Source organism: Pongo pygmaeus, chromosome 6, assembly GCF_028885625.2.
Source record: "Pongo pygmaeus isolate AG05252 chromosome 6, NHGRI_mPonPyg2-v2.0_pri, whole genome shotgun sequence".
Lineage (NCBI taxonomy): Eukaryota > Metazoa > Chordata > Mammalia > Primates > Hominidae > Pongo > Pongo pygmaeus.
Genome location: NC_072379.2, coordinates 8,585,415 through 8,805,873, shown reverse-complemented (window position 1 = coordinate 8,805,873; position 220,459 = coordinate 8,585,415). Strand labels below are relative to the sequence as shown.

At 48.9% G+C, this 220,459-nt stretch overlaps 11 protein-coding genes, 1 long non-coding RNA gene, 2 other non-coding genes and 1 pseudogene across 82 annotated transcripts; 7 read left to right on the top strand and 8 right to left on the bottom strand.

Annotated features, from left to right (window-relative positions):
• Nucleotides 1-17,787: 17,787 nt before the first annotated feature.
• ZNF655 (zinc finger protein 655) lies at nucleotides 17,788-36,191 on the bottom strand. 18 transcript variants are annotated; one of them, XM_054497125.1, is made up of 6 exons: nucleotides 35,892-36,027; nucleotides 33,987-34,149; nucleotides 32,712-32,797; nucleotides 32,193-32,343; nucleotides 22,491-22,595; nucleotides 17,788-22,037 (listed from the first exon to the last, which is right to left on the bottom strand). In XM_054497125.1, the coding sequence occupies exons 2-6, from the start codon at nucleotides 34,120-34,122 to the stop codon at nucleotides 20,698-20,700; spliced, it is 1,818 nt and encodes a 605-aa protein (XP_054353100.1). In that variant the 5' UTR covers nucleotides 34,123-34,149; nucleotides 35,892-36,027; the 3' UTR covers nucleotides 17,788-20,697. The 18 variants fall into 18 exon arrangements, with proteins under 18 accessions (XP_054353100.1, XP_054353103.1, XP_054353101.1 ...); XM_054497128.1 differs by having other exon boundaries at nucleotides 32,193-32,319; XM_054497126.2 differs by lacking the exon at nucleotides 35,892-36,027 and adding an exon at nucleotides 35,662-35,797.
• Nucleotides 36,105-48,719, top strand: FAM200A (family with sequence similarity 200 member A). 3 transcript variants are annotated; one of them, XM_054497151.2, is made up of 2 exons: nucleotides 36,105-36,193; nucleotides 46,489-48,719. In XM_054497151.2, exon 2 carries the CDS (start codon nucleotides 46,588-46,590, stop codon nucleotides 48,307-48,309), a length of 1,722 nt encoding a protein of 573 aa, XP_054353126.1. In that variant the 5' UTR covers nucleotides 36,105-36,193; nucleotides 46,489-46,587; the 3' UTR covers nucleotides 48,310-48,719. The 3 variants fall into 3 exon arrangements, with proteins under 3 accessions (XP_054353126.1, XP_063524212.1, XP_054353124.1); XM_063668142.1 differs by lacking the exon at nucleotides 36,105-36,193 and adding an exon at nucleotides 42,302-42,505; XM_054497149.2 differs by lacking the exon at nucleotides 36,105-36,193 and adding an exon at nucleotides 42,302-42,725.
• LOC129041696 (uncharacterized) lies at nucleotides 37,809-42,433 on the bottom strand. The gene is made up of 3 exons (XR_008503897.2): nucleotides 42,099-42,433; nucleotides 41,054-41,132; nucleotides 37,809-39,955 (listed from the first exon to the last, which is right to left on the bottom strand). It is a non-coding gene; the product is annotated as an uncharacterized LOC129041696 (long non-coding RNA).
• An 8,269-nt stretch (nucleotides 48,720-56,988) lies between the features above and the next one.
• ZKSCAN5 (zinc finger with KRAB and SCAN domains 5) lies at nucleotides 56,989-90,838 on the bottom strand. Of its 8 annotated transcripts, none has more exons than XM_054497115.2 (9): nucleotides 90,611-90,838; nucleotides 87,680-87,733; nucleotides 86,535-86,754; nucleotides 84,814-85,339; nucleotides 78,820-78,958; nucleotides 70,556-70,638; nucleotides 70,161-70,296; nucleotides 64,020-64,625; nucleotides 56,989-59,341 (listed from the first exon to the last, which is right to left on the bottom strand). In XM_054497115.2, the coding sequence occupies exons 4-9, from the start codon at nucleotides 85,225-85,227 to the stop codon at nucleotides 58,200-58,202; spliced, it is 2,520 nt and encodes an 839-aa protein (XP_054353090.1). In that variant the 5' UTR covers nucleotides 85,228-85,339; nucleotides 86,535-86,754; nucleotides 87,680-87,733; nucleotides 90,611-90,838; the 3' UTR covers nucleotides 56,989-58,199. The 8 variants fall into 8 exon arrangements, with proteins under 8 accessions (XP_054353090.1, XP_063524194.1, XP_054353091.1 ...); XM_063668124.1 differs by having other exon boundaries at nucleotides 70,161-70,293; XM_054497116.2 differs by having other exon boundaries at nucleotides 84,814-85,331.
• ZNF394 (zinc finger protein 394) lies at nucleotides 86,143-117,698 on the top strand. Of its 16 annotated transcripts, XM_054497141.2 has the most exons (8): nucleotides 86,336-86,420; nucleotides 87,699-87,800; nucleotides 89,496-89,725; nucleotides 91,108-91,595; nucleotides 92,390-92,516; nucleotides 96,505-97,065; nucleotides 100,395-100,486; nucleotides 104,589-104,814. In XM_054497141.2, the coding sequence occupies exons 3-8, from the start codon at nucleotides 89,665-89,667 to the stop codon at nucleotides 104,616-104,618; spliced, it is 1,359 nt and encodes a 452-aa protein (XP_054353116.2). In that variant the 5' UTR covers nucleotides 86,336-86,420; nucleotides 87,699-87,800; nucleotides 89,496-89,664; the 3' UTR covers nucleotides 104,619-104,814. The 16 variants fall into 16 exon arrangements, 13 of the variants coding, with proteins under 13 accessions (XP_063524199.1, XP_054353116.2, XP_063524201.1 ...); XM_063668129.1 differs by lacking the exons at nucleotides 100,395-100,486; nucleotides 104,589-104,814 and having other exon boundaries at nucleotides 86,143-86,420; nucleotides 96,505-97,892; XM_063668130.1 differs by lacking the exons at nucleotides 86,336-86,420; nucleotides 100,395-100,486; nucleotides 104,589-104,814 and adding an exon at nucleotides 86,743-87,263 and having other exon boundaries at nucleotides 96,505-97,892.
• On the bottom strand, nucleotides 103,954-118,297 carry ZNF789 (zinc finger protein 789). Of its 11 annotated transcripts, none has more exons than XM_054497152.2 (6): nucleotides 118,014-118,280; nucleotides 115,407-115,547; nucleotides 114,890-114,967; nucleotides 111,577-111,703; nucleotides 107,421-107,534; nucleotides 103,954-105,076 (listed from the first exon to the last, which is right to left on the bottom strand). In XM_054497152.2, exons 2-6 carry the CDS (start codon nucleotides 115,545-115,547, stop codon nucleotides 104,064-104,066), a joined length of 1,473 nt encoding a protein of 490 aa, XP_054353127.1. In that variant the 5' UTR covers nucleotides 118,014-118,280; the 3' UTR covers nucleotides 103,954-104,063. The 11 variants fall into 11 exon arrangements, 10 of the variants coding, with proteins under 10 accessions (XP_054353127.1, XP_063524213.1, XP_054353128.1 ...); XM_063668143.1 differs by having other exon boundaries at nucleotides 118,135-118,280; XR_010127032.1 differs by lacking the exon at nucleotides 103,954-105,076 and adding an exon at nucleotides 107,711-107,825 and having other exon boundaries at nucleotides 107,514-107,534; nucleotides 118,014-118,297.
• A 2,421-nt stretch (nucleotides 118,298-120,718) lies between these two features.
• ATP5MF (ATP synthase membrane subunit f) lies at nucleotides 120,719-131,857 on the top strand. 4 transcript variants are annotated; one of them, XM_054497189.1, is made up of 5 exons: nucleotides 120,719-120,837; nucleotides 124,737-124,908; nucleotides 129,885-129,992; nucleotides 130,818-130,934; nucleotides 131,694-131,857. In XM_054497189.1, exons 2-5 carry the CDS (start codon nucleotides 124,896-124,898, stop codon nucleotides 131,720-131,722), a joined length of 267 nt encoding a protein of 88 aa, XP_054353164.1. In that variant the 5' UTR covers nucleotides 120,719-120,837; nucleotides 124,737-124,895; the 3' UTR covers nucleotides 131,723-131,857. The 4 variants fall into 4 exon arrangements, with proteins under 4 accessions (XP_054353164.1, XP_054353162.1, XP_054353161.1 ...); XM_054497187.2 differs by lacking the exon at nucleotides 120,719-120,837 and having other exon boundaries at nucleotides 124,768-124,908; nucleotides 131,554-131,857; XM_054497186.2 differs by lacking the exons at nucleotides 120,719-120,837; nucleotides 131,694-131,857 and adding an exon at nucleotides 131,554-131,682 and having other exon boundaries at nucleotides 124,840-124,926.
• Nucleotides 121,254-121,325, bottom strand: TRNAW-CCA (transfer RNA tryptophan (anticodon CCA)). The gene has a single exon. It is a non-coding gene; the product is annotated as a tRNA-Trp (tRNA).
• An 826-nt stretch (nucleotides 131,858-132,683) lies between the features above and the next one.
• On the bottom strand, nucleotides 132,684-151,037 carry CPSF4 (cleavage and polyadenylation specific factor 4). Of its 4 annotated transcripts, none has more exons than XM_054497167.2 (8): nucleotides 150,903-151,037; nucleotides 145,118-145,168; nucleotides 141,755-141,907; nucleotides 139,670-139,765; nucleotides 139,244-139,337; nucleotides 137,601-137,673; nucleotides 135,905-136,075; nucleotides 132,684-133,621 (listed from the first exon to the last, which is right to left on the bottom strand). In XM_054497167.2, the coding sequence occupies exons 1-8, from the start codon at nucleotides 151,003-151,005 to the stop codon at nucleotides 133,553-133,555; spliced, it is 810 nt and encodes a 269-aa protein (XP_054353142.1). In that variant the 5' UTR covers nucleotides 151,006-151,037; the 3' UTR covers nucleotides 132,684-133,552. The 4 variants fall into 4 exon arrangements, with proteins under 4 accessions (XP_054353142.1, XP_054353143.1, XP_054353144.1 ...); XM_054497168.1 differs by having other exon boundaries at nucleotides 135,905-136,000; XM_054497169.1 differs by having other exon boundaries at nucleotides 135,905-135,997.
• On the top strand, nucleotides 145,667-147,295 carry LOC129041691 (SAP domain-containing ribonucleoprotein-like; annotated as a pseudogene).
• A 227-nt stretch (nucleotides 151,038-151,264) lies between the features above and the next one.
• Nucleotides 151,265-168,907, top strand: PTCD1 (pentatricopeptide repeat domain 1). Of its 5 annotated transcripts, none has more exons than XM_063668126.1 (9): nucleotides 151,323-151,479; nucleotides 152,032-152,084; nucleotides 154,791-155,263; nucleotides 156,621-156,761; nucleotides 160,236-160,454; nucleotides 160,838-160,939; nucleotides 162,410-163,231; nucleotides 164,077-164,259; nucleotides 167,882-168,907. In XM_063668126.1, the coding sequence occupies exons 3-9, from the start codon at nucleotides 154,817-154,819 to the stop codon at nucleotides 168,062-168,064; spliced, it is 2,097 nt and encodes a 698-aa protein (XP_063524196.1). In that variant the 5' UTR covers nucleotides 151,323-151,479; nucleotides 152,032-152,084; nucleotides 154,791-154,816; the 3' UTR covers nucleotides 168,065-168,907. The 5 variants fall into 5 exon arrangements, with proteins under 5 accessions (XP_054353098.1, XP_054353099.1, XP_054353097.1 ...); XM_063668127.1 differs by having other exon boundaries at nucleotides 151,323-151,525; XM_054497123.2 differs by lacking the exon at nucleotides 152,032-152,084 and having other exon boundaries at nucleotides 151,265-151,400.
• BUD31 (BUD31 homolog) lies at nucleotides 168,420-179,533 on the bottom strand. Of its 5 annotated transcripts, none has more exons than XM_054497180.2 (6): nucleotides 179,074-179,533; nucleotides 177,908-178,043; nucleotides 176,890-177,012; nucleotides 171,818-171,940; nucleotides 170,474-170,640; nucleotides 168,420-168,641 (listed from the first exon to the last, which is right to left on the bottom strand). In XM_054497180.2, the coding sequence occupies exons 3-6, from the start codon at nucleotides 176,981-176,983 to the stop codon at nucleotides 168,591-168,593; spliced, it is 435 nt and encodes a 144-aa protein (XP_054353155.1). In that variant the 5' UTR covers nucleotides 176,984-177,012; nucleotides 177,908-178,043; nucleotides 179,074-179,533; the 3' UTR covers nucleotides 168,420-168,590. The 5 variants fall into 5 exon arrangements, with proteins under 5 accessions (XP_054353155.1, XP_054353156.1, XP_054353158.1 ...); XM_054497181.2 differs by having other exon boundaries at nucleotides 178,833-179,115; XM_054497184.2 differs by lacking the exon at nucleotides 168,420-168,641 and adding an exon at nucleotides 168,754-168,867 and having other exon boundaries at nucleotides 179,074-179,208.
• LOC129041856 (small nucleolar RNA U13) lies at nucleotides 174,015-174,115 on the top strand. The gene has a single exon (XR_008503984.1). It is a non-coding gene; the product is annotated as a small nucleolar RNA U13 (small nucleolar RNA).
• Nucleotides 179,412-192,074, top strand: PDAP1 (PDGFA associated protein 1). 2 transcript variants are annotated; one of them, XM_054497179.2, is made up of 6 exons: nucleotides 179,412-179,541; nucleotides 183,127-183,218; nucleotides 184,570-184,677; nucleotides 187,656-187,777; nucleotides 190,055-190,206; nucleotides 191,330-192,074. In XM_054497179.2, exons 1-6 carry the CDS (start codon nucleotides 179,532-179,534, stop codon nucleotides 191,386-191,388), a joined length of 543 nt encoding a protein of 180 aa, XP_054353154.1. In that variant the 5' UTR covers nucleotides 179,412-179,531; the 3' UTR covers nucleotides 191,389-192,074. The 2 variants fall into 2 exon arrangements, with proteins under 2 accessions (XP_054353154.1, XP_063524216.1); XM_063668146.1 differs by having other exon boundaries at nucleotides 190,055-192,074.
• A 1,138-nt stretch (nucleotides 192,075-193,212) lies between these two features.
• Nucleotides 193,213-214,916, bottom strand: ARPC1B (actin related protein 2/3 complex subunit 1B). Of its 3 annotated transcripts, XM_054497164.2 has the most exons (11): nucleotides 212,842-213,372; nucleotides 205,218-205,310; nucleotides 202,204-202,280; nucleotides 201,203-201,307; nucleotides 199,747-199,969; nucleotides 197,989-198,096; nucleotides 196,885-197,091; nucleotides 196,732-196,807; nucleotides 195,091-195,296; nucleotides 193,862-193,952; nucleotides 193,213-193,558 (listed from the first exon to the last, which is right to left on the bottom strand). In XM_054497164.2, exons 3-11 carry the CDS (start codon nucleotides 202,265-202,267, stop codon nucleotides 193,520-193,522), a joined length of 1,119 nt encoding a protein of 372 aa, XP_054353139.1. In that variant the 5' UTR covers nucleotides 202,268-202,280; nucleotides 205,218-205,310; nucleotides 212,842-213,372; the 3' UTR covers nucleotides 193,213-193,519. The 3 variants fall into 3 exon arrangements, with proteins under 3 accessions (XP_054353139.1, XP_054353140.1, XP_063524215.1); XM_054497165.2 differs by lacking the exon at nucleotides 205,218-205,310 and having other exon boundaries at nucleotides 212,842-214,916; XM_063668145.1 differs by lacking the exon at nucleotides 205,218-205,310 and having other exon boundaries at nucleotides 193,213-193,952.
• Between the last annotated feature and the right edge of the window lie 5,543 nt (nucleotides 214,917-220,459).

Sequence of the window (220,459 nt, the reverse complement as noted above, 5' to 3'; positions counted from 1 at the left end):
TCTCCTTAAGCTGATAAGCAACTTCAGCAAAGTCTCAGGATACAAAATCAATGTGCAAAAATCACAAGCATTCTTATACATCAATAACAGACAAACAGAGAGCCAAATCATGAGTGAACTCCCATTCGCAATTGCTTCAAAGAGAATAAAATACCTAGGAATCCAACTTACAAGGGATGTGAAAGACCTCTTCAAGGAGAACTACAAACCACTGCTCAAGGAAATAAAAGAGGATACAAACAAATGGAAGAACATTCCATGCTCATGGGTAGGAAGAATCAATATCATGAAAATGGCCATCCTTCCCAAGGTAATTTACAGATTCAATGCCATCCCCATCAAGCTACCAATGACTTTCTTCACAGAATTGGAAAAAACTACTTTAAAGTTCATATGGAACCAAAAAAGAGCCCGCATCGCCAAGTCAATCCTAAGCCAAAAGAACAAAGGTGGAGGCATCACACTACCTGACTTCAAACTATACTACAAGGCTACAGTAATGAAATAACACTTCTAATATTTATCATATCAAAGTGTTTTTACAGTGTGATATTAATGAAATATCTCTTCTCATATTTATCAAATCACAGTGTTTACACACTGTGATATTAATGAAATATCGCTTCAGATATTTATCATATCACAATGTTCGCACACTGTGATATTAATGAAATATCACGTCTGATATTTATCAAATCACAGTGTTTACACACAGTAATATTGATGAAATATCGCTTCTGATAATTATCATATCACAGTGCTTACACAGAGGGTTCACACACTGTGATATTGATGAAATATCGCTTCTCATATTCATCATATCACAGTGTTGACAGAGGGGGTATACACACTGTGATATGGATGAAATATCACTTTTGATATTTATCATATCACAGTGATTACAGGGGGTTTACACACTATGATATTGATGAAATATCGCTTCTGATGTTTGTCCTATCATGGTGTTTACAGAGTGTTTACACATATGATATTGATGAAGTATCGCTTCTGATATTTGTCATATCACAGTGTTTACACAGAGTGTTTACACACTGTGATACTGATGAAATATCGTCTCTGATATATGTCATACCAAAGTGTTTACACAGGTTTACATACTGTCATATTGATGAAATGTCGCTTCTGATATTTATCATGTAACAGTGTTTACACAGACTGTTTACAGTGGGTGTATATCCTGTGATTATATTATTCATAATATCTAAAAGACATTACTCCTAATATCACAGTGAGTGTACACCATGTGATGACATTATTCACAATATCTAAAAGATATTACTCCTAATATCACCATGGGTGTACACCCTGTGATACTGTTGACAATATCCAAAAGATATTCCTCCTAATAAAACCGTGGATGTACATCCTGTGGCATTATTCACAATATCTAAAAGATATTACTCCTAATACTACCGGGGGTGTAGACATTGTGTGTACAAAATGTGATATTACTCATAATATCTAAAAGATATTGCTTCTAATATCACCGTGGGTGTACACTATGTGTGCACACCTTGTGACATTATAACATCTAAAATATATTACTCCTGATATTACCGTGGGTGTACACCCTGTGTTATTATTCATAATATCTAAAGATATTACTCCTAATATCACCGTGGGTGTACACCCTGTGGTATTATGCATAATATCTAAAATATATTACTCCTAATATCACCGTGAAAGTACATCCTGTGTGTACACCCTGTGATATTATTCGTAATATGTAAAAGATAATACTCCTAATATCATTGTGGGTGTATACCTTATGATTATATTATTCATAATATCTCAAAGACATTACCCCCAATATCACAGTGGGTGTACACCCTGTGATGACATTATTCATAATATCTGAAAGATATTCCTCCTAATAACACCGTGGATGTACACCCTGTGTGTACACCCTGTGATATTATTCATAATATCTAAAATATATTACTCTTAATATCACCGAGGGTGTACACCCTGTAATCTAATTCACAATATCTAAGAGATATTACTCATAATATCACCATGGATGTGCACCATGTGGGTACACCCTGTGATATTATTCATTATATCTAAAATATATTACTCTTAATATCACCGAGGGTGTACACCCTGTAATCTAATTCACAATATCTAAGAGATATTACTCATAATATCACCATGGATGTGCACCATGTGGGTACACCCTGTGATATTATTCATTATATCTAAAAGATATTCCTGCTAATATTACCCTTGGTGTACAACCTGTGATATTATTCATAATACCTAAAAGATATTACTCCTAATATAAGCGCTGGTGTACACCCTGTGATATTATTCATACTATCTGACAGATATTATTACTAATATGACTATGGGTGTTCACTCGGTGGTGTTGTTTATAATATCTAAAAGATATTACTCCTAAAATCATCGTGGGTGTCTACCCTGTGATGTTATTCACAATACGTAAAAGATATTACTCATAATATCACCGTAGGTGTAGGCACTGTGTGTACACCCTGCGATATTATTCATAATATCTAAAAGAAATTACTACTAATATCACCATGGGTGTCCACCCTGTGATATTATTTTTAATACGTAAAAGATATTACTCATAATATCACAGTGGGTGAAGATGCTATGTATACACCCTGTGATATTATTCATAAGACCTAAAAGATATTACTCCTAATATCACCGTGGGCATACACCCTGTGATGTTATTCATAATATATAAAAGATGGTGATATTATTCATAATACCTAAGAAAGATATTACTCGTAGTATCTAAAAAAGATATGACTCCATATATCAAAGTGGGTGTACATCCTGTGATATTATTTATAATATCTAAAGAAGATAGTACACCTAATATCTCAGTGGGTATATACCCTGTGTGTAAACCCAGTGATATTACTCGTAATATCTAAGAGAGCTATTACTCCTAATATCACAGTGGATGTACACCCTTTGTGTACAACCTGTGATATTATTTGTAATATCTAACAGAGATATTACTCATAATATCACAGTTATTATTTGTAATATCTAAGGAATCTATTACCTTTAATATCACAGTGGCTGTACATCCTGTGTGTAAACCCAGTGATATTATTCGTAATATCTAAGGGAGACCTTACTCGTAATATCACAGCGGGTGTACACCCTGTGTGTAAACCCTGTAATATTATTCGTAAAATCTAAGGAAGATATTACTCCTAATATCACAGTGGGTGTACATCCTGTTATATTATTCATAATATCTAAGAGAGACATTACCTTTAATATCACAGTGGGTGTACAGGCTGTGATATTACTCATAATACCTAAGGGAGATATTTCTCCTAATATCACAGTGGATGTACACCCTGTGATATTATTCGTAATATGTAAGGGAGATATTAAACCTCATATCACAGTGGGTGTACACCCTGTGATATTATTCATAAAATCTAAAGGAGATGTTACTCGTAGTATCACAGTGGTTGTACACCTTGTGATATTATTCATAATATCTAAAAGAGATATTACTTCTAATATCACGGTGGGTGTACACCTTGTGATATTATTGGTAATATCCTAGGTAACTAGTTCTATTAATATCACAGTGGGTGTACACTCTGTGATATTATTCAATTATTTGTAATATCTAAGGGAGATATTACTCTTAATATCGCAGTGGGGGTACACCCTCTGTGATATTATTCATAATATCCAAGGGAGGAGATAATATTACTTTTAATAATGCAGTGGGTGTACACCCTCTGTGATATTATTCATAATATAAAAGAAAAAAGATGATATTACTACTAATATCACAGTGGGTGAACATCCCCTGTGATATTATTTGTAATATCAGAGGGAGGAGATGATATTACTTCTAAAATCGCAGTGGATGTACATCTCTCTGATATTATTTGTAATATCCAAGGGATGAGATATTACTCCTAATGTAACAGTGGGTGTACACACTTTGTGATATTATTCATAGTATTAAAGGGAGGAGATATTGCCTGTAATATAGCAGTTGGTGTACACCTTCTGTGATATTATTCATAATATCCAAAAGAGGAGATGATATTACCTGTAATATCACAGTGGGTGTACACTCTGTATAATATTATTCATAATCTCCCAGGGAGAATATGATATTACTCCTAATATCACTGGAAGTGTAAACCCTCTGTGATATTATTAGTAATATTTAAGGGGAGAGATATTACTCCTAATATCATAAACATCCTGTGTGTACACCCTCTGTGATATTATTCGTAATACCCAAGGGGAGAGATGACATTACTTGTAATATTGTAAACACCCTGTGTATACATCCTCTGTGATAATATTTGTAATATCCAAGGGAGGAGGTGATATTACTCCTCATATCACAGGGGCTGTACACCCTCTGTGATTATATTTGTAATATCCAAGGGGAGAGATGACATTACTTGTAATATTGTAAACCGCCTGTGTGTACACCCTCTGTGATTATATTCGTAATATCCAAGGGGAAAGGTAATATTACTCCTCACATCACAGGGGCTGTACAGCTTCTGTGATCATATACGTAATATCCGACCGGGGATTACTCCCCACATCAAAGAGGCTATACACCCTCTGTGATAATATTCATAATATACAAGGGGGAAGGTGATATAACTGCTCACATCGCAGGGGCTGTACACACTCTGTTATAATATTAGTAATATCCAAAAGGGGAGGTGATATTACTCCTCACTACACAGGGACTGTACACCATCTGTAATAATATTTGTAATATCAAAGGGCAGAGGTCATATTACTGCTCACAATGCAGGCTCTGTACACCTTCTGTGATATTAGCAGTAATATCCAAGGGAGAGGTGATATTACTCCTTACATCACAGGGGGTGTACACCCTCTGTGATAGTATTTATAATATCAAAAAGGGGAGGTGACATTACTCCTTACATCGCAGGGGGTGTACAACCTATGTGATATTATTCGTAATATCCAAAGAAGGAGGTGATATTACTCCTCACATAGCAGAAGCTGTTCACCCTCTGTGATATTCATAATATCCAAGGGGGGAGGTGATATTACTTTTCACATTGCAGGGGGTGTACACCCCTGCTATATTATTCATAAAATCCAAGGAAGGATGTGATATTACTCCTCACATCGCAGGGCCCTCTCTGATAGTATTCATAATATCAAAAAGGGGAGGTAATATTCTTCCTAATATCCAGGGAGGGAGAAGATGATATTACTCCCAATATCGCAGGGTGTGTACAACCCCCCTGTGATATTGTTTTTAATATCAAGAGGGGACAGCATGATATTACTCACAATATCGCAGGGAGTATACAACCCCCATGTGATATTGTTCCTAATATCCACAGGAGGAGAGAATGACATTACTTCCAACAACTCACAGTGTGTACACCCCACTGTGATATTGTTCCTTATATTCAAATTCGGAGAGGATGATATTTTTCCTAGTATCTAGGGGGGCAGAGGATGATATTACTCCCAATATTGAAGGAGGTGTACACCCCCACTGTGATATTCTTCCTAATATCCATAGGGGGAGAGGATGATATTGCTTCCAATATCACAGGGGTTGTACACCGCCCTGTGATATTGTTCCTAATATCCAGTGAAATAGAGGCTGATATTAGGGGGGAAGAGTATGATATTACTGCCAATATTGCAGGGAATGTACACCCCGCCTGCGATATTGTTCCTAATAGCCAGTGGGAGAGAGGATGATATTACTCTCAATATCGCACCCCACTGTCATATTGTCACTAATACCCAGCGGAAGAGAGGATGATGTTACTCTTAATATTGCAGGGGATGTACACCCCTCTGTGATATTGTTCCTAATATCCAGGGGGGAGAGGATAATATTATTCCCAATATCGTAGGTGGTGTACACCCCCTCCCCATGATTTTGTTTCTAACATCGAGAGGGGCAGAAAATGATATTACTCCCAATATCGTAGGGGATGTACATCTCCCCTGTGATATTGTTCTTAATATCCAGGGGGGTGGAGGATATTACTACTCCCATTATTGCAGGGGGTGTATTCCCTCCTTGTGATATTGCTCCTAATATAATGGAGGGGAGACGACAATATTACTCCCAATATCGCATGGGGTATACACCCCTCGCTGTGATATTGTTCCTAATATCCAGGAAAGGAGAAGATGATATTACTCCAAATATGGCAAGGGGTGTACACCCCCCTGTGATATTGTTCTTCATATCCAGGGAGGAGAGAATAATATTACTCCTAATACCGCAGAAAATGTACAACACCCCCCCATGATGTTGCTCCTAATATCGAAGGTGGAGAGGAGGATATTACTCCCTACAAAGCAAGGGGTGTACATCCCCCTTGTGATATTGTTAACAATATTCAGGGGGAGACGATATAATGTCAATATCTCGGGGGGTGTATACCCCTCGTGTGATACTGTTCCTAATATCCAGTGGAACAGAGGATGATATGAATCCCAATATCGAAGGGGGTGTACATCCCCCCTGTGATATTGTTCCTTATATGTAGCGGGGGAGAGGATGATACTACTCCCAATATCGCAGGGGGTGTACACCCCCCGTGTGATATTGCTCCTAATATCCAAGAGAAGGAGTATGACATGATCCTCAATATTGCAAGGGGTGTACACCCCCTTTGTGATATTGTTCCTAATATATGCAGGGGGAGATAATAATATTACTCCGAATATCGTAAGGGATGTACACACCCCCTGTGATATTATTCCTAATATTCATGAGGGGAGGATATTACTACCAATATCGCAGGTGGGGGGAATAACCCTTTGTGATATTGTTTCTAATATCCACGGAGGAAGAGGATGATATTAATCCCAATACCACAGGGAGTGTACACCCCCCTGTGATGTTGTTCTTAATATCCAGAAGTGGAGAGGATGATATTACTTTCAATGTCGCAAGGGGTGTACACAACCCTGTAATATAGTTCCTAATATCCGGGAGGGGAGAGGATGATATTACTCCCAATATCACAGTCGGTGTACAACCCCCTGTGATGTTGTTTCTAATATCCAGGGTGGGGAGAGGATGATATTACACCCAATATCGAAGGGGGTGTAAACCTCCTCTGTGATATTGTTTCTAACATACAGGTGGAGAGAAAATAATATTACTCAAAATATCACAGGGGGTGTAGGTCCTCCCAGTGATATTGATCATAATATCCAGGTGGGAAGAGGATGACAGTACCCCCAATATCGCAGGGGGTGTACACCCCCTGTTTGATATTGTTCCTAATATCCAAGGGGGTAGAAGATGATATTACTGTCAATATCGCAGGGGGTGTACACCCCGCTGTGACATTGTTCTTAATATCCAGAAGGGGAGAGAATATTACACCAATAGCATAGGGGGTGTACACCCCCATGAGATATTGTTCCTAATATCAAGGGAGGGAGAGGATGATATTACTCCCAATATCAGAGAAGGTGTACACCCACCCTGTAATATAGTTCCTAATATCCATGGGGAAAGTGGATGGTGTTACTTCCAATGTTGCAGGGGTTGTACACCACCCCTGTGATATTGTTTCTAATATCCAGAGGGAGAGAGGATGATATTATTTTCAATATCGCAGGGGATGTATACCCTCCTTGTAATACTCTTCCTAATATCCAAAGTGGGTGATGACAATATTACTCCAAATAGGGCAGGGAGTGTACACCCCCCTGTGATATTTTTCCTAATATCCAGAAAAGAAGAGGAAGATATTATTTCCAATATCGCAGGGTGTGTACATCCCCCTGTGATATTGTTTCTAATATCCACAGTGGAGAGGATGATATCACTATACCGCGGGGGTGTACATTCCCCTTTTTATATTAGTATATCCAAAAGGGAGACGATTATATTACTGTCAATATCGTAGTAATTGTACACCACTTGCGTGATATTTTTCCTAATATCCAGTGGAAGAGAGAACATTAATACCAATATCGAAGGAGGTGTAAACCCCTTCTGTGATATTGTTCCTAATATTCAAAGGAAGAGAGGATAATATTACTTTCAATATCTCAGGGGGTGTACCCCCCCTCTGTGATATTGTTCCTAACATCCAGTTTGGGAGAGGTTGACATTACTGGGAGAGTACACACACACCCTGTGGTATTTTTCCTAATATCCAGGGGGAGGAGGATTATATTACTCCCAATATCACAGGGGGTGTATACCCCCTTTGTGATATTGTTCCTAATATTTGGTGGGGATAGGATGATATTACTCCCAATACGGCAAAGCGTGTACACACCCCCTTGTGATATTGCTTCTAATATCAAAGGAGAAGAGAATGGTATTATTCCCAATATCGCAGGAGGTGTACACACCCCTTGTGATGCTGTTCCTAATATCCAGTGGGGAAGACAATAATATTACTGTCAATAGTGCAGGTGGTGTACACCTTCCCTGTGATATTGTTCCTAATGTCCAGAGGGAAAGAGAATGATATTACTTCCAATATTGCAAAGACGGTACACTCCTCCATGATATTGTTCCTAATATCCAGTAGGGAAGAGGACGATATCACTCCCAATATCGCAGGGGGTGTGAACCCTCCTTGTGATATTGTTCCTAATATCCAGGGCGGGAGATGACAATATTAATCTCAATATAGCAAGGGTATACACCCCAGTGTGATTTTTTTTTAATATCCAGGAGAAAATAGGATGATATTACTCTTAATATCTCAGGGGTTGTACACCTCCCTGTGATACTGTTCTTAGCATCCAGTGGGAAATAAGATGATATTATTCCCAATACCGCAGGGAGTGTTCACCCCTCTGTGATATTGTTCGTAATATCTAGGAAAGAGAGGATGATATTACTCCCCATATCACAGAAGGTGTACACCCCACTTGTGATATTGTTAATAATTTCCAGGTGGGGAGACAATTATATTACTGTCAATATCACAGGAGTGTACATTCCCCATGTGATATTGCTTCTAATATCCAGTGGAAGAGAGAATGATATTAATCTCAATATCAAAGAAAGTGTACACACACCCTGTGATTTTGTTCATAATATCCAGAGAAGGAGAGGATGACATTACTCCCAATATCACAGGGAGTGTCCACCCCCTTTGTAGGTGTTCTTCCTTCCTAATACCCAGGTGTGAAGAGTATAACATTATTCTCAATATCGCAGGGGGTGTACACCCCCAGTGTGATATTCTTCCTAATATACAGGGGTGGAGAGGATGACACTACTCCCAATATCGTAGAAGTTGTACACCCCCACTGTGATATTGTTCCTAATACTCAGGTTAGGAAAGGATGATATTACCCCCAATATCTCAAGGAATGTACACCTTGCCTGTGATATTGTTCTTAATATCCACTGGGAAAGATGATGCTATTACTCCCAATGTCGCAGAAGGTGTACAACACCCCTGTGATATTGTTTCTAATATGTAGGGGGGGAGGAAATGATATTACTCCCAATAGCGCAAGGAGTGTACACCCCCCATGTGATATTGTTCCTAATATCCAGAGGGGGAGAGGATGATATTACTCCCAATATTGCAGGGGGTGTACAACCCCCAGTGAGATTGTTCCTAATATCCAGGAAGTAAAGGATATTACTACCAATATCGCAGTTGGTGTACACCCCCTCTGTAATATTGTTTCTAATTTCCAGTGAGGGAGAAAATATTACTCTTAATATCGAGGCGGTGTACACCCTCCCTGTGATATTGTTCCTAATATCCAGAGAGGGAGAGGATGATATTACTCCCAATATCGCAGAGCGTGTACAACCCCCCACCGTGATATTGTTCCTAATATCCGGGAGGGGGGGAAATGATGATATACTCCCAATATTGCAGGGGTGTACACCACCCCTGTGATATTGTTTATAATATCCAGGGGGGAGAGGATGATATTGCTCCCAATATTGCAGAGGGTGTACACACACCCCTGTGATAGTCTTCCTAATATCCAGAAGAGGACAGGATGATATTACTTTCAAAATCGCAGGGGTTGTACACATCCCTGTGATATTGTTTTTAATATCAAGAGAAGGAGAGAATGATATTACCCCAATATTGAAGGGGGTTTACGCCCTCCATTGATATTGTTCCTAATCTCCAGGGGAAAAGAGGATATTACTCCCAATATTGAAGGGGGTGTACACCCCCGTGATATTGTTCCTAATATCCAGGGAGGAGAGGAAAATATTACTCCCAATATCGCAGGGGGTGTATACCTCCCCTGTGATACGGTTCCTAATATCCAGGTTGGGAGAGGATGATATTTCTTCCGATATCGCAGAAGGTGTACACCTCCCTTGTGATATTTTTTCTAATATCCAGGGAGGGAAAAGATGATATTACTCCCAATATCGCAGGGCGTGTACACCCCCCTTTGATGTTATTCCTAATATCCTGGGTAGGAGAGGATGTTGTTATTCCCAATATCCCAGAGGGTGTACACTCCCACTGTGATATTGTTTGTAATATCCACAGGCGGAGAGAATGACATTATTCCCAATATCGCAGAGGGTGTACACCCTCACTATTATATTGCTTTTAATATCCAGAAGGGGAGAGGATATTACTCCCAATATCGGAGGGGGTGACCACCCACTCTCTGATATTATTTCTAATACCCAGAAAGGGAGAGGATGATATTACTCCCAATATCGCAGGGGGCGTATCACACCCTGTGATATTGTTCCTAATATCCAGGGGGGGAAAAGGATGATATTATTCCAAATATGGCAGAAGGTGTTCACCCCCTGTTATATTGTTACTAATAATAAGAGGCGGAGAGGTTGATATTATTCAGAATTTCGCATGAGGTGTACACTTCGAGATATTGTTCCTAATATTTAGGGAGGAGAGGATGATATTACTCTCAATATCGCAAGGGGTGTACACTTCCCCTGTGATATTGTTCCCAATATTTAAGAGGGGAGACGATGATGCTACTGTCAATATAGCAGGGGGCGTATAGCCCCCTGTGACATTGTTACTAATATCTAGGAGGGAGAGGATGATATTACTCCCAATATCCCAAGGAGGTTATATTTCCCTTGTGATATTGTTTTTAATATCCAAGCGGGGAGGTGATGATATTACTGTCAAAATCGCAGGGGGTGTACCCCCCACCCCGTGATATTGTTCAATATGCAGGGGGAAAGAGGATTATATTACTCGCAACATTGCAGGAGATGTACACCCCCCCCGTGATATTGTTTCTAATATGTAGGTGGGGAGAGGATTATATTACTCTCAATATCGCAAGGGGTATACACCCTCCCCTGTGATATTGTTCCAAATACCCAGGTGGGGAGAGGAGGATATTACTCCCAATATCGCAGAAGGTGTACACCACCCCTGTGATATTGCCCCTAATAATTATGGTGGGAGAGGATGATGTTACCCCCAATATCGGAGAGGGTGTACAACCCCCATGTGATTTTGTTCCTAATATCCAGGAGAAGAGAGGACAATATTACTTCCATTATCGCAGGGGTTGTACGCCCCCACTATGATATTGTTCTTAATATCCAGGAAAAAAGAGGATGATATTACTCCCAATATCGCAGGGGGTGTACACCCGCACTGTGATATTATAACTAATGTCCAGGGTAGGAGAGGATGATATTACTTCCAATATCGCAGGGGGTATACACCCCCCTGTGATACTGTTCCTTATATTAAGGATGGGAGAAGATGATATTACGCCCAATATCGCAGAGAATGTACACCTCGTCCCCCGTGATATTGTTTCTAATATCCAGGGGGAAGAGGATGATATTATTCCCAATATTGCAGGGGGTGTAAACCCCCCTTGAGACATTTCCTAATATCCAGGAGGAGAAAGGATGATATTACTCCCAATAGCGCAGGGGGTGTACACCCCTACTTTGACATTGTGGTTAATATCAGGGAAAGAGAGGATGATATTAACCCCAATATCGCAGGGAGTGTACACCCACCCTGTGATAGTTTTTAATATTGAGAGGGGGAGACAATATTACTCCCAATATTGCAAAAGGTGTACACACATCCAGGGCGGTAGAGGATGATATTACTTCCAATATTGCAGGGTGTGTATACCCTCCTTCTGATATTGTTCCTAATATCCAGAAAGGGAGACGACAATATTATTCAAAATATCGCAGAGGGAGTACACTCCCCTATCATATCGGTGTACTTTTTTTTTGTGGGGCAGGGAGGCGGGAGATGGAGTCTAACTGTGTCGCCCAGGCTGGAATGCTGTGGCACAATTTCAGCTCACTGCAACCTCCACCTCCCAGTTTCAAGCAACTGTCCTACCTCAGCCTCTCCGAGTACCTGGGACCACAGGCACACACCACCAGACCTGGCTAATTTTTTTTCATTTTTAGTAGAGACAGGGTTTCACCATATTGGCCAGGCTGGTCTCAAACTCCTGACCTCAAGTGATCTGCACGCCTCAACCTCCCAAAGTGCTGGGATCACAGCCGTGAGCCACCGTGACTGGCCCCAACTTCATTTTCTTTAAATGGCCATACACCTGATAATAGTGGGACAGCAGATTGAAATCAAAATGTCATGAATCATTTAACTTCCGTTTCTCTTAACAGGTGGCTGACCTGTCCATTGTATCCACTCTCGGAGTTTATGCCTTGGGTAGAAAAATGTGCCTTTCCTAACCATGAAGGAGAGTGTGAGTAGGACAAGAGTCCACTCTTCTTGTACTTGGCTCATGGAACATACTTGGCTGGGTTCATGCATTTATTCATTCACACATTTACCTAGCTTCTCCAAATGCCAAGCAAGTTAACAGGTGCTGGTATAACAGATCCTCACAATAGAGCTAGACAGCACTGCTGCAGATTTGCTCCACACAGTGAGAGAGTAAACATTAGCTGCAGGCTTTACTGACATGGGCTACAGCTTCAGGTTACAAAGAAGAAAAAAACAAAAAAGTCATGGCAGGGCACAGTGGCTCACACCTGTAATCCTAGCATCTTGGTAGGCCAAGGAGAGAGGATAGCTTCATATCAGGAGTTCGAGACCAGCCTGGGCAACAGAGTGAGACCCTGTCTCTAAAAAAAAAAAAAAAAAAAAAAAAAAATTAAATTAGCCGGGCGTGGTTGTGTGGGCCTGTAGTCCCAGCTACTTGGGAGGCTGAGGTGAGAGAATCACCTGAGCCCACGAGGTCGAGGCTGCAGTGAGTTATGATCATGCCATTGCACTCCAGTCTGAGCAACAGAGTGAGACCCTGTCTCCAAAAAAAAAAAAAAAAGAGAGAAGGGAGTGGAGAAAGGGAAGGAAGAGAGGGAAGGAGGGAGGGAGGGAGGACAGAAGGAAAGAAGGAAGGAAGGAAGGAAGGAAGGAAAAAAAAAGTCACTAGTCTTGCACCACAACGCTTCTAAGTGTAAAGCTAATCTTGTCCATCTGATCTGAGAGCATGGTCAGAGGGACAAATAAACTCTAAATTTTGTCTAAGCCACAAAGATCAGTCGGCTAGATCAGCTCCTCCCCCTTGCTCTTCCGAGGCCCCTGCCCTGGGGACGGACGAATGGAGTCGGGGGACCTCTCCGTGGGCTGGATCCAATCTCCGATGCTGCTGCAGCGCCAAAATCTCGACACATTCACAACACGATGCAACAGACCGGCAGTCACTTCAGGAAAGGGAGAGAAAGGGCAGGTACAAGGGCAATGCTAGGCGGAGCTTTCCCAAGAAGGGTGCCCAACCGAGAAGGCGTTAGAAGCTGCGTTCTTTCTCCAGGAGGGGATGGACGAAAGCAAAGACCCCTGATCGTGACTGCAGGAACTCTGCCAGGCCCTTAGAAACCGGCGGCGGGCCCCGCCCCTGCGACCAGGAGCCCCGCAAGCTGGGCCCCGCCGCCAACCGCGTTTCCGGCCGCTACGGCGCCTACCCCTCCTCCGTTCTCCGCACTGGGGCGCACAGCTAGCCCACCCACCCTAGGAGGCGCATGGAAACCGCGGGGTCCGCTGGGCGCACTTCGGACTCTATTCTGGGCGGCTCGGAGGCCTCATCTCGATCGCCGGCCCTCCAGGAGCCGCCCCGGTCCAAAGCAGGATAGGATGGAGGCTCCCCAAGGGAGGGCTGCAGGAAGATGGAACGGGATTTCTTCACCTGCCCTTCATCGCCTAAGTGGCCGTAGACTCTAACTGGCTGTCCCCATGTGCACCCCGTTTGTCCTCCCCTCTTCCTGCCCTATGTCGCCTCCCCCCACTCCACCTCCTTTCGTGACCGCTGGCCGGGTTGACCCTGCGGGGCCCGCGCTCTTCACCCTCAGGCCAGCCTGTCCTCCTCTCTCTGTGTGCACCCCAACACCTCCCAGCTTGGCCTGGAGCATGTATTAGGTTGGTGCAAAAGTAATTGCTGTTTTGCAATTTTTTAAACGGCAAAAACCGCAATTACTTTCGCACCACCTATAAATAGGCAGGGGGAATGTCCAAGAAAAGCCTTAGAGAAGGGGCCAAGAGCCAACCACCTAGCCGGCCAGGAGTATGGGTGTGCCAGAGGCATGAGATGTATTGAAGCAGAAAAGGAAGAAAAAGGATTAAGGAGACAAATTGTTCGTGATAAGGGGTTTCCTGATAAACTCAGAAACAGCAACTACCAGTTTTGGGGCACTTAAACTGACACTGTCTCATTAATCCTCACAACCATCCTGTGCAAGTGGTGATTTTGTTTTTTACCATCTTACATGCCAGAGCTGCAGCTGGTATGTAACAAAGGCAGCATCTGAACCATGGCCTGCTCATACCAGAGCGAGGGCATCTAACTGCACCCACAAAGGACAATGGAGGAAGACTGTCATTGTAATATGAGCAAATGGGGAAAAGACCAAACAAATGCTTTTATTATGCCCAGGTTGTAAATTTATAAACATGAATGAAATACACATACAAGAGGTTAACCGTTTTTGTTTTTTTTAAGACAGAGTCTCACTCTGTCACCCAGGCTGGAGTGCAGTGGCACAATCTCGACTCACTGCAACCTCTGCTTCCCAGGTTCTAAGTGATTCTCCTGCTTCAGCCTCCAGAGTAGCTGGGATTACAGGTGCGCACCACCATGCCTGGCTAATTTTGTATTTTTAGTAGAGACGGGGTTTCACCATGTTGGTCAGGCTGGTCTTGAACTCCTGACCTTGTGATCCACCCGCTTTGGGCTCCCAAAGTGCTGGGATTACAGGCATGAAACACCACACCCAGCCATAGCTAACAGTTTTCTAAAAACAAAGAGAGTAAATAGGAAGTGTCCACAAAATAAAGTTTTAAATGTATGTAGTTTCATTTGTAGAGTTTCATTTGTTTGAAATCATTCTTACATTCTTGGATTAAAACACTGGTTCCTTCACACACTTGTATTTTGAAGGGAATGTAAAATGTGATTCCCTCACACCTGTAATCCCAGCACTTTGGGAGGCTGACACGGGTGGATCACCTGAGGTCAGAAGTTTGAGACAAGCCTGGCCAACATGGTGAAACTCCATCTCTACAAAAAATACAAAAATAAGCCAGGTGTGATGGCAGGTGCCTGTAGTCCCAGCTACTCAGGAGGCTGAGGCAGAAAATACTTAAACCTCGGAGGCAGATGTTGCAATGGGCCAAGATCGCATCACTGCACTCCACCCTGGGTGAGAGAGCAAGATTCTGTTTCAAAAAAAAAAAAAAAAAAAAAGTGGTTCCATATGATACAAATGTTAGAAAAAGACAGAAGTCAGTTTTCTGACTCCAGCAGGGAGTTACCTTTTGGGTGGTAGTTCCTACCACAGCCCAGGATGCCAATGTTTTCTCTAGTTACATGTTAAGATCTCCAAATCCAGGGCATCCCTCCTCAAACAATGCCAGTCCTACACTGCTAAATGTTCACTGAATGAATGGATGAATGAAGGCAACATTTTTAGACGTGGGAATCCCATAGTGCTTGGTTCTCTAATCCCTAGGGGCCTCCTTTGAACTTGGTTCTTCAACCTCCTCAGTTGCCCACATACTACATACTACAGTGAGGCATTTTTCCATACCTTACTTATTACCTTGAAAGTGCCATACTCCCACATGTAGGCCTTGACATGCTAGCTCTTTTGCTAAAACTCTCCATGCTCCTCTCCCCGTGTTCCCCACCTGTCATCTACTTCTACCTACCCTTTTGCTCAGGCCAAAAACCTAGGAATTTTCCCATTACCACTTTGCTCCACTGCTATAACCAAAGGTGATAGTGACTCGTAGCAAGGATACATGCCCACCAGCAAGTTCTGGTTATTAGAAAAATATTTAGAGTAAATTTGGTCACTGTGTAATGGAAATGCAAATCTAGCGATGGCAGCAGTGGTATCTTGACAGGATATATGAAATTTGAGAGCTTTGACCTGCGACCTGCCATTGTCAAAACTGTCCAACCCTGTTTCAGAGCAGGGGTTTGACTAGTTCCCTAAAAAAATCTCAGGATATTCTCTCCTAGTATCCCAGAGAACTCTGGAAGCACTTCAGATCAGTTGCAAACTAATGACAATGAGTCACCAGCGATGTACTAGGGAATGAAGACCTATCAAACTTCTCTGGGTTTTGAGATCTGTGTAATACCAACATCACTTTGGGGTATATTGTTGTTTTTTGTTTTTTTTTTGAGACAGAGTCTCACTCTGTCAACCAGGCTGGAGTGCAGTAGCGGGATGTTGGCTCATTGCATCCTCTACCTCCCAGGCTCAAGCTATTGTTGTGCCTCAGCCTCCCAGGTAGCTGAAATTATAGGCGCGCAACACCATGCCTGGCTAATTTTTCTATTTTAAGTAGAGACCAGGTTTTGCTATGTTGGCCAGGCTGGTCTCAAACTCCTGACCTCAAGTGATCTGCCCGTCTCAGCCTCCCAAGTGTTGGGATTACAGGCGTGAGCCACTGCACCTGGCCTGGGGTATGTTTACTAAAATATTCCTTTGTAAAATGAAGCTAGCTGCTTTGCAGAATTGAGAATAAAGTTTAGATATGTACAAACATACGTGTGTGTAGGTAGGTGGAAAGACAGAAGATAAAGGTGCCCTCTACTATTGTATTTCTCTTCTCTCCCCTTTCAAGACCAAAATGACTCAGAACACAAACTCATGTATCAGGCCAATTAAATATCTGCTTAAAGGATTGCCCTGAAGGACTATTTTGAGTCCGCCTTTTTTTAAGTGTTTTACTTATTTAAAAAATATGGCTGGGCACAGCAGCTCATGCCTGTAATCCCAGCACTTTGGGAGGCTAAGCCAGGCAGATCACCTGAGGTCAGGAGTTTGAGACCAGCCTGGCCAACACAGTGAAACCCTGTCTCTACTAAAAATACAAAAATCAGCCAGGCAAGGTGGCAGGTGCCTGTAATCCCAACTACTTGGGAGGCTGACACAAGACAATCGTTTGAACCCAGGAGGCGGAGGTTGCAGTGAGCTGAGATCCCGCTACTGCACTCCAGCCTGGGTGACAGAACGAGACTGTCTCAAAAAACAAACAAACAAAAAGTTATTCCTAGTTCTACTGAAACGTCGAACTATTTAGTCTTATTTTATATACCAATAGCTTCCCAATCAAATCCCCTTTAAGTCCCAAACATTCAGCTTTTGTTCCAGAGGTCTGTGGAAAAGCAAGCTTTGTATCAATGCAAAGGAAAGTGATCCATTCTTGCTGTGAAGCAAGTTTCAGGGAGGAAAGGAGTTGCAGCCAGAGATGTTATTCCAACATTCCCAAATGCTTCTGGCTGAGACCTTCAGATTTTGTTTGAAACAAATTCTCAGAATACCAAACACATCTTTATTCAAGTGGAAGTACAAAAGCACATTCCTAAACCAAACGCATACATGTGATTTTTACATATTCTGCTTTTTAGGGATTACATAATCCTGTTTCAGTCACCACACGTGACTACTGGTCTCTATACATAAGGGTATACATGTTTGATAGGAAAAAACACATGCATTTTTCATTTGCTTTTACATTTAGATCAATTCATTTATATATCAATTTCATTTAGATTCCTACCTTGCCTTGATGAGATCCTACTCTTGCTGATGGCAAAGAAGTAAAATATAGTGGCAGAACTATCCTAGAGGTTAGCCATAAGAGGATTATAGAGTGAGCAATATATTTTTATATATTTGTTGAGGGTCCCTACTGAATATTATAACACTGAACTATGAAAGCCTCAATTGCTGGACTGACAAGAATTTTAAATAACATTTGTCTTACTCACAAAATGTTATAAAGCTTAAGATGGAAAAATACAAAATGTTTTGACATTACCTAAAGAATCATGAACTCTTGTTAGGTATATGATGGTGGCCCTGAACTTGAGCCACCATCTGTAATCACTTTTATCAGTCAAAAAGCCATGTTCTTTTATATAGCCTGTAGACTATTAAAATACAAAAATGTGGTAATGGATAAACAACTATACACAAAGCCCTCACACTTCAAATACTGTCCTGGATTGATGAGGGAGGAGCAGATTCCAAACATTTATCTGCAATCCTAATGGTTAAAATTTTACCAGGAACAGACCTGCCACTCTCTTGAAATACTGTCTCTGAGATTAACATAAGAACAGCATCATCTCTCTTGGAAGGCTGCATTCCCTTATGATGCTGGTGTGTGTGTGTGTGTGTGTGTGTGTGTGTGTGTGTCTGCATTCCCTTATGATGCTGGTGTGTGTGTGTGTGTGTGTGTGGTTTTTTTTGTTTTTTTTTTTTTGAGAGAGACTCCCGCTCTGTCACCCTGGAGTGCAGTGGTGCGATCTCGGCTCACTGCAACCTCCGCCTCCCAGGTTCAAGCAGTAGTTCTCCTGCCTCAGCCTCCTGAGTAGCTGGGATTACAGGCGCGCGCCACCACGCCCGGCTAATTTTTGTATTTTTAGTAGAGACGGGGTTTCACCATGTTGGCCAGGATGGTCTTGATTGCCTGACCTCGTGATCCACCTGCCTCGGCCTCCCAAAGTGCTGGGATTACAGGTGTGAGCCACCGCGCCCGGCCTGTGTATCTTCTTTATGTTTACCCTACCAAAAGCAGACCTGAGCATTTTGCTGGCCTTAGAGGTATATAAAAGAACTCTAAGCTTAGGCATGCAGAATAGGCACTGGATGAATGTAGTGAGGCTATCAGGAGTCCTGTTGGCTCCCTGATGTCCTTATCATCTGTCTTCTTTGCAGACTGTGGATGCACACAAGACAGCTAAAACCTTGGGCATCATTTGAAAATGTTTGGCTGCCTGCTACAATCTCAGGAGAGAGAATCCTTCATACTTATATTGGACTATATATTTTCAATCAAATTTTTTTAAAAAAAGATGCTTCACTTTAGGAAATAAGACACCAGACCAGCAACATCAAGTAGGTATGGAATACTTGCTGGTAAAACGCTTAAAACTAGGAAACTTCTAAATCTTCTAAAGGTGCTTAAGAGAATGGAGAAGTTAATCAACAGGAATCCAAGTGTTGTGGCTATAAAGCAATACGACATAGGATCCCTAGTAAAGAGCAGGCCTAAGAGTTGGTTTTGGAAAGAACTTGGGCCAAGAACAGCAGAAAAAGCTAAATGAGCTACTTACGTCGATGTGTTTTAATACTGGTGCATTAGCAGTATCTTATGGAAGTTGTGAACACTAAGAACCAATTTCAAAAAATATAAAAATGTTTATAGGACATATTAAAATAAAAACAGCTTAAATGAGTTCTATAAATAAAATAGGCCCAGCACAATGACTCACGCCTGTAACCCCAGCATTTTGGGAGGACAGGTGGGAGGATCGCTTGAGGCCAGGAGTTCAAGACCAGCCTGGGCAACAAAGCAAGACCTCATCTCTGTTCTTTTTAATATCAAAATTATAATTAAAAAGTAAAAATAAATGTACCTACTTAGAATATATATTAAATAAAGGAAGTCCATGAGAAAATGTCACTGCATTTACCAAGTCAACCCTAGATTTTTGTGCAATGAAAAAGATTGGGACTATGTATTAACAATTTCATAAAGAAATAATCAACAATTTTCTCTCCATTATTTCGATGTTGGGTAAAGCCTGAAATGTGGTGTCAAGTTTTTCCATTTGCGTTACATCAAATTCTTGTCTACTATGGATATTCTGATATGACAAAGACTAGTTAAACTCCTGTTGAAAGATTTGCCATTTACTACACCCAAATAAGTTCTCTTAGGTATAAATTCTTTGATGTTGAATGAGCGTTGGGTTATGATTGAATCTCCTCACACAGATACATGCTTATTACATTTATAATCTTTTTGCATGGCATGAATTTGATACTAAACAAGGTAGTTTCTTTGACTGATGGCTTTTTCACATTCATTGCAGCAATGGAATTTTATTCCCATGTGAATTCTCCAAATGTGACTAAGGTATGAAAATACTAATAGCATGAAAAATTTGCCACATTCAATACATTTATAAGATTTCTCACTGGTATAGATTTGCAGGAGTCGATTAAGAGTTTAACACTAATACCTTTTCTTCATTCGTCACATTTAGAGGGTTTCTCTCTGGTGTGAATTATCTGATGCTGAGCAATGGCTGAACTATGACTGAAGGCTTTACCACATGCAGTACATAAATGATTTCTCCCTGGTGTGAACTCTCAGATGCTGAATGAAGCCTGAATTTGATAAATATCTTCCCATCTTCATTATACATTCATGAGTTCTCTTTGGTATGAATGCTCTGATGTTGAACTAGATGTGCTCTCTGACTGGAGTTCTTTTCCCATACATCACAATCAAAGGCTTTCTGTCTGGTGAGGACTTCTTGTTGCAGGATAAGATCTGAGCTATGACTGAAACTGCCCTCATACTCATTACATTCATATGATTTCTCTTTCCTATGCATTTTGTGATGCTGAATAAGGCATGAGGTTTGACTGAAAGCTTTTCCACATTCATTACATTCATGTGCTTTCTCTCCTGTGTGAATTCTTTGATGCTGAATAAGATGTGAATTCAATCTGAAGTCTTTTCCACATTCATTACACGTATAGGGCTTTTCTCTGAAATGAATTCCTTGTTGTTTAATATAGGCCAACCCATATGCATCATACTCATAGGCTTTCTCTTCATGATGGACCCTCTGATGTTCAAGTAGGTATGAAGTATGGCAGAAGTCACTGCCACATATAGTACACTTACAGGGCATCTCCTTGTGAATTTTCTGATGTTGAGTAAGGTGGACACTACGACTGAAGACTCTTTCACAACTGCTACATTTGTAAGATTTGGCTCTGGTGTGAATTTTCTTGTGCTGAATTATGCCTGAGCTTGGACTACAGGATTTATCAGACGCTTCACAGGATTTATCAGATGCTTCACATTTGTAAGGTTTTTCTCTAGTGTGTATTCTTTTATGTCGACTAAGACTTGAGCTCTGACTGAAAGACTTTTCACATTCTTTACATTTGTAGGGCTTCTCTCTAGTATGGATTCTCTGATGTCTAGTAAGGGCTGAGCTCTGATGGAAAATTTTCCCACATACATCACATTTATAGGATTTCTCAGTGTTAGGGATGCTCTCCCATTTATTAAGGTGGGAGAGATCCATTAAGCTTCCCTTACATTCACTACTCTGAAAATCCTCTGTTAGATTTAAGTGTTCATGTTTACCAGAGGCTGAATTCTGGTTGAAGCTCATGTCATACTTATCATTGTCATCGGTATTCTGTATTCTAAGAACTCTCTGATCTGCATCAATAGTAGAGTCCAGACTGAAGCTTTTTTCGGGTTCATTACATTCATTGTTCTTCTCACTGGTGAAGGTTTCCTTGCTGATTGTTATTTGCCTAAACTCTCTCTCCAGGTACAAAAATTTCCTTAGAATTTCCTGAAGCCTTTCTAATCTGTCCTCAGACTTATACACTTCTCTACTGTCAGGAACTTGGGTAATATCGTGTTTGAGTCTTCCTACTCTCACTTTGCATGAATGTACTTCTTCCGAAATTTTCTGCTTAGGAATCAACAGCTTGTTCTCTTCTCTGGTCTCTCCATCTGATACAATATATAAATAGAAAATGCAAATGTAATCTGTACCCTGTGCTTAGGAAAAGAAAACTCAGATGAGAAAACTAAACAATGTAATATCTACAAGGACAAGAAAAGTTTATTTACTCTGAAAAACAGGCACAAAATCTCAACAGCAGAAGTTAAGGGCATAAACAGGAGCAGTGAGGTAAAACAGCGGACATGTTCAGCAGAGTAAGGAAATAATAGGGAAACACTTGAAAGAATTTTAGATAAGCAACTTGATTGGGGTCTAGTACGACATGTGCATGGATACTAAACAAATGGAAAGGGTCAACCTAACTGAAGGGAAAAGGAAGGAACTCTCCATGCTAGGACACACAGAGTTCTTCATTCTGAGTGCCAAAGCAGCTACAACTTGGCTCAACAATTGAACTTTACTTCCCTACTAATTCTATCTGATGATTCTGCCTTACTCACCTGAGCGGTCATCTCTTAAGACTTCTCTAGTCTTAGTTTCCAGATCAAAGACCTGTAGATCCTGTTCCAGCTGGGAGATCCCATCAGGCTTGGAAATTGGAAATCCTGCTCATAGAGAAGGAAATGGGATGTGGCAATGTATCCCCAGGTCCTACACCAGCCACTTTTTCTTTTAACTAATGATTAAGAGAGACAGAAGATCAATTCTGAGAAGACATTAATTAGGAAGGCCTGGAGAGTGAAGAGGGCAAAGATCTACAAGGAGCTCAGATTTGTGCTCTAGAGGGATGTGTGTTAAGGGGCAAGTTGATGACTTGGGAGCAGAAGGATTCATTTGAATATTATTCAGACAACAGAATGTGTGCATGGGTTTGTCTTCACAGAAGTTATCATTATCACTCTCCATCTGTTACCTAAAGATTAATCTTCGGATTAGATCTGGTCTACAAGTATCAAAATGGAGGTCATCAAAATATAATTCTGCTGGACTGGAGAAAGGTGAAACTCAAGCACCTGCTGCATGGTTAGCTAACCTGCAGCAAGAGAATCAGTGAAAACTGAATAAATATTCTAAGGGCCAATCTCAAGAAACAATTTGTTTCAGTACACATAAGAAAACAAAGAGTAATATGACACATTCTTACCCATTAGGAATGTAGCATTTATTCAATAAACATTTATGAAGTGCCTCTCTATGCAAAGTACGCAGGGGATAAGAGACCAAGAAGGTCCCTTCCCTCGAGGACCTCACACTCTACACAGAGACAGCTCTAAACAACTAGCTACAATAAAATATAGACAGCAGGGAAGTGTAGTCAGTGCATCTTCACATAAAACAGTCTTTCTATGGCTTGCATAATGCGATGCTTGGATATAAATCTCTTTTAAAGCTAAAGCAACAGGCAGTCTGCTTCCAAGGAGACAGAATTTTAATACTATTAGTATCAAAGGGCAGTTTTTAAATGTATCCAGCCCAGAAAGCTTCTAATAGCACACATACAAGGTCTGGCTCAAGCCCCTCATCTCCAAAAACCTTTCTCTCCATTTACTGAATGTGTACAAAATATATTAGTTGTTCCTCTTATCCTGAAATGTCACATATAATGTTTACATAGATTTTTTTAAGTGGTTTCAGGTATTGTCATTCATACTTGATTTATAAACTCTTTGATAGAAGTGACCAGGTATCTTGTATCTTGCAATTCTTTTGATTAATTTACTCAACAGCTACTTATTGAGTGCCAACTCTGTGCGCCCAAGTATCAATGTATTAACAGCTACCCAATTTTATAAAAAGGGCATTGGGGCTGGAAAATATGAAGAACTGACAGCTGCCCCAAAGATTCTATGTGAGACCCTATGAGCAAGGAGATCAGAATAGATAGAAGAAAGGTATTTACTGTGTTTCTGAAATCCTGCTGGACATTTAGAGTCAATTCTCCTTGTGGACATATATTTAATTAAGGTCTGCCCTGTCAAATGAAATCGTTTCAGAAGTTTAAAAAGTAAAGTTAGTGTAACATGAAGCAGCGATCAATACTGTTCTCAGAATTCCAATAACATAATTTGCAACTTTTAACTCTGAGATATTTCAAGTGTCTGTCGATATTTGGTAACTGAAAGAAATTCTGGCTGCTTACTCCATATCTACACTTAAAACACATATGCACAACAAAAAAGGTGGTCTTCATGTGGGATGAGGGGTTTGATTTTAGACGTGTGTTTAACGTAATGTAGGAAGGTATAAGAGCAAATGCCCAGCAGATGAGTACGCAAAGGCATACAGAGTGATAAAATGGACTTCAGAGACTAAGAAGGGAAAGGGTGGGAGAAGGGACAAGGGATAAAAAACTACATATTAGGTACAATGTACACTATTCCAGTGACAGCTGCACTAAAATCTCAGAATTCACCACTATGTATTATAATTCATCCATGTAACAAAAAACCACTTGTACCCCCAAAACTACTGAAATAATTTTTTTTAAAAAAAGAGAAAATGCCTAGCAGGTAAAGATACAATATCACAGTTTAGAAGAGAGAACAGGGTATCATCAGTACCATCAAAATATTATTACGTTTTACTAAGTACTTGGTAGGTGCAAAGTACCATGCCAAGAGCTCTCTAGGTTTTCACTCATTTAATACCATAAATTTAAAACATAGAAACTATTATTATAGCCATTTTACAGATGGGAATACTAAGATTCAGAGTGGTTAAGTAGTTTGCCCAAGGTTACAATAACTGGTAATGCTTAGTTTTCAAACCTGCAGTCTTATTTCAGAACCTAGCCTTTAAACAATCTGCCAGTAAAAAAAAAAATTATGATTTTGCCTCCTAACAAACCCTGAAAAAAAAAAATAATGACTGTGAACAAAATCCATCCCTTCCTCCAAATTACACACAGAAAAAACGTGTAAGTTTTCTTGCCACTAGCCTAAATGCCTGTTTCCTAAATTTAACTCAAAACTTTGCTTTCAAAATATGCACTTGCTTTATTTACATTTTTCCTGTTTCAAATTAATGTATTAAAACCTTTTGATTTTATTTAAATCTTGAGTTTTCTGATATGATCTATAAAATACTGACAGTGAAGTAAAACGTAAATACAAACAACAGAGAAAAAGTGATTAGAGTAACATATGGTGAGCCAGGATCCTAAATAATTGGAGTAGCAGAAGTGTTAATTAAAAGGGATCTATGGCTGGGCGCAGAAGCTCACACCTGTAATCCCAGCACTTTGGGAGGCCATGACGGACAGATCACTTCAGCCCAAGAGTCTGAGACCAGCCTGGGCAACATAGTGAGATCCCATCTCTACAAAAAATACAAAAATTAGCCAGGCATGGTGGCACATGCCTGTAGTCCCAGCTACTTGGGAGGCAGAGGCAGAATGATCGCTTGAGCTCAGAAGGCCAAGGCTGCAGTGAGCGGAGATCACATCACTGTACTCCAGCCTGGGTGAGAGTGAGATCCTGTCAGTCAGTCAGTCAATCAACCAACAAACGAATCAATAGGATCTATGGACCAGGCATGGTGGCTCACACGTGTAATCCCAGCACTTTGAGAGGCCAAGGCAGGAGGATCTCATGAGCTCAGGAATTTGAGACCTGCTTGGGGAACATAGTGAGACTCCATCTAAACAAAAAATTAAACTTAAAAATTAAAAGGGATCTAAAAGATGATTTATCATCAAGGAAATGCAAATCCTTTACAATAAAATTCCAAACCCCAGCCAGGCACGGTGGCTCGAGCCTGTAATCCTAGCACTTTGGGAGGCCAAGGCGGGCGGATCACAAGGTCAGGAGATCGAGACCATCCTGGCTAACACGGTGAAACCCTGTCTCTACTAAAAATACAAAAAATTAGCCAGGCATGGTGGCAGATGCCTGTAGTCCCAGCCACTTGGGAGGCTGAGGAAGGAGAATCACTTGAACCCGGGAAGCAGAGGTTGCAGTGAGCCGAGATCATGCCACTACACTCCAGCCTGGGCGACAGAGCGAGACTCCGTCTCAAAAAAAAAAAAAAATCCAAATCCCTAGGCAATAGTCCAAACAATAATCAATTTGAGGAAACTCCACTATAAATAAATAATTTGAACACACTCCTGAAATTTTTATTTGTATTAAAAAATCTGGGCTATAGCTCCTATTACTTGCTGTTCTTTCCAAAATATTAAAGTAACTAGCACAAGGCAGGTACTTAATTTTTTTTTTTTGGCCGGGGGGTATGGAGTCTCGCTCTGTCGCCCAGGCTGGAGTGCAATGGCACGATCTTGGCTCACTGCAACCTCCGCCTCCTGGGTTCAAGCGATTCTCCAGCCTCAGCCTCCTGGGTAGCTGCAATCACGGGCATGTACCACCATGCCCAGCTAATTTTTGTATTTTTAGTAGAGACGGGGTTTCACCATGTTGGTCAGGCTGGTCTCGAACTCCTGACCTTGTGATCAGCCCACCTCATCCTCCCAAAGTGCTGGATTACAGGCGTGAGCCACCGCACCCAACACAAGCCAGGTACTTCTATGTATAATCTAATTCAATCCTGTACCCAGAAGGTAGACATTATTTTTCAAGTTTTATAAATGAAGAAAATGAGTGTCAGATTAAATAATTTGCTCAACATACTACAGCTGGTAAGTGGAACCCAAGTTTGATCCCACAGTTTATATTCTTTCCAACCTATCATACTGCCTATCAAAGAAAGCATTAGCAGCAGGTTCTCTTGACACTGACGTGAATGCTTTTTTTTTTTTTTTGAGATGGAGTTGCACTCTGTCACCCAGGCTGGAGTGCAATGGCATGATCTCGGCTCACCTCAACTCCACCTCCTGGGTTCGTGATTCTCCTGCCTCAGCCTCCAGAGTAGCTGAGATTACTGGCATGCGCCACCATGCCCGGCTAATTTTGTGTTTTTAGTAGAGATGGGGTTTCTCCATGTTGGTCAGGCTGGTCTCGAACTCCCAACCTCATGTGATCTGCCTGCCTTGGCCTCCCAAAGTGCTGGGATTACAGGCATGAGCCACTGCGCCTTGCCGACTCTATGCTTTCAAAATATGCACTTGCTTTACATTTTTCCCGTTTAAAATTAATTTATTAAAACCTTTTGATTTTAAGGCTGGATGTGGATCACGTGAGGCCAAGAGTTCAAGACCAGCCTGGCCAACATGGCAAAACCCCATCTCTACTAAAAATACAAAAATTAGCTGGGTATGGTGGTACATGCCTGTAGTCCCAGCTACTCTGGAGGCTGAGGCACAAGAATGGCTTGGGCCTGGAAGGCAGAGGTTGCAGTGAGCTGACATTGTGCCACCACACTCCAGCCTGAGCGACAGAGCAAGACTCTGTCTCCAAAAAAAAAATTATTTTATTTAAATCTTGAGAGTTTTTTCATCTGGTCTTCAAAAATAACAGTTAAAGCCGAGCATGGTGTTGGCTCACACGTGTAATCCCAGGACTTTGGGGAGCTGAGGCAGGCAGATCACTTGAGCTCAGGAGTTCAACAGCCTGGGTAACATAGCGAAATACCTTCTTTACTAAAAATAGAAAAAAATTAGCATGGTGTTACAGGCCTATAGTCCCAGCTACCCAGAAGGCTGAGGTAGGAGGATCACCTGAGCCTGGAGGGAAGTCCAGGCTGCAGTGAGCTGTTATCATGCCACTGTATTCCAGCCTGGGCAACAAGAGGAGACCCTGTCTCAAAAATAATAATAATAATATTTAAAATTTGCCTTATCATATGGTTTGCTGCTTTTACTACAGCTATGCTTCTAGCCATCTGAAAGCTTCACGCTTTTCTTCCTGGTCCTTAATACACAAATAATATCTCTCCTTAGCAATATCATTCTTTTGTAGATACCTCTTGGACTGGAATGTGTCCCTAGAGAGTTTTACTTTTTGAATGCATGTCCTTTCTGGTCCCAAACTATAAACTGGCCTGTCTGTCCAATTTGTCATGGCATTTTGAATTTTTCTTGTCATCAGAGTACACACAACTCACTAAAAATATTAAGAACTCCATGTGTAGTTGAACTTATTGTCCTAAGGGCACAAAGTAGTGAAAAAGTGCAGGGGCTTCAGAGGCAGATCTGGGTCCCAAGCCTCTCACTGATCCTGCAAAGATAACTTCTCTGAGCCTCAGTTTCCTCAGATATAAAATAGGAGCAGTAGCATCTGCTCACAGGGTTATGGTAAGGATTAAATGAGAGAGAGATATATATATATCATTTATATGTATACATATATATATATATATACACACACACATATAAATGTCCTGTGTCTGTGTGTGTGTATATACATATGTGTGTGTGTGTGTGTATACACACACATATATATAGTACCCCATAACATATTGGCTGCTCAATAAATACTAAATAGCTGTGACAATGGAACACATTCTGTGCAAAATAACTGTAGTCCTTCATGACATCAAGTTAAAAAAGCAGAGAGTATGTGCCAAACACTCCCGATCTATTGACCCAGTTAATATCAACTAGAATTTCAACAAGCATGTTTCTGAGGCCATCATCTAATAGGGCACCTGCCACACGGAACCATGTGAAAAGCAACCCGGTCCCCTTTCTGGGTCTTAATCTACCACACTAAGTGACAGGTAACTTCCCTATGGATAGTGACCCAGAAGCAAATTGTTCATTAATCATCAATGGAGTATGTTCCTTTTTCAATTATATGGTAACGAAAATTACTTATTACTGACTTCTTTACTCAGCTATTTTTACTCTTGTATATTTACTGCTACATAGTGGAAGCACTTAAGCAAAGGACCAACGTTCTGATGTCTATGACAAATACAATCTGGAGGCTGGGCGCAGTGGCTCACACCTGTAATCCCAGCACTTTGGGAGGCCGAGACAGGCGGATCATGAGGTCAGGAGATCGAGACCATCCTGACTAAGATGGTGAAACCCCATCTCTACTGAAAATACAAAAAAAATTAGCCGGGCATGGTGGTGGCCGCCTCTAGTCCCAGCCACTCAGGAGGCTGAGGCAGGAGAACGGCATGAACCCAGGAGGCGGAGCTTGCAGTGAGCTGAGATCGTGCCACTGCACTCCAGCCTGGGCAACAAAGCGAGACTCCGTCTCAAAAACAAAACAAAACAAAACAAAATACAATCTGGAGCTCCTGCCATGGGAAAATGATGTGAACTGGAAAGTAGGACCGAATTATAAAGTCTTGGCCAGGCATGGTAGCTCACACCTGTAATCCCAGCACTTTGGGAGGTTGACGAGGGCAGATCACGAGGTCAGGAGACTGAGACCATCCTGGCTAACACAGTGAAACCCCGTCTCTACTAAAAATACAAAAAGATTAGCCAGGCATGGGGGAGAGCGTCTGTAGTCCCAGCTACTTGGGAGGCTGAGGCAGGAGAATGGCATGAACCCGGGAGGCAGAGCTTGCAGTGAGCAGAGATGGTGCCACTGCATTCCAGCCTGGGCAACAGAGCAAGACTCTGTCTCAAAAAACAAAAAAAAAAAGTCTTACAACCTCAAAAAATTAAATTAATAAATGTATAAACTTAACCCAGTTATGCCGGAGGTTGCAATTTTTGTTAAAAATAAGACCTTGGCGATGACCTTGAGCAGCAGGACATAAATAATTCCCGCAAGCCTAGTGTTCCAATAATGGAACACTAGGCATAAATGGGTTAAATTTCAGATGAAGTTTGCTGAACCCAAAAATATGAAAATGATTTCCCAAGGATTGTAAAAATAACTGCTAAGGAGATGCTGCTAACTTGATCACAAAAGCAAGATGAGTAGAAGGGTTTCTTGCACCGTGCTTGTCTCTTGTATGTGTAAGTGTACATGCATGTAGACTGCATGTCGAGTGTGCAGTGCAGAGATAATACAGGAAATGGGATAAAGTTCAGTCTATAGCATATTATGCTATTAGACTGCATTAAACTGCTACAAAGTTTCTTTACTCCAAAAAGTAGACAGGTTAACTGTTGGAAACTCTGTAATTATTAGATAAAATTAACAGTACTTTACAATTATATGTATGTCACTTTACAGTTTACAAAGTTATTAAGTAGATATTCAATCTGATGCCCTGAAATAAATTTAACTTCTTTGCCCTCCCTTCTCCCCTCCATCAAGGACAGAGTAAGGAACACTTAATCAGGAAAGGCAATATAAATGCATCAATCTGTACAGAACCACAAAGAATAAAGGGTAGAAAGGTAGGACCTTGAAGAGGGCCACAGGGACTTCAAGGAAGGAGGAAACCAGAATGTTAAACATGAGGAAAGCCCAGGGTTCACAGGTTAGGCACCATACGGGGCAGGTTGTGTTCGCCACATAAAAGGGCGAACATAAAAGGGGCCCTTTATGTGCCACATAAAAGGGGCACACAGCATAAGTTTCACATTCTAAAATAATATGAAAAGACCATAACTGAAGAGCTGAAGTTGGAATTTCTGGTTTTTCACAATACAAGTAGATGATGACCACCAACCATGGTTTCTGAATGAACTGGGTTCAAAACACATCTGGTTGCAACAGAGGGCTTCCTTGGACCCTAACATTTGAAATTAAACAGAGGTAATTTGAGGAGCTGCAATTTTACACAGTGGTGGCATCCTGGGGAGCTTCTATTCCATCAGTCAAGTTTAATATCTCACAATCGTGGAAAAGGAGTTTCCGAGCAGGGACGAGCAATATCGATGGGAAGCCGATACTTGGGCCATCTCTTGGAGATTCCTGCTGTAAGGACGGCAAGTGTTTCTCCAGAGAAAGCACTTGCCTGGGTATGACTCAGGGCCGGGCAGGAATTCACACTATGAATCCGGGTGGTGGGAAGGCGGAGAAGTATGCCTACAAAGATTAAAGAGCCAGGAATGGAAAACACACTAAAAACCGTCCCAGTGGGCAGGCTGCCTCCCCACAGATAAGAAGACCTTGAATCCTGAGCATAATCAGGGAGACAAAGCAATGCCCTGGATGCCACCAGCATAGACAAAGCCAACGGAAAAATAAATAAATAAATAAAACGCGTGATTCAGTATTTACACACATAAAAAGAAGAGTGCAGAAGCAAGCAAGAAACTAAAGAAAAAGGAGGCTGGGTGCGGTGGCTTATGCCTGTAATTTCAGCACTTTGGGAGGCCGAGGAGGGTGGATCACTTGAGGTCATTAGTTCGAGATCAGCCTGACCAGCATGGTGAAACCCCGTCTCTACTAAAAATACAAAATTAGCCAGGCGTGGTGGCCCATGCCTGTAATCCCAGCTACTTGGGAGGCTGAGGCAGGAGAATCGCTTGAACCTGGGAGGCAGAGGTTGTAGTGAGCTGAGATTGCACCATTGCACTCCAGCCTGGGCAACAAGAGAGAAACTCCATCTAAAAATAAAATAAAATAAAAAATATAATATAATATAAAAAATAAACTAAAGAGAAAGGAACAATGCTCACACCAAGGGAGCTGCCAACAAACCCCACTGATGCTTCCCGGCAGCACTACAGCTTGCCTAATCCCAGCTTCCTACTGTACCTTTCAAAATGACAAGGGAGAGACATGAGTTAAGCATTGACCCCACCTCAGCATGGGGTAAACGTCTGAGATTTCTGCTGCCCTGGGTGTGGTTACGTGGGATTACCATTCTGGGTGACTCACTGAAATGTACTCACAGTGAGTCATGCCTTCAAATGACATCTCAAGTTCTGCCTGCTTGGAGATACATCTGGGGATCTTAAGGGGTGAGAGACTACTCAACAAGAAGGAATTTAGCCTGTCTTTTTAAACGGCATTTCTTTTTCCTAGAAAAAATGGGAAATTCTTCAATTCTCCAATACAGGGACACTGAGATAACAAAGAGGAAAGTGTCTGGTTGGAGGCTGGGAGGCCACCCTGGGGTCTCTCCTACAAAAATGGAAAAGAAAAGAAGAGTGAGAAATCAAGCAAAGCACAAGAAAGTTTCCCTTTGCTAAAAGGGAACAGATGCCCCACAATGGCCATAAACATGAACTGGGGATAAGGAGGAGAATGTCTCCTCTTGGCACCCCCAAACAAACCTTAATGACCCCTCCCGGAGAAGATGACGTGAAAGACAAGGATTCAGAGGTTCTAAGACCTGGAATCTAAGCCACACTCTACAGACCTTCTCAGAGACCTTATACTTAGGAAGAAACAAGAAAGTAAAGAAATTCAAATAGATAAACTGAATAACAAGGAAGTCCTTACCCAGTGAGACCACGTTCCCATAATTCTCTAACATCACTTCTCTGTAGAGGTCCCTCTGAACAGGGTCCAGGTATCCCCATTCCTCTCGAGTAAGGTGCACAGCTACATCCTCGAATGTCACAAACTCCTGAAATAACACATCCTGGCTGCTCTGAGGAATGAGAACACTGTAGCACCATGGCCAGAGAATGAAGGTCACAGAGAGGGTATCCAGAGTGTACTTACGTTGAGGAGGAGGGAGAACAGATTAGAACCTATGGAATAAAGCCCATAACCCTTAAACATCTAATAAGCACCCATCACACAATCACGGACAAAGAGAAAACAGAGTTTGCTCATGGCACTGGGGAGATGGGAAGTTGGTTTATGTGAAGTCCAGGTCTCTGAAGAGGATCAATTCCCAAACTGGAGTCTGCTATTGAAAAAAATTCCAGGCAAGGTCTACAGATGGGATGAGAGAGAGGCCACACTCCATCAGTAGCAAGTCCCTGAGGAAAAGCAGAGGGTTCCTCAGCTCACCTGGTACCTGGCTGTCAAGAGCGCAGCTGCCTGGTCTCCTGGGCTTCCCTCACGGGGAAGAGCAGGCACCTGAGGAACAGGTGGAGCTGAGGGAGGAGAAAGGAGTGAAGAGTGAGAGCAGCCCTTTCCCAGGGCTCCCTTTCAGAGGAGGCCTCTCCAGCCCAAGGGGTGTCAACAGAACCCTCCTCAATACTCTAGTAAAACCAATGAACATTTTTCAGGTATTGGGTGTGTCTACTCTGCTTCGTCTCAGTACTTGCATGCCTTATGCATGTTTAGACCTGTGATACAGGATTTTCTTAGGAAAGCTTGTATTTCACTTTATCTTCACATGACAGTCCTCTTACAGAAGAGTAAGACTATACCTGTTTTGCAGATGGGCAAAGCAAAGCATAAAGACTTGTGGGGACTTGTCCTGGGCTAGGGTTATTTAGCAGACTTCTGACCCTTTCCAGGCACTGTTCTAGACACTTGATCAGCCTTTCTCTTGTGAATGGGTGCTGTCTCAACCAGCGTGTAAGGTCCCCAAGAACAAGAAAGGGTCATCTGTTTCCTCGAAATCTTTTCCACAGTCCCACAATCCCCCACAGCACTCTACACATTGTGGCACTTGATCTGTGTGGGTGACACACAAGTTATTTCAGGCACTAGAGTTAACCACAGGCAATCTAAGACACAGCTCTTACGAAACAAAGGAAGAAAAAGACCAATCTACCTATACAAAACAGCAAAGTGTGACTGTGTAGTCAAAATACAGTATATATACATTCATACAGGCATTGTGTTCAACCAAGGAATTAAATGGTTGCTTCCTTGACCACATTTAGTCTAGTCACAAAACACTGCAGTTGCAACAGAATGGATGGCAGGTGACAAAGCAAAGAAAAACTAAGTGAAGGGAACAGGGGAAAGAAAGGTCCTGAACCTAAGAGGAAGTGAGAGCCAGGAAAGGACTGTGAGACGTGGCAAAAGCAGCATATCTTAGAAATTATTCTGGATGTGAGAACTGGGATGAAGTGAAGGTTGCCTGAAGGAAAAACAACCACAGCGAGTAAGTAGCCATCACTCTGCTTATTTGAGAAAGATGAGCTATCCTTAATAAAGGGGCTCAGACTACGACTGAACTGAGTCACATCTGCCCCCTCTTTCATTCCTCCCTCTAGGGACCATGTTCTTATTCCAGTTCTTGGCCTCTCTCAAACCAGGCCCAGGAGCCCCCTAGGGAGCCCCTCCACACTCCCACTCTCCGGGACAGAAGTGCTGTCTCTGCCTTACCCCCAGCAAGTCCCTGTTCCATGTCGGTGTCCTGCACAAACTGAGGCTCTGGGGACAGACACTCAGACTGGGTCTCCAAAGACTGAAACTGGACCCTCGGTGACCCTGCTGCTTCCTGGGCTGGTATTTCCTCCATCACTGCTCTGGAGGACAATGACCATCACTGCAAGGTGAGATTAAGAGAAATTACTGTAATAAGTTAAAACATTTCATCATTTTATATCGTCAGGACTTTGCAAAGGATCTTACACACTGTGGATATTCAATAAAAATTAGTTGATAATGATTAACCACCCTAAATAAGTAACAGAAAAATGGGGCCAGGAGCAGTGGCCTGTAATCCCAGCACTTTGGGAGGCTGAGGTGGGAAAATCACTTGAGGTCAGGAGTTCGAGACCAGCCTGACCAACATGGTGCAACTTCATCTCTACTAAAAATACAAAAATTAGCCAACATGGTGGTGCGGGTCTGTAATCCCAGCTATTCGGGAGGCTGAGGCAGGAGAATTGCTTGAATCCAGAAGGCATACGTGGCAGTGAGCCAAGATCGCGCCACTGCACTCCAACCTGGGCAACACAGCGAGACTCTGTCCCAACAAAAAAAAAAAAAAAGAAAAAAAGAGAAAGAAATATGGATATGCTTCAGCTTTAAATACTTAAGAACCAAATCATAGAAGAGTCTCTAGTTTGGAATTTGTGGCATTAAAAAAATCAACACAGTATAATTTAATAGTGTAAAGCTTTCTGTGGAAACTTTAAAATATTTAAAATTGGCCACGTGCGGTGGCTCAAGCCTGTAATCCCAACAGTTTGGGAGGCACAGATGGGTGGATCCCTTAAGCTCAGGAGTTCCAGACCGTCCTGGACAACACGGCGAAACCCCGTCTCTACAAATAAAAAAAAAAAAATTTGGTGGCCCAGGCCTGTAGTTCCAGCTACTCCAAAGGCCAAGGCAGGAGAATCGCTTGAGCTTGGGAGGTAGAGGCTGCAGCGAGCTATGACTGCGCCACTGCACTCCAGCCTGTATGACGGCGTGACAGCCCACCTCAAATAAACCAAACAAAATATTTAAAATTCACAATCGTCTTGGGAGGCTCAAGTTGGTAACCAGAGAAAAATGCCAGTTATGACTGCTCATTTTATTTTAATTTTGTTTTAGCAGAGACAGGAGTCTCACTATGTTGCCCAGGCTGGACTCGAACTCCTGGCTTCAAGCGATCCTCCCACTTCGGCCTCCCAAAGTGCGGGGATTACCGGCGTGAACCACCGTGACAGGCCCGCGTTTACGTAAATAAATTCATTTAAATAAATAAAATAGCAGGCCCCCTAGGAATGTCTTGGTAACACCGTCAGCCCACTCCGATTTACTCAACAGGCTTGGCGAATAAAACTCCACTTTTGGGGTCAGGCCCTTCGCTAACTCAGACCAGCTAGACCGGCCTTTTCCCGCAATCCTGAGAGCAACGCAGGTAAGAGCTGCGGTTCGAACAGGTTTGAGCGGCGTCCTTCAGGCCCAAGGACGCTTGAGGGTGCCGTCCCCCTCCCACCACCCTCGCCCTGGGCCCTTGCCCGGCTCCCAGCTCGGTCCTCAGAAGGCCTTGCCCGGCGCTGCCCTCCTCCCACTTCCCTTTCAGGCCAAGGCAAAGTCCCAAAAGGACCAGTGGGGACATACAGACCAGCTCGCACCAGGGCACGGTCGCCGGCTCCTGACGGCGGGGCCCTCGGTCCGCGAGGTGAATGCACCAGAGCTGAAGAGAAAGAGGCCCTCCTCGCACCCGGGCCTCCGCGCACTCTCGGGGAAGCAAACTACCGTCGGCCGCGGCCGAACGCCGCCTCCTTCTACTCCCGTGAAGGCGAAACAAGCTGCCACCCCGCTGCGACCCCAGAACGGCTTCCGGGTACTCACCGAGGAGAGGGGCGGGCCTGGCCGCTGTCCTGTCACCTACACACTCGCGCTCGGGGCCACCACAGCCTCTCCCGGGCCGCTCTAGACAGCCCCGAGGCCGGCGCTTCTCGGTAGCACTTCCGGCGACGGAGTGCAGGGCCCCGAATGAGGGCCCCCCTCCTCCGCCCCGGCATGAGGGTCCCGGATGTGGGTGAGAGCCCCGGATGAGGGTCCCGGATGTGAGTGAGGGCCCCGGGTGTGAGTGACGGCCCCGGATGAAGAACTCGGAGGAGGAGCTGGGTCCGCGCGTCCGGGATTCGAAGGTTCGTTTTCGCAGGTTTTCTACGTCTTTTTCCGGTCCCACCGCCCTCTGTGCTAACTCACTGGGCGTCTCTAGCCGTTATGCCAGCAATGACTGCGACCAATGTTGGGAAAGCGCCCCCGGGGCCCCTCCCTGACGCCAGCCCATCCTTGAGACTCCCTGCAAGGAGGCGGCCCGACCCAGTGGGTGCGTGTCGTGGGGTGAGGAAGAATGGCCGACCTAATGGTCCCGCTTCCGTGAGTAGCACAGGGTTGCCTGCTCAGAATGTAGTACAACGCTGACTCGTAGAAGGCCAGGATTGCGGGGCCTGGGTGAGATGGGACCCACTAAGTTGCGGGATCGAAATCTCAGTAGGTCCTTGGGGAAAGCGGGGACGGGAGGGGAGATGAGCAGACTGGAAGGGAACCGAGAGAGACGGAGGAAACTGACAGTTGCGTCCCTGGTGGGAAGACTAAAATCTATGCAGAAACAGGGATAGGCAAAAGCACGGTGCACGAGCGAGACAGGCAGAGCGCCCGGACAGAAACCCTTAGGACATTGTGACCCCTTGCTGATCCTGGATCCTTACAGAATATGTCTTGTGGGTGAAGCTAGATCTGCAAGGCATAGGCAAGCCTCTTAGAGAATCAAAAAAGTGATTTGGAAGGAACTTCAGCTATTACTACTTGGTTTAAGCAAATCAAATGCTATTGTTTAATGTTACTTGACGTTTCAAATTAAATACAAGAAAACCTGAAGTGTGGCATTTTATATATTTTTTCAAAATGTATCAGCTTCTTGGAGATTCTGATATTCCTTTCCTCTCTTTCTCCCTAAGTATCATTGATCCAACCTAAATTCATACTAGGACACAATCTCTCTAGTCAGCAGTACCCGTCACAGTGGAGTCAGGATTCGAGAAAGAAAATGCACTGCTTAGTCCACTTCATGCTGGACAGCTCCAATTAGAAACTTTTCCTTGTGTTGAACAGAAATACACCCCCTGGTGATGTCTATCTATTGTTCCTATTGACAGGTCCAGGACAATAGATGACACAGTACTTCCTCCTCTTCATAACGGCTATTTTAATATCCTAGGAGAGCTAAAGATTTGGAGTTCTTTCCTGAGTTGCCATTTCCGCACCTCAGAACCCTTCACAGGTTGTACCTATTAGCAAAGTGATGGGAAACCATTTCAGCAGCAGAGGTGAGTGAGCTATGGCAGTGAGGCACATTGTGTCCAAGTTTTAGCTGACTCAGGCAATTGGCTCCAGTGAGAGGCACAAAAGGCACCCACTTAAAGAGGCCACTTCCCACCAATACTCATCGAAACATAACAAAGTGTTAAGAAACAGCAGCTGCTATTTTGCTTTTGAGCAAAATTTTCTTTTAACAGTTTGCCAGATGACAGAGGTGGAAACAACTCAAAAAGTTGTTACCTTTTTTCTTTTTTGTCTTTTTGTTGTTGTTGACAGAGTCTTGCTCTGTCGCCCAGGCTGGAGTGCAGTGGCGTGATCTCAGCTCACTGCAACCTCCAGTTCCCAGGTTCAAGCGATTTCCCTGCCTCAGCCTCCAGAGTAGCTGGGGTTACAGGTGGGCACCACCACACCTAGCTAATTTTTGTATTTTTAGTAGAGATGGGGTTTCACCATGTTGGCCAGGCTGGTCTCAAACTCCTGACCTCAGGTGATCCGCCTGTCTTGGCCTCCCAAAGTGCTGGGATTACAGGCGTGAGCCACCGCACCTAGCCTATTTTGTTTTTTTTTAGTGCAAATTAACAAACTGATTCTAAACTTTATATAGAAATGCTAAGGATTTAGGATTGCCAAAACAATTTTGAAAAAGAATAAAATTAGAATACTTGTATTCTCTTAAGATTTTTTCCTAAAGCTATAGTAATCAGGATGGTATGGTATCAGCATAAAGAGAGACAAATAGATCAATAGAGCAGAACAGAAAGTCCAGAAATATGAGGGTGAATTTCTTAAAGAAAAAAAAGTCCAGAAATAGATCTAGATACATACAATAGCTGATTTTTAATAAATTACTAAGGTAATTCTGCATCTAGCTAAGCTGAAAATTTAGGCCGAGGATCTGTTTGTAATAGTAACAGTAATGCAAAGGAGACCAATTGTGCAGACTCGGCAGGTCCCCTGAGTCAGTCGTGGCTCATACAGGGAGAAGGTGGGATCCTGAGACCTGTTCTGTGTCACAGTGTAGTCCGCAGGAACTTTACCCAACCATCATGATGGTCCACATATTGATGACAAATGCTAATAGTACCCAGTGAGCAGCAAGTGACAAGGGTCATAGACATCCTAGTAAGACTTCTTACTAAGGCAGTATAGAAACCTGAAGATATGGGCACTTATCAAATGGATGAAGTTTTGGTGGGGTCCAGTGGTTTGGGGACATCACCCAAAGGTAAAAGAAAGTTGTTTCACCTTGCACCCTCTAATCCCAAAAAAATTGGTACAGGTCCTGGTGGGCCCCTTTGGATTTGGGAGGTAGCATATTCTGCACCTGAGAAAACTGTTCCAACACATGTATTAGGTGACCTAAAAGGCTTCCACTTTTTATTTATATATTTATTTATTATTATTTTTTTTCTTGACACGGAGTCTTGCTCTGTAGCCCAGGCTGGAGTACAGTGCCATGATCTCGGCTCACTGCAACCTCTGCTTTCTGGATTCAAGCAATTCTCCTGCCTCAGCCTCCCTAGTAGCTGGGATTACAGGTGCCCACCACCACGCCCAGCATTTTTGTATTTTAGTAGAGGAGGGGTTTCACCATGTTAGCCAGGCTGATCTTGAACTCCTGACCTCAAGCAATCCACCCACCTCGGCCTCCCAAAGTGCTGGGATTACAGACGTGAGCCACCATGCCCGGCCAGTTTCCACTTTTTATTGGGGCAAGAGAGAGCTCTATGGTAAATCCAAGCAACAGTGCAAGCTTACTTGCAAATTCAGTGGTTCCAGAAATATCCTTGATGGATACAGGTGCTGTATGGAGTTGCTGGCAAACCCCAATAAGAGTGTGCATTCATGTGTTAGGGCTCCTATAACAAAGTACCACAAACTGGGTGGCTTAAACAACAGAAATCTGTTGGTTCACAGTCTGGAGGCTAGAAGTCAGAAATTAAGGTGTGGTTCCTATTGAGGCTGTGAGAAGGAATCTGTCCATGCCTCTCTCCTAGTTTCTGGGGATTTGCTGGATATATTTTGCACTCCTTGGCGTCGTAAGAAGCATTTTCCCAGTCTTTACCCTCATCTTCATTTGGCATTCTCCGTGTGTACTATCTCCAAACTTCCCTTTTTTATAAGGATACCAGTCATTAGATGAGGGACCCACCCTAATCTACTATGACCGCATCTTAAGTAATTACATCTACAACGCTCCTATTGCCAAATAAGATCACATTCGGAGGTATTAGGGGCTAGAACTTCAACCTGTTAATTGGGGATGAGGTGGAAGTACAATTCAACCCATAATAAAGAGTCACAGCACAAATACCTAAGATTCTGGAGCAAGGTCATGCCTTCTAAGGCAAAAAAAAACAAAACCCACGTTTCCAAACTCCCAGGTCACTTACCTCTGCTCTACTGCCACCTCTCCCATAAACTTACACCTATGGCCTTATAGAAGTTCCCTACAACTAACTGATGGGAGACAGAAGAGCCTTGGCCTCTGCACAGATTGGGGATTGGGTCAGTTCAGCATGTTGGCATCTTCCAGAAACAGACTGTTCTTCATTACAGCCCCATTCGCGTTGCCCTGAAGCATACTGGCAAAGAAAAATTATCTCAGTGAGCAGTGGTACATTTGGTCACCCATGCCATATTTTGGAGGAGGTAGCCTAAGGTACGGATATGTATTGACTCCTGGGCAGTGATGAATGGCTTGGCTTGTTGGTTAGGGACCATCTTATTGTTTATGCAATAGGCTTATGAACAGAGACCCATGGTAGCAGGGATAGAGGCTGTGCATGGTCCCAACAATATGGGCTACCTCTTCTTTTTCTTTTTTTTTTTTTTGAGACGGAGTCTCGCCCTGTTGCCCAGGCTGGAGTGCAGTGTTGTGATCTCGGTTCACTGCAGCCTCCACCTCCCAGGTTCAAGCATTTCTCCGGCCTCAGCCTCCCGAGTAGCTGGGACTACAGGCGCACACCACCGTACCCGGGTAATTTTTGTATTTTTAGTTGAGACGGTGTTTCACCATGTTGTTCAGGCTGGTCTCCAACTCCTGAACTTGTGATCCACCCACCTCAGCCTCCCAAAGTGCTGGGATTACAGGTGTGAGCCACTGCGCCCAGCCAATATGGGCTACCTCTTACCAAGGCTGATGTAACCCTCACCATGGTGGAGTGTCCAGCATGCCAGCATTAGAGACCAACACTGAGTCTTGGAGATACCAGCTACCACCAGGTTGAGTGCATCAGATCCCTTTTACCTTGGAATGGGCATCAATTTGTTCTTACCAGGATTGATATATGCTCTAAATGAGCTTGTCTTCCCCAACTACTTTGTCTCCAGCAGCACCACCATCTGAGAGCTTACAGGGTGCCTTATCCATTGACATACCTGAAACTAAGGAACCCATTGATAACCAAGGAGGTGTGACAGTGAACTTGAAGCTACAAAATTCATGGTGCATACTCATCATCCAGAAGCAGCTAGCCAGATAGGATTTTGGAATGGCTTGTTGAAGACTGGGCTAAATTGCAGATTAAGATGTAATGCCTTGCAAAGTTGGGAGCAGTTCTTCAGGATATGGTATATGCACTGAAATGCATTGGGCCAAAATGGGTATATAGTATTGTGTCTCCAGTAGGACTACGTGCCTACAGGAGTAGCCTCTATTACTATCACACCCAGCCACTCACCTGTAGAATTTGTGTCTCCCTGCTCCGAAATCTGGAACCAGCTGGGTTATGATCCTCATTTCCAGGAAGAACATTTCCTCTAGGAAACATTAAATTGTTCCACTGAACTGAAAACAGAATACCACCAGGCCACTTGGAGTTTTTTGTGCCAGTAGGTCCATAGGCAAAGAAAGGAGTCGTTATAGAGATGCCCACAATTCCTGCCACACACATAAATACAAAATCATGTACCCAGTCAGCTGCATTCAGTAATGTGCCTTCCTGGACCCTTTAGGCACTTCAGTGTAGGAATGGGGACAGGGGTGGGGAGGACAGACTTTAGACAAAGAAGAAAATACAGTGCGTAGCAATGTAATGGCTCTTAGTGATGACTTGGAACACTGGAAGGAAATATGAGGATGTATCTGGAGGAATAAGTTCTGAGACTATGATGTCATCAAGGAGGACTGTAGGTTAGAGAGTCAGCCAGTGATAAAGGAGCAAAGATTGGACTTGATGGTGCCGTAGGAGGAAAAAAAAAAAAAAAAAAAAAAAAATATATATATATATATATATATATGGAGCAAAGATGCACTCAAGTGGATTATTGAGAAGACTCGTGGGTAGGTAGAAAATGGCAACCACAGCAAGATCAAAACCCCTAAGGAATGGAGCATTAGTGAGGATCTAGAAGGTAATTCGGGATACCATGTAATCATAGGCTCTGTATCAGGTAGCAGTTCCTTTTGTAGGCTTTTCTCATTGGGCTGTACCACAGACTTGCCCAGAACTTTTAGAGTCATGCCACAGCCATTCAAGGTCTCAGTTACTGTTTTATAAAAGGTGAACTCATTCTTGATCTAATCATAGAAGCCCTAATTATTACAATAACACTTGGACAGCAAAAACGCCTCAAATTCAACTTATTTCACCGTTGCTAATCTGAAAACTCCCTGGAAACATAAGGCAAACTCAGAATTTTATAACTATCTAGTGTTGGAAAGAACATCTGTTGCCTATAGATCAAGTATTTGAAAATCCTGCCCATTCAACTGGCAATACTTACATAATCAGCGTCTCAAGAGACAATCTCTTCGTTTTGTGAAACCATTTATTCTTGATCTTCCTGTCTCCACCCTTGTTTCAGCTCCTCTGCCACAGACAATCACTATTTTTATTGTAACTATTACAATTATTGTCATCAAGAAAAATAGAAGGAACATATAAGTATCTGAGCAGCGCGGTATAAAGGGAAATTCATCCCTTTTTCCCCGCCCTGTGCACCTCCTCGGAGCGGACAAGCTGAGGAACAAGATCCCCAAACCGGAGATTAGAGCCCTACACAGGGATGCAAAGTCCTCCCGCGATCCTAGAGAGGACCCCGAAGCGGAGCGCAGCTCCGGAAGGCGGGTGTGACGTACTTCCGGCTTTTGTGACGCTTTCCCGAGGCTCTGACGGCCAGGGGGCCTGCATGTGAGTCCAGTGCTCCTGGTCCCCAAAGTGACAACCCCTTCTATCCCAGCACCCCAGACTTCTCCGGGCGGGGACAGAGTTGGACGTGCACGGCTGTGTCCTGCAATCCCCTCGCCACGACCGCCCGGGACGGAGTGGAAGCGGGTCCCTGCCCCCGTTCCTAGCGCCAGCCTCGGCGGTGGCAAGCGCTGTCCCCCAGCAGAGGTGTCCCTGGATACAGGTGGGAAGGGAACGAATTTTTGGTTTCCGGATTGGAGACACTCCTGGGACTGGAGAGAGGCGGTCTGCGTGTCCCTTCTGGACCCCCAGTCCTGGTGTTTTACCCCAAAGACGCGCGGACAAAATGACCCCAGTCAGATATCTGTGCTCCGCAGTTGTCCCCACTGGTTTTTCCTGTGATGGGGGCTTTTCTGGTTTCCTGGGTACCCCGAGTTGTAAAATTCTGGCGATCTTACACGATACGAAGTGCCATTGGCCTTATAATTTGTTTTATTCTGTTGGGCTTGTTCAGCCAGTGTGCGCGGATGATATGTTCACTCTCAAACCCAGCACCGTTATGGTGGTGATTAGAGTGAAGGCCGAGCGTAATGGCTCACGCCTGTAATCCCAGCACTTTGGGAAGCCTAGGCAGGCGAATCGCTTGAGGCCAGGAGTTCTGAGATCAGCCTTGCCAACCTAGAGAAACCCTGTCTCTACTAGAAATGCAGAAAATTAGACGTTGCGGCACACTCCTGTAATCCCAGCTACTTGGGAGGCTGAGGCAGGGGAATCGCTTGAACCTGGGAGGCGGAGGTTGCAGTGAGCCGAGATCGCGTCACTGCACTCCAGCCTGGGAGACAAAGTGAGAGAGTGAGACTCTTGTCCCAAAAACAAAAAAAAAAAAAAAGAGAATGTTTGAAGGCTACTGAATAAAGAAGTGATTTGGATGTAATAGGAAAAGCTCATTTACACTTCACCCTTTCCTTTCAAGACTTTAGGAAGGGGTTTTTTTTGTTTGTTTGGTTGGTTTTTTTGTTTTTGAGACAGTCTTGCTCTGTCACGCAGGCTGGAGTGCAGTGGCGCGATCTCAGCTCACTGCAACCTCCAGCGCCCGGGTTCAAGCTTCTTCTGCCTCAGCTTCCTGAGTAGCTGGAATTACAGGCGCCTGCCACCATGCCTGGCTAATTTTTGTACTTTTGGTAGAGACGGGGTTTCGCCATGTTGGCCAGGCTGGGAAAATGAACTCCTGACCCTAGGTGATCCGCCCGCCTCGGCCTCCCAAAGTGCTGGGATTACAGGGGTGAGCCACCACGCCCTGCCAGGAAGGGTTTTAAATGAGCAATTTCGGACATGGGGGGTTTTCATTTGTGGGAGGTATCTATGCTTGACATCGAGGGATAAAGGAGAGAAGGGAATTTGTGGACGGTGCAGTGGACCATTGGGGACTGGCACCAGTTCTGCCATTGATGTTCTTGGATGAAACACATAGACCCACTAAGTCTCAAATGTGTCCTAAGTAAAGTAAAATAGATTATCTCAAGGTCTCTTCCAATTTTGGAATCTGCCGATAGACTGAATTTAACATTCAGCTAAGCAAAACCTACTGCCCCACATTCATTTCCAGTTGTGCCACCAACATACAGAAAGTTACTTGCATTATTGATAGAGGCTAAGTGACACAGTACCAAAGAAAAAGTGGGGTTCGTTGGCCAGGCGCGGTGGCTCACGCTTGTAATCCCAGCACTTTGGGAGGCCAAGGTGGGTGGATCACGAGGTCAGGAGTTTGAGACCAGCTTGGCCAGCACAGTGAAACCCCGTCTCTACTAAAAATACAAAAATTAGCTGGGCATAGTGTTGGGCGCCTGTAATCCCAGCTACTCGGGAGGCTGAGGCGGAAGAATCACTTGAACCCTGGAGGCGGAGGTTGCAGTGAGCCGAGATCGCGCCACTGCAGTCCAGCCTCGGCGACAGAGCTAGACTCCGTCTCAAAAAAAAAAAAAAAAAGGACGGGGTTCATTTAGTAAAGTCAGGTAATAACTTTTTTTAAGTTGTTTTTTTTTTTATTTTTTATTTTTTATTAAGTTCTAGGGTACATGTGCACAATGTGCAGGTTAGTTACATATGTATACATGTGCCATGTTGGTGTGCTGCACCCGTTAACTCGTCATTTACATTAGGTATATCTCCTAATGCTATTCCTCCCCGCTTCCCCTACCCCACGACAGGCCCCACTGTGTGATGTTCCCCACCCTGTGTCCAAGTGTTCTCATTGTTCAGTTCCCACCTGTGAGTGAGAACATGCAGTGTTTGGTTTTCTTTCCTTGCGATAGTTTGCTCAGAATGATGGTTTCCAACTTCATCCATGTCCCTACAAAGGACATAAACTCATCCTTTTTTATGGCTGCATAGTATTCCATGGTGTATATGTGCCACATTTTCTTAATCCAGTCTATCATTGATGGACATTTGGGTTGGTTCCAAGTCTTTGCTATTGTGAATAGTGCCGCAATAAACATACGTGTGCATGTGTCTTTATAGCAGCATGATTTATAATCCTTTGGGTATATACCCAGAAATAGGATGGCTGGGTCAAATGGTATTTCTAGTTCTAGATCTTTGAGGAATCGCCACACTGTCTTCCACAGTGGTTGAACTAGTTTACAGTCCCACCAACAATGTAAAAGTATTCCTATTTCTCCACATCCTCTCCAGCACCTGTTGTTTCCTAAGTCAGGTAATATCTTTAAATCCACTAAGCTCACATGAATGGTGAAATATTGCAGTGTACTAAAAGCAAACAAACAAATGAGGGTGTTTTGTCAATCCCGTGTGTTGTAGAAATCTCATTCTTCCTCCAGAATAATTCATGGATCTATGTAACATGAACATGTTTCAGTATTCATAATACTGAATAATTATACAGCTTAATTTCTTATTTTTAAGAAATACAAGTTCTAATTTTTTTCCCTATGCCCCAGTGGATCATCTTGTTTACCCTACTTGATGATCTTTTTTTTTTTTTTTTTTGAGACAGAGTCTTGCTCAGTCGTCCAGGCTGGAGTGCAGTGGCCCAATCTTGGCTCACTGCAAAGTCTGCTTCCCGGGTTCACGCCATTCTCCTGCCTCAGCCTCCCGAGTAGCTGGGACTACAGGTGCCTGCCACCATGCCCAGCTAATTTTTTTGTATTTTTAATAGAGACAGGGTTTCACTATGTTAGCCAGGATGGTCTCGATCTCCTGACCTCGTGATCTGCCTGCCTCGGCCTCCCAAAGTGCTGGGATTACAGGTGTGAGCCACCGTGCCTGGCCTTGATCATTTTTAAGAGTGACTAGATCGACCACGCACGGTAGCTCGTGCCTGTAATCCCAGCACTTTGGGAGGCTGAGGTGGGCGGATCATCTGAGGTTGAGAGTTCGAGACCAGCCCTGACCAACATGGAGAAACCCCATCTCTACTAAAAATACAAAATTAGCCAGGCGTGGTGGCACATGGCCTGTAATTCCAGCTACTTGGGAGGCAGAGGCAGGAGAATCACTTGAACCTGGGAAGTGGAGGTTGCAGTGAACCGAGATCGCGCCCTTGCACTCCAGCCTGGGCAACAAGAGCGAAACTCCATCTCAAAAAAAAAAAAAAGAATGACCAGATCACTTTTTAGAGTTGGCAGTGTAGCAGCATATTTAGGACACGTGCTTCAGACTTGGATTTGAGTGCTGGTTCTATATGTACTGTGGGTTGTTAGACACATTTAATCTTTCTGAATTTTTATTTTTCGTCTGTAATATAAGAATAGTAGTTATGTGAACCTCATTAGGATTCACTGGGTATTAAATGAGTGGTGTATATAGTACACCAAATCTCCCTGACACACAGCCAACATGAATGACAGTTGTTCATCATTTACCATGTCACACCACTAGATTTAGGGAATTGTTTTGTATGAGTTGTTAGCCCAGCAATACCACGTTGCTTTTTAATACTGCTGTTACGTTTCTCTACCCTGCAGAATAGCAAAACCTGATCTCATAAAACCTAGGTCACAAAGGACAGCCCTGCAAAACAGACCCTATTTGGATCAAGTGAGCCAGTTCCTGGAACCTGAATAATGACTCCTGAATCAAGGGATACTACAGATTTGTCTCCAGGGGGTACCCAGGAGACGGAAGGCACCGTGATAGTGAAGGTGGAGGAGGAAGATGAAGAAGACCATTTTCAAAAGCAAAGAAACAAAGTAGAGTCATTGCCACAAGTTCTCAGTCGCTCTACAACTATGAATGAGAGAGCCTTATTATCATCGTATTTAGTTGCATATAGAGTGGCAAAAGAGAAAATGGCTCATACAGCGGCTGAAAAAATTATCCTTCCAGCATGTATGGACATGGTACGGACAATTTTTGATGACAAATCAGCTGATAAACTAAGAACTATACCTCTTAGTGATAATACAATATCTCGTCGAATCTGTACGATTGCAAAACATTTGGAAGCAATGCTTATTACACGGCTGCAGTCCGGTATAGACTTTGCAATCCAACTTGATGAGAGCACTGATATTGCAAGTTGTCCCACACTCTTGGTTTATGTCAGATATGTGTGGCAAGATGATTTTGTAGAGGATCTCTTATGTTGTTTAAACTTAAATTCACATATAACTGGATTAGATTTATTTACTGAATTAGAAAACTGCCTTGTTGGTAAGTATAAATTAAACTGGAAACATTGTAAAGGAATTTCAAGTGATGGAACAGCAAATATGACCGGAAAACACAGCAGACTTACTGAAAAATTGTTAGAAGCAACCCACAACAATGCTCTTTGGAATCACTGTTTTATTCATCGAGAAGCTTTGGTATCCAAAGAAATTTCACCAAGTCTAATGGATGTATTGAAAAATGCAGTGAAAATTGTTAATTTTATTAAAGGAAGCTCACTGAATAGCCGACTTCTCGAAATATTTTGTTCAGAGATTGGAGTGAACCACACCCACTTATTGTTTCATACAGAAGTTCGTTGGCTTTCTCAAGGAAAAGTATTAAGCAGAGTATATGAACTCAGGAACGAGATTTACATTTTTCTCATTGAAAAGCAATCTCATTTGGCAAATATTTTTGAAGACGACATTTGGGTAACAAAATTGGCATATTTAAGTGATATTTTTGGCATTCTTAATGAATTAAGCCTGAAAATGCAGGGGAAAAACAATGATATATTTCAGTATCTTGAACATATTCTAGGATTCCAAAAGACATTATTATTGTGGCAAGCAAGACTTAAAAGTAACCGCCCTAGCTACTATATGTTTCCAACATTATTGCAACACATCGAAGAGAACATTATTAATGAAGACTGCTTAAAAGAAATAAAATTAGAGATATTGTTGCATCTCACTTCTTTGTCTCAAACTTTTAATTATTACTTTCCAGAAGAGAGATTTGAATCATTAAAGGAAAATATTTGGATGAAAGATCCATTTGCTTTTCAAAACCCAGAATCAATAATTGAGTTAAACTTGGAGCCTGAAGAAGAGAATGAATTATTGCAGCTCAGTTCATCATTCACACTAAAGAATTATTATAAGACATTAAGTTTATCAGCATTTTGGATTAAGATTAAAGATGACTTTCCACTGCTAAGTAGGAAGAGTATATTGCTGTTACTACCATTCACAACTACTTATTTGTGTGAACTAGGATTTTCAATCTTGACACGATTAAAAACAAAGAAGAGAAATAGGCTCAATAGTGCACCAGATATGCGGGTAGCATTATCTTCATGTGTTCCTGACTGGAAGGAACTTATGAACAGACAAGCACACCCATCACATTAAATAAAATATTTACAAAATTCTGTGTTTAGCCAGATGTGGTGGCTTACGCCTGTAATCCCAGCAGTGGGAGACCGAGGTGGGCAGATCACTTGAGATCAGGAGTTCGAGACCAGCCTGGCCAACATGGTGAAACCCCATCTCTACTAAAAATAGAAAACTTAGCCAGGCGTGGTGGCACGTGCCTGCAGTCCCAGTTACTTGGGTGCCTGAGGCAGGAGAATCTCTTAAACCAGGCAGGCAGAGATTGCAGTGAGCTGAGATAATCCCACTGCATTCCAGCCTGGGCAAGAGTGAGACTTCATCTCAAAAAAAAAAAAAAAAAAAAAAAAATTGTATCTGTACTTTTCAAAGGGATTTTGCAGTATGTTGTATTTAAATGTTAATAAAATTACATTTGCAATTAACTAGGATTTTATTTTTCTACATAGTATGTTTCATGAAACTCATTTCAGTTACATGAATGTGTGTATGTGTACAAGGTTATTATATAAAATATATGTCCTTTTGTGAATTACTGTCAAGAATTTTGAAAACTAAGAGGCCAGCACAGTGGCTCACACCTGTAATCCCAGCACTTTAGGAGGCCAAGGTGGGTGGATTGCTTGTGCCCAGGAGTTTTGAGACCAGCCTGGGCAACACATTGAAATCCTGTCTCTACAAAAAATACAAAAATTTGGCCAGGCTTGGTGGTGTGCACCTGTAGTACCAGCTACTTGGGAGGCTGAGGTGGGAGGATCACTTGAGCCCAGTAAGTCAAGGCTTCAGTGAGCTGTGATCGTGCCACTGCACTCTAGTCTGAGCAACAGAGCGAGAACCTGTCTTGAAAAAAAATTTTTTTTTTAAATACTGCTTTTTTTTTTTTTTTTTTTTTTTTTTTTTCAGACAGAGTTTCACTCTTACTGCCCAAGCTGGAGTGCAGCGGCACAATCTCAGCTCACTGCAACCTCCGCCTCTGGGGTTCAAACAATTCTTCTGCCTCAGCCTCCCAAGTAGCTGGGATTACAGGCACGTGCCACCATGCCCAGCTAATTTTTTTTGTATTTTTAGTAGAAACGGGGTTTCACTGTGTTAGCCAGGCTAGTCTCAAACTCCTGACCTCAGATGATCCACCCACCTCAGCCTCCCAAAGTGCTGGGATTACAGGCATGAGCCATCGGGCCCGGCCTAAATAGCGCTTTTAACACTTTTATACTCAAATCTGTTCCCCTGTCCACCACCATCGCCTTGCTTCCTCTTTTCCATCAGAGCTTTGTTGATGTTCTGTTACTCCCTGTCTATATGCTTTTCCTTTTTTGTTCTAATTCCAGGAAATGAGTCATTTTTTTTTCTTTTTTTGACATGGAATTTCACTCTTTTTGCCCAGGCTGCAGTGCAATGGTGCAACCTCGGCTCACTACAACGTCCGCCTCCCAGATTCAAGGGATTCTCCTGCCTCAGCCTCCCGAGTAGCTGGGATTACAGGCGCATCCGCCTGGGGAGAGACCCTCCGCCTGGGGAGAAACCCTACAGTGCCATGGGTGTGAAAAGGCTTCCAGCCTCAGCATGACATTTGTGGTAGACAGAAGAGAAGCCCTGTAAATCCTGGAGGTCGGAACGTTTAGGCCACAGTGTTAGCTTAATTTTACATTATAGAATCTACCTGAGAGATAAACCTTACGAGTGTCATGCATGGGAGAAGAGATTTGGTGGAGCCCTCATCTTTTAAGATGCCAGAAAACCCACATCTCAGGAATGACATGACAAGAGAAAAGCTCTAAAAGACTAGGTTTCTGGCCGGGCACCGTGGCTCACGCCTGTAATCCCAGCACTTTGGGAGGCTGAGGCAGGGGGATCATGAGGTCAGGAGATCGAGACCGTCCTGGCTAACACAGTGAAACCCCATCTCTACTAAAGGTACAAAAAATTAGCTGGGCGTGGTGGCAGGTGCCTGTAGTCCCAGCTACTCGGGAGGCTGAGGCAGGAGAATGGCGTGAACCCAGGAGGTGGAGCTTGCAGTGAGCCAAGATCATGCCACTGCACTCCAGCCTGGGCGACAGTGCAAGATTCCGTCTCAAAAAAAAAAAAAAAAAAAAAAAAAAGGACTCGGTTTCTGCTGGGGTCAGTGGCTATCACATGTAATTCCAGCACTTTCAGAGGTCAAAATGGGAGGATCACTTGAGGCCAGGAGTTCAAGACCAGCCTGAGCAACATAGCAAGACCTCAACTCTACAAAAAATTTTAAAAATTAGGAAGGCTAAGTGGTGCACCCATAGTCCTAGCTATTCAGGAGGCTGAGGCAAGAGGATCACTTGAGCCCAGGAGTTCAAGGATGCAGTGAGCTGTGATTATGCCACTGCACTCCAGCCTGGGCAACAGGGAAAGACCTTGTCTCGGGGGGGGGAAAAAAAAAAAAGACTAGATTTCCTTGGTCATAAGCAACAATACCCAGCAAAGGAGAGAAACCACTATTCCAAAGGTGTGTGTCTTGTGAATAAAATACCACATGAGCAAAGACATCTGGTGTTTTCCTTCGCCCCAGGATTAATTACATGGTGTTGAATAGATAGCCCAGGCACGGGAGAGAGTGTGTGTTTTCACTTCCCATGTCCTATCTTCACATGTCAGCCAGTGGAAAAAATACTGAGCAAGGGTCAGGGATGTCGAGACCAAGGGAAGATTCCCTGATAGGAAGGGACATAATCCTTGAATATAACAGGGTTATCTAAGCCACAAATGCTGATTTTAGGGTGACCTCTGAGAGTTTTCTCTTGACCTCCACTCATCACTCTTTGGCTTTATTTGCTGGCCCTGGCTAAGCACATGGGCTCCCTCAGGGAAATATCATCAAGGTTAACAATCATGCTTAGGTTTTTAAGAAATAGAAGTGTTTTCTGAACTAGTACCGAATGATTATTATGTAGAGAATGTATATCATCAAAGCAAAGAGGAAAAAAAGTGAGGCCAGGCACAGTGACTCATGCCTGTAATCCCAGCATTTTGGGCGGCTGAGGTGGGTGGATCACCTGAGGTCAGGAGTTCAAGACCAGCCTGGCAAACACGGTGAAACCCCATCTCTACCAAAAAATACAAAAATTAGCTGGGCATGGTGATGGGTGCCTATAGTCCCAGTTACTTGGGAGGCTGAGGCAGGATAATCGCTTGAAACCAGGAAGTGGAGGCTGCAGTGAGCTGAGATCATACCACTGCACTCCAGCCTGGTGGACAGAGTAAGACCGTGTCTCAAAAAAAAAAAAAAAAAGGAAAAAAGGGGTAATTTTCTCCCCTCTTTTTTATTATTACTTTGAGCTGCCAAAGTACTTTTTTTATTTTTGGCTACTTTCTTATTTGTAGTGCAGACTCTGTAAACCTGCCTTTTCTCCACTCTAACATACCATCCATGCCTGGTAATGCTTTGGTGTTCTCTTACTTTAGGTATGATTGTGTCACTACCCCCAGTGCTCCTAATGCAATTCCCCTCAGCCAGTTTTTCCTCTATGTCCCTTCTTTTGGAATTTTCAGATAGCCCTAGTGGATCCACAGACATTCTGACATTGTGCATCAAACTATAAATATGGACTTTTCTGGGGGAAAGGCCAGTGGATTTCAACAGATTCTAAGAAGGCTACCTTATCCCCAAAATGTTAAGACCAATTGCTTTAGGAAGTCTTTAATGTTCTTATGGGTATTTCTTCCTAAAGAGACAGCAGGGCCAGGTGTAGTGGCTCATGCCTGCAGTCCCAACATTTTGGGAGGCCGAAGTGGGCTGAAGTCGGAGGATCGCTTGATCGTCTGCCCAGGAGTTCGAGATGAGCCTAGGCAACATGGCAAAACCCCATCTCTACGAAAATGCAAAAATTAGCCAGGCACGATGGTGTGTGCCTACGGACCCAGCTACTCAGGAGGCTGAGGTGAAAGGATTGCTTGAGGTCAGGAGTTAAGAGACCAGCCAGGGCAACATGTGAGAGTCCATCTCCTCACAGAAAAAAATGAAAAATTAGCCAAGAATGATGGCGAGCACCTGTAGTCCCTGCTGCTCAGGGGGTGGAGGTGGGAGGATCACTTGAGCCCAGGAAGTCGAGGGTAGAGTGAACCATAGTCACACCATTGCACTCCAGCCTGGGTGACAGAGTGAGACTCCGTCTCAACAACAACAACAAAGAAAAGCAGATTCTAATAATTTCCCCCTTTTTCACTTTTAACAAATGGAAATAACTCAATGTAAAAATTAACTGCTTCATATTCCAATTGATCGCCTTAGAGCTATACTGTTCCATCGGTGTCAGGTTCACGACTACGCCAACGGTCATGCCCAGGGTCAGGTTCCAACTCATGCTGAGGTCCAAAGGCAGTGGGTGGATGAGCAGATAGCTGAAAACACTCGGGGGGCCATACGCAGGTGAAATGTAGTTTTATTTAGCAGATCTCTTATCAGCAGCTCACTTACACTAGTTCTCTTATACTGTCTTCCTTGTCTCGGCTGCTTAGTCCGGTGGCTCCCACACACAGCTGCGAGGCTGGCTCTTCAATACTAGCTACTTAGGAGGCTGAGGCAGGAGAATCACTTGAACTCGGGAGGCAGAGGTTGCAATGAGCCGAGATCACGCCACTGCACTCCAGCCTGGGCGAGAGAATGAGACTCCATCTCAAAAAAAAAAAAAAAAAAAATTCCTTAATATGCTAATATTCACAAAGGAGAATACACTTGTGCATTCATTTCCCAGGTCTGCTGTAACAAAGTACCACAAACTGGGTGGTTTAAAACAATAAAAATGTATTGTCTCTCAGTACTGGAGTTTAGAAGTCAGAAACTAAGGTGTCAGCAGGTGTATGCTCCCCCTGAAACTTGCAAGGAAAACCTTGGCTCTTCATAGCTTCTGGTGGTTTGCTGGCAATCTTTGGCATTACTTGGCTTGCAGCTGCATAACCCCAGTCTCTGCCCTTGCCATCACGTGGCCTTCTGTCTTGTGTGCCTGTGTCCACACAGTCTGCTTCTCATAAGGACATCAGTCACTTTGGATTAGGGGCTCATCCCATCCCAGTAAGATCTTGTTTTGTTTTGTTTTGTTTTTTGAGACAGAATCTCACTCTGTTGCCCAGGCTGGAGTGCAGTGGCGCGATCTCAGCTCATTGCAAACTCCGCCTCCCAGGTTCAAGCGATTCTCCCTGCCTCAGCCTCCTGAGTAGCTGGGATTACAGGCACCCACCACGCCCAGCTAAGTTTTGTATTATTAGTAGAGTCGCGGTTTCACCATATTGGCCAGGCTGGTCTCAAACTCCTGAACTCAAGTGATCTGCCTGCCTCAGTCTCCCAAAGTGCTGGGATTACAGGTATGAGCCACCATGCCCGGCCAAGACCCCGTCTTAACTAATTATATCTGCTATGGTTCTATCTCCAATAAGGTCACATTCTGAGGTACTAGAGGCTGGGACTTCAACAATTCCTTCTCGGGGGGAGAAGTGGAGAACACGGTTTATGACAACTTGTAATTTGCACCTATCTAATCACACCAAACAGATCTGAAGGAGTTGTCAAAAAGAGGCTAGTATCCTGATAAGGGATGGCCAATATGAATTTATACGAAACATGGTAAGAAGGGGCATAGTTTGGCTTCAAGCCAAATTTGAAGTAGAGTAGGACTTCATTTTTAAGGAGGCAAAAATTCCTGCTGAAAGTCTTTGCTTTCACCTTCACCCCAATATTTTTTTTTGATGGAGTCTTACTCTGTCACCCAGGCTGGAGTGCAGTGGCACAATCTCGACTCACTGCAACCTCCGCCTGCCAGGTTCAAGCGATTCTCCCACCTCACTCTACTGATTAGCTGGGATTACAGGTGCCTGCCACCACACCCAGCTAATTTTTAGTATTTTTAGTAGGGATGGAGTTTCACCATGTTGGCCACACAGTCAGCTTCTCATAAGGACATCAGTCGCTTTGGATTAGGGGCTAATCCCATCCCAGTAAGACCTCATCATCTTCTTTTCTTTTTTCATCAGTTCAAGACTGATGGTCCTCTCGACCTCAAGTGATCCACATGCCTCGGCCTCCCAAAGTGCTGCAATTACAGGCATGAGCCACTGTGCCTGGCCCACCCCGATGTTTTAAAGAGACTGGCACAATGCTGCAGAAGAATTCTGAAACACTATTCCATTATTTATTTATTTATTTTTTTGCAATAGGGTCTTGCTCTGTTGCCCAGGCTAGAGTGCAGTGGTGTGATCATAGCTCACTGCAGCCTTTAATTCCTGGGCTCAAGTGATCCTCCCACCTCAGCTTCCCAAGTAACTAGGACCAGATGGGTGCAGCATCACACCCAACTAATTTATTTTATTTTTTGTAGACGGTGGGGCACTGGCAGAGTAGGGAGGATCTCACTATGTTGCCCAGGCTGATCTTGAACTCCTGGGCTCAAGTGATCCTCCTGCCTTGGCCTCTCAAGATGTTGGGATTACAGGCATGAGCCACAGTGCCCGGCCTTATTCTGCCTATTAAAGACAGCACCTTTTAATGGCTGTTGGTTTAAAGAGTGTATGAACCAAGCATGATGGCTCATGCCTATAATCCCAGCATTTTTAGGAGGCAGAGACAGGAGTATTCCTTGATCCCAGGAGTTCAAGATCAGCCTGGGCAACATAGTGAGACCCCATCTCTACCAAAAATAGAAAATAAATAGCCTGGTGCGGTGGCCCATGTCTGTAATGCCAGCACTTTGGGAGGCTGAGACGGGTAGACTGCTTGAGCTCAGGAGTTTGAGACCAGTCCGGGCAACATGGCAAAACCCTGTCTCTACCAAAAATACAAAAATGAACCATGCATGGTGGCACATGCCTCTGGTCCCAGCTACTTGGGAGGCTGAGGTGGGAGAATCGCTGGCACCCAGGAAGTTGAGGCTGCAGTGAGCTGTAATCATGCCACTCCACTCCAGCCTGGGTGACAAAGCGAGACCCTGTCTCAAAAAAACAACAAACAAACAAACAATAGTCCCCATGGCCACATGCCCACTGCTGCACCTCTGACTGTAATGTGAATGGTCTGGGGTGATGTTATATAATAACCAGCCCCTGCAAACAAGGATAGCCACTACCAAACTTCTCAGTGATGCTGATGGCCCCCCAACCAGGGCATTCCTTGGAACCCTGGTAAACAGAATGCTCTCCAGACCCTCCTAAGGAACATAACTGAAGGTGGGTTGTTTGGTCTTATCTTCTAGTTCCATCCTAGTTTGTGTATGTATGAATCTTTGGATCCCTTTGTTAAGTCCACCATGGTTTTGTCATCTCTACTTCATTTAATGTGGGCCACTGACTTTTCTAAGCTTTCAAGAATCACTCCAAGGCCAGGCGCAGTAGCTCATGCCTGTAATCCCAACATTTGGGAGGCCGAGACTGGAGGATCACTTAAGCCCAGGAGTTCGAGACCACTCTGGGCAGCATAGGGAGATACCATCTCTCCAAAAATATGTTTTTTTTTGTTTTTTGTTTTTTTTTAGATGGTGTCGCTCTGTCAACCGGGCTAGAGTGCAATGGCGTGATCTCGGCTCACTGCAACCTCCGCCTCCCGGGTTCAAGCGATTCTCCTGCCTCAGCCTCCAGAGTAGCTGGGACTACAGGCATGCACCACTATACCCAGCTAATTTTTGCATTTTTAGTAGAGATGGGGTTTCACCCTGTTGGTTGGCCAGGATGGTCTCAATCTCTTTACCTTGTGATCTGCCTGCCTCAGCCTCCCAAAGTGCTGGGATTACAGGTGTGAGCCACTGCACCCAGCTAAAATACGTTTTTTAAAAATTAGCCACTCATGGTGGCATGTGCCTGTAGTCCCAGCTATTCAGGAGCCTGAGGTGGCTAGACCACTTGAGCCCGGGAGGTCAAGGCTGCAGTGAGCTGTGATTGCACCACTGCACTCTAGCCTGGGCAGCAGAGCAAGACCCTGTCTATAAAAAAATTAAAAAGCTACCAAGAAGGTCCTCTGACACACACTTGGCATTAAATTGGTGGTTATTTGCCCTGTCATTTTCTTCTCTTCAAGGAGTCAGTGACTTTCAGCAAGAGCCACCCAATTCCATAATCCTTATTTTCCTGTTTGTCCCAAACCTCTACAAGTCAATAGATCCCTTTCCACCTGTATCCCATCCCAGTTTCCCACAAGTGAATGACTTAGTGACTGGACAGGTACCACATGCCAGGACTATTAACAGTGATGAGGATCTTCACTCCCTCCTGGCGAGTGACCAACTCCACAATCCACTCTCACAGCAGCTTCCTAGGACCACTCATGGCACCAAATGTCTTAGATCAGGTTCTCTAAAGCAGAACCTGAGACAGGGATTCAGAACCATGTGATTGACAGTGTCATTTATTCGGGAAACGCCTTTAAGGGAGGGAATGAAACAGGATAGAGAAGGGAGAGAGCTTAGCATGGATGAAGGCTCAGAAAAAGTCTAGCTTGGCCTGATCCAAGGGAGCCAGAGCAGTCATAGCACCCTGGAGTTTTCCCCGCTTTAATCAACTGAACCAGATGTTGGGGTATAGAGAGGAAGTGACTCCTGGGTGAGGTGAGATGGCTCTCATCTCCTGAGGGCAGTTCTCCAGTTTCTGGAGAACAAGAGCTGTGAGCACTTGCGGCCCAAACTCAGAGTAGCTGGGGATGGGGGTCTCAGCTTGGTAGAGGGGACTGGACAGGGCACCACAGTGTACAACACATACGGTCAACAAATATTTATTGGGCATTTATTGTAAGCCAGGCAAGTCAGCAGAAACGGCCTGAGCAGTGCCCAAGAGCACTCACTCACTCTCCCTAGCAAACAGGGTCAGGGGAACTCTCTCGTGCATGTCATCTTCTTTCCCACTCAAAACTCCCACCCCGACCTTCCTGGAAGGCAGGGCTAACAGGACCTCCCTGCCTGCTCATGACTGATTACTTTCAATCCTAGCTGCAATGCAAACTGAAACTCATTCTGTATATCACCACTCTACGGGAGAGGTCTATTCCTGGGGCACCCAGGAGTCAGCACACATACTGCTGGGACCAGGACTCATAATTCGCCTTGGTCCAATTCCTTCTATGGGTTCAGCTGCCCTCATTCCTGTGGGTAATACAAGATCAAACAGTCCACAGCTTTGCCTGTCTTCTCTGTTCCCCTAAGGTCCCTCTCCCTTCGCCGTAAGATGTGACTGACGAGCACAGTTTCTCCTGAATTTACAAACTGAACTCCTCCTCCTACTGGCTAAACCTTGACATCAGTAGAATCAAACCAAAAACAAGGTAGAGTGTTTCACAGAGAAGTGGTGGATTGAATAAGGCAGCAGAAACACATACCATCCAGCCCCTGAACCTGAATTTTGCCAAAATAGAGATACTTTTAAGTCCATTTCTTTTCAAAGGGGTTAATGCTCAAAGTGGGAATAGTGACTAGGGTATTCTAGTGGTTGGAATAATAATTTCTAGAAAAGGTTCATTGCTGAGGTACCAAAACAGACATCATGCTGAAGAATTCTTTTACTGTGCGCTTCCCTGAATAGATACGCCGTCAAACAAGGCAGGAGCTACAAATAAAGCTTACTTCTACTGAACTCATGATGCTGTTCCTAGTGTCAGTTTTGAGTTTCAAGTGAAGACCGAATGTCATCTGCAGGCTTTCTGAATTCCTCGACCATGTCCATCCATGGATTCTCTTCTTGTCTAGATTCCCAGGCATGAAGATGCTAACTAAAGCATTTCTCAATGGGGAACACGAACAGATATCTATTGTTGTGGGTTCTCCGGTGTTCCTAAAGGCTGAGTTCTAACTAAAGGATTTCAACCTATTTGTGGGTTTGATGGTAACACTGGAAAAATGCTTGAAGTTGTTACTTTGCTCATTATAGGAGTATGGTTTCCCTCCAGGAAGGCTTCTCTAAAATTAAGAGCTATTCTACAACAGAGACCCCTCTACACTTAAGGTATTTATGGGATCTGTCCTCTCATGGCTTCTCAGGTGTCTAAAGAGGCTACAACTCCAGCTGAAATTCATTCCACATTCTTTACACTGAAAAGGTTTCTCACCAGTATGGATTCTCTGATGTTGATTAAGATGTGACTTCAGAGTGAAGCCTCTGCCACATTCATGACATTGATGGGATTTTGTGCTGGAGTATATTTTTTGATGTTGTTTGGTGTGGGAACACTGGCCAACATTTTCTCTACATATATCACATTGATAGGGCTTCTCTGCTGTATGAGTTCTGTAATGCTGAATGAGGTCTGAGCTATAACCAAAGGCTTTTCCACAGATATCACACTGATAAGGCTGCTCTTGTAACTCAATCTTCTTGTCTTCAATCACTGTCAAGTTCCAACTATACGCTTCCTCACAGATGCCATTTTTTTCATTTTTCTGACCCATGTGGAGCACCTGATGTTCAATTAGGCTAACGTACTGAAAAAAGATTTCCCCACATTCACGACACTGATGGGATTTCTCTCGGGAGTGGAGTCGCAGATGTCCAGCCAGGTGGGAACGCCTCCCAAAGCCTTTCCCACATTCATTACACTTGAAGGGTCTCTCCCCACTGTGCACACTCTGATGCTGAACAAGGTGGGACCTCACTCTGAAGGCTTTCCCACATAAAGGACAGGTGTAGGGCTTCTCACCTGTGTGGACGCGCTGATGCTGAGTTAGGTGCACGCGTTGGTTGTAGCTTTTCCCACATTCCTCACACCTGAATGGTTTCTCCCCAGTGTGTATTCTTTGATGTTGAATAAGATGTGCGCTCTGAATGAAGCTTTTCCCACACTCGTTACATTTATGTGGTCTCTCTCCAGTGGAGGATTTTTTGTGGACATACGGGACTTCACTGTAGTTCATCCTCTTTGAAGACGGTTGTCCTAGTATCTCTTTCATGGGAATTCCCTGCTTTCTATCCAGCTTGCCTTGAAACTCACAGCCTTCCCCAAAATCTTGAACTTGAGAAACATTTCTTTGGGTTTTTCCAGATAGTTCCATGTCTGCTTCTGAATATTCTGAAATTTTCTTCTTAACACTTAATTTTGTGTTCTTACTTCTTTTGTCACTGCCTAAAAAAAATAAAGAGCAGTGCAAATGTCATCAGTTCTTTTTTTTTTTGAGATGGGGTCTTGCTCTGTTGCCCAGGCTAGAGTGCAATGATGCAATCTCCACTCACTGCAACCTCTGCCTCCTGGGTTCAAGTGATTCTCCTGCCTCAGCCTCCCAAGTAGCTGAGACTACAGGCGTGCATGACCACACCCAGCTAATTTTTGTATGTTTAGTAGAGATGGGGTTTTGCCATGTTGGCCAGGCTAGTCTCAAACTCCTGACCTTGGGTGATCCACCCGCCTCAGCCTCCCAAAGTGCTGGGATTACAGGTTTAAGCCACCGTGCTTGGCTCATCAGTTCTTTTATAAAGGAAAAATAAACTGTCATAAAAAATGTTCATCAGATGAAACTATGATGTAACGGAAGTAACAGAGGTAGACGTGTGTGTGTACTTGATGCCAACAGGAATGTAAACAACAAACTTTTGGAATTTTCCAATGAAAAGAGCAAGACTCATCCACAGGATGGCAGAAAATATTTGCAAACTATGCATCAGACGAAGGACTAATATCCAGAATCTACAAGTAACTCAAACAAGTCAACAAGAAAAAAAAAATCCCATCAAAAAGTAGGCAAATGACATGGAGACAGTTCTCAAAATAATATATACAAATGACCAACAAACATGAAACAAATGCTCAACATCACTAATCATCAGGAAGGTGCAAATTAAAGCCACAATAAGATACTGCCTTACTCCTGCAAGAATGGCCATTACTAAGAAGTCAAAAGGCCGGGCGTGGTGGCTCACACCTGTAATCCCAGCACTATGGGAGGCCGAGGCAGGCAGATCACCTGAGGTCAGGAGTTCGAGATCAGCCTAGCCAACATGGTGAAACCCCCATCTCTACTAAAAATACAAAAATTAGCTGGGCATGGTGGCGAGCACCTGTAATCCCAGCTACTCGGGAGGCTGAGGCAGGAGAATCGCTTGAACCCAGGAGGCAGAGGTTGCAGTAAGCCGAGACTGAGCCATTGCACTCCAGCCTGGGCAACAGAGCGAGACTCCATCTCAAAAAAAAAAAAAAAGGCCGGGTGCAGGTGGCTCACGCCTGCAATCCCAGAACTTTGGGAAGCTGAGCTGGGTGGATCATGAGGTCAGGAGTTCAAGACCAGCCTGACCAAGATAGTGAAACCCCATCTCTACTAAAAATACAAAAATTAGCTGGGCATGGTGGTGGGTGCTCTGTAATCACAGCTACTCTGGAGGCTGAGGCAGAGAATTGCTGGAACCCAGGAGGCAGAGGTTGCAGTGAGCCAAGATTGCACCACCGCACTCCAGCCTGGGCAACACAGTGAGACTCCATCTCAAAAAAAACAAAGAAGTCAAAAAACAATAAATGTTGGCATGGATGTGGTGAAAAGGGAACGCTTATACATTGCTGGTGAAAGGTAAATTAATACAACTTCTATGGATAACAGTATGGAGACTTCTTAAAGAACCAGAATTAGATCTGCCATTTGATCTAGCAATTCCACAACTGGGTATATCTACACAAAGGAAAAGACAATATACCAAAAAGACTGTAAGCATATGTCTTCTGCAGCACAATTCACAACTGCAAAGATATGGAACCAATCTAAGTGCCCGTCGAGCAATGAGTTAATAAAATGTAGCAGGCTGGGTGTGGTGACTCGTGCCTATAATCCCAGCACTTTGAGAGGCTGAGGCAGGTGGATCACCTGAGGTCAGGAGTTCAAGACCAGCCGGACCAACGTGGTAAAACCTCGTCTCTACTAAACATACAAAAATTAGCAAGGGATGGTGGTAGGTGCCTGTAGTCCCAGCTACTCGGGAGGCTGAGGGAGAAGAATCGCCTGAACCCAGGAGGCAGAAGCTGCAGTGAGTCGAGATCACATCACTGTACTCCAGCCTGGGTGACAGAGTGAGACTCCATCTCAAAAAAGAAAAACAAAAAACAAATACACAACTGGGTGGTGAGAACTGACAAAAACTGGAAGAATGAGAGCGAAGGATAATGAAGAGGGTATGCAGTCAGGGAATATCTGACTAGGAGTCAGGAAATAAGGCAAAATGAGCCGACAAGAAGCACTGTCAGAGGGTGGGTGATACAGCAATCCCTGCCCCCTTCACCCTTAGCCAACATTCTAGCCTCAGTTTTCCTCCCCCGACATGTCATCCTTCTCCTTTGGGAACGCTCATCACCTTTACTATCTGCTACCCCCACCAGACCATCGGCTGCGTGAGAGCATGGACTGTATCTCTGTTCTGGTCACTGCAGATCCTGTGCAACTAGCAACACAGACTCTCAATAATACGGCTGGATGTGCAAAACATGTATTCCCCCTTTGATCCAGAAAAATGAGGGAGGACCGGGCATGGTGGCTCACACCTGTAAATCCTAGCACTTGTGGAGGCCAAGGCTGGAGGATCGCTTAAGCCTAGAAGTTCGAGACCAGCCTGGGCAACAGAGCCAGACCCCTTTTCTACAAAAAATACATAAATTAGCTGGGTGTGGTGGTGAACACTTGTAGTCCCAGCTATGCAGGAAGCTGAGGTGGGAGGATTAGTTCAGCCCAGGAAGTGGAGGCTGTAGTGAGCTGAGATCCTGCTACTTTACCCTAGCCTGTGTGACAGAGCAAGACCCTATCTCAAAAAAAAAAAAAAACGCCCCCCCACCAAAAAAAAAAGTGGAAGGTAAGTGAGTATTCACTGGGAAACTAGCCATAGAAACAATTGCAGGGAAGGTATAAAACAAAAGCTAACTATTTTAAAGCGATTGCTTTTTCAAGTCCAAAGCGCTATTGGTGGATTTCCCAAATGAGGGAATCATCGAGTAGAATGGGAAAACACTAGCTGAGAGGATAGCTCAGCTCAACCCCGAACTTTAAAGACACTTTACTGACTTCTATGCCATGGTGGAAGATGCAGCGTGGCCGTAAACATCAAAGGCAGAATTAAAAAAAAAAAAAAAGAAAAACATTTTGGCTGGTCTTAGAATTGTCTGAAGAATATTAGTAAGGGCCTTTAAGTTCATAGCACAGTTTATGACAGTCTCATTCACAGATAAATTTACTGTCATTTGAACAGATGTTTAAAAATACTGGCCCGGCGTGGTGGCTCACACCTGTAATCCCAGCACTTTGGGAGGCCAAAGCGGGTGGATCACTTGACGTCAGGAGTTCGAGACCATCCTGGCCAATATAGTGAAACCCTGTCTCTACTAAAAATACAAAAAAAAATTAGCCAGGTATGGTGGCAAATGCCTGTAATCTCAGCTACTCGGGAGGCTGAGGCACGAGAATCGCTTGAACCTGGGAGGCGGAGGTTGCAGTGAGCTGAGATCGTGCCATTGCACTCCAGCCTGGGCAACAAGAGTGAAACTCCATCTCAAAAAAAGAAAAGAAAAGCAAAAAAGAAAAAGTCACAGGCATAAACAGTTATCGGGACAAAAGAGAAAACATTGAAGTTCAACAACTGGGAACAGTTGAGTAAATTACAATGCCACCACACAATGGCAGACTGTCAGAAACAAACAGGAGGGCTGAACAGCACTGGAAAATATGTACGCTTAATATTTAATTCTGAGTACGACTACGTGAAACAGACTTATGAAAAAAAAGGAAACACACTAAGTAATAACAGTTCTATTAGTTAGGGTGATGTGATTATGGGTGATTTATTTTTTCTTTTTATTTTCTCCAAGCTTCCTATACTACTGTTATTTTATTGGGTTTGGGTTTGTTTGTTGTTTGAGAAGAAGTCTCACTCTGTTGGCCGGTCTGGAGTGCAGTGGCTATTCACAGGCACATTTATAGCTCACTGTAGTCTCAAACTTCTGGGCTAAGAGATCCTCGCACCTCAGCCTTCCGAGGAGCTGGAACTACAGGCACATGCCACTATGCCCAGGTAATTTTTAAATTTTTTTGTAGAGACAAGGTCTTGCTATGTTGCCCAGGGTGGTCTTGAACGCCTGGCCTCAAGTAATCCTCCTAGCTCAGCCGCCTCCCAAAGCACTGAGATTACAGGTGTGAGCCACTGTACCCAGGCTATTGTTTTAAAATAAGTAAAATAACTAAATTGGGAAAAGGGGAAAGAGAGAAAAGCATATAAGAGAGCCAAATCCTCATTTACTACCATAGAAAGTCAATAGGTAACATTTAAAATTGATGAGCCAACTAATAATAGCAGTATTATTTTAAAATACAGAATTACCAGAAAGAACCGCTAACAGCTGAGCGCACAGCCAGCACAGTGGCTCATGCCTGTAATCCCAGCACTTTGGGAGGCCAAGGCAGGCGGATCGCCTGAGGTCAGGAGTTCAAAACCAGCCTGGCCAACATGGGGAAACCGTCTCTACTAAAAACACAAAAATTACCCTGGCGTGCTGGTGCGCGCCTGTCATCCCAGCTACTTGGGAGGCTGAGGCAGGAGAATCCCTTGAACCGGGGAGGCGGAAGTTGCAGTGAGCTGAGATCTCGCCACTGCACTCCAGCCTGGGCGACAGAGTGAGACTGTCTCAAAAAATAAATACGTAAGAACCAAATAAACGATAACCTTTGCCTCTTCCTACCCCCCAAGTATCACCACCCATCTGTCCTGTTGTACCGTACTAATAAAACACCTTTTGCTTTTTGCCTCCACTTATCCCCCGGATATAAACTCCTCACACGTACATCTCTGCGATTTCTCCCTGAAGTGGCGTTTTAGGTGTTCGATCAGATGCGAATGGCGACCGAAGTTCTTCCCGCACTCATTGCAGCCGTAGGGCCTCTCTCCACTGTGGACACTGTGGTGCTGAACCAGGTGGGAACTCACCCGGAAAGCCTTTCCGCACACCTGACATTTGTAGGGTTTCTCCCCTGTGTGGACGCGCTGGTGCTGGGTGAGGTGCACCCGCTGATTGTAGCTCTTCCCACATTCTCCGCACTTAAACGGTTTTTCTCCAGTGTGGATGCGCCGATGCTGAATAAAGTTTGAGGCTTGGAGGAAGAATTTGCCACAATCGCTGCATCTGTGCCCTCTCTCGCCATGTGTGCTTTGCTTAGGGCTGATGTCTGTGATTGCGTCCAGATCCCTTTTCTGGGAAGGATTCTGCCTTGATTTCCCCACAGTGGGGTTGACCTGCCACCTTTGTACCATGCCTTTAAGGTCACTGACTTCTGCAAAGTCTGGATCCTGGGGAACGCTCCTTTCAGTGTGTTCTGGCGCCACCCAGTGTGATTCAGAGTCATCAGAAATCTGCTTCACTATGAGCTCCATATTGTCCCTGGACTCATAACCTGAAATAAAAGAGGGAGAATTTAAAAATGAGCCTTTCCTTGAATTTGAAGAAATAAAATGAGGTGATAATGAAGTGAAACTGACATGTGCTAGGGATCCATGATTCTGTAAAGGGACTTTTACAGTACAGGGATGGGATGAAAAATATTCAAGCAGAAAAGTGAGGGAGGTTAGGGAAGGAAGAGCTGGCAAAAAATGTTCAAAGGAAGGAGACTGAAAATCAGTCATTCCACTGAATGAAGAGGGTCTCCTTTCAGTGTGGCACTTACAAATACCTGTATCATGTTAAATGTTCTCGTGTGTGTGTGTGTGTGTGTGTGTGTGTGTGTGTGCGCGCGCGCACGCATGTATGTGTGTGTTTTGAGACAGGGTCTCACTCTGTCACCCAGGCTGGAGTGCAGTGGGGCAATCATGGCTCACTGCATCCTCAACCTCTTGGGCTCAAGCGATCCTCCCACCTCAGACTCCCAAGTAGCTAGGACTACAGGTGCACACCACCATGCTCAGCTAATTTTAATATTTTTGTAGAGATGAGGGTCTCATTATGTTGCCCATGCTGGTTTCAAACTCCTGAGCTCAAGTGATCCTCCCACCTCAGCCTCCCAAAGTGCTGGGATTACAGACGTAAGCCAACGCGACTGGTCAATATTCTTTTTTTTTTTTTTTTTTTGAGACGGACTCTCATTGTGCCACCCAGGCTGGAGTGCAGTGGTGCGATCTCAGCTGACTGCAACCTCTGCCTCCTGGGTTCAAGTGATTCTTCTGCCTCAGCCTCCCAAGTCACTGGGACTACAGGTGCGCACCACCACGCCCAGCTAATTTTTTTAATTTTAGCAGAGACGCTAAAGTGCTGGGATTTAATTGGCCAGGCTGCTCTTGAACTCCTGACCTAGTGATCCGCCCACCTCGGCCTCCCAAACTGCTGGGATTACAGACGTGAGCCACTGCGCCCGGTCACGACTGGGCAATATTCTTAATAAAACTGGATAGCAGGTTATGCAGCTAACCCCATCTTCACCTTCCTCTTCTTGTGAATTCATAGCCTAGAAAAGAAAGGTGATCTTTCTAGGTCTCTCAATGCCCAGAGGATTTCAGTTTGGTATGAATTAATCTAAAGGAAAAAAGACATTCTATATCCAGAGAAGAACCTACTGCTTCCAAGAGCCAGGTTAATGTTCAGCAGTCACTGATAAAACTGTGGATGTTACAATGGCTATAATTAGTCCCTTTGTGCAACTGTATCAGCAAGATACTTTACTCAAAACACTGATGTTTTAATATGGTTTGCAGAGACAAATCTTCAGTAGTTAACAAAAAATAGAGTATTGGCCAGGCACAGTGGCTCATGCCTGTAATCCCAGCACTTTGGGAAGCCAAGGCAGGCGGTTCACTTGAGGCCAGGAGTTTCAGACCAGCCTGACCAACAGGGCAAAACCCTGTCTCTACAAAAAATACAAAAATTATCAGCCGGGTGTGGTGGCTCACACCTGTAATCCCAGCACTGTGGGAGGCCAAGGTGGGCGGATCACTTGAGGTCAGGAGTTTGAAACCAGCCTGGCCAACATGATGAAAACCTGTCTCTACTAAAAATACGAAAAAAAGTAGCCAGGTGTCGTGGCACACGCCTGTAATCCCAGCTACTCAGGAGGCTGAGGCATGAGAATCGCTTGAACCCAGGAGGCAGAGGTTGCAGTGAGTTGAGATCACACCACTGCACTCCAGTCTGGGTGACAGAGTGAGACTCTGTCCCAAAAAACAAAACAAAACAAAACAAAACAAAAAAACAACCCAGGGAGTATCATGGCCTATTGAGAATGTCCCAAGATGTTTTCGTGAGGAGAGTGTTCAGTATTATATTAGTAATAAGAGCTAAACATTTGCTGAGTGCTATGAGTCCAGCACTACACTAAGTACTTTACAATTTTATGGTATAGTTAATCCTTACAATGACCCTTTAAGGGAGCTACCATAATCCTTTTTTGATATAGTCAGAAGTTATAATTCCTAAACTATGAAGACAATTTTAATTTTAATTTACCATATAGCTACTTTTACTTACCTTCCTAAAAAGACACTGAAACAGTAAAAACAGGGATATAAACAAAAAACCCTATCACAAAACCAGACTTTTTATGTTTTTTCCTCCCTCATTTAACTATGCAGCTAATCTCAGCTACCACGGTATTTTTTTTCTTTTATTCATATCTACTAGTCTCATTCATTCATTCATTCATTCATTCATTCTTCATTCATTCATTCATTCATTCATTCATTCATTCATTCGAGACCGGGTCTTGCTGTGTCACCCAGGCTGGAACACAGCAGCACAATCACAGCTTACTGTTACTTCTCACTCCCTGGTTGAAGCGATCCTCCCACCTCAGTCTCTATAGGCACCACCATGCCTGGCTAATTTTTGTATATTTTGTAAGGGTTTGTCTCACTATGTTGCCCAGGCTGGTCTCAAACTCCTGGCCTCAAGTGATCCTCCTTCCTTGGCCTCCCAAAATGCTGAGATTACAGGCATGAGTTCCTGTGCTCAGCAGGCAGCCTACTCACTTCCTCCTCCCCTTGTCTCTCAATGGAGACATGTCTCTCGAGCCGAGGTCAGTCCTTCCTCCTTCCTGTACCCCAGATCTCACCATACCTTCCTGCTTTCCAGGGATCCCCCAACATCAGCTAACTGGCCCTCCATTTTTTTTTTTTTTTTTTTTTTTTTGAGATAGGGTCTCACATTGTCACCTAGGCTGGAGTGCAATGGCATGATCTCAGCTCACTGCAACCTCCACCTCCCAGATTCAAGCAATTCTCCTGCCTCAGCTCCTAAGTAGCTGAGAGTACAGGTGCGTGCCACCATGCCCGGATAATTTTTGTATTTTTAGTAGAGACAGGTTTAGTAGAGACAGGCTGATCTCAAACTCCTGGCCTTGGCCTCAAGTGATCTGCCCACCTCAGCCTCCCAAAGTGCTGGGATTACAGGCATGGGACACCATGCCCAGCCTGTCTGCTCCTCCTTGCCTCCATATTCTACTCTACCAGTTCTTCTCCAGTAGCATTTAAATATGCTGAAAATTTCTCCCATTAAAAAAACATACAGGCCAGGCGTGGTGGCTCACACCTGTAATCCCAGCACTTTGGAAGGTCGAGGCGGTTGGATCACCTGAGGTCAGGAGTTTGAGACCAGCTTGGCCAACATGGTGAAACCTCATCTCTACTAAAAACACAAAAATTAGGCGGGTGTGGTGGAGGGTGCCTGTAATCCCAGCTACTTGGGAGGCTGAGGCAAGAGAATAGCTCGAACCCGGGAGGCAGAGGTTGCAGTGAGCTGAGATCGTACCACTGCACTCCTGCCTGGGCAACAGAGTGAGACCCTGTCTCAATCCACCCATCCAACCCATTACTCTTTCAGTGACCAGGCCTCTCTTCCCCTTTAGAGACAAAGTCCTTACGTTCATCTACGATAGCTTTTTCAAATTCCACTCCTTTGCAATCCTCAAAGAAACTGTCCCTTGTTCCCCAACACCCCTGCCACACCACGGAAACTGCTGCCTCCACGGCTCATTTATTTATGTTGTAAAAATCTCACTTCCAAATCTGATGGGTACTTTCTTTAATTTTGACCTTTGGTGATGCTGTTATTAATAGAAATCTGCAGATGTGAAAATAATCTAACATGGCCTTCCGAGAGAAGTAAAGAAGGCAGAAACCACTGGCCATGTAATTAATGTAGAATAGTGTATTGAAGTGATAAATACAGATTGTTATAATGAAGAGATAGAGAAAGAAAAACATCAGAAACTACACATTTAAAACTGCTTAGAGAATACCACAGAAAAGAACTATGCCAAGAACCTCAAACTCTGAAATCCATTAGGTACCTGTAAAGTAACTGAAAAAGATAAAGCAAGAGTAACAGGCTCAAATAAACAAGCAAGCTATTGGAAATTAATTTAAAAAGAAGAGAATTTTTAAAATTTGCATTAAATATAACACTTACACTATATGAGTAATTCACTGAGATAAAGGGCTCCATGAAAAATCAATAGTCATAAAATTATTGACTTAATAATTTTAAAGCATAAATTTGATTTTTTCCCACAAAAATTAAAACATCAAAATAAAAAAAGACTACCAAGATCCCAATAGATTAATGAACAGAGGCATGCACAAATAAATTTAAAAAAAGGAAATAAATACAAATAAATATCAATAGTAATTAAAAATTGAAAATTTAAAAGACCAGGAGTCAGCTCTATACCTGTTAAATAAAAGCCTGTGAGTGAACTAAAATGGTTAAACCATGTAAACTGACATAGTGCTTTTCAAAAGAAATTTTGCATTGTGGGCCAGGCGCAGTGGCTCACGCCTGTTAATCCCAGCACTTTGGGAGGCCAAGCTGGGCAGATCATAAGGTCAGGAGTTTGAGACCAGCCGGGCCAATATGGTGAAACCCTGTCTCTACTAAAAGTACAAAAATTAGCTGGGCATGGTGGCACACGCCTGTAACCCCAGCTATTCAGGAGGCTGAGGCAGGAGAATTGCTTGAAACCAGGAGGCGGAGGTTGCAGGGAGCAGAGATTGCGCCATTGTACTCCAGCCTGGGAGACAGAGTGAGACTCCATCTCAAAAAAATAAAAAAATAAAATAAATATATTTTGCAGTGTGTATGTTTGCATCTGAAGTTTTCCAGTATGCCTGATAGAGTTGTTCTTCTAAAAGAATTTACTAAAAAAAGGCTAAAAGCTATAATCTCCAAAATGTTTGCAGGAGTGCTGAGATTTTTATAACTGCTCCAGACAGTACAATTAAATATTAGCTTCCAGGATTATAACTTAGTTAGAAATAGGGCCACAAAATTCAAGAAGCGATATGACAGGTAAAATGTAGGTACCAAGGCGAACATCATAAAATAGGTATCAGTGACTTAAGAATGGTAATGAAGTCCTCCCGAGTAGCTGGGATTATAGGTGCCCGCCACCACGCCCGGCTGATTTTTGTATTTGTAGTAGTGATGGGGTTTCACCATGTTGGCCAGGCTGGTCTTGAACTCCTGACCTCAGGTGATCCACCCGCCTCGGCCTCCAGAAGTGCTGGGATTACAGGCATGAGCTACCACACCTGGCAAAATTATCCAATTTATTAAACAGTATAGTAACTACCAAAAATTTGTTAAAGTCCAAAGGACTCAAGTGATTCTCCCACCTCGGCCTCCCAAAGTGCTAGGATTACAGGCGTGAGCCACCACAGCCGGCCCACTCTTATTTTAAAGCAGTAAAAAGTTGCATCTGCTGGATTGCAAAAACAGTCCCCCCAAGTACTATCAGTGTTTAATCATACTCTTATTAAGATGGAAATGATCAGAATAAGCTGAATAAGAAAAAAAAAAGTGAAGGTTGATTTATTCTTTTACAAAAAAAAAAAAGCAAAGTCATAGCACATAAAACATAAATGCCATTATAAGATGTGCCAGAAATACTCTTTACAAGATAACAAAATAAAGATGTCCTAATCCATGCAGATGAAATAGTCCTTACCCATGGAAGTAATACTCCCATAGTTCTCCTTCCTGTCATCCCTATAAAGGGACTTCTGGGACTGGTCCAAATGCCCCCATTCCTCCAGGATGAAGGATACAGCCACATCAGCCACCTCTTCAATTTTCACCAACTTCTGAAACAGGAGATCTCCACTAAATTCTCATTCCCTATGTCCAAATTTGGAGTGAGGGGAAGAACTGGGCTCATTAAGAAAAGAAACAGGGGAAGGAACTATGCCTCAAAGAGGACGGGGAAGGACTAGGCAGAAAGGGAAAAGGCCAAAGGAATGAAGGTACCAACCCAAGATGGGCCTGGTCACTGGCTAAAGAAACAGAACTCCTGGTGAAGGTTCAGGATGGCTCCTCTCTGAGGGCTAAGGGGCACCAGCTCACCTGGGACCCAGTTGAGAGAAGTGAAGCTGTCAGCTCCTGGCTGTCCTTCAGGGGAAGGGAAGGAACTTGGAGAACAGGAAGGGCTAAGGGAGGAGAAAAAGAGGTTTAAGTGAGAACATCTTTGCCCGGTTCTCATTGCCATCACGTTCCTCTTATGCTCAGGAATCCATAATGGCCCCTACTGCACCGAGGCCAAATTCTTCTGCCTGGCTGTCAAGACCCTCTAATTTCTGGATCCTCTCACACTCTGTTATACCTCCTTTCCCCTAGACTTCCTACTTTGGTCAGGCTAATCCCTGCTTGCCTTTCCGCTATAAAGGATGCATTCTGTGACCAGGCACAGTGGCTCACGCCTGTAATCCCAGCACTTTGGGAGGCTGAGGCAGGCGGATCACAAGGTCAGCAGTTCGAGACCAGCCCCGCCTATATGGTGAAACCCCGCCTCTACTAAAAATACAAAAATTAGCTGGGTGTGGTGGCGGGTGCCTGTAGTCCCAGCTACTCAAGAGGCTGAGGCAGGAGAATTGCTTGAACCTGGGAGATGGAGGTTACAGTGAGCCAAGATCGTGCCACTGCACTCCAGCCTGGGCAACAGAGCAAGACTCCGTCTCAAAAAAAAAAAAAAAAAAAAGTGGGGGCCAGTCACGGTGGCTCACGCCTGTAATCCTAGCACTTTGGGAGGCCGAGGCAGGCAGATCACAAGGTCAGGAGTTAGAGACCAGCCTGGCCAATATGGTGAAACCTCATCTCTAATAAAAATGCAAAAATTAGCTGGGCATGGTGGCGGGCGCCTGTAGTCCCAGCTGCTCAGGAGACTGAGGCAGGAGAATCACTTGAACCCAGGAGGCAGAGGCTGCAATGAGCCGAGATCCCACCACTGCACTCCACCCTGGGTGCCCGGGTGACAGAGCAAGACTCCCTCTCAAAAAAAAGGATGCATTCTGCTTTGCCAAGATCAAATTTTATTATCTCAAAGAACCACCAAAGTCCCACATCTTCCATGAAACTGAAGCATTCCTAACAGTCCAGGGCTGCTCGAGCTTTAATGTACAAATAAATCACCTACATCCCCTGGGGGATCTTGGTACTTGCAGATTCTGACTCAAAAGGCCTGGGGTGAGGCCTGAGAGTTTGCATTTCTTTTTTATTTTTTAATTTAATTTAATTTTTTTTTTTTTTTTTTGAGACAGAGTCTTGCTCTGTGGCCCAGGCTAGAGTGCAGTGGTGTGATCTCACTGCAACCTCCGCCTCCTGGGTTCGAGCAATTCTCCTGCCTCAGCCTCCCAAGTAGCTGGGATTACAGGTGCGCACCACCAAGCCTGGCCAATTTTTGTAGTTTTAGTAAAGACAGGGTGTCACTACGTTGTCCAGGCTGGTCTCAAACTCCAGTGATCCACCTGCAATGGCCTTCCAAAGTGCTGGGATTACAGGTGTGAGCCACCGTGGCTGGCCCCTAGTTTGCACTTCTAATAAGCTCCCAGGTGATGCCAGTGCCACTGCTTCCTGGACCACTCTTGGATTACCACGGCCTCAGAAATCCCTTCCAGAATTTCCATGGTTAGTTTCTATTCAGTCAAGAAGTATGTATTAAATCTACTCTCTCTCTCTCTGCCTATCTCAGGAATAGACAGAACAATTCTTACTTTGGAAAACTACTGTCTAACGCAAGCTTGCCCAACCCACGGCCCGTGGCCCAGGATGGCTTTGAATGTGCCTCAACACAAATTTGTAAACTTTCTTTTTTTTTTTGAGAGAAGGTCTCACTCTGTCACCCAGGCTGGAGTGCAGTGGCGCAATCTCAGCTCACTGCAACCTCCGCCTCCCAGGTTCAAGTGATTCTCCTGCCTCAGCCTCCCAAGTAGCTGGGATTACAGGCGCCCACCACCACGCCTGGCTAATTTTGTTTTGTTTTTTTGAGATGGAGTTTCGCTCTGTTGCCCAGGCTGAAGTGTAGTGGTACAGTCTTGGCCAACTGCAACCTCCGCCTCCCAGGTTCAAGAGTCTCCTTGGCCAGGCTGGTCTTGAACTCCTGGTCTCAAGTGATCCACCTGGTTCGGCCTCCTAAAGTGCTGTGATTACAGGTGTGAGCCACCATGCCTGGCCCACAAATTTGTAAACTTTCTTAAAACATTATGAAGGACCAGGCACAGTGGCTCACCCCTGTAATCCCAGCACTTTGAGAGGCCGATGCGGGTGGATCACCTGAGGCCGGGAGTAAAAGACCAGCCTGACCAACATGGAGAAACCCCTTCTCTACTAAAAATACAAAATTAGCTCAGTGTGTGGCGCATGCCTGTAATCCCAGCTACTCGGGAGACTGAAGCAGGAGAATCGCTTGAACCTCGGAGGCGGAGGTTGCGGTGAACTGAGATCACGCCATTGCACTCCAGCCTGAGTAACAAGAGCGAAACTCCATCTCAAAAAAATAAATATGAGGGTTTTTTTGCAATTTTTATTGTGTTTAAGCTCATCAGCTATGGTTAGTGTTCGTGTATTTTATGTGTGGTGCAAGACAATTCTTCTTCCAGTGTGGCCCAGGAAAGCCAAAAGATTGGACACCCCTGGCCTAATGGGAAGGGCACACAGGTAAGCCTTACAGCACAGCATGAAGAGTACCATGACGAAAGGTGACCCAAGTTCCCGTGGGACCATAGAGGCAGGAGCACTTACAGAGTGGAGCAGGGGAGGCAGCGGCAGCAGCAGCAGCAAAGCCTTTCCCTAGAAAGTGACTCTGGGCAGTAGGAATGGAGATCGGGGAGACGGGGTGCTTTCCCCTCAGCAGGAACAGCATGCGCAACACCTGGACATCTCACCTCTGGAAGCTAGGGACCGCCTGACCCTCTGAGGTCACCTCTGCTTGCTCTCTGGCTAAGGTCCACGGCATGTCTGGATCTCACCATCCACGTGTGCCTTGACTTGCACAGACCTGCCTGGGATTAAGCTGTAACTGGACAGTTTAGACCCTGTTAGTATTTAGATCTGGAGTCCTGGAGATCTCAGGGCATCCGTGGCTTGCTGATTTCCAATGACTAGGAAATAAGGAGCAATGACACAAAAAGGACGGGACAATGGTTACAGATGAAAGCCAAAAGCAGAGAAGGGATCTGAAACTGGGAGTGGCTAAAGATTGAAAACAGAAGTTGATGAAAATGGTGAATAAGGTCTATGTCCGAATGAAGAGTAATTTTGCTAAAATAAACCAGCTAGGATCTGGTTAACAGGGCAGAGAGGATGAGAAACAGCTAGAAACAGAGGACAAGAGCCAGATGGAGAGAAACCCTGAAAGTGGACAGAACCCAAGTGACTTGAGGAGGGAGCAGTCTGTGCCTAGGAGAAGCTGGTGCTGAAGCAAAGACCAGATGTGGCCAGGTGTGGTGGTGCATGCCTGTAAACCCAGCTACTCGGAAGGCTGAGGCAGGAGAGTCGCTTGAACCTGGGAGGCAGAGGTTGCAGTCATGCCACTGCACTCCAGCCTGGGCAACAGGGTGAGACCCTGTCTCAAGACAAAAAAGCAAAGATGAGATGGCTCAGAAGAGGGGAGGAGGATGGATTCAGTCAGGCTGCTTGGGTTCAAATCTCAGCTCTGCTATTCCATAGCTTTGTGACCTTGGACAAATCAACTTAACCTCTTAGGACTCAGCTTAATTTCTTTTTTTTTTTTTTTTTTTTGAGACAGAGTCTTGCTTTGTCGCCCAGGCTGGAGTGCAGTGGCACAATCTCTGCTCACTGCAACCTCCATCTCTTGGACTCAAGTGATTCTCCTGCCTCAGACTCCCAAGGAGCTGGACTACAGGCGCCTGCCACCATGCCCAGCTAATTTTTTCGTATTTTTAATAGAGACAGGGTTTCACCATGTTGGCCAGGCTGGTCTCAAACTCCTGACCTCAGGTGATCCACCCGCCTTGGCTTCCCAAAGTGCTGGGATTACAGGCGTGAGCCACCAGGCCCAGCCCTGAGCTTAATTTCTAACAGAAGGATAACAGTAACAGCTATTCCACTGAGCTACTGTAAGGATTACCTGTTGGCATACCCAGGTGTCCTGCACACAATCCTAGTGGTTTCCATTTCTTTTCTGAGCAGTTTTTTTTTTTTTTTGAGACGGATTCTCACTCTGTCACCCAGGCTGGAGTGCAGTGGCACAATCTCGGTTCACAGCAACCTCCGCCTCCCGTGTTCAAGCGATTCTCCTGTCTCAGCCTCCCAAGTAGCTGGGATTACAGGCATGTACCACCACGCCTGGATAATTGTTGTATATTTTTAGTAGAGACAGGGTTTCACCACGTTGACCAGGCTGGTCTCAAACTCCTGACCTCAGGTGATCCACCCACCTCAGCCTCCCAAAGTGCTGGGATTACAAGCATGAGCCACCACCCCTGGCTTTCCTGAGCAGTTTTAAATTTTATTTTTAATTTTTTTTTTTTTATGGAGACAGAGTCTCACTCTGGCTCCCAGGCTGGACTGCAGTGGCACAATCACAGCTCACTGCAGCCTCGAACTCCTGGGCTCGAGCAATCTCCCACCTCAACCTCTGGTATAGCCGGGACCACAGGTGTGTGCCACCATGCCTAGCTAATACATTTTTTTTTTTTTTTGAGACAGAGTTTTGCTCTTATCACCCAGGCTGGAGTGCAGTGGTGCGATCTCAGCTCACTGCAACCTCCACCTCCTGGGTTCAAGCAATTCTCCTGACTCAGCCTCCCGAGTAGCAACTAGGATTACAGGCATCCGCCACCACGCCCGGCTAATTTTTTGTATTTTTAGTAGAGATGGGGTTTTGCCATGTTGGTCAGGCTGGTCTCAAATTCCTGACCTCAGGTGATCTGCCCGCCTTGGCCTCCCAAAGTGCTGGGATTACAGGCATGAGCCACCACACACGGCCAATTTTTGTATTTTTTGTAGAGGCGAGTTTTCGCCACGTTGCCCAGGCTGGTATCAAACTCCTGGGCTCAAGAGATCCACCTGCTTTGGCCTCCAAAAATGCTGGGATTACAGGCATGAAGCTACTTTCTTTTATACCAAAAAGATCGCTAACACCTTTGTTTAGCTTTCATTGAATTTTTCATTTGCTGCCCACATTGGCAAAGAGGAAAATTTGCAGAGGACGACTATTATCAGGCAATTCAGTAGATGACACAGAAAGACAGCTGTACTCTCTAATGAGAATGATGAAACTGAAAGTGTAACAGAGATTCTAGAATGAGTTTCAAATGATAACATCCTAGATAAATTTTCTTAAACTCAAGAATCAATGATGAACAATGTATTTCTAATTTCAAAAAGGAAAATGGCATTCTTATCTTGTGAGTCATTCAACAGCAAGGACTTCATCACACAGTATTTTGCAATAATAAGATAATAAGAGATTCTGGACCATCATATTTTGCTAGAAGGACTAAATTTGCTAAAAGCATTGTGTGACAGTATTCTTTTCTTTTTTTAGACGGAGTTTTGCTCTTGTTGCCCAGGCTGGAGTCCAGTGCCATGGCCTCAGCTCACTGCAACCTTTGCCTCCCAGGTTCAAACGATTCTCGTGCCTCAGCCTCCTGAGTAGCTGGGATTACAGGCACCCACCACCATGCCCAGATAATTTTTTGTATTTTTAGTAGAGACGGGGTTTCATCATGATGGGGTTTCATCATGTTGGCCAGGCTGTTCTTGAACTCCTGACCTCAGGTGATCCACCCACCTTGGCCTCCCAAAGTGCAGGGATTACAGGCGTGAGCCACCACGCCCAGCTGACAGTATTCTTTCTTTTTTTTTTTCCTGAGATGGAGTCTCACTCTGTTGCCAGGCTGGAGTACAGTGGCGTGATCTTGGCTCACTGCAACCTCCGCCTCCCTGGTTCAAGCAATTCTCCTGCCTCAGCCTCCTGGGTAGCTGGGATTACAGGCACGTGCCACCACACCCAGCCAATTTTTGTATTTTTAATAGAGACGGGGTTTCACCATGTTGGCCAGGATGGTCTCGATCTCCTGACCTTGTGATCCGCCCGCCTCGGCCTCCCAAAGTTCTGGGATTACAGGTGTGAGCCACCACTCCTGGCCTTTTTTTTTTTTTCTTGAGATGGAGTTTCACTCTGTCACCCATGTTGGAATGCAGTGGCACAATCTCAGCTCATTGCAACCTCCACTTCCTGGGTTCAAGCGATTCTCGTGCCTCAGCTCCCGAGTAAGTGGGATTACAGGCGCATGCCACCACACCCAGCTAATTTTTGTATTTTTAGTAGAGACAGCGTTTTGCCCTGTTGGCCAGGCTGGTCTCGAACTCCTGACCTCAAGTGATCCGCCCACTACGGCCTCCCAAATTGCTGAGATTACAGGCGTGAGCCACCGTGCCCAGCCTCTTTCATCTTTTATGATGTTCATACATAAAAATGTACTTGATATATTAAAGTTTCTAAAAAGTTGTTTTTCACTATCCTTTGATTCTTCTGTCAACTATTCATAAAATGACTCTTAAAATAGAAAAAAATTAGAAGGATCCACTGGCCCCACAGGGTCAATAGTGAGATCTATTTTTCCTGGCACACTGAGGGTTAAATGAGTTCATTTAGGGAAAATGCTTAGAACAGTTCCTGTACAGAGCATGTGCTATGGAAGCCATATTGCTGCTGCTGCTGTTCTTTCTATCACAGTGAAAGGAAAGCTGGAAATGATTAGGGCAGGGGCACATGTCAAGGGAAAGACCTGACCAACAAATGGAGCCTAGAAGTCTGGAATTAAACCGAGGAAGTACAATCCTTTATCCACAGTCTCTTATCCACAATGCTGAAATCTGAAAGCTTAAATACCAAAGATTTTTTTTTTCCTTTCATTAAACTTAGGCATTGAACTAATTTGACAGCAAAATTTGACCTGATGTGAAGGTATTTAAGTCTTTATTTAATCAACTTACTGTAAAAATGCACACATTTCACTGCAGAAATATTAATGTGTGTGATTACGGGTACCAACTCAAACCCTGTTGCTAGTTTGATGTGTGGTATATAAATCATATTATCCAAAAATAAATAAATAAATAAATCATATTACCTTACTAAATCTGCAAAATGCTGAATTCTAAAATATATCTGACACCAAGAGTTTCCTGATTAGGGACTGAACACACGTCATAATATGATACTTAGCTGTTCCTTTTTTCTAATTTGATGTGTATCTAAGGCTGGTTAATAAAACTGAAGAGGGGAGGAAGAAGGAGAGAATAGATGTTTTAAAGGTCATTGTGAAAAGCTACTTCAAATTAGATTTCAAGGTGAGTGAATGAGCAGTGAGAAATGAATGCAGTTAGGAACTGGGGAGCTTTTTTTTTTTGAGACGGAGTCTCACTCTGTCGCCGAGGCTGGAGTGCAGTGGCACAATCTCAGCTCACTGCAAGCTCTGCCTCCCGGGTTCACGCCATTCTCCTGCCTCAGCCTCCCGAGTAGCTGGGACTACAGGCACCCGCCACCACGCCCAGCTAATTTTTTGTATTTTTAGTAGAGACGGGGTTTCACCGTGTTAGCCAGGATGGTCTCCATCTCCTGACCTCGTGATCCGCCCACCTTGGCCTCCCAAAGTGCTGGGATTACAGGCGTGAGCCACTGCACCCGGCCTTGTTTTTTTGTTTTTTTAACATAAGCATTAAGACAAGAAAATCTATGAGGGAGGCTGAGCATAGTGGCTCACACCTCTAATGCCAGCACTTTGGCAGGACAAGGTAGGTGGATCACTTGAGGCCAGGAGTTCAAGACTAGCTTGGCTAACATGGTGAAACCCCATCTTTACTAAAAATCCAAAAATTAGCCAGGCATGGTGGCAGGCACCTGTAGTCCCAGCTACTCGGGAGGCTGAGGTGGAGGTATCACTTGAACCTGGGAGGCAGAGGCTGCAGTGAGACAAGATCGCACCACTGCCCTCCATCCTGAGCAACAGGGCGAGACTCTGTCTCAAAAATAAAAGAAAGACAATCTATGACGGAAAAGCAAAAATCTGTGATACTTTTGTAAAAGACTTGTAGATCTTTTAACAGTCCCTGTACCCAGAGCTGTCATCATTTGCATTGTAGCTTTTTAATGAAACTGGTGTAATTCCTAGCCATCCTAGGAATGGCTTTCATTGAACACCAGGGACTCAACTCCAGGTCCCTGGCCTCTCCCTGCTTCTAGACCCTGCAGGTTGTAGACAGGCTGCTCAGCCTAGAGTCTCTCTCCTGCAGATGGTGCCTGCCACATGGCCAAGGCACCCACTCTCGAGCTGTATCTGTTTCACTGAATCACTGAGCCTCACCATTTTCCTCCAGGAGACGAGGCTTCTGTGGCACTTGCTCAGGCTGGGTGTCCACGGTCAGGGGCTGGGGGCTGCAGGACTCCTGCACTGCTCCAGGTGGTGCCATCTTCTGAGGAAGCACGTCAGGGCAGGCAACAATCTAACAACCACAACCAAAACCGATCAGTACAGTTACAGAGAAGGCCACGAAAGAAATCAGTGGAATCATGGTGGACTTTCATTCATTCCTTTGCCAAATATTTAATGTACATCTACAATGAGCCAGGCACTGATTATGCAGTTACTTAATAAACATGGTTTACTTCTAGTTGGAGAAGACGTTCATCAAACACATCAAAACACAAATAAATACATAATTACAAACTGGGCTGTATGTTGGAAAGGAGAAGAAACTAATTCCATGAGACAGAACACAGGAGACCTATTTTAGACTGGGAGGCCAGAGAAGGCTTTCCGGAGGAAGTGTCCCGTAAGCAAACACTTAAAGGTTGAGAAGGGCTGGGCGCGCGAGGTGGCTCACGCCTGCAATCCCAGCACTTTGGGAGGCCAAGGCAGGTGGATCACAAGGTCAGAAGATCGAGACCATACTGGCTAACACGGCGAAACCCCGTCTCTACCAAAAAAATACAAAAAAATTAGCCAGGTGTGGTGGTGGGCACCTGTAGAGCCAGCTACTCAGGAGGCTGAGGCAGGAGAATGGCGTGAATCTGGGAGGCGGAGCTTGCAGTGAGCCGAGATTGCGCCACTGCACTCTAGCCTGGGTGACAGAGCTAGACTCCGTCTCAAAAAAAAAAATGGATGAGAAGAAGCCAGCCGGGAAAAACGTAGAAGTGACCCAGGCAAAGAGAACACTCAAAAACTCTCTCAGGGACAGGCGGGGGTAGCTCATGCCTGTAATCTCAACACTTTGGGAGGCTGAAGTGGGAGGATCACTTGAGCCCAGGAGTTCAAGACAAGCCTGGGCAACACAGTGAGACCCTGTCTCTCCAAAAAATTAAAAAATTAGCCAGGCATGGTGGCATGTCCCTGTGGTCCCAGCTACTTAGGAGGCTGAGGTGCGGGGATCGCTTGAGCCCAGGAGGTCAAGGCTGCAGTGAGCTATGATCACACCACTGCACTCTAGCCTTGGTGACAGAGCAAGATCCTGTGTCAAAAAACAAAAGAAAGAAAGAAAACAAAATTCTCAGGCAGAAAGAGGATGTCTGGTACAGTCAGGAATCATGAGAAGACCAGTGTGTGAAGAGGAAAGAGAGGTGAGAAGGGAGATTGGAATGGTCATCATAGCACTCAGGAAGTCACACTGCACAGACCAACACCAAGACTGAGGCTACCTCACACCCCTTCTGTTTTTGGTTCTTGCTCAGCCCTAGGTATACACAATTACTCTGCCACAACCACTCTCTAGAACCTGCCAGTTCTGGAAGGTACTAGCTCACTACTAACATATTGGAATGTAGTAAGTGCCTTTCCCCTTTTCTCCCTCCCTTACGTTTCAAGGCACTTTTTTTTCGAACCCTCCTGCTACTGGCAAAATGTGGTGCAGGAGTTCCATTAAGAGACAGCTGCAGGCCGGGCATGATGGCTCATGCCTGTAATCCCAACACATTGGGAGGCAGAAGCGGGTGGATGACTTGAGCTCAGGAGTTTGAGACCAGCTTGGGCAACATGGCCAGACCACACCTCTACTAAAAATATAAAAATTAGCCAGGCCTGGTGGCATACATCTATATAGTCCCAGCTACTCGGGAGGCTGAGGTGGGAGGATCACTTGAGCCTGGGAGGCGGAGATTGCAGTGAGCTGAGATTGCACCAATGCTCCAGCCTAGGTGACAGAGCAAGATTCTGTCTCAAAAAAAATAAATAAATAGGCCAGGCGTAGTGGCTCATGCCTGTAATCCCAGCACTTTGGGAGGCCGAGGCAGGCAGATCACCTGAGGTCAGGAGTTCAAGACCAGCCTGACCAACATAGATAAACCCCACCTCTACCAAAAATACAAAGTTAGCCTGGTATGGTGGTGCATGCCAGTAATTCCAGCTACTTGGGAGGCTGAGGCAGGAGAATCGCTTGAACCCAAGAGGTGGAGGTTGCAGTGAGCCGAGATCATGCCATTGCACTCCAGCCTAGGCAACAAAAGTGAAACTCCATCTCAAAAAAAAAAAAAAAATTAAATTAAATAAATAAAAATAAAAAATAAACAAAATCCATTAACCATAAAATGAATACTTAACTAACTGTATAAAAATTTCAAAACCTTCAGGAGACTGAGGCAAGAGAATCAACCCAGAGGCGGAGGTTGCAATGAGCCAAGATCAGGCCACTGCACTCCAGGCTGGGTGGCAGAGCCAGACTGCATCTCAAAAAAAAAAAAAAAAAAAATGTAAAACCTGGCTGGGCACAGTGGCTCACACCTGTAACCCCAGCACCTTGGGAGGCCAACGCAGGAGGATCCCTTGAGCCCAGGAGTTCCAGACCAGCCTAGGTAACTTGGCAAGACCTCATCTACAAAAAAAATTTTTTAACTAGCTGTATGTGGTGGCAAGTGCCTGTAGTCCTAGCTACTCAAGAGGATCACTTGAGGCCAGGAGTTCGAGGCTGCAGTGAGCTATGATCGTGCCACTGCACTCCAGCCTGGACAACGGAGTAAGGCCCTATCTCTAAAAAAAGAAAACATGAAAAACAAAAACCTCCACAAGCAAACACAAACAACAAACTGGATAAATAACGCTTACAACTCATATGACAGACACAATGCTTATTGTTTCCAAAAGGTAAAAAAATATAGATAAGGAATATAAACAGACAATTCACCACCAAAAAAGGGTATACAAATAATCTTTAAAAATATATGCTGTGGCCGGGCGCAGTGGCTCACACCTGTAATCCCAGCACTTTGGGAGGCCGAGGTGGGCAGATCACGAGGTCAGGAGATCGAGACCATCCTGGCTAACACCCCGATTCTACTAGAAATACAGGAAATTAGCCGGGCATGGTGGCGGGTGCCTGTAGTCCCAGCTACTTGGGAGGCTGAGGCAGGAGAATGGCGTGAACCCAGGAGGCGGAGCTTGCAGTGAGCAGAGATCACGCCACTGCACTCCAGCCTGGGCAACACAGCGAGACTCTGTCTCAAAAAAAAAAAAAAAAATGCTATGGTCAAACAAAAAAAAAAATGCTGTGGTCAAACAAAAGAAATTTCACAGAAATGGTCAGGTGTGGTGGCTCACACCTGTAATCCCAGCACTTTGGGAGGCCAAGGCAGGTGGATCACCTGAGGTCGGGAGTTTGAGAACATCCTGGCCAACATGGTGAAACACCATCTCTAATAAAAATACAAAAATTAAGCCGGGCATGTGGCTCACGCCTGTAATCCCACCACTTTGGGAGGCAGAGGCAGGAGTATCACCTGAGGTCAGTAGTTCAAGACCAGCCTGGCCAACATGGCAAAACCCTGTCTCTACTAAAAATACAAAAATTAGCTGGGCATGGTGGTGCATGTCTGTAATCCCAGCTACTCAGGAGGCTGAGGCAGGAGAATCACTTGAACCCGGGAGGCTGAGGTTGCAGTGAGACAAGATTGCACCACTGCACTCCAGCCTGGGTGACAGAGTGAGACTCCACCTCAAAAAAATAAAAATAAAAAAACTAAAAAAATTAGCCAGGCAGTAGTGGCACATGCCTGTAATCCCAGCCACTTGGGAGGCCGAGGCAGGAGAATCACTTGAGCCTGGGAGGTGGAGGGTAAGCCAAAATTGCACCATTGCACTACAGTCTGGGTGACAGAGTAAGACCTTGTCTCCAAAAAAAAAAAAGAAAAATTTCACAGAAATAAAATATTGTATCTTTTTTTTTTTTTTTTTTTTGAGACAGAGTCTCGCTCCGTCGCCCAGGCTGGAGTGCAGTGGTGCAATCTCGGCTCACTGCAACCTCTGCCTCCCAGGTTCAAGTGATTCTACTGCCTCAGCCTTCCGAGTAGCTGAGACTACAGGTGCGTGCCACCATACCCAGCTAATTTTTGTATTTTTAGTAGAGATGGGGTTTCACCATGTTGGCCTGGATGGTCTCGATCTGACCCCATGATCCACCCGCCTCAGCCTCCCAAAGTGCTGGGATTACAGGCGTGAGCCACTGTGCCCGGCCAATATTGCATCTTATGTACTGGCAATCATCACAAATTTTGATAACATTGTTCTACCAGGCTATGGCCACAAAATTTCTCTCATACATTGTTGGTGGTCCTCTAAATTGTTATACCCTCTATGAGGGAACAAACCTGTCAACAGCTATCAAAATTACAAATGTACTTTTTTTTTTTGAGATGGAGTCTCGCTCTGTTGCCAGGCTGGAGTGCAGTGGCACAATCTTGGCTCACTGCAACCTCCGACTCCCAGGTTCAAGCGATTCTCCTGCCTCAGCCTCCCAAGTGGCTGGGATTACAGGTGCATGCCACCACGCCCGGCTAATTTTTGTATTTTTAGTAGAGATGGGGTTTCACCATGTTGGCCAGGATGGTCTCGATCTTCTGACCTCATGAACTGCCCACCTCGGCCTCCCCAAGTGCTGGGATTACAGGCATTAGCCACCATGCCCGGCCTACACGTGTATTTCTAAGCCAACAATTTTGAGTTTCAAGCATTCCTTCTACAGTTAATTTTATATACATATATTTTTTTCAATTTAAATTTTTTTAACTTTTTACTTTTTTTTTGAAATAGGGTATGCCTCTGTCACACAGGCTGGAATACAGTGGCAAAATCACAGCTCACTGTAGCCTCAAACTACCAGGTTCAAGGGATCCTGCTGCCTCAGCCTCTCGAGTAGCTGGAAGTATAAGTGCATGCCACCACACCCAGCTAATTTTTTGTTTGGTTTTTCTGGTAGAGATGGGGTCTCGCTATGTTACCCAGGCTGATGTGGAACTCCTGGTCTTAAGTGATCCTCCCACCTCAGGTTCCCAAAATGCTGGGATTACAGGTGTGAGCCACCGCGCACAGCCCACACACACACATATGTATATTACATACATACATACATATATATACATACACATATATGTGAGATAGTCATTGCATCAAAGTTTGTTATAATACAAATTTAGAAACAATCTCAAGGAACAATTTAAATGGAACAACTCAAACTCCTTCCACAAAAGTTAATACAATGCAATTTCAGAGAGTGAGATAGCTGTAATGGCAGTGGCATGGAAGAAACCAAGATATAAGAAAAAAGAGGCAGAAGTGCACAGTGACTTACAAGACATTTGCGTTTTTCCAAAGTATGAGACATATATATGCTTATACATACAGAATATGGTACAGCTCTGTAAGAATACACAGGTGAGAACTACGCAGTTGAGAGAAATTGGGGATAGGAGGAAAACTTACTTTTCATTACAACCTTATGTACCTCTTTGAATTTTGTATCATGTCACTCAAAAAATAAATACAGTAGCCGGGCATGGTGGCTCACGCCTGTAATCCCAGCACTTTGGGAAGCCGAGGCGGGAGGATCACGAGGTCAGGAGATCAAGACTATCCTGGATAACACGGTGAAACCCCGTCTCTACTAAAAATACAAAAAAAACCACAAAAAACCAAAAAAACAAAATTAGCCAGGCATGGTGGCGGACGCCTGCAGTCCCAGCTACTCCGGAGGCTGAGGCAGGAGAATGGCCTGAACCCGGGAGGCGGAGCTTGCAGTGAGCCGAGATCGCACCACCGCACTCCAGCCTAGGCGACAGAGCGAGACTCCGTCTCAAAAATAAATAATTAAATAAATACAGTAATTTAAAAAAATAAATAAGATCGCAGATTGTCTTCTACAGGTTAACACACTGGATATTGCTTCTCTTTGCTGGAGTGGCAGGAAGTCACAGGGTACCTAATCCCAGGAGAACAAAAGAATATGAATGAAGCACCAGAGGACTAAGATTCTCACCCCTGCTCAGCAGATCGTTCACTCCTCTCCTTCATTGCTCATATAGCTTCTCTTTGACTCACCTGCTGTCTGCGTTCCTCAAGTTCTCGCTGTATATTTTCTACCACGGCCACCGCCTCTTCTCCACTTTCAGGGTGATGTTCCCTCACCCAGGGCTGGAACTCCTCAGGCAGGATGGTCAGGAACTGCTCCAGCACCAGCAGCTCCAGGATCTGCTCCTTCGTGTGCAGCTCGGGCCTCAGCCACTCACAGCAGAGCACCCGGAGTTGGCTGAGAGCCTCCCGGGGTCCTGAAGCCTCATGGTACTGGAAGTGCCTGAAGCGCTGGTAAAAAGTCTCAAACGTTGGCGGGTTGTACTCCTGCATCCAGGTGCAGTCTTCTTCTTCCACCTTCACTATGAAAAGGTCTTCCTGCTCCTGGGAAGTCTCAGCTGGGGGATCTAAGTCTATAACTTCTCGGGATTCGGTCATTATCATTCAACTCAGAGGGAAGTCCTCGAGGCTGGCTGTGTTACACTGAACCAATTGGTTTTCTGCTCTTTAAGATCTTCTGAAGGACACTTCCAGTAGCATGCAACCTACTGATGTACTGGGAATCATTATTAGCAAAGGCAGATGGCAAAGACGTCATTTATACTAAAGATGACCACTCAACAAAGTAATTTACTTAAAAATAGGTACTACAAGGTAGCCATCACTTCACCCACAAAATGATAATAAGGAATATCCCCAACATTTTAAAAGTGTAAAAGAGAGCCATACAAATCTGACATCAGGCCCAACCTAAAACACAGTTTTAGAGCGAAGAACTTTACATTCCATATAAATAACGGGACGAGACTAACTAGTCCAGACGCAGCCGCTCTTTCTCTCTACCATAAGACAAACTTAAGTCGGAATAAAGGTGAAAATCATTATAATGGTCAAAACTGAGCCTGTCCTCTAAGCTACAAGAGCTTGACAGGCCAAGGGGAGACTCCATCGGTCCCAAAGAGAAGCAGCGTTTATAAAGTACAGATCTGGACCTGGATTCCTCAGAATGGCCCCTGACCCCGAGATACAGAGACTGTGGCTCGGTAAGGGTAGGGACAGGACCCCCGCCCAGTCACGAAGCCGCTGCCCCCTCCCCTCAAGGCCCCACTCTAGGGGAGCTCTTCTGGAACATCAAGCTCCCCGCAGCCGAGGCTGGGAAGATGCGGTTCTTCCCATGGAGAGAAACCGAAGCCGACACTTCCCAACACTTCCTCGCCGGAAGTAACCAAGTCCAGTCTTCCCCTGTCCAACGGGGTTAAACCGTTAGATCCCACCCCCCCGAAAGCACTTCCGCATCCTCTCTAGGAATCCCGGAGGACCTCGCCTCGCAGGGGGGCGGACCAATCGGCGGGGAGATGGGACGCGGGCCCCGAGTCCCAGCCCACCCTCAGTGACTGGGACGTCCCCAGGGCCTCCGAAGCCGCTGGCACAGCATCACCAAAGCGGGGAGGCAAACGGAGCCACTCTCTCCCCTGCTCTATCCCAAAGCCACTCAAACAGCCCAAGCTCCTCCCCTTTCCGTGGGGTGGGGAAGAGGGCGGGGCCTCCAGAGTTGGGCTGAGGTTGCTCGTGTCTGATTGGCCGGGGAGCTTGTGCCTTCCCCTACCCCCAACGCTCTGCGCCCGGATTCGAAGTAGGTCTGTACCTTGCTGATAGCCCGCAAAACCTTACTTATGTTGAATCTGGGGCCCTTAGGTTTTCTTCACCCGCATCCTCGCTACTCTCACTACCCACTTTCCAAACACACCCACCTCTGACCACCGCAGTCGGCTCAGAGGGCCGACATCTTCAACGTCACACCCGCGAGTCGCAGGGGCCAGCGGCTCCCGGGACTACATCTCCCAGGAGGTGGCGCGCGGGACTCGCCAGTTGGCCAATTGGGGTGCGGCTCTCTTTGCAGCCTCGGTCTCGCGAGCCTCTCGGAAGGTGGCAGGGCCGGGAGTCGTGTCCTCGGGAGCCAGGGCTGGAAGGCTGGGGGTGGGGGGAGGGAGTGGGGCATCCCTTTGAAGAGAGGGGCGTTGCTTACGCAAGGCTTCCCTGGCCAAGGGGGTCTCGTCCTTAATGATACCTCTTTTCAGCCAGGCGCGGGGTCCCACGCTTGTAAGCCTAGCGAGTGGACAGGCTGAGGAAGCAGAATAGCTTGAGCCCAAGAGTTCGAGACCAGCCTGGGCAACATAGCGAGACCCCCCGTCTATTAGTAATACCCTCCCTTGGCCGGGCTCGGTGACTCACACCTGTAATGCCACCACTTTGGGAGGCCGAGATGGGTGGATCACCTGAGGCCAGGAGTTCGAGACCAGCCTGGCCAACATGGTGAAACCCTGTCTCTACTAAAAATACCAAAACTTAGCTGGGCGTGGTGGCGCGAGCCTGTAATCCCAGCTACTTGGGAGGCTGAGGCAGGAGAATCACTTGAACCTGGGAGGCTGAGGTTGCAGTGAGCCGGGATCGCACCATTGCACTCCAGCCTGGGCAACATAGTGAGACCCCATCTCTTAGTAATAATCTCTCCTGTTTTGTTTGTTTGTTTGTTTGTTTTTGAGACGGAGTCTCATTGTCCCCCAGGCTGGAGTGCAGTGGCACGATCTCGGCTCACTGTAACCCCTGCTCCCAGGTTCGAGCAATTCTCCTGTCTCAGCCTCTCGAGTAGCTGAGATTACAGGCAGCTCACAAGGCCCGGCTTATTTTGTATTTTTAGTAGAGACGGGGTTTCCCCATGTTGGCCAGGCTGGTCTCGAACTCCTGACCTCAGGTGATGTGCCCGCATCGGCCTTCCAGAGTTCTCCTTTTCATATGGTGCTTTATAGTTTCCAAGCCCCAGCCCTCCGTCCCCCCCGACTCCCCCCCCCCCCACCCCGTGCAGTTTACAAAGTTGATGGGCAGGCAGAAGAGTTACCGTTGCCACTGTTTTACAGGCGCGAAGGAAGGAACTGCTGTGAAATTGCAGCATCTGCAAAAAGATGAGAAGATATTTAGAAGTTAAAGGTCTTTTTTCAGGGAGCCCAAAATCTTGCATTGTAAGTAGCTTCCTATCTAGGACCGAACCCCTGGTGAATGTTCGCAATGCCTGTATTTTGTGTGTTAGTGAGTTGGTGTAGAATTTCGCACCTATGGCTTAATTTTGTTGCTCATATAAAGTTGTTTAATATCTATGAAAGTTGTTCCAGATGGGCATGGTGGCTCACGCCTGTAATCCCAACATTTTGGGAGGCCGAGGTGAAAGGATCACTAGAATCCAGGAGTTGAAGACCAGCCTGGCCTTTTTACCCCGTCTCTACAAAAAATAAAATAAAATTAGCTAGGCATGGTGGTGCATGCCTGTAGTCTCAGCTACTCAGCAGGCTGAGACTGGAGGATCACTTGAATTCAAGAGGTTGAGGCTGCAGTGAGTTATGATTGTGCCATTGCACTTCAGCACCTCAGTGACAGAGACACCCTGTCTCAAAAAAAAAAAATGTTTGGTGGATACCCATTCTTTTCTAATATATTTACCTCCATTTAAATTATTTATTTTATTTATTTATTTGTTTTATTTATTTTTTTGAGACCAAATCTCACTCTGTCTCCCAGGCTAGAGTGCAGTGGCATGATCTCGGCTCACTGCAACCTCCGCCTCCCGGGTTCAAGCAATTCTCCTGCCTCAGCCTCCTGAGTAGCTGGGATTACAGGCGTGTGCCACCACACCTGGCTAACTTTTTGTATTTTTAATAGAGACGGGGTTTCACCGTGTTACCCAGGATGGTCTCGATCTCCTGACCTCGTGATCTGCCTGCTTCGGCCTCCCAAAGTGCTGGGATTACAGGCGTGAGCCACTGCAACCGGCTTGAATTATTTATAAACACCTTTTGCATTTCAATAATTTATTTCTTAAATAGATAACACATTTGCATAAGTCAAAATTCAATAGGGCACTTAAAGTCTTCCTCTCATTCTCTTTCTACATTCATTTTTCTGTCTAGAGATAGCCAAGATGACTAGTTTCTTTTTTTTTTTTTTGAGATGGAGTTTTGCTGGTTGCCTAGGCTGGAGTGAATGGTGCAATCTTGGCTTACTGAAACCTCTGCCTCCTGGGTTCAAGTGATTCTCCTGCCTCAGCCTCCCGAGTAGCTGCGATTACAGGCATGCGCCACCATGCCTGGCTAATTTTGTATTTTTTAGTAGAGACGGGGTTTCTCCATGTTGGTCAGGCTGGTCTTGAACTTCCGACCTCAGGTTGATCCGCCCGCCTCGGCCTCCCAAAGTGCTGGGATTACAGGCGTGAGCCACCGCACGTCGCTCCATAGGAGATATTTTTATGTCTAGTTATTAAACACACCTGGATTGATAAATAGTGTTTGGTTTGTTTGGGCGTGGGGTGGGGAGGGGGATTGCTTGAACCCAGGAGGCAGAGTTTGCAGTGAGCCCAGGTCAGGAGATCAAGACCATCCTGGCTAACATGGTGAAACCCCGTCTCTACTAAAAATACAAAAAATTAGCCGGGTGTGGTGGCACGCGCCTGTAATCCCAGCTACTTGGGAGGCTGAGGCAGGAGAATCACTTGAACCCGAGCGATACTCCCTCTCAAAAAAAAAAAAATTTTAATTTTATATGGAGACACATCCTCACTGTGTTGCTCAGGGTGGCCTGGAACTCCTGGTCTCAAGCGATCATCTCATTTTATGCAAGTTGCAAGTCACCAGGAGCTTGACATCAACCAAGACACTTTGTTTTAGAGACAGAGTCTTGCTCTGTCACCCAGGCTGGAGTGCACTGGTGCGATCATATCTCACTGCAGTCTTGACCTCCTGGGCTCAAAGGATCCTCCCACCTCAGCCTCCCAAGTAAGTGGTGTGTCCTGAGCTGGTTCCTTCCGGTGGGTTCATCCTCTCACTGACTTCAAGAATGCAGCCTTGGACCTTCGCTGTGAGTGTTACAGCTCTTAAAGATGGCACGGACCCAAAGAGTGAGTAGCAGCAAGATTTATTGTGAAGAGGGAAAGAACAAACCTTCCACAGCATGGAAGGGCACTGCAGCGGGTTGCCTCCGCTGACTGGGGTGGGAACTTTTAGTCTCTCATTTGTCCCCTCCCATGTCCTGTTTCTGTCCTATCAGAAATGCCGTTTTTTCCATACTCCCTGCGATTGGCTGCTTTTAGAATCCTGCTGATTGGTCCATTTTACAGAGCGCTGATTGGTGCATTTTTACAAACCTCTTGTAAGACATAAAAGTTGTCCAACTCCCCACTCGACCCAGGAAGTCCAACTAGCTTCACCTCTCACTGGGACTACAGGTGCGCACCACCACACACAGCTAATTTTTTATTTTTTGTAGAGATTGGGGTCTCCAATTCCTGGCTTCCAGCGATCTTCCCCCCTCAGCCTCCCAAAATGCTGGGATTACAGGCATACACCACTGAGCCAGGCCAGGACACATCTTTGAGCCTCAATTTCCTCATCTTTGTTAGGATCAAAGTCGTTAACATCTGATGTACATGGAAGCATTTAGTTTTAAAAAAAAACAAAACTTTTTCCAACTGGGCGCAGTGGCTCACGCCTGTAATCCCAGCACTTTGGGAGGCCGGGGCAGGCGGATCACGAGGTCAGGAGTTCCAGACCAGCCTGACCAACATGGTGAAACCCCGTCTCTACTAAAATACCAAAAGTAGCTGGGCATGGTGGCGCGCGTCTGTAGTCCAAGCTACTCAGGAGGCTAAGACAGCCTGGCGACAGAGCGAGAGTACGCCTCAAAAAAGAAAAAAAAAAAAAAAACAACTTTGTCCAACCTGGGCAATATAGTGAAACCCCGTCCCCACAGAAAAATTAATAAAGCCAGGCGTGGTCGCGCGCACCTGTAGTCCTAGATACTTGGGAGGCTGAAGCTGGAGAATTGCTTGAACCCGGGAGACAGAAGTTGCAGTGAGCCGAAATCGCGCCACTGCAGTCCAGCCTGGGCGACAGAGCCAGACCCTGTCTATTTAATCCTGAAGGTGCCCGCCCTTGCCGGAACTCGGCCACCGGCTCGGACGCCCGTATTTCCCCGGGATGCGGGAAACCGTCAAGACCCGCTGCGTCGGGCGGGGCTAGGACGATAAACCAGCGAGATGGACCTCACCCCATCAGGCGCCTAGAGAGGCCCCGGAAATGCAGGGAAGGGTGTCGCAAGGCGTCGATGACGCACTTCCGGCACGGGAAGTTTTCGGTTGCTTGACGGAGGGAGTTGTAGGTGCAAAGCTGAGGAAAGAAGGAAGTGTGAGAGAGGGGCTTGATGTGATAAGGGCCGGCGTTTGGGACCGGAGGGTGTTGAGGGCTGATGAGTTCCTTGGGTTTGCTCTTTTTTCACTTGAAGACTCCAGGAAGGGCATCACATGTCGGAGAAAGATGAATTCCAGCTTGACCGTCCAGAGGCGCGGCAGTGACGCCGAGTTGGGACCCTGGGTGATGGCTGCGAGGTCCAAGGACGCGGCGCTGTCCCAACGCGACGGACTTTTGCCCGTGAAAGTGGAGGAAGACTCACCCGGAAGTTGGGAGCCCAGCTATCCCGCGGCTTGGCCTGACCCCGAAACTTCTCGACTGCACTTTAGGCAGCTGCGTTACCAGGAGGTGGCTGGACCGGAAGAGGCGCTGAGCCGGCTCCGAGAACTCTGTCGTCGGTGGCTGAGGCCCGAGCTGCTCTCCAAGGAGCAGATCCTGGAGCTGCTGGTGCTGGAGCAGTTCCTCACCATCCTGCCCGAGGAGCTCCAAGCCTGGGTGCGAGAGCACTGCCCAGAGAGCGGGGAGGAGGCGGTGGCCGTGGTGCGGGCTCTGCAGCGAGCGCTCGATGGAACCTCACCCCAGGTGAGAAGCGAAAGGCCCGTTCTGGAGGTGGGAGTGTGGAAAACAGACGTGTATGGGGTGATCTGCGTTTCGGAACTTCTTTCCTTATTACATTTCGTGTGAACATTGGGGTGTGTATGGACTTCCTTTCTGTAGGCCACAGTGACAGATCCATCCAGGAGATGACTTGAGTTATAGACCTCAGCATAAAGCGAACACGTATTACTGGTTTTCTTTCTTTTTCTTTTTCTTTCTTTTTTTTTTTTTTCTTGTTGTTGTTTGAGATGGAGTTTCACTCTTGTTGCCCAAGCTGGAGTGCAATGGCGCGATCTCGGCTCACTATAACCTCTGACTCCCGGGTTCAAGCGATTCTCCTGCCTCAGTTTCCCGAGTAGCTGGGATTACAGACGCCCGCCACCACGCCCGGCTAATTTTTATATTTTTAGTAGAGACGGGGTTTCACCGTGTTGGCCAGGCTGGTCTCGAACTCCTGACCTCAGGTGATCCGCCCGCCTCGGCCTCCCAAAATGCTGGGATTACAGGCGTGAGCCACCGCGCTCGGCCTTGTTTACTTTTAATCTATATCATATTTCCTTTCTCATACATCACAGTGATATAAGTTAAAGAAATATTTTGCTCCTACCTACCCCCAAAATTAGTGTAAATAGTCCACAGAAAGGCTTTTCAGGATTACAAGAGAATGTCAGCCTCTATCTCTGATCTCTCCAAACTCCCTGGTCAGTACAAGACTCAAGAAGAGTGGTAGTGCTGTACAGGGACAGCAGGTACTGAATGGGGCTCTTGTGTCGTTCCAGGGGATGGTGACTTTCGAGGACATGGCTGTGTCTCTAACCTGGGAGGAGTGGGAGCGCCTGGACCCAGCACGGAGGGACTTCTGCAGAGAGAGTGCGCAGAAGGATTCCGGGAGCACAGTTCCGCCGAGTGAGTGCTGTTGCTCTGCTGGTTTATTGCGGTGTGTGGTTTGTGAAGGGCTGGTTCACTACCATCCCTGAGCCATTATGCTATTCCCAGACTTGGGCTGAGAGTCTTCAGGTGCCTTCTGTAACGCAAGCAGGAGCCTCTGTACTGCTAGGTGCTAGATTCAGCTTTTTACTTTGGTTCATTTTTAATGTTTTGTACATACAGAAAACTATAAAAAAAAAATGAGCATCCCCTGTGTTCACCACCCAAGTTTATCAGATCTTAATACTTGGCCATATTGTCAAGGAAATAGTATGTTACAGCTGTAGGTGAGGCCCCCACATAGCCTCCCTGAAACCTTTCCCCTCTATCCTTCTCCAGAGGTAGCCAGTAAGCTGACTGTTGTGTTTATGACTTCCATGCATGTCTTCTATTGTCTCTACATAGACACGTAGCTCCACGCTGTATATCATGACTGTATGGCTTTTTTTTACTTAACATTACATTTTTGAGATTTACTCATGTTGATGCATGGAGCTCTACCTATTTCACTGTCCAGATACTCCAGAATTCTATCCATTTCTGTTGATGGACATTTAGATGTCTTAAGTTTTTAACCATTATAGCATTGCACCGAACATTGTTGTATATTCTTGCATATTTTTGTATATTTGTTCCTGTGTTGGAGTTTTTGAAGAGAATATGCCTAGAGACAGGCAGTAGTCCCCACTTCCTGATTTTGCTTTCTGTGGTTTCACTTACCCACAGTACGCAGTACAATCAGATATATTAAGACAGGGAGAGACCACATTCACATGACTTTTATTACAGTATAGCATTTGTTTTTCGTTTTTTGTCTTTGATTTTGGGGGTTTTTTTGAGATGGAGTTTTACCCTTGTTGCCCAGGGGGAGTGCAGTGGTGTGATCTCAGCTCACTGCAACCTCTGCCTCCCAAGCCAAGCAATTCTCCTGTCTCTGTCTCCCGAGGAGCTGGAATTACAGTTATGCCCCACCATGCTCAGCTAATTTTGTATTTTTAGTAGAGACGGGGTTTCACTATGTTGGCCAGACTGGTCTTGAACTCCTTACCTCAGGTGATCCTCCTGCCTCAGCCTCCCAAAGTGCTGGGATTACAGGTGTGAGCCACCAAACCTAGCTAAGTATATTGTTATAATTAATAGTTACTGTTAATCTCTTAATGTCCCTAATTTATTAATTAAACTTGATTAAAGGGATGTACGTATAAGAAAAAACATTATAGGCCGGGCACAGTGGCTCACGCCTTTAATCCCAGCACTTTGGGAGGCCGAGGCAGGCGGATCACGAGGTCAGGAGATCGAGACCATCCTGGCTAACACGGTGAAACCCCGTCTCTACTAAAAAATACAAAAAAAAAAATTAGCCGGGCGTGGTGGCGGGCGCCTGTAGTCCCAGCTCCTTGGGAGGCTGAGGCGGGAGAATGGCGTGAACCCGGGAGGCGGAGGTTGCAGTGAGCCGAGATCGTGCCACTGCACTCCAGCACTCCAGCCTGGGTGACAGAGCAAGACTCCGTCTCAAAAAAAGAAACAAAAAAAAAAAAGGAAAAACATTTATATATATATATATATATATATACACACACACACACACACACACACACACATATATGCGTATATATACACATATATATATAGGCTTTGGTACTATACACAATTACAGGCATCACTGGGGGTCTTGGAATGTGTCCCCACAGAGAAGAGGGAACAACTGTATGTTCGTCTTGCTCTCCAAAGAGCCCATAACTAATGTATACACCACCAGCAATACTGATAATTTTTCTTTCTCCATATTCTTGTCAACATTTGCTGTTGGCTGGGTACAGTGGCTCACACCTGTAATCCTAGCACTTTGGGAGGCCCAGATGGGAGGATTGTTTTGAGGCCAGGAGCTCAAGACCAGCCTGGGCAACATAGCGAGACCCCATCTCCTTAAAAAAAAATAATAATAAAAAAGTAGTAATACATTTTGGCCAGGCGTGATAGCTCATGCCTGTAAATCTCAGCACTTTGGGAGGCTGAGGTGGGCAGATCACGAGGTCAGGAGTTCAAGACCAGCTTGGCCAACATAGTGAAACGCCATCTCTACTAGAAATACCAAAAATTAGCCAGACCTCTGATGCGTGATGTGCAGGGGCCCTGGCACCCTGCTCACCCACCCATCCCTTCCGCTGCCCTTTGCCCACTCTGGCCACGCTGCCTTGCTGCTCCAAAATATGCCACGCCCCGCTGCCTGCTGGTCTTTGTGCTATGTGACCGCTCTGCCTGGAATATTCTACTCTAGCTCTGTAGGAAGCAAAGCTTCAGGGCTTTGCTCAAATTGCTCCCTTGTGCCGGGTGTGGTGGCTCATACCTGTAATCCCAGCACTTTGGGAGGCCGAGGTGGCTCACACCTGTAACCCTAGCACTTTGGGAAGCCAAGGCAGGCGAATCACTTGAGGTCAGGAGTTCGAGACCAGCCTGGCCAACATGGTGAAACCCCGTCTCTACTAAAAATACAAAAATTAGCTAGGCCAGTTAATGGGCACCTGTAATTACAGCTACTCAGAAGGCTGAGGCAGGAGAATCACTTGAACCTGGGAGGTGGAGGTTGCAGTGAGCCGAGATCACGCCACTGCACTCCAACCTGGGTGATAGAGTGAGACTCTGTCTCAAAAAAATAAAATAAGAAATAGGCTGGGCGCAGTGGCTCACGCCAGTAATCCCAACACTTTGGGAGGCCAAGGCAGGTGGATCACCTGAGGTCAGGAGTTTGAGACCAGCCTGACCAACATGGTGAAACCCCATCTCTACTAAAAATACAAAAATTAGCCGGGTGTGGTGGCACATGCCTATAATCCCAGCTACTCTCAAAGCTGAGGCAGGGGAATTGCTTGAACCTGGGGGTGGAAGGTTGTAGTGAGTCGAGATCACTCCACTGCACTCCAGCCTTGGCAACAAGAGTGAAACTCCATCTCAAAAAAATAAAATAGCTGGGTATGGTGGCTCACGCCTGTAATCGCAACACTTTGCAAGGCCGACGGGGGTGGATCACCAGGTCAGAGGAGTTCGAGACCATCTTGGCCAAGATGGTGAAACCTCGTCTCCACTAAAAATACAAAAAAATTAGCCGGGCATGGTGGCGGGTGCCTGTAATCCCAGCTACTCTGGAGGCTGAGGCAGGAGAATCACTTGAACCTGGGAGGCAGAGGTTACAATAAGCTGAGATCGTGCCACTGCACTCCAGTCTAGGCAACAGAGCAAGACTCCATCTCAAAAATAAAATAAGATACGATAAGATAAAATAAAATTTAAGCTGGGTGCTGTGGCTCACGCCTGTAATCCCAGAAGTCTGGGAGGCCGAGGCAGGCGGATCACAAGGTCAGGAGTTCCAGACCAGCCTGGCCAATATGGTGAAACACCATCTCTACTAAAACTAGCAAAATTAGCACCTGTAATCCCCACTACTCGGGAGGCTGAGGCAGGAGAATCACTTGAACCCGGGTGGCAGAGTTTGCAGTGAGCCGAGATCACGCCACTGCACTCCAGCCTGGGCAACAGAGTGAGACTCCGTCTCAAAATAAATAAATAGCGACAGAGTAAGACTCCATCTCAAAATAAATAAATAGGGAGGCTGAGGCGAGCGGATCATGAGGTCAAGAGATAGAGACCATCCTGGCCAACATGGTGAAACCCCATCTCTAATAAAAATACAAAAATTAGCTGGGTGTGGTGATGCGTGCTTGTAATCCCAGCTACTTGGGAGGCTGAGGTAGGAGAATCACTTGAACTCGGGAGGCAGAGGTTGCAGTGAACTGAGATCAGACCACTGCACTCCCGCCTGGTGACAAAGCGAGACACCGTCTCAAAAAATTAATTAATTAATTAAAATAAAAAGTAAAAGGGGTTTGAGGGTTTAACATTCTGCCAGCACTTGCTTATTTCTGTGTTGCACAGGGATGCAATGGCAGGAATTTGTATTTTCATGTTTCAGGTTTGGAAAGCAGAGTGGAGAACAAAGAGTTGATTCCAATGCAACAAATTTTAGAAGAAGTGGAGCCACAGGGGCAACTACAAGAGGCGTTCCAGGGGAAGCACCCCCTGTTTTCTAAGTGTGGCAGTACCCATGAGGACAGGGTGGAAAAGCAGTCTGGAAACCCCTTGCCCCTGAAACTTGAAAATTCTGCTGAAGCAGAAGGACTCAACAGCATCTCAGATGTCAACAAGAATGGTTCCATAGAAGGGGAAGACTCTAAAAATAATGAATTGCAGAACAGTGCCAGATGTTCCAACCTTGTTCTATGTCAGCACATCCCAAAAGCAGAGAGGCCCACTGACGGTGAGGAACACGGGAACAAGTGCAAGCAGAGTTTCCACATGGTGGCGTGGCACGTGCTGAAACCTCACAAGTCTGACAGTGGAGACAGTTTCCATCATTCCAGCTTTTTTGAGACCCAGAGGCAGCTCCATGAAGAGAGACCTTATAAATGTGGTAACTGTGGGAAGAGTTTCAAACAACGCTCTGACCTCTTTAGACACCAGAGAATCCACACAGGTGAGAAACCCTATGGCTGCCAAGAATGTGGGAAAAGCTTCAGCCAGAGCGCTGCCCTGACCAAGCACCAGAGAACACACACAGGCGAGAAGCCGTACACCTGTCTGAAATGTGGGGAGCGCTTCAGGCAGAATTCACACCTAAATCGTCATCAAAGTACCCACAGTAGAGACAAACATTTTAAATGTGAGGAATGCGGGGAAACCTGTCATATTTCCAACCTTTTTAGACATCAGAGACTACATAAAGGGGAGAGACCCTATAAGTGTGAAGAATGTAAGAAGAGCTTCAAACAGCGCTCTGACCTCTTTAAACACCACAGAATCCACACTGGGGAGAAGCCCTATGGATGTTCCGTCTGTGGGAAACGCTTCAATCAGAGTGCAACCCTCATTAAACACCAGAGAATTCACACTGGGGAAAAGCCTTACAAATGTCTTGAATGTGGGGAAAGATTTAGACAAAGTACACACCTTATCCGACACCAAAGAATTCATCAAAATAAAATGCTATCGGTTGGGCGCGGTGGCTCACGCCTGTAATCCCAGCACTTTGGGAGGCCAAGGCAGGCAGATCATTTGAGATCAGGAGTTTGAAACCAGCCTGGCCAACATGGTAAAACCCCATCTCTACTACAAATACAAAAATGAGCCGGGCGTGGTGGTGCGTGCCTGTAAGCCCAGCTATTTGGGAGGCTGAGGCAGGAGAATCACTTGAACCCAGGAGGCACAGGTTGCAGTGACCCGAGATCACGCCACTGCACTCCAGCCTGGACAACAGAGCGAGACTCCATCTCGAAAAAGAAATAAAGTGCTATCATTTTGATATGTTTCTGTGTGACTTGGCCTTTTTCTTGTCCAGAACCACATTCCTTGCCATTTGGAGTATATCAGTCAATTACGGATCTTCCTTGAGTATCTCCTACAAGATAGGTTCAGTCTGTCCTGAGCCTCATTACAGACTGATAGTTTCAGTGAGTGAGGAATGAGGAAGTAGGGAGCCTTCTGAAATGTGAGCTGGTGCCAGGTAAGAGACTTACGATGTTAAGAGCCAGGCTGATATGTAACAGGGTTCTGTCCTTGTCATCTGCGCTCTACCTTTATTTATGTATTATTTTTGAGACTGGGTCTCATTGTAGCCTTCCGGCTGGAGTCCGGTGGTGCAGTCATGGCTCACTGTGGCCTCAACCTCCTGGGCTCAAGTGATCTCTTGCCTTAACCTCCTGAGTAGCTGGGACCACAGGCACACACCACCACACCCAGCTTTTTTTTTTTTTTTTTTTTTTTTTTTAAGAGATAGGGTCTTGCTATGTTGACCAGGCTGGTCTCAACCTCCTGGACTCAAGGAATCCTCCTGCCTCAGCCTCCCAAAGTGCTGGAATTACAGACATGAGCTACCACATCCAGCCTACCTTTATATACTTTTTTTTTTTTTTTTTTTTTTTTTTTTTTTTTGAGATGGAGTCTCGCTCTGTCACCCAGGCTGGAGTGCAGTGGCATGATCTTGGCTCACTGAAACCTCCACCTCCTGGGTTCAAGCAATTCTCCTGCCTCAGCCTTTCAAGTACTTGGGACTACAGGCGCACCGTGCCATGCCCGGCTAATTTTTTGTATTTTAGTAGAGATGGGGTTTCACCATGTTGCCTAGGCTGGTGGTGAACTAAGCTCAGGCAATCTGCCCACCTCAGCCTCCCAAAGTGCTGGGATTACACACGAGCCACCACGCCTGGCTTTTTAATTCACTTTTGAACCAAATCTTGCTCACTACAATTATTAATACTTCCCTAAGAATATATTTTAGTCATTTAAAATTTGCTTTTGGCCTTAGATTGTAGAGAGGGTTTCAACTACTTCATAATCCCCAAAAGACCTGGTAAAGCTCAGTACTCAAGAAGCACTCTATTTTTCACTTTCCAGGAAACCTAATTTTGCATAGTCCCTCTTTCCCATTCTAGGAGCCTAGGATTTCAGTTTTATGACTTGCTGATTTTTTTGTTTGTTTGTTTGTTTGTTTTTGAGACAGAGTCTCACTCTGTTGACCAGGCTGGAGTGCAGTGGTGTGATCTCGGCTCACTACAAGCTCCGCCTCCCAGGTTCACGCCATTCTCCTGCCTCAGCCTCCCGAGTAGCTGGGACTACAGGCACCCACCACCACGCCCAGCTAATTTTTTGAATTTTTAGTAGAGATGGGGTTTCACTGTGTTAGCCAGGCTGGTCTCGATCTCCTGACCTCAGGATCCACCCGCCTCGGCCTCCCAAAGTGCTGGGATTACAGGCGTGAGCCACCGCACCTGACCTTCTTTTTTTTTTTTTTTGAGATGGAGTCTCTTGCTCTGTCGCCCAGGCTGGAGTGCAGTGGCATGATATCAGCTCACTGCAACCTCCGCCTCCCGGGTTCAAGCGATTCTCCTGCCTCAGCCTTCCAAGTAGCTGGGATTACAGGCACCCGCCACCACGCCCAGTTAATTTTTGTATTTTTAGTAGAGACGAGGTTTCACCATGTTTGCTAGGCTGGTCTCGAACTCCTGACCTCAGGGGATCTGCTTACCTTGGCTCCCAAAGTGGATTTCTTTTTTTTTTTAAGACAGTCTCCCTTCGTTGCCCAGGCTGGAGTACAGTGGCACGATCTTCGCTCACTGCAACCTCCACCTCCTGGGTTCAAGTGATTCTCCTTGAACTGGAAGTTTCAAGTTTTTTTGGTTTTTTTTTCTGTTTGTTTTTTAAATGGAGTCTTGCTCTGTTACCAGGCTGGAGTGCCGTGGCACAATCTCGGCTCACTGCAACCTCCGCCTCCCCAGTTCAAGTGATTCCCCTGCCTCAGCCTCCCAAGTAGCTGGGACTACAGGCACTCGCCACCACCCCCGGCTGATTTTTTGTAGTGTAGTAGAGACAGGGTTTCACCATGTTGGCCAGGATGGTCTCTATCTCCTGACCTCGTGGTCCACCCGCCTCGGCTTCCAAGTTTCTAATCATGCCTTGGTCTTTCCAGTGACCAGCCCCCAAGCTGAACCCACCGGAAATCCAAGAGTTGCCTTATTAGAACAAAGACATGCATCACTAAGGAAATTCCAATGGATTTAGTAGCTCTATGTCAGGAACAAATGTCAAAGACCAAATATTATAACAAAAGATGCTCTTAGCACCCTTATCCCTCAGGAATTCTCCAAGGTTTGGGGAGCTCTCTGCTAGTCACTGAGGATGAAGACCAAATATATATTTATCATGATATCACAAGGCTTATTATACAAAATTTGAGTATTTCATGCAGAAGTGAATAAAATAGAACATAAGAATCATCTCCAGTAAAGCAAGTGTGCTTGTCCTTTCCAGGTCCTGTGAAAATGAAGGGAAGAGGGTGTCTGCTCAGTTCCACTAGGGGCTCCCACCATCACGGTCAGGCGACCACTGTCTCTCTGATGCAGGTGAGCTGGGCACGTGTAATAGAGGCCTCTGCTTGAAGGAATATCATCAGGAAACAGCAGTCAGGGCACTAGTGGCCCCTGAAAAACACAGGGCAGAGCCCTGGGTCTAGTCTGGGTGTAGGTGATAGTGGCTTCTTTTCCTCTAGGAACTGTCTGGAAACTGAAGAGTGTCTGGCGTGGACAGCACCTACACCTCCCCCTAAGTTGAAGCCATCTTAGGATGGCTGCGCTTTGGATGTGACTGTTCATTTTCTATAGCTGAGTCTCTCTAGATTTGGCAGTTCCCTGTGGCTCAGTGAATTAGAAACAATTCTCTCCTGTTTGTACCTTCTTTAAACATGAGGATTAATCTGACTGACAAGTTCCTGAATGTCTGAACTGGTCATCGGAGAGAATCGTAAATACAAACTATCTTTTTTTTTTTTTTAAAAAAAAAAAAAGGTCTCACTTTGTCGCCCAGTCTGGAGTGCAGTGGCGTGATCTCGGCTCACTTGCAGCCTCAACTTCCTGGGCTTAAGCGATCCTTCCACCTCAGCCTCCCAAGCGGCTGGGACTACAGGCACACAACCACCACACCCAGCTAATTTTTGTACTTTAAAAGTATGAGAGAGGCCAGGTGCAGTGGCTCACGCCTGTAAGCCCAGCACTGGGAGGCCGAGGCTGGCTGATCACAAGGTCAGGCATTCAAGACCAGCCTGGCCAACGTGGCGAACGAAACCCCATCTCTACTGAAAATACAAAAATTAGCTGGGCGTGGTGATGGGCACCCATAGTCCCAGCTACTCAGGAGGCTGAAGCAGGAGAATCACTTGAACCCAGGAGGCGGAGGTTGCAGTGAGCCGAGATCTCACCGCTGCACTCCAGCCTGGGTGACAGAGCGCGACTCCATCTCGAAAAAAAAAAAAAAAAAAAAAAGGTGAGGTTTCACCATGTTGGCCAGGCTGGTCCCAAACTCCCAGGTTGAAGTGATCCACCTGCCTCAGCATCCCAAAGTGTTGGGGATTACAGGTGTGACCCACTGCACTTGGCCTGAGAGCAGTGTTTGTTTTTTTTTCACAGGGGGTCTCACTCTGTCGTCCAGGCTGGAGTGCAGTGGTGCAATCTTGGCTCACTGCAATCTCCACCTCCCGGGTTCAAGCAATTTTCCTGTCTCAGCCTCCTGAGTAGCTAGAATTATAGGCGCCCACCACCGCGCCCGGCAAATTAGAGCAATTTTTAATACAGACATAGGATGATGTTTAGGATATCAAAATAATTTAAATGGCTCTCTTATATTGTTGAGCTCTAGGGAGAATACACTCAGCTCAACCTATTTAAACTAAATGTCAGAACGTGCTTAGAATAACTGTGGAAACAGAAGGGATATGGCTCCTTAGAGAACATAATTGACACTTTTTGAATACAAGTAGTTTATTTGTTGGGGAGAGGCTGCAACACTATTAGGGAAGGTGGAAGAGACAGAGAAGGGAAGTCACCCAATGAGGTATCTACCTGGGGTGAGTGCCTGTGTGCAATTCATGGAGAACCTCTGGAAACTGAAACACATGCTTCAGAGTTTTCCACACATAGGGAGATGGAGAATTTGGTGTTTATCAAATTCCCATCAATGATTGGCTGACAGCTGCTCCCAGAATGTGTTATTACCCCACAGGACACAAGGTGCAGACACAGTCAGATGAAGCCCACAGAAGGTGTAAGGCCAGAGGGACTTTGGCAGGGCCCACGGCACCTATTACAAATACTGACTTAGAACTCTTTTTTTTTTTTCTTTTTTGAGACGGAGTCTTACTCTGTCACCCAGGCTGGAGTGCAGTGGCACAATCTCGGCTCACTGCAACCTCCACCTCCCAGGTTCAAGCGATTCTCCTGCCTCAGCCTCCTGAGTAGCTGGGACTACAGGCGCGCACCACCACGCTCAGCTAATTTTTGTATTTTTTAGTAGAGATGGGGTTTCACTGTATTGACCAGGCTGGTCTCAAACTCCTGACCTTGTGATCCACTCACCTTGGCCTCCCAAAGTGCTGGGATTACAGGCGTGAGCCACTGCGCTGGGTTGACTTACAACTCTTACCAGAATCTAACACGTTCATTTTAGATTATGGGCAACTTTTTTTTTTTTTTTTTGAGATGGAGTCTTGGTCTGTCGCCCAGGCTAGAGTGCAGTGGCGCGATCTCAACTCACTGCAACCTCTGCCTCCCGGGTTCAAGTGATTCTCCTACCTCAGCCTCCCAAGTAGCTGGGATTATAGGTGCCCGCCACTGTGCCTGGCTAATTTTTGTATTTTTAGTAGAGACGGGGTTTCACCATTTTGGCTAGGCTTGTCTTGAACTCCTGACCTTGTGACCCACCCGCCTTGGCCTCCCAAAGTGCTGGGATTAGAGTGAGCCACCACGCCCGGCCTGATTATGGGCAACTTTTAGTTCTTCATACCTCACTAGTTACTAGTGAGTAGCCCTTAGTTTAGTTTTGTTTTGTTTTTTAAGTCTATACATTAGCAGGTGATAGCTGTATGTAATACAGGAAAGGCATTCTTCTTCAATCTTTTTTTTTTTTTTTTGAGATGGAGTCTGACTCTGTTGCCGAGGCTGGAGTGCACTGGTGTGTTCTCGGCTCACTGCAACCTCCACCTCCCAGGTCCAAGCGATTCTCCTGCCTCAGCCTCCCAAACAGCTAATTTTTGTATTTTCAGTAGAGACAGGGTTTCACCATGTTGGCCAGGCTGGTCTTGAACTGACCTCAAGTGATTCTCCAGCCTCAGCCTCCCAAAGTGCTGGGATTACAGACATGCGACACCATACCTGGCCATCTTCAAACCTTCAATCATTCACAACCCATGCAATGGCCCCCAGCCTGGCGACCACAGGGCAAAGCTTCTATGGCTCCCTTCTGCCTTAACTAGGCTGGAGGGAATGAGGGCATAGAGGGTGCAAGAGAGTGGACACAACAGCCTAATAACCTTTTCTCTGTTTTTTTTTTTTTTTTGAGACGGAGTCTCGCTCTGTTGCCCAGGCTGGAGTGCAGTGGCACGATCTCAGCTCACTGCAAGCTCCGCCTCCTGGGTTCACGCCATTCTCCTGCCTCAGCCTCCCGCATAGCTGGGACTACAGGCGCCCACCACCATGCCCGGCTAATTTTTTTATTTTTTAGTGGAGACGGGGTTTCACTGTGTTAGCCAGGACGGTCTCGATCTCCTGACCTCGTGATCTGCCCGCCTCAGCCTCCCAAAGTGCTGGGATTACAGGTGTGAGCCACCGCGCCCAGCCCTTTCTTTTTTTTTTTTTTTTTTTTTTTGAGACAGCCTCACTTTGTCACCCAGCCTTCTTAATAGCTGGGATTGGAGGTGTGAGCCACCACACCTGGCTTTGTTATTTTTTGTAGAGACGGGATCTCACTGTGTTGCCCAGGCTAACATTTCCTTTTAAGCGTTTCTTCACTACAGATTGGCTACACAAAGAGGGCTCCCATAGAAAAACCCTTTGTTACATTTATTGCTTTTCATGGAAACAATCATGTGATACACACTTGAAGTAGAGGTTTATAAGTTCTAGTCCTCCAATGACTGTTTTCCAGTTAATATCATGTGGATATCTGTCCTTTGTGAGTGCCCTGGTGCTTAATAAAGCTTGTGTGCCACTTGAAAGATTTTCCACAGATGACACATTGGTAGGGTTGGCTTCCAGTGTGAATGACCTGATGTCGAAAAAGATTCCTCTTAAAACTAAACGTTTTCCCACATTCTCCACATTGAAAGAATTCCTCCTTTGTATGGATTCTTTGATGCTGAATGAGATCCACATTCCGACCAAAGGACTGTCCACATTCACTGCATTTATGGGTGTTCGGTTTACTGTGAATCTGTTGATGACATAGAAGGGTTGAATGCCGGCCAAAGGCTTTTCCACACTCAAGGCATTTATGGCGTTTTTCTCCACTGTGGATCACCTGATGTCGAATAAGGGTTGAATTCTGACTAAACGTTTTTTCACATTTGCTACATTTATAGGGTTTTTCTTTGGTGTGAATCCTCTTATGTTCAACAAGATACGCGAGCTGCCGAAAACACTTTCCACAGTCATGACATCTGTATGGCTTGTTTTGCAGGTGACACTGTTTATGGACCGTAAGAGCTGATCGCTGTCTGAAGGCTTGCCCACAGACCTTACACTCAAAAGGATTCTCTAAAAAGTGAATTCTTTGATGTTGATCAAACCATGCCTTACGCCTAATGACTTTTCCACATTCACTGCATTCATAAGACTTTGCTCTTGTGAGAATTTGCTCGTGCCCCAAAAGCAAAGATCTTTGATTGAAGGGTTTGCCATCCTCATCATATCTGCCCTGCTTCCACCTTGTTTGTGCGTTCTGGTCTTGAATAAGGTTAAGGTTTTGAAGGAAGCCCCTGCTGTATTCATCACCACTAGTAGGGAAAGTAAGCCTGCAACTGTCCACAAATTCTTTACACTTATGTAACTTTTTTGAAAGTTTCTCAGCTGATTCCTGCATTACCACTGATATCTTATATGAGTCTAAATCTTCAGAAAATTTCTGTTTTGGAGTTAACTTTTTCATCTTGTGTCTGGCTTCAGAACCTAGCCAAATAACAAGAAAAGATGTAAATGACCTATCCACTGCAGAAGAAAAAAAGGAAGAGAAGGCAACTGTTAGGGGTCTAGGACAATCAAATGAAGCTAAGAAGTGATCTCTTGTTTACATCATCAGACTCAAGAGGCCAAAACTCTGAAATTTTTTTTTGAGACGGAGTCTCTTTCTGTCGCCCAGGCTAGAGTGCAGTGGCATGATAGCTTACTGCACCCTCCGCCTCCTGGGTTCAAGTGATTCCCCTGCCTCAGCCTCCCGAGTAGCTGGGATTACAGATGCCAGCCATCATGCTCAGCTAATTTTTGTATTTTTAGTAGAGACGGGGTTTTACCATGTTGGTCAGGCTGGTCTCGAACTCCTGACCTCAGGTGATCCACCTGCCTCAGCCTCCCAAAGTGCTGGGATTACAGGCATGAGCCACCGCACCAAGCCCAAAATTCTGAATTTCATTGGACTCTTCACTCTCCTAACAAAAAGAGCTCTCGGCACCAACAAACTCACTAAAAATGTACAGGAGTGTGTATGCCAGAGAATGTGAGAGCAGAGCCCATCACCATTATTAGAAAAACAACTTACTCTAGGTACTCAGTGGTGCCAAATAAATATCAAAGAGGTAGCATGTTATGCTTCAAGATACACACTTTTTGTTTGAGACATGCCCAGGCCAGAGTGCAGTGGCATGATCTCAACTCATTGCAACCTCCACTTCCTGGGTTCAAGAGATTCTCGTGCCTTAGCCTCCTGAGTAGCTGGGATTATAGGCATACACTACCATGCCCGGCTAGTTTTGGTATTTTTAGTAGAGATGATATTTCGCCACGTTGGCCAGGCTGGTCTCAAACTCCTGGCCTCAAGCGATCTGCCCGTCTCGGCCTCCAAAAGTGCTGGGATTACAGGTGTGAGCCACGGTACCCAGCCTAGATACACGTTTTTAATAACTCTAGGTGAAACATCTGCTTAAAAATGGACAAAGTATAGGATAGAATAGAAAAGGAACCAGAGGGAAGTAGGGACAAAAGCCAACTGAATAGAGCAATGGGTCTCAACTAGGGGTGAACAGGGTTTGGACAATGTCTGGAGACATTTCTCGTTGTCACACCTGGGGAGGTTCAACTGGCATCTAGTGGATGCAGGCCAGGGCTGCTACTCAACATCCTAAAATGCACAGGACATGCCCCCATCCTGCCCCCAAAGAATTCGTCAGCCCAAAACGTCAGTAGTGCCATGGAGGAGAAACCTTGGATGTGAAAAACAGGAGCAGCTGCATAGGGACACAGTAAGTAGAAAAATCCAGATATGTCAGGAAATATGGGAGTAATATGAAAACAAAACAAAGCAAGGGAACAAGAGGCAGCACACAGAGAGGACAAGTAATGAGGGTGGAATCAAGGGGCATCTAGGGTGCCCTAAGAGCTGTCACTTAGAAAACACTAGAGCATCTGCGTCAGAGCAGCACTTTTTCCTGCAGGAGAGACAGGATAAGCATTCTAGACTTGAAGTCAAACCCCAGTGTCCACCTCCCAACTGTGAGAGTCCTTTATTGAGACAGTCTTGCTCTGTCACCCAGGCTGGAGTACAGTCATGTAATCTCAGCTCACTGCAACCTCTGCCTCCCAGGCTCAAGCAGTCGTCGCACCTCAGACTCCTGAGTAGCTGGGACTACAGGCATGCGCCACCACACCCGGCTTAAATTTGTATTTTTTGTAGAGATGGGGTTTCACCATGTCACCCAGGGTGATCCTGAACGCCTGGGCTCAAGTGATCCTCCTGCCTCTGCCTCCCAAAGTGCTGGGATTACCAGTGTGAGCCCCCATACCAGGCCTGTGTGATATATATATATATATATATTTTTTTAATTGAGACAGAGTCTTGCTCTGTCACCCAGGCTGGAGTGCAGTGGCACAATCTCGGCTCACTGCAGCCTCTGCCTCCCAGGTTCCGGCGATTCTCCTGCCTCAGCCTCCCAGGTAGCTGGGATTACAGGCACACGCCACCACGCGTGGCTAATTTTTGTATTTTCAGTAGAGACGGGGTTTCACCATGTTGGCCAGGCTGGTCAACTCCTGGCCTCAGGTGATCCGCCCGACTTGGCCTCCCAAAGTAGGATTACAGGAATGCGCCACCGCGTCCAGCCAAGATTTCTTAATCTTAGTTTCTTCGTCTGGGAAATGGGGATGCCGATCTTCCTCCCACTTCACAGGGCAGTAGGGATGAAGAAGTGGGATAATATATGCCCAGCACCTGGCTCAGCGTCTGGCACACAAAAGGGGCTTCACTAACGTGCCTTCCCTTCCTCTTCCTGATTCCACTCGCCTGGGTCTCTTCCTCACCCACCTGGGCAAGCACTACCGGAAGCCTTCCTATTCCCAGCTCTCGGTAGATCCAGGATCCATTGCTCGTCCCAGTTCTCCAGCTGACAGATCACCTCAGGTTTGGGAAACTGAAATCCTACTCATGGGGAAGTAAATGGGATGTGGCCGTTAGTGAGTTACAGAGACATGGCCCGGGGCTCAGTGGCAAGCAGAGATAAGGACAATAATCAAAAGCGGTGGTGAGAATAGAGATTGGCACAATCTTTGTAAATATCTGGCAGTCTTTATTGAAAGCCTGAACAATGTTCATACCTTTGGCTGTGGTCATTTCACTCTTAGAAATATAGCCTAAAGTACAATTGCAACCAAGATGAATGTGCCAGAGACGTTCAGCACAGTGGTATTGCAGCATCAAACTGGAAATAAACTGAATATCAAAAGGGAACAATTAAATCAAGCGTAGCACATTAATGCGATGAAGGCACAAGTATTAGGCAGATACTAAAAATCCTTGTATTCAATTGTTTATTTTTTTTATTTTTGAGACAGAGTCTTGCTCTGTCACCCAGGCTGGAGTGACAATCTCGGCTCACTGCAACCTCTGCCTCCCAGGATCAAGTAATTCTTCTGCCTCAGCCTCCCAAGTAGCTGGAACTACAGGCACAGCGCCCCCACGCTTTGCTAAGTTTTGTATTTTCATTAGAGATGGGGTTTCACCATGTTAGCCAGGCTGGTCTCAAATTCCTGACCTCAGGTGATCCACCCGCCTCGGCCTCCCAAAGTGCTGGGATTACAGGCTTGAGCCACTGTACTTAGCCAACTATTTATTAATTTATAAATTTATTTATTTATTTATTTTGAGATGGAGTCTCTGCTCTGTCGCCCCCACCCGGCTAATTTTTGTATTTTTTTAATTTTATTATTTTTTTTTTTTGAGATGGAGTTTCACTCCTGTCATCCAGGATGGAGTGCACTGGCACCATCTCTGCTCACTGCAACCTCCGCCTCCCGGGTTCAAGTGATTCTCCTGCCTCGGCCTCCCAAGTAGCTGGAATTACAGGCATGTGGCCACCACGCCCAGCTAATTTTTGCATTTTTAGTAGAGACGAGGTTTCACCATGTTGGCCAAGCTGGTCTCGAACTCCTGACCTCAGGTGATCCACCTGTCTCGGCCTCCCAAAGTGTTGGGATTACAGGCGTGAGCCACCGTGCCTGGCCCAACTATTTATTAAAATAGAAAAACACTGCCTATATATTTTAAAGCAGAATACAAAACTCATGTATAGCATGATCCAAATTTTTGTTTTTTTTGAGACGGAGTTTTGCTCTTGTTGCCCAGGCTAGAGTGCAATGGCACAATCTCGGCTCACCACAACCTCAGCCTCCCGGGTTCAAGCGTTCTCTCCTGCCTCAGCCTCCGGAATAGCTGAGATTACAGGCATGTGCCACCACGCCCGACTAATTTTGTATTTTTAGTAGAGACAGGGTTTCTCCATGTTGCTCAGGCTGGTCTCGAACTCCCGACCTCAGGTGATCCGCCCGCCTTGACCTCCCTCCCTAAGTGCTGGGATTACAGGTGTGAGCCACTATGCCTGACCCCAAATTTTGTTTTAAAAAACTATGTAGTGTGTATGTTATGTGTGTGTGTGTAAGTAATTAATACAGTTTGAACATCCCTAATCCAAAATGCTCCCAAATCCGAAACTTTCTGAGCGCTAACCTGACCAAAGTGGAGAGTTCCACACCTGACCTCATGTGACCAGTGGCAGTCAAAACGCAGGTGCACAACACACAGTTAATTCAGCCTTCCCCAGGGAAAAATAAAGGGACCTTCAAGCTACATGTCTGAGGTGTATATGAAACATAAGTGAATTTCTTGTCAGATCCTCAAATTATCTTATTATATATTTATGAGTATTCCAAAATAAAAAAAAAAAAAATCCGAAATCCAAAACACTTTTGGTCCCCAGCATTTTGGATAAGGGATCCTTTCCCTGTAATAGACACATAGACAGACTGGGAAAAAGTAAACCAAAATGTTAATAACAAGAGTTACTTCTGGAAAGTAGGCCTGCAGGTGATTTTTATTATCTACTCTATTTACTGATGTATTTTCCAAAATTTCTGTAATGAAAATTATTTTTAGAACTAGTAAAATCCATAAAAGAAGGCAGTGATATAGTAAAGAAGCACTCTCAGCTGGGCGCGGTGGCTCACACCTGTAATCCCAGCACTTTGGGAGGCTGAGGTGGGCAGGTCACCTGAGATCGGGAGTTCGAGACCAGCCTGACCAACATGGCGAAACCCCGTCTCTACTAAAAATACAAAATTAGCTAGGTGTGGTGGCGCATGCCTGTAATCCCAGCTACTCAGGAGGCTGAGGCAGGAGAAATCACTTGAACCGGGAGGCAGAGGTTGTGGTGAGCTGAGATCACGCCATTGTACTCCAGCCTGGGCAACAAGAGCGAAACTTTGTCTCAAAAAAAAAAAAAAAAAAAAAGAAGCACTCTCAAATGTTACTATGTTACTATTGGATACGCAAAACAGTACAAAGTTTGTGGAAGAATCATTCAGTAATCAATAAAGATTAAAGTGCCATCTCATTTAACTTCAAAGTTCTGATTTTAGGAAAGTATCTTGGGAAATGATCAAAAATTCATACAAAGATTTATACTCAGAAATATCTATTCAAACATTATAAATACACAAGCAAACCAACGAACAAAAACAAAGCCAAGCTCAATGTCCCCACATGGGAAAACAATGAAATATTATTATGGACCACACAATGGAATTATATTATGCTCGTTTACTGATTCTGTGGGGAAATGCTGATACAATAATGTTAAATTTAAAACAGATTACAGGATTACACACAGAATATGCTCAGCTACTTTTGTAAAGGCATAGGAAAAAAAGACTGGCAGGAAACCTTCCAAAATATTAACAGTGTTACCCATGAACACTTTCCTCTTCTCCTCCTCCTTTTCTATGCCTTCCATGTACTTATGTATGCTCTTGTAATGCTTTTAAAGGGAAAATTAAAATTATAAAAATCCAGAGGTGGGTGGACAATCCCACAAGAGGTGGTCAAGACTCTGTGCTAAGAGTATCAGTGCAAGGGTTAAACATGTGGCCCCAGAAAGAAAACTAGCAAGGCAACTCCCACAGTGGGAGACTACAGTGGAATAGGACAGGGTAGGCTCCTGAAAAGAATGGAAGCAGTGAAGGTTCAGAAATGAAGTTGGTTGAAAATCATTTCCTGAGCACCCACTAACGTTACACACCAAGAAGTTACCCATTTCCAGAGAAAAGAAAGAAAAAGACTTTCAAGAGCATAAGAAGTGAGCCTTTGGAATGTAAATCTACCATAATTCTCAACTCCTGGAGGTCTTACAGATGAGGAACACGGGGTGAGAGTGAAGGATGCATGAAGTGTCTTGGTCTGAGCCCTAACACAACATGACTATTCACTGTCCCCAGTCCCTTATGTGAAACCCTTAGGACCAGATGTGTTTCAGGAATCAGAATTTTTCCAATTTCAGAAAGGTGACCTGCTGTAAATATTTTACATAACCTATCATCCCCAGTAGGGTTTGGAGTGGTGCCCTCAAATACACTGTTATTTTTGTTGTTTTGTTTTGAGACGGAGTCTCGCTCTGTCACCCAGGCTAGAATGCAGCGGCATGATCTCGGCTCAATGCAACCTCTGCCTCCCAGGTTCAAGCGATCCTCTGCCTCAGCCTCCCAAGTAACTGGGACTACAAGTGTGCACCACCACACCAGGCTAATTTTCGCATCTTAAGTAGAGATGGGTTTCACCATATTGGCCAGGCTGGTCTCGAACTACTGACCTCATGTCATCCACCTGCCTCGGATTCCCAAAGTGCTGGGATTACAGGTGTGAGCCACCGCACCTGACCTACGCTGTTATTTCTGAAGTTGGGTATACAGATATGCACACCAGTTGGAAAAATAAAGACAATAAATGGTTTCCTATAGGATGAAGTCAGGTTTCACTGTGGTGATGTCTGGTCAGGGCTTGTAGCCACACGAGTTATGAAAAAAACTTTCGGTTTTCACCGCTTTTTCTGATTCTGGAATTGCAGATAAGGGACTAAGGGCTTGCACAGACACTCAGAACACAGACAAAGCCCAATCTTCAAGCCGTGTCCTACCCAGCAAGACCATGTTCCTGTAGTTCTCCAACATCACATCTCGGTAGAGGTCCTTCTGACCCCAGCTGAGGTGGCCCCACTCCTCTCTGGTGAAGTACATCGCCACATCCTCAAACGAGAGCAGCTCCTGGAAAAGTAGCTGATAAAGGTAACTGCAATTCTTAAAATAACTTACGCGCAATGATTATTCCACGGCTGAGGAAACCGAGGTTTGGGAGGTAAAGAGTGTGGGCCAAGGGCACCCAGTTCATAAGGAATATATTCAGGGCTCCTTTCAGGCCTGATGGCCCTCAGGCCAGACATGTGCTGGCTTCCATGCCACGGGGTCGATACAATTAATCTCTAAAGGGCCAGATGGTAAATATTTTAGGCTTTTCAGGCCCTCTGGTCTCTGTTCCAGTTCCTCAAATCAACAATCTGAGGAACGGCCTTTGTGTTGGAGCACAAAAGCAGCCGTGGACAAGTAAGCGAATGGGCACAGCTGTGTTTCAGGGAAACTTTACCAAGCGGTTCAGGGCAGTTTGCTGACCGCTGCTCTATAAAAATAACCTATTGCTTCTGCCCCAGGTTCCTTAGGAAAGAGATGAGGTCACTGGGGGGTTGGTTAATGTGCAGACTATTTACAAAGGGATGAACAGTCTCAATGAACATGAACAAGAAATGTGGAAGCTCGCAGGTCCTGGCCACCCTGGGGAACCAGGGCCTGCTAGGTCTGAAGGGGTAAGGTGGGGACGGCTGCTGGAGCCCAGAAGGCTGCTGGAAGGGGAGCAAGACTGCAGCTACGACCGAACAGGATGCAGCCACACCCATCCCACAGCCCAGTGGGGAGGGAGCCGTGGGAAGAGAAACCCAACCTGTTTTCCCCAGGCCTCCGGCGCCCTGTCCCCCGTCCTCCAACCCTCTTCATCCCATTGCCACAAGCCAAGCAGATGCCGGAGACCAGGGGAGCCCGTTGCTGGAGAATATAAAAGGTACAGACCAAGGCGCAGACGCCTGGGGAGCATATCCAGAGTGGGCAACAGTGGACACAGCACAGTGAGCACAGGGACATTACATCTGCAAGTGACTGCCCCCTCCAGTGGGCTGAGCACTGAAGCTGCCACACTCTCCCTCCCACACCACTGCAGCCCTCGGGGCAAAGGGGCCCAGCGGCTGTCTACACACTCCCTGCTCTCACAAGACACTGCATGGGTTCAGAGGGGATGTGTGCAGGGAAAGGGCAAACGTTCGCTGTCCTATAAGTGGTCAGTAACAGGAAATGCCCACCCCCATCCTGACACCATCCTGAGAAGCTTCACATAGCTCCCCTCTGCAGGCAGACACCAGAACCTCCCAAATTATACGGACTTTCTTTCCTGCCTATCAAACCTGAATTCCACTGCTACGGTTGCAGGCCCTTTCTCACCATTATCCAGAGTGTCACTCTTTTACCAGAGCTGCGCTGCCATGTCCTCAATCTGACCTACTCAGCCATCTGCATTCCTGCACCTGCACAAGGTTAACAAGCATGGGAATAAAATGGCTTCATCTCCCAGAGTCATTGTGGTATGGTAACTCCTCTCCTAACATCCGCAATAGGTTCTTGGAAACTGATTTTTAGCAAAAGTATGTACAGCAGCAGGTCCTTGAATAACTTTGTTTCACTGTAACACTGATGGAAAAAAAAAGGTTTTGATATACATAGTTTCCCTTAAAGTTGCAGTTTCCAAGAACCCATCAACAGCTAGGACTTGTACATTGATAGTTGGGCACCAAATGTTGCTTAAAAGTTCCATTTTTTGTTTGTTTGGATTTTTTTTTTTTTTTTTTTTTTTTTTTTGAGACAGTTTCGCTCTTGTTGCCCAGGCTAGAGTACAATGGCACGATCTCGGCTCACTGCAACCTCCACCTCCTCGGTTCAAGTGATTCTCCTGCCTCAGCTTCCCAAGTAGATGGGATTATAGGCATGCACCACTACACCCAGCTAATTTTTGTATTTTTAGTAGAGATGGAGTTTCACTATAGGTTGGCCAGGCTGGTCTCAAACTCCTGACCTCAGGCAATCCACCAACCTCAGCCTCCCAAAGTGCTGGGATTCCAGGCATGAGCCACTGGGCCTCTCCTTTCTTTCAAACTCAGTCTCTTCTAGGCTGGGCGCGGTGGCTCACACCTGGATTCCCAGCACTTTGGGAGGCCAAGGCTGGTGGATGGCTCCAGCCAAGAGTTCAAGAACAACCTGGGCAACATGGTGAAACCCTGTCTCTACAAAAAATACAAAAAGTAACCAGGCGTGGTGGCATGTACCTGTGGTCCCAACTACTTGGGAGGCTGAGGTGGGAGGATCACCTGAGCCTGGGAAGGTCAAGGCTGCCATGAGCCACGATCATGCCACTGCATTCCAGCCTGGGTGACAGAGTGAGACTCCATCTCAAAAGACAAAACACAAGCTGGGCGCAGTGGCTCACGCCTGTAATCCCAGCACTGGCTCACGCCTGTAATCCCAGCACGCTGGGAGGCTGAGGTGGGTGGATTACGAGGTCAAGAGATCGAGACCATTCTGGCCAACATGGTGAAACCCCGTCTCTACTAAAAGTATAAAAATTAGCTGGGCGTGGTGGCACTCGCCTGTAGTCCCAGCTACTCGGGAGGCTGAGGCAGGATAATCACTTGAACCCGGGAGGCGGTGGATGCAGTGAGCTGAGATCGCGCCACTGCACTCCAGCCTGACAACAGAGTGAGACTCCGTCAAAAAAAAAAAAAAGACAAAACAACTCAGTCTCTTCTAATCACCCTCCATAATGCTACAAATTCAATAACTGACCTTCCATTATACCCTTTCATAAGAACAGTTCAGAATTTATTATGAGAAGTTCCTTACACGTCTATCTCTCTAATCAGGTTGTAATCTCCTACAGGTAAGAGTTGATCTCTCAGCACAGAAAACAGCACCTGGAGTGTACAGCAGTAGGTGCACAATAATGCTCACAGACAGAAACAATGGGCAACTACTACAGTAATAAGAGCAACAACTTAACACAGTGCTAAACGAGTAACCAGATACTGCACAAAGGACTTCACAGGGTGTTTTTCATTGAATCTTCACAACTCGCTGTGATAGGCACTCTCACTGACCCATTTTACAGAAAAGAAAACTGGACCCGGAGTGTTTATGTAACTTGCTGAGGGAGCCCATGTGACTCCAGAGGCTAAGCTCTCTACATCGCACTGTCTAAGAAGGAAAACTCCCCACATTGATCAAGAGGGCTCAGTCTGAGGAAGGAGCTGCTGGTGGCAGTGACTATGCTGACGAAGCAGAGGGGGAGGCACAGCTCACCTTCCCCCTGGCTGGTGGGAACATGGCTTCCACGGCCTGGTCTTTTGCAAGGGGTGGGATCCTGGGCGTCGGGCTGAGCTGGAGAAGAAAAAAAGTTAGTCAGTAAGGCCAGCCCTAATTTGAAGCTCTCTTGGTTGGCAGATCTGGGACCAGGAATTCCAACGGGGCCCACAGACAAAGCTTAATACAAAGTCCCTGTGTTTGGTGTTGGAACATGTGATGAAATGCATGAGCCGCTACAGTAAGTCTAGGAATTTCAATTTCCCAAGCTCTATCCAAGAGAACCTGCAGCCCTGCCCTCCCCTTCTCCCTAGAACATGTCATCCTCAGCACCTCATATACAAAGGGACAGCAGATAGACCACATATAAACATAGCACTCTGGCCAGGCACGGTGGCTCACGCCTATAATCCCAGCACTTTGGGAGGTTGAGGCGGGTGGATCACGAGGTCAGAAGATGGAGACCATGCTGGCCAACATGGTGAAAGTCCTTCTCTACTAAAATACAAAAAATTACCTGGGCGAGGTGGCATGCGCCTGTAGTCCCAGCTACTTGGGAGGCTGAGGCAGGAGAATCGCTTGAACCTGGGAGGTGGAGGTTGCAGTGAACTGAGATTGTACCACTGTACTCCAGCCTGGTGACAGAGCAAGACTCCATCTCAAAAAAAAAAAAAAAAAAAAAGAAAAATAGCACTCTGATCCACACCCTGCAGCAACCAGCTCTGGAAGCCAAACCATAGCCTCTGAGGCATGAGCCCCAAATCGGGACTTGATCAATAACAGCTTTATCCAAAATTTTGCTCCCCACTCCCTTTAATTTAGGACCAACAGGGGAAAGCCAAATACTCCCCTCCCCTATCACACAGGATGTCCGAGTCTAGTTATCCTAGGGATTCTAGTTCACCAGCTTTTCTTTCTCTAAATCTACTTACGTTATTTCCAACCCTGGTCCTACAGCCAGCTTCACCTGCTGACAAGCCCCCTCCGAAAGTGTTCTGAAGGGGTCACTCAACCCTCACCTCTAGCCTGGTGATTTGCTAGCAGGATTCAGCAACAGTAACAATTACAGACTTGCTTTTTTTTTTTTTTTTTAAACAGAGTTTCACTCTTGTGCAGGCTGGAGTACAATGGTGTGATTTCTGCTCACTGCAACCTCCGCCTCCCGGGTTCAAGCGATTCTCCTGCCTCAGCCTCTGGAAGTAGCTGGGATTACAGGCGCCCGCCGCCATGCCCAGCTACTTTTTTTGTATTTTTAGTTGAGATGGGGTTTCACCATGTTGGTCACGCTGGTCTTGAACTCCTGACCTCAGGTTATCCATCCACCTCAGCCTCCCAAAGTGCTGGGATTACAGGCGTGAGCCACTGCGCCCAGCCTACAGACTTGCTTTCTAACTCAGGATGAATTTTAATGAAATTCACTTTCATTTTAATGGATGCCCCTCAAACACAGTTCACCTTCCCTGAAAACAGTTTAGAAGACCCTTTGCCTTTTTTTTTTTTTTTTTTGAGGAGTCTCCCTCTATCACCCAGGCTGGAGTGCAGTGGTGTAATCATGGCTCACTGTAGCTTCCAACTCCTGGGCTTAAGCAATGCTCCTGCCTCAGTCTCCTAAGTAGATGGGACTGCAAGAGTGCACCACCATGCCCAGCTGTTTGTAGTTTTTTTGTAGGTGGGGCCTTGCTATGTTGCCCAGGGTGGACCCTCTGCCTTTTAAGCAAAGAGGTACACTCTAAAAACTATCCTGATCAATGGCTCCAAGGCTGGAGCAAAGGCTTCATCCCTTTCATTCTCTACACCAAACTTGTCCAAACCTCAGCCTGTGGGCCGCATATGGCCCAGGACAACTTTGAATCCAACCCAACACAAATTCGTAAACTTTCTTAAAACCTTATGAGATTGTTTTGCGATTTTTTTTTTAGCTCATCAGCTATTTTTAGTGTTTGTGTATTTTATGTGTAGTCCAAGACAATTCTTCTCCCAATGTGGCCCAGGGAAGCCAAGAGATTGGATACCCCTGCACTACGTTTACTGACTATGTTTGTGAAGGCTGTGCATCTGAATGTCAGACTTGCTAATGAAAAATTAAATGGAGACCATGTTTTGGGTACGGCCCTAGGCCAACCACCCACAGCCACGTAAGGCATTTAAAATACACTGATTGCTCCCTTGAGTTCAGGAGTTGGAGACTGCAGTGAGCTATGATGGCACCACTACACTCCACCCTGGGTAACAGAGCAAGACCCTGTCTCTCTTAAAAACAACAGGCCGGGCGCGGTGGCTTATGCCTGTAAATCCCAGCACTTTGGGAGGCCGAGGCGGGTGGATCACGAGGTCAGGAGTTCAAGACCAGCTTGGCCAACATAGTGAAATCCAGTCTCTACTAAAAATACAAAAATTAGCCAGGCATGGCGGCGCGTGCCTGTAGTCCCAGCTACTCGGGAGGCTGAGGCAGGAGAATCGCTTGAACCCGGGAGTTGGAGGTTGCAGTGAGTCGAGATTGGGCCATTGTACTCCAGACTGGGCAACAGTAACACTTCGTCTCAAACACAACAGCAACAACAATTCTTTATTTCCCTGCGAAGTGTGCGCTGACCAGGAAGGAAGCTTTTTTCTCGTCTGCATGATAAACTGAACCAATCAGCTACAGATGCAAGGCTGATCCAGCTCGACTTACCCTAGAAGGAATGCAAGTTGATAATGGCCAATTACAATCAAGATCACTGCACTTCCTCATTTAGCTTTCCAAGCTGCCATTGGAACAATTTGCCAGCTGTTCCTCTGCATGCACAATAAACTCTTAAAACTTTAACTGGAAGGGACTGTTAACTTTTGACAAAATCCAAAATGCCGCTTCACAATCACGTGAACACCTTCCACTGACAACCACGGCTCATCTCCCACTCTAACAAAACCAAGTCCAGGCGTTCACCAGCCATTCATTCTTCGGACTTTGCTCCTCTCGCTGCCGAAGACTTGACACGGCCAAAAATACTCAAAAGCCGGTGCCACGGGCCCCGAGAGCCGCCGCACAGGCCCGGACCGTCCCCTGCGAGCCGGGGGTCTCCGCAGTGGCCTCCCCCCCGCACCCACGCCCCCCACAACACTCGTTTCCTTCTCCCCAAACCTGCTGACGGCTCCGAATCTCCGCCAAGCCGCCTCCACCAGGGGCTGGGCTCTCCTCTCGGGGTTCCCGGGCCCGACCCGAGGTCGGTCTGGTCCGCGCCCCTCGGCGAATTACCCCTTACCCGAGCAACAGACACAAACACTCTGGCAGCCTCAGAGCCTCTCGCTGGCTCCACCTGCGCGCGCCGAGCAAAGCGTCCCTGCCAGCAGCCCCTCTAGGACCGCGGAGGCTTCGCGACTCTCTTGTCAGACAGAGAGTGGCGCCCGCGTGAGTGGGCCCGAACCAATCAACGGCCGCCCTCCCCGCCCAGACCAATCAACGGCCGGAGACAGCACCGGGAGAGTCACGTGATGGGCAGGGCCCCGCCCCCCCGTTTAATCATAATTTAGAATTATTCTATGATTGAAGAGCGACACAATTCGTTTCTTTGGCTGTGTGTTTGTGGAGGGGAGTAAGGTTATCAGACAAAAGAAGAAAAATGGGCCAGGCGCGGTGGCTTACGCCTTTGGAAGCACTTTGGAAGGCAGAGGCCGGCGGATCAGGTCAAGAGATTTAGATCATCCTGGCCAACATGGTGAAACCCCTTCTCTACTAAAAATACAAAAAAATTGCCGGGCGCGGTGGCTCACGCCTGTAATCCCAGCACTCTGGGAGGCCGAGGCAGGTGGATCAACTGAGGTCGGGAGTTCGAGACTAGCCTGACCAACATGGAGAAACCTGTCTCTACTAAAAATACAAATAAAATTAGCCGGGCATGGTGGTGCCTGCCTGTAATCCCGGCTACTCGGGAGGCTGAGGCAGGAGAAGTGCTTGAACCCGGGAGGCGGAGGTTGCAGTGAGCCGAGATTGCGCCACCGCACTCCAGCCTGGGTGACAGAGCGAGACTACGTCTCAAAAAAAAAAAAAAAAAAAAAAAAAATTAGCTGGGCATGGTGGCGGCGTGCCTGTAGTCCCAGCTACTCGGGAGGCTGAGGTAGGAGAATCACTTGAACTCGGGAGGCGGAGCTTGCAGTGAGCCGAGATCCCACCACTGCACTCCAGACTGGCGGCAGAGAATAAAATAAAATAAAATAACTAGATCTTAATTAAAAGGATAATTGTGTGGCTTATGTAAATTACCCCCAAAATACAGTTTTAATGTGAGTAAGGAGTTAATTTTTTTCTTTTTTTTTTTGAGACGGAGTCCTGCTCTCGCCCAGGCTGGAGTGCAGTGACGCGATCTTGGCTCACTGCAAGCTCCGCCTCCCGGGTTCACGCCATTCTCCTGCGTCAGCCTCCTGAGTAGCTGGGACTACAGGCGCCCGCCACCACGCCCAGCTAATTTTTTTTGTGTGTGTATTTTTAGTAGAGACGGGGTTTCACCATTTTGGCCAGGCTGGTCTCGAACTCCTGACCTCAAGTGATCCGCCTGCCTTGGCCTCCCAAGTTTTGTTTGTTTGTTTTTTCTTTATTTCTTCAAAACAAACAGGATACACGTGCAGAACGTGCAGCTTTGTTACATGTGCCATGGTGGTTTGCTGCACCTATTGACCCATCCTCTAAGTTCCCTCCCCTTACCCCCGACTCCCCAAAAGGCCCAGGTGTGTGTTGTCCGCCTCTCTGTGTCCATGCGTTCTCAATATTCAACTCCCACTTATGAATGAGAATATGCTGGGTTTGGTTTTCTGTTCCTGTGTTAGTTTGCTGAGGCTGATGGCATCCAACTTCATCCATGTCCCTGCAAAGGACAGGATCTCATTCCTTTTTATGGCTGCTTAATATTCCATGGTGTATATGTACCACATTTTCTTTATCCAGTCTACCATTGATGGGCATTTGGGTTGGTTCCATATTGTAAATAGTGTTGCAATAAACATACATGTGTTGGCTGAGTGCGGTGGCTCACGCCTGTAATTCCAGCACTTTGGGAGGTCAAGGCGGGCAGATTACCAGAGATCAGGAGTTCGAGACCAGCCTGGCCAACATGGTGAAACCCTGTCACAACTAAAAATACAAAAATTAGCCGGGCTTGGTGGTGGGAGTATGTAATCCCAGCTGCTCAGGAGGCTGAGGCAGGAGAATCGCTTGAACCCAGGAGGCGGAGGTGGCAGTGAGCCGAGATTGTGCCATTGTACTCCAGCCTGGGTGACAGTGTGAGACTCTGTCTCATAAATAAATAAATAAAATAAAATAAAAAATAAAAGAGATGGGGTCTTGCTATGTTGCCCAGGCTGGTCTCAAACTCCTGGGCTCAAGCGATCCTCCCATCTCAACCTCCCAAAGTTCTGGGATTACAGGCATGAGCTATCACACCTGGCTCCTGTTTGCTTTAACAGAAAACAGGAACACTCAGTACTCCAGGTTCAAGACATTTGAACATAGGGAAGGCAGTGAGGTCAGGCCTGGCCACCCCTAGGGAGAGGACAAGGAACTCAGTCCAGCAGGTCGTTCCAGGAATACGAATGTGGGGAGGGAGCCGGATGACAGGTCAGGCCAGCGCAGTCCCATAGGAGCCGCTTGGGGAAGACAACTGACTTCTTCCTCATTTGTTTTGAATAAAGCTTTGTCCTAGTGGCGCTGGAACTTCAAATGCTGGAGATCAGGCTGCACCACTAATGCTTCTCCAAGGATAGCAGCCCCCCAGGGTAGGTGGGTAGTTTTTGGATTGGGAAGGCAACTATTTCCCGAGCTCTGAACCGTTTTATTTATTTTTTCATTTAGAGACAGTGTCTCACTGTGTCACCCAGGTTGGAGTGTAGTGGCAAAATGATAGCTCACTGCAGCCTCGACCTGCGCTCAAGGAATCCTCCCGCCTCAGCCTCCTAAGCAGCAGCTGGGACTACAGGTATGCGCCACCACACCTGGCATTTTTGTTTTTGCTTTTATCGTTGTTTTGTTTTGTTTTGTTTTGGAGAGACAGTTTTGATACGTTGCCCAGGCTGGTCTTGAACTCCTGGGCTCAAGCAATCCGCCCGCCTCAGCCTCCCAAAGTGCTCCTGCACTGTTTTAAGGTCCTATCTGAAGTCCTGTGAATGTACTATCTGAGGCACAGTCCTGATAAATCCTGCTACAGATATGAACAGCACGACCTAAGTATTGGCTCCGAATTTTTCCTCACACTTTAGCTAAGGTGCCGGTCCACTGCTGAAGTCCTATGCAAATAAATCTTTAGGGCTAAAGAACAGAAAATACAGTGTCCAAGGTTGAGAGTTACCGGCAAGATATAACTCCTTTAGCTAAAGAAAGGAATGATCACATGTTTGACCCCGACGTGATTTGAACACGCAACCTTCTGATCTGGAGTCAGACGCGCTACCGTTGCGCCACGAGGTCTTGGAAGCCTAACTTTTTTGTGCTTTAGATGGACCCTATTTCAGCAGTTGTCAGGTGTAGCGACCAGTATAGTTTTTTTTTTAATTCTCCTTTTATTATGGTTTGGGATTGACTAAGAGTTCTTTTTCCCTTTTGTAATGCAGCTATTCAGAGGGAAGTGTAAAAGTAAACGAAACAGGATAGAAGCAGACGCCACCACGGGGTTCGGGAATAATCCTCTTGTCATTCGGGAAAATTCACCTGCCTTGGGCTGTGTAGTCTCCTAAGGAGAAACGTTTGGGAAGCCACAGTGGAAAATGTTTCGCGCAGCTTAGCAGAGAAGGCTGGGGCGGGGTTGTCAGGGATCCAGATTCTCCTCTCCCCAGCCCTCTGCATGAGGAGCACTAAGAATTTGCACGAAGGCCAGATCAATGAAAGAGTACTATGTTCAGGCTGGGCGCGGTGGCTCACGCCTGTAATCCCAGCACTTTGGGTGGCCGAGGCTAGGCGGATCACCTGAGGCCAGGAGTTCGATACCAGCCTGGCCAACATGGTGAATCCCCATCTCTACTAAAAATATAAAAATTTGCCGGGCGTGGTAGCGGGCGCCAGTAATCCCAGCTACTCGGGAGGCTGAGGCAGAATCGCTTCAACTCGGGAGGCGGAGGTACAGGGAGCCGAGATCGCGCCATTGCACTCCAGCCTGGGCGACAGAGCGAGACTCCGTCTCTTACAAAAAAAAAAAAAAAAAAATCTTTTGAATAATCTGCTCCCTCCAACCCACTCCCACCTTCCCCGAAACAACCCCAGTTCATTAACTAAAACGCTGGCATTTATACATATACAAATCACAGCTCCTGCGCCCTCAGTCCTTCCATCCACTCCAGGGGATCGGGCATCGGCGTAGCCTCCCTCCGGCCTCTTCCCGGGGCCTCCCAGGATTCCAGTGTGCGGATCCTGGGCTCCGGCGGCTCTGCGTCCCCGCGAGTGTCCGGCCTGGGGAAGGGGCGGGGGCGCGGGTGCCACCGGCCACTCCTGCCTTTTGCTGCTCTCCTGCACGTCCCACGGAACAGCGGCCCCCTCAGCTTCCCCTGCCCCAGCCCTCAAGTCCATCAGCTCCCGGAGGCTGCCTCTGCCCAGACACAGTGCAGTCGGGTCTCTTCGGTCCCTCGTAGTCTTCGAGGTCCCATACTCGCACCCCGCAGGATTCCCTGGGTGGACCAGGAAGGTCCCCAGGCCGGATTCCTGCCCCATGGAGGATCTGACACCTGGGGTCCGGCAGACCCCATCCCTGATCCTTCCTGCGGAGTCCTCTGCCCCAGCCCTGGGGAGTGGGAGTTACATAGGCCCTGGTGCAATGAGCAGGGTTTTTCCTGGGGGTTCAGTTGCTTAGGGACGCAGCCCAAGGCGGGTAATAATCTCCTAAGACTACATTATACCCGCATTATACCGTGGATGGTCAACACGCACCGCAAGGAGCAAGTGAAATAAATTTTGAAGACAGAGAGTTCAAGGGCGCAAGGAACCGTTGAGAATACTCCTACCGCAGTACACCACTATATTTGCTGGGGTTTGTTTGTTTGGAGACAAGTTCTCACTCCATCACCCAGGCTGCAGTGCAGTGGCCCCATCTCTGCTCACTGCAACCTCCGCCTCCCAGGTTCAAGCAATTCTCCCGCCTCAGCCTCTGGAGTAGCTGGAATGATAGGCGCATATCACCACGCTTGGCTACTTTTTGTATTTTTAGCAGAGCAGAGAGATGAGGTTTCGCCATGTTGACGAGGCTGGTCTCGAACTCCTGATCTCAGGTGATCCGCGCACCTTGGCCTCCCAAAGTGCTGGGATTACAAACGTGAACCACCGCGGCCAGCCTGTTTTTTTTTTTTTTTTTTTTTTGAGACAGAGTCTTGCTCTGCCACCCAGGCTGGAGTGCAGTGGCTCGACCTCCGCTCGCTGCAACCTCCACCTCCCAGGTTCAAGTGATTCTCCTGCCTCAGCCTCCCAAGTAGCTGGAATTACAGGCAGCTGCCACCGCGCTCAGCTAATTTTTTTCGTATTTTCACCATGTTGGCCAGGCTGGTTTTGAACTCCTGACCTCAAGTGATCCGCCCACCTCTGCCTCCCAAAGTGCTAGGATTACAGGCGTGAACCACCGCACCCAGCCTGTTTGTTTTGTTTTGTTTTTTAACCATTTTTAATTTCCACTGGCGATGCTGGCCATGCTTCCACACACCTATAATTGTATATGCGATTTTCACTGCCTGGGGAGAAGGGAAGCAGACATGGAGGAGCCCCACAATGCCACCTCTGAAACAAGAAATGTAGCAGAATGAACTGAACAAGGGTGGCATTTATTTGGCAAATTATGACTACAAGACCTGCTCTCGAGGTTGTTTTAAAAATCGGAGGCCCGGCGCGGTGGCTCATGCCTGTAATCCCAGCACTTTGGGAGGCCGAGGCGGGTGGATCACGAGGTCAGGACATCGAGACCATCCTGGCTAACACGGTGAAACCCCGTCTCTACTAAAAATACAAAAAATTAGCCAGGCGTGGTGGTGGACGCCTGTAGTCCCAGCTACTCGGGAGGCTGAGGCAGGAGAATGGCGTGAACCCTGGAGGTGGAGCTGGCAGTGAGCCGAGATCGCACCCCGCACTGTAGCCTGGGTGACAGGGCGAGACTCTCTCTCTAAATAAATAAATTAATTAATTAATTAAAATAATCAAAATTGAAGTAGCCCGGGCAGTGTGGTTCATGCCAGCAGTTCCAGTACTTTGGGAGGCCGAGGTAGGAGGAACACTCGAGGCCAGGAGTTTAAGACCAGTCTAAGCAACATAGGGAGACGCCTTCTCTGCAAAATATAATTAGCTGGGCATGGTGGCGTGCACCTGTAGTCCCAGCTACTTCAGAGGCGGAGGAAGAACGCTTGAGGCCAGGAGTTCAAGACCAGCCTGAGCAAAATAGAGAGCCTCTACCCCCACTCCTCACCACACTGTTTCCACCAAAAAAAAAAAAAAGCTGGAAGTGGTGATGTGAGCCTGTAGTCCTAGCTACTTGGGAGGCTGAGGTGGGTGGATCACTTGACTCCGGGACTTCAAGGCTGCAGTTAGCCGTGATCGAGCCACTGTCTGAAAAGTAAATGCTCTGTCTGAAAAGTAAAAAATAAAAATAAAAATAGACTGGGCGCGGTGGCTCACGCCTGTAACCCCAGAACTTTGGGAGGCCGAGGCGGGGGTTCAAGTGAGGAAAGGAGTTCAAGACCAGCCTGGCCAACATAGTGAAACCCTGTCTCTACTAAAAATACAAAAATTAGCTTGCGGTGCTGGTGCACGCTTGTAGTCTCAGCACGGCCTCTTCCCACCTTTTAAGGTAGGGAGCCCAGGCTGAAGCGCCCCTCTCTCTAACTGCAGGACCTTCGGATTTTTGCTCTCCAGGCACCTCTCCCTTCGCTTCATGGCCCTCTAGTAGTTCCAGGGTGTTCGCAGTTGTGACCTGCTTCCCGTGAGCCTCTGCTCTACCCTCCTGGATGGGGCGTGCGTTCCCTACCCAGCAGCCCTCGCGCGGTCCGGCACAGCGGACACCAGGACTCCAAGATGGCGTCAGTTGGTGAGTGTCCGGCTCCGGGTAAGGCTGTTTGGACGCCGTGGTGGAAACAGGAGCCAGGGTCCAGGGTCCAAAGCCACACTGGGAGAGAAGGAAGCTGCGGAGCTGCCTGCCCTTTGCTCAGGCACTTCGCCACGACCTCACTTGAGGCGCGCCAGACCCTACTTTAGGGTCTTGCGCTGCCCGACCCCGCTCCGCCCACCCAGGCGCGCCTTCCTGCTGCCCAGGGTCTGCGCCAACCGGGTTAGGCGTGGAGGGTGAAGGCATCTGGGGCACGCGCTTCTGGGCCTGGGAATGCGCCGCCTTGGGCCACTGTCCCTCTTTCCGCTAAGAAATAGCCGCTTCCCTCTCCCGATGCGACCCAGTTGCTTTGCACTTGAATGTTACGCGCAGCTTTTGCCCTTTTTTTCCAAAGCTTAAGCTCAGATGAAGCTCCAGGAGGAGCTGAGGACTAGGACTGTGCCTGATACCATGTAAGGTTCGATGCATATATGTTGAATAGGCTCAGAGAGGCGAGGTGACCTGTTCAAGGTCACAACTCGTGAGAGGGCTGAGCTGGTATTCAAACTTGAGGCTTCGTGGTAAATCAATTTTATTCTCTAGGACAGCCTTAGGACTAGCAGGCTTTTCCGAGACACCCATGTGTAAATCGCTACATTCATCCCGATGTGCACACTGATGATTTTTGTTTGTTTGTTTTTGAATAGGGCTAAACCGTGTTTTAGCCCTAGATGCTCCATAGTAGCCTTGTCAGAGAGTCCTTGTTGGGAAAGTCGATCCCATTTCACAGATGAGGAAAATAACTGTTCGAGATGTGGTGTGGCCTCTCTGAGGTCACACAGCCTGATAGTGGCAGAGTTTTGATTAACCCATGTGTGTCTTAGCTCAGTTTCTGTTTTTTTTTTGAGATGGCGTTTTGCTCTTGTCGCCCAGGGTGGAGTGCAATGGTGTGATCTCGGCTCACTGCAACCTTTGCCTCCTGGGTTCAAGCGATTCTCCAGCCTCAGCCTCCGAGTAGCTGGGATTACAGGCGCAGGCCACCATGCCCAGCTAATTTTTGTATTTTTAGTAGAGACGAGCTTTCACCATGTTGGCCAGGCTAGTCTTGAACTCCTGACCTCAGGTGATCCGCCTACCTCGGCCTCCCAAAGTGCTGGGATTACAGGTGTGAGCCACCGCGTTTCTGTATTCTTTTTTTTTTTTTTTTTTTTTGACATGGAGTCTCACGCTGTCACCCAGGCTAGAGTGCAGTAGCTGATCTCGGCACACTGCAACCTCTGCCTCCCAGGTTCAGATGATTCTGCTGCTTCAGCCTCCCAAGTATCTGGGATTACAGGCGTGCACCAATACCTACGCCCGGCTAATTTTTTTTTGTATTTTTAGTAGAGATGGAGTTTCGCCACGTTGACTAGGCTGGTCTCAAACTCTTGACCTCAAGTGAGTCACCTGCCTCGACCTCCCAAAGTGTTGAGATTACCAGCGTGAGCCACTGCGCCTGACCTCTGGTTTGTTTTTTTGAGGTGGAGTCTCGCTCTGTCACCCAGGCTGGAGTGCAGTGGCGCCATCTCAGCTCACTGCAAGCTCCGCCTCCCGGGTTCACGCCATTCTCCTGCCTCAGCCTCCCGAGTAGCTGGGACTACAGGCGCCGGCCACCAGGCCCAGCTAATTTTTTGTATTTTTAGTAGAGACAGGGTTTCACCGTGTTAGCCAGGATGGTCTCGATCTCCTGACCTTGTGATCTGCCTGCCTTGGCCTCCCAAAGTGCTGGGATTACAGGTGTGAGCCACCGCGCCCGGCCTCCGGCCTCTGTATTCTTAATCTCAGCCTGGAGAAATGAAGAGGGGCTCAGAAAAGATGAGAGGGAAGCTGTTTTCCCCTCAGTAAAATGGGCATAAGAATATTCGTCATACACGGTAGTTGTGTTAAGGAGACAACCTGTGAAAAGTGAACACTGGGGCATTTTGTCTAAGCATAGGGCTGTGGTCAAGAGCTCTGGACTAAGGATCAATCGATTTAGTACATGAAAGACACTTGGAACACTGCGTGGCCCACAGTGAGTACTCAGTCGGTGTGAGTTGGTCATCCCAGCCTTTACTTTGTGACCTTTAGGCAGGGTCATGTCACATGCCTGGCCTATTCAGCATCACCCCCGGTGAAGAAATTGGAGTCCATGTGTCTTAGGTATTGATGATCTTTTAGGTAGTGTCTGTCACCAGAGTACAAAGACAGTATTTCATGAGCACATAAAGTGAGGGAAATATGAATTAGCAGCAGTAAATAAGATCGGGGTTGGCAAACTATGGCCAGTGAGTTAGATTTTGTGTGGCCTGTTTTTGTCTGGCCATGAGCTCAGAATGGTTTTTTTGTTTTTATTTTTTATTTTTATTTATTTATTTATTTTTTGAGATGGAGTCTTGCTTTCATCACCCAGGCTGGAGTGCAATAGCACGATCTCAGCTCAGTGCAACCTCCACCTCCCAGGTTCAAGTGATTCTCCTGCCTCAGCCTCCCAAGTAGCTGGGATTGCAGGTGCCTGCCAGCACGCCCGGCTAATTTTTGTATTTTTAGTAGAGATGGGGTTTCACCATGTTGGCCAGGCTGGTCTTGAACTCCTGACCTCGTGATCTGCCTGCCTTGGCCTCCCACAGTGCTGGGATTACAGGTGTGAACCACCGTGCCCTGCCAAATGTGTTAGGTGTTTGTTTGTTTGTTTTTGACATGGATTCTTGCTCTGTCACCCAGGCTGGAGTGTAGTGGCACAATCTCAGCTCACTGCAAGCTCCGCCTCCCAGGTTCACGCCATTCTCCTGCCTCAGCCTCCCTAGTAGCTAGGAGTACAGGCGCCTGCCACCACACCTGGCTAATTTTTTTTTTTTTTTTTTTTTTAGTAGCGATGGGGTTTTACCATGTTAGCCAGGATGGTCTCGATTTCCTGACCTCATGATCTTCCCGCCTCAGCTTCCCAAAGTGCTGGGATTACAGGCATGAGCCACTGTGCCCGGCCCCTGATGTGTTAGTTTTAAGGAAACACCCTTGTCTTCATAATACAGAGATAGAACTAGGAAGAAAAACAAGTTGTAAATTGTTGCCTTTTTTCTCCTATGATGTGCCAGGCTCCATGCCAGCCCCTGAACATGGTAATGAGATGCAGAATATGTCTGCATAGTTTATGTGAATGTGAAAAAATGGCTTCACTGGATCAGGAAGTGATGAGTTTTCTGGCCTGGTGCGGTGGCTCATGCCTGTAATCCCAGCACTTTGGGAGGCCGAGGTGGGCGGATCGCCTGAGGTCAGAAGTTCGAGACCAGCCTGGCCAACATGGTGAAACCCCGTCTCTACTAAAAATACAAAAATTAGCTGGGTGTCGTGGCGCATGCCTGTAGTCCTAGCTACTCAGGAGGCTGAGGCAGGAGAATCGCTAGAACCAGGAGGCGGAGGTTGCAGTGAGCCGAGATCATGCCACTGCACTTCAGCCTGGGCAAGTGCAGTGGTGTGATCTCATGGTGCAGTTTCACCATGTTGGCCAGGCTGGTCTCAAACTCCTGACCTCAAGTGATCTGCCTGCCTCGGCCTCCCAAAGTGCTGGGATTACAGTATGAACCACTGTGCCCGGCCTCCCTCAGCAGACTCTTGAGGCTGGTCCTGACAGAGCCTTAGTCTTTCCTTTGATCTCAAAATGGAGAAGAAACCTTGTGATTATTTAATCTGGTTCCTCTTGTGGTTATCTTTGAGAAGGCACCGTGGTCCTAGACTCTTTGCCCTCAATAGGACACCTGCTAAAAGCTTTTTAAAACTGATCATTAGCTGGGTGTGGTGGCACACACCTGTAGTCCCAGCTGTTCAGGAGGTTGAGGCAGGAGGATCACTTGAGTCCAGGAGGCTCAGTGAGGCTGCAGTGAGCTGTGAACACACCTGTGAATAACCAGTGCACTGGGTAATGGAGTGAGACCCTGTCTCTCAGAAATAAATAAATAAATCTTTGTAGGGAGAACAGGGGAGACGATTCCTTTCTTAAATGCATCTCCTCGACGCCCACAGGCCTACCTACTCCCTGGTCCTCCATAGTCTCCTCCTGGGCCCAAATGTGAGGACAGTGCAGCCTCAGCCAGGAGCCCTTCTGATTCCTTGTTCTCAGACTCCCATTGGAATACGATCCGGGGCCGTTCAGTCATTTGGAGTGGTTTTTCCTCACTTGACTTCTTGGAATGTGTTCTCTCTTATTTTTATCTCTGGAAATTGTTGGTGTCTGTGGTCCCAGGATACTGGAGGTGGAAATTCCTTGGGTTTCTTTCATTATACTTGCTCGGGCTGGCCCATCTGGTGAGTCTGACAGCTGTGTGAACCCAGGTGCTGTTTGAAGCCCTTCCCCAGTAAACAAGTGCGTCAAGTCTGAGTGAGACACTTGAGGACACCGTCACACCGCTCTCCTTCCACATCCCTTCTTGTACATTCTCCAGCCACACATCCCCAGGGTTGGACAGGGCACCCTCATATTGGCTTCAGGGACATAGGAGGGCCAGTCCTGACCCCACGTTGTGTGTGTGACTTTGGTCACGTGGCCCAACCTCTCTGAGTCTATCCCTCCTCCCCTCCTGTAAGGTAAAGACATGAACTGCTTGTTGTGAAGATGAAATAAGCTAATAATGTCAAGTAAGTGTTAGCTTTGCAGTAATCTTTCCTGTTCTCCACGTTACTGCTTTCTTCGAGACCCTTTTCTGGAGTTACTCCCAGCAAGCTGTTACTCAGACGTCCTGTTGGTTAATAAAGCTGTCCCTGCAGCAGTTCTGCTATTGTATAGGCTCAGTCTTAAAATAGTGGGCTTGATGTGACGTATTTCTTCATAATATTGTGTATGTGCAGCCTCTGTGTAATTGCATTATGCACCTTTATTGCATAGTTGAAGCAGTGGCAGGAAAGGATGCCATGTGTGTTACTGGGAGATTATTCAGTGGGTATTTTTTCTCACTCTTCCGTTTCAGTACCAGTGAAGGACAAGAAACTTCTGGAGGTCAAACTGGGGGAGCTGCCAAGCTGGATCTTGATGCGGGACTTCAGCCCTAGTGGCATTTTCGGAGCGTTTCAAAGAGGTCAGAGCCTTGTGGATGTCTGTAAATGAAAGCAAATCTCTGGGTCTTCAGATCTCTTTTTTGCCATGAATTAATTTGGGCAATGAAGGCCTTGTTGTCCGAAAGCAGTAAGTTATGTAGAGGACGACAGGGAGGGATGCTAGGCCTTGGACTTCCATGGTTGATTGGCCCTTTCAAAGGCTGGCTCTGAGATATTGCAGCCAAAAACATGTTTCCTGTTGCTTGGAATCAGTATGTCTGTCTCTGTCTTAGAGAAATCCTAAGACTTCTTTAAGAGGAAAATGAATTGGAACCGTAGTGGGCATTAGTCTATAATATGATGCTCTCCTCCCTGCCAGAACTTCAGGACAAATATTTGAAATGGCCTGTCTTGGCCTGGTGCGGTGGCTCATGCCTGTAATCCCAGCACTTTGGGAGGCCGAGGCGGGAGGATTGCTTGAGCCGAGTTTTAGACCAGCCTAGGCAACATGGAGAGACCCCATCTCTATAAAAAAAAACCAACAAGAAAAATTAGCTGGGTGTGGTGGTGCGTGCCTGTATAGTCCCAGCTACTCAGGAGGCTACAAGCTCAAGGCCAAAGGGGAGAGGTGGAATCCAGGTGGGCCTAGTTCAGGAGCTGTCATGTGCTTATAGTTCAGGCTGTGGGGATTAGAGACCTTACTGGCATTTGTGCTTGTCATCTTTATCAGCCAGTGAATGCAGGGCGAGGGGCTTAAACAGCCAGAGCAGGACTAGGTCCCTGAATGTCAGCCACACTCAACTGTGTGCTCAACTTCACTCAAATGTGAAGCCCAGCAGGGCAGTGAGCGCCCCTTGCGTTTGCAGGTTACTACCGGTACTACAACAAGTACATCAATGTGAAGAAGGGGAGCATCTCGGGGATTACCATGGTGCTGGCATGCTACGTGCTCTTCAGCTACTCCTTTTCCTACAAGCATCTCAGTGAGTGCCTCTGCGGCGTCTTGCCTTCAGTTCCCATGAGAGGGTGGTGGTGACTGATTTCATTAGATACAGCAGCCAACCTTCTTCTGAGGCTGAGGGACCTTTAGTAAGTTCCTTATGTTTCTACCTAAAAGAATTGGAGGGACCTATCAGAGTACAGTATGTGGGATATGGTTTGAAATGAGAAAATTGTGACAAAGAGAATGCAGGAAAATCAAGATGAAGCCAGGGTAAAGAGAGTACTTAGAAGCATTCTTTAAAATACAGCACGCTCTGTGAAAATTTGGCTCGATTTTCCTAGTAACCAATGCAGAAAGAGAAATGAGTTGAGTGGGATAATCTGGTACCCTAGAAAAGCATGGCTGTTCCGGCTCTGAGGCTTGAGAGGAGCTAGTCTGGTGGGAGATTGGCGGGAGGTGTCGGTGGCGGCCTCTGACTAGGCTGTTTCTGACAGTGTAGTGTACACCCCCCACCCCCACCTCACTCCCATTCTGCGGCACCAGGGGCTGTTTGTCTGCGCGGGTGTTCCCTGTGTTCCTTCTGGAAAGAAAGTGGTTGGCCAGGTGGCAGGTTGGCTCCTGAGGTGTCTTTGTGCCCCCCGGGTCTGCTGATTCCGCAGACACACCGGCAGGCAGGTCGTGGGCCATCTCTGAAGGGAATTCTCAGGAAGGCGTTGTGTGATCTCAGCCTGCTTCCTGCCATGCTGTGCCTTCACTGTAACCTTTTAAGATGCTTACCATCTTGCCTTCCTGACTTCAGAGCACGAGCGGCTCCGCAAATACCACTGAAGAGGAGACGCTCTGCACCCCCCCACCCCACGACCTTGGCCCGAGCCCCTCTGTGAGGAACACAATCTCGATCGTTGCTGAATCCTTTCGTATCCTAATGGCAATTAACTTCCAAATAAAAGATGACTGGTACGAGTGCTGCTTGCCTGCCTGTCTGCCGTAGCCATTATCCCATGTTCCAGGGGCTCCTGTGGCACAAGGTGGGGGGAGGTTGTCTTTCCAGGCCGTTGACCGGTGAAGGCCTTTGTGGACTTCCCAGACCACCACTCTGGTCGTGTCCCAGCTCCCTGGGGGGCAGGGTGTCATCCAGACCTTCCCGAAGCAACAGTACCGAAGTCTGTCCCTTGCCATGAGTGCTGTGGGAAGGTGCATTCGCAGACACCCTGGCCTTTAGTTGGCTGGCCCTTTATGGTGTAACACAAAGGCTTGCATCCCTGAGAGTGCCAGACCCCACCCCGGCCGTCCTGTGGCTCCAGGCAGGGGATTTTTGGATGGCCTGCATCCCGTGTTTCTGCATCACCCTGGGGCATCAAGGGCTACAGGGTGAGGTGACCCGGCACTGTCTGGAGAGACCTCAGGCAGCACTCATGCCCAGGCTGCAGGGATTGCGGCCCTCTGGCTGAGGCGGCTTCTCTAGCAGGAGGCTTAGTGGGATGGGGGTGATGGGGAAAAGTAAGGGGCTATGGCGGGCCCTCCCTGCTTCCTCTTCATCAGAGCCTCATTGGGGGTGGGATACTGTGCCCAGAAATAGGTGCCACCAGACATCTGAGCTGAGGTGGAGGACCTGCCTGCTGGCTCCACAGGTCAGACTCCCAGACTTGACCAGCTGCTTGCAGGCCTTCTGGGCAGCTGCACTTCCCTTTGTGAGGCTGACATTTGTTGAAAGGGACAAGAAAGCTAGGCCGTGATTGCAGCCAGTGTAAAAGGGTTGGCACGAGACCCTTAAGTAATGAGACGTGGCTTAAAAAACAAGCTTTAATCCATTTCATAAAAATTGTTCTTGCAATTGAATGTGGCCAGGCCCACATGCCCAGCAGGTTGCAGGAGACAGTTTCACATTTTCCAGGCTCAGGACAGGGCAGTCTCCTCCACATGCCACAGGTGTCTGAGTGACAGCGTAGACGCCTGATGGGCAGGAGGTAGGCACAGATGATCTGAAGGGGTCATCTATTTAAGTCTGCAGCTCCAGCTCAAGGGACACCTTAAACACTGTCAGGCACGTACCCCAAGAGAAAATTAAGCCCAGAGAAGAGAACCTCAGGCTTAAGAGCCCTGTACCCCTCCTCAACCGCTGCCACCTGGGAGCAGGGCCAGCCTGAGGCAGTGGGGGCACCTGAATTTGCCCCAAAGGGCTCCCTCATTCAAATCACAGATATAGGCACAGCTTTAGGATTCAGCAGGGCAGGGAGAGAGGAAGCAGGCGTGAGCCGGCCACAGCTTTGAATGACCTACCAGCCCCTGGCGTCACCAAGAACTGGTGTTTAATGAGGGGAATGACCATCGCCACACACAACTACCTAGCCAAGCCCCTCTCCAGAAGCTGCCTCCCTCCCTGGATGAGGGGAGTTGTGCCGAGAGTCCCAGAAAGGAGGCATCAATGCCCAGCCAAACATGATGTCGACTGCAGGGACCCGCGGGACACATGTCCCTTTTTCAAAAAATACTACGGCAAAATTATAGGAAACTAACAGACGTGGCCCCTCAGTGATGAAACCCACGTGTCTGCGGGCCAGCTCGAGCCACAGTCGCGCCAACAAGCGCATGAAACAGTTAAATGCACACTCCCAACAGCGGGGCCCCTGGGCTGCTCGGAGCTGGCTCCAGCTGCTGTCACTGTCCACTGAGAAAGGCCAAATGCCCTTTGGTGCATCTGTTGGCGTAGTGTCCTTTCTCGCCACACTGGGAACGGCAGGAAGTGGAGGGAAGAGGAGAGACAGACAGTAACACTGTTCAAATGCAGTTTTCAACTAAGGGAATGCCCACCAAATCCCGAATCATCCACCAAGTCCCCAGTCGGGACACGACTGAAATTCAGTGGTACAGAGTTTCTTTCAAATTGCAGGGTGAGGGAGCTCAGGATGGAAAGTGCAGTGGTGCAGAAACTAGTCAGCAACTCCGCAGATGCAAGGGAGGACAAGGCTGCCAGAAGGCGACCTGCTAGCACCCTGCAGGGAGCTCTTCCAGGCCCACAACTCTCCCACATGGACACAGGGCCTGCCCAGGGAAGGACTCCCAAGTGGGTAGCAGGACAAAGAGAAGCCCGTGGCACCTGAGCTCCGCCACCCCATCTGGGGACCAAGCCCCTCTGCACCACAGGCCAGTCACTTACCTCTGAGCCAAGGTCTGGGGTTCCCTGGCAGGAGACGGGAGGGAACAGCATGAGAAGTGTCCCAGCCTCCCCTCCCTTGGGGAGCCAGTGCTGGGGACAGAGGGTGGGCTGTACCCAACGTTTTTCCTCGTGGCTGTGACACACCTAAGCTACCTTGGGGACAGGTTTTGATTACAGGATCAGAGAGATGGGACGATGCTTAGACTTGGGTAAGGGGAGCCTGCAGAGCCACATGACAAATCCAGCCCTGACCCTGCCTCATCCCAGTCCTGATTATCCAGGCCCTTCCGTAGCTTCTCTTTACTCTATGACTCCTAAAACGGCAGCCTCAAGCACTGAACAAAAGGGTCAGAAGGCAGCTGGGGGCACTGACTCTGTACTGACACCCACCCGAGTCCCTGCTGCCCCGAGGGGCTCTGCCCAGTTGGCACCCAGCACTCTTGCCAGCTCTATTCCCTGGCTCTGCAGTTCCTGTTTTCTTTCTTCCATGTTGGCCAGGCTGGTCTCGAACTCCTGACCTTGTGACCTGCTCCCCTCGGCCTCCCAAAGTGCTGGGATTACAGGCGTGAGCCACCGCACCCAGCTGTCCCTGTGTTTTCAACTTTGTCTGATCTGCAGGTGTGACTCTGTATGGAGAGGCTGCCGATGGGCTGTAGGGCTAACATGATGGCTGGGGGAGGGACCACACACCCTGCTCACGGCATCTGGCACGTGTCGGACCCCAGAGCTGACCCTGGGGAATTCAGGACTCACATGAAGTGTCTCTGACATTAACGGGGTGACAGGCTGTGGACAGGGGCGGTCAGCCCTACCTTTCTAAGGCTCCAGGACTTAAGGGCGCTTGCTGCACAGAAGTGGCCCTGCTTAACAGGCCTGGAGGGCGGCAAGATAACAGCTAAGTCTGCTCTACACACCGCCCCACTTCCATGCCCTTTTATTTTTTTGGAGACAAAGAGTCCGTCACCCAGGCTGGAGTGCAGTGGTGCAGTCATAGCTCACTGCAGGCTTGACTTCCTGGGCCCAAGCAATCCTCCCATCTCAGCCTCCCCCGTAGCTGGGACTACAGGCGTGCGCCACCACACCAGCCTGTTTTGTGATTTTTAATCTGGACTCATTCTTCAGAACTCCAGCCGTAGGAATTGTGTGTGCCTTGGGTTGAGAACATACTCTTCAAAGAGTACTGGGGGTTGCTCCTGCCAGGTGCCAGGGACACACCAATCCTTGGGCGATTTTAGATTAGAAAACTCAGTTTGTAACTTTCCAGCCTTAACCAAGGACATGAATAAAGGCCCAGACTCACGTAAGGGCCCATCAATAATGTCAAACTACCAAGAGATTTCCCTCCCCTTTCCCCGCTTCCCACAGAGCCAGGAGTGAACAGGACAGTTTTCGAGGTTTCTTGAAGCTCACCCTTCCCAAGTCCCATTTTATGTACTGGGGGAGGGGATGGGGACAGGGGTGCTGTAACCCAGTGTCCTGTTTTCTCGGGTGTGCCCTGCAGGATCCAAGGATGCCCCCAGGACAGCCAGCGGCTCCAAGGGCTCACCCTTCCCTGGATTAGTGTTTCTGTTTTGTTCCCAGCCTCTTGGGGGCTTCCCTCACCTGCCTGCAGGCCCCGTCCATTCACTCGGCAGGCGTTCTCACCATCCTTTACCGCACCTCAGTGCGGTGTGGTAGGAAATAGGACAGTCTCTAGCCCACCACAGTGGATGGTAACTAGACTGTAACTTTATGCTTACAATCAGCAAAAACGAATGTTTTCATTTTTCTCATTTCACCAAACATGGGGCATGAGGGAATGGCCACTGACAGTAAGGGAAGACCCTACCCTGTCCCCCAGCCCAGGGACTCACCTTGTAACAGGTGACCTGCTCCAGTGGCCGGGGTCCCCGGTTGCCCGCGCTGCTGTTTTGACTCTGCATGACCCCGATGACCTGCGGGGTTCTCTGCTGATTGGGAGAAGAGTTCTGACTCGTTAACTGGATCAAGGAGGACGACCTTTGTAATGGCGGATTGTTACTTTGCTGGAAAGAGTTACACAACACGGTTTTACTGTGGAAAACACGTGCACGCAGACTACCGATGGGGACAGGAAAAAAGAGGGCGGGACTCGTCCCGCAAATGGCAGGAAGAAGGGCTTCCACGACGGCCCAGCTCAGGACAGTGGGCAGCAGAGAAACATCTGGTGATGATGGCAGAAGCCACTGCCCGAAAAACACCATGCAGACACACAAAAACGAAAAATAAAATAGAAAACAAAACATCAAAGAGACAAGAGGAGGTCTCTGGGGGCAGTGGGGCAAGGGCATGATCAGGCCTTACTTTGGTTTCTGAGGTTCTGGCTTCAGGTCAGGATGAACGCTTGGTTCAGCCAGATGTTTAGCAGCCTACACGGCGAGCAAGTCACAGAAAAACAGTTGGAGCCTGACAGACTGAGCTGTGTTCTCGGGCTGAGAGGACCCTCCTCTAGGGAGCCCCGCCAGGAAGAGGGCCGGGGCTCCTGGGGTAGGGATTCCACAGCAGGGCCTCCTCCCCACCAGGTGGGCTCCTGGCTCTGGCCCGTAAGTGCAGAACCGGAGCTAGAAAACCCCCAGGTTGGCACGGCTGCACCTACACCTGGAATTCCCGGCTCTCCCCATCAAGAGTTCAATGTGACTGGTGCCTCCACACAGCTGCATCCTCTGCATCCTCTCCTGGCTGTTCAGCCTCTAGCACTGAGCGGGGCTGGTGGGGCTTTGGCAGCCAGTCCAGAGCCCAGCAGGGTAGGAGGTGAGGCATTGGGCTCAGGAGGTGGTTGGGCTTGGTGGGCCTGTTGGGAATCCTGCCTGATGCCCGCCCTGCCTTGACGCCAGCCCTTCCTCTTGGCTCAACTCCCGACTCCCATAACCAAACTCAGGGTGCCCTTGGCATTGAGAGGCTGCTGCAGATCCCCATGTGTCTATAGCATTTCCCCCTCTCCTTGTGCTTGAGGGGACGGACCAGCTGCTTGGCTGTGGGGCCCCTCATCTAGAAAACAGGAGCCAGCCGGGCCTGTTCTTGCCCCTCCTCCCAACCTCCACTCCACAGGAGCAGGGGCAGTGCTGGCCAGAGTGGTCAGTTCTGCTGCCACACCTGCTCCTGCCCAGTGGTGTCACCTCAGGCAAGTCCCTCCCTCTGGGAGTCTCAGTTTCCCTATTTGCAAAATAAAGGGTCTGACCCAGGAGCAAGAGCAGCAGACATGGTGCCCAGGCCGCCCTCCATGCCAGCCCCGGGGGCAGACGCTGCTGAACGAGGCAGCCCCATCTCACAACGGGTGGCCAGTTACACGGCGCCTGGACTGTGTCTGCTGCTGCGCTTGGCCTTGCTGAGGTTCTAGGGCGAGAGGCCCTCCGTCTCTCGAGGGAGATACACGTGGCTTTGCTCCTGACTTTTCTGCGGCAACTTGGGAGACTCCCCTTCTCTCCCAAGTTGTCCAGCGGGGTCTAAGGCAGACCGCACCCCTGGGGGACACTGAGGTTCTTGCTGTAGAAAAGGCACTTCCTTTCTACCGAGGAAGGCCAGGCACAGTACCTTTGCTGGAGGCTGTGTCTGCTGCGGCAGTGGGGGCTGCTCGGTGGTTCCCATGGGCAGTTCAAATCGAGGGCTGGTCACCAGCAGCCAGAGGGGATGAGAACAAGAGAAGGAGTGGGGGACAGGGGATGAGAAGAGAAGCCAGGCCATGCTCTTAAATTCCAGCCCTCGGAAAATCACACTCAGCCGCCCCAGCACAAAGTGACTGACACAAGCTGCATGGATGGGGTGGTGGCTGGCACTCAGCTCTGCTCCTGGGAGGCCACAGGAGTGGCGGGGAGAACAGAACTGACTTGCCTGGGCTCAGACCCAACCCTACCTACACCGAACTGGGAGACTCATGGCCAGTGCTTCTCGGAAATGACAAAGGCTGCGCTGGCGCGTGCCTGCTGCGTCACAGGAGCTGTACACAGGGAAGCCCCCCTCCCCGCAGGGTCTTACTCTGGCGTCAGCCCCTCCCATCACTTGGTGGCGGTCTGCCCCTGAGCCACCTGCAGGTGCCTGCACTCTCATTCAGGGAGTGAGACCCAGTGACAGCACCGGCCACTTCCCTGCAGTGAGAAGCAGGGACCAGGGTCCCCACAGACCTGGAGACGGTTATCCTGCTGTAGGTTCAGCAGTGTGGGCAAGGCAGCCGGGAGGAGAGGAGGCTTGTCTGCGGCCCCAGTGCCACCCCAGGCAGAAGCCCAGGTCCACAACCAAAGTGACAGATGGGCACTGGGCTCCAAGGACAAGAAAACAGAGCCACAAGAGGGGTGCTAACCCCACGGAGCAAGAATTAAAACCCGTCTTCGGAGGCTCACAGACTTGCTATTTATTTATTGTATTTATTTAGAGATGGAGTCTCGCTCTGTCACCCAGGCTGGAGTGCAGTGGCACGATGTTGGCTCACTGCAACCTCCACCTCCTGGGTTCAAGTGATTCTTCTGCCTCAGCCTCCCAAGTAGCTGGGAATACAGGCATGCACCACTACGCCTGGCTAATTTTTGTATTTTTAGTAGAGACGGGGTTTCACCATATTGGCCAGGCTGGTCTCGAACTCCTGACCTCGTGATCCGCCTTCCTCGGCCTCCCAAAGTGCTGGGATTACAGGCGTGAGCCACCACACCTGGCCCAGACTTGCCTCTGACCAGGTGCCACCACCTGCCACCATGTGCCCTTGGCCAGGGACTGAGCCCTGTGCCTCAGTGTGCTGCTGTGTGAAGTGGGTGCGTTCTCTCCTACCCTCACTGTTAGACGACTACTTATTCTATGTGAAACCCCAAGCTCAGGGTTTCCTGAGCCTCCACATGGGAGGCTCTGAAATTCCTTCCTTTAGGGCACAGGTTCTTAACTGGAAGTCCCCAAATTCTCTAAATGATATGCAAGGCTACATGTGTGTCTGTATCCCACAGCTTCCATTACATTACCAGATGGCCCATGACCCAAGAAAGGTCAGCTGCTGGTCTAGGCAGAGCCACCTCTGGGCTCAGGAAGCATTGGTGGCCATAAGCAGGGATTACTTCCCCATCTCCTGCCCCCACCCCTGGCCCTGGTACTGACATCACCCAGTGACCAAGGCCTAGTTGGCCCAGGGAAGATACGGAGGGCAGCAGGGCCTGGGCCGGGAGCTGGGGTAGAGGGCGGAGCGGCTGGCTACTCACTGCATGAATTTACATGAGGGCCCCTCCGGGCAGAATCCCACGAGGTAATTCACACAGATGACTCTCCGTGTGTGCCGGTGCCTGCAGAGGGGACCTGCAGAGCCAAGTGTCTGGTCACTTAGATGTCCCCTCTACCAGTTAGAGAGCTGGAGCATGGTTTCAAATGCTGGCTGTCCCCCATTCATGGGAGACAGGGGGCAGGGACCTCACCTCCCAACACTGGCCTCCTTATCAAAAATGCAGGTGGACCACCACCCACCCAGCATTCTTGGGAGAGTCAAGGGAGATGAGGAGTGTGAGAAAGCTGCTAGCTGCAGAATGTCAGGTTTTGCTGGGACAGGTAGGGGAGATGTCCCAGGCAGACCAGCTGGCAGAGAAGGGAGGACTGGCTTCTTGCCAGGGGGCCCAGCCCACCCTGGCACCTACCATGCTTGCAGAAGCCGCGGTCATACCAAGGACAGTCCTTGATCTTGGACTCGGGGTCGATGTGCAGGAAGGGACATTCCTTGTTGCTGCACTCCCCTGCAGGGAAACTCAGACGTGAGGCCACTGGGAAGGCCGGGGCCAGGCCCACCTTGGCTTCATCCAAGGAAAAGAGGTTCTGGTGTCCAGTTTTGGCCTGATGAGCCCTGAGAGCCAGGGAAGAGTGTTTCTGAGCCCCAGCTTCCTGTGCAGCGGAGCTGTGATGGAAACGCACCCATTGAGACCAGGAAGTTCCATTGTGATTGGCTCTTCACATCTAAGAGCTGGGACAAGGGTAGGGGGAAGCACTTGTGGACCTGGCCCTCTCCAAAGCAGTGGGCCCCAGGGACCACCAGCAGTGAGAACCGGCTTCCTGGGTAGTTGCCCGCTTCCAGGCTCACCTTCTCCAATCCACGTTTACAACTGTGCTCAAAATCCAGAGGAAATGCAAACTCCTTCCCCAGGTCCCTCCACAGGCTCAGCCTCTGCCACCCCCCAGCCACATGGGTCCCCCTGCACCAGGACCAGCCCCTTCTTAGTCTTCCGCTCCCAGCTCAGGAATCCCCTCATCCTTGACCACTCAGCCTAGAGAAGGTTCTGGTCACGGTTTCCTTCCTTCAGAGCACTTGTCACAGGCAATTTCTTCTCTGTTCGTCTCATGGCCTATCGGCTACCTCTTTCCCTGGACCACAAGAGTGAAGGCTTCACAGGGCAAGGACCTCTTCACCATTGTCCCTCCAGTGCCTGGAAAGAGGGCCCTCAACCCAGTGTCTGTGGTGCAGGTTACAGAAGCTGCAGACAGTGCGTCCTGCACCAGGGCTGTCAGCAAGGAAGGAGCGACCCTCGGGCCACTTGTATAGCGGTGCCTCGAGAGCCTGCCCAGGAGAGCCAGCTGCTGCCTCTGGGGACAGATGGGAGGCCACTGCCCCATCCCAGTGCTGCTATAGGCAAGGCGTCAGGGGGAACATGCTACATTGCACAATGACAGGGACAGCACTTGGGGAGGTAGGAAGCTTGGGTCCTGTTTCTTCTCAGCTTATGCCACCTCCACAAAACAAGCCACAGCTCTCATTAATAAGCCAGCAGGCCACGCCTGATGGGATGCTGAAATAATTAATGTCTCCTCCAACAGCAGTGCTTGAAAGCATGAAGCATACTCTGCACTCCTTGGCCCCCTGCAGGATTCCAGCCTTCTGCCGGGCTCCCTGCACAGGACCAGAGCCAGCCTCATGCTGACCCACACAGCTGCTTCCTGGGAAACCTTGAAGTGCAGACCTGAGCAGGGACCCTGGGGACTCATTCCAGCAAGGAGCACAACATCTCTGCCAGACTCTGTGCCAGCCCCACTGACTCCACCCGGTCTCCCGCTTCTCCACACAGGCCACTCAGAACAGCTGAGACCACGCATTCTCTAAGCAGGGCTCAAGGCAAGCTTGTTGCTACCAGAAGACACATCTGAGGCTGTTATTTTGAAGGGCTGTTTAGGATGGCTGAGATGTCACCAGGATCATGGCTCCTGGAGAGAAGGAACCGGCTTGGGCCTGAGAGGCAGTGCGCACGCTGGAGGGAGAAGTGGGTTTCAGGGAGAAGGTGGACGTGGACAGAAACCAACCATGGACATAATGCAGCCAGCTGCACAACTCGCTGCTTCCGGGTCACCCTCATTAGCCTCAAATCCCAGAGTGACTGAAAGAGCTCCTAACACTGAAGCACTCCAAAGTGATGCGCGGGGCCAGGCGTGGTGGCTCACGCCTGTAATCCCAGCACTTTGGGAGGCTGAGGCAGGCAGATCACTCGAGCCCAGGAGTTCAAGACCAGTATGCGAAACATAGCGAGACCCTGTGTCTTTAAAAAAAAAAAAAAAAAAGAGATGAGCAGAAAATCGCTGTCCCGTAAAAGCCGGCTGAGGCTGGCAGGCTCTGCCAGAGTTTCTCCTCTGAGAATGGAAAGATGGGAAAGGCAGGCAGAGACAGTGTGGGCACTGAGCAGCCAGCGGACCCCTCTGCACCCTGGTTCTCAGCAGAGCCTCCAGGGCTCCAGGCACCTTACCGAACTTGGAGTAGAAGTAGCACTCGGGCATCTTGGTCATGTCATACTCATGCAGGAACTCACACTGGTCCCCTTTCTTGCATAGGCCACGCAGCCAGTGTTTGCACACAACTGTCTTCTCACCGCTGATGTGGCGAAATGGACACATGCCCCCTGCCGGCAAGATAGGGACAGGGTGTCAGCAGAGAGGCCACCCTGAGCCCGGGGGACACGGCCTGAAGAAGCTGAGGTACCTTCACTTCCTAACTCCTGGAGCCACCTGAAGGCATCACGTCTTGGAAAGGGGCAGAGGTCCCCCTCACAGAAGGCAACATGATTTGAGGCACTACACTGACAGACATTTTACATTTTAATAGTTACTCATGGCCAGGCGCAGTGGATCACGCCGGTAATCCCAGCACTTCGGAAGGCCAAGGCGGGCGGATCACAAGGTCAGGAGATCGAGACCATCCTGGCTGGCACAGTGAAATCCCGTCTCTACTAAAAATACAAAAAATTAGCTGCGCATGGTGGCAGGTGCCTGTAGTCCCAGCTACTCGGGAGGCTGAGGCAGGACAATAGCGTGAACCTGGGAGGCGGAGCTTGCAGTGAGCAGAGATCGCGCCACTGCACTCCAGCCTGGGCAACAGAGCAAGACACCTTTTCAAAAAAAAAACAAACAAAAAAAGTTACTCATGATCTCACAGATATTACTGTAAGATGGAGGAATTAAAAGGCGGGAGGTGCTGGGAGGCTGAGGCGGGTAGATCACAAGGTCAGGAGTTTGAGACCAGCCTGGCCGACACGGTGAAACCCCATCTCTACTAAAAACACACAAAAAAAATTAGCCAGGCGTGGGGGTGGGTGCCTGTAATCCCAGCTACTTGGGAGGCTGAGGCTGGAGAATCGCTTGAACCCAGGAGGCGGAGGTTGCAATGACCGGAGATCACGCCATTGCACTCCAGCCTGGATGACAAGAACAAAACTCTGTCTCAAAAAAAAAGAAAAAAAGAAAGGAACTTGGCCGGGTGTAGTAGCTCAAACCTATGATCCTAGCACTTTGGGAGGCCAAGACAGGAGAATCACTTGAGCCAAGAAGTTCGAGATCAGCCTGAGACCTTGTCTTCACTACATAAATAAATAAGTAAGTAGGTAAGCCAGCCAAGCAAGCTGGGGGACCAGGCACAGTGGCTCACACCTGTAATCGCAGCAGTTTGAGAGGCCGAGGCGGGTGCATCACCTGAGGTCAGGAGTTCAAGACCAGCCTGGCCAACATAATGAAACCCTGTCTCTACTAAAAATACAGAAAATTAGCTGGGTGTGGTGGTGTGCACCTGTAATCCCAGCTACTCGGGAGGCTGAGGCAGGAAAATTACTTGAACTCAGAAGGCAGAAGTTGCAGTGAGCCAAGATGACACCACTGCACTCCAGCCTGGGCAACAAGAGCAAAACTCCGTCTAAAAAAAAAAAAAAATTAGCTGGGTTTGGTGGTGCACACCTGTAGTCCCAGCTACTGAGGAGGCTGAGGTGGGAGGATCACTTGGGCCCAGGAGGTCGAGCTTGCAGTCAGCTATGACTGTGCCACTGCACTCCAGCCTGGGTGACAGAGTAAGATGCTGCCTCTTTTTTTAAAAAAAAAAAAAAAAAGGAAAGAAAGACCAATTTCAGAATTGAGGAAATGTGATGTATACACATGGAGGGACGTGTCCCTTCTGGGACAGGACCTGATGGGACAGAGCCTGCCTCTGGGGATGTGTGGGACTTCTAACGGGTGGCCTGGCAAGACCACCATGGAGGTCCGACCAGAATGAGGCCGCTGTACACTTCTGCTGTCCAATATGGCAGCTGCTAGCCCCATGTGACTACTGAGCACTTGAAATATGACTAGTGTTTCTGAGGATTTTAAGTTTTAAATGTGATTTGACTTTACTTAAATTTGAACTGCCACATGTGACTAGTGGCTACTGTATTAGTCAACAGAGAGACAGTCAGAATGCCCTGTGTTAGGGATGGCTGTGCTAACAGAAGGTGCCTGGTCAGAAGGGCAGAATTACTGAGCAAAGACATGGGAATGAGACCAGAAGCCCAGTGGAGGTAACGACGTTCTGACTGGACAGTGTGAAGTTGGCCTGGCTGATCTGCCAGCAAGTCTCCTACCTCAGTGGTAAATGACTACATTATAGAAGCAAAACTCACGAAAACCATTCATTAAAACCAGTCCTTTGCTCTGATTCTCTGCTCTCTTTTTCAAGCTTATGATTAATATTTAAGTCTCCTACATAAATTTTCCTACAGGGAGAAAAATGCCCAGACCATGGAAAGTTAAGGTTGTGCCTAGTGATACTTCTTTTTGTTTGTTTGTTTTTTTTGAGACAGAGTCTCGCTCTGTTGCCTAGGCTGGAGTGCAATGGCACGATCTTGGCTCACTGCAACCTCTGCCTCCCAGGTTCAAGTGATTCTCCTGCCTCAGCCTCCCGAGTAGCTGGGATTATAGACGGGTGTCACCATGCCCAGCTAATTTTTGAATTTTTAGTAGAGATGAGGTTTCACCATGTTGGCCAGGCTGGTCTCGAACTCCCAGCCTCAGGTGATCCATCCACCTCGGCCTCCCAAAGTGCTGGGATACAGGCGTGAGCCACCACGCCTGGCCCCTAGTGATACTTCTGATGGATTAGCCCAGCCCACATACAATTATTAAAAGAGCACAGCCAGAGGGGTAACAAGATGGTGACCGAGACAGTGGAGCTCCATAAGCTGAAGCTTGCTGAACTAAAGTAAGAATGTCTTGCTTGTGGTTTGGAGACCAAGGAAATAAAGCAAGATTTTTTTTTTTTTGAGATAGAGTCTTGCTCTGTTGCCAGGCTGCAGTGCAATGGCACGATCTTGGCTCACTGCAACCTCTGACTCCCTGGTTCAAGGGATTCTCCCACCTCAGTAGTTTTGTGTAGTCTGTGTTGGGGGCTGGTTATCGAGAACAAGACCCCGCAAGATGGGTTATCATGGGGTGTTTTGATGGGAGGCCACAGAAAACCATGAGCCTGTGGAGACTGTGGAATGAGAAAGACCTGGGTCCAGACACTGGGCTCCACCGCTTATTAACTCTGTGACATTGAGAAAGTTCCTGAGTGTCTCAATGCTGGGGGCTTCTCTCCATGTCACAGGTCAGCTTGTGGCCACGGGGAGAGCCAGGTTCAGTCCTGCGTTTAGGTTTCAGGTGGAACACCCCATCAGGGTCCTAGCCTGTCCAAACCAGTTTTATCTACAGAGATCGTTAGTCTGTAGAAAGCAATGTGAGCCAGAGACCTGGCAGCCTCCAAGTCTGCCGGGGACAAGGAGGTGGGAGGGCGCCTCCGGAGGCACATCAGGGAGCCCGGAGTTTCTTACCTTTGCCGCAGGCAGCTTTCAAAAAGAATTCACAGACAGCAGCGCCCGACTCTGTAGAAACGAGAGAAAAGGAGAGGAATCAAACAAAGAGGTGCAATTTGCTATTGATGATGTCTGAAAACAGTGGGAGGGAACCCTTCTGACCTCTGACCCACCAAGGGTTCAGGGTACAGGAAATAAAGTAGCAAAAATATGCAAAGCCCAACCAAGCAAGGAAGAAGCTGCTTAAGTTAGTCATGCCCTACAAATGAGACACATACATTGAGAGCAGTCATTACCCAGTGCTTTGAGAGCCTCCTGTATATAAGATCCTTTCAAGGAGTTAAGAGTGGGTGGGGAAAGGAAGGCTGGAGTAGAAGATCACAGAAATAATTTTTCTTTTTTTGAGATGGGGTTTCGCTCTAGTTGCCCTGGCTGGAGTGCAATGGCGCGATCTTGGCTCACTGCAATCTCTGCCTCCCAGGTTCAAGCAATTCTCTTGCCTCAGCCTCCCAAGTAGCTGGGATTACAGGTGCCTGCCACCACGCCTGGCTAATTTTTGTATTTTTAGTAGAGACGGGGTTTCGCCATGTTGGCCAGGCTGGTCTCCAACTCTTGACTTCAGGTGATCCACCCACCTTGGCCTCCCAAAGTGCTGGGATTACAGGCGTTGAGCCAAAGTGCCTGACACACAGGAATAAATTAATGGCCCCTAGCTCACACCTTCCTCCAGGAGGGTGAATTCACGGACACCTTAACATGAGGCAGAGGGAAGGAATGATCTCACAGAAGTACAGACAATCAGGGCCTCTGAGGAGGGTCAGGCTTCAAGGAAGAGGCAGTGCCTCTGAGATGCTAGTCCAGAGGGAAGCACGTTAAGTGCAGAAACAGAGGACTGCTTTTAATATGCAACATCTGTACACAATTTTTTTTTCTATTTTTTTGAGACAGAGTCTCGCTCTGTCGCCCAGGCTAGAGTGCGGTGGTGTGATCTTGGCTCACTGCAACCTCCGCCTCCCTGGTTCAAGAGATTCTCCTGCCTCAGCTTCCTGAGTAGCTGGGATTATAGGTGCACCATCATGCCTGGCCAATTTTTTTTGTATTTTTAGTAGAGATGGGGTTTTGCCATGTTGGCCAGGCTGGTCTCAAACTACTGGCTTCAAGTGATCCACTTACCTTGGCCTCCCAAAGTGCTGGGATTATAGACGTAAGCCACCACGCCTGGCCCACATACAATTATTACAGGCTGGTCTCGAACTCCTGACCTCATGATCCGCTCGCCTTGGCTTCCCAAAGTGCTAGGATTGAGCCACTATACCCCACCCCCCATACAATTATTAAAAGAGCACACCCGGAGGGGTAACAAGATGGTAACTGAGATGGTGGAGCTCCATCAGCTGAAGCTTGCTGAACTAAAGCAAGAATGTCTTGCTTGTGGTTTGGAGACCAAGGGAATAAAGCAAGATCTTATCCACAGACTCCAGACATATCTTGAAGAACATGCTGAAGAGGAGGCAAATGAAGATGTACTAGGAGATGAAACAGAAGAAGAAACAAACCCCTTGTCAAATAGGAAGAACCCCCTGAAAAAAACTGTTGATGTGGCAGCAGAGAAGAAAGTGGTGAAAATTACATCTGAAATACCACAGGTTGAGAGAATGCAGAAGAGGGCCTAACGATTCAGTGTACCTGTGAGCTTGGAGGTTAAGAAAGCTGCTCAGGCAGCTAGGTTTGGGATTTCTTCAGTTCCAACAAAAGTCTGTCATCTGATAACAAACCTATGGTTAACTTGGATAAGCCGAAGGAAAGAGCTCAAAGATTTGGTTTGAATGTCTCTTCAATCTCCAGAAAGTCTGAAGACGATGAGAAACTGAAAAAGAGGAAGGAGCGATTTGGGATTGTCACAAGTTCAGCTGGAACTGGAACCACAGAGGATACAGAGGCAAAGAAGAGGAAAAGAGCAGAGCACTTTGGGATTGCCTGATGAAAGGTTCTTGATACTTTCTGTTCTCCAGTGTTTTCCATTTCTCTCATTCTTCTTGGTCACATATATACTAAATGCAGTCATGTGCCTACGTCCTGCCTCGCAATGAGGGAGCATGTACCCTAGGTACATCTGTGAACTGCTGCAGCAGTTTGACTTATTGCTGTTTCAGCTTTAAGGTTGTTGTGTTTCTGTTTTTGATTATGTTGCTTGTTTTTTTTTTTTAAGACGGAGTCTCGCTGTCACCCAGGCTGGAGTGCAGTGGCGTGATCTCGGCTCACTGCAGGCTCCACCCCCCGGGGTTCACACCATTCTCCTGCCTCAGCCTCCCGAGTAGCTGGGACTACAGGCACCCGCCACCTCACCTGGCTCATTTTTTGTATTTTTAGTAGAGATGGGGTTTCACCGTGTTAGCCAGGATGGTCTTGATCTCCTGACCTCATGATCCGCCTGCCTCGGCCTCCCAAAGTGCTGGGTTTACAGGCGTGAGCCACCGCGCCCAGCTGATTATGTTGCTTGTTAATAAAAAAAAATAGAAAAGAAAAAAAAAGCACAGCCTTTCATTCCCACAGTCGGAGTGTGCTGGAATTCAGTGGGCTCCAGGGACCAGCTGTTCTGATGAGACCAGGAATTCACCAGCCCCGGCTGCCAGACTAAACTGACCTTGGCATCAGAAACAGTTTCCTCTACAAGTAACCATTTTAGAATTGCTGAAAAACCAATGACAACATCCCTGAAGCCCACTTAACATGCCTCCCCTTGCTAAATCACAAAAGATTCCTTGGCTTCTTGGAAGCAGGCAGATTTTGCTAGGACACAGCTGAGGTTATAGAACTTGCGGCTGTCACAGGGAGGTCACTCCATTTGTATCTCAAAAAGTCTGAAAGTGGCCAGGTGCGGTGACTCACGTCTGTAATCCTAGCACTTTGGGAGGCCGAGGCGGGTGGATCACTTGACATCAGGAGTTCAAGACCAGCCTGGCCAATATGGTGAAACCCCATCTCTGCTAAAAATGCAAAAATTAGCCAGGCATGGTGGCACGTGCCTGTAATCCCAGCACTTTGAGAGGCTGAGGCGGGTGGATCACGAGGTCAGGAGATGGAGACCATCCTGGCTAACATGGTGAAACCCCGTCTCTACTAAAAATACAAAAAATTAGCTGGGCGTGGTGGCGGGTGCCTGTAGTCCTAGCTACTCGGGAGGCTGAGGCAGGAGAATGGCGTGAACCCGGGAGGCGGAGCTTGCAGAGAGCTGAGATTGTGCCACTGCACTCCAGCCTGGGTGACAGAGCGAGACTCCGTCTCAAAAAAAAAAAAAAAGAAAAAAATTCTGAAAGTACTTCTGGTCTCTCTCTTCAGAGGTTAGAGTTGCTTCTGCTCAGAAATCCACAGTGCTGGGAACTAAGTCTCATGTGGATGGGATGAGTATGCCTTATGGGCAAAGTGACAGTTCTTCCCAAAACTCAGATGGGGATGAAGAGGAGGGATGGGTGAGGAAGGGCTGTGGCCTCACTAGGCTTTAACTGAACAGGATATGGACAAGCAGCGAGTGTGGAGGGTGCCTACTGACTCTGAAGCCCTGGCTGGGGCAGCACCCATGGCTAGGCATGTCTCTGGCCTCAGGAACAGGTATGTGGGCCCCTCGCCACTGTACCTCCCCTCACAGGCTTGTGGATGTGTCAGGTGGCAGAAGGGTGGGAGGAAAAGAGCTGCCCTGCGTGGGTGGTTCCATGGTCTCAAGCTAGTGCCATCAAGACAGGAAAAGGCTGGCTGGGCACAATGGCTCATGCCCGTAATCCCAGCACTTTGGGAGGCCGAGGCAGGTGGATCATTTGAGGTCAGGAGTTCAAGACCAGCCTGGCCAACATGGTGAAACCTCATCTCTACTAAAATAACAAAAATTAGTTGGGCGTGGTGGCGGGCGCCTATAATCCCAGCTACTCAGGAGGCCGAGGCAGCACAACTGCTTGAATCTGGGAGGTGGAGGTTGCAGTGAGCCGAGATCGCACCACTGCACTCCAGCCTGGGTGACAACAGCAAAACTCTGTCTCAAAAAAAAAAAAAAGACAGGAAAAGGCCACATGTGCAGGGATGAAGTGATCACAAGAGTCGAGGGGTAGGTAAGAGAGGGTGTGTGAGAATTTGAGCAGCTGCTTTTTAGGGGGTGTACAGTGGTGATGGTGTTTGTGCCTGTGTCAAATAGGGTGGTCTGATGATGTCTCCTTATAAGCACTATCTTGTTTTTCTTGAAGACTTAATTAATTTCCAATGAAACTATCTTGTACAGAAGTATCACCATGTAAAGTTGTAGGACAGGCAGCAAAAAAAAAAAAAAATATATACATATATATATATATATATATATACATTTAGGCCAGGTGCAGTGGCTCATGCCTGTAATCCCAGTACTTCCGAAGGCCGAGGTAAAAGGATCACTTGAGCCCAGGAGTTCAAGACCAACCCTGGGAAACATGGTGAAATAGTGTCTCTACCAAGAAATACACACAAAAAAATTTGCCAGGCGTGTTGGTGCATGCCTGTGGTTCCAGCTACTTGGGAGACTGAGGTGGGAGGATTGCTGGAGCCTGGGAAGTCGAGGCTGCATTGAGCCATGATTGCGTCACTGCACCCAGCCTGGGTGACAGAGGGGCCCCTGTCTCAAAAGCAAACAAACAACAACAAAAAAACCACATAAAGGGACAGACTCAGAGGTCACATGTGCGACGGCCTGAGGGGAGTGAGGCTGCTGGGAGCGGTGGGAGACCCCGCTGGTAGTTCTGGGCAACAGCACACAACACTGGAGAGCTTGCCCGCCTCTGCTATGCACTGAGTGGTTGTCAGCAAGTCCCCTCCCCCGCTTGGGTCTCAGTTTCCTCATCTGTGGATTGAACTCAGTGACTTCTACAAGCCCCCAAACTTTAAGGTTATAGCATTAGATGACACAAAGAAAACTACTGGTTTCTTTTAAAGTACAAGATATCCTACCGAGTAGGAGGTGGGAAGCCAGGAGCTACCATGTGAAGGGGAGCAGTGAAGGGAGTTCAGGCCAAGGGTCCACACCAGCTGCTGGGTGTGATGAATAACCCAGAGTTGGCGTCCAGAAAAAAGTAGGGACAGGCCAAAAACTAGGGATGAGCTCCCAGGAGAGTGAGTCCTAGAAGGGAGTTTGAGAGTGTAGCTGGGGTCTCCTACAGAAAGGTGGTCCTTCCCTCAGCACGTCTCCTCCAACCGCCTAGTTTTGATGAAAGCAAGAAGAGACGCTCAACGTAGCGGGGGCGGGAGGTAGGGGGTGCGATATCCTAGTACTCTCCTGTAGTTGGGAGAGTGTTGAGGGAGAGTTCCAATCCAGGATAACCCACCGTTATTCAAGAATTAGGCGAACAGACAAGGTCCTACCCTCCTACAGATTACCTTTGAACAGCCGCAGGGGGCCAAAGATCCGAGGCAGTGAACTCCTGAGTCCGAGTGAGGGGAAAAGGAGTCCCTAGACGGTGGAAATGGGGGCCTGGGAGTCAGGAGTCCTGAAACCAAGGGGGAGCGTCCTGGGATCCAGAAGAGGAGGTCTCAGGATGGAGTGGGAAGAGTCCTGGGACCACAGATGAGGGAGTTCGGGAACTAAAGGGGAGGGTCCCAGGACCCGGAGGAGGTGGGAGGGACTCTCAAGACCTAGAGGGAGGAGTGCCGCGACCAAATGGGAGGGGTCCCAGGATCCAGAGGAAGCCGGGGGAGGTCTCAGGACCGAGGCGAGCTAGTCCCGGGATCACAGAGGAGCGGGTCCCGGGCTCGAGTCGCTCTTGCCCTCCCGCCCGGGCCCCGCGCTCACTGTCCATGCCGGGGAAGGGCAGCGGCTGCGCCCCGAGCTGCTGCTCCACCGCGATCTCCAAGTCAAATTTGATGTGGTCCACGCTGGCGATGATTTCCTGCATGGCGGCGGCGGCGGCCCCACCGGCCCGGCTTCCCCTTGGTCTCCTGCAGCCCTCTCGCCTCTACCCGCCGCCGGGTCCGCCGCACACACTCCTTCGTTTCGCCTCGCCGCCGCCGCCGCCGCCCGAGGGATGCCGGGAGCGCCCGAAGCCCGCGCCGGCCCTTGCGCCTGTCCAGGCACTGCCAATCGAGACTCCGCCGCTCCGCTAGTCCCAGCTAGCCGCCAGCCGAACACCGGCCTCGCCTCGCCTCGCCGGAAACCTGAAACCAGCCGCGTGAGTCGGCGAAGCGGACTGCGCCTGCGCGCCCGGGGAGAGGGTGACCCGAGGAAGAGACTGGTGCGCCGCGGGGACCCGGCAGGGCGCCCCGTCGGAGTGCAGTGCGCCGGACACTTCAAGTGAGTTCCTGTGTGATCCTCGCAGGAGCCCCATGACCCGGGCAGAGACACGCCAGAGGGGAAGGAAGTGCCCGAGCCGGTATTGGAGCCGGGGGCGTCCGAGGAGGGAAACTGAGGCTGCAAAAGTCCGTGTGGAGAGGGGTCGGCGTTGGCCTGAGGGTCCGGGTGGGCGTCTGAGGAGGGGCGGGTCTCTCCGAGGGAGGACGGCCGCAGGTGTCTCTACTTCAGGGTTTTTTCTCGCTCTGTGGCCCAGGCTGGAGTACAGGGGTACGATCATAGCTCACTGCAGTCAACTCAGATTCAAGCGATCCTCCCACCCCAGCCTCCCAAGTAGCTGGAACTACAGACGCTGCACCATCACGCTTGGCTAATTTTTAAATTTTTATTTTTAATTTTTGTAGAGACGGCGGGGTGGAGGGGGGGCGGGTGGCGGGTCTTGCTATGTTTCCCAGGCTGGTCTCGAACTCCTGGCCCCAAGCCCCAAGCGATCCTCCTGCCTGGGCCTCCCAAAGTGCTGGAATTGCAGGCATGAGCCACTATACAGCCTAATTCAGGGTTTTTTAACCAGGGTGGGTTAATGAGCTTGTGCAGGAACAAAATAACACCCCTATTTTCTCTATGTGAAATTTAGCATTTCCTTTCCTGATTGCTGGAGCAGCCTTAGCAGTGCCTGAAACTGTGGGGGTGAGTGTAAATGATAGTTCCAGATAACAGTTTGTGCAGGGCCAGGCATGGTGGCTCACACCTGTAACCTCAGCACTTTGGGAGGCCGAGGTGAGAGGATCACGTGAGGTCAGGAGTTCGAGACCAGCCTGGACAGGATGGCAAAACCCCATCCCTACTAAAAATATAAAAATTAGCCTGGAGTAGTGGCGCGTTCCTGTAATCCCAGCTACTTGGGAGGCTGAGGCATGAGCATGGCTTAAACCCGGGAGGCAGAGTTTGCATTGAGCCGAAATTGTACCACCCCACTCCAGCCTGGTGACAGAGTGAGACTCAAAAAAAAAAACAGTTTGTGCAGGAACTACAAGGTGGTATCTTAAGCTGTCACTTACATTTATTACTGCTTTGAAATTATGATAGAGTTGGCCGGGCGTGGTGGCTCACGCCTGTAATTCCAGCACTTCGGGAGGCCGAGGCGGGCGGATCACAAGGTCAAAAGATCGAGACCATCCTGGCCAACATGGTGAAACCCTGTCTCTACTACAAATACAAAAATTAGCTGGTGGTGGCATGCGCCTGTAGTCCCAGCTACTGGGGAGGCTGAGGCAGGAGAATCGCTTGAATCCGGGAGGTGGAGATTGCAGTGAGCCGAGGTCACGCCACTGCACTCAGCCTGACGACAAAGTGAGAGACTCTGTCTCAAAAAAAAAAAAAAAAGAAAAGAAATTATGATAGGGTCTTGTTATTTCATGCATTGAAAATAAGCATCTATACTAGTATAGCAGAAATTTGTTTTTAAAGCATTTTGATGCCATTTCAATATCATTGCTTCTTGTTTTGTAATTCTATGTATTGTAATTAATGCACGTAAGGCAGTGCATGGAGGCTTATGCCTGCAATCCCAACACTTTGGGAGGCCAAGGCTTGGGGATTGCTTGAGGCCGGGAGTTCTAGACCAGCCTGGCAACATAGGGAGACTCCATCTCTACAAAAAAATACAAAAAATTAGCCAGGTATGGTGGTGTGCACCAGTAGTGCTAGTTAATTGAGAGGCTGAGGTAGGAGGATCACTTGAGCCCAGGAGTTGGAGGTTGCAGTGATTGTACATTTGCAGTCCACTGTGCCATCGCACTCCAGCCTGGGCAACATGAAGACCCCATTCCACAAAAAAGAAAATTACATAAACAGCATGCTTATAAGAAGGAGTGGCAGGGCTTGCCAGATGCAGAATGATAAAGTCCCCCTGCACTAGTTTCACAAAGGTGCTGGTCAGGACAGTCATCAATGTGTTACATGGACCTGAGTTCAAAGCCAGCCCAACCCAAGCTGGCCAGTCTCACCCACCGCACTGCTGCAGGACCCCAGCAAGTCTCTCCCCTTGCTGAGCCTAGTTTTTCATTTGTTGTTCTTGTTGTTTTGAGATGGAGTCTTGCTCTGTGGCTCAGGCTGGAGTGCAATGGCGCGATCTTGGCTCACTGCAACCTCCGCCTCCCATGTTCAAGTGATTCTCCTGCCTCAGCCTCCCAAGTAGCTGGGATTACAGGGGCATGCTGTCACGCCCAGCTAATTTTTGTATTTTTGGTAGAGGTGGGGTTCACCACTTCAGGCTGGTCTCGAACTCCTGACCTGAGGTGATCCACCCACCTTGGCCTCCCAAACCGCTCCTGGCCTACTGGGCCTAGTTTTTAATCTGTTCAATCTGCCATCACTTGTGAGACTTTTCCAGTCGCAACCTTCTAATATAACCAGACTTTAAAATACTTTAGGCTGGGCATGATGGCTCATTCCTGTAATCCCAGTGCTTTGGGAGGTCAAGGCGAGAGGATTGCTTGAGTCCAGGAGTTCAAGACCAGTCTGGGCACGTAGCAAGACCCCGTCTCTACCAAAAAATAAAATTAGCCAGGCATAGTGGCACACACCTGTAGTTCCAGCTATTCCAGAGGCTGAAATGGGAGGATCACTTGAGCACAGGAGGGTGGGGCTGCAGCTATGTCTGACCTGAACCTAGGCTTTCTAACCTCTGGGCCCATACTTTTTATTTTATTTATTATTATTTTTTTCTGAGACAGAGTCTCACTGTGTCACTCAGGCTGGAGTGCAGTGGCGCGATCTCAGCTCACTGCAAGCTCCGTCTCCTGGGTTCAAGCGATTCTCCTACCTCAGTCTCCTGAGTAGCTGGGATTAGATGTGTAGCACCACACCCAGCTCATGTTTTTTGTATTTTTAGTAGAGATGGGGTGTTGCTAGGCTGGTCTCGAACTGATCTGCCTGCCTCGGCCTCCCAAAGTGCTGGGAGTGCAGGCATGAGCCACCGCTCCTGGCCTGTTCTTTTTCTTTCTTTCTTTTTTTTTTTTTTCGAGACAGAGTCTCACTCTGTCACCCAGGTTGGAGTATGGTGGCGCCATCTCAGCTCACTGCAAGCTCCGTCTCCCAGGTTCAAGTGATTCTCCTACCTCAGCCTCCTGAGTAGCTGGGATTACAGGTGCACACCACCAAGCCTGGCTAATTTTTGTATTTTTCATAGAGATGGGGTTTCACCATGTTTTCCAGGCTGTTCTCAAACTCCTGACCTCAAGTGATATGCCAGCCTCGACCTCCCAAAGTGCTGGGATTACAGGCATGAGCCACCGCGCCTGGCCTGGGCCCATACTTGTAATCACTTCTTTCTTTCTGCCTTTCGTGACTAGGAACTGAGTTGACTCTCTTATTTTTCCTGATATATTCCAGGCCCTGGAGGGACAGGAAAGCCAGAAATGGACTTCGTGAGACTTGCTCGGCTGTTCTCCAGGGCCCGCCCCATGGGACTGTTCATCCTGCAACACCTGGACCCCTGTAGAGCCCGGTGGGCGGGAGGCAGGGAGGGGCTGATGCGGCCAGTGTGGGCGCCCTTCAGCAGCTCCTCCTCTCAGCTGCCCCTTGGCCAGGAGCGCCAGGAGAACACAGGCAGCCTGGGCTCTGACCCGAGCCACTCCAACTCCACGGCCACACAGGAAGAAGACGAGGAGGAGAGTTTTGGGACCCTCTCTGACAAATACTCCTCCCGGAGACTATTCCGCAAATCCACAGCCCAGTTCCATAACCTGCGGTTCGGGGAACGGAGAGATGAGCAAACGAAGCCGGAGCCCAAATTGTGGCGAGGCCAGAGAAACACCCCGTACTGGTACTTCTTGCAGTGCAAACGCCTGATCAAGGAAGGGAAGGTGAGGGGCACTTTGGGTTCTGTGGCTCCTGGCTTCTTTCCCCTGGCGGCTGAGTGTTTTGCAAGGGGTCACCTGACTTTCCCAGCCTCTAAGTTTTGGGCCTACCCTGTTGAACTGCCAGCCTTATGGCTGTAAGTATCGCGACCCTTTGCCATCCTCCACCGCAGTTTTATTTTATTTTATTTATTTTTTTTTTTTTGTAGAGACGGAGGTTTCACTGAGCTGATCTTACCACTGGACTCCAGCCTGAGTCACAGAGCAGGAGTCTCTCAAAAAAAAAAAGAAAACGAAAAGTGAATCCTCCACACCCTTCTGGCACTCCCTGCTTTAGGTTTTTTTTATGACAGGATCTCACTGTGTCGCCCAGGCTGGAGTGCAGTGGCACGATCTTGGCTCACTGCAGCCTCCTTCTCCTGGGGAATTCAAGCGATTCTCCCACCTCAACATCCTGAGCAGCTGGGATTACAGGCACCCGCCACCACGCCTGGCCAATTTTTGTATTTTTAGTAGAGATGTGGTTTCTCCATGTTGGCCAGGCTGGTCTCAAACTCCAGACCTCAGATGATCCACCTGCCTTGGTCTCCCGAAATGCTGGGACTACAAACATGAGCCATTACACCTGGCCCCTGCTTTAGTTTTGTTCGTACCACCTGTCATCACTTGATATACTGTGTGTCTTTCTTAATTATCCCATTTCATGTCTGTCTGGTGTTTTTTTTTTTTTTTTTGAGATGGAGTCTTGCTCTGTCACCCAGGCTGGAGTGCAGTGGTGAAATCGGCTCACCGTAGCCTCTGCGTCCCGGGTTCAAACAATTCTCCTGCCTTAGCCTTCCAAGTAGCTGGGATTACAGGTGTGCGCCACCATGCCTGGCTAATTTTTGTATTTTTAGTAGAGATGGGGTTTCACCATGTTGGCCAGGCTGGTCTCGAATTCCTGACCTTGTGATCTGCCCACCTCATCCTCCCAAAGTGCTGGGATTACAGGTGTGAGCCACTGCGCCTGGCCTCATGTCTGACTTTCCACACCGAAACATGAGCTCCAAGAAGGAGCTCTCTCTTGTTCCCAGCTGTATATGCAGTGGATGGACCTTGTCTGGCTCATTGAAGCACTCAGTAATTATTGTGTGAATGAACAGATGAAAATAATGAAGGAATAAAGGAATGAACTAAGGCTTCACCGGGGAAATGGTGTCAGGGGAGGGATGGGGCAGAGACAGCCGGGGGCCCAGGGGGTTTGCAGTCACCCAGGGTCGCCGTCCTCCACCGTCTTAGGAGGGTCCCTCAGCTTCAACCTCCCTCTCTCTGCTGAGGGTCTCAGGCCGTTCTGAGCCCCTGCCCTGTTGCCTCTTCCCTGCAGCTGGTTGAAGCCCTGGACCTGTTTGAGAGGCAGATGCTGAAGGAGGAGCGATTGCAGCCCATGGAGAGCAACTACACGGTGCTGATTGGGGGCTGCGGGCGGGTCGGCTACCTGAAGAAGGCCTTCAGTCTCTACAACCAGGTGCGTGTGGGCGCAGGGCAGCCGGGGCGAGGCTCTGAAAAGCTGGGGGCGGATCCCAAGTGTGCCACTTGCTAGTGCTTTACACTGGGGAGATGACTTCACCTCCCTGGCCTCAGAGTCATCTCCTTAAAACGGTGGTGATTGTGGGTGATAAACTAGATGACATGGAAAGCCCTTTAGCACCTGCCTGGAATGTGGCGGTCCGTCCCCATGTTCCCTTTCTTTTCCCTTCATAAAAAAAAAAAAAAACAGAGGGAGCCTCACTCTGTCGCCTAGGCTGGAGTGCAGTCATAGCTCACTGCAGCCTCCAACTCCTTGGCTCAAGAGTTCCTCCTGCCTCAGCCTCGCCAGTAGCTGTGAGCACAGGTGTGTAGCATCACATCTGGCTAATTTTTAAATTTTTTGTAGAGGTGGGATTGTGCTGCATTGTCTAGGCTGGTCTCTAACCCCTGGCCACCTGCCTCAGCCTCCCAAAGTGCTGGGATTACAGGCCACAGCCCAGCTACCGCATCTGCTCCTCTGAAGGGGGCCAGCCCCTCCACATCTGTGGGTTTTTCTCGTTAGGTGGGACGAGAGACTGAGAAAAGAAATAAGACACAGAGACAAAGACACAGAGAACGGTGGTCCCCTGGGACCGGTGCTCAGCATATGCTCAGCATACGGAGGACCCACGCTGCGTCGGCACTGGTCTCTTGAGTTCCCTCAGTATTTATTGATCGCTATCTCTACCATCTCAGAGAGGGGGATGTGGCAGGACAACAGGGTAATGGGGAGAGGGTCAGCAGGAAAACATGTGAGCAAAGGTCTCTGTGTCATAAATAAGTTTAAGGAAGGGTGCTATGCTTTGATGTGCACGTACACAAACATCTCGTACATCTCATGCATTAAACAGCAGTATTGCCTCCAGCAGGTCCCACCTCCAGCCCTGAGGCGGTTTTCTCCTATCTCAGTAAATAGAACACACAATCTTTTTTTACACCCAAGACATTCCATTCCCAGGGACAAGCCAGAGACAGATGCCTTCCTCTTACCTCAACTGCAAAGAGGCCTTCCTTTTTCACTAATCCTCCTCAGCACAGACCCTTTATGGGTGTTGGGCTGGGGGACAGGCTGGGAGACGGTCAGGTCTTTTCCTTCTCATGAGGCTATATCTCAGGCTATCAAATGGGGAGAAACCTTGGACAATACCTGGCTTTCCTGGGCAGAGGTCCCTGCGGCCTTCTGCAGTGTATTGTGTCCCTGGGTACTCAAGATTAGAGAATGGCGATAGCTTTTATCAAGCCTACTGCCTTCAAGCACTTTTTTAACAAAGCACATCCTGCACAGCCCTGAATCCATTAAACCTTGAGTCAACACAGCACATGTCTCTGCAAGCACAGGGTTGGGGCTAGGGTTACAGATTAACAGCATCTCAAGGCAGAAGAATTTCTCTTAGTACAGAACAAAATGGAGTTTCTTATGTCTACTTCTTTCTACATAGACACAGTAACAGTCTGATCTCTCTTTCTTTTCCCCACAGTCCTCTTTTGTTTTTTTTTTGGAGACAGTCTCGCTCTGTCGCCCAGGCTGGAGTGCAGTGGTGCAACCTCGGCTCACTGGAACCTCCACCTCCTGGGCTTGAGCGATTCTCATGCCTCAGCCTCCCGAGTAGCTGGGACTACAGGCGCACATACCACCATGCCTGGCTCATTTTTTTTGTATTTTTAGTAGAGACAGCATTTCACCATGTTGGCCAGGCTGGTCTCCTGACCTCAAGTGATCCACCCGCCTTGGCCTCCCAAAGTGCTAGAATTACAGGCATGAGCCACCGCACCCGGCCCATTACATCCATTTTTAAAAACTATTATTTTTGGCCAGGTGCAGTGGCTCACGCCTGTAATCCCACCATTTTGGGAGGCCAAAGTGGGCGGATCACGAGGTCAAGAGATTGAGACCATCCTGGCCAACATGGTGAAACCCTGTCTCTACTAAAAATACAAAATTTAGCCAGGCGTGGTGGCAGGTGCCTGTAATCCCAGCTATTCGGGAGGCTGAGGCAGGAGAATCACTTGAACCCGGGAAGTGGAGGGAGGTCGTAGTGAGCCGAGATCACGCCACTGCATTCCATCCTGGCGACAGAGTAAGACTCCATCTCAAAAAAAAAAGAAAAAAAAACTAATTTTTTTTGTTTTTATTTATTTTATTTTATTTATTTATTTTTTTGAGACGGGAGTTTTGGCTCTGTCACCCTGGCTGGAGTGCAATGGTGCGACCTCGGCTCAATGCAACCTCCACCTCCCAGGTTCAAGCAATTCTCCTGCCTCAGCCTCCCGAGTAGCTGGGATTAAAGGCGCCCAGCACCACGCCCGGCTAATTTTTTTGTGTTTTTTGTAGAAGACGGGGTTTCGCCATGTTGGCCAGGCTGGTCTCGAACTCCTGACCTCAGGTGATCTGCCCACCTAAGCCTTCCAAAGTGCTGGGATTATAGGCGTGAGCCACAGCACCCGGACTTGTTACTGTTTTTGGTGACTCACCTGCAGTGTGTCTCCCTTCTTGAGTGTAAGCTCAGTAAGGACAGGCTGTGCCCGCTCTGCTAACCCCAGGGCTGCTGCTAGGCAGGTAGTGAGTTGTCAGTGCACCTCTGTGGAGTGCAGCAATACACGCAGAGCTTACATCATCCTCAAAGTAGGAACTGCCATCTTTGCTTTTCAGATAAGGAAACTGAGGCACAGAGAGATGAAGGGACATGTCCAAGGCCATCCCACTTGAATGCACTGGGGCTGGGATTTGAGCCCCAGATGGCCTGACTCTAGCAGGGTTCTTTCTGTCGCTGAGCCGCCTATCGCCTGCCTTTAGCCAGATGGCCCTTCTCTGGCCAATAGCAAGTGTTAGGCTTCACCACGGATTGTCAACCCTGAGCACATGCCTTAGTCCCCTGGAGGCTCAGTAAGCTGAGTGTCTCTCACCTCCGGGGCTTGTGACTTACCAGATCAGGTGGCCCTGAGAATGAGCATCGTGCCACTGGTTCAGGGCCACCCCTAAAGCACTGCAGTGCATCCTCCCACTTGCCACAGGCATCCCTGGTTTCAAGGTGATGGTGTCATCCCCATTTTCACGACGAAGCGCTAACTTGCCCAGGAGCCCTCAGGTAGTAAGCACTACAGGCCCTTTTCTCCTTGACCGGGTAGCCTGAAGGTGGGGACATCAGGAAGACCTTGCTGCCAGGACCCCAGGCCTGGAGTGGACTGACAAGTGCCCAGGGCAGGATAGCTCCTGTTTGGTACATCTGGGTGTGTGGGCTCAGTTTTCAGAGTCCCTTCAATGTGTCTGAGTTTGGAGAGCTGGGCTCTGATGTGTCCATGGCTCTGCCTTAAGAGCCTGGCCTGGTGGATGCAGTGACGGGGTCCTCTCGAGCCTCAGCCTCCTCTGGGGCGGCTGCTTACTTGTGCGTCCAGCTGATCCCAGGCCACCACTGAGCTTCTTCCATTTCCACAGATGAAAAAGCGGGACCTGGAGCCCTCGGACGCCACCTACACGGCCCTGTTCAACGTCTGTGCTGAGTCTCCCTGGAAGGACTCAGCTCTGCAGAGCGCCCTAAAGCTCCGGCAGCAGCTGCAGGCCAAAAACTTCGAGCTCAACTTGAAAACGTACCACGCGCTGCTGAAGATGGCTGCCAAGTGTGCAGACCTTAGAATGTGCCTCGATGTGTTCAAGGTGGAGCTTCCTCTGCCGTCCTGCTCCCCGTCCTGGGGCTGGTCCCACGTGGCAGGGGCAGGGCTGTGGTGTCTGTCTCTCCTCGTGCAGGAAGGCTCAGGGAGGGTGAGACAGCTGGTCTTGGGCCCTGGGGTTCACAGATGGATCTGGTGAGACCCTACTGGAGGTTGTGTGTGCCACTGTTTGCTGTGTCCTGCTTTGTGCACTCGAGGGAAGGCTTCCTAGAGACAGGGTCTTGCTATGTTGCCCAAGCTGGTCACAAAACTCCTGGCCTCAAGTGATCCTCCTGCTTTGGCCTCCCAACGTGCCAGGATTACAGACATGAGCTACCACACCCAGCCTGCTGCAGGTTCTCAATGAGACGTCTTTGTTCCCTCCCCCAGGAAATCATCCACAAAGGGCACGTGGTCACAGAGGAGACCTTCAGTTTTCTGCTGATGGGCTGCATCCAAGACAAGAAGACGGGCTTCCGGTACGCCCTCCAGGTATGTCCCTCCCACCCGACCTTCCTGCCCTGCTTCCCTGGTGCCAGAGGTGCAAAATGGTGATCCTGTGAGCACCCATGATGGCCCTGTGCTGAGTATTTTTATATCTGTGCTCTTTTCTGAAAACCCAGCAGCCACTGTAGCCTCCATTCTACAGTTGGCAGGGAGAGGAGGCCCTTGGAGATGGAATGAGAGTGGCCCCTGCCCCTCCCACCCTGTTTTGTAGTCAGCTCAGCCCCTCTAAACTCACCTTCCCTGAAAGCCTGCCACACACACTCACCTGGGGATTTGTTCAACCCTCCCACAGCTCCACTAGCACTTCTGCAGGTGCAACCCAGGAGTCATTCATTCATTCATTCATTCATTTATTTTGAGACGGAGTCTCACTCTCGCCCAGGCTGGAGTGCAATGGAGCGAACTCAGCTCACTGCAACCTCCGCCTCCCAGGTTCACGAGATACTCCTGCCTCAGCCTCCCGAGTAGTTGGGATTACAGGCGTCCGCCACCACGCCCAGCTAATTTTGTATTTTTAGTAGAGACGGGGTTTCACCATGTTGACCAGGCTGGTCTTGAACTCCTGGCCTCATGTGATCTGCCCGCCTGGGCCTCCCAAAGTGCTGGGATTACAGGTGTGAACCACAGCTCCCCGCTGGAGACCTTTTTTTTCTTATTATTTTTATTTTTAATGTTTTTACTTATTTTTTTTTTTTTTGAGACAGAGTCTTGCTCTGTCGCCAGGCTGGAGTACAGTGGCACGATCTCGGCTCACTGCAAGCTCTGCCTCCTGGGTTCACGCCATTCTCCCGTCTCAGCCTCCTGAGTAGCTGGGACTATAGGCGCCCACCACCATGCCCGGCTAATTTTGTTTTTGTATTTTTAGTAGAGACAGGGTTTCACCGTGTTAGCCTGGATGGTCTCGATCTCCTGACCTCGTGATCTGCTCACCTTGCTCTCCCAGAATGCTAGGATTACAGGCGTGAGCCACCGCACCCAGCCAATTTTTTAAATGTTTTAAAATTGTTTTGAGACACTCTCACTCTGTCACCCAGGCTGGAGTGCTGTGACATGATCTCGGCTCACTGCAACCTCGATCTCTGGGTTCAAGTGATTCTCCCACTTCAGCCTCCTGAGTAGCTGGGACTGTGGGCATGCAATACCACACCCAATACTTTTTGTATTTTTAGGAAAGATGGGGTTTCACCATGTTGGCCGGGCTGGTCTTGAACTCCTGATCTCAAGGAATCTGCCCACCTTAGCTTCCCAAAGTGCTGGGATTACAGGCGTGAGCCACTGCGCCTGGCCTATTTTTTTGAGGCAGGGTCTTGCTATGTTGCCCGGTCTTGTCTGGAACTCCTGGTCTCAAGGGATCCTCCCATCTAAAACTCCCAAGGCACTGGGATTCCAGGCGTGAGCCCTGCGCCCAGCTGCTGAACGGGAGCACCCAGTTGACGTTTGTCTCTTCCCTGGCAGGTGTGGCGGCTGATGCTGAGTCTGGGGCTACAGCCGAGCCGGGACGGCTACAACCTGCTGTTGGTGGCAGCTCGGGACTGTGGCCTAGGGGACCCCCAGGTGGCCTCAGAGCTGCTTCTGAAGCCCAGGGAGGAGGCGACCGTGCTTCAGCCCCCAGTGAGCAGGCAGCAGCCAAGGAGGACAGCCCAGGCCAAGGCAGGCAACCTCATGTCAGCCATGCTGCACGTGGAGGCCCTGGAGAGGCAGCTGTTTCTGGAAACTTCTCAGGCACTTGGGCCTCCAGAGCCTCCAGAAGCCAGAGTGCCCAGCAAGGCCCAGCCAGAGGTGGATACCAAGGCAGAGCCCAGCCACACAGCGGCCCTCACCCCAGTGGCCCTGAAGCCACCTCCCGTGGAGCTGGAAGTCAACCTCCTGACCCCCGGGGCTGTTCCCCCCACCGTGGTCTCCTTTGGAACAGTGACCACCCCAGCTGACCGGCTGGCCTTGGTAGGGGGCCTGGAGGGCTTCCTGAGCAAGATGGCAGAGCACAGGCAGCAGCCCGACATCAGGACCCTCACGCTACTGGCCGAGGTGGTGGAGTCCGGGAGTCCTGCAGAGTCCTTGCTGCTGGCCCTCCTGGATGAGCACCAGGTGGAGGCCGATCTGACATTCTTTAACACGCTGGTGAGAAAGAAGAGCAAGCTGGGAGACCTGGAGGGGGCCAAGGCGCTGTTGCCGGTCCTGGCAAAGAGGGGCCTCGTCCCCAACCTGCAGACATTCTGCAACCTGGCCATCGGGTGCCACAGGCCGAAGGACGGTCTACAACTTCTCACAGACATGAAGGTGAGTGGACTCGGGCCTGGGCAGGACACCCGTGGTGCTCAGGAGCACTCTGCAGCTCAGGAGGAAAGTTTGGGAGGTCTTCAGACCCCCCACCTGGAGAGGATGAACTGTGTATAGGGGCAAAGAGAGTGGGGTCGATGACCTTCTGGTCTTTGGTCCCATTTTGGGGGAAGCAGACCCCGGCGAGTGCTTCAGGGCTGGGCGTAGAGACACACGGATGTTCCCATCTGGAAGAAGGTGGCCATGGGTTGACACTGAGGGCTGGGCACAGGCCTCGGCCCCAACACTCTAGAGGTATGGTAGGGATTCTCAGAATTCCTGGGGGGCCGTGGGCAGTTTTCAAAGCCCCCGAGGTCTGTGCCTCCCACCTAGCCCCCATTGGAAGTGCTGCGTGGACTTCATCCGACCACAGCAGAGGCTGCGTCCTGGGTTGTCGGGGTCCCCCAGGTCCATCATCCTCTGGCTGTTTTCTCAGACCCTACCAGGCTCACCCAGCCAAGGCTCGCTCTTTTCTAGGCTGACCACCACCTGGTGACCGTGTGTCACCAGGAAACCCATCCCAGGGAGCAAGGAGGTGGTGTCTCCCACGTCATTTTCTGCCTGAGTCAGTTGGTGTCTGAGAGCAGCACGGGCGTCCTTTTCCGCAGCTTCTTTAGGGCTGAGCAGAGGGGCTGGGCTTGGCTTTCCTGCTGGAGAGGGACATTCAGCACATTGTTGCTGCCAAGTTTGCCTTGCTGGCCCTGACCACTGGTCCCGGGAGCCAGCTTGATTGACAGAGGGTGGGAGCTGCTGGGTCCCAATGGCTGCCATCATCTTGCTGATTCTACAATGTCCCTGTGTTCTAGAAGTCCCAGGTGACCCCCAACAGTCACATCTACAGTGCCCTCATCAACGCGGCCGTCAGGAAGCTGAACTACACCTATCTCATCAACATCTTGAAGGACATGAAGCAGAACAGGGTCCCGGTGAACGAAGTGGTCATCCGCCAGCTGGAGTTCGCAGCCCAGTACCCTCCCACCTTTGACCGGGTGTGTGCCCCAAGCTCAAAAGCTCATCAGCTCCTTCATCATTGCTACCCCGCCTCCACCACCCAACCCCGGTTCTGGCCCTTGGGATTGTGTTCCCATGCTTGAAACTGTCCAGCAGCTTCCCTTAGGAGCAGTACCCAAGTCTGTAGACACAGCCTGCGAGTCCCTATCCGCGTGGCTCATCTCATGTCTCAGCCTTGCTTTTGCTTCCTCTGTCCGTCCCAGTGGCCTTCTGTCAGTTTGCAGAGGCCAGCAACCTCTTGCCTGCCTCGGGATTGGTGTTCCCGCTGCCTCAGGTGGCACCCACTTTCATGTGGTGGGCTGTTTTTCCTGGAGGTCTCTGCTTAAGTGGCCCTCAGACATGCCCATCTGGCTGCCGCTCTGACCTGGGGTGAAAGTCTCCCCTCCCCCTTCCCACTCTGTTCCTTTATGCCGTGTCCTGCAATCTCGAACCATGTGCTCACAGGCAGCCCTGGCCTTCCCTGTATCAGGCTTCTGGAGGCAGAGGCTGTCTGCCATGCTCATCTGGGTCCCCAGCATCTGCACGTGGCTGGGTACTCCAAACAGGTTGTTGCTTGCTCAGGGACTGGGCAGGCAGTGAAGTGGCGTCATTGTCTGGGGTGAATACCGGAGATTTGTTGTGAGCCAAGATCGCGCCACTGCACTCCAGCCTGGGCGATAGATGGAGACTTCGTCTCAAAAAAAAAAAAAAGAGGTTAAGAGCTGAAGTTTAATAGGTCAAAGAAAGAAGAGCTCTCGCCGGGTGCGGTGGCAAAAAAAAAAAAAAAAAAAAAAGAAGAGCTCTCTGCTTGCAGAGAGAGGTGCCAGAGAAATGGGTTGCCACTTCCATAGTGTAATGCAGAGGTTTTGTAGATGAGCTTGGGGAGGTGGTGTCTGATTTACAAAGGATGCAAAAGATTAGTTGGACCAGGTGTGCCATTTACATAGCGTGTATAAAAGTTGGTGCCCCACCCTAACCTTTTATTATGCAGACAGGTGGCCGTCGCCATCTTGCCTGGTTCTTTACTGTACACGTGGCAACAAAGAAGGGAAGATGGGGCCCCCACGTTGAACATATCTGGCTCCCAGGTAGCCCTTTTCTGTTGGCACAGCTGCTAGCATTTACCCCTGCAAGCTTCCAGTTTGCTTATCTATGTCTGCAGCTCGATTTTTCAGGCTGCTCTTTGTTAGAAAAGAAATTGTTTGGGGGCTGCTTTTTATTAAAAGGGAAATTTCGCCAAGGACTCTGTTGCCCTTACTATCTGCCTAAATAATTTCTTTCAACCTCCTGTATCAGCAGGAGCAGGGCAGAGTCATGGAATCTGCTTTGTCACAGCCACAGCCTCTCCCTGCTGTTCTGAGGCTATCAGGCTCTGGGGGTTTGGCTTTTGGGTCCATCGAGTCACACTCTGTGCTGAGCATCTCCGGAGCATCCAGAGCCACTGTGTCTTGAAGCACAACCCGGATGGGGCGGAAACAAGTAAATGGGCAGGGACACACACAGCTAGAGGGTGCGGGGTCAGGAACACCGTGCAGGTGTCACGCCTGAATGCCATTTTGAGGGCTTCCTACAAATAGGTGGGACAGCAATGGAGATTGTGCCTGGCTGAAGGCATAGCTGGGCATTTTTGAACTGTGTGTCTGTGCTTTGAACTGTTGGTTGCGAGCCTTTTCTCATTGATTCCAGGGTTTTTTATATATTCTGGGTACTGGTTTCTTGTTGATTACATGTTGTGCATATCTTCCTAGTGGATTGTCTCTTCCCTCTGGCGTAGGGCTCACTAGGGGTTCAACTCGACAGTCACAAGACTATCATAGGCTTAAAGCTTATCATATTTAAGTCACAGACAGATGTCCCTGACTTAAAGATGATTCTACACAGGATTTTTCAACTTTGCAATGGTTTTATCAGGATGTAACTCTGTAAGGATCGACTTTGTGAGGGGTTTCTACTAAATGTATATCACTTTTGCATAAAGTCAGGACCCTCTGCTGTGTTGCCAGCAATAGATGCATTTTCCTTTTGTTTTTTGTGAGATGGAGTCTCACTCTGTTACCCAGGCTGGAGTCCGGTGACACGATCTTGGCTTACTGCAACCTCTGCCACCCAGGTTCAAGTGATTTTCCTGCCTCAGCCTCCCGAGTAGCTGGGATTACAGGTGCCTGCCACCACGCCCGGCTAATTTTTATATATATTTTTTTAGTAGAGACGGGGTTTCACCATCTTGGCCAGGCTGGTCTTGAACTCCTGACCTCGTGATCCACCCACCCCAGCCTCCCAAAGTGCTGGGATTACAGGTGTGAGCCCCCATGCCGTGTTGCTTTTTTTTTTTTTTTTTTTAAAGAGACAGAATCACTCTGTTGCCCAGGCTGGAGTGCAGTGGCACGGTCATGGCTCACTGTAGCCTTGACCTCCCAGGCTTAAGCAGTCTCCCACCTTAGCCACCTGAGGAGCTGGGACTACAGGCATGTACCACCATACCCAGCTAATCTTTTACATAGGGTTTCACTATATTGCCCAAACTGGTCTGGAACTCCTGAGCTCATGTAATCCGCCTGCCTCAGCTTCCCAAAGCACTAGGATTACAGGAGTGAGCCACCATGCCCAGCCAGATTGATTTTTGATTTACGATGGGTTTTTGGGGGCGGAACCCTGCTGTCAGGAGCATCTGTACTCATATTCCGTCATGATGGTACACTTGTTTATATTCGTGATTCTGTTGAGTTTTGCTTTCTGTGCTTTCAGGCTCTATCCAGCACCTTAAGGTTTAGAATTGTCCAGTCTTTTGAGTCAAACCTTTTTTTTGTTTGTTTGTTTTGAGACGGAGTCTTGCTCTGTCGCCCAGGCTGGAGTGCAATGGCATGATCTCAGCTCACTGCAACCTCTGCCTCCTGGGTTCAAGCCATTCTCCTGCCTTAACCTCCCAGGTAGCTGGGGCTACAGGCATGCGCCACCACATCCAGCAGTTTTAGTAGAGATGGGGTTTCACCGTGCTGGCCGGGCTGGTCTTGAACTCCTGACCTCAAGTGATCTGCCCACCTCAGCCTCTAAAAGTGCTGGGATTACAGATGTGAGCCACCGCACCCGGCCAAACCTTTTGTCATTGTGTGGTAGTAGCTGTATGTTGGATAGTGCTTTTTGGCTGTTTTTTTTTGGTATATTCCCCCACCAGCTCTCTCAGTCTGTCTGCTGTGTCTTTGCTTTTTTCCCCATATCTCATGGAGCCTATCTCGGCAGTGTTGAGATGATGGTCAGAGGGAGGTGGCTTTGAGGGGGAGGGGCTCGGCAGGCTGTGGAGGCAGAGCTGGTGGGACCCAGCGATTCTGGCTTGGGGGCCTGGGGTGGCAACTGTGGATGGAGGAGCACAGCAGTGCCTATTTGGGAAGAACGCTGTTGGGCAGATGGCTCTGGGCCTGCCCCAGGGTACCCAGCTGGGACCTGTTTCTCTGAAGTAAGCTAGTCCCGTAGTGCGTGTTCACAGCTTTTCTGCCCTGTCCTCTGCAGCCACCTGGAAAGGAAAATGGCAGCCACCAGCTTCCCTGAGGCCTGAGCCAGCTGCCGAGGTTTGGGATTAGCTGTAGGGTAACAGGAGTGATTCTAGCCTCGCTTTTCTAATTCTAGTACCAAGGGAAGAACACCTACCTGGAGAAGATTGACGGCTTCCGAGCCTATTACAAGCAGTGGCTGACAGTGATGCCCGCAGAGGAAACCCCACACCCCTGGCAGAAGTTCCGGACCAAGCCCCAGGAGGACCAGGACACCGGCAAGGAGGCTGATGACGGATGTGCCCTTGGGGGCAGGTGATGGGAGCACAGCTGGAACAATCTGCTCGGCCCCCAGTGCTCTGTGGGAGCCCCAGGACAAGTGAGCTGGTGTCACCTCCTGCCTGGGGGAAGACCCAGGCCCTGAGGAACAGCCGCAGCATGTCACGGGTGTTGGTGTGAGGACACACACTAGGCCCAAGGTGCCTGTGCTCCCAGCAGGTCCAAGTGCAGCTCCAGCCACCTTTGCGTGTCTCCTTCACGGGACTTCCAGCTCCCCTACCTTTGTGTGTCACCTCGCACACCACAAGGGGGCTGGGGCATCTGGTCCCGGGGGCCTGGTGCCGCCCCACTGGGTTCATAGGCCAATGCTCTGAAAGAAGAGACGTGGGGCCCGAGAGGTTTAAAAATTTTATTTTTACAAATCACAGCTGATGGACAGCGAAGCCTTCCCCGTAGAGACCGTGCTCCAACTCGGGCCTGGGGCACTGCTCGCTGCTCCCAGGAAGGGGGTGGCGTCACAGGCAGAAACCTGTGAAGTCCAGAGTCCACGGTGCAGAGCGTCAGCCTCAGCCAGAGCAGCCACGGCAGCCACAGTGTGTGCACTCGATGATGCGGCCCTGCAACAGAGGACAGTGAGACGATGCCACTGCGCCATGCTCACCCCTGCACGCTCACATACGTGGCAACCCTCCCACGAAGGACCTGCCACCATGCCATATAGAGACACACCTCAGAAACCCTTCCTTGACAGCTCTGGACAGGGAAAATTTGGCTCCCTCACGAAGGTAGAAACAGCTGCTGTTGACACCGAGGTTACATCTGTATGTATATTTGTAATACGTTCTGCAAATCCAACACACATTTGCCAATCAAGAAAAAGAAATTGGTGTGAATGAGTCTCGTTATTCTGCTAAGTGAGCATGACAGACCCTGCGATGAGCAGAGGTGGCTCTGCTACTGTTTGGGGACTTCAGGGCGGCCTCTGGGCTGGGACACTCTGGTGGGGGAAGAGGGCAGGAGGCTATGCACTTGAGTCACACCCTTCTGGCCCAGAGCCCCCCAGAAAGAAGGGTCTTGTCCCCAAGGCCTGGTACGGCCCAACGCTTGGCCAGCCAGAAAGCCCTAGAACAGTGGCTTGTGTTTTACTTTTTCAAGTTCTTTTTTTGGAGGAGCAAGACCATAGTTTAAGTAAACAGGATTCTCTGGTGAAACCCAGGTAAGTCTACAGCAGGCTGTTTTGGCCACAGGGCTGAAGCAGCACCCCAGCCCACCAGACCCCGACCTGGACCCCTTGTGCAATCTGGGCACTCAGAGGAGGGGGGCTTCTGCTGCTCTGCCACCCGTCCCTGCCTCCATCAGAAAACCAACACCCCAGTCTTCCCTCGGGGAGGTGGCCCTTGGCTCGCCCCCGCTGCTCAGTACACAAGTCCTCAGCATCCAGCCACAGCTCTCCATCGTCAGTCTCACTGCAGCATAAAGGGGACTCGTGAAGAGGCCCCTGTGTGGAGCTGGGGAAAAGAAGGCCAGGCTGGCAGATAGGCGGTGGGGCCTGACCTCCCAGCTGGGCCAACAGCTGTGCTGAGGGGCTGCGCTGAGCGGCCACTGCTGTGACCCTGCCTCGGGCCACAGCTGCCTTTCAGAGGGGCTTGGAACCGGATGGAGCTCAGCTCCTGTCCCTCAGTACCGCTCCTGTCCCTCAGCACCACTCCTGAGGCGCCTGGCCTAGGAGTGGTGCTTGGAACAGAAAGTTCTGAAAGAAGAAACACAGTGGGCTGGGCACAGTAGCTCATGCCTGTAATCCCAGCACTTTGGGAGGCTGAGGTGGGCGGATCACCTGAGGTTGGGAGTTTGAGACCAGCCTGAGCAACATGGAGAAACCCCGTCTCTACTAAAAACACAAAATCAGCCAGGCGTGGTGGCGCATGCCTGTAATCCCAGCTACTCAGGAGGCTGAGGCAGGAGAACCGCTTGAACCCGGGAGGTGGAGGTTGCAGTGAGCCGAGATGGCGTCACTGCACTCCAGTCTGGGCGACAGAGCAACACTCCGTCTCGGGGGGCGGGGGGCGGGAAAGACAGTGATGGTAATGTTAAAGTATCACTGTGAGGAGGGAAAGGGACAGGAACTCACTGAGTGGTCGCCCTTCCCTGATGTCACCCTGCCACCACCTTGGGATTAGGGCTCCTCACCACCATTTCCTAAGTAAGGAAAGGGGTTCAGTAATTTGCCCAAAAGTGGAGTTGAGATTGGCCCCAGACCTAACAAACACAGCCACACGCTGCCTCACACGGATTCCTGAATACAGGGACCCACTCCCGCGAGGGAGAGCCAGCAGGACATCCAGGGACAAAACGACATTCCAGCCCAACCAGATAACATAAGATCCCCTGGAGTCGACTAGGGCAGAATTTTGAGCTGAAAATAACATCAAGCTTGAGTGTCAGACATTACCACTTCCAGTTTGCTTTTGGGCACGCGGCAGATGCAGTTCGTCCCGAAGTTGGTGTCCCGTGTCTGAATGCACCGCAGGCAGCACAGGTTCTCATACCCTTGCTTTTTCCATTTTGCAATCAGGTTTTTGTCTGCATAGCCTTCTTTAATACAATATTCATAGAGTTCTGTCAAAAAGATGGGGAAAGAGCATCAGGCCATGGTCTAAAAACCTTCCCCATCCTTGATCAAAAAGAGCATTCAAGCCGGGTGCAGTGGCTCACGCCTGTAATTCCAGCACTTAGGGAGGCCGAGGCAGGCGGATCACCTGAGGTCAGGAGTTCGGGACCAGCCTGGCCAACATGGTAAAACCCTGTCTCTACTAAAAATACAAAAATTACTCGGGCGTGGTAGCAGCTGTAATCCCAGCTACTCAGGAGGCTGAGTCAGGAGAATCACTTGAACCCAGGAGGCGGAGGTTGTAGTACCCTGAGGTCATGCCACTGGACTCCAGCCTGGTGGTGACAGTGAAACTCCATCTCAAAAAAAAGAAAAAAAAAAAGGCATTCAGTATTGCAATGGGACAGTCCTTGGAGGAACAAAAAAAAAAGTACTTAGGCCAGGCAAGGTGGCTCACACCTGTAATCCCAGCACGTTTGGAAGCCAATGCCAGGGGATCACTTGAGTAAAGAAACCAGCCTGGGCAACATAGCAAAGGCCCATCTCTACAAAAAATTTAAAAATTAGCTGGGTGTGGTGGTGCACACCTGTAGTCCCAGCTACTCGGGAGGCTGAGGTGAGAGGATCCCTCGAGCCCAGAAGGTGGAGGCTGCAGTGAGCCATCATTGCACCAGTGCACTCCAGCCTGGGGAACACAGCAAGACCCTGTTTCAAAAAAAAAAAAAAAGCCAAGAGCGGTGGCTCACGCCTGTAATTCCAGCACTTTGGGAGGCCGAGTCAGGTGAATCACCTGAGGTCAGGAGTTCAAGATCAGCCTGACCAATATGGTGAAACCCCATCTTTACTAAAAATACAAAAATTGGCCGGGTGTGGTGGCAGGTGCCTGTAATCCCAGCTACTTGGGAGCTGAGACAGGAGAATCGCTTGAACCCAGGAGGTGGAGCTTGCAGTGAGCAAAGATCGTGCCACTGCACTCCAGCCTGGGTGACAGAGTGAGACTCCACCTCAAAACAAACAAACAAAACACACACACACACACAAAACTCAGCCAACATTGGCTCCCCCTAATTTTTCGTGGTAAGAAAAACCATGACTTGCACAAGTTGCGAGAATAAGGATTGTGGTCAGTTCAGTAACTCCAAAAGTGACTCAAGCTTCAAAGTCCAAGAGAGACTGACTAATTACCTCTGCTGATGGCTTTCCGCTTGTAAAAGAGGTCGAAGATGTAGCGGGTTTTCTGGTGGTGGATCCTGAAGATGGGCCACAGGGATTCCACTTTCCTCTTTCCCTCATGTGGTTCTGTTTCAGCTGGGGAGAAACAAACAGTGTGTTTGGGGGAACACGGTCGGTCTGCAAAGGATTTTCTTTTTGTAAGTTAACTAGTGATAATGAATAAATACCACTTTATACCCACTAGGATGGCTGTGGGCGGCAAGCCACCCAGGTGCCGAGGCAAGAGACCGAGGGCACAAGCTGTTCCAGTATAATAAAGTATATAAAATAAGAATAGTTATACTAGATATAGATCTTATTAGATATGATTATATATGAATATCATTAATCATTAGTTTGTGGCAATTACTCTTTATTCCAATATTATAATAATCCTCGCTCTACAATCATAACCTAGGAAACACCAGGCCATACAGAGATAGGAGCTAAGGGGACATAGTGAGAAGTGACCAGAAGACAAGAGTGCGAGCCTTCTGTTATGCCCCGACAGGGCCACCAGAGGGCTCCTTGGTCTAGCAGTAATGCCAGCATCTGGGAAGACGCCCATTGCCAAGCGGACCTTAGTCTAGCGGTAGCGTTAGTGTCAAGGAAAAACACCTGCTACTTAGCAGACCGGGAAAGGGAGTCTTCCTTTCCCCAGGGGGGCGGGTTTAGAGAAGACTCTACTCCTCCACCTCTTGTGGAGGCTCGCCCGCAGTTATCCAGAGGCCTAACCGTCTCCCTGTGATGCTGTGCTTCAGTGGTCACGCTCCTAGCTTGCCTTCATGTTCCATCCTGTACACCTGGCTCTGCCTTTTAGATAATAGCAAATTAGTGAAAGTACTAAAAGTCTCTGATAAGCAGAAATAATGGTGTAAGCTGTCCCTCTCTTTCTCCTCTCTCTCTTTGCCTCGGCTGCCAGGCAGGGAAGGGCCCCCTGTCCAGTGGACACGTGACCCACGTGGCCTTACCTATGACTGGAGGTGGTTCACACTCCTTACCCTGCCCCTTTGTCTTGTATCCAAGAAATGTCAGTGCAGCCTGGCATTCGGGGCCACTACCGGTCTCCGCATCTGGGTGGTAGTGGTCTCCTGGGCCCAGCTGTTTTTTCTTTTATCTCTTTGTCTTGTGTCTTTATTTCTACGCTCTCTCGTCTCCACACACGGGGAGAAACCCACCAACCCTGTGGGGCTGGACCCTACAGATGACTATAATCAAAATTATGGCACAATAACAAGTGTTGGGAAGGATGTGGAGAAACTGGAACTCTCCTACATTCCTGGTGGGAATGCAAAATGGTGAAGCCACTGCAGAAAAGAGTTAGGTGGCTCCTCAAGAAGTTAAACAGGGCTGGCCGGACTCAGTGGCTCACACCTGTAATCCCAGCACTTTGGGAAGCTGAGATGGGCAGATCACTTGAGGTCAGGAGTCTGAGACCAGCCTGGTCAACATGGTGAAACCCCATCTCTACTAAAAATACAAAAGAATTAGCAGGACATGGTGGCGCATGCCTGTAATCCCACCTACTTGGGAGGCTGAGGTGGGAGAATCGTTTGAACCCAGAGGCAGAGGATGCAGTGAGCTGAGATCACACCACTGCACTCCAGCCTAGGCAACAAAGCGAGACTCCCGTCTCAAAAAAAGAAAAAAAAGGGAATGAAGTAAGTACTGATATATTCTACAACACAGATGAACCTTGAAACATCAAACTGACTGTGCCAATGGTTGTACAACTTTGTGAATATACTAAAAACCCCTTAGTTGGATAATTTAACAGGTTGACTTTTGTAGTATATGATTAATATCTCAATAAAGCTGTTATTTAAAAACAGAATAAGCCACCAGGCATTTTGGGAGGCCAAGGTGGGCGGATCACGAGGTCAGGAGATTGAGATCAGCCTGACCAACGTGATGAAACCCCATCACTACTAAAAATTAAAAAATTAGCCGGGTGTGGTAGTGCATGCTTGTAATCCCAGCTTCTCAAGAGACTGAGGCAGGAGAATTGCCTGAACTCAGGAGGTAGAGGTTGCAGTGAGCCAAGATCGCACCACTGCACTCCAGCCTGGGCAACAGCGTGAGATTCCATCTCAAAAAAAAATAAAAAAATAAAAAATAAGCTAAGTAACTTAAACATAATTGTTTTAAAATTAAAAATGTCTATTTTTGGATCCTTTTGTAATTCATGAGTGTGACTGGGTGTTCACATCCATGTGTGAGACGTGCCACTCTCAAACCTTGTCACAACGTTGGCACATTACCCATGTGACAATAAAAAAAGTCTTTTTAATTACAGAATTAGAAAACATAGTTTTTTAAAAAGATCATTCAGTGGTAAGTTCTGTTAAAAGGTTGGTCCCGGCTGGGCACGGTGGCTCACGCCTGTAATCCCAGCACTTTTGGAGGCCGAGGCGGGTGGATCACTTGAGGTTAGGAGTTCGAGAACACCCTGGCCAACAGGGCAAAACACTGTCTCTACTAAAAATACAAAAATTATCTGGGCATGGTAGCCCATGCCTGTAATCCCAGTTACTCGGGAGGCTGAGGCACGAGAAGTGCTTGAACCTGGGAAGCAGAGGTTGCAGTGAGCTGAGATTGTGCCACTGCACTCCAGCCTGGATGACAGATGGCCCTGTCTCAAAAAAAAAAAACAAAACAAACAAAAAAAAGCCAAGAAACCAACCTTGGTCCCTATGCTTTCAGATCTATTTCTACAGCATAATAATTTCTCAAGATAATTCTAGGCCCACAGATGGGCATCCTAATCATCTTGAAGGCACCTCTAATTTCATCTCCCAGCCAAAGTCCTTTAGGGCTAAGGAAAAGCTAAATAAACTAGACCAGTCTACAGGTTCTGAGGGAAGTGGCCGCAGAAGCAGCTGCTCCTTCAACACACGCAGGATCAGGTGGCGCTCATACTTGCCGCAAGGCAGTTCTCTCTCTCTTAGCAGTCACAAGTTCATCTTTGTCTACGACCTCCTCAGTTTTTAAGGAAGAACAGAAGGGGGAGGAGTGGTCAAGACTATCCCTCCCTGTCTCCAGCTTTTAAGCCATTCTATTACCTAGGAATTACAATTCAGCTCAACAAACAGAATGCTGTGATCCAAGCAGAAAAGCAGGTAGTAAAGATTCAGCTGGTACACGTTAAGACGTGACTTGCTCCTTCTTGGCCTCTGCCATGATTGTGAGGCCTCTCCAGCCACATGGAACGGTAAGTCCATTAAATCTTGTTCTTTCATAAATTGCCCAGTCTCAGGTATGTCTATCAGTAGCGTGAAAATGGACTAACACACCCCCATCTCTACAAAAAATTAGCCAAGCGTTGGTCGGGCGCGGTGGCTCACGCCTATAATCCCAGCACTTTGGGAGGCCAAGGTGGGTGGATCACAAGGTCAGGAGATCGAGACCATCCTGGCTAACATGGTGAAACCCCGTCTCTACTAAAAATACAAAAAAAAAAAATCAGCCGGGCCTGGTGGCGGGCGCCTGTAGTCCCAGCTACTCCGGAGGCTGAGGCAGGAGAATGGCGTGGACCTGGGAGGTGGAGCTTGCAGTGAGCCGAGATCACGCCACTGCACGCCAGCCTGGGCGACAGAGCGAGACTCCATCTCAAAAAAAAAAAAAGAAAAAAAAGAAAAAAAGAAAAGAAAAATTAGCCAAGCGTGGTAGTGGATGCCTGTAGTCCCAGCTGCTTGGGAGGCTGAGGTGGGAGGAACACCTGAGCCTGGGAGGTGGAGGCTTCAGTGAGCTGTGATTGAACCACTGCACTCCAGCCTGGGCAACAAAGTGAGACCTTGTCTCAAAACAAAAACAAAAAGAAGAAAAGCAGAACAAAGAATACTTCTTTCTGGAGGTAAAGAATATCTAAACACAAAGTAGGGTTCCTCCTCCCCTCAAAAGTCACCCTTTAGAAGATGAAGTTAATTTACTTTCAAGGACTCGCAAAATCTCTTCTATTCCAGCACGCTCCCATTTCCTTTATTTTGATAAAGAGCTGTTTTGGGAAGAAATCGCTCAGCCCAAAATGACCGTGATTACTGCAATAGGCCGGTCCAAATCTAAACCGCAAAACAAGTACTGAGTATTTAATAGAAGTTATCTGGTACCAACAGTTTTTTTAAAAAGGGGCAAAGTAATTTAACATTGATTTAATTTAGTAATTACTGCAGGTACGACCTCATAATAACCATGATTAGGTTAGTTACAAGCAAGCATTTTAAAAGCTACTTTAAAAAGTAACTTCAGCTGGGTGTAGTGGCGCATACCTGTAATCCCATCACTTTGGGAGGCTGAGGTGGGTGGATCACTTGAGGCCAGGAGTTCGAGACCAGCCTGGCCAACATGGAGAAACCCCATCTCTACTAAAAATACAAAAATTAGCCGGGCATGGTGGCGCATGCCTGTAATCCAAATTACTCGAGAGACTGAGAGGCAGGAGAATCGCTTGAACACGGGAGGCAGAGGTTGCAGTGAGCTGAGATCACACCACTGCACTGCAGCCTGGAAGACAGAGCAAGACTCCAACTCAAAAAATAAAAATAAAAAAGTCAATTGGTAAGTGGCCACACTGTGATCATATAAGGCCAACAGATGCTTGTGGCTTCAGATAAAATTTCCAAAGACAGCATAGGACACGGGTTCACAAAGCAGGATCACACGCCATTTACAAGGAAGTGACAGAAAACAGATGTGGCAAAGACTAATCGATGATACTGAAAAGGAATAGCACTTCCAAGTAAATATATTTTGTATGATTTTAAATATACATTTAACTATAGGTAGACTATTTGATCTATATTTCATAACCTTTTATATTCAAGTTGGCAAAAACAAAAACAACAAAAAAAACCTTTTTTGAGGACCTTTTCATTAATGTTATCTTATTTTCGGGCACTTACAGTATTTCCACAAGTTCATAAGCAAACACAACATGTGAGCGTTAGTAGACCACCCTTTTTATATTTGCATTTATGCCTGTCCCCTGGTGGCATCTAAGCCTGTGACCCTTGGACCCAGCCCACCCAGACAGGAACTCCCCTACTCACCTTCTCTCATCTTTTGATCTAATTCATCCAGTGTTGGCTCAATCAACTCCCAGCCATCTGGGGGTGCTTTCCGGCTTCTTTTGACTTTAGGCATTTTCCTTCCACAGGATAATCTGCAAAGATCTGGGGAAAAAAAATGAATTGGTTTCTGAGTCTCAAATCCCTAAAGGCCTTTGCCAGCCATTATTTCAGTACAGGCTGACTTCCTTGAGTCAGCATAGGGTCATAGCTATGGGACAGGGCTCAGCACCCAGACTGTTCAAATCCTGGCTCTGCTACTTACCCGCTGTGATCTTCAGAAAGGTACTTAACCTTCCTAAGCCTCTGTCTCCTCATGTGTAAAATGGGGATCATGGAAGCTACCTTATGTGGTCATTGCAAAGGCTTCATTATAATTCTATCTATCATGCCTGGTGTATAATGTGCGCCTAAGAGACATTTGCTGTTGTCATTAGCTAACTTCAACTACAAGGCTTAACCCTATACTAGATGTTGGGAACACAGAACAAAAGTTAAGCCTCTGCCCCTTAGAAGGTGACATTTTAGCAAAGAGACAGACAAGAGGAAAAGCAATTACAATAGAGTATAAGGAGGGCTGTGACTCGGGGAGCCATGGGGGTGAGTATTTAAAAAGGCAAAGATGGAAGGCCAGGCATGGTGGCTCATGCCTGTAATTCTGGTCTTGACCAGCACTTTGGGAGGCTGAGATGGGAGGATCACTTGAGCCCAGGAATTTGAGACCAGTCTGAGCAATGAGGTGAAACCCTATCCCTACAAAAAAAAACAAAACAAATCAAAAAAATTAACTGAGCATGGTGGTGGGTGCCTGTGGTCTGAGCTACACGGAAGGCTGAGGCAAGAGGATCACTTGAGCCCAGGAGGTTGAAAGGCTGCAGTGAGCCATGTTCACACTATCGCACTCCAGCCTAAGTGACAGAGTGAGACCACGTCTCAATAACAAACAAAACAAAACAAAAGATAAAATAAAAAAGGAAAGATGGCTGTAAAATCAAAGTACCTTAGGATGTGCTTCCCAAGAGTATAGACAGCAGAAAGATCTCTGGTCTCTGCAGTTGCAGGCTTGGATTCTTGTCCAGCTCTAAAATTATTCTGTGACTTTCAGGTCACTTTCCCTCTCTGGTCCTCAGTTTCTTCTGGAAAATGAGGGCAGTGGATTGGCTGATTGCCAAGGTCTCTTTCACACCAAACAACATATTACATAAAGTCAGGTAGTTCCCATACAAGAGGCCGATCCCAATCTAAATAGCAAAGCGTTTTTCAAACCACACAGCATTTCCTTGCTGCCAGAGAGAACTCAGGTTAAGTATTTACCTTTCAGCATAACAGATTCATCTCTCTCAAATTCATTCAGTCACTCCCTTCTGTAATGTATCTGACACTTTACAAAGACCCCCCTCCCCCACAGAGCCTCCTCTCATGAACTCTCTAAAACAATCATATAGAGGAGGAATCAAACTCTATAAGGTAGAATCAGGGTCACACAGTTGAGAATTTGCAAAGCCTGACTCTGGAGGGCTCCTGATTCCCAAATCAGTGGTCTTCGCACTAGTCTCCCCTACGCTGAAGCTAGAAATAGGTGAATTCCGGTCTCGGCCCCAAGGCGCATAGTCTGTGACAACAAAATGATCGCTTTTCTATGACCCAGGGAAATTCGAGGGCCCTGATCCAGCCTGGAAGTCAGAAGAGGCCTCCCGGAGGTGGAAATGGTAGGCGGTAACCAGATCGAGGAGAAAGAGGAGGTAGGAGGTAATCAGATCGAGAAGAAAGATGTGCCGGGAGGTGTAAGAGAGACTGGGGGCGCTCGGGGAAGGAGGCGAGAAGGAGCGAAGGAAGACAGTGCAGAATTGTAGGGAAAACTCATAAAAAGGACAGCATCTGAACCCAGCTTAGAAAAACAATCAGAAGACAGAAGACGTTCCTACCAGAGGAAACGGCGTGAGAATCCTAGCGGAAAACCCCCAAATCTACCGTCCCCTCAGAAGAATGAACGGGGCGCCGCCTCCTCTCGGGAGCAATCTCCGGCCTCAAGGTCCAAAGCCCGAACACATCCCAGTGGCTGGCTGAGAGTCCAGCCACTCAGATCTCCCTCCAGGACGGTGCAGACCACCGGTCTCCCGCCTCAGCCGTTGTCAAGGTAATCGAGAACAGAGGGAAAACACATACCGGAACCTCCTGGACCTTGGGTAGCTGCTTCTCGACTGACGGCTTCCGCTCTTCAGGCGATCGCTAAGGCATGAGGTCTTCGCGGAGCCCCGCCCTCCCTGCGCGGAGATTGCGTCATCTTAGGTGTCCTCAGCAATGCCTGTATAGAATTCCAGAGCCGCTGTTGCCCTTTGCCCTCACTTCCGGTGGGTGGCCGGCAGGGCCACGCGTCTTCCCGAACGGAGAGACGTGGGGGGCGTTGTTGCCTGGCAGCGCGCGGGCAAGCCTGGACTTAGGCGGCGCGCAGGACGGTCCGGCTTCGTGCGGAGGCCTCCCTGAGGTCCGGGTCCTTGCGGCCACTGCGGCCACTGAGGCGGCGGCGGCGGCTGGCCCGGGCGGAAGAAGTCGAGCCCAAGGTATTTCCGGTTCCGGTGTCAGTTCGAGGCGCCGCCGCCGCCGCCGCAGCCGCCGGAGCCGCGATGCCTAAAGGTGAGGGGCGGGCGCGCGTGGCCCGCAGGCCTGGAGGGGCGGCCGAGGTCCGGCTTCCGCTGTCCCCTCAGCCCGTGCGCGTCTCTGAGAGCAGCGCAGAAGGAGGCTCTCCGCACCGGCTGAGAGCCAGGCCTGGGCCTCCACGCCCAATTGTCCCGATGGGGAAACTGAGGACTGTGGTGTCCCAGAGTCACTCCGTCAGTGGTCTGAGGAGTTTCAGAAGCTCTGGGTCCTCGCCGGCCTAGAAAGCCGGATCTAGGATGCGCTTCTCCGGGCCTAGGGGTTCTGGAATTTATCCCACTTTTTGGCTGGCTGGGAATCTGAGTCACCGCGTCCCGCGCTTGTGCCGGGCCCTCCTGCCTCTCGCGTAAAACGTGGGCCTTTTCTGGCTTCGGTTCAGCCAGGCCTGCCTAGGAAGACTTAAGGAGATGCCCATGAGCATTCCAGACCTGGTTTCGACTCCCCCATTCGGTAGCGGCTCGGTGTGTTCCTTTGAGCCAGTCGCTCCACCTCCTGCGTCTCCGTTTTCTCATTTGCCAATGGGAATAACGATTGTACCTACCTCGTAGTACTGTTGGGAGGCTTCAACTAGGTAATCCACGTGGAGTGCGCAGTACAGTGCCAGGCAGTCGTTAAAAGTGCCCAGTGAAGCAATAACTATTCTTATTTTTAAGGCTTTGCCAGCTCTTGGCCTTGTAAGAAGGTTCATGACTGCCCAGTCCATTGTAGCCCGTCGTCTGTCCTCTAGCCCGTTCTCTGTCCTGTTTCCCCCTTTAGAATCCATAGTCCCCGATTTGAATCCCAGCTATGTCACTGTCTAATTCTGTGGCCCTGAACAAGTTAACCTCTTCCTCATCTGAAACACTGGGCTAATCTTTAGCTTGGTGAGTTGGGGCTGGGGTGGTAAAATGATAGCGCTCATAAAGTGCCTGGCTACCTCCTGGCACAGAACAAATATAGTTGTATTGGTAGCTCATGTGTTATATTGGTTAATGCACTCAACCCACAGTAACATCTGCCTGGAGCGTTTTCAAACCTAAATCGCTTCCTGACTCCAGAGATAATTGGGCATTACAGAGCTAAATGTGTTTAAACCTAGCTCTCTACTGATTTATTCTGTGGCTGGAAAAGTCTCTCTGCTATTGTTCCCCAGTCCCTTCATCTGTAAAAGGAGGTTGCTGAATGAGCCATCCTCCCTCCAAAGTTTTACTTAATGGATACTTTGGGCAAAGGTTGGAGGTTACAATGATAAAACCTTAAATATGAATTCATAGCTAAATGGTCTTTGGGCTTGTGAAAAGCTTTTTTGGGTAGACAAGGTTTACATTTTCTTGGATTAATCTGAAAACCACAAAAAACCGTGAAGGTGTTAAAAGTATCAAACTCCCCAAGAGCAAAGGACCAACTCTTGTTTCCATTATGTTAAGTGCAAATCATTTTTTAAAGTCTTGAAGAGCCTACTATAAAAGTTACTGTGGACCAAGCTAAGGTCAGGGTCCCATAGCCAAGTACATGAGAGGAGAGCCTATAATAATCAATTTCGAGTTGTTACTGTTGCCTGGTGTATTAAGAGAGCAAGAAAGGGTGTTGGTTTTTTTCTTGGCACACTTACTCTCTCACAATAGGACTTTAATAAACATAGACTTAGACACCCCGGGAACCTAGGTAGTCATTAAAAATGGGTGGTGTGATCTGTAGCAGCCCAATTATGGCTTTGCAGCTGCTGTAAGGAATCAGAGGAGGCCAGTATCTCTGCTACCGCCTCTGGAGGGCAGAGCAACTCTGGCTGATTACAGAGTCTCTGCTCACAGAGACAGACTGGAAATCAGGTGGGCCTCAGCTTCCAGGAGAGGTCCTGTGTGGAAGTTGAGGCCACAGCCACCCCTGCATACTTGGGGACCAGCAGAGGGGGATGCCACCCTGCTTTAAAACTGGCTGATGGCTTTAGCAAGGGTCAGCCTGGTGTCCCAGCTGAAGAGGGTCAGACTATAAAACTGACACTTTAACTGCTAGTCACATTTTTAACTTTTAGACTGTGCAGTCAGGGTTGTTTTCAACTGTACTTTGCCAGTCATTTCTTAGTCTAAGCACAAAGTTTTTGCCTGTAGGTTTGGGTTTCTTTTTTTCCCCTTAAGTATTCTTTTTTTGCCATACTACTAAGGTGAACACAAGGTATTTTATTGTGTTTCCAATATCTGCAGTAAATTGCTTATGTGTTCAGTGGTGCTTTTTTTGTTGTTGTTGTTTTTCCACCAAATACTAGATTAGAGGGAAAAGTAACGATCAGCGATTTTTTTATTTTTTTGAGACGGAGTCTCGCTCTGTGGCCTAGGCTGGAGTGCAGCGGCTCAATCTTGGCTACTGCAACCTCTGCCTCCTGGGTTCAAGCGATTCTCCTGTCTCAGCCTCCCAAGTAGCTGGGATTACAAGCATGTGCCACCATGCCCAGCTAATTTTTGTATTTTTAGTAGTGAGGGGGTTTCACCATGTTGACCAGGCTGGTCTTGAACTGGCCTCAAGTGATCTGCCCGCCTTGGCCTCCCAAAGTGCTGAGATTACAGGCATCAGCCCCTGTGCCTGGATATTAGCGAACATTTTTGTAGTGCTTATTCAGTAGCAGGCACTGTTCCAGCAGCTTTCTGTATATTGATTAATTCATCTATCTTTGTGACAACCCTGTAAGGTAGGGACACAGATGAGGAAACTGAGACTGAGAGGTTAAATACCTGCCCAAAGTCATCAAGCCAGTAAGCGTAGAACGTGGGAGTTGGACTCTAAACTTCGTGGTGTTTAGCGGTCTGCTTTGGTCTAAGTCTCCTGGTCTATGAAATGGGACCAGCTATCACTCCTGTACCATAGGTTTGTTCCGAGGATCAACTGTGCCCCTGGCTGACTGGGCGCGGTGGCTCACACCTGTAATCCCAGCACTTTGGGAGGCTGAGGTGGGCAGATCACGAGGTCAAGAGATCAAGACCATCCTAGCCAACCAACATGGTTAAACCCCGTCTCTACTAAAAATATAAAAATTAGCTGGGCATAGTGGCGCATGCCTGTAGTCCCATCTACTTGGGAAGCTGAGGCGGGAGAATCGCTTGAACTAGGGAGGCGGAGGTTGCAGTGAGCTGAGATTGCGCCACTGCACTCCAGCCTGGGTGACAGAGCGAGACTCCATCTCAAAAAAAAAAAGGGGGCCCCTGGCTGTGACAGAACATTGCATAAAAAGCAGGGGTGTAAGTGGTACATGTTTCTGTGGTTGCATCTGAGTCCACTGTGCTTGGATTGTAAGGGACCAGGGGATGTAGCAAGTCACTGCAGTGCACCGTTCGCCATCTTCTCCCCTCCGGTCTTCTGTGTGGGAGCCAGCATTTAGTACACAGTTTGGTGATGCATCAGATGGTCACGAGTTGCTTCCTGCTTGCCTTTGAACACATGAGGGTGGAGGTGTTGGTTTGGGTGGTGCTGGGTGAGGGGTAGGTGAGGCCTCTGTGGTCTCTGATGAGAGCGCTCCAAGCTGGACACAGCCCTCTGGGGGTCAGAGCAGTCAAGGCAGCTGCCTCCGCTCACCTAAACTGCGGGTCTCTGCAGGAAGAAAGGGAGGCCACAAAGGCCGGGCGAGGCAGTATACAAGCCCTGAGGAGATCGACGCGCAGCTGCAGGCTGAGAAGCAGAAGGCCAGGGTGAGTACGTGCCTGTCCAGGCCACGCCAGTGGCCCAGGGTGGCGCTCTGCCGATTTGGTTCATAGAGAGGCCGGGCAAGGACTAACTATTCACAGGGACAAGCCAGAACTTGGGGGTTGGGCAGGCAGTGAGCCCCAGGTGTGAGTCTCAGAACAACCAGTGACAGTCGGGGCGTGGGCATCCTCTGCCTGGATGGGTTAGAAAGAACTGTGGCTGCTCTGCAGCAGCTGCCTTAGTTGGGCCCTGTTCTTGGTCTTGTGCACCTACTTTCAGGAGGATCTCCCTCCTGCAGGCCCTGTCCATTCACAGCTCGAGCTCCCAGCACCCCTGCTTGTCTGCTGCAGCCACACAGGATGATTTGCCACACTGCACATGACATGTGCCCTGCCTTCCCACACCCCGGCATCAGCATGCTCTCCACGCCTGGAGACGTTTAGCCTCTCCTCCTCTGTGACTCGTGCCTCACCTCCAGCCAGAGCCGATTTAGTAGTTCCCTCTCCTCTGCTCCCGTAGTACATTGTCCAGGCCACCATTAGGAAACAGAATACGTTCCCATCGTCAGCATCTGCATCTTACCATATCATTAGATTCATGCCTGGATCAAGGGCCTAAGGGAGCAGTCAGGGCCAGATGGGTACACAGCTGTGACGTGCCCCAGGACCCTCAAGAAGGAAAGGCCACATCCAGCTTTGGGGTCTGGAGAGGGGTCCTTGGGGGAGCCGGCAGCTGAGCAGGACATGGAGAATGTGTGGGCAAGTGCCAAGAAGTGAAGGACATGAGGTTTCTGTAAGGGAGATTTTTGGTGGGAAGGCAGGAAAGGTGGAGGGAAGCAGCCTTCCGAGGTGTTGTTCTGGGAAGCTGGTGCAGGAGGTCACCTGTGTGGGTGGGTCGGGGGGATGGCTTGCCATGGAGTGGGAGTGGAGAGTGGAGAGGACTCGCCTGGGAATGCCAGCATGATTTGGCAGCTGCATGCGGCAGGTGGGAGCTGAGTAGGATGGTGGTTTTCAGCCTAGTGGCTGAGTCCTTCTGACCCCAGGAAACAAGCTTCTTACCCTGGCTGCTGAGGTGGCTGGGTTAGGAAGGGGAGCAGGGCCTTCTGTGGCTCTGTGAGGGGCTTGCTGGACTACGGGAATGGCCTCTAAGCTGTGGTGCCAAGTGCATAGGCTGCCTGTGTCTGGCCCAGGTCCCATTCCCTGGGGGCCAGGGTCACAGTAGGACCCTTGTCATCCTTGGTTCCAGCCTTCCAGAGGCTTGATTTCTCAAGGTCCACAGTTTGGGGGGTGATGGGGTCATAGTCTTGGGGATTTGTTTTGCATTTTTGATTCTGCAGGTTGTCCATTTCTGAAACAGGAAGAAGAGGAGCAAAAAGAAGGTGGAGATGGGGCTGCAGGTGACCCCAAAAAGGAGAAGAAATCTCTAGACTCAGATGAGAGTGAGGATGAAGAAGATGACTACCAGGTACTGAATCTTCTGAGGGCCTGAGGCCTGGACTCATTAATTCAACAAAGAAACGTTGAGTGACCATTTAGTACTAGTCCCAAAGGTAGATGCAGACAACATCCTTGCTCTTGAGGGTTTACACTCTACGGGAGATACAGACAACAAAGAAGTAAACGGACAGTGTCATTTCAAGTAGTGAGAAGTGTTACTAACAAAACAGACTGTGATTGAGGGGACTTGGAAAAGTGTTGTGGTGGTGAAGCAACTTATAAACTGAGATCTGAAAAAATAAGGTGCAGCCAGCTTTGTGAAAATTGGCGTGCAGAGCAGTTGAGAAACTAGATTAGCAAGTGCAAAGGTCCTGTGGTGGGAATAAGCTTGGCATGTTTAAGGATCAGAAAGGGGCCAGTGTAGCTGTGAGTTAGTGGGTAAGGAGCGGAGTGGTCCAGATGAAGGAGGAGAGATTGGCAAGGGAACCTCCTGTGTAGCTGTTGAAGGGGTTGGGGTCTCTTTTCTTTCTTTCTTTTTTTTTTTTTGTGACGGAGTGTCACTTTGTCACCCAGGCTGGAGTGCAGTGGCATGATCTCAGCTCACTACAACTTCCGCCTCCCAGGTTCAAGTGCTTCTCCTGCCCCAGCCTCCCGAGTAGCTGGGACTACAGGTGCCTGCCACCACGCCAGGCTAATTTTTTGTATTTTTAGTAGAGACAGGGTTTCACTGTGTTAGCCAGGATGGTCTCCATCTCCTGACCTCGTGATCCACCGCATCAGCCTCCCAAAGTGCTGGGATTATAAGCGTGAGCCATTACCCTGGACCCTTTTTCTTTTTTTTTTTTTTTCGAGACAGGGTCTCGTTCTGTCACCCAGGCTGGAGTGCAGTGAAGCTGCAGTGAAGCACCGCAGCCTCAGCCTTCCAAGTAGCTGGGACCAAAGGCACACGCCACCACACTCACCTAATTTTTAAATTTTTTGTAGAGATGGGGATCTCACTATATTGCCCAGGCTGGTCTCAAACTCCTGGGCTCAAGTAATCCTCCCACTTCACCCTCCTGAGGTGTTGAGATGGCAGCAGCATGAGCCACCATGCCTGGCATGGGGTTTCTTTATGGTAGGTAGTGGCAGCTGGGGAAGGCCTTGAAGGGATTGAGAGACATGACCAGATATGCTTTTTTTTTTTTTTTGGGAGATGGAGTCTCTCTGTCATCCAGGCTGGAGTGCAGTGGTGCGATCTCGGCTCACTGCAAGCTCCGCCTCCCGGGTTCACGCCATTCTTCTGCCTCAGCCTTCCGAGTAGCTGGGACTACAGTAGAGATAGTGTTTCACCATGTTAGCCAGGATGGTCTCGATCTCCTGACCTCGTGATCTGCCTGCCTTCGCCTCTCAAAGGGCTGGGATTACAGGCTTGAGCCACTGCGGCCGGCCTCCAGATAATGCTTTTAAAAGATTATTTTACTTTGGGAAGCCAAGGTGGGTGGATCACAAGGTCAGGAGATCGAGACCATCCTGGCTAACACGGTGAAACCCCGTCTCTACTAAAAATACAAAAATTAGCCAGGCGTGGTGGCAGGCGCCTGTAGTCCCAGCTACTCAGGAGGCTGAGGCAGGAGAATGGCGTGAACCTGGGAGGCGGAGTGCAAGTGAGCCGAGACCGTGCCACTGCACTCCAGCCTGGGCAACAGAGTGAGACTCCGTCTCAAAAAAAAAAAAAGATTATTTTAGCTTCTCCATGGAGAGTGAATGATAGGATGTTGAGAGTAAGAGCAGTGTTCAGATCAGAAATCCTGGGCCGGGTGCGGTGGCTCACGCCTGTAATCCCAGCACTTTGGGAGGCCAAGGCGGGCGGATCACCTGAGGTCGGGATTTCGAGACCATCCTGACCAACATGGAGAAAACCCGTCTCTACTAAAAATACAAAATTAGTCGGGGGGTGGTAGTTCATGCCTGTAATCCCAGCTACTCAGGCTGAGGCAGGAGAATCGCTTGAACCCAGGAGACCGAGGTTGTGGTGAGCTGAGATCGTGCCATTGCCCTCCAGCTTGGGCAACAAGAGCGAAACTCCGTCTCAAAAGAAAAAAAAAAAAAAAGAAATCATGGCTTGCCCTAGGATGATGACAGTGGCAGTGGAGAAGAGTGGACAAGTTTAAGCCGTATTTGGGGGTTGCTGAAGGAACGACGAATCAAGGATATGCTTAGGATTGCAGGGAGGGTCTGGTTGGGTAAAGGATGAATCTCGAGTTCTGTCTTGAACATGTTAAGTTTACAGTGCCAGGCATCCGAGTGGAGGTGTAAGTGTGCAGCTGGACTGGAAGTGTGTGGAGGGAGCTCTGTGGAGTGGAAGCTGTCTCCCTGCCCCCTTATGGAGAATTGATGGAATTGACAGGGCCTGAAACTTTGACCAAGCCTGCTGCATTGAGAACACACTGCCTTCTTCTGGAACTTCCCCAGAGGAGGTGGAAGGTGCAGATTCCGGGTTCTTGGGCCAGCGTCCCAAACCTGTAGAGTCTGTGATCCAGTAGCTCATTCTTGAGTTACATGTCCAGTCCATCAGCTAAGGTGGGTGGGAATTGGAATTGGTCGTGACAGCACACACTTGGCCTACCCTGCCCTGGGGATTCCAGCCCAGCGCTTCTTGCAAGAAGAATCAGGCATGGGATTCCATGGAAAACTGCTTTTGGAAGCCGAGCTTGAAGTGGGGGAGTAGTGCTGTGTGAGCGCTTGCAAGTTGGGGTAGGGCGCACCTCTCATCTCCCACCTACTTCCTGGTTGACTTGGGCAAGTTATTGGACCCCGAGCAGCCGTTCTGTGGGCTCTTCCCAGGCTGATGAAGATGCTCCAGAGAGCTGTACCCACTGTGAGAGTTGGGCTGAGCACTACGTGGGCTAGGGGTGGAGCAGGAGTTTGTCCTCATCCGGATGGGCTGTTGAGAGATGGTAGGAGTGGCCCTCAGGGGCTCCACAGGACCTTAACTCCAACAACCAGCTTCTTGCCCTGTTCTAGCAAAAGCGCAAAGGCGTTGAAGGGCTCATCGACATCGAGAACCCCAACCGGGTGGCACAGACAACCAAAAAGGTCACACAACTGGATCTGGACGGGCCAAAGGAGCTTTCGAGGAGAGAACGGTAACGTCACTGGCTGGGCCTTGTGTCCCGGGGAATACAGGCTAGCAGCTGGCCTGTGGGATGCTAAGGTCCCCAGTTGCCTGGGAGCTGTGGCTGTTTGTTTCTGTCTCATTCCCCAACAGCCCTCCAGTAGCCTTTAAAAAGCCACACAGAATTTGTTTACACCAACTGATACGTGATATCAGGGGATATAGGACAACAGGCTCAGACCTGAGCATAACACTTGAGGTAATGGTGCAGGATACAGAGGGTTGCCCTCTTTTCCCCTCTTCCAGAGCACCACACCCTGGGGAGACTTCCCTTGCCCCACTCATCTGACCATTCCTGACCTGCATCCATCCGTAGTGTCGTGGCCATAGGGACTGGAAGGGGGCTGTGAGCCTGTGCCGGCCAGAAGGCAGTCCAGCCCAGTGCAGCTCAGCCAGCTGTCCCAGGCCTCTCCAAGTCCTGTGTGAAGGTGAAGCTGTAAATATCTTCCTCAGGAGTTGTATGAAGATCAAGATCCTGTACTGAAGTGCCTGGCACAGGATCAGTCCTTGACTGGTGCCCTGACTTTTGGCAGCCGCCAGGTGACCTCAAGGGCCTTAACAAGAGGTTGAAGCCTGCTGGTTTCTCTCCTGACTGGGCATTTAGGATAATGGCTGAGGGGTGTGTCTTTGAAAGCCTCATGGGGAAGGCCATGAGCTTGGGTGTGATTGCAGCTGCTAAGGACCCTTCTGTCCCCCTTCAGTAGCTTCCTCTTGGCACTGACTTCAAAAACCCAGCAACCTGGGTATTCTGCCATTGTGGTATTCTGCCATTGGCAGCTGTGCAGCCTTCGATAAGGCTGTGCCCTTTCTGGGCATCAGTGTCCTCACCAGTAAAAGGGATCCTGTTGCTCCCTCCCTCTGCCCTTTGGGGTTGCAGAGACGCCCTGCCTGGCACTTTGCTTTCACTGAAGGGCCCTGCAGAGTCTTTGGGCTGCCTCAGTCATCATTCCTGAGGCTCAGCTTAGAGGCTTCTGAGTGTGGCACATCCCTCCTGGGCTAGGATCTGCGGTTCACCGGGTATTATCTCCTCATCTCTGTAGTAAGGCATCTGCTCTTCCCACTCCGAGTCCCTCTCCCTCCCCTCTAGCTAGCTCCTATACCTGGTTTCTCATTACTCCCCAGTTCTGTGTACCTTGAAGGCCTCTGGGAGGCCGAGTCTCTCTCCCAGCCTCCTGCCAGGCAGGGCCCTCCCCTCCTCCAACACTTGGCTCTTCCAGGAACCCAGTACAAATAAGCCCTCCGATCTCATCCCGAAGGGCATCCACTCCAGTTCAGAATCTCAAGCTTGGGAAGATCCTCAAAAGGAAGCTAACGACCTTCACCACTGACTCTACTCAGGGGGTTCATTCCTGACACTTTGTCCCATGGGAGCCCAGTGATTACTCCCATCACCCTACTGATAGGGCCTGTCCCCTTGGGGGGCAGCACCGTGCACATCTGAGCTGCTCTAAGAATGGGCCGTGTGGTGTTGACCTGAGACTGGGTGTGTCTGTTTCCCATTGTGGTCCTCATCCTATGCCCTGTGGCGGCTGCTTCCACTTCTTCATTCCTTTTTTTGTTTGTATTTTTTAGAGATAGGATTTCACTCTGTCACCCAGGCTGGAGTGCAGTGGCGCAATTGTAGCTCACTGCAGTCTTGAACTCCTGGGCTCAGGCCATCCGCCTGCTTCAGCCTCCCAAGTAGCTGGGACTACAGATGTGTGCCACCACACCTGGCTAATTTTTAAATTTTCTATTTTGTACAGAGTCTTGCTATTGCCCAGGCAGGTCTCAAACGTATAGCCTCAAGTGATCCTCTTGTCTTGGCTTCCCAGAGTGCTGAGATTACAGGTCTGAGCCACCACGCCCAGCCCTTCCTTCCTTGTAGGATGTGGTCCCCACTGCTTTCATCCTCCTGGTCATCTTCTCTGGAACACTCTTGGCCTGGTCCCCCTTCTCTCCATGGCCACCAGAGCCTGATCATGAAGCCCTCAGGCATCCTCCCCTCCCTGCTGTAGCTGGACATTGTCCCCTCTCCCGCTGAGGCTTTCTGGACATCGCAGATGTTTTCTCCCTGGGACTCTCCCTCCTGCTCACTTTCTTGGTGAACGTCCACCAAGCAGGGGGTTCATGGAGCCAGGGACTCAGAGCCAGAGCACCCCTTCCACCTCGGCCCTAGGCCGAATCCTTGGTCTTTATTCTAACTCCCGTCCAGTTTGGCAAACAGTGGTGGGAAAGATGTCCCCGTGACACCATTTTATCCACACAGAGAAGAGATTGAGAAGCAGAAGGCAAAAGAGCGTTACATGAAAATGCACTTGGCCGGGAAGACAGAGCAAGCCAAGGCTGACCTGGCCCGGCTGGCCATCATCCGGAAACAGCGGGAGGAGGCTGCCCGGAAGAAGGAAGAGGAAAGGAAAGGTAAGGGCTGGGCTGCGCATGCAGGGACAGGCCCCAACTCTGGTCCTGGGCCAGCCACAAAGCACTGAACTCGTGTCCCTGTCCGCAAGGTGACAATGAGGTGAGGAGTGACTGCTGCCTAGGAGGTCATTCAGGAGAGGCCCACCCTCCCTGTGCCTGCCCCTCCCCGGGGGACTAGGAGGGTCCAGCGACATCATGGGGTCAGATGTAGGTTGAAGTCTCAGCAGAGCACCATCCACAGTAGGTGGACAGTCACTCCTGCTCCGAACAGCGGGAGGTCACAGGAAACCATGCCCCTAGTACAGACCTTGCCTGAGGCTCACAGGTCCCACCAAGGTCTCTGGTGCCTTGGGAACCCAGGAGAGCTGCCTGAGGTCACCGCTGTCCCTCTGCAGGGCTTGAGAGGGTGAGCTGGATACACAGCAGTGCAGACTGGCTTGACATCCAGCCCAGGCACCCCTTTTCCTGTGCTCTCCCTCCAGGCAGGCCAGAGGTGGTGGAGGTTCCTCTAGGCCAGAGTGGCTATGGGAGTTGGTCCAGTTTATAGGCGCATTCGACTTGCAACCTTCCATCTCCCGGGGGTCTGGGAGAGCCCCTACATGTCCATCTGTCCTGCCTCCTCACCAGACCATGAGGAAGCAGGCCTGGAAAGGGGAAACCAGTTGCTCAGGGACATTGTCACCCGCACCAGAAATCCAGTGATCCCAACTTCCCATTCAACCCTGCTTCACAAACCCCAAGCAGGAAAGGACTTCACATGTAACTGTTGGAATGTTTAGATTTTAGACTTCAGAACCCGTGGAGGGAGGTTAGAATTACAGGGTTCTGCTGGGAGGTGAGGTGAGAAGTTTCCATTTGCCCACAGGAGTGTGTGTTGGTGGGGCTTTGTGGAGGGAACAGCTTTCTATAAGGTGGTCTGGCCACTGAAGCATGTCGGGAATGTTGGGGGGCCGGGGTTATAGCTGCAGCAGAAATCCTCTCCCACGCCTCGGCTCTTCTCTGTTGCACAGAATGTTTTCTGCAGCCTTTCAGACCTAAAGTTCTAGGGTTCTGGCACGTGTGTTGGGAGGGGGTGGGGGGGTTGCTTTGTTTTAACCCCTGCCCTTCTCCTCCCACCTCTCAGCAAAAGACGATGCCACATTGTCAGGAAAACGAATGCAATCGCTCTCCCTGAATAAGTAACCACGACCCGTGGGAGGAGATGCCGGGGACCTGGGCCGCGCTGCCAGGACCTCTGCTGTGTCTCGCCCACCCTGTGCCCTGGCGCCGCTGCAACAGCCCCTCACGGCCAGAAGCCCCCCATGGCCTGGGGCCTCCTCTTCATCTTGGCACAGAAATTGTTTGGGGGATGTTGGGGGGGACTGGGGGAGGGGCAGCTGCTATCTTTGAGACAGAAAGATGCAGGACAGCATTTCATATGTAACCATTTGAATGTTTTCGCTGTTTTTAGAATTCAGAGCCCTTGCTGGGGGGTGCCTTGGAGATGGGGTAAGAAGAGCTTTCATTTGTCTGGTAGATAGCATGTAAGGGGTGGTTGTCCCAGGAGGCAGCTGCTGACAGGTTTGCTACACCCAGCCCCGGACTGTGTTGCCTGGGTGCTCATTCAGACAGGGGCTGTCATCTAGGAGCCTGTGCCCCTGGGTCCTCGAGGGTCATGGCTTGTCCCTGGTCAGTCCTGTCTGATCGAGGCCTCGCCTCTCCGCCCTTCCCTGCTCGGCTCCTACCCACCTGGCTAGGGCCAGTGCGTATTTTTAACCCTACCCATTGATCATTTCAAGAAACCTCTGTTTACTGTGTGGCACCCAGGCAAAACATGCCCCACAAATTCAACTTGTATATTTGGCACATTAAACTTGACATTATCGTAATCTTTGTTTTGGCAATCTATCCTTTGGTTTCCGTGCTCGAGCCGTTTTTACCCAGCTGGGTACGGTGCCACGTTCAGGCACATGCACCTGGCAAGGTTCAGGGCACATACCTACCTGGGGCCCTGGGGCATGACATCTGTCAGGTGGCACTGAGCAGGACCCCACATGCCACAGCCTGCCCCCTCCCCTCCTTTAGCCAAGTCGGGATCTTAGGCCTCAGCAGGCAGGGACCCTTCCAGGCCACAGTAGGCTGAAGCAGCACCAGGATCCTGGCCTGGCCTGTAGGTGTCCCCTGGTGGTTATAATTCTGTAACTCTAGGGGAAAGGGGAATAGCACTGGCGTTGGATGTCGCCAAGGCCCACATTTTCCTGAGAGAAGCCACAAAAGGTGTGCAAATGCCCTTCAGTGCAGGACCTGGTGACATGACATCAACTCCAAGACAGAACCTCAGTTTACAGCAAAGGAAAAAAATATCTTGCCAACATTGTAACGACAAAATAAATTCCCATGAAGTTCCACAACCAGGCTGGGCTGGGTGGATCATCTGAGGTCAGGAGTTCAAGACCAGCCTGGCCAACGTGGAGAAACTTCGTCTCTACTAAAAATACAAAAATTAACCGGTCTTGGTGGTGTGTGCCTGTAATCCCAGCTACTTGGGAGGCTGAGGCAGGAGAACCGCTTGATCCCAGGAAGGCAGAGGTTGCAGTGAACTGAGAACGCACAACTGCACTCCAGCCTGGGTGACGAGCAAAACTCCATCTCAAAACAAAACAAAAGTTCCACAACCAGCCTGGAGTGTGTAGCCCCTTTGTCCAGGAATTTGACAAGTCAATCAGTGACACCTGGTACTGGCAGTTTTGGGAGTGGCAGCCCAGGATGGACAGCAGTGGGGAGGGAACCATTTGGCATAAGGCCGTTGGGCTTCAGGATCAATTTTGTAGGCAAGCAGTAAAAATAAGCTATCTACCTATGGCCATGCAAACACCAACCTCTCCCTGGAGTTCCAGCTACTTGGGAGGCTGAGGCAGAAGGATTGCTCCCACGAGTTCTAGTGCAGCCTGGATAACTTAGCAAGACCCCAAGGAAATAACAACAAAAAACTTCTCCTTCCACATAGGCAAGCATGTCCATAATTACTTTTTTTTTTTTTTACACAGTTGCATTTTATTACCTCCACATTTTGAAGCAGTTCATGACCAGCATAGTGCTTTGGGGGCATTTTTTTTTTTTTCAGTAAATGAAAGCACTTCTTTAAGAAAAAGGCACGTATTCCTTGAATAGGTAAGAAAAGCTCCCCATCTGTCCCCTCCCTTTTTGAGGGAGCAGCCCCTATGGGGACTCATATTGGTACCCCAGAAACATTCAGCAAAGCAACCGTTAGCCTCCCTGACCCCTCTCCCCGCTTCCCCAGCAGCTAGGATGAAGGCAACATATTCCTCACAGGTCATTTGATCTTGAGGTCCTTCAAGGCTGACTCCAAGCTCTGCAGGGAGGCAGAACGGACAGGCTGGTTCTCAGCTGTCCTGCAGCCACCCCACTCCCAGGAACCTGATCACCCATCTCAGCCCCAGCACAGCAGAGGGCAAGAGAACCTGCAGTTTTGGAGTCTGTCAACTGGGTTTAAATCCCCGCCCTGAAGATGGGTGCCCCAGTGAGCACCAAGGCCCAGATGTCAAGGGGCGGCCCCCGCCCCTCATCCCCATGCAGTGCCATCTCTGCAGGAGTGAAGGATGGGGGTCGTCTCCAGGAGTGGGGATGGGGGGAAGCCAGGAGGGGCAAGCCTCACCTTCACATCCCAGATACTCATGCCGCCATCCATGCCAGTGGTGCAGAACTGCGAGCACTTGGCCTTGCCCCCGCTGAGCACCGAGATCTGGCTGCAAAGAGGAAGAGGAGCTTATGAATTCAACCTGTGCTGGCGCTGGGCTCGGGCCCACCCTGTCCACCAGGCACTCCCAGACTTCTTGGGGAGCTGGCTTTAGTGAGAAGTACCGAGAGGGGGTGTGGTGGGCTTATAAGTCAGTTCTGCCTTGGGGACGAGCAGTGGCATGCGAGGTGCAGGCAAATGGGACAGGACACTCAAGTCCTGGGAGGCAGGAAAGACACGTGTGTCTGCGGAGTGTACACAGTGCCAGCAGTGCAGCTGGACAGGACAAAAAAGGAGATAGGGGTGGGGGCAGCTTAGCCCGGCTAAGCTGACAGCCGGGCAAAGGTGTTTCATCTGAGGAAGCCATCGGATCTGGCGGCCACAGGAGGTTTTACAAGCCGAAGGGCTTGGCCAGTCTTGCCATACAGCTCCCGCTCCCTCTGATTTGCCGCGGGGTGGAACGTGTGGCTGGCAGCTTTTGGGCTTTGGAGAGCCTCTTTTCCTCATCCCACCCTAGATCCATAGAAGGCTGTAGAGAGACCCTCAGCTCGGCCCCCACCTCGCTAAGTGGTAGCAATAGACCCGCCCCAGCTGTGACCCCGCCCAGGAAGCCTGCTGGTTACTGCCTGGCCACCCCACAGAACCGCAGGGGCCAGCCCTATGACAGTCCCCACCTAGCGAAGTCCCGGAAATGCAGAGCGAGGCTAGCCGCTCAGCCCCATCTGATGCTATTTTTATGCAATCTAAAGAGGTCGACCCCGTCTTATGTCGGTCGTACCGTGTCCCTCCCGGGCTCCACTAGCACCTGAGCGGCTAGGGTGAGATCAAGACGGGCCCCGCCCACAACTAACGATGTTATTCCGCAGCGAGTCGAAGCCACTCCCTACCCTGGGCCCGCTACGCCCCTTCTGCCGGCCTCCGACCCACGCCCACAAATCGGCCCCATCCCCTCTTATCCGGGCCCGGCCCTCATCCGACGCCGTTCCGGCGCAGCGAGTTGAGGGCACGCCTACCTTCCCTCCGGGCCCCCAGTCCTCACGGTCCCAGCACAACGCCCTAGTAGGAAGACTCCAGGCCCCTTCCTCACCCGAGGCTGTCTCTGGGCGAGTCGAGGCCCCGCCCACCCGCCGGCCCGCTCCCGCTCTCACCTGACGCTGTTCTTGTGCAGCGAGTCCAGGCCCGCGCCCGCAGCCGTGCCACCCTCGGAGCTCGCCTTCTTGTCCAGGTTCTGGAAGCGCTCGCGGGCCGTCAAGCCACGCTGCGAGCTCTGCTTGGGAACGTCCAGCCGCCCGCCGAAGCTCAGCGTCCCCGCGGCGGCATCATAGGTGAACAGCACCGGGAAGCAGTCATGGCCCTGCGCGGAGGGCGGGGGCCATTGGAGCGCCGCCGAGGGGAAACTGAGGCCGGAGGGGAGGCAAGGCGGGCGTCTGGCGGCCCGGGAGGCAGATGCCAGCTCAAGGACACAGACGGGCCACAGCGAGGGAAGCCCGAATCGCAGGTGTATCAAAACCGGGGGCGATGCTGGGGGCTGCCATCTCCCCCAGCAAGGCCAGCGTTGGGACTCCCTGGGAGCTCAGGTACCTTCTGTCCTGCCCAGCCAGTTACACCTGCTCTAGGGGAGACCCCGCAGCTGGTTGCTTTTCTAGGCAAAAAGCAAGCCTGACCTGGCCCTGGCACCCCCATTATGTTTGCAGAGGGGTGAAAAGGGAGTTGACAGATGTGGGCAGAGGGGAGGGAGAGCAGTGCACTTCCCGGACACCTGGAGGAACTGCACACCCCGAACTCCCGCCCTTTGCATTAGGCGTGGCCTTGCCATTGCACCTGCCAATGAAATGTGGGCAGAAATGTTAAGACCCAGGGCATGATTCCACAGGTTCCGGCTCCCTCGTGGCATCTGGGACAGCATGCTGGGGTCAGCCTCCATCAGAGCCCCTCACAACACCCACACTGGACATAAAATGTGAGCAAGAAGTAAATATCTTTTTTCTGTTTTCTCTGTTTTTGAGATGGAGTCTCGGTGGCTCCGGCTGGAGTGCAGTGGCACCCTTGGCTCACTGCAACTTCTGCCTCTGGGTTCAAGCAATTCTCCTGCCTCAGCCTCCCGAGTAGCTGGGGCCATGGGCGCCCACCACCACACCCGGCTAATTTTTGTATTTTTAGTAGAGATGGGGTTTTGCCATGTTGGCCAGGTTGGTCTTGAACTCTTGACCTCAAGTGATCTGCCCTCCTCGGCCTCCCAAATTGCTGGGATTACAGGCGTGAGCCACCAGGCCTGGCTCTTTTTTTTTTTTTGAGACAGGTTCTGTGTTGTCCAGGCTGAAGTGCACTGGTACGACCATAGCTCACTTCAGAAGCCTCGACCTCCCATGCTCAAGTTATCCTCCTGCCTCAGCCTCCCAAGTAACTGGGATTAGGAGATTACAGGTGCATCACCACACCCAGCTAATTTCTTAACTTTTTGTAGAGACAAGGGTCTCACTATGCTGCCCAGGCTGGTCTCAAACTCCTGGCGTCAAGTGATACTTCTACCTCAACCTCCCAAAGTGCTGGGATTTTAAGCGTGAGCCACCGCACCTGGCCAAATCTTTACTCTGTTAAACAACTGCAGCCAGGGACTTTCGGTTACTGCAGCATAACTCAACCTGTTCTGCCCAATTCTGGTACATGAGAGAATGCAAGGAAGAAAAAAAGGAGGGAGGCAGGAGAAAGGAGGGAAGAGATGAGAGTTGCTGGGCTCTCCTGGAGGCCTGCTGTGACCACACCCCCTCCCTCCCCTCCCTATTCCTCACCGCTGCCACCAGGCTGTTGTCTGTGATGAAGGTCAGCGCCAGCAGTGGTAGCGTTTCAGAGGCCAGAGTCGCGACGCTGAGGGGAGAGAGCTGTGAGTCACGGTGTCCCACTCCTCTGCACTCACCTCCTCCCCAGGGATGGCCTCGACTCACGCCATCTTCTTGTCGGCATCAGCCAGGCACACGGTGCTGTCGTGGCTCACCCAGGCCACGCGGCTCCCGCTGGCTGAGAAGCAGACGCCATGTACCCAGCCGCAGCTACTGCTGGATTCGAACATCAGCTCCCCAAAGGGCATCTTGGAGCCCCACGGGGTGGGTGCCGGCCGCTCCTCCACCTCCTTGATGTAGGCTGAAAAGATCCTACCGGGATAGGCAAAATAGAGGTAAAGTAGCCAGGCATGGTGGTGCACACCTGTACTCTCAGCTACTCAGGAGGCTGAGGCGGGAGGATTGCTTGAACCCAGGAGGTCAAGGCTGCAGTGAGCTGTGATTGCGCTACTGTGCTCCAGTTTGGGCAACAGAGTAAGACTGTCTCAAAATTAAAAAAAAAAAAAAAATTTTAAAGGGTTAACAGGTGCCTGGGCATGGTAGCTGAAGCTTGTAATCCCAGCACTTTGGGAGGCTGAGGCAGATGCATCATTTGAGGTCAGGGGTTCGAGACCAGCCTGGTCAACATGGTGAAACCCCGTCTCTACATTTAAAAATACAAAAATTAGCCAGGCGTGGCGGCACGCGCCTGTAGTTCCAGCTACGCAGGAGGCTGAGGCAGGAGAATCGCTTGAACTCAGGAGGCGGAGGTTGCAGAGAGTTGAGATCGCGCCACTGCACTCTAGCCTGGGTGAAAAGAGCAAGACTCTGTCTCCAGAAAAAAAAAAAAAAAAATCCCATCTAGCTGGGCGTGGTAGTCTTGCTTGGGAGGCTGAGAAGCAAGAGGATCGCTTGAGTTCAGGATTTGGAGGCTGCAGTGAGCTATGATTGCACTACTGCATTCCAGCCTGGGCAACAGAGCAAGCCCCTATCTCAAAAAAAATAAAAGAGGTGGGCAGAGGCATGTCCAGCTGAGACATGAAGGGTTCCCCGGGGACTAGAACCTTCAATCGACACCCAGGTCATCCACTAGTAGCAGTTCTGGAGTGGGTCTAGAAGCTGGGGTGTAGAGCTTTCAGGTGCGGCTCCCCCACCACCCTCCAATCCCCGCTATGATGTCAGCAGTCAGTTGACGTCAGCCCCGCCCTCCCCCATGGCGCCCTGTCTCACCGGCACTTGAAGTCACAGGAGCCGGCAGCCAGCAGCACGTTGTTGGGGTGCCAGTCCAGGCTGAGGACGGTGGAGCGGATGGGCTTCTTGATGTGCTTGCAAACCCACCTGGGCATGGTGGTCAGGCAGACAGGGAGAGAGGGACAGGCAGGTGGGACTCACAGACCTCAGCACCAGGGACTCCAGGCTCCCACTGCTCCCTGCAACCCACCAAAGACCCAGGAGAGAGGCGACTGGGCATTCCCAGCCCACAAGGCCGTCAGGGCCCCGGGGCGGCAGGGATGCGCTGTGTCGCTTCTGGAGTGGGAACTCTGTGCCCTCTATCCTTTAGGCCACACAGTCACCCTCAGAGCAGGCTCAGCAAAGTGATGCCACCGCCAGAGGTCACACAACTACTAACTGGCCATGGTGGGATGCAAATTTGGGTCTCTCAGATGCTCCTGCCTGGCCTCTGCCCTCAGCCATGCAGGGGAGGGAGAAGATTAAAAACTAAGACGTGGACTGGCCACCATGGCTCACACCTGTAGTCTCAGCACTTTGGGAGGCTGAGGTGGGAAGATTGCTTGAGGCCAGGAGTTCAAGACCAGCCTGGACAACGTGACAAGACCCTATCTCTACAAAATAAATAAATAAATGATTTGGGCCTGTAGTCCCAGCTGCTCAGGAGGCTGAAGTGGTAGGATCACTTGAGCTCAGGAGGCTGAGGCTGCAGTGAGCTATGATCACAACACTGCACTCCAGCCTGAGTGACAGAGAAAGATCTTGTCTCAAAAATATATATATGGCCGGGCGCAGTGGTTCACGCCTGTAATCCCAGCACTTTGGGAGGCGGAGGCAGACGGACCACCTGAGGTCAGGAGTTCAAGACCAGCCTGACCAACATGGAGAAACCCCATCTCTACTAAAAAATACAAAATTAGCCGGGCGTGGTGGCGCGTGCCTGTAGTCCCAGCTACTCAGTAGGCTGAGGCAGGAAAATTGCTTGAACCTGGGAGGTGGAGGTTGCGGTAAGCTGAGATTGTGCCACTGCACTCCAGCCTGGACGACAGAGCAAGACTGTGTCTCAAAAAAAAAAAAAAAAAAAAAAAAAAAAAAAAAAAAAAAATTGGCCGGGCAGTGGCTCACGCCTGTAATCCCAGCACTTTGGGAGGCCAAGGCGGGTGAATCATGAGGTCAGGAGTTCAAGACCAACCTGGCCAAGATGGTGAAACCCTGTCTCTACTAAAAATATAAAAATTAGCCGGGCATGGTAGCAGGTGCCTGTAATCCCAGCTACTTGGGAGGCTGGGGCAGAGAACTGCTCGAACCCGGCAGGCAGAGGCTGCAGTGAGCCAAGATCGTGCCACTGCACTCCAGCCTGGGTGACAGAGTGAGACTCCGTCTGAAGATGTGGCTGCGAGCTCGTGAGTGGTGCCTTGAGAAAGTGACTGCTGCAGGGCCTTTGCTAATCTGTAGAGTGGGGACAGTGACCGATGCCCAGTCCACAGAGCTGCAGGGAAGTCAGGACTAATGTGTGTGCAGGGCTCAGTGAGGTGCCCCCAAGATGCGTTTCTGGTGTGGTGGATGTCGTTGGCAGTGAGAACATCCGGGTGCTGCAGAGAGGCCCTTGCCTCATGAATGAGGCCCAGAGAGGAGAGGACAGACTCCCCCAGGGTCATGGGAACAGGGGTCCTGACATCCCATTTGGTGCTTCCCGGGGACACTCTAGTCCTGCCCCCGGTCCCTACCAGCCCACTCGGGCCCCGCCCAGGTACCCACCAGTCATTCTCCTGCTCGAAATAACAGATGGAGATCACACGAGAGCCGCTGCCCACAGCAAACTTGTTCTCGTTGGGGGCCCAGCGCACGCAGCGGGCGGCCCGGTTGATCCGCAGGATGACCAGTGTGGGCTTCCACGTGCGGCCCTTCAGTGTCCACACGTAGGCGTTGCGGTCTGTGCCGCAGGTCACAATACGGTTACTCTCGGGGGCCCAGTCGATGCCTGTGGGGGGATGGAGGGGACATAGGAGGCTGACGACACTCAGGCAGAGGTGGCTCTATGGTGGCCACATGGGAGAGGCTGAAAGGCCACCATCCAGGTGGAAGCTGTATCTGCCCAGCAGGTACTTTTTTTTGTTTTTGAAACGGAGTCTCGCTCTCTCACCCAGGCTGGAGTGCAGTGGCATTATCTCAGCTCACTGCAGCCTCTGCCTCCCAGGTTCAAGCAATCCTCATGCTTCAGCCTCCAGAGTAGACGGGACTACAGGCGTGTACGACCAATCTTTTTTTTTTTGAGACGGAGTCTCGCTCAGCCGCCCAGGCTGGAGTGCAGTGGCGCGATCTCAGCTCACTGCAACCACCATCTCCCGGGTTCAAGCAATTCTCACATCTCAGCCTTCCAAGTAGCTGGGATTACAGGCACCCACCATCATGCCGGGCTAATTTTTGTATTTTAGTAGAGATGGGGTTTCACCATGTTGGCCAGGCTGGTCTTGAACTCCTGACCTCAGGTGATCCGCCCACCTCCGCCTCCCAAAGTGCTGGGAGTACAGGCGCAAGCCACCGCACCCGGCCTCTCTTTCTTTTTTATTGAGACACAGTCTCGCTCTGTCATCCAGGCTGGAGTGCAGTGGTGCAATCTCAGCTCACTTCAACCTCCACCTCCTGGGTTCAAGAGATTCTTCTGCCTCAGCCTCCAGAGTATCTGGGACTACAGGTGTGTGCCACCACACCCAGCTAATTTTTGTATTTTTGAACATTTAGTCATGTTGGCCAGGATGGTCTCGAACTCCTGACCTCAAGCGATCCACTCGCCTTGGCCTTCCAAAGTGCTAGGATTACAGGCATGAGCCACCGCACCCGGCCCGGCAAGCACTTTTTACTGAGATCCAGTGCTTATTTAGAGTGACACCAGGGGGCACTCCTAGAGCTTATGAGGGAGTGTCAGAGCCCTCCATGCTATCAGCAAACATGCTGGAGGGCAAAGCCAAGAGGCAGAAAAGATGGGTTTTTGGTCATGTGGAGCTGCTGGATCAAACCCTTCCTGAAGCCCTCAACCCTCTGAGTTTTTTGGTAACATGAGCCAACACAGTCTCCTTAAAATTGAAGCCAGTTTGAATCAGGGTTTCATGGTGAGTGGGTAGATGCTCCACAATGAGTGACCATGCCCTGCCTTGCACCACCCCCCACCCCACCACCTCCTTTCAGGACAGTGGTCCCAGCCACCCTGACATACCTGTCACCTGCCCGTTGTGCTCCTTGAGTTCGTGCACCTTGGTCCATTTGGCACCGCTCTTTTCGTAGATGTGCACCTCATGGTTGTTGGGGCAGATGGCAATCTCTGAAGGGGAGATGGAGGGAGATTGAGGGGCCCTCTCCATGACTGCCCTCTGCCAGGACACACTACACAGTGCACCCAGGCAACAACACCTCACCCTTCAGGCTCTCCTCTTCTGCCTTGGAGAGGCCCCCTGAAGTCCTTCAGGCCCTGCCAGGCCACCCTCTCTTCTGGAACTGGCTGTCCTTTACTCGCAGCAATGACCCCTGGGACCTCTCCCCACCCTATCGCTCTGGCCAGCCAGGAACCCTTCGCTGCTCCTGCTGACACCTCAGGGCCCCTGCACCTGCCAGCCCCTCCCCAGCTGGGGCACAGTTCCCTCCCTCTCCTCCTCTGGGTCTCTGTGTAAATGTCAAAATGTCATCTCCTCCGAAAGGCTTTTTCCTAGCCACTTTTTCTTTCTTTCTTTCTTTTTTTTTTTTTTTTAAAGACAGAGTCTTGCTTTGTCGCCCAGGCTGGAGTGCAGTGGTGCCATCTCGGCTTACTGCAACCTCCGCCTCCTGGGTTCAAGCGATTCTCATGCCTCAGCCTCTCGAGTAGCTGGGATTACAGGCGCCCGCCACCACGCCCAGCTAATTTTTGTATTTTTAGTAGAGACAGGGTTTCACCATGTTGCCCAGGCTGGTCCGGAACTCCTGACCTCAAGTGATCCGCCCACCTCAGCCTCCCAAAGTGCTGGGATTACAGGCGTGAGCCACCACACCTGGCCCATTCCCTCCTTAAACTTTAACCCAGGAGGCCCCTGGTCAGCTGGAAGACCCAGGGGTGAGGCCAGGGGACAGCCGCGTGGGGCCCATGGTCCGGGGGCCTGGCTGCTCCAGCGTCCCCATGTGTGCTCTGGCTGGTCCCCATCCCAGGAGGTGGAAGCAGCCACCCACCGGCCCCCAGCAAGCACTCACGGGTGCGGTCCTTGTTCCAGGCGTGGCAGCTGATGGGCTCCACCAGGAAGCTGTGGTAGGCCATGGCAGCTTGGCTCCTGTGCCCGAGAGAGGAAGAGAGAATCCACGTCAGCCCCGACCTTGCCCCTGACTTCACCCGGATACCAGGCCCCAGATGATCCTCACGGGCCTCACACCAGGGAGGCCCCTCAGTCTAGAGGGGCAGCAGTTTGCAGAGAGGAGCAGCAGGGGCCAGCCCTGGCTCCTAACTGGCCTGACATGTTGCTTCCCCTCCTGGGGCCTCAGTTTCCCTCCTTATAAAAGGGCAGTTTTCACAGGGATGTCTCTGAGGCTCCAGGGACAGGGTGGAGGAGACAGTACTACAGGGGAGATGCTCCCTGGGGCGGGGTGGAGTGCTAGGACTGCAAGCCGGACAGGGCCCTCATTTGTCATCTGTGCCTCAGTTTCCTCATAGGATGGACCCCCCCCCCCCAACTTCCCCTGCCCCATTAAGGATGGGATGAAGATGAAGTCATCCAGGGCAGGCCCAATGGCTTGCGCCTGTAATCCCAACACTTTGGGAGATCGAGGCGGGCGGATCACTTGCAGTCAGGAGTTCAAGACCAGCCTGGCCAACATGGTGAAACTCCGTCTTTACGAAAACTACAAAAAATTAGTCGGGTGTGGTGGCAGGCGCCTGTAGTCCCAGCCTGAGGCAGGAGAATGGCGTGAACTCGGGAGGCGGGGCTCGCAGTAAGGCGAGATCACACCACTGCACTCCAGCCTGGGCGACAGACTATCTCAAAAACAAACAAACAAACAAACAAAAATTAGCTAGGCGTGGTGGCGCCTGCCTGTAATCCCCACTACTCAGGAGGCTGGGTGACAGCAAGACTCATCTCAGACAAAAAAAAAAAAAAAAAAAAATGAAGTAATCTCATAAACCACCTAGAAAGGTGTCCAGCACATGGCACGTTGGCCCTGCCGTGCCCAGAGCCCTGGTCTTCCCCCACACTGCTCAGAGGGAGAGAGGGGAGGTGGCCGGTCTGCAGGGGCTCATGGGTGAGGCAAAGGCAGATATTTAACAGATATATCCCATTCTCTACCCAGACACCCACTGGCTGCACCCAGGGCTGGGAGGAGGCACAGGGCTAGGTGAGGCCTGGGTGATGGCTCTTGGGGAGGCCCCAGGGTGACCCAGCCTTGGGGAACTGAAGGAGGGAGATTTTTTTTTTCTTGAGACAGGGTCTCTCTCTGTCGCCCAGGATGGAGAGCAGTGGTGTGATCATGGCTCACTGCAGCCATGAACTGGGATTACAAGCATGTGCCACTGTGCCCAACTAATTTTTAATTTGTTTGTAGAGAGTGGGGTCTCACAATGTTGTCCAGGCTGGTCTCAAGCTCCTAGGCTCAAGAGATCTTCCCTCCTCACCTGCCGAGTATTTGGGATTACAGGTGTGAGCCACTGCACTCAGCCAGATGTTTGACTGCAGCCCCCTAGAATAGCCCCAGCACTGAAGGGGAACCCTGGCAGAGGGCAGCGACTCATCCTCCCATCAGCGCAGCTCAGCCCCCGCCAGCCTGTCCCCAGCCTCCTCCACCTGCCGCTGAGTGTCAAAGGAGCCCACCAGGCCTGACGGGGCTGAGATCACGGTCTCAGCCCAGTTCCTCAAACCCATCTCTCCCTGCCTCCGTGACTCAGTTTCCCAGTATCACAGGGACCTGGGAGTGGAGGAGCCCAGTGGCACTGCTTGCCCAGCCACGTGCCCCGGGACACATCACCTGCCTTCTTTTAACCTCAGTTTTCTCATCAGTAAAATGGGAACAGGAATCCTGCTTCCCAGCAGAGATGCTGAGAGCTGGAAGCAGATGACACACCACACCTGGCCTCCATGAAGAGGAACCACGAGGTGGTTACTCTTAGCCTATGATGGACGTGATATACCAGCCCTGACGTGCCCTTTGAGGAGCAGGCCTCCCCAGCCGACCAGAGGCTGATCCTGGGGCACACAGGCACGCACCTGCCTCGGGCTTCCGTGCTGGCTGTTCCCTAGGCCTGTGACACTCTTCCCCCAGATACCAGCACACACGGCTCTTGCTCTGGAGCTCAAGTCTGTGCTCAAATGTCAACTTTTGGGGAGGCCTTCCCTGACCCCCTCCATTGGAAACTGCAGCACCTCCCACAGTCCAGCACTTCGTAATTCCCTATTTCCGATTAAATTTGCTCAGCAGTCACCATCAGACATGCCCTCACTGATCTGGCCCGCTGCTTTCCTCCCCTGCTGGAATGGAACCAGCTTGGCAGAGACACATTTTTGTTCTATCTTGTTCTCACTTCTATTTCCACTGTTTAAATGCTTAGCATATAGTAGGTGCTCAAGAAATATCCGCTGAACAAATTTTTCATTGCCGTTAGTGACCAACAGAGTACGTTCTCAGAAACGTGTGTGTGTGTGTGTGTGTATTTGAGAAAGGGTCTCGCTCTGTTGCCCAGACTGGAGTGCAGTGGTGTGATCACAGCTCACTGCAGCCTCGACCTCTCAGGCTCAAGTGATCCTCCTGCCTCTGCCTCCCAAGTAGCTGGGACTACAGGCTCACACCACCCTACCCAGCCCTCAAAAATATTATCATTAAATAGGTTAGGAATGAGCCCAGGCACGGTGGCTCATGCCTGTAATCCCAGCACTTTGGGAGGCCAAGGCGGGCGGATCACCTGAGGTCAGGAGTTCGAGACCAGCCTGGCCAACATGGTGAAAGCCTGTCTCTACTAAAAATACAAAAATTAGCTGGGCGTGGTGGCACATGCCTGTAGTCCCAGCTACTGGGGAGGCTGAAGCAGGAGAATCTGTTGAACCTGAGAGGCGGAGGTCGCAGTGAGCCGAGATCACACCACTGCACTCCAGCCTGGGCAACAGAGCGAGACTCTGTCCCCAAAAAAAAAAAAGGTTAGGAATGAATGTGTGTGAAAAAATAACTTAAAAATAATAAATAAATAAATAATTTTATTAAATAGGGCAAGGTGCAGTTGCTCATACCTGTAACTCCAGTACTTTGGGAGGCCTAGGCAGGAGGATTGCTTCGGGCCAGAAGTTCAAGACCAGCATGGGCAATACAGTGAGACCCTATCTCTACAAAAAATTAAAATAAAAAAAGTTGCAGGTGTGGTGGTGCACGTCTGTATTCTTAGGTATTCAGGAAGCTGAGGGAGGAGGATTGCTTAGCCTAGGAGTTTGAGGCTGCAGTGAGCTATGATTGTACCACTGTGTGACAGAGCCAGACCCTGTCTCTAAAATAAAACGTATTAACTAGTACCATCCAGCACTTTCTGGATACTCCCTCCTTGCCAGCTCTAGAAAAAAATGTATCCTTTTTTTTTTTTTTTTTTTTTTTGAGATGAAGTCTCACTCTGTTGCCCAGGCTGGAGTGCAATGTCACAGTCTTGGCTCACTCCAACCTCTGCCTCCTGAGTAGCTGGGATTACAGGCACGCACCACCATGCCTAATTTTTATATTTTTAGTAGCGACAGGGTTTCACCATGTTGGCCAGGCTGGCCTCGAACTCCTGACCTCAAGTGATCCGCCCGCCTCGGCCTCCCAAAGTGCTGGGATTACAGGTGTGAGCCACCCTGCCCGGCCACCTGCTGTGTATACATTCTTGCCTTCAACACTCCCACGAGCCCTGGACCTTCAGGGAGGCCTTGCTGCACTTGGGGAGGGATGCCAGGCTCCAGGTCAGCTCCAGATGACAGATGTGGGGGCTGAGGCCACCTGCCCAGAGTCACCAGTGACAGCCATTGTCACTGGGAGATAACGTGGCTGCCTCCCTCACCAGACTGGCAGTTTTGTGTTGGGTCCCAGGGCCTGGGCTGGGAGCCAACCAGGACTGGGGACCCTGAATGCCCCAGGAGGCCAATGGCTGCCCCGTCACTGCCCTGCCCAGGGGCTGGCCCACCCTGCACTGCATCTGGGCCCAGGCACAAGGGAAGGGCAGAACGACCTTTGCCTGGGGCTGCAGTTTAGCCCCGCAGGGCTCAGTGACCAGCCTGCCCGAGGTTGCAACACAAAGCCCCCTGCGCTCACTGCCTGGAAGGCCCTGTCCACCTCCTGCTCACTCCAGATCCAAACCGCTTGCTTTCACTTGTAGCAGGATGTCCTGGAAGATTCCTGGGGCAGCACAGGACACACACATATGTACACACGTGTACATGCATGGGGCAGGGACCTCATGTTTCCTCCATGCTTAGAACAGGACCCCTGTGGGTCCCCAGTCAGCATTTGCTGAGCAAGTAGACACATGCAGCGCAGGGTCAGGCCACACAAACACACGTGTGTTCAGCCTCACACACACAAGCACACTTTGCATGTTCAGCCTTGCACACACACATGCACACTGCACCCCCACACTTTAAGCACATGTTTAGCCTTGCACACATGACCATACTGCCTACATGCACCTGTGTGTTCAGCTTCACACACAAGCACACTGCAGCCCTGCACACATGTATGTTCAGCCTTGCACACACACAAGCGCAGTGTCCACAAGCACACTTTGCACGTGTGGGCAGCCTTACCCAGAACAAGCACCCGGCACCCACTGGGGCTGCCTCTGCAGCCTCTCTCTCCTTATAAGGCCTCTTTGTGTAAGGCGAGGGCCCCGGAAGCACCATCTCGGCGGCCTCAGCCATGTCAGCAGGCCCTGATGGGGGTTTCCCTGAGCGCTTCCTGTGTTCCCGGGCTGGGGCATCACCGCCCACATCTGATGCCAACACTGTGCAGAGAGAAGCTCAAGGCCTGTGACTGATGCACAGTGCTCATCTACACCCCCACAACCCCCATGGTCCACGGTCACCAGCAGGGCAGGGGAAGGGTTAAGGCCAGAAGCCCACTTTCAAACTCCACCCAGGCTCTGCTTGGCCCCAGGAGGCCCAGATGGAAGGAACCTCCGGGGATGAGGGTGGGAGAGCCCAGACTCAGAACCCTGGGTTGATGCACAGACTCTGACGTCCCAGCATCAGTGGTCACATGCTTGCTGTGTGCCCAGCCACATCTGTGCCCTGGCTGTGAAGATGGAGTGGCTGGCTCTGCTGAAGACAGCAACCCCCACATGTGCCAGTGGGCAAGGGCAACCGAGAGGACTTGAAGAGCCCTGACCACTGTTTCTAGGACCCAGACATACTCAAGCGGCAGAGGAGGGGCTGGAAAAGATGGCCACAGTGGTACACTAGTGACTGGCAGAGGAGGGAGGTTCAGACCACACCTATCAACCAATCACACTTTAGCATGAATTAGCAGAAATACTTCCTAGTCTGTTGAACAAACCCCTTAAATAGGGCAAGGGAGAAGGGTTAAGGGGGGGAGAGAGAGAAAGACTCATTTCCCTTTTTCCATAACTTCTGCAAAGCAGCTGAAACCCAAAGCGCCTCTGCGATAACTCCCCAGCCCCCACATCTTACCAATGAGGAAGTGGGACAGCAAAAAGGGAGTGGCTTCTCTCAGCCACTGCTGCCACGGGGCTCCAGTCTCCTGCCTCAGGGATTCTAGCCGGGGGCACTCCGACTTCATCATCCCCAGGAAAACCTCTCATCTACCAAATCTGCGTGAGCCAGCGTGTGCCCACCCCCCGCCTGTCAATTACCCTGCTATGGATGTCTCAGGAGAAAAATATGAGGGCTGCTTCACCCACGAGGGTTGACAGCATAAGGTTTCAGTGATGGTTCCTGGGGGAGGGATCCAGGACACCAACCCACTACCGCTGTGGCCCTGTGAGCCAGCACCGTGGGCCTGTTTGATGTTGAGGAACCAGAGAGAGGAGGGGATAGCTGGGCACAGTGGCTCACGCCTGTAATCCCAGCACTTTCAGAGGCCTACGCGGGTGGATCACTTGAGGTCAGGAGTTCGAGACCATCCTGGCCAACATGGCAAAACCCCGTCTCCACTGAAAAAAAAAAAAAAAAAAAAAACAAAACTAGCCAGGCATGGTGGTGCCAGGCAAAGAAAGCCTCAGGCTGCCCGGCGGCGGGGTGGTGGCGGGGGGGCACTCTAAAGTCCTGGGCCTTGATACTCTCTTCCTTACTGTGCTGGGTTTACATTCTAGCTCTCTTCATACTGGCTGGGTGCCCTCAGCCAATATTTCCCTCCCATCTTTATCCAGATGAGGCTGGGGCTAGACCAGGCACAGGCTGTGGGACCCTTCTTGCCTGGCTTCCCTAGGTTTCCCTGAATCCAGAGGTTTGGCTGTATCTGAGGCTAAACCAAGCAGGAGGTGCCTGGAGGAAAGATCTCAGCATTACAGGCACTCCAGGAAGTCCCCACTCAGCTCAGACAGTTCTTGGATAGAGCAGCCAGCAGGCTAATTTGCACCGTGCTAAGCGGTTACTCAACTTCCTATGCTGGGTCAGAGCCCTTGCTACCCCTATCCTTCCCTCTCCAGCTCTGCTCTTGAAGTCTTACCAGCCACACAGAGTGAAGTCAAGAAACACACATGAAAACAATCGTAAGGTACCATTAAAGCACCGGTTAGTCATCCAAACAAAACAAAAACCAAAAACACATAAAATTCAATGCTGGCAGAGCTGTGGAGAAATTGTCATTTGTTGCTAATTGGTTTAATTCTTCTGAAGGGCACTCAATTCAACAAGTGGGTGGGAACAAATATTAGTAGAACAGAATAACACTAACAGGAACTTGAAAATTAGCATTCTTTGGTCACATACACCCATTTGGTCCTAAGAAAACAGCAACATATTTTTCTTTCTTTTTCTTTTTTATTTTTGAGATGGAGTCTCACTCTGTCGCCCAGGCTGGAGTGCAGTGGTGCAATCTCGGCTCACTGCAACCTCTGCCTCCCGGGTTCAAGCAATTCTCCTGTCTCAGCCTCCCGAGTAGATGGAACTGCAGGCGCCCGCCACCACGCCTGGCTCATTTTTGTTTTTGTTTTTAGTAGAGATAGGGTTTCACCATGTTGGACAGGCTGGTCTCAAACTCCTGACCTTGTGATCCACCTGCCTTGGCCTCCCAAAGTGCTAGGATTACAGGTGTGAGCCACCGCACCTGGCGTCATTTTTCTTTTTTAAAAGCAAACATAGGTTGGGTGCCATGGCTTACGCCTGTAATCCCAGCATTCTGGGAGGCCGAGGCGGGTGGATCGCTTAAGTCCAGGAGTTCCAAGACCAGCCTGGGCAACATGGCAAAACCCAGTGTCTATAAAAACTACAAAAAAAAAAAAAAATTAGCGGGATGTGATGCTGTAGGCCTGTAGTCCTGGCTATCTGAGGGGCTGAGGCAGGAGGATTGCTTGAGCTGGGAAGGTGGAGCTTGCAGTGAGCCGAGATCTCGTCACTGCACTCCAGCCTGTGTGACAGAGTGAAACCTCATCTAAAAAATAAAGCAAACATGTTTATAATAGCTGTCTTTATAATGGTGACAGTGTGGAAAAACCCAGGTGACAATATGGAAAGAATAAATTGTGACATTAACTGTTGGGATGCTATACAATTGTTAATATTAGAAAAGACCTATCAATGGACGGGCGTGGTGGCTCACACCTGTAATCCTAGCACTTTGGGAGGTGGAGGCAGGTGGATCACCTGAGGTCAGGAGTTCGAGACCAGCCTGCCCAACACAGTAAAACCCTCTCTACTAAAAATACAAAATTTATCTGGGCTTGGTGGTGGGCACTTGCAATACCAGCTGCTCGGGGGGTCGAGGCAAGAGAATCACTTGAACTCAAGAAGAAGAGGTTGCAGTTAGCTGAGATTGTGCCACTGCACTGCAGCCTGGGTGACAGAGTGAAACTCCGCCACCTCAAAAATAAAAAAAAAAGAAGCTGGGTGCGGTGGCTCACGCCTGTAATCCTAGCACCTTGGGAGGCTGAGGCGGGCGGATCACCTGAGGTCAGCAGTTCGAGACCAGCCTGGCCAACATGGTGAAACCCCGTCTCTACTAAAAATATAAAAGTTAGCCGGGCATAGTGGCACGTGCCTGTAATCCCAGCTACCTGGGAGGCTGAGGCAGGAGAATCACTGGAACCTGAGAGGCAGACACTGCAGTGAGTCAAGGTGGTGTCACCGCACTCCAGCCTGGGCAACAGAACAAGACACTGTCTCAAAAGAAAAAAAAAAAAAGAAAGAAAAGAAAACACTTATAAGGCAGGCGTGGAGGCTCACGCCTGTAACCCCAGCACTTTGAGAGGCCAGGAGTTTGAGGCCAGCCTGGACAACACAGCAAAACCCTACCTCTACTAAACATTTAAAAATTAGCTGGGCATGGAGGAACATGCCTGTAATCCCAGCTACTCAGGAGGATCCCTTGAGCCCAGGAGTTTGGGGCTAAAGTGAGTTATGATCAAGCCATGGCACTGCAGCCTGGGCAACACAGTGAGACCCAGACTCCAGAAAAAAAGAAAAAGACCTATCGATGGATTATATACAGATATAGGTAAGAAACGAACTTTATTGGCATGTCAGGGCGATTTTACCCAGAATTTTCACCATTCTCTCTTTTACCCCCTGAAGCAAACCTGAGACATTTTTTGTTTGCTTTTTTTTTTGGAGACAGAGTCTCACTTTGTCGCCCCAGGCTGGAGTGCAATGGCATGATCTCGGCTCACCACAACCTCTGCCTCCCAGGTTCTAGCGATTCTCCTGCCTCGGCCTCCTGAGTAGCTGGGATTACAGGTGCCCACCACCACACCTGGCTAATTTTGTATTTTTAGTAGTGACAGGGTTTCACCACGTTGGTCAGGCTGGTCTCGAACTCCCGACCTCAGGTAATATGCCTGCCTCGGCCTCCCAAAGTGCTGGAATTACAGGCGTGAGCCACCGTGCCCAGCCTGTTTGCTTTTTACCTTTAGTTTGTACAGGAGGAAACCCAGGCTCAGACAAAAGCAACGATTTGCTCAGTCACTCAGCTCCTACTAAATGACGCAGCTTGGGACTCTGACCCCAAATCTTGGAGGCCAGGAAGTTAGGTTCACCTGCGGGAACACTATGATCAAGGTGAGCAACAAACACACGTTTATCCTGTCAGCGCCTGACATGCTGCCAGGTGTCTTGCAGTATTGCATTTCAGCCTCCCAATCCTTAAGGTTCCCATTTTCCAGATAAGGAAAGTTGAGGCTGGCAGGGGTTGGGTGGCTTACCAGTCACTGGCCAGTGAAGGGAGAAGCTGGCACTCCTACCTAGGTCCCTAAGATTTTATTTATTTATTTATTTATTTATTTAGAGACGGAGTCTGGCTCTGTTGCCCAGGCTGGAGTGCAGTGGTACAGTCTTGGCTCACTGCCAAGGCAGGTTCAAGCAATTCTCCTGCCTCATCCTCCTAAGTAGCTGGGATTACAGGCATGTTACGTGGCTAACTTTTTTTTTTTTTTTTTTGAGACGGAGTCTTGCTCTGTTGCCCAGGCTGGAGTGCAATGGCGTGATCTCAGCTCACTGCAACCTCTGTCTCCCGGGTTCAAGCGATTCTCCTGCCTCAGCCTCCTGAGTAGCTGGGATTACAGGTGCCTGCCACCATGCCTGGGTAATTTTTGTATTTTTAGTAGAGACAGGGTTTCACCATGTTGGTCAGGCTGGTCTCGAACTCCTGCCCTCAAGTGATCCGTCCACCTCGACTCCCAAAGTGTTGGGATTACAGGCATGAGCCACAGCGCCTGGCTGCATTTTATTTATTTATTTTAATAGAGAAAGGGTATCGCAATGCTGTCCATGCTGGCCTCCAACTCCTGGCCTCAAGCGATCCTCCCGCCTGGGCCTCTCAAAATGCTGGGATTCTATGTGTGAGCCACCGCGCCCGGCCGGGATGGGTGGTGGTAGCCTCCGGGCTGCACTGGCAGAGGAGGCAGGGGGAGGTCTGACTCCCCAGGGCTTGCACTCCTGATCCCTTCACTGCCCGCGGGTGCAGTCCGGCCCTGCCCCGCCCTAGGCGGCCTGGCTGCTCTCCCTGCGCCTCCGGAAAGGGAGGGGCTGCTCGGATCTGCCCTGGCCGCGGAGCCCCGCAGCTGAGGAGTGCGTTCCGGGACCCCGCCGGCCAGGCCCGCCCCGTACGGGACCCGTCGGACCTGGCCCGGGGGAGGCGGGTGGGAGCAGCGGGAGAGGCCAAGAGGGCAGGGGCGGGGCGGCCGGGGACGCCAGCTCATTTCCCGGCGGCTGCAACCCGGAAGGCTCCGGGGATGGAGGGGAAGTGACTGGGCTTGGGGCCCCGTCGGCCCGAAGTAACGGGGCGACACTGACCGACAGCGGGGCAAGGCCGGGGATGGGGGCCGGGGAGCAGGGGCGGAAGGCACGAGGCGGACGCTTGGGGCCGGGGGCTGGGGACGCCCCGAGGGCGCTCGGTGCGCCGTGAGCCCGCGTTTCCACAGCCTGGCCCTGCGGCCACCCCCGCGCCCCCTCCAATCCCAGGGCTCCGCTCCCTCTCCTTTCCGCGAGCCCCTAGTCCCCGCGCCCCCTCCTCTCCATGCGCCCCCACTCATCCCCGTGCCCCTATTGGGCGGCGCCCCCACATCATGCGTCCTCACTTCCAGGCGCCCCCCGGCCCCCTCCTTGCACCCCCCCTCATCCCTCCCGTCCCGCTCACTCCCAGGCGGCGCCCCACATCCACGCGTCCCCCCACCTCCGGATGGCTCCCCTGACCCCCACCTCCGGGCGCCCCCGCGGCCCTCACCTCCCGCGCCCCGGCCGCGGACTCTGGGCAGTCGACGCGCCGAACCGGCTCTGGGATCCGCGCCGGAGCAGCAGCCACTTCCTCGTGGGCGGGGGGCGGGGCCTGCCGACCTCAGCCCGGTAGGGCCCGGGGGCGGGGACCTGGGGCAGCGGTCGCGAGATCCAGGTCCCGCCCTCCCTTCGAGGTGGGGGTGCTGCCGGTACCCGCGCAGACGTCGCAGCCCAAGGCTCTGTCCGTAGAAGCCGTCCGCAACCACCGTCAATGCTTTACCAATGGGGAAACTGAGGCTGGGAGCCAGGCGCGCAGCCTGAGCCGCCGCTGGGCGGGACCTCCGAGCCTGGGCCGGGCGCACGGCCCCCGGGGGCTGCAGGGCGCAGGGTCGGGGAGTCACGTCCTCTGAGCCCGGACGGCGGGTATTGCGGGCTCCGCGCTCACACGCAGGTGAGCGGCTAGCGAGCCCTGCAGCCCCGTCGCCAGCCGGCGAGGAGCTCCCTTCACGCTGATGCCGGTGGGCGCCAACTGTGCAGGCCCTGGGCGGGGAGCAGGCGGTCCGGGCGTGGTCAGGGCAGCCCGGCCCCGCCCCCTTGGCCCTCCGTGTCCTCGCCACGAAACAGGGGTGCCGTCCCCGGGCAGGGTGACACTGGCCGTCCCTGCTGACGCTGGCCGGCCAGTTAACTTCTTTCCTTTCTGTTTCACGTCAATCGGCTTCACTTCTTTAAGTTATCCGGTTAGCCTTGCAGCCGCCTGATTGCGGGTCTTGCGCCAGGTGGTCCCTGGAGTCTTCCCATCCTGATCCTCTGCCTCTTCAGTGGACACGTGGCCTGGCGGCCAGGCAGATGGAAGAGACCCCGATGAAAACCTTACCTCGGCCGGTCGCGGTGGCTCACGCCTGTAATCCCAGCACTTTGGGAGGCCGAGGCGGGAGGATCACGAGCTCAGATGGAGACCATCCTGGCTATCACGGTGAAACCTCGTCTCTACTAAAAAATACAAAAATTAGCCAGGCGTGGTGGCGCATGCCTGTAATCCTAGCTACTCGGGAGGCTGAGGCAGAAGAATCGCTTGAACCTAGGAGGCAGAGGTTGCAGTGAGCCGAGATCGCGCCATTACACTCCAGCCTGGGCGACAGAGTGAGACTGTTTCAAAAAAAAAAAAATTAGCTGCAAGGAGCCCCATCGCGTGATGGAGCGCTGCTGTAATCCCAGCTACTCGGGAGGCTGAGGCACGAGAATTGCTTGAACCCCGGAGGCAGAGGCTGCAGTGAGCCACGATGGGGCCCCTGCACGCCAGCCTGGCAACAGAACGAGTCGTCCTCTCAACAACAAAAACCTTCCCTCCTCTTGTCTCCTTCAGACCCCTCTCTCTAGTATTTGTGCAGGTCTTCCTGGATCTCTGGAGGTCCGAGGCCAGACTCCCACCCTGTCAGGCTTAGAGGCTTTGACAATCGCTGTTCCTTCTGCCTGGAACACTATTCCCACGCCGTCCTCACCTGCCGACATTGGTTTGTCCTGCAGGATGTGGCTGGGGGTCTCAGGTCGCTTTGCCCCGAAACCCTCCCCATTGGAGGTGCCCTTACCCGCCGCTCTTTTTTCCACTGAATTCGACCCCCTAGGGTGTTTGGGAGGATTAAATGTGTCCAAGTGTGCGAAGCGGGTCATACAGTGTGCACACAGGAAGTGCTTGAACTTTTGTGAGCCCCCCCAGTCTTGCTGCTCCTGCATATTTGCTCAGACAGATGTCGGCAACCTCAGCAAATACAGGCGGTGGCTTTAGTTCAAGCAGATAAAAAGCTTCAAGGGGTCTGTACCAGCAGCCCTCTTCCCACAGCGACACGTGTAGGGTAACTGAGGTGACTCTGTTGCTGCCTCCCTGGCTTCCATCCTACTCTTCTGCCGCTTTGTAGATGCCCAGGGAATGACCCCAAGTGGCCCTGAGTGGTCTAAATCAGTTCACAGTGTTCCCTGTCCTGCTGCAGTTGTGACCTAAGATGACCCAATCAAAGCAAAGCCCAGGACTTCAGCTGATGATCCAGTGCACAAAGCCCCTTCTGGGCGAGCTGCAGGAATCTGGACTCGTAAGTGGAACGCGGAAGTGGAACAGCAACAAGGGAAGCTGCAGGGAGAGTGCAGAGCCGAGAGAAGGTCAGAGAAGTAACCAGAGCTCTGGTCACCTCTGACTGGCCGGTCTGAGCCCAACCTGCCTCCAAAGATTCAGATATCTGAGCCAAGTTATCCACTTAATGAATTAATATGTTTTAGAGACGGTCTCGCTCTTTTACCCAGACTGGAGTGTAGTGACGCAATCACAGCTCACTGCAGCCTCCAACTCCTGGGCTCAAGTGATCCTCCCGCCTTAGCCTCTTGAGTGCTTGGGACTACAGGTGTGCACCATCACACCTGGCTAATTTTTAAAAATTTTTACAGGCTGGGTGCGGTGGCTCATGCCTGTAATCCCAACACTTTTGGAAGCCAAGGCAGGCGGATCGTTTGAGTTCAGGAGTTCGAGACCAGCCTGACCAACATGGTGAAACCCCGTCTCTACTAAAATACAAAACTTAGCCGGGCGTGGTGGTGCGCGCCTGTAATCTCAGCTACTCCAAAGGCTAAGGCAGGAGAATCACTTGAACCCAGGAGGTGGAGATTGCAGTGAGTCAAGATCACGCCACTGCACTCCAGCCTGGGTGAGAGAGCGAGACTACTTCTCAAAAAAAAAAAAAAAATGTTAAAGGGATAGCGTTTTTGCTATGTTGCGCAGGTTGGTATCAAACTCCTGGCCTCAAGTGATTCTCCCACCTCAGCCTCTCTCATAGCTGGGAGGGACCACAGGCATGTGCCACTACACCCAGCTAATTTTTAAAATTTTTGTATGGACAGGGCTCTCCCTGTGTGACCGAGGTTGGTCTCGAACTCCTCGTCTCAAGCAATCCTCCTGCCTCAGCCTCCCAAAGTGCTGGGGTTACAGACCTGAGCCACGGTGTGCAGCCTCCACTTTATTTTTAGGCTGCTTTGAGTTTTTCTGCTGCGAATCATCAAAGCATCCTAACAAATATGCATACCTCAAGACTCCTTTTTCCTATCTGCGAAAATGAAACTAAGGTCACCTGAGTTGATGCAAAGGCTCTAAAAGCCTATGCGAGCCGCAGCCATGGCTGTACTATTCCCTCTTCTCTCCCCTGGGCCCATGACAGAGCCCGGTGCATGAGTCACTCAACACACATCTTAACAGATGTGTTAATGAATGATCCAGTGGTAGAAAACTGAGTCCAGGCTGGGTATGGTGGCTCACACCTGTAATCCCAGCACTATGGGAGGCGGAGGCAGCCTGATCACAAAAGGTCAGGAGGGTGAGACCAGCCTGGCCAACATGGTGAAACCCCATTTCTAATAAAGAAAAAAAAAGTCTGGGTGCAGTGGCTCAAGCCTGTAATCCCCACTTTGGGAGGCCCCGAGGTGGGTGGATCACAAGGTCAGGAGTTCGAGGTCAGGCCAACATAGTGAAACCCTGTCTCTACTAAAAATACAAAAATTAGCTGGGTGTGGTGGCACATGCCTGTAATCCTAGCTGCTTGGGAGGCTGAGGCAGGAAAATCGCTTGAACCTGGGAGGTGGAGGTTGCAGTGAGCCGAGACCACGCCATTGCCCTCCAGTCTGGGTGACAGAGTGAGACCGTCTCAAAGAACAAAACAAAACAAAACAAAAATACAAAAATTAGTTGGGTGTGGTGGCACATGCCTGTAGTCCCAGCTACTTGCTACTCAGGAGGCTGAGGTAGGAGAATCTCTTGAATGAGGGAGGTGGAGGTTACAGTGAGCTGATAACAGAGCAAGACTCCATCCCCCCCAAAAAAAGGTTGGGCGCAGTGGCTCACGCTTGTAATCCCAGCAGTTTAGGAGGCTGAGGCAGGCAGATCACTTGAGGTCAGGAGTTCGAGACCAGCCTGGCCAATGTGGCGAAACCTCATCTCTACTAAAAATACAAAAAAAATTAGCTGGGCATGGTGGCGCACACCTGTAATCCCAGCTCCTCTGGAGGCTGAGGCAGGAGAATTGCTTGAACCCGGGAGGCGGAGGTTGCAGTGAGTCGAGATCACTGCAACCAGGCTACATTCCAGCCTGGGTGACGGAGCAAGACTTCATCTCAAAAAAGGAAAAATAAGAAAGTGGGTCCAGTTCTGGTGCTGCCACTTAACCTGTAGTGTAACTGTGCCTCAGTTTCCATATCTGTAAAGTGAAGCTGACAAGCACTGTCCACCTGCCCACCCATCCCACAGGCCTTCAGTCGTGGAGGGAAGACCCAGTGGATGGGAGAAAGCAGACCTCAGATTGGAAAGTGATGGAAGGCATTATTTGAAATGGCTCCTTTGGGGGAGAAAGTTTTCTAAGCCCTACGTGGAGAAACACCCTGGGTTAGGGAACTTGGTGATGGAAGGATTTCATCTGGAGCTCCCAGAACAACTTGGAGAGCTTTCTGTTTCTTCCTGGAATTGGCTTTCTGCAGGGCCCTGGGATGAAGATGCTACGCACTCCCGCTTCCTTTATTGCCTTCTCATGTTTCCAAGAAATGCAGCCACAAACCCAGGCTGTGACTCTCCAGGGCTGGCTGACGTAGGGGAGGCAGGCCAGGGCTGGTGCAGTCTCCCAGGTTCTTGCTGGCTTTCTGCTCCTTGCCTGTCGCTATTTTTTTTTTTTTTTTTGAGACGGAGTCTCGATGGAGTGCAGTGGCACAATCTCGGCTCACTACAACCTCTGCCTCCCAGGTTCAAGCACCAGTTTTATTGCCTCCTGGTCACAAAATGGCAGCCAGGTTGACTGCAGACAAGCAGTGGGTGGGCCAAGGTAGACCAGGGAGACGGGAGATGGCAGGGGGCGGTGGCAGGGACCTTTTCTAAGAGCTCCCAGTATCCAGTATAATCTCCCCTTTGTCCCACTGGTCCACCCCAGAATGTGGGTCAGTTTCCCTGAGATCAAGGGATCCATCCCAGCTGACAGCAGGAGGGGAGAGGATAAAACCTTGGGGCCAAAGCCCCAAGGCCATATATCTGGTAAGGTGGCTAAAGGCCTGCAAGGCAGATGTACCCCACAGCTGGGGCCCCCATAACGCTCGCTCAGCATTCCACATCCCATCCCAGGATTCTGATGGGGCTGCGCCCCTGCTGCACAGCCCCCTTCCAAGCCACATGGCCTGATGTGTCAGTTTAATTGAGAAACTGAGGTCTACAATGAAACCCACAAGCTATTGTCAAATACCTTCTTGCTCTCTCTCTCTCTTTGGCTTTTTCTTTTTTCGAGATGGAGTCTCGCTGTTGCCCAGGCTGGAGTGCAGTGGCATGATCTTGGCTCACTGTAACCTGCGCCTCCCAGCAATTGTTCAAGCAATTCTCGTGCTTCAGCCTCCCAAGTAACTGGGATTACAGGCGTGTGCCACCAAATGCCTGGCTAATTTTTGTATTTGTAGTAGAGAAGGGGGTTTCACCATGTTGGCTAGGCTGGTCTTGAACTCCTGACCTCAAGGGATCCACCCATCTTGGTCTCCTAAAGTGCTGGGATTACAGGCATGAGCCACCGTGCCCAGCCTCAAATACCTTCTCATCAGTTCCAGTGACAGGGCCCTGCCCCTGAGCGTGGGTGAGCTGAAAAGGGGCTGTCACTAAGGTATTTCCCTCGCCCAGTGGGGAGCACATGCTTGGTGGTTACTACCAGGGCTTTGGAGAGACTGCTCATTCCCCTCTCTGGAATTTTGTCATCTGAAAAATGTGCTAATAACAGTTCCAACCCTACAGGTTTGTTATGAGGGGTAGTTAATGGCTTCCAAATGCTTTTCTTGGTGCCTGCACAGTTAGCTAAAGTATTGCATTCAGGGCGTGGCTCACACACCTTTCCTGAAGAACCCTCTCAGAGTGTCCCAGACTGTAGTCATTGTTTACAGAGGCCTGGTCTGAGTCTCAAAGGTAGAGTGAGAGGAGGACAGAGTGTCACAAACTCAAAAGTACCCCGGTGTTGAAATAAAGCACCGAGGGCTTCTGGCTGCGGTGACTGGAGTGGGACTTCCTCCCCACATGAGAAATGGCCTGTGTTAAAAAATGGCAAAATAAATTAGCCGGGCATGGTGGTATACGCCTGTAATCCCAGCTACTCGGAGACTGGGGTCACCTGTGATCCCAGCTACTCAGGAGGCTGAAATATGAGAATCACTTGAACCTGGAAGGTAGAGGCTGCAGTCAGTTGAGATCACGCCACTGCACTCCAGCCTCGTTGACAGAGAAAGAGGCTCCATCTTAAAAAAAAAAAAAAAAAAAAAAGGCAAAATAGGCCGGGTACAGTGGCTCATGCCTGTGATCCCAGCACTTTGGGAGGCTGAGGCAAGAGGATTGCTTAAGCCCAGTTTGAGACCAGCCTGGGCAACATAGGGAGACCCTGTCTCTATTATAATTTCAAAATGTTTTTATTTAAAAAAGAAAAAAAACAGCAAAATAACTCTGTGGCTATTAAGTTCTTAGAGGAAAAAGTAAGTCAATTCTGTGGGTATTTTTTTTTCTTTGTTTTTGAGACGGAGTCTTGCTCTGTCGCCCAGGCTGGAGTGCAGTGGTGCGATCTCGGCTCACTGCAAGCTCCGCCTCCTGGGTTCATGCCATTCTCCTGCCTCAGCCTCCCGAGTAGCTGGGACTGCAGGCGCCTGCCACCACGCCTGGCTAATTTTTTGTATTTTTAGTAGAGATGGGGTTTCACTGTTAGCCAGGATGGTCTCAATATCCTGACCTGGTGATCCGCCTGCCTCGGCCTCCCAAAGTGCTGGGATTACAGGTGTGAGCCACCACGCCCGGCCTTTTGTCTTTTTTTTTTTTTTTTGAGACAGTGTCTTGCTCTATCCCCCAAGCTCGAGTGCAGTGGCATGATTTCAGCTCACTGCAACCTGGGTTCAAGCAATTCTCCTGCCTTAGCCTCCTGAGTAGCTGGGATTACAGACACCCACCACTACGCCTGGCTAATTTTTTGTTTGTTTTTTTTGAGATGGAATTCCACTCTTGTTGCCCAGGCTGGAGTGCAATGACATGATCTCGGCTCACCACAACCTCTGCCTCCTGGGTTCAAGTGATTCTGCTGCCTCAGCCTCCCAAGTAGCTGGGATTACAGGCACGCGTTACTATGCCTGGCTAATTTTGTATTTTTAATAGAGACGGGGTTTCCCCATGTTGGTTAGGCTGGTCTCAAACTCTGGACCTCAGGTGATCTGCCCACCTCGGCCTCCCAAAGTGCTGGGATTACAGGCGTGAGCCACCGCGCCCGGCTAAAAGAGAAATCTTTAGCTAATTCCTGCTTTATGGCCAGCTTTTGTCTACCCTCACAGAGCCTTGCCAATGCACTATGTATACAAACGTGTACACAAAGGAGCTCCTGCCACTGGGGGCCCAGAGATGACACTATAGGGACCAGGCAGGGCCATGAGGCCAGCACCCCTGGTGCTAGGTAGGATTCCCTCTTGGAGTGAGGGCTTCCCATGAGTCACCAAGAGGGCCAAATTTCCTTCTCTTGAGCACATCATGATGTGCCTTGGGAAGCACTGTTACCAGCATTCTAGAAGGGAGCCGTGAGATCAAGGATGTGGCCAGGTTCCGGCTACTC

Excerpts from the sequence above, each read along its gene's own strand:
- BUD31 (XM_054497180.2), bottom strand. The coding sequence starts at position 176,983 with ATGCCTAAAGTCAAAAGAAGCCGGAAAGCACCCCCAGATGGCTGGGAG. Across the intron at positions 171,941-176,889 it reads AGATCAAAAGATGAGAGAAG|CTGAAACAGAACCACATGAG; the intron begins GTGAGTAGGGGA and ends GTTTCTCCCCAG. Across the intron at positions 170,641-171,817 it reads GCGGAAAGCCATCAGCAGAG|AACTCTATGAATATTGTATT; the intron begins GTAATTAGTCAG and ends TCTTTTTGACAG.
- ZNF655 (XM_054497125.1), bottom strand. The coding sequence starts at position 34,122 with ATGGAGGAAATACCAGCCCAGGAAGCAGCAGGGTCACCGAGGGTCCAG. Across the intron at positions 32,798-33,986 it reads GGAACAGGGACTTGCTGGGG|CTCCACCTGTTCCTCAGGTG; the intron begins GTAAGGCAGAGA and ends CTCCTCCCTCAG. Across the intron at positions 22,596-32,192 it reads TGGGAACGTGGTCTCACTGG|GATTTCCAATTTCCAAGCCT; the intron begins GTAAGGACTTCC and ends CTCTATGAGCAG.
- ZNF789 (XM_054497152.2), bottom strand. The coding sequence starts at position 115,547 with ATGGAGTCTTGCTCTGTCACCAGGCTGGAGTACAGTGGTACAATCTCA. Across the intron at positions 111,704-114,889 it reads TCCCACCAGCCAGGGGGAAG|GAGCTGCTCTCGTTTGAGGA; the intron begins GTGAGCTGTGCC and ends CTACTTTTCCAG. Across the intron at positions 107,535-111,576 it reads CAGGAACATGGTCTTGCTGG|GATTTCAGTTTCCCAAACCT; the intron begins GTAGGACACGGC and ends CCCCATGAGTAG.
- ZNF394 (XM_063668129.1), top strand. The coding sequence starts at position 89,665 with ATGCAGCCTTGGACCTTCGCTGTGAGTGTTACAGCTCTTAAAGATGGC. Across the intron at positions 89,726-91,107 it reads AGATGGCACGGACCCAAAGA|ACTCCAGGAAGGGCATCACA; the intron begins GTGAGTAGCAGC and ends TTTCACTTGAAG. Across the intron at positions 91,596-92,389 it reads TCGATGGAACCTCACCCCAG|GGGATGGTGACTTTCGAGGA; the intron begins GTGAGAAGCGAA and ends GTGTCGTTCCAG.
- PDAP1 (XM_063668146.1), top strand. Across the intron at positions 183,219-184,569 it reads CTGAGAAGCAGAAGGCCAGG|GAAGAAGAGGAGCAAAAAGA; the intron begins GTGAGTACGTGC and ends TTTCTGAAACAG. Across the intron at positions 187,778-190,054 it reads GAGCTTTCGAGGAGAGAACG|AGAAGAGATTGAGAAGCAGA; the intron begins GTAACGTCACTG and ends TTATCCACACAG.
- CPSF4 (XM_054497167.2), bottom strand. The coding sequence starts at position 151,005 with ATGCAGGAAATCATCGCCAGCGTGGACCACATCAAATTTGACTTGGAG. Across the intron at positions 145,169-150,902 it reads GCCCTTCCCCGGCATGGACA|AGTCGGGCGCTGCTGTCTGT; the intron begins GTGAGCGCGGGG and ends TCGTTTCTACAG. Across the intron at positions 139,766-141,754 it reads CTACTTCTACTCCAAGTTCG|GGGAGTGCAGCAACAAGGAA; the intron begins GTAAGGTGCCTG and ends GTTTCCCTGCAG.
- ARPC1B (XM_063668145.1), bottom strand. The coding sequence starts at position 202,267 with ATGGCCTACCACAGCTTCCTGGTGGAGCCCATCAGCTGCCACGCCTGG. Across the intron at positions 198,097-199,746 it reads TTCGAGCAGGAGAATGACTG|GTGGGTTTGCAAGCACATCA; the intron begins GTGGGTACCTGG and ends CACCATGCCCAG. Across the intron at positions 193,953-195,090 it reads CTGCACAAGAACAGCGTCAG|CCAGATCTCGGTGCTCAGCG; the intron begins GTGAGAGCGGGA and ends TCCTCTTTGCAG.
- PTCD1 (XM_054497123.2), top strand. The coding sequence starts at position 154,817 with ATGGACTTCGTGAGACTTGCTCGGCTGTTCTCCAGGGCCCGCCCCATG. Across the intron at positions 155,264-156,620 it reads GCCTGATCAAGGAAGGGAAG|CTGGTTGAAGCCCTGGACCT; the intron begins GTGAGGGGCACT and ends TCTTCCCTGCAG. Across the intron at positions 164,260-167,881 it reads ACCCTCCCACCTTTGACCGG|TACCAAGGGAAGAACACCTA; the intron begins GTGTGTGCCCCA and ends TTCTAATTCTAG.
- ZKSCAN5 (XM_054497115.2), bottom strand. The coding sequence starts at position 85,227 with ATGATAATGACCGAATCCCGAGAAGTTATAGACTTAGATCCCCCAGCT. Across the intron at positions 70,639-78,819 it reads TCGTCTCCTGGAGGAAAATG|CCCTTCCTGTTCTCCAAGTT; the intron begins GTGAGGCTCAGT and ends CTCCTCCCTTAG. Across the intron at positions 64,626-70,160 it reads TGGGAGTATTACTTCCATGG|GTTATGAGTCCAGGGACAAT; the intron begins GTAAGGACTATT and ends CTTTTATTTCAG.
- ATP5MF (XM_054497186.2), top strand. The coding sequence starts at position 124,896 with ATGGCGTCAGTTGGTGAGTGTCCGGCTCCGG. Across the intron at positions 124,927-129,884 it reads TGGTGAGTGTCCGGCTCCGG|TACCAGTGAAGGACAAGAAA; the intron begins GTAAGGCTGTTT and ends CTTCCGTTTCAG. Across the intron at positions 130,935-131,553 it reads CTTTTCCTACAAGCATCTCA|ACACACCGGCAGGCAGGTCG; the intron begins GTGAGTGCCTCT and ends CTGATTCCGCAG.
- FAM200A (XM_054497151.2), top strand. The coding sequence starts at position 46,588 with ATGACTCCTGAATCAAGGGATACTACAGATTTGTCTCCAGGGGGTACC.